General features: G+C 46.4%; 2 protein-coding genes and 1 long non-coding RNA gene across 7 annotated transcripts; all 3 read right to left on the bottom strand.

Moving 5' to 3' along the window:
- Nucleotides 1–55905: 55905 nt before the first annotated feature.
- On the bottom strand, nucleotides 55906–58924 carry FNDC10 (fibronectin type III domain containing 10). Its single transcript, XM_073655250.1, has one exon. It carries the CDS (start codon nucleotides 58421–58423, stop codon nucleotides 57620–57622), a length of 804 nt encoding a protein of 267 aa, XP_073511351.1. The 5' UTR covers nucleotides 58424–58924; the 3' UTR covers nucleotides 55906–57619.
- Nucleotides 58925–78143: 19219 nt separating this feature from the next.
- Nucleotides 78144–80564, bottom strand: LOC141171571 (uncharacterized). Of its 4 annotated transcripts, XR_012252344.1 has the most exons (7): nucleotides 79264–80564; nucleotides 79080–79180; nucleotides 78856–78997; nucleotides 78639–78772; nucleotides 78469–78565; nucleotides 78330–78399; nucleotides 78162–78250 (listed from the first exon to the last, which is right to left on the bottom strand). It is a non-coding gene; the product is annotated as an uncharacterized lncRNA (long non-coding RNA). The 4 variants fall into 4 exon arrangements; XR_012252342.1 differs by having other exon boundaries at nucleotides 78144–78565; XR_012252343.1 differs by having other exon boundaries at nucleotides 78330–78772.
- A 5103-nt stretch (nucleotides 80565–85667) lies between these two features.
- On the bottom strand, nucleotides 85668–205847 carry LOC141172526 (uncharacterized). 2 transcript variants are annotated; one of them, XM_073656837.1, is made up of 15 exons: nucleotides 205230–205847; nucleotides 172155–172229; nucleotides 161352–161401; nucleotides 161034–161087; nucleotides 158415–158565; nucleotides 148387–148469; nucleotides 136646–136756; nucleotides 134960–135196; nucleotides 131086–131219; nucleotides 127422–127603; nucleotides 110408–110466; nucleotides 108682–108831; nucleotides 105699–105779; nucleotides 105013–105050; nucleotides 85668–86209 (listed from the first exon to the last, which is right to left on the bottom strand). In XM_073656837.1, exons 1-14 carry the CDS (start codon nucleotides 205414–205416, stop codon nucleotides 105030–105032), a joined length of 1575 nt encoding a protein of 524 aa, XP_073512938.1. In that variant the 5' UTR covers nucleotides 205417–205847; the 3' UTR covers nucleotides 85668–86209; nucleotides 105013–105029. The 2 variants fall into 2 exon arrangements, with proteins under 2 accessions (XP_073512938.1, XP_073512937.1); XM_073656836.1 differs by lacking the exon at nucleotides 105013–105050 and having other exon boundaries at nucleotides 205230–205846.
- Between the last annotated feature and the right edge of the window lie 82511 nt (nucleotides 205848–288358).

Here is a 288358-nt window from a genome sequence, read left to right as displayed (position 1 = left end):
TGCATTATATTATATGGAAGATCACGGGGGGAGCGTTATATTGTATGGAGGACCATGGGGGGTGCATTATATTGTATGGAGGACCATGGGGGGTGCATTATATTGTATGAAGGACCATGGGGGTGCATTATATTGTATGGAGGACCATGGGGGGTGCATTATATTGTATGGAGTACCATGGGGAGAGCATTTTATTACATGGAGGACCATGGGGTGCATTTTACTGTATGGAGGACCATGGGAGTGCATTATACTGTATGGCGGACCATGGGGGGGTGGATTATACTGTATGGAGGATCATGGGGGGTGGATTATACTGTGTGGAGGACCATGGGGTGTGCATTATATTGTATGCAGGACCATGGGGGTGCATTATATTGTATGGAGGACCATGGGGGTGCATTATATTGTATTCAGGACAATGGGGATGTGCATTATATTGTATGCAGGACCATGAGGGTGCATTATACTGTATGGAGGACCATGGGAAGAGCATTATATTCTATGGAGGACCATGGGGAGTGCATTATACTATATGGAGGATTATGGGGAGCACAATATACTATATGGAAGGCTATGTGGGGCCATTATAATATGTGTGGGTCCATTATACTGTATGTAAGCAATTATACAGTGTGAAGGTTAATGTGGGGGCCATCTTATTGTTTGGAGGGCTAGTGCGGGCTATTATACTGTATGTAGGTGTGGCGCCCCGAGGGTTCGGTTGCCACAGGGGTATTGCACCTCAACCAGAGGTGTGATATTCCACTCCCAGGTAAGGATGGAATGTGGACCAGGGCTCAGTTAGCTGCATACACACACTCACCCCATTTCCGGGGGACAGCTTGACGATGCTCCCATTTATGCAGGCACGACTGACTATGTCCTCGGACAGCTCGACGGTGCTCCCATTTATGTAGGCACAACTGACCATGTCCCTGGCTGAAGTGGGGAGGGGGGAGAGAACCCAGTGATGTAGGAGCAGTAGGGGACGGTTTCTGGAGCATAGGAAGGAGCTCATTGGGTCCAGGTCACCTGAGCTCAGGGACAGAGAAGTAGATAAAAGGTGGGAGCCATCTTAAGTAGTGAAGTTGAGTAGTGGAGTAGAGGAGGAGAGAGAGCTGACAGGGAGCTGCGGCTCAGCCTGAGCTCAGCTCCACGAGGCAGGCCTAGAGAGAAGGCCGAGGCCAGAGAGAAGAAGGAGAAAGAAGGAAGGAGAAGAGACTGAGGAGTAGAAAGGCTCCAGAAACAAGAAGGCAGGAGGGACCCCAAGAGATCAGAGCGGACAGCAACCGTTGTAAACCCGCGTTACATCGGGTGAAGGGTCAGGCCGTGGAAGGGTACCGGATTCCCAAGTTGGTGGAGGTAAATCATCCCTCAGCCAAGAACTGGAGGTCGTGATCATTTATTGGTGCGACCCCTTGCTACACCCGCTAGGAAGGCACCACATAGGGTCAGGGAAACTGGCGCCAAGTTTTACCAGAGAAGGCCCGAGGCAGCCGGACAGAAGCGTGGTCACTGGTGGGGCACGAGAGGCCAGAGAAAGGATAGAAGGGGGTCCTGTGCCATACTGCTGAACTGCCTGGGGGTTGCCTGAGCCCCTCACCTGGTGGACGCAGCACGGCTTGGGCAGTCATTGCTGACAGAGGTGACTTGAATATCAACTGTGAGTAAAAGGCCTGAACTGCACCATTAGACTCTGTGTGATTTATGCTGCGCCTGCACCATCTCCCCCAGCATTCACCTACTCTGCCCTGAGGCTACACTCTTCCCGTGGGGAGTTATCCTACCCCTGTGCTGCTCACCAACACCAGCCTCAGCGGTCTGCCTTGCAGCGGCGGTCATCCTTGACCGCAATCCACGGGTGGCGGAGTCGGACATTCCAAAACACTGATAAATAGACTGCCACAGCATTTGGTCTGACCGCCCTGAGCCAAGGGATCGGGTTGCCACTACTACCCCCAGAATCGCACAGAAGCCTGGTTCTGGGTGACCCACGGCCCAGGGGGCAAGTCATAGGCCCATTATACTGTATGGAGGGCTGTGTGGGGGATCATACTGTGTTGGGGTCACCATACTTTACCGGGGGAGTTGAGGTGGGGTACAGTAGAGTCATTATACTGTGTTTGTGGAGGAATTCACCATGGGGAAATCATACTGTGTTTGGGGGCAGTTTTGCTTTCATAATACTTTATGGGGCAATGAAAGAGGAATCTAGGATTTCAGCAGGAGGAAAATTACTATGTAAAGGCTGGAAAGTTATGAGTTCTGGTCTTCTGTGACCCCGACAATTGTTTAATTTTTTTTGGGGGGAAGAGGGCCCAATTAGAACTTCTGCTATGGGGCCCCATAATTTCTATGTACGCCCCTGATGCCGCAGGCAGAGGAACATAAAATATGCATTAAAGGGAATCAGTCAGCAAGTTTTTGCTACCCCATCTGAGAGCAGCATAATGTAGGGGCAGAAACCCTAATTCTTGCTTGCTTCATTGATAATTGTTTCATTGTTTTGATAAAATCACTGTTTTCTCTGCTGCAGATCAAACAGTTCTCTGAATACTGAGCTGTGTATAACTCCACCCACACCACTGATTGGCAGCTTTCTCTGTACACTGTGCATAGGCAGAAAGCTAAGAATCAGTGGGGATGAGGTTAGACTACATGGCAGCAGGTTTACTAACACTCTAGTGATAATCTCTTAATGACAAGGCCTCCTTCACACACCTGTGTTAAAACACCGTCTTTACCTACAGTGGATACGGAAAGTATTCAGACCCCTTTAAATGTTTCACTCTTTGTTTCATTGCAGCCATTTGGTAAATTCTAAAAAGTTCATTTTTTTCTCATTAAAGTACACTCTGCACCCCATCTTGACTGAAAAAAACATGAATGTAGAAATTTTTGCAAATTTATTAAAAAAGAAAAACTGAAATATCACATGGTCATAAGTATTCAGACCCTTTGCTCAGACACTCATATTTAAGTCACATGCTGTCCATTTCCTTATGATCCTCCTTGAGATGGTTGTACTCCTTCATTGGAGTCCAGCTGTGTTTAATTAAACTGATAGAACTTGATTTGGAAATGCACACACCTGTCTATATAAGTCCTCACAGCTCACAGTGCATGTCAGACCAAATGAGAATCATGAGCTCAAAGGAACTGCCCAAGGAGCTCAGAGACAGAATTGTGGCAAGGCACAGATCTAGCCAAGGTTATTGTAAAGGGTCTGGGAGGTGGAACCTCTGAGCAACTATACAAGGGGCCAGTCCTTGTAAGGAAGCGGGTGGCTCCCAGGGAAGGCGGGCAGGTAGTCACGGCTAGTGACGGAGACAGTCTCTGGGTAGAAGGGCAGGAGGTCACGGCAAGTGACGGGGACAGTCTCTAGACAGGCGGGTGGTCACGGCAAGTGATGGCAGAGCCTCCAGGTAGGCTAGCAGGCAGGTAGCAGGTGGACGCTCCCAGGTGAGCGGGCAAGAGTCTCTGGACAGGCAGGTGGTCACAGCACGTGACGGCGGAGCCTCCAGGTAGGATAGCAGGCAGGTAGCAGGTGAGCGCTCCCAGGTGAGCGGGCAAGAGTCTCTGGACAGGCAGGTGGTCACAGCACGTGACGGCGGAGCCTCCAGGTAGGCTAGCAGACAGGTAGTAGGTGAGCGCTCCCAGGTGAGCGGGCAGGCTGGTCCATAGACAGACTGACAGGTGTCGGAAGGCAGACCGTCGGACCGAAGGCTTGCAAGCAGGTAAGCGGATATCAGGCAGGTATCAAGCAGGAATCTGGCAGGTGACTGGCAGGTAACAAGCAGAAATCTGGCAGGTGACTGGCAGGTAACTGATAACGGGACCTGAGGGCTGAAGCAGAGTGAAGGCTATGCAACAACATTGCTCGGGCACCTCCATTTTGGAGGAGGTGCCTTATATATGGGAGGTCCTCCGGCAATTGGCCAGGGACTCCTTAGGACGGCGCGCGCGGTCCCTTTAAGAGAGGGGGAGCGCGCGCGCACTCGCCCTAAGCACACTGCCGGGGAAGGAGCGCGTGCCGGAAGCAGCGGGGAGAGAAGCACTGGAGGACGCCGCGCCTGGAGCGGGGAGGTGAGAGGGACGGCGTCTCTGCCTAGTACTGGGCAGAGACGCCGATGCTACAGTACCCCCCCCCTTTAGGCCCCCTCTTTTTTTGGCCAGAAAGAAATTTTTCAAGGAGAAGCGGGGCGTTGATGTTCTCCCTGGGTTCCCAAGTTCTCTCCTCAGGACCAAACCCCTTCCAATCCACCAGAAAAAAGGTTTTTCCTCTTACCCTCTTGGAGGCCAGAATACTCTCTACCTCAAAGACGTCATCAGCGGAAACCGGAGCAGGAGGGGCACCTGTATTATTGGAAAAAGAGTTAAAGACAACGGGTTTGAGGAGAGATACGTGGAAGGAGTTGGGAATCCGTATGGTGGCCGGGAGTTTTAATTTGTAGGCCACAGGTTTAATTTGCCTGAGGACTTTGAAGGGACCGATGAATCGAGGGCCCAACTTGAAGGAGGGTACTTTGAGCCGCACATGTTTGGACGAGAGCCAAACCTTGTCTCCCAGACGGAATTGAGGCGGATCCAGACGTCTCTTATCAGCATATCTCTTCATCCGCTCAGAGGACAGAAGAAGAGCGGACCTGGTACTCTCCCAAATAGTAGAAAATTCGCTGACAAGAGACTCCGCAGCAGGGTTGTCCACAGAAACGGAGACAGGAAGTGGAATCCGGGGATGTTGGCCACCGACTATAAAGAACGGGGATTTGGAAGAGGATTCGCTCTCATGGTTATTGTAAGAGAACTCGGCCCATGGTAGGAGATCCACCCAGTCCGAATGGTGTGCATTAATGAAGTGCCGGAGGTAACTGGTCAGGATCTGATTGATCCGCTCCACTTGACCATTAGACTGTGGGTGGTAAGCGGAGGAGAAGTCCAGGGTGATGTCAAGCAGCTTACATGTGGCTCTCCAGAAGCGTGAGGTGAACTGAACCCCACGATCCGACACGATGTGGAGGGGCAGGCCATGGAGACGGAAGATGTGGCGGATAAAGTCTTTAGCCAGCTCGGGTGCAGATGGGAGACCAGGCAGGGGAATGAAGTGGGCCATCTTAGAAAAGCGGTCAGCGACAACCCAAATGACTGTACAACCGGCAGAAATAGGAAGATCGGTGATAAAGTCCATAGCAATGTGCTGCCAAGGAGCAGCAGGTACGGGAAGGGGCAGGAGATGGCCGGCTGGAAGATGTCTGGGAACTTTGTTACGGGCACAGGATGAGCAGGCCGCGACGAAGTCTACCACGTCCTTACGCAGGGTAGGCCACCAGTAATGCCGGGTAATGAGTTGGAAGGTCTTCTTTTGGCCAGCATGGCCAGCTAGTTTAGAAGAATGTCCCCAGCGAAGAACCCTCTCCCGATCTGGTACAGCTACAAACGTCTTACCGGGTGGGAGATGAGTCAGATCCAAGGGGGCCACATTCATCACCTTGGAGGAGTCGATGATGTGCGTAGGCTCCTCCTCTTGATCGGAGGACAGGAAGGACCGGGACAAGGCATCAGCTTTGACGTTCTTGTCCGCCGGACGGAAATGAAGAATGAAGTCGAAGCGGGCAAAAAACAACGACCACCGGGCCTGGCGAGGATTGAGTCTCTGGGCATTTTGGAGATATGCCAGGTTTTTGTGATCCGTGTAGATAATTACCGGGTAGAGAGACCCTTCAAGCAGATAGCGCCACTCCCCCAGTGCCAATTTGATGGCTAGCAATTCACGGTCTCCTATGGAGTAGTTGCGCTCAGATGAGGAGAAGATTTTGGAGAAGAAGCCGCAGGTTACCATTCTCCCGGTAGAAGATTTTTGGGTGAGTACCGCTCCGGCTCCGGAGGAGGAGGCATCAAGCTCCAGGTAGAATTGTTTATTACAGTCCGGACGGTGCAGGACGGGAGCAGAGGCGAAGGCTTTCTTTAAGGAAAGGAAGGCCTCCTCGGCTTCAGGCGACCATGTCCTGGGATTAGCCCCCTTACGGGTGAGTGCAGATATGGGAGCAGTCCGAGACGAGAAGTGTGGGATGAAAAGACGATAGTAATTAGCGAAGCCCAGGAATTGCTGTATCGCCTTCAAACCTTCAGGACGAGGCCATTTTAGAACGGAAGAGAGCTTCTCGGGATCCATTTGCAGACCTGTCTGGGAGATGACATAGCCCAAGAACGGTAGGGAGGTCTGGTCGAAGAGGCACTCTTATTTTGCATAGAGGTGGTTCTGCCGAAGCCTAAGCAGGACCTGACGAACATCCCTTCGGTGTGTGGGGAGATCCGGAGAGAAGACCAAGATATCGTCCAGGTATACCACTACGCAGGAGTACAGGAGGTCACGGAAGATGTCGTTGACTAGTTCTTGAAAGACAGCGGGAGCATTACAGAGACCGAAGGGCATCACAAGGTACTCATAGTGACCGTCCCGGGTATTGAATGCCGTCTTCCACTCGTCTCCTTGACGGATATGGACCAGGTTATATGCTCCTCGTAGATCCAGCTTGGAGAAGATCCTGGCGCCCTTGAGACGGTCAAACAATTCGGAGATGAGCGGCAGGGGGTATTTGTTTTTTACTGTGATGAGATTGAGTCCTCTGTAGTCAATACAGGGACGTAGCGAGCCGTCTTTCTTTTTGACAAAGAAGAATCCGGCTCCAGCCGGGGAGGTAGATTTTCGGATAAATCCCCTAGCCAGATTCTCTTCAATGTACTCAGACATGGACCGGGTCTCGGCTGCAGACAACGGGTAGATACGCCCACGGGGAGGAGTGGTGCCAGGTACCAGGTCGATCGGGCAGTCATATGGCCTATGGGGTGGCAACGTCTCTGCTTCCTTCTTACCGAAGACGTCCGCATAGGGCCAGTAAGGAGCCGGAAGACCTGGTAAATTAGCTGGAGTAGGCGGAGGGCGAGCTGGGCGGACCGGAACCAGGCAGGTCCTATGGCAGTCTGGACCCCATCGGAGTACTTCACCGGATCGCCAGTTCAATACGGGTTCGTGTGTCTGGAGCCAAGGTAGACCTAGCAACAGTGAGTGAGAAAGTCCGGACAGCACATGGAATGAGATTTCCTCAGAGTGCAGCATTCCCACCTGCAGGGTTATGGGTTCAATGACGAGCAGGATGGTCTCCGAGAGAAGTCTTCCATCCATGGAGGCGACTGACAATGGTTCAGCCAGGGGCTTGGTGGGAATGCGGTATCTCTCTACCAGAGACTGGGAGATGAGGTTTCCAGCAGCTCCAGAATCCAGGTGGGCGAGTTCAAAGTGACGGTTTTCTCCCCAAGCAATAGAGACCGGTAAAGTCAGAGACGGAGAGGGCTTACTTTTGTCTAGGACGACCTCTCCGAGCGGTCCTAGACACTGGTGTTTCCCGGCTTTTCCGGGCAGGAATGGATGAAGTGCTCCATACTGCCACAATAGAACCAGCTTCCCTCGGCTCGGCGAGATTCTTGGCGAGATCTGACCATCTTGGTCTGGTCGATCTGCATAGGTTCAGGCGAGGGCGCCCGCGGAGTGACTGGTTGAGAGGCAGGTCTCAGGGAAGTAGGAGCAGAGCAAGAAAAGTCTTTCTCCCAGGCAGTCTCTTTGGCACGTTCTTGGAACCGGATGCCAATCCGGGTAGCTAGTGACACCAGGTCATCCAGAGTGGTAGGAATGTCCCGACCAGCTAACTCGTCCTTAATCCGACCGGAAAGACCCTCCCAGAAGACGGACACCAGAGCCTCATTTTCCCAGGTAAGCTCAGAAGCGAGGGTGCGGAACCGTATGGCATATTGGCCCACGGTGAGACTCCCTTGGCGGAGACGTAGCAGAGAGGAGGCAGAAGAGGTTTTCCGTTCAGGTTCATCGAAGACTTTCCGGAAAGCAGCGAGAAAAGACGGCAGGTCGGACACCAGGGGATCCCCTCTCTCCCACAGGGGATTTAGCCATGCCAGTGCCTCCCCAGTGAGATGGGACATGATGAAGGCCACTTTGGCCCGGTCAGAGATGAACTGTTATGCCAATAGCTCAAAGTGCAGGGTGCACTGGTTTATGAAACCCCGAGCTAAAGTAGGTTCGCCGGCAAAGCGTGGAGGTGCCAGAAGCCGAGGTCCATAGTCGGGTACCATTAAGGGACTGGATTGCGGTACCGCAGGAATGGGCACGGCTGGACCAGAGGTAGACAAAGACGAGTCACACAATGCGCCTAGACGAGAGTTAACGGACCGTAGATAGGACAGTACCACCTCCTGCTGAGTTTTCTGACGTAAGACTTCCTGGTGCAGATCGGAGATCTGGGGACCACCGGGTTCCATGGCCCGAGCAAACTGTAACGGGTCTGGGAGGTGGAACCTCTGAGCAACTATACAAGGGGCCAGTCCTTGTAAGGAAGCGGGTGGCTCCCAGGGAAGGCGGGCAGGTAGTCACGGCTAGTGACGGAGACAGTCTCTGGGTAGAAGGGCAGGAGGTCACGGCAAGTGACGGGGACAGTCTCTAGACAGGCGGGTGGTCACGGCAAGTGACGGCAGAGCCTCCAGGTAGGCTAGCAGGCAGGTAGCAGGTGGACGCTCCCAGGTGAGCGGGCAAGAGTCTCTGGACAGGCAGGTGGTCACAGCACGTGACGGTGGAGCCTCCAGGTAGGCTAGCAGACAGGTAGTAGGTGAGCGCTCCCAGGTGAGCGAGCAGGCTGGTCCATAGACAGACTGACAGGTGTCGGAAGGCAGACCGTCGGACCGAAGGCTTGCAAGCAGGTAAGAGGATATCAGGCAGGTATCAAGCTGGAATCTGGCAGGTGACTGGCAGGAAACAAGCAGAAATCTGGCAGGTGACTGGCAGGTAACTGGTAACGGGACCTGAGGGCTGAAGCAGAGTGAAGGCTATGCAGCAACATTGCTCGGGCACCTCCATTTTGGAGGAGGTGCCTTATATATGGGAGGTCCTCCAGCAATTGGCCGGGGACTCCTTAGGACGGCGCGCGCGGTCCCTTTAAGAGAGGGGGAGCGCGCGCGCCCTAAGCACACTGCCGGGGAAGGAGCGCGTGCCGGAAGCAGCGGGGAGAGAAGCGCTGGAGGACGCCGCGCCTGGAGCGGGGAGGTGAGAGGGACGGCGTCTCTGCCTAGTACGGGGCAGAGACGCCGATGCTACAGTTATAAAAGAATTTCTGCATTAGTCAAGATTCCTAAGAAGACAGTGGCCTCCATAATCCTTAAATAGAAGAAGTTTGGGACCACCAGAAGTCTTCCTAGACCTGGCCGTCCAGCCAAACTGAGCAATCGTGGGAGAAGATCCTTGGTGAGAGAGCTAAAGAAGAACCCCAAGATCACTGTGGCTGAGCTCCAGAGATGCAGTAGGGAGATGGGTGAAAGTTCCAGAAAGTCAACTATCACTGCAGCCCTCCACCAGTTGGGACTTTTTGAGAAAGTGGACCACGGAAGCCTCTCCTCAATGCAAGACATATGAAAGCCAGCATAGAGTTTGCTCAAAAACACATGAAGGACTCCCAGACTATGAGAAATAAGATTGTCTGGTCTGATGAGACGAAGATAGAACTTTTTGGTGATGATTCTAAGCGGTATGTGTGGAGAAAACCAGGCACTGCCCAATACAATCCCAACCGTGAAACATGGTGGTGGCAGCATCATGCTATGGGGGTGTTTTTCAGCTGCAGGGACAGGACGACTGGTTGTAATTAAAGTAAACATGAATGCGGCCAAGTAGAGAGAAATCCTGGATGAAAACCTCTTCCAGAGTGCTCTGGACCTCAGACTTGGCCGAAGGTTCACCTTCCAACAAGACAATGACCCTAAGCACACAGCTAAAATAACAAAGGAGTGGCTTCAGAACAACTCTGTGACCATTCTTGACTGGTCCAGCCAGAGCCCTGACCTAAACCCAATTGAGTATCTCTGGAGAGACCTGAAAATGGCTGTCCACCAACGTTCACCATGCAACCTGACGGAACTGGAGAGGATCTGCAAGGAAGAATGGCAGAGGATCCCCAAATCCAGGTGTGAAAAACTTGTTGCATCATTCCTAAGAAGACTCATGACTGTACTAGTTCAAAGGGGTGCTTTTACTCAATACTGAGCAAAGGGTCTGAATACTTATGACCATGTGATATTTCAGTTTTTCTTTTTTTAATAAATTTGCAAAAATGTCTGCATTTCTGTTTTTTTTCAGACAAGATGGGGTGCAGAGTGTACATTAATGAGAAAAAAAATGAACTTTTTAGAATTTACCAAATGGCTGCAATGAAACAAAGAGTGAAACATTTAAAGGGGTCTGAATATTTTCCATACCCACTGTAAGTGTTTTTCTGGTATGGGTACATAAAGAATTAAAATACAAAGCTTCTCCTATACTATGCAATGTTAAACACGGACTGTACAGGGATGTCACCTGTGCTGTACATGCTTTTCATGGACCCATTGTCACGGGTGTGTCAGAGGTGACAGACAGTCGACCTGCAGTGGGTTGCAGGAGATCTTTACGTTTGGCATTGCAGACAGCTTCCTAGATAAGAGGTTGTCTTTAGGACCGAGCGGCTACGTCTCTCTTGCTAATTAGCTCTCTGGCCTGGGTGTATATATACCTGGTGTGTCTGAGAGGGAGTCGCCGGCTATATCCATTTCTACTTGTTGTGAAGCTTAGCAGGAGCAGTACTTCGTCCTCTCTGGAGCTTGAGGCCGTGTGCTTATTTGGAGTTCATCTAAAGCTAAGCCATTTTCCCTGTTTTGACCACCCTTGTTGTCTATAGAGTTTAATGGAGGTTGACTAGTGCTCATCTCCTTCTATCCCTAGCTGTAGCCATACGCCAGGGAGAAGAGGGCGAGGCACGCTTGCGGAGATTGCTGAGGAGGTGACGCGCCCCCAGAGCTGTGGGGTACTCAGCAGCCGGGCCTTTGGATGCTGGGGGGGATATGTCACAGTGGCTGGCCCGGTCCGTGGCCCAGGGCGGTCAACAAAACGGAGAATGTTATTTATCTGGGGTTTGTAGTTTTAGGAAGTGTTCGTGACGCCACCTGTGGTACCTGGTAAGGATTGCCAGCGCTGCTGCAGTCCTCCGGGGGTGATGGGATGGCAGCTGGGATGTTTCTGCTACCCACAGGCGGAGCGGGCTCCCGCGGCAGTGTAGGTGGTGATGCTGGGCGTTATAGTGCAGAGGGAGAGATGGCGCAGCTGAAATAACTGACGGAGGCAGTGCAGTGCAGTCATCCGAGTTTTTACTCACAGTTCTCATGTAAGTTCCACAGGTACACTGCACGGGTGCCAGCCTCCCACGTCGCGCTGCGTCTACCAGAACAGGGGTTCAGCTCTTCCTCAGATAGGTCAGGAGCAGTTGACGGAACCCCGCTTTCTTATGTTCCTCACTAGACCGACTTCACGCTGGGTCTTCTCCCTCCTGCCCTGCACTTCCCCACTCACAGTCCCGATTGGGTGCTCTGAAGACCCTCTGGCAGCCTAGAGTTTCCGGACCTGCTTGACCCTCACGGTGACTAGGATGAGGCTGTGGCAACTGCACTATGAATGTCAGAAGCCTCCGTTTTTTCCAGCCGAGACCTGGAGTAACACGGCTGGTCCAGGGGCCGATCCCCTTCTTGCGGCCTGATCCCTCTGACACCTGGCAGATTCGGGGCGTACGGGTGCCGTCCTGCACTCGCCGTACCCCCTGGGATCCCTTCTATAGAACGGAGCCTTCCTCCTCTGCTCCCCTCCTGGGCCTCTATCACTAGGCCCCAATTGTGGAGCAGAGCTCCTAAAGAGACTCTGCTCCCTGACTGACTGTCCTCACTCACTGATCTGACTGATCTGCCACCCTAAGATGGCTTCCCTTTATATACCTCCTTCTATGGTTCTCCCCTACTCTACTTCCTCTACCCACACCCACTACTGGTTCCCCCTACCTTTGGTTCCCCCCACTCCAGCCAGGGACAGGGCTCAGCAGGTACATAATGCATCTTGCCCTTCCAGCCAGCCTGGAGTAATGTAGTGTTGAATGTGGGTGTTGGCGTTCCGGGCAGCACTCCCTCCTTACCTGAGAGAAGGAGATACCACACCTCTGGGTGAGGTGCAGTACCTCTGTGGCGACTGAACCCTCAGGGGCGCCACAAAGGCAATATGGGGATGATAGTTGAGACAGGGTGACTTCCCCCTTTCCCTAGTGCCTGGGCTCCCCTTCCCTTTTCCCCCTGTGTTGCACTAAGTCTTTCCCACACTTGGCGTGACATTATAGCGGGCCGAGTGCCCGGAGACAACTGATCCCACACTTGGACACTCAGAAGAGCTGTTCACTTTTCCATTTGTAGATTCGGGCTTCTCGCCCCGCCAGCTTCAAGTGAGTCAAGAGTAGAACGCGTGTGGTGATGCCCAAATATTGGAGGAGCCACGGTCACACGAAGGCGACGGTGGAAAAGTGCAATTACTGTCGCAAGAGATGGATGATGATGATGATAATGAGACACAATTGCCAGAAAGTCAGGAGGAGGATTGGGCATCCTACTTACCGCTGGCACAATTTGCCATCAATAATCATCGTCAAGAATCCACTGGCAGGTCACCGTTCTTCGGTGCATACGGTTATCATCCACAGTTTGGTACCTTCATTGGGGGAGGAGCTTCAGGAGTTCCTGAGGAGGAACGGTTTTCTTCATCGCTCTCCTCGGTATGGCAGGGTGTTCTGTGTAATTTAAAGACCATGGGAGACAGGTATAAACGTATGGCTGACAGAAAATGCTTGCCAGGTCCGGACCTGAATGTGAATGACTTTGTGTGGTTGTCTACCAGGAATATAAGATTGAAAGTTCCTTCTTGGAAGCTGGGATCTAGGTTTATTGGTTCCTATAAAATAACTGCTGTCATTAACCCAGCAGCTTTTCGTCTTGAACTTCCTCAGGCCCTTAAGGTCCACAATGTGTTCCACAGGTCCTTATTCAAAAGGTATGTGGAACCTCTTGAGCCCTCACCTTTACCACTGCCCCCAGTAATGGTTGATGGTAATCTGGAGTTCCAGATTTCGAGGATTGTAGATTCTCGTCTCCATCATTGTTCTCTACAATACTTGGTGCACTGGAAAGGTTATGGTCCAGAGGAGAGGATATGGGTTTCAGCGTCAGAAGTGAACGTTCCCAGATTGGTTCGCTCATTCCACACCTCTTTTCCTGAGAAACCCGGTCCTGAGTGTCCGGAGGCCAATCGTAGAGGGAGGGGGGTAATGTCACGGGTGTGTCAGAGGTGATAGACAGTCGCCCTACAATGGGTTGCAGGAGAGCTCTACATTTGGCATTGCAGACAGCTTCCTAGATAAGAGGCTGTCTTTAAGACCGAGCGGCTACCTCTCTCTTGCTAATTAGCTCTCTGGCCTGGGTGTATATATACCTTGTGTGTCTGAGAGGGAGTCGCCGGCTATATTCATTTCTACTTGTGAAGCTTAGTAGGAGCAGTACTTCGTCCTTTCTAGAGCTTGAGGCCGTGTGCTTATTCGCAGTTCATCTAAAGCTAAGCCATTTTCCCTGCTTTGTCCACCCTTGTTGTCTATAGAGTTTAGTGGAGGTTGACTAGTGCTCATCTCCTTCCATCCCTAGATGTAGCCATACGCCAGGGAGAGTAGGGCGAGGCACACTTGCGGCGATTGCTGAGGAGGCAATATAGGGACGATAGTTGAGACAGGGTGATGCTAGACCAAACTAGGAGGTCTCCCCTTCTCCCCTTTCCCTAGTGTCTGGGCTCCCTTTCCCTTTTCCCTCTGTGTTGCACTAAGTCTTTCCCACACCCGGCGTGACACCCATAGACTTGTATCGGCCCTCTTCTTCATCCGTGCTGTCGGAAACAAAACGGACATGTTTCCGTGAGTTTTGCATGGATACACGGTCCATATAAAAACATGGACATGTGCATAGCAGTATAGGTTATAGTGGGTGCGTGTTGCATCTGTGAAAAAAACACCACACTTACTGGAAACACGGACATGTAATGGAGGCCTAAAACAGTGATTTTATGAAACTACAGCAAGCAGCCCAGCAAGTGATACATCACTGGAATCAGGGTCTCTGTCTCTACATTATGCTGCTCTCGGATAAGGTGGCAAATACCTGGTTACAGATTCCCTTTAATGGCACTAAAATAGCCTTTAAGATTATAGATGTTTCTGGAACCACAGAAAAAGATGAAGAAGAAAAATACCTGTTTACTGTGTGAATGGGGTTTTATAGAGAGATGTCTCATCTACCATAATTGAAAATGAACTACTGCTAATTACTTCTCACTTCTATCCAATCGGATGAAGGAAAGATTATAACTTTTTGTACTGACAACCAGGAAATAAGTGATACTGTTCAATTCTCCTTTAACACCACCACAGAATGGATTTATTGCACAGTGATTATTCATATCTGTGGATTGTCGGTGTACTGCAGGGCATGACAGGTTCCCAGAGGTAACGCAAGACATGTTCTTTGTAAACACACTGACAATGAGAAAAAGTTTGAGCAGCTCTGCCCTGCGCGGAATTGTCTCCCTCCTAACTCCACTGTCAGCAGTATTGTCCTCTCACCCCATTGTCAGCAGTATTGTCCTCTCACCCCATTGTCAGCAGTATTGTCCTCTTACCCCATTGTCAGCAGCATTGTCCTCTTATCCCACTGACAGTAGCATACTCTTCCCCAGTGGCAGCACCTTCCTCATTTCAACTTCTGCCAGAGTAATAAAAGGACTCCCAACAGATGGCAGCGATTAAATAATGCTGACAACAGCAGGAAACAAGGTGATGCTGGAGGTAAGGAAGAGAATGACAGGAGAGCTTTCAATGATCCTCTTTACCTCCTCTGCTGTTCATTTCTGTATTCTCAAGCTTCCCCTGGAACCACCCCCTGGGTACAGATCCTGTGCGCTCATAGTTATGTGACCATGATACCACTGCAGGTTCTTCACCTCTTCTAGCCACAAAAATTCTGAAGAGTTGGCAGCATTTTTATACATTAATTGCCTGAGCCCCATGCTATTAAAAAGCCAAATATGCAGGGAAGGTAGAGAGAGGCGCAAACCACCATTTCTTTCTAGATCCAGAACAGCTGAACCATTTTTTTTATTTAAAGGGTCATTTTGGTTTCAAGAAAACCCCTATCCCCAGGTAAAGTTTGTTTATAGTAGTGTTCCCATCTCCAAGGTCCTATCCCAATAACATAGTATGTGTAAAAATAATATTAGTAAATACCTCCAATTAGAAATGTAATATGGTTCTTCTGATGTCACTTACCCCATGTGCAGGGCATTGCATGAACTTAAGTATCCATGGTTACGACCACTCATATAGTGACAGTCAGTTGTTTGTGGTTGTACCCATGGATATCTAAGCTACTGCAATGCCCTGCACATGGGGTAAGCAACATAGCGAATCAGAAGAACTATACTACATTTCTAACTGGAGGTATTTGCTAATATTATTATTATTACACCTACTACATATTGGGATACGATCTTCGAGATGTGACTACCCCTTTAAAGGAATAGTTAAAAACAGTTGCACTTTACTCACCCTCCCCTGGTCAAGCGTTGAGTCTCCGCTATTCCTCACAGCGTCTGTTATTGTCGGCTGACATTAGTGACTCAGCCAATCAGTGAGATCAGCGGCTCATGCCGTCAACTCAGACCGAGCTACTGATCAGTTACTGGCTGCAGCGCTGTCGACATGACGTCAGCGCTGCAGACAATAATAGACAATAAGGCTGTGTGCCCACTATGCGTTTTTCAAGCATTTTTGATACGGATTTTCCGCAGCGTAAACGCTTGCAAAATGCTTGGTAATCCATGCCCCATGATCTCCAATGAAAATCTGCATGTTCTGTGCCCATGCTGCGGGATTTTCCGCAGCGGATTTTCCTTGCTGAAAAATCTGCAGCATGTCCATTATTTGTGCGTTTCTGCATGCGGATTTGAGGTCCCAATGCACTTGGAAAACGCAAGTCAAATCCGCATGTAAAAACGCTGCAAAAACGCTTGCAAAATCCGCAAGCGTTTTTGACTGCCAGGGACATGCAGAAACGCTGCAGAAATTTTCTGCTACATTTCTGCATCGTGGGCACATACCCTCATAGGCACCCAGGGAGGGTGAGTAAGGTAAAGCTGTTTTGTTTTGTATTTTTTCAAACAAACTGTATGTGGGAACAGGGTTTTTTGTAAAACCAGAAAACCCCTTTAACACTTGAAACCTTCCACAGTTATCTGCAGCCCCGCTGCCAACACGGCTGCTTATGTGGCTGTAATGATGAAGGCAGTAAAGATTAGGGATTAGGGAACTTTTGCATGGCAATATTTTGCATCAGTAGTTGGGACCAAAACAGGGAAGAGGTGCAAGTGTTTAAGGCCACGTTCACATGTTCAGTATTTGGTCAGTATTTAACATCGGTATTTGTAAGCCAAAATCAGAAATTGGTAAAAAATGCAGAAGTGGTGATGTGTTTCTATTATATTTTTCTCTGATTGTTCCACTCCTGATTTTAGCTTACAAATACTGCTGTCAAATACTGAACATGTGAACGTGGCCTTATAATTCTTCTCTGTGTTTGTTCCATTCCAGGTTTTAGGTTACAAATACTGATGCAAGATACTGACAAAAATACTCATTGTGTGAATGAGGGAGACAAGCTGCTTGTAATATTGCTGTGATATAAGTTATTATTCTGAGGATGAGTTCACACTTGCGGAAGTTGTGTTGTAATGCTTGTCTCCTCTTCTCCATCCTATTCACCAGAGCTGGGACAACCTCTAGATAAAAACTGCACTCACTGGTAGGTGAGGGTCCTGTGTTGTAGGCAAATGTCCAGCCGTATGACTTTGTGATATGTGATGAATCCCGACTCCGAAACAAAATGAATCAAACAGACGCATATAAAATAAATACACAAAATATTGCCATTAGGTGTCAAACGTTCTCAATTTTATATAAATTCACATGACACCGAAAATGGCACAACCCCCGACTCACAAAGAGTCACCTTCCAGCACTCAGGAGAGGAAAACCCCCTGTGAAGGAAACCTCTAGGGAACCATGGCTGGAGGATTGCCCTTCCCCTGGGCTTAGAGAGTTAGTGCCAATATAAAACAGATATAACTGCACAGTTTTAGAATTTGTACATTTTACCAGATTTACAGAGAACGACATAACAAATATAGACCATAAATGTGATAAACCAGATGTGGGAGAGATCTGGCTGCGATATCTGTCACCACATTGACCGCTAAAACAAATTTGGTTGATCTGATTGCCCAGATGGATGAACCATTTCTCCCTTACAGATCCAGGTCTGCCTCTCAAGAAGTTGGACACTACAGGGGTTGATCATTATGGATAACCCCTATTAGGATAAATAACTCACCCCTTCCACCCCACCCTCCCAACACAGCACTCTTGAAAGTCATCAGTCTGTCCATGAACTCCCAAGAGAGAGATGCTCTTTGTAGAGGGCTTTTCTGCTCTGGGTAACTGAAGGGGATCCTGTGCTTCGGACCCCTCTGCTATTACCTTCATATTCCATGGGGGCATCTAAAACAGACAACCCTTTTCCCTGCTAGAACCTCCAAATTACACCAAGGTCGGCACATTACGTGGGGTGGTCAAGCTCAAGGTCCTCAACTGCATCAGTAATGGCACTGATTGTGGCTGCACGCCGTTCTATTATGGAATCTTCTTTATGACGTGTTTATGACCTCATAACAGTTGTCATGGTTACTGCAGGGGCTATTACTAATGCAGGCCTTATTCATTACGAATTCACCTGTTCTGAAATATTAACCTTTTCACTACTGCAAATTCACTACAGAGGCAATTAAAATGCACTTGTTACCACACAGGGGTCTTATCATTATGGCATATCTTATCTTAGACAGCCTAAGAAATAGAAGTTAGAGATCACATGTGCAAGTTTTTTAAGTGATATGCAAAAAAATATATATATATAGAATATATGACTCGCCCCCTGGGCCGTGGGGCACTCGGAGGCGGGCAACAGGGCAATAATGGGGGTAGTAGTGGCAACCCGGTCCGTGGCTCAGGATGGTCAGACCAGTGGCAGTCTTCGATATGTTTTGCAATGTCCGACTACGCCACCCGTGGATTGCGGTCAGGGCTAACCGCCGCTGCAGTGCAGACCGCTGGGGCAGATATAAGTGTGCAGCACTGAATAGTACGACTCCCCACGGGAGGAGTATGGCCCCAGGGCAGTATATAATGGATGATGGAGGGGATGATTCCGACCGCAATAGCCAGGAAACGGAGGCCTCTTAAACAGTTCAGGGTCTTTATTAGAACAGGTGAGACGACCCAAAAACAGGCCCGGCTAGGAGGGGGCCTGGATGTCTGAGAACAAGTGGGAAGCTGGCCCTGATCAAGGTGAGGGTGTAGGCCTACCATGCTCTCTGCGCTCTTCCTGGCTATTTCCCTCCTCGTGGTGTAATAGCCCACGTTTCTTAGCTTGCCGTGTCTTCTCGCCCATATGGCTTGCAACTTGGGTCCCTTTCTACTCCCGGCCTGGTACGGCTTTGCTGGTCCCTTCTGCTGTAGCGGATACCCGTGTGGGCGGCAGAAGTATTGCTCGAAGGCTCTGGCCGCCTTTTGAGCTGTCAAGTCTTTTACAGGGACCACCACTAGAAATCGGGAATAGTGGTCCACGATTGTCAGGGCATAAACGTATCCTGACCGGCTTGGAGCCAATTTGACGTGGTCCAGAGCTACCAGAACAAGAGGCTGCTGGGTCACGATGGGCCTCAAGGGTGTCTTCTGGCTGGTGCGGTCCTTCCTCCTTAGATTACAAGGGCCACAGTCTCTGCACCACTTCTCTACAGCCCCTCTCATGCCGATCCAGAAGAACCGGCCTCTTATCAGGAACTCCAGTTTCTTCCAGCCGAAGTGCCCCGCCCTGTCATGGTAAGCCTCCAGGTCCAGAGCTGCATCTCGCCTTGGGACCACGACTTGCCAGGTCAGCTCGTGCGTCCGGTGGTTGACGAGTCTTCTGCACAGCTTACCTTCATAGAGGAACAGCCTGCTTTTCTCTTTCCTTAGCTGCTTGGCTTACTCTGGAGCATCCGGATCTAGACGGGCGTCTTCTCGGGTCAACAGGTCTTTCACCATGCAGATTGCAGGGTCACTATCTTGGGTCCCGGCCCAGCTGTGGTGAGGTAGGGGATTGATCACGACGGTTGTTAAGTCTTCCTCCTTCACGCGGTGGGAGTGACTCCATACCGGTGAAACGCAGGGAGTTCTACCTCCTCCAGCTCTTCTGGGTCTTTGCCTCTGTCAGGTAAGTGAGGCATTCTCGATAGGGCGTCAGCGTTGGCATTGGTTCTGCCTGCCCGGTACTTGATCGTGAAGTCATAATTCGTGAGTCGCGCCATCCACCGCTGCTCTAGGGCACCTAGTCTTGCATTGTCCAGGTGTGTCAACGGGTTGTTGTCCGTGTACACGGTGAACTTTGCGGAGGCCAGGTAATGCTTAAACCGTTCTGTGACGGCCCACACCACTGCCAAGAATTCTAGCTTGAAGGAGCAGTAATTCTCCGGGTTCCTTTCAGTGGGCCTCAGCTTCTGGCTGGCATACGCGATCACCCTTTCTTTGCCCTGTTGGTTTTGCGACAGTACGGCTCCCAGCCCCAAATTATTGGCTTCTGTGTGGAGAATAAAAGGCTGGCCATAATCGGGGTAGGCCAGGATCTCATCCCCTGTGAGGGCCATCTTCAACTGGCGGAAGGACTCCTCTTCCGGCTTGTCCCACTTGAAGGGTGGCTTTTGGCTTCTGGACTTAGACTGTCCTATCAAGAGGTCCTGCATAGGGGCTGCCATCTTAGTGAACCCAGGGATGAACCTTCGGTAGTAGCCTACCAACCCGAGAAATTGCCTCACTTCTTTGATGTTTGAGGGGCTTGGCCAGCTCTTGATTACTTTGACCTTGTCAGGGTCGGGGGCTACTCCTTCTGCACTTACCACGTGCCCTAGGTACTGGACCTTCGGTTTCAACAGGTGACACTTTGATGGTTTCACCTTCAGGCCATAGCCTGCCAGGGCTTCGAACACCTCTGCCAGGTGTTTTAGATGGTCCTCGAATAGACGATCACGTCGTCCAGGTAAAGTAGAACCGTCTCGAAGTTTCGGTGCCCTAGACAGCATTCCATCAGCCTCTGGAAGGTCCCTGGTGCGTTGCAGAGCCCGAAGGGCATACAGTTGAACTCGCTCTGTCCCATCGGGGTGGTGAAGGCGGTCTTCTCCTTGTCAGCCTCTGCCTCAGGAACCTGCCAGTACCCGCTAGTAAGGTCCAAAGTAGAAAAGAAGTTAGCTGATTTTAGTGCGGCTAAAGACTCCTCTATTCTAGGCAGCGGATATGCGTCTTTGTGGGTGATACGGTTGATTTGTCTATAGTCCACGCACATTCTCATGGTGCCGTCTTTCTTTTTTACCAGAACCAAGGGGGCTGCCCAGGGGCTACCGCTATCTCTAATGACCCCGGCTTCTTTCATTTCCCTCAGCATGCCCTTTGCATTCTGATAATGTGCAGGGGGTACAGATCTGTGCCTCTCCTTTATTGGTGGGTGGCTCCCCGTGGGGATGTGGTGTTCCACTCCCTTTACTCGGTCGAAGTCTAGCGGGTGCTTACTAAAAATTCTCTCGTACTCCTGAACCACCCGGTAGACTCCTTGTTTTTGGTGCAGGGGAGTGGAGTCAGCACCCACATGGAGTTTCTGGCACCAGTCCTCCTTTTGTTTCTGGGAGCCATTACCCTCCGCCTGTGGAGATGGAGGCAAAGGCTCCACGGCCCTGAAAGCTTTGTGTTCGACAGCAAATAGTTTGGCAAGCGTAGCGTACCTGGGTAAGTGTACCTCCCTCTCCCCAATGTTGAGAATGCGAACGGGCACCCTCCCATGACGGACATCAATCACCCCTCGGCCTGTCAAAATGGTGGGCCTGCTGTCTGAGTACACGGGTTCTACCATGACTTGGTAGTCTCTACCTCTCAACCCGATTGCAGTCCGACACCAGATCATCATTTCACTTTTGGGAGGCATGGAAATGGGGAATGGGTCACTCATTCTTACGCTACCGATCTCACCACCAGACAGTTCTACCTGCTGCCGTCTCATCAGGGCTTTTATCTCTTTGTTGAGGACTCTCTGTTGGCTGGAACTAGCATTCACCGCCACCTGTTGTAGAATTACAATTAATTCTGAAAGACAATTTTCAATCACGTTAGTACCCACAGTTATTTTAGGGTGACTTTCACGACGGTCAATGTCCACAATAATCACTCCCTGTGCCGGCAGTTCAACTTTACCAATCTTAATGGTCATCTCCTTGACCCCCATCTGCAGCACGGGAAAGCCATTACTGGCGATGATGCTCAAGTTACTGTCTGGATACCGTGTTATATCAGCATCAGTCCAATACTGCTTAAAAAGTACATAAGGGATAGTAGTTACTTGCGACCCGGTATCCAGCAAGGCGCTCATGGGGATACCGTCCAGCACCACGGGTAAAACCGGGCGCCCCCCCAACGTACTTATTACGCCAATTGTAAGGGCCTGGTGATCTTATGCCTGGGGGTTGGCCCTCTGCCCAGGTTGGACCCGTTTAAATTACTGTACCTGGAAATGTGTCCGGGCTGGTTGCATCGACGGCAAATGGGCTGTCCATCCTCTGCGTAGCGGTCTGTGGGCCTCCCTCGGAACGACGGGGTCCTCCTCTGTTGATGCCACGAGACATCCTCCGGACTTGAAGCCAACTCGATGGGTCTTGAGGGGTCCACTTGTAACGCCTGGACGGTCCTGGTCAACGCCGCGACGCTCCTGGTCAGCTCCTGGACTTGGTGGTGCAGATCTTTCGACGGGGCTTGGTTCAGGGCCTGTGCATCGGCCCCCACAGAGTCCATAGAGGAGGGCGCTGCCTCCTGGTGATAGGTGAGAGCAGGGCGCCGGGGTTTTATAGCGCCACTTGTTGCGTGTTGACGGAGCACCCTTATGGCCCTGTCCTTGAATTGGGCAAAGGTCAGATCAGGGTTCTGAAATAACATGAGGCGCAGCTGGGTCCTGTGGGCGCTAGACAGCAGACCTTCTATGAACTGTTCTGTTAGTAGCTTATCTGTATCCTGCACGCTGCCAGGGTTAGCTTGTTTGATGGCTCTCAAAGCTTCCTGCAAATTTAGGGCATAGTCTCTGATGCTGTCCTGTGTCCGCTGCTTACATCCGTAGAACCGCATTTTAATTTCAGCGGAGGTACGTGTATCAAAGGTACCCCGCAGCCGGGCCAGAATGTCCTTTACAGTTCTTTTCTCCTCAGTGGGCCATGACTTTACCTCCCGCTGGGCTGCGCCAGTTAACTGCCCTGTCAGTATGCTGATCTTCTGTTCCTCTGTCAGGGGGTAAACTTGAAATAAACTGTACAGCCTTTCCTTAAAGTCAGTTAGTGCATGGGGCTCCCCTGAATACTTGGGCAGCCAGGCCACTCCAGGGATGTAAGGCAGGGAGAATGGCATCACCGCTGCTGCAGCTGTTCTGGTGGTAGTGGGCGCCTCCGCGTCCGACATCTTCCTCCCCCCTAGTTAAGCGTGGCCTACCTTCCGACTATCCTCTTCTGTAGGCCGCGGCTCCGCTGGTGCTGCTCCGGACGAGGACCTTGCGTCGCTTCCTGGTGACGTCAGCGTCGCTCTCTCTCCCTTCCAGGACCTTGCGCAGCATCGGTGCGTAGGGCGGAGCTTCGGGTCTCTCGCGGTTTGAACGTCCATGCCCCTCTTCTTCCCGCGCGGCGTCCTGCAGATGGCGTCCGATGGCGGGAAAACGGCTGAAGATGGCGGGAAGCTGCTGAAGATGGCGGGAGACGGCTGAAAATGGCGGGAAACGGCTCCGGATGGCGGGAAACCTCTTTTTAAGGTACGTGTACAGTCTTTTTCAGGCGCGCAATACCCGTTTGTGGCGGGTTGGTCACAATCCTGCCGACTACGCCAAAGCTGACTCTCCCCCTGGGCCGTGGGGCACTCGGAGCAGGGCAACAGGGCAATAATGGGGGTAGTAGTGGCAACCCGGTCCATGGCTCAGGGTGGTCAGACTAGTGCCAGTCTTCGATATGTTTTGCAATGTCCGACCATGCCACCCATGGATTGCGGTCAGGGCTAACCGCCGCTGCAGTGCAGACCGCTGGGGCAGATATAAGTGTGCAGCACTGAATAGTACGACTCCCCACGGGAGGAGTATGGCCCCAGGGCAGTATATAATGGATGATGGAGGGGATGATTCGGACCGCAATAGCCAGGAAACGGAGGCCTCTTAAACAGTTCAGGGTCTTTATTAGAACAGGTGAGACGACCCAAAAACAGGCCCGGCTAGGAGGGGGCCTGGATGTCTGAGAACAAGTGGGAAGCTGGCCCTGATCAAGGTGAGGGTGTAGGCCTACCGTGCTCTCTGCGCTCTTCCTGGCTATTTCCCTCCTCGTGGTGTAATAGCCCACGTTTCTGAGCTTGCCATGTCTTCTCGCCCGTATGGCTTGCAACTTGGGTCCCTTTCTACTCCCGGCCTGGTACAGCTTTGCTGGTCCCTTCTGCTGTGGCGGAACCTCCGGGCTTCTTAGGCCAGGGAACATACAATCCCCTGCGGACTGGTTATTTGCTGTAGGACTTGGAATCCTCACAGCCTCAGACACCAAAGTCTGGTAGATTAGTTTCTCTATCTGCCAGGACAGGCTTGCTTCGCCTCTTGTCCCTGGCTCTTGGCTCTCCTACTGCCACACGGCCTCTTAGGCTGCAACACAACTGTCTGTCCCTGCTCTGGGTTAAGTAACAAGCTCTGACAACCACTTACACTAGAATTGTTACCTTTTTCACCCCAAAATACCAGCGAAAGTGAAAAAAAGTGATGTACTTTTGGGATGAGGCTCAACAATGAGTGCAGTTTCAAAGTTAGGTACAGATTAATTGATTTTTATAGACCATTTACACAATACAGGGGACAAATAGCTAAATTCATCCCTGACATCCTATATTTTAAATGTCAGACCCAAAGACAGTCATGGAAACTAATATACTGTAGCTTAACTATAATGAGGGCTGTTTGGTTTCATGTAAGGTGTCCAGCATTTGGCGGATATCCTAATGGAAACTAAATAGACCTCATTATAGATAAAGGGATACACATGACGGTTTTTACATCAGCCATGCAACAAATACAGCTTGCAACAAAACTGATGGTGGTTCTGGGGCCGAATTCCTGTACTCATGGTGGTTCTGGTGATGTATTCATGTACGGATGGATGTTATTTTACTGTATTTATGATGTGATGATTGTTCTGGTGACTTATTCATAACCAGATTCATTATCAATACGAAACCTTAATCATCATCAGTACATAAATAGAACCCCAGAGCCATCACTAGTACATAAATACAGCACCAGAACCATCACCAGTAAATAACTAGATAGCTAGAACCACCATCATTACATGAAGCACAGCAATCAGTTGTTATGTCAAGTCAGGCCCATATACATTTATATCTCATGAACCTACAACTCCCAGTATGACTTAAACAATGGTAAGGAGTTGTTGTAATCAGTCATTATCACACTGCGGACGATAAAAGAACCACAATACTGATGAAACGCCATAGGCCCTCTTGTAATGTCCCCAAAGCCAGCCCCTCATAATGTCCCCCCACAACAAGCCCCTCATAAAATCCCCACATCGACAGTATAATGCACCTCCCATAGTCCTCCATATAGTATAATGCACGCCATAGTCTTCCATACAGTATAATACACCCCCTTTAGTCCTCCATATAGTATAATGTACTCCCCATAGTCCTCCATATAGTATAATGCACTCCCTATAGACCTCCATATAGTATAATTTCTCTCTCCACAGTCCTCCATATAGTATAATGATCTCTCCATAGTCCTCCATATAGTAAAATGCACTCCCCATAGTCCTCCATATCGTATAATGCACTCCCCTTAGTCCTCCATATAGTAAAATGCTCTCTCCATAGTCCTCCATACAGTATAATGCTCTCTCCATAGTCCTCCATATAGTATAATAGACCATTTACACAATACAGGGGACAAATAGCTAAATTCATCCCTGACATCCTATATTTTAAATGTCAGACCCAAGGACAGTCAAGGGAACTAATATACTGTAGCTTAACTATAATGAGGGCTGTTTGGTTTCATGTAAGGTGTCCAGCATTTGGCGGATATCCTAATGGAAACTAAACAGACCTCATTATAGATAAAGGGATACACATGACGGTTTTTACGTCAGCCATGCAACAAATACAGCTTGCAACAAAACTGATGGTGGTTCTGGGGCCGAATTCCTGTACTGATGGTGGTTCTGGTGATGTATTCATGTACGGATGGATGTTATTTTACTGTATTTATGATGTGATGATTGTTCTGGTGACTTATTCATAACCAAATCCATCATCAATACGAAACCTTAATCATCATCAGTACATAAATAGAACCCCAGAGCCATCACTAGTACATAAATACGGCACCAGAACCATCACCAGTAAATAACTAGATAGCTAGAACCACCATCATTACATGAAGCACAGCAATCAGTTGTAATGTCAGGTCAGGCCCATATACATTTATATCTCATGAACCTACAACTCCCAGTATGACTTAAACAATGGTAAGGAGTTGTTGTAATCAGTCATTATCACACTGCGGACGATAAAAGAACCACAATACTGATGAAACGCCACAGGCCCTATTGTAATGTCCCCAAAGCCAGCCCCTCATAATGTCCCCACAACAAGCCCCTCATAAAATCCCCACATCCACAGTATAATGCACCTCCCATAGTCCTCCATATAGTATAATGCACGCCATAGTCCTCCATACAGTATAATACACCCCCTTTAGTCCTCCATATAGTATAATGTACTCCCCATAGTCCTCCATATAGTATAATGCACTCCCCATAGACCTCCATATAGTATAATGCTCTCTCCACAGTCCTCTATATAGTATAATGATCTCTCCATAGTCCTTCATACAGTAAAATTCACTCCCCATAGTCCTCCATATAGTATAATGCACTCCCCTTAGTCCTCCATATAGTAAAATGCTCTCTCCATAGTCCTCCATACAGTATAATGCGCTCTCCATAGTCCTCCATATAGTATAATGCTCTCTCCATAGTCATCCATATAGTATAATGCACTCCCCATAGTCCTCCATATAGTATAATTCTCTCTCCATAGTCCTCCATAGAGTATAATGCTCTCTCCATAGTCCCCCATACCGTATTTTGGCCACCACTATGTTCTCAATGGTTTAAAAAATATACAATACTCACCTCTCCTCCTCTTTTCCCTACTGATTCTGACTCGCCCCTTGGGCCGTGGGGCACGCGGATCCGGGCGATAGGGGAACGATGGGGGTAGTAGTGGTGGCCCGGTCCCGCGGCTCAGGGTGGTCAGACCAATGGTAGCCTGCTACGTACCGACGATAAAGTCTGACTACGCCACCCGTGGATTGCGGTTGTTAGGAACCGCTGCTGCAAGGCAGTCCGCTGGGGCTGATGACGTGTGCAGCTGGGATGGTGTGACTCCCCACGGGAAGAGTGCGGCCCCAGGGCAGTGTAGTGGATGTTGGGAGTGATGGTAGTGAGAGTTCCGGTGCTGATAGTGCTGGAGGAGCAAAAGAGCACACAGACAACGTACTGCAGTCCAATGTCGTTTACTCACAGTTCAGGTACTCCAGGTCACTTCTGTACAGGTAGTGACCGCCCGAGCCGTGCTGCGTCCACCAGGTGTGGGGCTCGGTCAACTCCCAGGCAGTTCAGGAGCATGGCACAGGACCCCCTTTAATCCTTTCTCTGGCCTGCCTCACCAGTGACCCACTTTTGTCCAGCTGCCGCGGACTTGTGCGGTTAAACGTGGGCCCCGTCCTCCGCTGTCCTATATGGTGCCTTCCTAGCAGGTTTGATGAGGTGTCGCACCAATAGATGATCACGACGACCGGTCTTTGGCTGAGGGTAGTTTCTCCTCCACCAACTTGGGATCCGGTACCCTTAATCTGCCTGACCCTTCACCCTGGATTCTCGTGGGTTCTTAGGGTCCCTTCCACCTTCTTGTTCCTGAGCCCTTCTGTTTCTCTGTCTCTTCTTCTCCCTTTCCGTTCCTTCCTGTTCCTTTCTCTTGGAGCTGGGCTCAGGTGGCACCACAGCTCCCCTTCACCTCCTCCTCGGCCTCTCACTAGGCCCTCCTGGAGTGGAGCTCCTACAGAGCCTCTACTCACTGTCTTCTCCTCTCTGGACAGAACCTAGATCTAAGATGGTGCCCACCTTTTATACCTCCCTCTGACCATGAGCCCAGGTGACCAGCAACCAATGGGCTCCTTCCTATGCTCAGGAACCAACCCCTATCTGCCCCTACAGCACTAGGTGTTCCACCCCCCTCCCCACTCCAGACACGGACATAGTCGGTCGTGCCTGCACTTCTGTCTAGTGGGAGCACCGTTGAGCTGTCCCTCGGAAATGGGGTGTGTGTGCTGTATGCTGCTAACTGAGCCCTGGTCCATACTCCATCCTTACCTGGGAGTGGAATATCACACCTCTGGTCTGAGGTGCAATACCCCTGTAGCGGCCGAACCCTCGGGGCGCTACATTCCCCCCTGGTAAAGCACAGCACGTCCTCGGGCTGGAAAAGAGCAAAAACAGTTAATTACAGGACATGCAAACTTTTTAAAACTTTTCATATCAGAAAACAGGCAACATGGTTCAATTCCCTTTATGGGAAACGCTTTTCTTTTCTTGTCACACTATTATAAAACGCTTACTAATACTTCTGGAACTCTTTTGACATATAAACACTATTAGAAAACATTCACATTACTATCTAGCAGCATATAAAAACTTTTAATATAAAACATTTGCAGGAAAACATTTTTACAACACATTCTTGGATCCTGGCGGCGGTGCAACTTGCGACCAGGTGTGCACTCTTCTTGTAAGTGCAGGAACTTTGGCAAACTTGTAAACACGAGGGACTTGCTGTCCCGAGGTAGACGTGGTAGTCTTTTTATAAAACCAGTAGGGGGCGCTTTAGGAAGCGCAACTATATACGAGGGATTGACCGCACTCAGTCCTCGGCCAGTTTTGGGAAGGGAATGGCTGCTCACAGTCCTCAGCCTGGTAGGGGATGAGGGGCACACAGGTAACAGTCTCTTAACAGTAATCAGTTCTCTGTACCCTGACGGGTAACTATGTACACAGGTACTTTGCTACTTACTAGTAGCGGTGTCCTCCATATGCTCCTTCCTCCTCCTCATATGGTTCTTCAGACCCGTCCGGGTCCTCTTGGCTCTCCTCATAGCCGCGGTGTTGTAGCTCCTCCTCAGTGAGCCGATGAACATGTAGGGTGTACGGTCCTTTTGCACCTACGTGGCGGGTAAAGGCGACCACATCACCAGGGTACAAGTCACGGCCACAATGTCCCTCAGGTAGATGACTCTCAACGTCCCTGCGGGTCACAAAGACGTCGCCTGCGGTTTCTGGGCCCCTGATGAACCCCCAGCTGTTTTCCATGTGAAATTTGACTATGATCCCGGTGATTCGGGGACCACGGGCTGCTTGGGGGTCTTGGCGGGCCTTACGTTTTTGTTCAGCACTCTGGGCCTGGAGCCGTTCCTCTCTGACGCGCCTCTCTCGTCGCTCCTGCTCAAAGGTCGCCAGTTGCTGATGACAGGCCTCCAGACGACGGACCGCGTCTGCCCGGGTCTCTTGAGAGAACCCCATCAAGTTCTCGCTGGTGGGGTCCCACGCAAATTGGACATCCTCCAGTGGGGGTAGGGTGACCTCTACGGGTTCTGGAGCCGGTATCAGAGGTTCGCGCGGGGGCTGGGCCTTCCATGGCTGACTGCCGGTCACTTCCGCCGGCCACTCCAGCGGCAGTCCATCCGGACCGGTATGATGTGCCAATAGGTCCACGCCCAGTGATGGTATAGTGGGGGGACCTGATCTGGGAGCAGCGCCCGGGGGCACTCGGCCTTGCGACCTGGCCGGGGGTCTTTTGGCTGCGCTAGGTGGCAGTCCCATCCGGGACAGGGGCGCAGGCTTAACGATGGCGCCCGGGTCATTCAGGCCTTGCGACCGGGCCGATGATGCTTCTTGCTTTACGGCGCCTGGGGTCAAGGGGCGTGGCGCCGGGCGGGGCGTGGCCGCGGCGCTCGCCGCTTGAGGCCTAGCTGGGAGCAGTGGCGGCGCGGCAACAGGTGCGGTGAGTGGGGCTTCGGGTGCTGCGACGGGAGGCTGGGGCAGGCTTGTGGTTGCTGGGCTTGGGGTGGTGACGTCCCCTTCACTTGCCTCAGTCCTCGTGGCTCCCTCCACGGCGTCGCCTCCGGTCCTCTCTCCTCCTGCGCCGTCCTCAGAGGCAGGCAAACTCCGGGGTGCGGTTGAGGCCTGTCGTTGGTGGGTCTCGGCCTGCCGGGCCAGTTCCTCTCTCTACTCAGTGAGTGCACCTCGCTGCGCCCGGGCCATCCTCCGCTCCAGGTCCTCCAGTGCAGCTTGCGCACGCTCCGGGTCTCTGGGGAGCTGCGCTAGGACTTCTGCTAGGTTGCAGAGCGGTTCGGCCTTGTAACATACCTGGCGGCATCCTTGCATAGTGGTCCATCTCCCACTGTGCAAGAGCGCGCACTTGATCTCCTGTCCAGAATGTCTCTCTGGCTTCCCTCCATGCTGTCTGTTTGTGTCTGTTTCTGCTGCTTAAGGGCGGCGCCCGATCACTTCCTGCTTTTTGTACCTGCTGTGGGTCACACCCCTTGTGCGTCCTCAGCCTATTGCTGTCTGTCACCTGGTATATAGCTCAGCTGCTCCAATCAATCCCTGCCTGAGCATAGTGTTTCATTCAGTGTGTGCTTGCACTCTGAAGGTGCCAGGTCCCGTTCTGTGTTCTCTTGTCTGCCTATCCTGGAGGCTGTATTTCCAGGCCTGTCTGAACACGCTCCTAGCCTGTTCCTCCTGCCTTCTAGGGGCCGATTACCTAGACCCGCTCCTGTATCTTGTCTGTCCTGTCTGAACACGCTCCTAGCCTGTTCCTCCTGCCTTCTAGGGGCCGATTACCTAGACCCGCTCCTGTATCTTGTCTGTCCTGTCTGAACACGCTCCTAGCCTGCTCCTCCTGCCTTCTAGGGGCCGATTACCTAGACCCGCTCCTGTATCTTGTCTGTCCTGTCTGAACACGCTCCTAGCCTGTTCCTCCTGCCTTCTAGGGGCCGATTACCTAGACCCGCTCCTGTATCTTGTCTGTCCTGTCTGAACACGCTCCTAGCCTGTTCCTCCCGCCTTCTAGGGGCCGATTACCTAGACCCGCTCCTGTATCTTGTCTGTCCTGTCTGAACACGCTCCTTGCCTGTTCGTCCTGCCTCTCTGGGGGCCGTATTCCCAGACCCGCTCCTGTATTCCGCTGCAGTGTCGGTCTCCTCCGTACACTCAGTTCCAGTCTGAACTCTCTCCTATCCTTTACCTGTTTTGCCTCTATGTCCGTTCCCTTCCTTTTTCTGCAGAGTCTGAACTCGTGCCTAACTCCTGCTTGTTGTCTCTGTACTCCCGTTTGTGAGTTTGTGGTCCACTCGTTACTTCACTGCAAGTACCCTGTGGGTATCTGGCTCTGCCTTTCCCTTCCTGTCTGTTCCGTGTGAACAGAGCCCTGTCCCCCCTGCTCGGCCTTGCCTGCTCTGACTCCTTTGCTCACCGCTCCGGCGGTTCTAGCCTGCTCTGACTCCTTTGCTCACCGCTCCGGCGGTTCTAGCCTGCTCTGACTCCTTTGCTCACCGCTCTGGCGGTTCTAGCCTGCTCTGACTCCTTTGCTCACCGCTCCGGCGGTTCTAGCCTGCTCTGACTCCTTTGCTCACCGCTCCGGTGGTTCTAGCCTGCTCTGACTCCTTTGCTCACCGCTCCGGCGGTTCTAGCCTGCTCTGACTCCTTTGCTCACCGCTCCGGCGGTTCTAGCCTGCTCTGACTCCTTTGCTCACCGCTCCGGCGGTTCTAGCCTGCTCTGACTCCTTTGCTCACCGCTTCGGCGGTTCTAGCCTGCTCTGACTCCTTTGCTTACCGCTTCGGCGGTTCTAGCCTGCTCTGATTCCTTTGCTTACCGCTCCGGCGGTTCTAGCCTGCTCTGACTCCTTTGCTCGCTGCTCCGGCAGCCTTGCTCCGCTCTGACCCTTTTGCTCACTGCTCCGGCAGTCTCGCTCCGCTCTTATCCTTTTGCTCACTGCTCCGGCAGTCTTGCTCCACTCTTGCTCACCGCTCCAGGCAGTCTCGTCCTGCTTTACTCTTGCTCACTCCTCCGGCAGTCTCGCTCAGCTCTGACCCTTTGCTCACCGCTCCTGGCGGCCTTGTCCTGCTCTACTCTTGCTCACCGCTCCAGGCGGTCTTGTCCTGCCCTGTTCTCGCTCACCTCTCTGGGCGGCCTCACTCTGCTGTGTTTGTCCGCCACATCTGTGGTTCTGTTCCTGAGTCCCAGTGTGTACTGGGTCCTATCCCGCCAGTGTCCCTACCTGCTAGTGCCTCCCTGTCTGCACTCTAGCTGTGCTTGCCTGTACCCGCCTGCCTGCATACCAGTCGTGCCTGCCTATACCCACCAGTCTGTGCGCCAGCCTAACCAGCCTGTTCCTGTATTCCCCTGTGTGGGTCAACAGCCGTGTCCGGGGTCTGTCCTGGAGTAGCACCTGGTCCCTCTGCTCGGTTCCTCCATGGTGCACTGGCGTCGTATGCCGTCGTGCGACCCTGGTCGGATCGGGTGAATACCTAGTTACGCCCCTCCAGGCATTCACTCTCCGGCACGGTCCAGTGGAATCACACGCACACGCCGCTCAGCCCGGGCGTGTGCATTACAGGCCTGCAGCAGGCTTCGGGCCAGGAGGCTGGTGCTGCTGAGGGCGTCCATCCCCGGGTGCGGTCTGTCTGGACTGATCCAGACCACCCCCTGCCCCGGAGTTTTCTTCTCTTTCCGCCCCCATGGGGGGTGGTCCTGGGGCATTCTGCTGACAATCACATTCAGGGGCAGCCCCCCCACGTTGACGGACATTTCCACAGCCGTGCTCATGGTTGTTGGGGGCGGGCTTCCTCTTTGGCGCCATTCTGGGACCTGGCCCACGATGGGAGGCGGCTTCCTGTGGTCTTTTGGCGCGCACATTATGGCGCTCGTTCTTCTAGGGCGGGCGCCATCTTTAGTACAACGAAACAGTCTCTTTTCAGGCGCGCAGTACCCGTTGTTAGCGGGCACGAAATCCTGCCGACTACGCCAAAGCTGACTTGCCCCCTGGGCCGTGGGGCACGCGGATCTGGGCGATAGGGGAACGATGGGGGTAGTAGTGGCGGCCCGGTCCCGCGGCTCAGGGTGGTCAGACCAATGGTAGCCTGCTACGTACCGACGATAAAGTCCGACTACGCCACCCGTGGATTGCTCTTGTTAGGAACCGTCGCTGCAAGGCAGTCCGCTGGGGCTGATGACGTGTGCAGCTGGGATGGTGTGACTCCCCACGGGAAGAGTGCGGCCCCAGGGCAGTGTAGTGGATGTTGGGAGTGATGGTAGTGAGAGTTCCGGTGCTGATAGTGCTGGAGGAGCAAAAGAGCACACAGACAACGTACTGCAGTCCAATGTCGTTTACTCACAGTTCAGGTACTCCAGGTCACTTCTGTACAGGTAGTGACCGCCCGAGCCGTGCTGCGTCCACCAGGTGTGGGGCTCGGTCAACTCCCAGGCAGTTCAGGAGCATGGCACAGGACCCCCTTTAATCCTTTCTCTGGCCTGCCTCACCAGTGACCCACTTTTGTCCAGCTGCCGCGGACTTGTGCGGTTAAACGTGGGCCCCGTCCTCCACTGTCCTATATGGTGCCTTCCTAGCAGGTTTGATGAGGTGTCGCACCATTAGATGATCACGACGACCGGTCTTTGGCTGAGGGTAGTTTCTCCTCCACCAACTTGGGATCCGGTACCCTTAATCTGCCTGACCCTTCACCCTGGATTCTCGTGGGTTCTTAGGGTCCCTTCCACCTTCTTGTTCCTGAGCCCTTCTGTTTCTCTGTCTCTTCTTCTCCCTTTCCGTTCCTTCCTGTTCCTTTCTCTTGGAGCTGGGCTCAGGTGGCACCACAGCTCCCCTTCACCTCCTCCTCGGCCTCTCACTAGGCCCTCCTGGAGTAGAGCTCCTACAGAGCCTCTACTCACTCTCTTCTCCTCTCTGGACAGAACCTAGATCTAAGATGGTGCCCACCTTTTATACTTCCCTCTGACCATGAGCCCAGGTGACCAGCAACCAATGGGCTCCTTGCTATGCTCAGGAACCAACCCCTATCTGCCCCTACAGCACTAGGTGTTCCACCCCCCTCCCCACTCCAGACAGGGACATAGTCGGTCGTGCCTGCACTTCTGTCAAGTGGGAGCACAGTTGAGCTGTCCCTCGGAAATGGGGTGTGTGTGCTGTATGCAGCTAACTGAGCCCTGGTCCATACTCCATCCTTACCTGGGAGTGGAATATCACACCTCTGGTCTGAGGTGCAATACCCCTGTAGCGGCCGAACCCTCGGGGCGCTACACTCCCGTCTCTGCAGCGAGCACACATCTCAGCGCAGCAGGCGCCACGTAGTGACTTCATGGCGCCCGCTGCACTGAGACGTCAGATGCCGAGGAAAAATGATGGAGGGAGCGACAACTGATGCTCCCTCTTTCATCATTGCTTTCAAATACAGTATATCGGCATCCAGGATGCCGATACATTTGAACTTGCATTGACGGGTGGGGGGCCTGTTGCCGGCGCTGGCACCGACCCCCCCTGCATCACAGACCCCAAAGTAGCTGTGTTGACGGCAGTGCAGAGAGGAAGAAAAGGAGCTGCTCTGTCAGCGTGAAGTGACCGGAGGCAGGAGCGGTCCATGACTGCTCTGTGTCATGAGATATCACTGCACGGCAAAACAGGCAGATAGTTAGCAACTACCTGCCAGTAAGTGCTTAGTACCATAGGGGAAAAAATGAAGTCCCAGATAACCCCTTAAGTCAAAAGGGGCTCGATGTGTAATGTACAGGAGCAAGAAATCCACTTCATAATTTCCATGTGTTCCCCACTTGTTCTTATAGCAACAAAAAAAAAAAACTCAAATGAGAATCAAGTCTGAGATTGAGGTAGAAATGCTAGTCATATAGGCAGTCACATTTTGTTTTAGGTATAATAATAAACCACCGGGAAAAAAAATCTGAAACACAAACACCTGTTTTATGAAGAAAGAGAAGAACCCATCAAGCGTTTCTGACATTTGCCAGCGCACTCTGTCTTTAAAAACTGAAGATTATTCAGCTTTGCCAGACTAGCACGTGATGCCTGACAGATGTACGACGAATGATGGAAAAAAAAATATATTTTTTTTTTATTAAGAATTGCACTTATCTTTTGTTACAAATAATGTTTGCTGGCAGAATGCGAAAATGTACTTTTTATTCATGGTTGATGAATTTTTTTTTGCATTTTTTGGAATTTATTTGTGGTGGAGGCAGGAAGTTTAAGTAAGGCCGGAATCAAACGTCTATGTTTCGCAGTACAAGTGTGGAATGGTGGCTGGTCTCCTGACCCAAAATCAGCAGCTTCATATATGCTTGTGACGCGCCCCTGGGCCTGCTGTGTCGCGCAGCGTCTCGCGCACGGGGGCTTACCCGGAACCGGATCAGATGAGGGTTGTAGTCTCCGAGTAGCGGGGACCCGGTCCGTGCCCAGGGAGTCAAACTCAGTGTGTGGCAGTCTTGATAGATGTTATTTGAGTGTCGACTACGCCACCCGTTGATTTGCAGCTATGGAGCTGCCGCTGCAGGGCAGACCGCTGAGGCCGGTGTAGAATTGTGCAGCGTGATAGTATAACCCCCAACGGGAGGGGTATGGCCTCAGGGCAGCCGACGTGGAAGATGGGGGTAGCAGGAACCACTCAGAGACGGTGCGGTGTAATTCAGGGTCTTTACTGGTAACAACGATAGACCCTCCCGGAGTACTTGCTAGCGAACGGGGCCTGGTCAGTCCTTGAGCAGATGGGATCTCCCCTGGCCAGGCGGAGTTGTAGGCCTCCCAAACTGACTGTACTCTTCTGGCTACCTTGCTAGAAGCGGATATAAGTAGCCCACGTCCCTGAGTGTACCGTGTGGTGCTCACCCGTATGGCCGGTGACTCGGGGCCTTCTATTGGCTTCCGCTCCACGATGGCGGTGCTGGTCCCACACGTGTGACCGTGCCTTCGGGTTTCTGGGCCTGAGGACCTGAAATCCCCTGCCGGTCGGCTTCTGCTGCTGGGTAAGGGTTAGTCCCCACAGCCTCGGACGCCGGGTCCGGTAAGAAAGCTTCTCAGTCAGGGCGAGCTCTGCAGCTGCCAGCCCCTGACTCGTAGTAGTATTGCTCCCACTGAGCTCCAGCTGTTTCTTCCTATGACTGTTTCTTGTCTCTACTCTCCTTGACTCCTAACCCTGCTTCAGCCCCGGGTTTAAATAGGGGAAGTTCTTCCCCTCCCAAGACTGGGCAGGAGGTGTGGCATGCACAGGATCCCTGACCAAAGGACCTCCCACCTGCTCTCAGACATAACATCTCTATCACTGTGGCAACCAGACCCCTGGGGTGTCACATTCCCCCCTAGTGAAATTTAGTACTCCGGGACTAAACATATTTTAGAAAAACATAACAAGGTAAAAACAATAATAATACAATAAGAAAAACATATAAAGATGGTTACGGCATGTCCGTAACCGGGTGCAGTCTTTGAAGAAAAGCAAGGTGTCCATTTCACCAAAACAGGGAGACGTAACCAGGTAGGGGTTTGTCCTACCCCGAGTCCTTAACAGTCTTTAGTCCGTCCTGGGTTACGCTCCAACTATGTACAAGGATTCCCGGTAAATCCGCCAAGGACTCCTACAAATAACTAGAAACACAAAATTATACACAAGCAACAATACACAGGTAAACATAAATAAAACAATTTATACACTTCAAATCCTCCACCGTGCAGGTAACTGGCCTCTAGTGGCCCTAGTGGACCTACGGAGCTGACTGCCTAGCCCTGAACAACAGGGTGTAGGAGCTGTCAAGGGTAAACTTGGCAGCTGTCTACCGGCTCTTTGGCTCACTAGGGATATGGCAGGCTCACTGCAAGCAGAGGGTTGATCCTCCTGGTCTGCGGGTGTGGGGTCTTCTGGCTCCTGGACCGGCTGTTCTTCCAGCTCTACCTGTTGCTCCGTAGGTGCTTGGGATGCTGGTTGGAGGAAGGTGAGTACGGGTACCACAACTGCACCATTGACTTGAGTCCAAGACCGAGGGAAGTCCCCGAGCACAGTACTAACCATATCTTCCCTTTCCTCTACGGGTCGATGGTCTTCTTGTTCCTCTTCAGGGTTCCTCAGTTGTTCGGGACACTTCTTCAGGTGGTCCCGGGATACAATAGCTGTGGTTTCCCCTCCGTCTTTACTGATGGTACAAACCTTCGGGTTCTCGTGGCTTGAGGGCAGTACGGTGTACGGGTCCTTTTCCCACTGGTCGTCCAACTTGTGGAGCCGTCTCTTCCTCTTCAAGACCTGCTCTCCGGGTACCAGGGGAACAGCGGGAGCATACTGGTTGTAAGTTTTCTCTTGTCTTTCCCTAGCCTGACAGAGACTTCGCTCCACGCTCTCCTGTACTCTCCGGTACTGCTGCTGCCTCTCTGTGTCCCAGTCTGTTTCTGGTGAAGTGTCCTCGGGTGTCAGGACTCCCATTTCCAGGTCAACAGGTAACTTACCAGGTCTTGCCCTCATTAGGTAAGCCGGGGTACAGTTGGTGGAACCTACCGGGATGTGGTTGTATAGGTCCACCAGATCGGGCAACTTCTCAGGCCACAGACTGCGTTCTTCTAGGGGCAACGTTTTCAGAAGATCCATTACCACCTGGTTCATTTTCTCACAAAGTCCATTAGTTTGCGGATGATAGGGTGTCGTCCTTATCTTCCGGCAGCCATACAGAGTGCAGAATTCTTGGAAGACCTCCGCTTCAAAGGCAGGTCCCTGGTCTGTCAACACTTGGTCCGGGTACCCGTGTGGACGGCAGAAATGCTGCTGGAAGGCTCTAGCTGCTGTTTGAGCCGTTAAGTCCTTGACGGGGACGACAACCAAGAACCGGGAGTAATGATCCACGATGGTTAACGCGTAGACGTAGCCACTTCTGCTTGGGGTCAGTTTTACATGATCCAAGGCTACCAGTTCCAACGGTTGCCGGGTGACGATGGACTGCAGGGGAGTCTTCTGGCTGGCACGGTCCTTCCTTCTCAGGTTGCACGGGCCACAGTCTCTGCACCACTTCTCAATGGTTCCCCTCATGCCTACCCAGTGGAATCGCTCGCGCAGCAGGAACTCCAGCTTCTTCCACCCGAAGTGTCCAGCTCCGTCGTGGTATGCCTCCATCACCATGGCTGCGTCTCTTCGTGGCACCACTACTTGCCAGAGTAGTTCATGCGTCCGGGAGTTAACCATTCTGCGGCACAACTTCCCCTTGTAAAGGAACAGTCGACTCTTCTCTGCCCATAGTTGTTTGGCTTCCTCCGGAGCGTCTGGTTCAAGGCAAGCCTCCGGGCGAGTCAGCATCTCCTTCACCAGTCGGACGGCAGGGTCGCTGTCTTGCGTTTCCGCCCAGTTGTAGTGAGGTAAGGGGTTCAACGTAGCAGCCTGCTTACTCCTTACCCGGTGGGAATACTGGATAGTCCCATGACGGTGGAACGCAGGGAGTTCAACTTCTTCCAGTCCCTCCGGATCTTCTCCTTCGTCCGGCAGGTTGGGCATCCTGGACAGGGCATCCGCGTTGGTATTGGAGCGTCCGGCCCGGTATTTGATTGTGAACTCGTAGTTGGACAGACGGGCCATCCACCTCTGCTCCAGGGCACCGAGACTGCCCATACTACGGCCAGGAACTCTAGCTTAAATGAGCTGTAATTCTCGGGGTTCCTTTCGGTGGGTCGCAGTTTTCGGCTGGCGTAGGCGATTACTCGTTCCTTCCCCTGCTGGATCTGGGACAGTACGGCTCCTAGCCCGATATTACTGGCGTCGGTGTAGAGGATAAAGGGCTGGCTATAATCCGGGTACGCCAGGATTTCGTCCCCCGTGAGGGCCATCTTCAGCTGGCGGAAGGACTCTTCTTCCAGCTCCTCCCATTTGAAGGGCGGCTTCTGGTTCTTGGCCTTCCGGGACTGGCCTATCAGGAGGTCCTGCATAGGTGCTGCCTTTTTGGTGAAACCGGGAATAAACCTTCGGTAGTAGCCTACCAACCCGAGGAACTGCCGCACTTCTTTTACGCTGGAGGGGCTTGGCCATTCCTTAATTGCGGTGATCTTATCAGGGTCGGGAGCCACTCCGTCAGCGCTCACCACGTGTCCCAGGTACTGCACCTTTGGTTTCAGGAGGTGACACTTGGAGGGTTTCACCTTTAGGCCGTAACTCGCCAGAGCTTCGAACACTTCCGCCAGGTGTTTCAGGTGGTCCTCATACGTCTTGGAATATACGATGACATCGTCCAGGTACAACAGGACCGTCTCGAAGTTTGGCCCAGACAACACTCCATTAGTCGTTGGAAGGTTCCTGGTGCGTTGCAGAGTCCGAACGGCATGCAGGTGAACTCGCTAAGTCCCATCGGGGTGGTGAATGCGGTCTTCTCCCGGTCCGCCTCTGCTACAGGAACCTGCCAGTACCCGCTAGTGAGATCCAAGGTAGAGAAGAAGTTAGCAGATCTTAAAGCAGCCAATGACTCCTCTATCCTTGGTAAGGGGTACGCATCCTTGTGTGTGATACGGTTGATTTTCCGGTAATCTACACACATCCTCATGGTGTTGTCTTTTTTTCTGACTAAGACTAGTGGAGCTGCCCAGGGGCTACAGCTATCCCTGATCACCCCAGCCTCCTTCATGTCTCTAAGCATCCCCTTGGCGTGTTGGTAGTGGGCAGGGGGTACGGGTCGATACCTCTCTTTTATAGGAGGATGGTCTCCCGTGGGGATGTGGTGTTCTACCCCCTTGACTCGCCCGAAGTCTAACGGGTGTTTACTGAACACTCTCTCGTACTCCTGAACCACGCGATAGACTCCTTGTTTCTGGTGTGAGGGAGTGGAGTCAGTACCCAGATGTAGTTGCTGACACCAGTCCTCCATGTTTTTCTTAGAGCCGTTACCTTCCTCCGGGTGAGATGGAGGCAAGGGTTCCACAGATTGTATAGAATTTTGGTTAATGGTATATAATTTGGCTAGCGTGGCATACCGGGGCAGGTACACTTCCCTCTCCCCGATATTTATTATGCGAACGGGCACCCTCCCATGGCGTACATCAACCACCCCCCGTGCTGTCAAAATGGTGGGCCTACTGTCTGAGTAAACTGGTTCTACCATTGCCTGGTAATCCCTACCTCTCAGACCAATAGCTGCCCGGCACCAAATCATCATTTCACTTTTTGGGGGCATGGCAATAGGAAAAGGGTCACACATTCTTACGCTACCAATCTCACCGCCGGAGAGTTCCACCTGTTGCCGTCGCATCAGTGCCCGGATCTCTTTCTGGAGCACCCGCTGCTCGCCGGAGCTGGCGTTCTTGGCAACCTGCTGTAAGAGGAAAATCACCTCTGCAAGACAATTTTCAATTACATTAGTTCCTAGAGTTATTTTTGGGTGACTCTCATGTTTGTCAATATCTACAATGATCAGTCCCTGTGCTGCCAGTTCGACTCTACCGATTTTGATGGTCACCTCTTTAAATCCGATCTGTGGCACGGGCTGGCCATTGCTGGCGATGATACTCAAGTCGTCGTCAAGGTAGCGGGTAATATCCGAGTCATTCCAGTACTGCTTAAAGAGCACGTACGGGATGGTGGTGACCTGTGACCCGGTGTCCAGTAGGGCACTCATGGGAATGCCATCCAGTACCACAGGCAAGACTGGACGTCCTCCCACATATCTGTCGCGCCAGTTCGATGGGCCTGGTGATCTTTTTCCTGGGGGTTGGCCCTCTACCCCAGGTTGTGCCTGTTTAAAGAACAGTACCTTGCCATATGTCCGGGTTGATTGCAGCGGCGGCAGATGGGTCGTCCGTCCTCGCTGTATCGGTCACTGGGTCTTCCTCTGGCCGGTGGGGTCCTCCTTGGTCGACGCCACGGGATGTCCTCCGGTCCGGATGCCAGCTGGATCTTCCCTGGGGTGGAAACCTGTAAAGACTGCACAGTTCGGGTTAGCGCAGCAACGCTCTTAGCTAGCTCTTGGACCTGATGGTGTAGGTCTGGAGCCGGGTCATTGTCCAAAGCCTGCGCATCAGCTCCCACAGGCCCTGCCGACAAGGGCGCCGCCTCCTGGTGGTAAGTAATAGCTGGGCGCCTGTGGGTCATAACGCCACCCGGTGCCGGTTCTCGGAGCACCCGGATGGCTCTGTCCTTGAACTGTGCAAAGCCCAGATGGGGATCCTGTAAGGCCATCGCCCGCAACTGGGTTCGGTGGGCATTACAATACAGTCCCTCTATAAATTGTTCAGTCAACAGCCTGTCCTCGTTTCCCACTCCATCAGGGTCGGTCTGCTTAATGGCCCTCAGGGCCTCTTGTAGGTTTAGTGCATAGTCCCTTATACTCTCATGCGCTCGCTGCTTGCACCCGTAGAATCTAAGCTTAATCTCGGCTGAGGTGCGGGTATCAAAGGTATCCTTCAGCCGGGTTAGTATCCCTGCGACAGTCTTCCTCCCAGGTGGCCAGGATTTTACTTCCCTTTTAGCTGCCCCGGTTAGTTGGGCCACCAGGATGCTCACTTTTTGCTCTTCTGTGAGGGGGTACACCTGGAAGAGGCTATCCAGCTTTTCTCTAAAGTCATGCAGGGTATGTGACTCCCCTGAGTACTGGGGTAGCCAAGCTGCTCCCGGGATATAGGGCATGGTGAAGGGCATAACTGCAGCAGCGGTGGCGCTGGCGGGGGTTGAGGCAGTGAAGCTCTCCTCCGTATCCGACATCTTCCTCCCCCCTAGTGGACCGTGGCCTACCTTGCGATGATCCTGTTCCGTAGGCCGCGGCTCCGCAGTAGATCGTCAGGGTTGAGGACCTTCCGTCGCGCTCCGGTGACGTCGGCGTCTGCTGGGCTCCTTCCAGGACCTTACGCAACGTCCGGACGTGAGGCGGGGCTTCAGTTCTCGCGCGCTTTCGAAGTCCATGCCCCTCTTCTTCCCGCGCGGCGTCCTCAAGATGGCGTCCAATGGCGGGAAAACTCCACGGATGGCGGGAAGAAGGCCGAAGATGGCGCCGGATGGCGGGAAAACTTCGCGGATGGCGGGAAGAAGGCAGAAGATGGCGCCGGATGGCGGGAAACCTCACCACTGGTAAGTTTGAACAGTCTTTGCTTTTCAGGCACGCAGTACCCGGTGGTTGCGGGCACGAAATCCTGCCGACTACGCCAAAGTTGACGCGCCCCTGGGCCTGCTGTGTCGCGCAGCGTCTCGCGCACGGGGGCTTACCCGGAACCGGATCAGATGAGGGTTGTAGTCTCCGAGTAGCGGGGACCCGGTCCGTGCCCAGGGAGTCAAACTCAGTGTGTGGCAGTCTTGATAGATGTTATTTGAGTGTCGACTACGCCACCCGTTGATTTGCAGCTATGGAGCTGCCGCTGCAGGGCAGACCGCTGAGGCCGGTGTAGAATTGTGCAGCGTGATAGTATAACCCCCAACGGGAGGGGTATGGCCTCAGGGCAGCCGACGTGGAAGATGGGGGTAGCAGGAACCACTCAGAGACGGTGCGGTGTAATTCAAGGTCTTTACTGGTAACAACGATAGACCCTCCCGGAGTACTTGCTAGCGAACGGGGCCTGGTCAGTCCTTGAGCAGATGGGATCTCCCCTGGCCAGGCGGAGTTGTAGGCCTCCCAAACTGACTGTACTCTTCTGGCTACCTTGCTAGAAGCGGATATAAGTAGCCCACGTCCCTGAGTGTACCGTGTGGTGCTCACCCGTATGGCCGGTGACTCGGGGCCTTCTATTGGCTTCCGCTCCACGATGGCGGTGCTGGTCCCACACGTGTGACCGTGCCTTCGGGTTTCTGGGCCTGAGGACCTGAAATCCCCTGCCGGTCGGCTTCTGCTGCTGGGTAAGAGTTAGTCCCCACAGCCTCGGACGCCGGGTCCGGTAAGAAAGCTTCTCAGTCAGGGCGAGCTCTGCAGCTGCCAGCCCCTGACTCGTAGTAGTATTGCTCCCACTGAGCTCCAGCTGTTTCTTCCTATGACTGTTTCTTGTCTCTACTCTCCTTGACTCCTAACCCTGCTTCAGCCCCGGGTTTAAATAGGGGAAGTTCTTCCCCTCCCAAGACTGGGCAGGAGGTGTGGCATGCACAGGATCCCTGACCAAAGGACCTCCCACCTGCTCTCAGACATAACATCTCTATCACTGTGGCAACCAGACCCCTGGGGTGTCACACTTGCGAGGCTGTAAAGCTCTGGTCAGGAGATCCACTGGTGGTCCGTGAAACACGAATATGTGAAAGCTCAGACTTTCAAGCGTGATTCTATACAAGTACTAATATTCCAGCTTTTACCACAGTTATACGTTCACACGTCATGGGCACGCTGCTGATATTCCAGGCAAAAAAAATTACATTACCAGCAGAAGAGTATGGTGGACTCTAGCCCTTTAAGAAAAGCAATGTGGATACTAGTTTTTTAAGATTACTCGCCTAATGTAAAAAACCTTCTGAAATTAATCAGCCAGTCAAACTTCCTTTTTTATTATACTGTCATTTTATTAATCTCTTAATGATGCTGCCAATTTTTATTTTTTGTCTTGTTTTTCCCTCCATCACTTTTTTATCTTTCAATCTACGCAGCTGTGTGAGATTTAGATTTTTTTCTGGCATGAATTGTAGTTCTGACTTCATGATGTACTGAAAAATGTGGAAAAAAAATCAGAGACATTTCAAACAGTTTTTTATTCCGGTGAAAACTGTTTGATGAATCGGGGCTTCAGTCTCTGCCAGTTTAATACCACACTGGTTCTCTACACACCTAATTCTGATTTCTGACCTGGTGATGTGACTTCGCACTCTGCCTAAGGCCAGTTTCACATGTCTGTATATTTACAGTACTGGAGATATCCGTGTCCCGTGGGTTACACGTGTGGCAACCGTGTGCCGCCTGTGTGCCGCATCAGGATCACATGGACCGGCGCCTGGGAATCAGTGTACAGTTAGTGCCGGGTGCTGAATGCTGCCCTTATCATGGTTCCCTGCTGGCGCAGCGATCAGCTCCAGCAGGGACAATGATGAGGGTAGTAGTAGTATGCTTCCGCAGTGTCCACCTGTAAAAATAAGATTAAAATAATAAAATCCATTTACTCACCAAAGTGTCCCCCGCTGTAATCCATGCGACCAATCAGCAGAGGAGTTACGGAGAATGAGCCGCTGCAGCGGGCGGGCCCCAGAGTTGGGCTCAGAAGCGGTGTCCTGTCACTCACTGAGTGCAGCTCCAGAGCCGCTCACTGGAGAGAGTCATTTTCCCCGGCTCCTCAGCATCAGTGGTCAGAGGATTACCACGGGGAATACTTGGGACAGATGAGAATATAGATTTTATTATTTTAATCTTATTTTTACACAGGGACACTGCGGGAGCAGACTACTACTATCCTCATCATTGTCCCTGCTGGTGCTGATTGCAGTGCCGGCAGGGAACCATGATGAGGGCAGCATTCAGCACCCGGCGCTTGGGAACAGCACTAACTGTATACTGATTCCCAGGCGCCGGTACGTGTCACACTGATGACACACGGATGTCATCCGTTTGTGTTCATGTGTGTTCAACGTGAGACACTTTTGCAGACTGTGTATCCGCAAAAAAATTGACATTTCAGCGCGTGGAGCACATGGTCCGTGGAAACACACTGATGTGCGCAGACCCATGGCTTTGAATGAGTCTGCATGAGTCAGTGTGTCCAGTACATGTGGAAATGGTCACCACACGTACTGGAAACACGGATGTGTGAAAGAGCCCCTAGGCTGCATTCACACATACTTGTCTATTTTTTACAGCTGGACTGTTTTTCTCTTGTGTGTCATCCTTGTTGCATCTGTTTTTTTTCCTTCACTGAAGCAGGTAGACTGTATGAACTTTTCTATATACATTGACTCTTAACAGTGAATCAGTGAAAAATGGATGAAACACTGAAGTACGAAATCTGTCTTCTGTGTTTTATAAGGCTCCCCATAGACTTTAAAGGGAACCTGTCACATGAAAAAATGCTATTAAACTGCAGATATGGGGTTAATCTGCAGGTTACTAGCGTTCTGAACCTGCCCGACACCCGCACTGAAAGCCCCTCTCTGAGTAAATGAACTTTATTCCTCCTGGCAGCGTTCGAGTTTGAGCCACGGAAGCGGCGCCTGCGTGGGTTCGGTCGCCGCTTTGTGTATAGAGAGTGGCAGATGTAACTGCGCCCCCGACACTGATTGACAGCAGATCCTATTGCTGAGCTGCTGTCAATGAGGGCTGGGGGCGCGGTACTGCTGCCACTTTCGATACACAGCAGTGATTAAACCCACGCCACCCCTGTGGCTGGACGCCAAATGCTGCTGGGAGGAATAAGGCAGTATTTGGGTCTGGGTCATTCGTCAGTCCTGGAAGGTACAGCTTGCTGTGGGTTCTGTCCATTTTCCTAAGGAGTACCTCCCTCCGCTCAGCTCTGAGTAATTTCCGTGACATCAGGTTTAGTCATTTTCTTTAGTTATTCCTTTTTAGTTAATTTAATTGTATAATTCGTATTGTTTTGATCCCATTTTGTATCATCTTTGCATATTTTTTATAAACACTGCCTACCTTTCTGGATTAGATATATAAAATGTAATCGCTCTGTTCCTCTAGCTCTGTAAACTGCACCCCTGAAGCCTTATACTATCTGTAAGAGGTGTCCAATCGGCCTGTATAAATGACTGGTGATGACAGCTAGGGGTTCTTTTGTTATTGGGGAGTTGGCAGTGACCCTACTAATTTTAGGACCTTTGGAGTGGAGACTAGATCCCTGTATAGAGGTGAAAGAGTGATCACCAAAGCTTTTTCTGGGACCTATTAAGAAGATTAGCTAGCACAAAGACTGTCCGTGGAAGCCCTCTTAAAGAGTTGCCAGCTGTAGTCCCCCCATAGTGGATATGGTGAGAAAGGGGGCGGAGCTTAACATGTTAAGTGGAGCCCCCACATTACAAGGTGGGGTTGGGAGCAAAAAGGATGGGATTGGTTGTTGGGGTTGGAATTAAAAATTAAAGGGGAGGGATTATATGGGGGATATATTAGGAAAAGTGTGGGAAAGAGGACATGTGGCGCCCCTGAGGGTTCGACCGCCACAGGGATGCTGCACTTCTTTAATGGAGTGTGGTGTTCCTCCTCTGTGGTAAGGAGAGTGTGATAGTCGTGACCCAACCTTTGCATCCAACACCACATTCTCCACCAGAGGGAGCTAGTATGCACTAGGTGCTGCTCCCCTGGTTACAGGGAGACTGGGGAACACAAAGTGGTAGGAACCAGTTAGTGGGTGTGGGTGGAGGACCAACAAGTTAGTTACACTTCAAATCTAATATTTAATAGAAGGCCATCTTGGCTCTTGGTTCGGTCCTGGTTCTGTCCTGTTCTTGGCTGTACTATGGCAGTACCCTGACTGGTGTCAGAATGTGATCTCCTATCCTGAAAGTGGATCCTGTGTGGGCCTGCAGGGGATGGAGACACGGCCCTAGTCCCTATTTCTTGGGATGATGGGCAGGCGGGAGATAAGGAATATCTCAGCCCGGTCGAGGACTATGAGCAAGAAGGCTCGGGAGCTTTAGAGTGTGGCTCCACAGCAAATGGGTCCCGGGGAGGATACAGACGGAGCGGAGTACGCCACCTGTCCTCGCCTACCTGATCTATTCAGAAGGATTCCGGCTGCAAGAGGGGTACCGGCCCCCGACACCCGACCTTGCACTCCATGTCCTGGTTGGGAAAGCCCGGTAGGCCCTGAGGATCCCACCGGGCATCGGATGGAGAGGAATTGCCACCCGTGCCCTAGTCCTGAGAGGAGCTCAGAGGGAGACCCGGCCTATCCACACACGCACAGACGGGAAAGGGTGAAGTCTGTAGTGTAGGAACACTCTGGTGAAGGGACACGACTGAATGCTGGACTTCCTCGGAGGTAGTCGGACCCCCGTCCCTGGTAGCCGCAGGACTCCACGGGGAGCAGGGAGTCGCCTTCCCGCTGTCATCTCTAAGTGAGTAAAGCCTTGGAAGTTCACCCCTATGGCCTCCGGACTGTTCATTATGCACCATACCATGCGACGCGGTGCCCGCACTCCCGCACTACTACCCCCTCCATCCTGTCTGCCTGCCCTGTGGCCTTGCTCCGCCTGTGGGGAGCAGAGAGAACTTTGGCCGCCATGACACCAGGCCTCGGCGGACTGCAGCGGCGCTGGTGACCCCTTCACCAGGCACCACAGGTGGCGTAGTCGTTAAATAAAGCCACTCAACCCGGACGAGCCCACAACATCTTCCTTTTCATGTGACGGCCCTGAGCACGGGTCGGGTCCGGGCCACGGCTACATCCCATCTCTTCATCACAGGACCCAACACCGAGTCCCCCATCACCCAGGGTAAACTCAAAACTAAAAGGGCTCTTTCGAGAATGAGGCGTCACAACCTGGCGTAGTCGGCAGGATCGCGTGCCCGCAGCAAAGGAAGAAGTACCCATTGCTACCGGGTACTGTGCGCCTTACACCTTGAACTGTCGTTTTACACTTAAAAATGGCGCCCGCCCAAGAAGAACAGGCGTCATAATGCTGTGAAAAGACTGGCTTTGAACACCTCCCATCGTGGGCTGGGCTCCCACTTGGCGCCAAAAATGTGGACTGCCCCTTCCATCAGAGACTGTCCGCGGGGTAATGCCCGTCAAACCGGATGGGCTGAACGAAGGCGGGCCTGTCAGCATTCCACCCAGGAACCGCCCCGAAAGAGGAGGAAGAAGAAAAGCAACAAGGTGCGGCCATCGCAGTCGGAGTTTGGAAATCAACAGAGGCAGACATGGACGCTTCTGGTGTGCAACCTTCTGAACCAAATGAACCCGGTTCAGGCCCTTCACCCGGCAGAGAGCAAGGTGGCAGCGTATTAACCTTGGGAGATTTTGAGTTTCTCCGGCAGGAAGCTCCGGGACTCTTGAGAAGGCAAAGAGAGGCCCAAGAGGCGGCGACGGCTGCGTGGCGGTAAGAGATGCTGCTGCGTATCCAGGACCGCCGCCAAGGAGTAGAGGTCCCAGGACAAGGCGACGCGGTGACAGAGGTCGAGGGTGGCCCAGCGGCGGGTGAGTGTGCAACCCCTGCCCCGGCTGCAGAGCCTACCGTGACTATCCTGGACCTCATGACGGAGTACCTAATTCCCCATGCGGTCACCTGGGAGCAAGCGTTGGCTCCAGAGCTGCAATCGGCAGCCATGAGTGGGGACCTGCGATGCCGCCCAAACCCTGAATCGGAGGTGCCTGAAGATGCGGAGGAATCTACCGGCTCCAACCCTGACTGGTCCGCGACTGCAGAGGACCCGCAGCAACCTGTCATGACCCCGCTACCCGCACCGGCAGTAACCTGGCCCGAGGCTGAGGAGTGGGCCTGGGAAAACCAGGGGGGCAACCTAATGGGCTTCCCCCGAGAGACCCGGGCTGAAGCGCGGAGGAGGAACCAGTGGTGCAGCGACCAGATCTTTCAGCTCGCTCGGGAGCAGTGTCAGCGGGAGCAGTGCTGCGAGCGCCTCGAGGTACGGGCCAAAGCTGCCAAATCCCGGGCTCGTCAGGAGGAGGCCACCCGTCCCAGTCCCCGAATGGAAGGCCAAGTCGTCCGTTTTCACCATGATGCGGGGTGGGGGTTCATCCGGTGTCCCCATTACCAGGACGACGTGTTCGTCAGCCGGCGGGACGTCGAGCCGCACCTCAAGAAGGGACATCCTGGCCGGAACCTCTTCCCGGGCGATACAGTAACTTTCTCTCGCCACCAAGGGGTGAGAGGGTGGTACGCCCTGGACGTGCACAAAGGGTCTGGGAGCGACGCCACCCCGCGCTCAGCCTCAGGGGACCGGCTAGCCTCCGTCGGGAGGAATGAGCCCTTTCCAAGGAGAGAGCCTGAGATTTAAAGCAGCCCCCGGCTGTTACCGTTTGTTTACAAGTTAAAGTGTTGACTTTTTCTATTTGCTTATTTGTTATACCCGGTGTTCTAGAGACAGGTGTCCCTGCGGACTGGCAGCTGACAGACTCTTTTCTATTGTATATAGTTTGCATCTCTTTAGGTGCTCCATATTGGTTTTATACCAAAAACGCAGACATTTCTACCTCAGCTGAATTTGTGTCTTTGCACCTTAACCTGTCTGTTTGCACTAATGTCTCTGGAAAAATGCTAGCACTTTTATAATTTTATTCTTTTGTACTTTTATACTGTATACCCTGTTATGCAACGTTTAAGAAAATGTGCCTCCCATAAAGGGAAGATAGTTCATGTTTATTTAAAAAGAAAGTTTCCTGGGTGTTACTTCTTTTGCAGCCCACGGACGTGCTTTATTTTTTACCCGGGGGGAATGTGGCGCCCCTGAGGGTTCGACCGCCACAGGGATGCTGCACTTCTTTAATGGAGTGTGGTGTTCCTCCTCTGAGGTAAGGACAGTGTGATAGTCGTGACCCAAACTTTGCATCCAACACCACATTCTCCACATTGTTAAATAAAGCCACTCAACCCGGACGAGCTCACAACATCTTCCTTTTCATGTGACGGCCCTGAGCACAGGTCGGGTCCAGGCCACGGCTACATCAAATCTCTTCATCACAGGACCTGACACCGAGTCCCCCATCACCCAGGGTAAACTCAAAACTAAAAGGGCTCTTTCGAGAATGAGGCGTCACAGACACTTTAGGGGGATCCCTACAGAGAAGAGTCCCACGTGCCCACCCTTAATTGTGAATAGATTGTTTTTTTTCATTGGATTGTTTATATATATATATATATATATATATATATATATATAAAAAAAAGTTATATCATAAGGGTGTTAGGTCGCAGTGGTGGAGGAGGGCAGGGTCCTTGGAGTTGGTGTTAAAATTCGTTGGGGGGGGAATCAGATGGAGGGTCCCCCTTCAGGATGGAATTAATAATGGATGATCTGGCACTTAGTGGGGCTTTGGACGGGGGTGGACCCTGGGAGCCGGTGGTTGGCGTTAATTTTTACCACTGAACGTGGTGTGATGCCCTTGAGCTTGGGTTTCACAGCTGAGGGTAAAGATAGTTCTAAGTTAAAATAATTGTTGAAGGTGTTTCAGATTTTGATAGCTCCAAGGCCCTCCCTCTTTTACATGGTGATTACCAATTGGTTATTGTTATTGTATTATTTGTTAAATAAATATCACCTGTGGCCAATTTTATCCAAAAGAATAAGTCTCCTGTGTATACTTATTAAGAAATGGGGGCGATAAAGGTATGAAAAATGGCGTAAGCAGAAGGTTGATGCGAAGCGGCCATACCATGTCATGCTGTGTTTTGATGGTGAAAGGACTTGTGGTTTGATGGCCGTGCTGTGTACTCTCTTCTTTCTGTGCACATGTGCTATTTTTTCAAGTGCTGGCTAGTACCCTGGTAAATTTGACCATGTCTTCTCATGGATCATTTTCTTACGTGATTAACCACAAGAAGGTTTTTGTTTCCTTTCAAGTTGATCGCAATGATACGTCAAAGCTCCAAACTTAGATCATTTTGAGACTTGAAGAAAACAGAGCTCTTAAACTGCTGCTAAATTACAGTAAGTGGAAATTTCATAAATCCATAAAGATGATAAAATGACAGATAATAATAGTCCATCCCTATTAATTTAAGAATAATTTGTTTTCTGACCTGGTGCTGAACGTAATGTATATAAAATTACTATGAAACAATTGGGGTTAATTTATGACCTGCAGCATCCTAACCCGGGGAACAGGAATAATTTTTTAAGACATTTTGTAATTTTACTTCCATATGCATCGTATTATCTCATGTGATTTCATTACCCTGCTAAGATTTATCGATTTAATATCTAGTTTGTTTGTTTTTTCAGTTATATTCATAATGCTAAAGCGTTCCAGCAAAAGTTGATGCTGCTGGGATAATAACATTATTTAAATGATAGTTTTTCTCGGAGCCACAAATCTGCGCAAGTAAAAGGCTCTTGGACCCCCTATTATTAATTTTTCTGGAGGGACGAAATCTGGGGACAGAGAGGTCTATTCGCCATGTGGCACCACTTAAAAAATGTAAAGTAGAGAGCATTTTATCCGAACCTTCCATGGTTTTTAAAATTACATTTTTATGAGTTATTTTAGTTGAGTAAAAAATTCGGGGGCCATTATGGAGATTGGAGGTCGAAAGGAAACCGGACATTATGTTTTTTTACTCATTCGAGTGAGTGGGCACCTATGGATATGTTTGATGTTTGCACCAGGAGCTTTGCCAGCTCATACACCAGCACTGTAAGTGGAAATTCAGCCTAATTAAAGGGAACCTGTCAGCACAGACTGACTGCTCAAACCAAGCACAGACGCTCGGCGCACTATGGCTTGGCCAAACATTTAAGTGCACCTGTCCACCTACTTGTTTTACAACTATCTCTGCTTCTCTCTGGCTCTCTAAAGCCAGAGCTGTCAATCAAGGAAGAGAGGGTCGGAGGGTTAATGATAGATGGAAAACAAGTAGGTGGGAAGGGTCACTTAAATGTTTAGCTACACCAAGGGTGCACCGAGCGCCTGTACTTGGTTTTAACAGTCATTTTGTGCTGTCAGACTCCCTTTAAAACAATCTTTACCAAAACATTTATTTTGAGGGTGAGGAGAGACTTTTCTGTACTTATACACATGATTGGAGTCATCTGAATGGAGCACTAGTCCACATTTCCAGCTTCCTCAGCCTGACACACAGGGACAAACTTACTAGGTAGAGTGGCAACCCCTCAGAATAGTGAACGTTACAGGCAGAGAAGAAGCCAGTGGAACAGTCTTATGTACTCGGCAGCGAGGATGAAATAGGGTTTTACAATTTATAGGGGTCTAAAGGGTAACATTTACCTTTGTTGAGAGTGACATGCCAGTGTAAGGAGACTTATAGGCCGTGCAATGCTCCTCTGGGAAATTAAATATGCAAATTGCCTTTTGAGAAAGGAAGAGGACTTAAACTGTAGTGCCACCTACTGGAATTGGCAATCCTAAAAGTCAATTATTGTCCCTTTAAAGAGCCTTGCCACATGACTTAGGATAAAATCCAAACCAGATAATCTCTTTGCAGACACGTGTTTTGGAGTCTTTGCCCCTCATCAGCGCAAAGCAACAGATCTGATTTGGCTATGTGAGAGGCCTCTGACTGGAGTCTAAAGGGGTAACGCCTCTCCCAGTGGAGAGTGACATGCCAGTGTAAAGAGACCCATAAACTATTTATAAAAAATTTTTTGCATAAAGTATTCAGTTTTCTTCTGTAGTTCATATTTTAATTCCTTGTACTTTACAACATCCTTCCTTGTGGTTAGTGAGCGAAGACATTCTTTTCTACGTGAAGAAATTGCTAACAGCTTCACAACTGAGTCTCGACCTGTGCTCCGTACTGAGCTCAGGTACTGTCTGATGGACAGATCACCTTTTGCTTTTCCCTTTCTGCTGTCTATAATTGAAAGGTCTCTACATATCTGTGCAGGCAGCGTCTCTGACCCTGGCTGACCCGGCATTACCATTCATTACATGTTCTCCCATACATTTCAGTCAAATAATACTCAATCTTACAAAGGCCGGGCATCAAGGTGGCTCAGTGGTTAGCACTGTACTATATATATATATATATATATATATATATATATATACAGGGTGGTCCAAAAGTAGGTGGACAGAAAGTGTAATAGAATGTTTCTGTGCTGAGATAACCTTATAATTGTGCCCCTGCTGTGTACTGTGTAATGGCCGTGTCTGACCGTGCAGGAACATGGTCTGATCATACCACATCTCCTGGGTGGGGGGGGAGCGAGCAAAAGAGTATACAGATATTACAGCAGGGGGATCACAGCTGATTCTTTTTGTGAGGTAAAACATTTCCCTGCCTGTTTTTAAACAATGTTTTTCTTAAAATAAAGAATCAGCTGTGATCCCCTGCTGTAATGTCTGTATACTCTTTCTTCCTCCCCTGCCCAGGAGCTGTGGTATGATCAGACCATGTTCCTGTACGGTCAGACACAGCCATTACACAGTACACAGCAGGGGCACATTCATAAGATTATCTCAGCACAGGAACATTCTATTACACTTTCTGTCCACCTACTTTTGGACCACCCTGTATATACAGTACAGACCAAAAGTTTGGACACACCTTCTCATTTAAAGATTTTTCTGTATTTTCATGACTTTGAAAATTGTACATTCACACTGAAGGCATCAAAACTATGAATTAACACATGTGGAATTATATGCTTAACAAAAAAGTGTGAAACAACTGAAAATATGTCTTATATTCTAGGTTCTTCAAAGTAGCCACCTTTTGCTTTGATGACTGCTTTGCACACTCTTGGCATTCTCTTGATGAGCTTCAAGAGGTAGTCACCGGAAATGGTTTTCACTTCACAGATGTGCCCTGTCAGGTTTAATAAGTGGGATTACTTGCCTTATAAATGGGGTTGGGACCATCAGTTGTGTTGTGCAGAAGTCAGGTGGATACACATCTGATAGTCCTACTTGAATAGACTGTTAGAATTTGTATTATGGCTAGAAAAAAGCAGCTAAGTAAAGAAAAACGAGTGGCCATCATTACTTTAAGAAATGAAGGTCAGTCAGTGCGAAAAATTGGGCAAACTTTGAATGTGTCCCCAAGTGTAGTTGCAAAAACCATCAAGCGCTACAAAGAAACTAGCTCACATGAGGACCTCCCCAGGAAAGGAAGACCAAGAGTCACCTCTGCTTCTGAGGATAAGTTTATCCGAGTCACCAGTCTCAGAAATCGCAGGTTAACAGCAGCTCAGATTAGAGACCAGGTCAATGCCACACAGAGTTCTAGCAGCAGACACATCTCTTCAACAGCTGTTAAGAGGAGACTTTGTGCAGCAGGCCTTCATGGTAAAATAGCTGCTAGGAAACCACTGCTACCACAGCATCTTGCAGAGGCATGCTATTCCATCCAGTTTACGTTTAGTTGGACCATCATTTATTTTTCAACAGGACAATGACCCCAAACACACCTCCAGGCTGTGTAAGGGCTATTTGACCAAGAAGGAGAGTGATGGGGTGCTATGCCAGATGACCTGGCCTCCACAGTCTCCAGACCTGAACCCAATCGAGATGGTTTGGGGTGAGCTGGACCGCAGAGTGAAGGCAAAAGGGCCAACAAGTGCTAAGCATCTCTGGGAACTCCTTCAAGATTGTTGGAAGACCATTTCTACCTCTTGAAGCTCATCAAGAGAATGCCAAGAGTGTGCAAAGCAGTCATCAAAGCAAAAGGTGGCTACTTTGAAGAACCTAAAATATAAGACATATTTTCAGTTGTTTCACACTTTTTTGTTAAGTATATAATTCCACATGTGTTAATTCATAGTTTTGATGCCTTCAGTGTGAATGTACAATTTTCATAGTCATGAAAATACAGAAAAATCTTTAAATGAGAAGGTGTGTCCAAACTTTTGGTCTGTACTGTATATATGGCAGTACGATGGCTCAGTGTTTAGCACTGTACTCTATATATATATATATATATATATATGGCAGTACAGTGGCTCAGTGGTTAGCACTGTACTATATATATGGCAGTATGGTGGCTCAGTGGTTAGCACTGTACTATATATATATGGCAGCAAGGTGGCTCAGTGGTTAGCACTGTACTATATACAGTATATGGCAGTACAGTGGCTCAGTGTATACCATTGTATTATATATATGGCAGTACGGTGGCTCAGTGGTTAGCACTGTACTATGTATAGGGCAGCATGGTGGCTCAGAAGTTAGTACTGTACTATATAGAGCAGTACGCTGGCTCAGTGGTTAGCACTGTACTATATATAGGGCATTATGGTGGCTCAGTGGTTAGCGCTGTACTATATATGGCAGTGCGCTGGCTCAGTGGTTATGACTGTACTATATATAGGGCAGCATGGTGGCTCAGTGGTTAGCACTGTACTATATATATGGCAGTACGGTCGCTCAGTGGTTAGCATTGTACTATGTATAGGGCAGCCCTTTGGCTCAGTGGTTAGTACTGTGGCTTTGCAATACTGGGGTCCTGGGTTAAAATCCCACCAAGGACAACATCTGCAAGGAGTTTGTATGTTCTCCCCGTGTTTGTGTGGGTTTCCTCCAAGTTCTCCGGTTTCCTCCCACACTCCAAAGACATACTGATAGGGAATCTAGATTGTGAACCCCAATGGGGACAGTGATGGTAATATATGTAAAAGCGCTGCAGAATATTATAGCGCTATTTAAGTATTGCAAAATAATAATAAAACGTCAGACCCCCAGCCATTGGCAAAAAATTGGGTTGCCTTGATTTTTGAATGATTTGGTTATAACTCTGTACTAATTATATAACCACATCACATAAATACCTATATAAATGTTAGACATCTGGAAATTACCATGTATCCTGTCCCTTTTAGGCCTGGTTTGATTTCTATTGACGGGATGCTAAAATGGTAACATTTTCATCATTATGTTAGGGATGCGCTCAGCATCACAGCTGCTTGTATGTTGCTTGAATACATTATGAAAGAGCAGTAATCTGGAGCGCAACACCGTACAAACCATGTTATATCCTCTGTTAGGAGGCCTATGCACTAAGCCGATTTACCGAGAAATGCGTGTAGTCTACAAATGTTACCATCAGCATCTCGGTATTGTATATTTAGAACCTCTATGGGGCTTTGTAACATATTTTTATTTAAAGAAAAGTTTTTATTTGCAAACCGGAAACTGTCAGAAAAATTATTCTTTAGTGTTCTTTTTTATTACTGATTACTTTTGTTGCAAGAATGATTAGAACCGGGGTACCTCATATAGCCCTGATCATTAAAGGGGTTATTCGGGATGAAGAAAAATAGACGAATGAAGGTGTAAAAATGCAGAAAAATAATAAAAGGAGCATTACCCACCTTTTACCACCTCCTTAGGGAAGAGTCAGACAGCTGTATAACTCGGTCGAGGATCGCAACGCAATGCTCGGACTGGCCGGCAATGAAGGTGTAAAAAAGCAAAAAAATAAGAAAAGGAGCATTATACCACCTTTTAACACCCGCCTTAGGGAAGAGTCAGACTGCTGTATAACTCGAACGCAATGCTCGGACTGGCCAGTGGCTCTCCCCACCTGAGTGTGACAGCTGCATAGAAATACAAGCTGTCACACTGGGGTCGAGAGAGCTGACGGCCAGTCCGAACATTGCATTGCGATTCTCGTCTGATTTATACAGCTGTCTGACTCTTCCTTTACACTCCAGCCCCATTGCTTCCCCACAAAAACACATGCTGTCACACTCGGGTCGGTATAGTCGACGGCCAGTCCTAGCATTGTGTTGCGATCCTCGTCCGAGTTATATGACTGTCTGACTCTTCCTTTATACTCCAGCCCCATTGCGCCCCCATGATCTTAGTTAATCTGTCTGCATCGACAACACGTGTGATCAACGCAGCCAGTCACACCGCGGAGTCCAATAATAGGCTGCAGCGGTCATTATACATGCACACAGGCCATAACTGGAATGGAAAAAAATCATTATAAGATCAATCAACAGCAGATGGATATAGCTAAGTGTCATTGTGCTTGAGAGAAACAAATAAAGTAGCAGAAAGGATTCAAAAAAAGTATTCCAAAAATACAGATTTTAATTTTATGACTATATAGCCATTAGAAAAGGGTCCGAATACACAACAAACCTATCTAATGAGTATGGAGTCCTGACTCTGCTCGGATGGTAGATATCAGGGGAAAGGGAAGATCACACATATTAAATTTTAACATGCTCGATCCTTTGATCATCAGTTTGTGAACGACCAAGCAGATCATGTATGGGGGGAAATCTAGAGCGGTATATCAAATGTGCATCAGTTCATTAAATAGAAAATCATGCCACATAATAATATTCACTTTATTTTCATAATCTTAAAGGTTCTCATGTCTGAAAGGCAATTTCCCTCCAAGTTATTGCACTAGCTATGTATGGGTAACCATAGTATGGCCACTGGGGGCGCTGTTCCCTTGTGAATATCTTTTAATGAAATCCTGTGGCGGCTCTTACCTATATATATACAAAGACATGTCGAGAAGTGTTCTGTATGGGTTTAATGGCACACATATTAAAGGAAAAACAGATCTATCTGCTATTTTTTAAGGCTAGATGTGGCCCTGATTAGTTGTGTACTGACTTTTGTGAAACAGATGAGGACCCTTTTACATATATGTGCACTGTGTGTTACTACAGAAGGCCAACATTTATCATTAACATTTCTGAAAGCTCTTAGTATACCATAGACTGACATATAACCTATAACAATATATATATGTATACCCTATGTTATGTATCATGGTACACAGTGAGCACCCAGCCAGCATTAGACATCCACATACTGTATAAAGCTATCAGTTATTATGCCAACATTGTGAAAAATACATCTTATTCTAGTACTTAAATCTCACTACTATGTACAGAAGAATCCTATGTTATAGCGAAGACGTCCCTGCAATTAAGGTCCTGTGATCCCAATATAATAATAAGAAAAGGTAAATGTATACCCTACATGTATAAAGAGCATATCCTCTGTTCTTCTCATTGGTTAAACCATGGCTTGGTGACTTGTATCTATAGGGCTGTCCATACATAGTACATGGGACGATTCCACAATATTATGTGCTGGACATCTGTGAGATGGTTTAGTGAATCCTGCCTTGAGCAGGGGGTTGGACATGATGACCCTGGAGGTCCCCTCCAACTCTAACATTCTATGATTCTATGTCTGAGATGGTTTAGTGAATCCTGCATTGATCAGAGAGGTTGGACACGATGACCCTGGAGGTCCCCTCCAACTCTAACATTCTATGATTCTATGTCTGAGATGGTTTAGTGAATCCTGCATTGATCAGAGAGGTTGGACACGATGACCCTGGAGGTCCCGTCCAGCGCTAACATTCTAAGATTCTATAGCATCGGATGTCACCGCTTCATACAATGAAGTACAACATATATGGGAAGGAAGAATATTTCTGCCACTATAAAATAAAAGAAGAACCAAGTTGTGTCATATTGTGATAGTAACTTGTAAGAGATTAGTGAATCTACGTATTACTAATGTACGATGTATGGCCAATGTCACCCAGACTCCTAAAGTAGAGATCAGCAACCTCTAAGGCCTCAAGTCAAAGAGCAGCTGGACCTACTGGAACTTGTGGTTGTAGAAGAGCTGTCCAGTTTGTGGCTCTTAAGAAAGATATTATTTGGCACAAACTATAATCTTATGTATATAATTTCCTATAGTTTCACAGTGATGATATCCCCATTTCATAGTCATTAGCGCTATAGTCAGAACTGGTGTCGGTCAATCACATATGAATCGCTCTTGTGTTCTTTACATGATCTCACGGTCCCCTCTTAGTAGAAGGGTGCATGAAGGATGGTTGCATAAGATTTTCTGTAATGTAGGCCACTAAGAGGCAGATGATGACCAGCATCACACATATAGACCCCCCTACAGCAGTCATGGCAATGACAATATCCTGCATCCCCACCGGCTCCACACTAAAGTCCACGCATTCTTCTGTAGATGTCCTGTTAGTGAAGAGGGTCTGCAGGCAGATCCTATACCTGACATTGTCATGTACATTGGTTAAGAGGTAGTCCCTACAGTTCACACCTAGCTGGACGGTATCACACTGGAAACGAGTAAAAGTTCCATTCCATGAGCAGTTTATCAGAAACCCTTTAAGGTCAGGAAGGTATGGATCGAACGTCTGCCATTGTAGGAGGACACTGCTGTTTCTTAACACATTGGCGACCAAAGACCTCCCTGACTTGTACAAAATGCATTCTCTTTGGTCACAGCGGAAGTCGCTATCCGTGGTCCTGAAACAAATGCTCTTCTTGTAGTTCTCCTGACCCTCACCAAACACTTTGTAGGGGCAAGTAGATTCATTCGGCAGTAAGTTGTCCTGCTTGCTTTGTCTAGTTATATTCATTGAGGTAGATCCTCTTTTATGGCGTGGAAAGAGTGTAGATATTAAAGATGAAGACCCCAACCCAGAAGAAGAAGAAGTTGATGGTCTGTTCCTCAGGTCTGGATGTCCATGTTTTTGTTGCCAACCGGCCAAAGCAGCCATGGGTCTCCATTCAAAAAGGCAAAGAAGCAGCAAAGACTGGAAGCTCCTGAAGTGTAAATTGATCATGATGACTTGATGAAAAACACAAGTATTCAACAAATCAGGTAGCCCCGGTAATACAAGACTTGACTTCAATGTTCCTTCAAATGAAGGTCACTTTTGATAGATGATGCAGAAGTGATTTTCAATCTGGTATTCCTCTGTAGCTGAAGCAGTCTCTCCATCTCCTATGAGCTGTGGCATCTTCCTGCATCCATGAATGGGGGACAAAATCCAGCAGCTCTCTTTCCGGACGCCAGGCACTGCATGTCGCTCTGACGAGTCTCTTCGAATGCACTGTAGCAGCCACGTTTTGGACATACTAACTTGAAATAGGTCTGCATATCCTCTCGATGTTGGTTGCAAACAGCGTTTTTTTTCTGAGCAGCCTCCTCCTGGTCTCCAATAGAAATGCAGTAGCTCTTAACCCATGCCTATCCTGCCGGCCGTCCTCTACTACAGATCCACTGTACCGTGAGCCTGTCAATGGCCTCAGCAACCGTCTAAAAAACAGCTATTTATTTATAATTAACCTATATGCAATCCAGACCAGGAAGAAGAGCTGCAAGACAATCGATGGCTCCTTGCTCTGAAGACTCTAATGATGAAGTGCAATCTGATTGCAAAAAAAAAAGATCATCTGTCAAGGAGAACGGAGTCAAGAAGGCGAAGAAAGGCAAAGCTTCTATAGGGAAAATATTCTTGCTATCATTACTGTATACTGCGTTATCAATCCAACAAGATTTTCCTTCGATTTTATTAATAGAAGTGAAAAGTAATTCCATCCTAAGTAAATACCTCATCCTGAGAATTGGATTCATTGATTTATCTAGATGTAGAGTATTTATTTATATACAAATAGTTTTCTTTCAATTTTTTTTATATACCAAACAATAAAAGCTCTCAAATATGGCATGCTCTGTTCTTTGCAACATTATTTTGTTAGAAAACTGACATAGAGGGAATAAGATTAAAATAAATTATTTTCATTCCACCCCTAGGTGTGGATTTCATAGATCTTTGTAGATTGTTGTGAATTGATTCGCATAGGGTTGGATGGGGGATGATTAGTTCAGGGATACGTCACTGATTTCATTCAGTATTCTCGTGAAAAGCTGTTTAAATGCTGGAAGGATTCAGAATGAACCTGTAAATCTTACCTCTGCCACCCACACAGAGAGATTGACAGGATTGGCAGCTTTTCTTGTATAAGTTTGCACACAGGGAGAGCTGTCAATCAGTTTGCGTTGTTGATGTTGTAGGACTCAAAGACTGGAAAAATGGAGTAAGACTCAGCTCCAGAATTCCAAAATGACACATAATGGTTCCTGCTGCATGTTCCCACTTCTAGTAGGAAGATCTGCTCTGAAACATAAAAAGGCTGCTGTGAAATATTGTGCAGGTAATCTGTCATTATTACTAGGTGCCTCCTGCTCTGGCTACAGCTCTGGGCACTGCATCCTCCTCCTGCCTCGGCTGGTTTCCCTACTCTCCTACATATCCGCCTGTATTGTCACGCTCGCAGACCTTATAGGCCAGATCAGGTAATGAAACACTGCTTTCATTGGCTGCCTTTTTGCTGTGTCTAAACCTCCTAACAAATCCAGCTCTGCTACATCATTTTGTAACTCTCCTAGACCACTAGCCTTGTTCTACCTGGACTCTATGACTAACCCAGCTCTGCTCACTGCTGGCCAGTTCTGTCTGCACTGTTTGACTAACTCAGCTCTGCTCACTGCTGGCCAGTTCTGCCTGCACTCTGTGACTAACCCAGCTTTTCTCACTGCTGGCCAGTTCTGCCTGCACTCTGTGACTAACCCAGCTCTGCTCACTGCTGGCCAGTTCTGCCTGCACTCTTTGACTAACCAGCTCTGTTACATCACTGGATAGTCAAAGCTCTGTAACAAACTCAGCTATGCTATATTACTGGCAAACCCTGCCTAACCACTGTGCCAGCACGGTCTTGAAAACAGTGAAAAAGTCTGCTATTTTTTATACCGCTGGACCAGTTTTACTTAAGAACTTCCTATGTCAATTAGCTCTGTTTCCTCGTTGCTGAGTCAACTCTGCTACATCACTGTCCAATTCTGCTACAACAAGTGCAATGACTTCTTTACTTAATTGGTTCCCAGGGTTCTAGTTCTGTTCCTTCAGTTGCCACTTCAGTCTCTGGTGTTTTCACTGGATCGCTCTGCACCAATGCCAGCTGTGCTGCTGTAGATTTGCTCATCTAAACAAAAGGCTTTGAGGATCCAACTCACCAGGTGAGGCATAACTTTAGGCTTATTGCATGGGTTTACCTTGCAAGTGCCACCCAGGAGAGGTAAGAACTACAGATGAGCAATTAGATTTGTGATGACCTGGTCCAGCGTCCAGTCCTGTGCTCTGTGGTAACCCGTCTTCACTTCTGTGCCCCTCATCCTTGGCCCTGCATCTTGGATACTTCTGGTGCTCACCAGGCCCTGCGCCATTATGATGTCGGAAGATCTACTAAGCTCCAGTGGTACCCAGACAGCCGGGCTCAGAAGTGAAGAGTGGCTTGTATGGAGAACTGGATTGGATGCCAGACCAGCAGTAATCAAATTGCTCATGCATAGTTGGTACTACAGTTGGTGCAAATTGATTTGCAGTACCTGGTCCATCAGCCACGTCAGTAATATGGTCGTTGGATGAAAGCCCTGAGAATCGCCTCCTGGCATCCATTGCTCTTTTCATGAGTCGGCCTAGTGAGACGTCACATGTGTGTCACACCTCAACAATAAATTCGAATTAGGCTGCCTAATCAAAAGAAGAGCCATGGATGCCGTAAGGTAAGAGGTGGTTCTCGTGACTCCTGTCCAGTGGCCATAGATTACTAACGTGGCTGATGAACCAGGCGCTGTAAATTCATTCACACCAACTCTAGTAGTTACGCTAAAAGTCAATATCTAACCTTTTACTGAGCTTTGTAACATGAACAGGAATAAATGCCAAGCCAGAAACTCAACTACAGTCTCCCTGTTTCTGGGTGTTTACCCCTCATCAGTGTACAGTAGTCTCTGGCTGGCTGAGTATGATGCAATTGAGGCAATGAAGAGGAAATACTGACTTTCCTTAAAGAAACCAACTGAGTATGGAGTCTTATAGACAAAGCTCATTGGAAGAAAAGGATGCAGAATGAAAGATACTGCTCAATAATGATGATGGGTAAAACTCCAAAACAGGCTATCTGTAGCTCATTATAAGGTCAGACAATGACTTATAGAGTAGCCACCTCTCCTAGGTAGCACTTGACAGATAGTTTCTTTTGCTCCATGAGAGTGCTAATTTGTGTAATTTTCTCCCATGGAGCCTTCCTGTTGGACTCCATAGTCAACGGGTCTCTTTAAAGAGACCCAGTACTTCCACCATGTTACATTATGGTGAAAATACAACATTAAAAAACAGAAAGCTATTAGATAAATATGTTCACAATTCATTTTGATCCATAGTCTCCAGATCGTTAATGCAGCTTAAAGCGACCACAAGGTATTGACCTATTGACTAGTATGAGGAATGGTCAATACAAACAATAAAAAACGAAGCTAATTCTGTTGTCTGTCTGCCTTAGAGTGATAAGATGCATTGATCACTGGTTACTGTTCCTTTATACCACTGCTATATAATAGACATTGCTAGGACATAAATATTAATATGGCTTGTGACATTGATGTAGAACCCTTGGTTGTGTCATGTAGCATAGAGTCCAAGTACGCAAAAGAAAAACAAATGTTCTGGTAAAAGAAGTGATTTATTAGACAACTTTTTTATAGATTTTTCCAATCAGCGTACAGAATACATAGGATATCAATGATGATTTTCAGTCCTACAGTGAACATTAGGGAATGGGTTCACTGGAGTTCAAACAACCAATTCTCTACCCTTAAGAGATGGGCATTTAGGTTATTTTTAACACAAAGAAGGGAGAAATAGCCCACTCAGGATTCTCCTCTTCCCTATTTGCTTCAGTCAAGAGCTTTGTCTTCTTCATTTATTAGCACCAATGGACCAGGTTGATACCTATTTATTACAATTGAAGACTTAGGGTTGTGCCCTACAAACTAATATTGGGTGACACTCCAGAGTACTGCATCTCATAGAAAGCCCTTTTGTATTGTATGGAAAAATCTAGTATTTGTGCTGGATACAATGGCTCTTAATTTAGATTATGCTATAATTTTTACTCTCAGCTTTGAGTCAGTAGGAGTCGTACAAAAAGTTCATATTTTGAACAAATATTACTCAACTGTCCTGGATTCAGTGCTGAATCGTGTTCTCTCTGGATGGTCCTGTATCTTCTCTTGTGCATCAGGTTGCTGCAGCAATCAGATGCACACTGATGACATTTCCTTCCTGGGTTATTTCAACCTGGCTCAGGCACTGGTGTCCCGACTGAGTATTCAGGTATCTGGAATTCTACCACTATTTAATACTACATCAGCCAACACTGCTACAACTCTCATATTCCGGACTACATCAGCAATTGCTGTTCTAGTTCTGCTACACCAGTTTGCCCTCTCCTGTGCAACTTGTTACATACTTGTGACTACTTCACCCCGGCTCAGGTGCCCTGCTGTACCAGTGCCACCTGTCCTTGTTGCTTAAGAACAGCTCCTCATGTCCAGGGGCTTTGAGGATCCCCCTGATCAGGTGAGACATATTAGCCACTTCTGGCTAACATAGAAGTGTTCAGTTTAGGGAGAATATATTGTACACTTTTTTAAATTAGTTTGCCACATTTCAGGAAAGTTGCTAGAATTTCTTTACATTGTGTAGGCTTTGGAAGCTACATGAATCTTCAAAAACTGAGAAAAGTGGACTGTGTATAGTGATAAAGTACCTCTACCTGAAAGAGCTGACACCACGAGTGTTTCATGATGATATGGTGCTAACATCAGTCGACAGCCTCTGCATATTGAAGTGTAGTGAAGTACTCGCAGTTCACTTTTCTCTATTTTTCAAGATTCACCTCTGATGTAAGGCTCAGAAGTATGGCAATGTCTAGGCTTTTCTTGCCCATTGTCTCCTGTGAAAAAAACAATCTGTGTGATATGTGAGGCTGTGTGCCCACGATGCGTTTTTTAAGCATTTCCGCAGCGGCAAAAACGCTGCAGAAACACTTAAAAAACGCATGGTAGAAGGCCAAATGCTTCGGAAATTTCCGCTGCGGGTTATCGTTGCGGAAAAAAACGCAGCACTAGCAATTATTTTGCGGAATTGCTACGTTTTCGCCGCCATTGACTTGCATTGAAATGCATGGATTACGCATCACTGTATATGTAGATGCGCATTCCATGCGTTCCAATGTGCGAATGGTACCCAGGTGTGGAGGAGAGGAGACTCTCCTCCAGACCCGGGTACCATAGAACCTGTGAAAAAAAGAATAAAATAAAAAATAAATGTTATACTTACCTTCTGATGGCCCCCGCTGTGCTCGTCCTCCCTTGCCGGCAGCTCGCGGTGGACTGAAGGACTTGTGCTGACATCATAGTCATGTGACGGCAGGTCCTTCAGTGCAGTGTACCGCAAGCTGCCGGCAAGGGAGAACGGAGCGAAGCAAGACTCCGGGGGCCATCAGAAGGTAAGTATAGATTTATTTTTTTATTTTTTTTCAAACATTCTTTAAGGTCACACTATATAAATCCATGCCGTTTGCATGGATTTATATATTGTGACCAAGTTGACAAGCACTTTCCAAGTGATGCTAAAATCGCTTGGAAACCGCTTGTCAACCCGCATGCGGAAATGCAAGTGAAGAACGCTTCACATCCGCATGTCCCTGGCAGGAAAAACGCATGTACAATCCGCATGCGTTTTTTCTGCCAGGGAGATGCAGAAACGCTCAGGAAAAAATCCTGAGCATTTCTGCATCGTGGGCACATAGCCTGACTGAACTTTTCTATGCAATAACAAAAGTTAAAATGATATATACAGTAGTGTTCAAAATAATAGCAGTGTGTTCAAAAACACGAGTTAAGCACAAAATCTTTATACTAGTTTTTATTTCTGTGCATTGGGAATATTGCACACTGTTTTCTAATTCAAAACATGAAGAGAAATGTATATAATTTTAACTACTTTACAGAAAATAACAAAAAATGAACATTTGGCTGTTCAAAAAAATAGCAGTGTTTGCATTTGTCTTTAGAAACTCACAATATGTACTCTTTTTTTGAGGATTTAGCATTCCTGTGAATCACTAACCTAATATTTAGTTGTATACCTACAGTTTTTTAGAACTGCTTCACATCTATGTTGCATAGAGTCAACCAACTTCTGGCCCCTGTCAGCTGTTATTCCAGCCCGGGATGCTTTGACTACATCCCACAATTTTTTGGCAATTGATGCTTTGCTTCAGAAATGGCATTTTTGATGTCACCCCACAAGTGTTCTATCGGATTAAGGTTCGGGGATTGGACTGACCTCTCCATAACCTCAATTTGGTTGGACTGGAACCAAGATTTACTGGTGTGTTTAGGGTCGTTGTCTTGTTGAAACAACCATTTCAAGGGCATATCCTCTTCAGCGTAAGGCAACATGACTTCTTCAAGTATTTTAATATATGCAAACTGGACCATGATCCCTGGTATGCAGTAAATGGGTCCGGCATCATAATAAGAGTAACATGGCGATATCATGATGCTTGCACCACGATGCTCAATATCTTCAGAGTGTACTGTGGCTTGAATGCAGAGTTTGAGGGTCGTTTGACGAACTGTCTGCGGCCCTTGGACCCAAAAAGAACACTTTTACTTTCATCAGTCTATAAAATGTTTCTCCATTTCTCTTTAGGCCAGTTGATGTATTCTTTGGCAAATTGTACCTGCTTCTGTACATGTCTTTTTTTTTAACAGTGGGACTTTGCGGGGACTTCTTGATAAGAGATTAGCTTCACACAGGCATCTTCTAACTGTCACAGTGCTCACAGGTATCTTGAGACTGTCTTTGATCATCCTGGAGCTGATCATTGGCTGAGCCTTTGCCATTCTGGCTATTCTTCCATCCATTCGAATAGTAGTCTTCCGTGTTCTTCCACGGCTCTCTGGTTTTGCTTTCCATTTTAAAGCACTGGAGATCATTTTAGCTGAACAGCCTATAATTGTCTGCACTTCTTTATAAGTTTTACCCTCCTCAATCAACTTTTTAATCAAAGTACGCTGTTCTTCTGAATAATGTCTCGAACGACCCATATTTCTCAGGCTTTCAAGGAGAAATGCATGTACAACATGTGCTGGCTTCATCCTTATATAAGGGCCACCTGATTCACACCAGTTTCTTCAAAGAATGATTGACCACACTAATTGAACTCCACACTGCTATTATATTAAACACCCCCGTACAATTAATTATTCAAATACACAGATTCAAAAACCTGTAGATCATGAATGCGGAGTCTGTTGGTTTTCTTAGCATCTACTGCAGCAACTGGTAAATGGTTTGACATGTGGTAATATAATTTATACCAAAAACAGTCATTAATCTGGTTAGTCATATTGGACTGCTATTATGTTCAACACTACTGTACCACCCTGACGTAGATAAAATTGACAATCTTTCAGCCTCCATCAGGTAAATGAAAACCTATGAATACATTTTATGTTGGGAGCTTTCTAGGGTACACAGCAAATATAGCGCTCAAGTGCTATGTGAACAGAGCTGAATCTCGACATGTGGCATAAACTATTCTTTATGCATATCCATAGAGCATCCTGTATGGAAAGTTGTGTAGGTAAAGATGTATGCAATGTGCCCATATATACTGCTATTAAAAAGCTAATGCAGATGCAGTCCCTGTAATTAAAAGGAACCTAATTCATGCTGCCTGAACTGCAGTTCTTGTGATAAAGGGAATCCTATAGGTGATTCATGCTGCCCGAACTGCGAGCAGCATGATTCAGAGACCAATTCCATTATTGCTGCTGGATACAGTGCATTGTGAAAGTATTTGGCCCCCTTGAACTTTTCGACCTTTTGCCACATTTCTGGCTTCAAACATAAAGATATAAAATTCTAATTTTTTGGGGAAGAATCAACAACAAGTGGGACACAATCGTGAAGTGGAACGAAATTTATTGGATATTTTAAACTTTTTAAACAAATTTAAAACTGAAAAGTGGGGCGTGCAATATTATTCGGCCCCCTTGAGTTAATACTTTGTAGCGCCACCTTTTGCTGCGATTACAGCTGCAAGTCGCTTGGGGTATGTCTCTATCAGTTTTGCACATCGAGAGGCTGAAATTCTTGCCCATTCTTCCTTGCAAAACAGCTCGAGCTCATTGAGGTTGGATGGAGGGCAAAGTATGATTTTTACCGAGTTCTGCAATTAGATTTTTGCAAATTGCATTCCAGTTTCAGACTGGTTGACCTACCGTATTGTCTCAAAATCGGGCCATGAAAGTTGATACTGCCAGGAGAAACCTTCCGCTTCCTCAAGGTCAGCCAGGTTTGTGATGAAACTGTTCTTGCAGTTATTATATTATTTATACTCTGTCATTTAATCATCCTGGATATAGCTGCAGATGTGAACTTCCTGGCACAACCTTGCAGGGAAATGCTAGCAATGTATGCAATCTCTCGTAATAAAATACTAAGTGATAAAGAAGGGTACATGAAGGTGGACGTCTAGTCATCGCTAACCGCACTGCTACGCATTGCAGCGTCCTTGGCCATAGATTAGAGCCACGTTAAGTCAGGAATATAGGTCATTATGTAACTGAATAATAATGTTATATCATCCAAAGGAAAGAAAACATTTTTTCAGAAGACAATAGGTTTGGTTGGATATGCGGAAACTCAACGGAGCTGCAAAGCAAGAATCCTCTTAAGTAAGAAATCCTCTTATGAGGATCCTTGCCATATAATTGGAGAAAATAAGCTCCTTTGCAGAAATACTTTGATGTCTGCTTGTATTCATTTGCAGTTCATGTAGATTTTTCTAGAAAGGTGTTCATAGATTACATTGCACCTTCCAAGCACCTTCTAAGCACCTTTTCTACCTAACCCAATTTTCCCTGTTTCAAACTCACATTCCCTTTGTCACTTTGATAAAAACGAAATTGTCTGTTGAATGTTAGTCATTATTGGCCAAAACAGCGGTTCAAAAATGCCGAGGATCAGGAGGATCATTTTTCTGCCAACGTTCTTCACGCATAAAAGATCTATAGGACAAAAACGTTAAAAAACACAACTGATGTATTTCCAGATCTGACACTGTATTATCGGGAGTCAAAAACGAGCGTTAGTTATACTTTACCAAATAAACATTAATTATGGTTGTAATGTGTTCATTTTCATCACCTTTCTTGTGTATGGGCTTTAGGAACAGTATTTAGTAGGCTGGTGTCATATGTCATTTGGTCACGTACTACCAAAAATACTTGTGCTTTAGGCTACACTCCTGATTGCTGACAATTTCTGCAAGTTTTTTGGATTTGTTACAGAAGCACAAGTGAAAGAGAACTGAACAAATATGCAAGTGTGAACTGTGCCAACATGTTTAATTTCTGCCTATTTCCACCTATGGGCAAAAAAACACTACGTGTACAAATACATTGAAATAAGCTGTTTACTTAAGAAAAAAATAGAAATGTGCATTGAAAATGGCTGTATAAAAAATAGAAATGTGAATAAAACTATTTAAATGCATTGTTATATATTATTTTTTTCCTGCATTAGAATACATGTAGGTGATTTGGTGCAGGTATCCACAGCAAAGTCCTTGTTGAGGGGTTCAAAATGATATTTTCATAATCGGGCATACATAGGAATCATGGGGTCCCATAGCAGAAATTCTAATTGGGCCCACCACCCCCCTCAAAAAAATGTAAATAATTGTCGGGGTCACAGAAGAGCAGATCTCACAACTTTCCAGCCTTTACATAGTAATTTTCCTCCTGCTGAAGTCCTAGATCCCTCTTTCATTGCCCCATAAAGTATGATGCCAACAAAAGTGTCCCCCAAACCCAGTATGATACCCCCATGGTGAATGCCTCCACATGCGCAGTATAATGACCCTACTGTACCCCAGATCAACTCCCAAGGCAAAGTATAGTGACCCCAACACAGTATGATCCCCCAACTGTGACCCCCTAGAGAGGATGGTACGTAATAAGTGACGTTGTTATACATAATAAAAGATGAAACTATATAACTAAGGATGTCGCTATACATATTAAGTGAGTACACTATATACTAAGGGACTGTGCTATACATAATACGGCTACATTCCAGTATTTGTGTGCAGTGTCGGTGTGCTGACCGATTTTACAGAAGCATTGATCATGTCCTATTCTAATCCTCAAAATCGGATCAGAACATTCTCTGACCCTCACGGATCTCATTCTCAGATTCGTGATTTTCATGGATGTGTGAATGGATCTATAAAACTGCACGAGTCCGTGAACCATCCGATAAAAAAATCTGGCAGCACACGGACATTTCACACAAATGTGAGAATGCAGCCTAAGGGATTTTGCAGATAACATTATCACAGTGCAGATACAGAATAATATTTACATCCAGGCACTTACCGCTAACGTCTCATCTGATCAGAGTCGGTTTCTGCTGCTTCTTCTCCATCTGGTCAGACCTTCATGTCGACATCTCCCAGTCACGACTCGTCTTGTCACGATGATCTCCAGCCTAGAAAATAACAAGGTCACATATATTGTATACATACATGTGTCTCCCCCGCACTGCGCCCCTGAATACAGATATGTACCCCACCATTAATATACTATTAGCCACTTAGTAATCAAAATATAAAGTGATAAGCAACACTGTGGCCCCCATGAACTATAATCTCAAATAATATCAATTATTCAGTCTCTGTGACTCTCCCCAATTAACTGTAAGGCTATGTGCACATGGAAAATATACAAGGCTTTACAGTACAAGCAAAGTGAAACCCCCGTCAGTGCTCTCTCCCAGCACCCCCATCATTACTCTCTCCCAGCACCCCCATCATTGCTCTATCCTAGCACATCCCATCATTGCTCTCTCCCAGCATCTCCATCATTGCTCTTCCAGCACCCCCATCATTGCTCTCTCCAAGCACCTCTATCATTGCTCTCCCAGCACCCCCATCATTGCTCTGTCCCAGCACCTTCATCATTGCTCTCCCCCAGCACCCCCATCATTGCACTCTCCCAGCACCCCCGTCATTGCTCTCTCCCAGCACCCCCGTCATTGCTCTCTCCGAGCACCCTCATCATTGCTCTCTCCCAGCAACCCCCGTCATTGCTCTCCCAGCCCCCCATTATTACTCTCTCCCAGCACCTCCATCATTTCTCTTTCCAAGCACCCCCGTCATTGTTCTCCCAGCAACCCATCATTGCTCTCCCCATCCCCATCACTGTTCTCCCCAGCCCCACCATCCCCATCATTGCTCTCCCCAGCCCCATCACTCTTCTCCCCAGCCCCACCATCCCCATCATTGCTCTCCCTAGCCCCATCACTGCTCTCCCCAGCCCCACCATCCCCATCATTGCTCTCCCCAGCCCCATCATTGCTCTCCGCAGCCCCATCAGTCCCATCATTGGCTCTCCCCAGCCCCATAATTGCTCTCCCCATCCCCACCATCCCCATCATTGCTCTCCCCAGCTCCATCAGCCCCATCATCGCTCTCCTCAGCCCCATCATTGCTCTCCTCAGCCCCATCATTGCTCTCCACAGCCCCACCATCCCCATCATTGCTCTCCCCAGCCCCATCATTGCTCTCCCCACCCTCATCATTGCTCTCCCCATCCCCACTATCCCGATCATTGCTCTTCCCAGCCCCACCATCCCCATCATTGCTCTCCCCAGTCCCACCATTGCTCTCTCTAGCCCCATTATTGCTCTCCCCAGCCCCATCATTGTTTTCCGCAGCCCCATCATTGCTCTCCCCAGCCCCACCATTGCTCTCATCAGCCCCATTATTGCTCTCCCCAGCCCCATTATTGCTCTCCCCAGCCCCACCATTGCTCTCCCCAGCCCCATTATTGCTCTCCCCAGCCCCATTATTGCTCTCCCCAGCCCCACCATTGCTCTCCCCAGCCCCATCAGCCCCATTATTGTTCTCCCCTGCCCCACCATCCCCATCATTGCTCTCACCCACCTCCCCTCCCCAGCATTTCAGTAAAAATAAAAAAAACATTTACCTCTGCCCATTTCCCCGCAGCATCCTTGTTGTCTGCAGCTTCTTCCCTCACACAGGCCCGCGCTGCATGATGACGTTATCAAGCAGTGCGTGCCTGTGTGAGGGAGGAAGCGGCGGGCAGGAAGCAGAGGACGGATCTCTGCAGCTCTGCTGCCATTCTCTCCTGTCGCGTGGCTTGCCGCCATTGGTGGTACGCCACTGTTCATAATCTCATCTATTTAGGCTTGGCACCTACAGAGCTCTCTGCCAAGCACTATGTTGGGATGTCTGTTAGAATCCCTGAAAAACAGGATACCGACGGAGCCAGTCACTATGGACACTGGCCTCCATTCTGGCAGTGGTCGTCTTTTTCAGACATGCAAAAAAATGTGGTCTGCCATGTTTTTGTGAATGTGTGAAAAAGATGAACACTGCCAGGACGAAAGTCAAACAGTGTCCAAAGTGACTTAGTTGAATGGCTACGTCAGGATCCTTTTTTAAGGGATTCCAACAGAAATCCCGATTGTAGCGTTTGGCGGAGTGTGTAAGCCTAGCCTTAGCTGGTACTGTATTATGCCTCCTTGACATGTTTGTGTATCCAGTATGTGTGGTATCCATTTTGTTCACAGATACCATATTATGGGTCCGTGAAAAACACATACAGCACACGGATGACATCAGTGTACCGTCCGTGTCTAACATTGCAAAGGATGGAAGAAGCTTTGTAATTTATTCCTTTCTTTAGTCATACCGAAAAAACACTGATGTTAAAAACGGACACACTGATCCAAAACACTGGTGCCTCCGGAACCGTTTTTTCACACGCGTGTTTAAAGACGGATGTGTGATGGAGGCCTTATATTGTGGAGTTTCCATATGCAAATCTATGTGAAAAATCCGTACTGTGTGCATTTAACATAATGTGAACCTTTAATACAGAAGTGTGATTTAGCCCTGAAATATTAGTAAGATGGGCAGCACGGTGGTTCTGTTTTGCAGCGCTGGGGTCATGGGTTCACATCCTACCAAGGAGTTTGTATGTTCTCTCCATGTTTGCGTGGGTTTCCTCTTGGTTCTCTGGTTTTCTCCCACACTCTAAAGACATACTGATAGGGAATGTAGATTGTGAGCCCCAATGGGGACAGTGATGATAATGTTTGTGAAGCGCTACAGAATGAAGTGAATAAAATAAATACTTTGACAGAGGACAAGAATTCCAAAATTTTTATTTACTAGTATTTTTTTTTTTTTAGTTTTGGTGGAAAACTATCATTTTCTTCATAAACATCCAAAGTGCATCCATATCAAAGGTCGTCTGCAGTCTTGCGTCTGCAATGAATACCTAGTCGCTGGTACGTCTACTGCACTCTAGGGTCAATAATGATGAAAAGACCAGGTTGCCATAGTTTCTTTGACAAGCACCGAGTCTGGATTACTCACCACTTCCTAGAAAAACGTACCCCCGCTTTTGTGTGACTTGCACTTGGAAGGTTGTGAATCAGCGTGTGCCGTCGTCCACGCACGCCCCAGGTGAGTGTCTTCAGCGTAGGCTTATTTCATTCAGCTGCCTCCAGTCTATATGCCATGGCACGTCTTGTTGAAACGTGATAATACCGGCACCTTCCTTCCCTCTAGGAATCATTTTTACGTCTCCTCCACGCTCGCCTTACAAAGGGCTCATCTGTATGCTTTCCGCACAAGACTGGCAGATCAAGAACACACTGAGCTTTTCTGAATATATTAGCTAGAGAGAAGAGCATGCTTATGCACAAGGATCCATCGTTCATTCCCATGTATCACACTGTGAAATAAATATTTACACAAGAACTATACAAAAATGTAAAACAAAGAATCCGTTATTTAGAAAACAATTGATACAACATGTAATTACGTAATCCGGAGCTGGTTTCTGGCCCCCGTCGTTCTTTCCTTGGGGTAGTCAAGAGTGGAATTCCTGCTTGGAAAAATTGATGTGTATTCCCAGCCAAGTTCCTACATAAAAGTAGTAAAATCAGTTTTGTTTTTTTAAATTATTGTGACCATCAGATGCATATACTATGACTAACTCATCTTTTGCAGCACTTTTCTGAAATTGTCAAACATATGACCCTAAAGCATGCCATATAATTGCATATTTTGCTTTTTGATTTCTTTATACTTTCCCATGATGCTACACAAAGAAGCAGTGTGTTTCAGGTATGCATTAAAATACATCCACAGGTGTGTCTCTAATTAACTCAGATGTTGCCAAAAAACCTATCAGAAGCTTCCAAACACATGACCTCATCATATGGTCAGTCCAGAATTGTTTAAAAGCATAATAATCTTAGTGTATGTAAACTTTTGACTTTGTAGTAAGTAATAAAAATGCCTTAAAACATTCTCTCTCTCTCTTTCTTCTGGCATTTGGCAAATATTAAAAATGATGGTAATCCTAATTGACCTAAAACGGGAAAGGTTTATTCTGATTTCATGTCAGATATTGAGAAAAACACGTATATGTGTCTGTTTATATAGTGTATGGAAACTTCTGGTTTCAACTGTATGTTAATCGCAGGGAAAAACATAGTGGTCTGAAGCTGTTTGAGCCTGGAAAGTAATTGCTTACAAAACAGCATAACTAGGAAATGTCTCCATAGGGGATCTGGAAAAACCTTATTAAATGCAGCCAAAATCTATGTGGGGTCACAATTACAACCTGGAAAATTAAATTTGTTTTAATAAAATATGTACCAAGAAAGAAATACGTTAATTAGGTAAAATAAGTGGATTAAAATGATGCATCACAAAATGACATAATATGAGAGTTTCTGCTAAATAGTCATCTGTAAAAAAAAATAAATTGTAGAAAAAAATTATATACAGTACAGACTTTTGCTTTGATGACTGCTTTGCACACTCTTGGCATTCTCTTGATGAGCTTCAAGAGGTAGTCACCGGAAATGGTCTTCCAACTATCTTGAAGGAGTTCCCAGAGATGCTTAGCACTTGTTGGCCCTTTTGCCTTCACTCTGCGGTCCAGCTCACCCCAAACCATCTCGATTGGGTTCAGGTCTGGTGACTGTGGAGGCCAGGTCATCTGGCGTAGCACCCCATCACTCTCCTTCTTGGTCAAATAGCCCTTACACAGCGTGGAGGTGTGTTTGGGGTCATTTTCCTGTTGAAAAATAAATGATGGTCCAACTAAACGCAAACCGGATGGAATAGCATGCCTCTGCAAGATGCTGTGGTAGCCATGCTGGTTCAGTATGCCTTCAATTTTGAATAAATCCCCAACAGTGTCACCAGCAAAGCACCCCCACACCATGACACCTCCTCCTCCATGCTTCACGGTGGGAACCAGGCATGTAGAGTCCATTCGTTCACCTTTTCTGCGTCGCACAAAGACACGGTGGTTGGAACCAAAGATCTCAAATTTGGACTCATCAGACCAAAGCACAGATTTCCACTGGTCTAATGTCCATTCCTTGTGTTCTTTAGCCCAAACAAGTCTCTTCTGCTTGTTGCCTGTCCTTAGCAGTGGTTTCCTAGCAGCTATTTTACCATGAAGGCATGCTGCACAAAGTCTCCTCTTAACAGTTGTTGAAGAGATGTGTCTGCTGCTAGAACTGTGTGTGGCATTGACCTGGTCTCTAATCTGAGCTGCTGTTAACCTGCGATTTCTGAGGCTGGTGACTCGGATAAACTTATCTTCAGAAGCAGAGGTGACTCTTGGTCTTCCTTTCCTGGGTCAGTCCTCATGTGAGCTACTTTCTTTGTAGCGCTTGATGGTTTTCACAACTGCACTTGGGGACACTTTCAAAGTTTTCCCAATTTTTCGGACTGACTGACCTTCATTTCTTAAAGTAATGATGGCCACTCATTTTTCTTTACTTAGCTGCTTTTTTCTTGCCATAATACAAATTCTAACAGTCTATTCAGTAGGACTATCAGCTGTGTATCCACCAGACTTCTGCACAACACAACTGATGGTCCCAACCCCATTTATAAGGCAAGAAATCCCACTTATTAAACCTGACAGGGCACACCTGTGAAGTGAAAACCATTTCCGGTGACTACCTCTTGAAGCTCATCAAGAGAATGCCAAGAGTGTGCAAAGCAGTCATCAAAGCAAAAGGTGGCTACTTTGAAGAACCTACAATATAAGACATATTTTCAGTTGTTTCACACTTTTTTATTACGTATATAATTCCACATGTGTTAATTCATAGTTTTGATGCCTTCAGTGTGAATGTACAATTTTCATAGTCATGAAAATACGGAAACATCTTTAAATGAGAAGGTGTGTCCAAACTTTTGGTCTGTACTGTATATATACAGTATATATATATATTTTTTTGTGACAGTCACTTGTGTGATATACGAGGGGAGTTATGTGTCGCTCAGGTTGCTCTTCTTTGTGAACTGCAACCTACTAAATTTCTGCCAGCATGTTATATGCTGAGAGTTAACTTTCTTAAAGGGTGTGGTTTTATGGGAATGGCAGAGGGTGGGAAGCCATTCCCCCTACCTCCCCTCAGGGTGTGGCGGAGCAGGGTTAAATGCTCAGTCATTTTTGTTTCCTGGCGGCAGTGTGTGGTCTGGAGAGGGAAGTCTCCAGGCTGTGCTGGGTTGAAGCCAGAGAGCAACACCGGAGGACTGGTGCTGCTGGGACTTCACTGTGCTACCTGCAGCAGGCAGAGCCTCGCTGGCTAAAGGACTCTGTTATGCTTTATCTTTTGTTTTCCCGTTAACCCCGAGAGGGACTGTTCATTTTTATGGGATGCTGCTGGAGATTATGCCGCACAATAAACTCGCAGGAAGTTTACCCGAACCGTGAGTCCTGTGTCTGCCTCCGGAGAGCCGAGCAAGTCGCTTTACCACAATATATATATATATAATTACAATTTATCATTAGATGTTATTCTATGTAAAAATTCTGTGTCACAAAATTAGTTCAGTGACACAGTAGTAGGTTGTAAAATATATATAAAGGGATCCACGCCACTCCAAAAGTATAGTGCCACCGGAAAATAGACAGCCGTGTGACCACACGCCAGACCCATTACACATGAATTCACCTCTCTTAAGATTTATCTTAGATGAGTACCTGTGACAGATAACCTTGACAAAGGCCATTAGGCCAAAACGTTGGATATTATCTGTCTCATTATTTTGGGCTAAATAAATTCACTTACTTCAAATATTGCCTATTTGTGCCGACAGTAGTAGGTTCTATCATGAAATTACATATAACATTTTGGCACAGAGAATACCATTTTATGGTCCAGAAGGTCATTCTATGACACAGGTCACTAACTGATGGCGCAAAATAATTCTGCCTTAAAGCGTTGCTGTAGTTTCAGGTTGACTCTACAGAATAAGGCGTTACTCTTGTGTACTTAAGGATTGACACTGTTTCTGGCCTTTATATGACAAGTATCCTACATTTTTTCATCAGTTTTTCCATCTGCAATTTTCCCATACAAATTGCAGAGAAATGAAGGATTCTTGCTCCCCAGCCTCTGTTTAGCACACCCTCAGAGGCAGCAGCAGCGTCGAGAACATAAGACTACATTATTGAGCAGTATACACACATGGTCAAAATTGTTGGTACTCCTCGTTTAATGAAAGAAAAACCCACAATGGTCACAGAAATAGCTTGAATCTAACAAAAGTAATAATAAATTAAAAATCTATGAAAATGAACAAATGAAAGTCAGACATTGCTTTTCAACCCTGCTTCCACAGAATTAAAAAAAAAAAAAAATGAAACTCATGAAATAGGCCTGGACAGAAATGATGGTACTCTGAAAATAATGTGACAAAAGGGACATGTTAAATCAAGTTGTGTCCACTGATTAGCATCACAGGTGTCTACAATCTTGTAATCAGTCAGTGGGCCTGTATATAGGGCTACAGATACTCACTGTGCTGTTTGGTGACATGGTGTGTAATACACTCAACATGGACCAGAGGAAGCAAAAGAAAGAGTTGTCTCAGAAGATTAGAAAGAAAATTATAGACAAACATGTTAAAGGTAAAGTTTATAAGACCATCTCCAAGAAGCTTGATGTTCCTGTGACTACAGTTGCACATATTATTCAGAAATTTAAGTTCCATGGGACTGTAGCCAACCTCCCTGGATGTGGCCACAGGAGGAAAATTCATGACAAATCAAAGACACGGATAATATTAATGGTAACAAAAGAGCCCAGGATAACTTCTAAAGAGATTAAAGGTGAACTTCAAGCTCAAGGAACATAAGTGTCAGATCGCACCATGCGTCGTTGTTTGATCCAAAGTGGACTTCATGGGAGACGACCAAGGAGAACACCACTGTTGAAAAAAAATCATAAAAAAGCCAGACTGGAATTTGCCAAACTACATGTTGACAAGCCACAAAGCTTCTGGGAAGTTTTGGCAAGGCACATCAGCTCTATGTTCACAGATGGAAAAATGAAGCATATCAAGAAAAGAACACTGTCCCTACTGTGAAACATGGAGTCGGCTCTGTTATGTTCTGGGGCTGCTTTGCTGCATCTGGCACAGGGTGTCTTGAATCTGTGCAGGGTACAATGAAATCTCAAGACTATCAAAGGATTCTAGAGAGAAATGTGCTGCCCAGTGTCAGAAAGCTTGGTCTCAGCCGCAGGTCATGGGTCTTGCAACAGGATAATGACCCAAAACATACAGCTAAAAACACCCAAGAATGGCTAAGAGGAAAACATTGGACTATTCTGAAGTGGCTTCTATGAGTCCTGACCTAAATCCTATTGAGCATCATTGGAAAGAGCTGAAACATGCCGTCTGGAAAAGGCAACCTTCAAACACGAGACAACTGGAGCAGTTTGCTCATGAGGAGTGGGCCAAAATACCTATCGAGAGGTGCAGAAGTCTCATTGACAGTTACAGGAATCGTTTGATTGCAGTGATTGCCTCAAAAGGTTGTTCAACAAAATATTAAGTTAAGAAGAACCATCATTTCTGTCCAGGCCTTTTTCATGAGTTTAATTTTTTTTTTAAATCTGTGGAAGCAGGGTTGAAAAGCAATGTCTGACTTTCATTTGTTCATTTTCATAGATTTTTAATTTAGTATTATTTTTGTCAGATTCAAGTTATTTCTGTGACCATTGTGGGTTTTTCTTTCATTAAACGAGGGGTACCAACAATTTTGACCATGTGTGTACCTGTGAATCCAGCTCTGGGCGAGAAGAAACACTTACTAGAAAGCAGCAGCAGGTTGTGTGTGTCTCTGCCTCTCTCTGCTCTTTCCTCCACCTCTCTTGAGCAGGCAGTCTATCTTGTATTGAGCAAGACAAACTTTAGCTGTGTTTCCTGAGTTAATGATGAGTTCATTAGGCAGAGGAGAAATGGCGCATAAGTGGAGAAAGTAATATATGTTATAGGAAAAATATGCTTCTAAGTTTATTATATTTGCTTATAGTTTAGGTATAAATTCGCGCTGACAGTAGTGAGGCGGATTCGAGAGGGAGGATTAAAAAATTGTTTCTTTATTGGACCATAGGTTAAAAGATTTTTTAAAATAGTAGTACAATACAGAAGCTGTGTATTGGTATTTAGACAGCGTAAAAACAATATTTAAAAAACAATAAATAGTCAAATACAGGTTAATATTATAAGTTAATAATACAGGCTATCAATACAGTTCGGTGCTCTTGGGGTTCTTTAGAGTACGATGATGCTTTTGGGTGGCTAGGTGGTGTGACTGCGCAGACCTAGTAAGAGAAACAAATAGAGGGGGTAGTTAGGTCTAGTAGGAGGGTAGTAGCGCAGTATTTGTGTTCTTAAGATTACCTGGTGAGATGCAAGGGCGTATCTCTTCAGGACAGATGGTTATAATCTGGTTGGTTCACTCTAGTGGTATCTAAAATAGAGGATGGGTGGTTATAGTAAGGCAGATATGTGTTGAGAGGTAGGTGGAGTATTGAGTTACCTGTTATTGGATAGGAGATGGACACGTTGCCGGGGGCTGGCTGTGCAGGTGTCCTCGAGGGCTGTTGTCCTTATAGATGAGGTTCCTATAGGGTTATCTGTGGAAGGACAGTGTATTAATCGACTGGTGTAAACTTAAGGTATTGAAGTTGAAGGGTACTTAGGAGTCACCTGGTTGGAGGATCCTTGTGGGGCTCCTCGGCTTGTGCTTAAGGACTAGAGGTCGATCTAATTTTTCAAGTGTCCATATTGCCACGTGGTGTGGTCTGATAGAGCAAAGCCGGATCAGGAGTGTAGACAACGTTCTATGGAAAAGGGTGTGACAGTATAAGCAGGGATACTGATTGTGATGCTGTCAGATGGTGGTCTGACGTATAGAACTACTCACCCTTTTTAGTGGATGTATATGGTTCAGATGGAGCTGTATAGCCTAGTAGGGATGATGTTGGCTTGGAGGGTGATTGCTGTCCTAATGGGTGCAGCAGAGGTCTCTGGCTGAGTTAGAGAGAAGTCTAGGTAACAGCCAAGTCCTGAAGAGACAAGTGTACTGGTGTGAGTAGAGGTACAGGTTATGATATCTGTCATGTGTGGCCCGGTTTACTAGGTACTCACAGGATGTGGATAGGTCGTGTTAGGCTCTGATAGAGCTTTACCGTCTTGTAGTTTGACAGTGGTGGCTGTCCTGGTGAGGAAGATGCAACAGGAGGCTCTGGCTGGAAGGGTGGTAGCACAGTGTAAGAGGTTACTTACAGTTAGAAGGTCTGCGTGTCCAGGGCCAAAACTACGTGATACTCACAGTCCAGGAGTTCAGTCTGGGTGTGCAGAGGTCCGGAGCGAGAGTGGAGTCCCGGCCGGTGACTGCCGCAGGCTCGCGTACTTCTGGGTTGGGAGGGGATGCGCTCCCTGCAGAGAGCGCGCGAGAGGTTCTGGATGACGCGGCGTCACGTGGTGCAAGGAGTGCACGAGGTACGGAGGCCTGAGAGCGCCTCCTTAGCTAGTTAGGGACAGATTCCAACGCATTTCAACAGCTGCGGCTGTCTTCATCAGGGATAGTCCTAGCTAGCTACGTGCTGTCTTTATATACCTTTGAGATGATGGGATAATTGAGGTCTGCCTGTCAGTCATTAAAGGCAAACAACTCAATTTCGCAGTTCAGTCCCTTTGGTCTTAGAGTGTTTAATTTGAATATCCATTCGCTCTCCTTTATAGACATACTCTTAATAAAATCTCCTTGTCTCCAGTGTCTATGTATTGTCTGTCTGCCTGTCACTTTAACCCCTTTGATAGATCCATTATGCTTCTCCATAAAGTGTTTAGATAATGGGTGGCCAGTGTACTTATGTTTAATGTTCCGTAGGTGTTCATTTATTCTGGTATTCATAGGTCGTTTTGTTCTACCTACGTACATTTTTCCACATGGACATAGTAACCCGTAAATAACCCCTGTGGTGGTACAGGTTATGAAATCTGTAATGGGATATGACTCTTCCTGGTGGCTAACCATATTTTGTTTTTGTGTTAATATTGATTTGCACATTTTGCATGGGAAAAAGCCTTTTATCCTCTGCTGAAATGGGGTATATGGTTCATTTCTAGCTTTGTTATTTTTTACAGTGGGTGCTATAATTGACCCTAGATTGCGTGCTTTCCTGAATATGAATCTAGGTCTAGTGGTCACCTGGTCCCCTATTATTTTGTCATCTTTTAATGTGTACCAGTGTCTTTCCACGATTTTCCTAAAGAGATGGGTATTTGCACAGTATGGTGTAATGATGGGGATATCTATGTTGTATTTGTTTTTGTCTTGTTTTGGTTTGTTTGTGGTGGACACACTGAGGAGGCTTTCTCATGGTATAGCTGCTGTTTTTTGAGCTGTGTTATGGAGAAATTGGGCGTTATACCCCTTTCCAGGAGTTTTTTTTGTTAGTTGCTCTGCTTCTGTGTTGAAATCTTTAGGTTTTGAACAGTTTCTATGTAGTCTCAGATATTGACTGCGGGGGACATTCAGAAGCCAATTTGGAAGATGGCTGCTATCCATTGGAATATATCCATTTGCATCGGTAGGTTTATGGTAGGTGCGGGTTTGAATATGATTGTCCTCAATGTATATGTTGAGGTCAAGGAAATTTATTGTCGTGGTACTAGTAGACGATGTGAACTCCAGGAAGAAGTCATTTTTATTTATTTGTTGTAGGAATATGTTTAGAGAGGATTGGTCACCTGACCAGATAAAAAGAATATCGTCTATGAATCTCCGCCAGAGGACCAAGTTCGTCTGTAGGATGCCTCCAGGGTGGATGGCTAATGATTCCCATCTGCCAACATATAGGTTGGCGTAGCTGGGCGCGAACCTAGTACCCATGGTGGTGCCCCACTGCTGGGAGTAGTAGTTCCCCTCGTATAGAAAATAGTTATGTGTGAGAATGAAGTGCATACATTCAGCAATGAACGCACTTTGTTCTGGGGGCATATTTTGTTGAAGAAAATGGCGGGAGGCCTCACATCCTTTTTTATGTTGGATGTTGGAGTATAGGGATGTTATATCCATTGTGCCTAGAATGTAGTGTTTCTGCCACGGAATATCATTTAATATCTGGATGGTGTGTTTACTATCCTTTAAGTGGGAAGGTAGGGTCGGGACTAAATCTTGTAGGTGGTGGTCAACTAACCTAGAAAGGTTAGCTGTCAGGCATTGGATACCGGAGATAACTGGTCTCCCTGGGGTTTTTTTTTGGTCCTTATGTATTTTGGGGAGATGGTAGAATGCGGCTAATCTAGGGTGTTGGATATTGACATAATCATATTCATTCTTATTGTGGAATCCTTCATGGAGTCCTGTTTTGGTTAGGGTTTGTAGCTCTTCTTGGTATGTTTTTGTTGGATCTGAGGGGATAATCTGATAGGTTCTGGAGTCACTCAAGAGTCTGAGTGATTCTTTGTGGTAATATTCTTGGTCTAGGATCACTATCCCACCTCCTTTATCTGCTGGCCTGATGACAATGTCATTATTAGATTGCAATTCTTTCATAGCGGTAATTTCTATTTTGGTGAGGTTGTTTTTGAATTTCTGGCATTTTTTGTTATTGATTCTTCGGTTGTCATCCGTGACATTTTTTTCAAAGGTGTTGAAGGCCTCCGAGTAATAGTATATTTGCTTATACTATTAATTTATGCAACATTTGTAGAAAATAGAGTGATGTCAGAGAAGTAAGGCAGAGCCAGGGATATTTTCATGATAACTTACCAAGGGGATTGTTTTAAGATAGATGTTGGTGACATATACCACTAGTATCCGAATGGCAGGACTGTGACTGCTGTGAAAGCGTTTAGTTTGAGTAGGTACCGCAACGTTAGGACGGGCCGCTTGATCTCCTGACCCAAACTCAAAAGCTTCATAGGCATAAGAGAACCACGGCCAGTCCTGACTTCACGAGCCATGCATTTCGGATGAGTAAAAGGCCTAAAGTGCTGCAAAATAATTGCCAATAATACAGATTATTATTAAGGCTTCATTCACACTTGCGGATTTTGGATGCATCCGCATTTGTAAAGATCTACACCTCTTCTTGGTTTTGGATCCACTGCTGACTACTGTTGTAAAATACTGACTAAAACACACGTGTCTGAATGAGGCCTAGAGCAAATGTGATGCAAGATAAAATGATGGGATTTAAATGCAAATTGCAAAGACGCCTTTGTGTTTCTGTTTTCAGTTAATTAACTTTTTGTGACACCCTTGTACAATTGCTATGGTTTTGTCTGTGCATATAAATCCTATATTTAGAAACACACACCTTAAAAAAAAAAGGTACAAAGTCATTGAAAACCAGCAAGCGTCTAAGACCATCAGAAAGCATTAGAAGTCAGTCGTGTCTGCCTTTACGAGAGGATATTTTAAAAGGGCTTCATTGCCTCTAGCAGAGGTTGATGATCTTCATGTACGTTGCCAAATGTCACCGTACATAAAAAGGGAACTCCTCGGGGGAACATGCATCTGTTCAGTGACAGCAGCAATTGTTTGCAATATGAGCTGTTTTATAGTCTTACAAAGTGACCCTCCCCGCTTATAAGAGGAGACAGGCAATCATTTCATTATATCGCGCTCTTAAATAGCACTATTGAGAATCTGAGTTAATGGGGCTGGAAATGAAACATGACGCACTCTTTCAGCTCCGAGCACAAGGGCAAAGCAAATGCTTTTTTCCATGCGCCTATGTCATCACGTCCTCATTACTCTAATGCAACTCTCAGCTATTGTTAAAGGTATAAAAGCTCAGAAGCTGCCGTAGTGGCAAATGTAGTCTGAGTAAATGATATTTCCTTTACCCTTTAGTTCCTGGACTAAAACAGGATGAGGTTCAGTGGAAAAAAAAAGTAGAATATATTTCCATAAGAGACAATAAAATCTAAAAGTGCAGGGTAATTTATTGGCATGGCTGTACAGATCGATGCCTTCTGGCTGGTGAACAAATATCAAAAAGTTTACCAAGCCTTTAAATGCTGATGGCTCATTTCTTGAATATTATCACCTATACCGTCTACTGGTACCCCCAGTGCCATGGCTTGCAATCCAGATCATATTTGCCCATATAACACGGTGGCTCAGTGGTTAACATTGTAGCCTTGCAGCGCTGGTGTCTTGGGTTCAAATTTGCAAAGAGTTTGTATGTTCTCCCCATGTTTTTGTAGATCTCTTCGGGGTTCTCCAGTTTCCTCCCACAGTCCAAAGACATACATAGGGTATTTAGATTGTGAGCCCCAATACGGATAGTGGTGGTGATGTTGTAAATCACTGCGGTCACTTAAGAAAAATACAATTCGGACTGCAAAATGATGTAAGGATTAAAGAGGCAAGAGTGCCGCAACCTCTTCCCCAACAGCTGCTCGGAGCGGCGTTGATAGTTGGACACCCATCGATCTAATGTCAATGGCCTACACACCAATTTTAACAGGCAAGATATGCAAATTGTCTCTTTAGAGAGGACGAGGACTTGGACGCTAGTGCCCCCTATTGGAAGTAGCAATCATAAAATTCAATATCGACCCTTTAACGAGCCCTGAAATAGGACTTAGGATGCAGGGCTCAAAGGGTCGATACTGACTTGTAGGATTGCTACTTATAATAGTTGGCACTAGAGTTCAAGTCTCTCTTCCTCTCTGAAGAGACAATTTGCATATTTAATTTCCCAGAGGAGCATGCAAGGCGTTTAAGTCTCCTCATCCTGGTGTGCCAGACCTGGCATGTCACTCTCCACAAGGAGAAACCTTACCCCTTAGATAACAGGTAGGATAATAATAGGAACAAAATACTTAACGAAGGGCAGATTAAATCATCAGTATTTCTTGTCTCCTTGGGTCGGTATTTCAGTTTGCAAGTGGTAAATTGTCCAGGTTCAGACAGCTGTATGTCCGAGTCCATTTTACAGGTAGAGCACCCGACCGCCGTGTGGTTCCACTAGACTCCAATAGTTCACCACACTGGTGATCTCAGGTCTGTGAAACCACATACTGTCCAAGTTTTTATGTCCACAGTAAGGCCATCTGTAAGATCAATCAAACAGTCAGCATTACAGGGAAAATCAAGTCTGGGCATCACATATAGGACTTGTTCAGACTTGATGGATTTCTTCCAGATTTGCAGTTTGGGAAACCCTCAAATCTCAAGCAAATTACATATTAAATACACAAGGTTGGGGCTTTCAAAACAATATCGATATGTAATTGAAAACTTCAGCGCGGAAAGACAAGGGTGCTTCAGAAATTACGTGGATTTCATTCCTTCAATGTAAAGAGCTGAAATCCCTCTCCGATCTGCAATATAATAACCAAGTAAAATATGTGGATTTTTGTCAAGATCCAGAGTGGAAAATGTCTACCTTGTGTGGCCTCACCCTTTGAGTTTTAGGATTTCACATTTCACAAAAACATATAATAGGCCCATACTGTACCTCATAATTCTATACATTACACATTGCCAAATTATGTAGGTATCTTACTTATAAACACTACTTTTGGAGGAGGTTCTAGTTCGTCAGGTTACAGCAGAAGGTAGACTTGTAGGGACTGCTATACAGTCTGCACAGCATGGACATTAATCCTCATACATGAAAGGCAGCAAGTATGCATTGATTTTTTGTGATTGAAACTAGAATTAAGTAAATATTTGTAGCACCCTAGTCCGGCGGCCACATCGTCAGTCCGACATACCCAACGCTTCTTCTGATGCTGTCACGAGTGTGTCAGACAGTCGCCCTGCAATTGGTTGCTGAAGATCTCTTCGTTTGGCATTACACACATCTTCTTAGATCTGTCTCACTCTTGGAACCAGTGGCTACCTCCCTCTTGCTAATTGACACCCAGGCCTGGGTGTTTAAATACTTTCTGGTTGCTACAGGGAAGCATCGGTGATATTCACATGTTCCCTTGTGAAGGCTTGGAGCTATTGCAGTCTGCTTACTTCATCTCAGGTGCTAGGAGGACTTGTGGTGTAATCTCTCTGAAGTCAGCTAAAGCTAAGTTACTTTCCCCCGTGTTTGTCTCCCTTGCTGTCTTTAGTTGTTAGTGGGGACTGACTAGTGCTCACTCCCCCTTCCCTATCCAGGGCAAAGCTCCAGGGAAATACAGGGTTTAGGTTCCTGTGTGGCGATTGGTGAGGAACCAATATAGGGATGATAGGGGAGACAGGGTGATATCAGATCAGCCTAGGAGGTCTCCACTCCCCCTTTCCCTAGTGTCTGGGCTCCCTTCTCCTCTTCCCTTTGTGTTGCACTTAGTCTTTCCTACACTGTGCGTGACACACACACACACATGACTTCAGAATGTACAATCATTGATGGACTATATAAAGAAAGTTTACCAAACCCACAGCAAATCTGTACATTTAAACAAGCTTTTCCCTCCCCCAATATGTGTAAATTTTGCTATAAATTTGAACCCGCTATTTCTGTCGTGTGCAAATGGAAGGGTTTTGCTTTGGTCCAATTCAGTGCTGCATGGTCTGGACAATGTCTTCTGAGTATGGAATGGAGCAGACATGTTGCCCTAAGCAAAAGCTCAGCACTCAGCCTCCTATAATGTAATTTATATATATAAAAAGGGAAGAATAAGCCATTCCCTAACAATTAATCAGTGGGAAAGCCTCGGTTATGGTTTCCTAAATGCTGGACTTCCTGTGTAAATCACACACACATCACAAACGGAGAAGTGAGGAAACCTTAATGGCTTTAGTTGGTAATATAATGATCATTTAAAAAAAAGCTTTGTAGATTATTTGACACCATCACATTCTTCATCTTGTTTTCCAACCACAATATGTCCACAGAGTCCGGATCGGAGTCGTACACCACAGTCATCTTGGTTCCAAACCCTTAGAAAAGTCGTGGGAGACGAAGACCACGGTAAGATCTGCACATAAGTATTAAAAAATATGTATATTCTTCATTTACAGTCACAAAATAGAGAAAGGCATATTTCATGGAAATGTCGGGGCCACCAGTGCTTCTAATATTTACAGTCAAGGCCAATTTTCTGTTGGAGAACCAAAGTCATCACAGCATCAAACTGACGTCATATGGGCCGCTTATTCTGGCCCTTGTGCCTTTCCTTCTGTAAGGTTTGAGTCAGGGCGCTTATTCTAGTCAGTAATATCCATCTCTTCTGTTTTTGGCATCTAGAGGATCTGCTCCTTCATCTCTTGCTAGTTCCAGATCATCTGCATTGTCTGGTTCACCGACACGTTCTTCCTACCAAATAAAAAATAAAAAGTCCATAGATTAGATAAAAATGGCAATATGAAAAAACACAAGATAGGTCATAAATGTCAGATAGGTGGAGGCCCCAACTCTGGAGCCCTCCACCGTACAGGAGGTCTCCGTCCTTTAAAGGGATTTCCAGTTGGAAGAAGTTATCCCGTAATCAGTGGATAGGAGATAACTTCTAGATGGGGGCACAAACCACTGGGAGATCCCAACCAATCATCATAAAGGGGCACTTTTATCCCAGTTATTGGTGACCCGTGCGTAATTCATTCTCTATGGGACTGCTGATAAAAAGAAAGTGAATTGAGCACCATTTTGAAGAGGATAAAAGTGCTCCATTCTGACCATCGGAGGAGGTCCCACAGGTCCGAAGGTGGCTGCTTAGAGGAACAGACCCCAATAAGAAATGGAAAAACCACCTAGTATTAACAATAGCGTAGATAAATTATAGCGGATGATCAGGACAGAGGAAAAAAGGTAATTATTGTGTAATTTGCTTTATCATATTTATTCCAACAATACTAATAGTATTTATTTTTAATTTTGAGCAATAGTTTATAAAAGTAAGGCCTAGAGGGGAAGGTCACCCCCTACCCCCAGTTCTTACAATTTTGATCACTATTCAGCCAGTACCTGTGAAAGCATTACAAATGCCACCACGGCCAGTGTTATGGCTCTCCCATTAGATGTCACCCAACCGTTCCAAAATCCTGAATGATAGACATGTCTGATTATGCAATCCCACATCGCCCACCTCCTTAACACAAGATAGGCAGATATGAGTGACAAGGCCTATGGGAGCAATAAGGGTAATCATGTTGGTTATCACCTAGGGTTCCTTGAAAAATAGCTAACGTCTAAACTTAGAAGATCGCAACTCAAAGAGGATAAGTCACCAGATTTGACAGCACAGACGTCATACATTATTAAATAGATCACTTAGACTTGTTGAGGCTGAAATAGTTATTTTCAAAATTCATGTTAGAATGGCTCTATAATCCTGTTTTGAAAAATTTCTCACCAGATATCAAAATTATTTATGGATTGGATTTTTTAAAGAGCACCTGTCACTTGCTCCCAAAAATTAAGTTAAATACATTGGAAAGATCCTTGGGGTCCGCTGATTCTGAAGCTCTTTTCCGCTTTGTGCTGCTTTGCTCCATTGCAGAGATATTTACATTTGTTGATTTAGGAGAGCAGGGTGTGAAATCTCTGCTTTGTAGTCCAACTGGGCATATCTTCACAGTCTTCTTGGGTTGGGGCATGCGCTTTCACCCCTCCCTCCAAGACGCTGCCAATCAGAGCTCAACAGCTGATCTATAAGTCTAGCAGTCTTAGTCTCAGCTGAGCTGTGATTGGCAGCTTATGGGAGGGAGGAGTGAAAGCACACGCCCCCCAGAAATGTCTTTGAAAAAACAGCCAATTGCTCTGCAAACCAGAGATTTCACATACTGCCAAAGGCATACTGTCAAAGGCAACAAATGTAAACATTTCTGTAATAAAGGGATGCAGCGCAAATAAAAACAAATATTGGAATCACTAATTTTTGCAAGGTATTTAACTCAATTTTTGGAGCATGTGACAGGTTCTCCTTAAAGTGAATCTGTCAGCAGGTTTTTGCTATGTAAGCTGAAGACAGCATGCTGTAGGGGTTAAAACACAGATTTCAGTCATGCCTCTCTTATCAAGCTCCATGGTTTTGTTTGAGTGCAATGATTGTTTTAGCACCAGGAGCTTATCATTGCTGTGACTCAGCAGCTGCCTCCTGGTCTGGTAAGGCCCCCTCCTGTGATAGGTCTCTCATTGTCTATGGACATTGTATATACAGAGCCTGTTGAGGGCGGGGGAAGCTTTACAGCTTCGCTTCATTGCTAAAGCCCCCGTCTCACATAGCGATATCGCTAGCGATATCGCTGCTGAGTCACGGTTTTGGTGACTCACCAGCGACCTCACCAGCGATGTCGCTGTGTGTGACACTTTGCAACGATCAGGCCCCTGCTGGGAGGTCGCTGATCGCTGCAAAGTGTCCTGGACCATTTTTTGGTCGTTGGCCTCCCGCTGGCCAGCACACCTCGCTGTGTGTGACCAGCGGGACCAACGATCTGGCTGGTAACTATGGTAAACATCGGGTTACTAGGGGCACGCGCGCACTTAGTAACCCGCTGTTTACCATGGATACCACTCTGCTACGGTGCTCGGAGGCTCCCGCGCACCGTAGCAGAGTGGTATCCATGGTAAACAGCGGGTTACTAGGGGCACACGCGCACTTAGTAACCCGATGTTTACCATAGTTACCAGCCTGCTCCTGCTTGCAGCAGGCTGGTAACTGGAGCAGGACATCGTGGAACGATTCTTTCCACGATATCGCTGCTCCCCTGATCGCTGGTGAGCCTGCCTGTTTGACAGCTCACCAGCGATGTATTAGCGATGCAGCAACGATCCCTGACAGGTCGTATCGTTGTCGGGATCGCTGCTGCATCGCTTAGTGTGACGGGGCCTTAAATCTAAAAACTGATTGTATCAGAACGACTGCACCCAATAATCTAAGTCATACCTCGTTGGGTTCAGCTTCTCTTTGCCAACATCAGGCTACTCTCAGATGAGGTAGCAAAAAACTGCTGACATATTTCTTTAAGTTCACCAAGTTATCAGGTCTAAAAGATCTATTTAATATTGTATGCAATTTGCATCATGAAATCTGATGACAGACACAAAGCTCCAGATGTCTCTCATACCAATACAGTCTGCATATATTAAAAATAGATCACTTAGACCTGATGAGGCTGGAAAATTACTTTGAAAATCCATGTTAGAATGGATCAATAATACTTTTTTGAAAATTTTCACATTTTACGGACGTGATTTTTTACACCAGGTCATCAGGTCTAAAAGATCTATTTAAATGGCATCAACCCTCCTAAGCTGTCTATATGGGCATGTAGGTCATGGGAAGCTGAATAAAATTATACCTCGATATCTGTGATTCGATGTTTTATTCCTGAGAAATCCACATTTTTCATAATATGTAAATGAGCTGTTAAGATCTATGGGCCGGACATAGATCTCACCGAGAATCTGCGCCCAGAGTTTATATTAAATTAAACAAGGCGTTATCAGTATGAGACATGTGTAGCATCGGCGTCTCTGCCACCTGCCCGGCAGAGACGCCGTCCCCCTTACCGCCACGGTCTTGCTCCTGCGTCTTCTGGCCTCCCTGCAGCTGCTGCACGCAGCTTCCCTGGCCCTGTGCTTAGGGCGCGCGCTCCCGCCCTCTTAAAGGGACCGCGCGCGCCGTCCTAAAAAGTCCCCAGCCAATGGCCGGAGGACTTCCCCTATAAAAGGCACCTCCTCCAATATGGAGGTGCCCGTTCAAGGTTGTAGCTTTGTGTGAGATACTCTGCTTCAGCCCTCAGATCCCGCTGCTAGCCTGACTACCAGTCCAGCCCGCCAGCCAGACTACAAGTCCTGCCCGCCAGCCAGACTACAAGTCCAGTCCGCCATCCGGACTGCTAGTCCAGTCTGTCTGCTTGTCTACTCTCCAGCCCGAAAGTCTGCATACTGCCTGTCCGCCAGTCTGTCTATGGGCTCTGCCCGCCTGCTTACCTGAAAGCACCTGCCTGTTACCTGCCGTGCCAGCCAGCCAGCCTACCTGGAGGCTCCTGCCTGTTACCTGCCGTGCCTGCCAGCCAGCCTACCTGGAGGCTCCTGCCTGTTACCTGCTGTGCCTGCCAGCCAGCCTACCTGGAGGCTCCTGCCTGTTACCTGCCGTGCCTGCCAGCCCGCTTACCTAGAAGCACCTGCCTGTTACCTGCCGTGCCTACCAGCCAGCCTACCTGGAGGCTCCTGCCTGTTACCTGCCGTGCCTGCCAGTCCGTCTACAAGGATCACCCGTCAGCCTGCCTGCCGTGCTCATCTGCTGTACCGGTCAGTCCCTGCCTTCTGACCCGTGGGAGTCACCTGCTCTCATACAAGGTCGGTCCCCAGAGTAGCACCTGGTCCCTCTGCTCGGTCCCTCCCTGGTCACGGAGTTGATTAAGCCGCCGTACGGCCTTGGTCGGTCCGAGTTGATACCTAGTTAAGCCCCTCTGGTCCCTCCTTGCACCGCAGCACAGAGGTTCCACCACCCGGATCCGTAACAGTTTTCACGGGCCATGGAACCCGGTGGCCCCCAGGCCCCTTCGCTTGCTGACCTGTACCAGGAGGTTTCTCGTCAGAGATCCCAACAGGAAACCATACTGACCTACCTGCGGTCTGTCAACACTCGCCTGGACATGCTGTCTGTACCACCTGTGTCCGCCCCAAGTCGAGCGACACCCGCTCCGGCAGCGCCTCTACCTACCCATACCACGGCATCCAGCCTAGGACCCTGGCTTTCTGCGCTTCCTCGTTTTGGAGGTGACCCCGTCCTATGTCGGGGCTTTCTGAACCAGTGCATGCTGCACTTTGAACTTCTGCCACATCAGTTTCCCTCCTACCTGGCCAAGGTGGCGTTCATCATGTCTCACCTCACTGGGGAAGATTTGGCATGGCTTAACCCTCTATGGGAAAGAGGAGATTCCCTGGTGTCCGATCTTCCGGCTTTCCTCACTGCCTTCCGGAAGGACTTCGATGAACCCGGACGAAGGACCTCTACTGCCTCCTCATTGCTCCGTCTCCGCCAAGGGAGTCTCACTGTGGCCCAGTATGCCATACGGTTCCGTACCCTCGCTTCTGAGCTTGCCTGGGACAACAAGGCCCTGGTGTCCACCTTCTGGGAGGGCCTTTCCGGTCGGATTAAGGACGAGTTAGCCGACCGGGATGTTCCTACCACCCTGGATGACCTGGTGTCACTTGCAACCCGGATTGACCTCCGTTTCCTAGAACGTGCTAAGGAGACTACCCGAGAAGATTTCCTCGTCTTGCTCCTGCTTTCCAGAGACCCGCTTCCCAACCTGCATCTCCCCGGGCACGCTCGCCCGAACCTATGCAGATCGACCAGACCAAGATGGTCAAATCTCGCCAAGAGTCACGCCGAGCCGAGGGGAGCTGTTTCTACTGTGGCAGTAAGGAGCACCTGATTCGTTCCTGCCCGGTGAAGCTGGGAAACTCCAGTGTCTAGGACCGCTCGGAGAGGTCGTCCTAGGCAAAAGTAAATCCTCTCCGTTCTTGACTTTATCCGTCTCTATTTCCTGTGGAGAGAACCGCTTCTTTGAAACCGCACATCTGGATTCCGGAGCCGCTGGGAATCTCATATCCCAGTCCCTTGTAGAGAAGTATCAGATTCCTACCAAACCTCTGGCCGAACCATTGGCAGTCGCTTCCGTGGATGGAAGACTCCTTCCGGTGACCATCTTGCTCGTCACAGAGCCCGTAACCCTGCAGGTGGGAATGCTGCACTCAGAGAGGATTTCCTTCCATGTGCTTTCCGGACTCTCTCACCCCCTTTTGCTAGGTCTACCCTGGCTACAGAAACATGAACCCATTCTGAATTGGCAATCCGGTGAGGTGCTCCGTTGGGGGCAGGATTGCCATGAGACCTGCCTGGTTCCGGTTCGCCCGGCTCGACCCCCATCTTCTCCGACCAATTTACCCGGTCTACCGGCACCCTACTGGTCCTATGCTGATGTCTTCGACAAGAAGGAGGCAGAGACTCTTCCACCCCATAGGCCATATGATTGCCCTATCGACCTGATACCCGGTGCCACTCCACCCAGTGGGCGTATCTACCCGTTGTCGTTGGCCGAAACCCAGGCCATGTCGGAGTACATCGAAGAAAATCTGGCTAGGGGATTCATCCGGAAATCTTCCTCCCCGGCTGGAGCCGTATTCTTCTTCGTTAAAAAGAAAGACAGTTCACTACGTCCATGTATCGATTATAGAGGACTCAACCAAATCTCTGTCAAAAACAAATACCCCCTGCCGCTCATCTCTGAGCTGTTCGACCGCCTTAAAGGTGCGAAGATCTTCACCAAGCTCGATCTTCGTGGGGTGTATAACCTGGTCCGGATCCGCCAAGGAGACGAGTGGAAGACGACATTTAATACCCGGGACGGTCACTATGAATACCATGTGATGCCCTTCGGTCTCTGTAATGCTCCCGCCATCTTCCAAGAATTAGTTAATGACATCTTCCGTGACCTCTTATATTCTTGCGTGGTGGTGTACCTGGACGACATCTTGGTCTTCTCTCCGGATCTTCCCTCACATCGGAGGGATGTTCGTCAGGTCCTGCTTAGGCTCAGGCAGAATCACCTATATGCAAAATTTGAGAAATGCCTCTTCGAGCAGTCCTCCCTTCCGTTCCTGGGCTATATTATCTCTAAGACAGGTCTACGGATGGACCCCGAGAATGTCTCTGCCGTCTTAAAGTGGCGCCGTCCGGAAGGGTTGAAGGCGATTCAGCGATTCCTGGGCTTCGCCAACTATTACCGTCTCTTCATCCCACATTTCTCTTCCCGGACTGCTTCCATCTCTGCGCTCACCCGAAAGGGAGCAAATCCTAAGGAATGGCCATCCGAAGCGGAGGAGGCCTTCCTCTCTTTAAAACAAGCCTTTTCTTCTGCCCCTGTGCTGCACCGTCCGGATAACAACAAACAATTCTTTCTGGAGGTTGATGCTTCCTCTTCTGGAGCCGGAGCGGTGCTCACCCAGAAATCTCCATCCGGGAGAATGGTAACCTGCGGCTTCTTCTCCAAGCTCTTCTACTCGTCTGAGCGCAACTACTCCATAGGGGACCGAGAACTGCTAGCCATCAAATTGGCGCTGGAGGAGTGGCGTTTCCTTCTCGAGGGGACTCTGCACCTGGTGGTCATCTATACTGACCACAAAAACTTGACTTATCTTCAGAACGCCCAAAGACTCAATCCGCGTCAAGCCCGGTGGTCTTTGTTCTTCGCCCGCTTTAACTTTACCCTACATTACCGCCCGCGGGCAAGAACGTTAAAGCTGACGCCTTGTCCCGATCCTTCCTGTCTTCCGATCAAGAGGAGGAGCCTATGCATATCATCAATTCCCCTAAAGTGATGAATGTGGCACCCTTGGATCTGTCTCGTCTCCCACCCGGTAAGACATTTGTAGCGGTTCCGGATCGTAAGAAGGTTCTTCACTGGGGTCATTCATCTAAACTAGCCGGCCATGCTGGCCAGAAGAACACCTTCCTGCTCATTACCCGGCATTACTGGTGGCCTACCCTGCGCCAGGATGTGGTAAAATTCGTCACGGCCTGTTCGTCCTGTGCCCACAACAAGGTTCCCAGACATCTTCCTGCCGGCCGTCTCCAGCCTCTCCCCGTACCTGCTGCCCCGTGGCAACACATTGCTAAGGACTCTATTATGGATCTCCCTGTTTCTGCCGGTTGTCCAATCATTTGGGTGGTTGCTGACCGCTTCTCTAAAATGGCCCACTTCATTCCTCTGCCTGGTCTCCCGAATGCATCTGTGCTGGCTAAGGACTTCATCCATCATATCTTTCGTCTCCACGGCCTACCCCTCCACATTGTGTCTGATCGAGGGGTCCAGTTCACTTCGCGCTTCTGGAGAGCTACGTGTAAGCTGCTGGATGTCACCCTGGATTTCTCCTCCGCTTACCATCCGCAGTCCAATGGCCAAGTGGAGCGTATCAACCAGATCCTTACCAGCTACCTCCGGCACTTTGTCAACGCTCACCATACTGATTGGGTGGAGCTCCTACCTTGGGCCGAGTTCTCCTACAACAACCATGAGAGCGAATCTTCTTCCAAGTCCCCGTTCTTTGTGGTCTACGGTCAACATCCCCAGATTCCGTTTCCCGTTTCCGCTTCTGTGGACAACCCGGCCGCGGAGTCTCTGGTCAGCGAATTTTCCACTATTTGGGAGGACACTAGATCCGCACTTCTTCAATCCTCCGAGCGGATGAAGAAGCATGCTGATAAGAGACGTCTGGATCCACCTCAATTCCGTCCGGGAGACAAGGTTTGGCACTCCTCCAAACATGTTAGTCTCAAAATACCCTCCTATAAGTTGGGTCCACGGTTCATTGGGCCATTTGAAGTCCTCAAGCAAATCAACCCAGTATCCTACAAGTTAAAACTCCCGGCCACCTTACGGATTCCCAACTCCTTCCACGTATCTCTCCTCAAACCAGTTGTGCTTAATTCTGTTTCCGACAATACAGGTACCTCCCCAGCGCCGGTCTCTGCTGAGGACGTCTATGAGGTAGAGAACATTCTGGCCACCAAGAGGGTAAGAGGACAAACCTTTTTTCTGGTGGATTGGAAGGGGTTTGGCCCAGAGGAGAGAACTTGGGAACCCAGGGAGAACATCCACGCCCCGCTTCTCCTTAAAAAAGAGAGACGCCGTCCCCCTTACCGCCACAGTCCTGCTCCGGGGTCTTCTGGCCTCCCTGCAGCTGCTGCTGGTGCACGCAGCTTCCCTGGCCCTGTGCTTAGGGCGCGCGCTCCCGCCCTCTTAAAGGGGCCGCGCGCGTCGTCCTAAAAAGTCCCCGGCCAATGGCCGGAAGACTTCCCCTATAAAAGGCACCTCCTCCAATATGGAGGTGCCCGTGCAAGGTTGTAGCTTTGTGTGAGATACTCTGCTTCAGCCCTCAGGTCCCGCTGCTAGCCTGACTACCAGTCGAGCCCGCCAGCCGGACTACCAGTCGAGCCCGCCAGCCGGACTACAAGTCGAGCCCGCCAGCCGGACTACAAGTCGAGCCCGCCAGCCGGACTACAAGTCGAGCCCGCGAGCCGGACTACAAGTCGAGCCCGCCAGCCGGACTACAAGTCGAGCCCGCCAGCCGGACTACAAGTTGAGCCTGCCAGCCGGACTACAAGTTGAGCCCGCCAGCTGGTCTATGGGCACTGCCCGCCTGCTTGTCTACTCTCCAGCCTGCCTGCTTGTCTACTCTCCAGCCCGACAGCCTGTCTAGTCTCCAGCCCGCCTAGTCTCCAGCCCGCCAGTCTGTCTATGGGCTCTGCCCGCCTGCTTGTCTACTCTCCAGCCCGACAGCCTGTCTATGGGCTCTGCACGCCTGCTTGTCTACTCTCCAGCCCGCCAGTCTGTCTATGGGCTCTGCCCGCCTGCTTGTCTACTCTCCAGCCCGACAGCCTGTCTATGGGCTCTGCCCGCCTGCTTGTCTACTCTCCAGCCCGACAGCCTGTCTATGGGCTCTGCCCGCCTGCTTGTCCACTCTCCAGCCCGCCAGTCTGTCTATGGGCTCTGCCCGCCTGCTTGTCTACTCTCCAGCCCGCCAGTCTGTCTATGGGCTCTGCCTGCCTGCTTGTCTACTCTCCAGCAAGCCAGTCTGTCTATGGGCTCTGCCCGCCTGCTTACCTGAAAGCACCTGCCTGTTACCTGCCAGCCAGCCTACCTGGAGGCTCCTGCCTGTTACCTGCCAGCCAGCCTACCTGGAGGCTCCTGCCTGTTACCTGCCAGCCAGCCTACCTGGAGGCTCCTGCCTGTTACCTGCCAGCCAGCCTACCTGGAGGCTCCTGCCTGTTACCTGCCAGCCCGCCTACCTGGAGGCTCCTGCCTGTTACCTGCCAGCCAGCCTACCTGGAGGCTCCTGCCTGTTGCCTGCCAGCCAGCCTACCTGGAGGCTCCAGCCTGTTGTCTGCCAGCCAGCCTACCTGGAGGCTCCTGCCTGTTGCCTGCCAGCCAGCCTACCTGGAGGCTCCAGCCTGTTGCCTGCCAGCCAGCCTACCTGGAGGCTCCTGCCTGTTGCCTGCCAGCCAGCCTACCTAGAGGCTCCTGCCTGTTAGCCAGCCTACCTAGAGGCTCCTGCCTGTTGCCTGCCAGCCAGCCTACCTAGAGGCTCCTGCCTGTTACCTGCCAGTCCGTCAGCCCGGATCACCCGTCAGCCTGCCTGCCTTGCTCATCTGCTGTACCGGTCAGTCCCTGCCTTCTGACCCGTGGGAGTCACCTGCTCTCATACAAAGTCGGTCCCCAGAGTAGCACCTGGTCCCTCTGCTCGGTCCCTCGCTGGTCATGGAGTCGATTGAGCCACCGTACGACCTTGGTCGGTCCGAGTTGATACCTAGTTACGCCCCTCTGGTCCCTCCTTGCACCGCAGCACAGAGGTTCCACCACCCGGATCCGTAACAACATGTAGATCAGGTAGATCAGGAGAGCAGACGGTCAGTCATTGCATGTCTCACACTGGTAACGCCCCTTTTTATTTAAAATAAGCTCTGGAGGCGGAGTCTCATGGAGATCTATTTCTGGATCATAGCTCTTAACAGCTCATTTACATATTAAGAAAAACTTGGATTTCTCTGGAATAAGGCATCGGATCGCAGATATTAAGGGATCATTTTATCTAACTTGCTATTGTATTTCAAACTTTCCTGCATGTCGGTTTAACAGATTTCCTTTATTATCATATTCTATTTGCATTGTGAAATCTGATGACAAATACAAAAGCTCCAGGTCTCATGCATAAAGATTCAAATGCTAAAGTTTTGGGTGCATTCAGTCACCTCTAGAGGGAGCCCAGGAGTACTGTATACTGTGTTGCAGTTAGCTCCCTCTAGTGGTGGCTGCAGACAGACAAAAATCTATACCGGGAATTTGAAGCTTTGTATTATAAAACCTAAGCCTCAACCACTTCCAAGATATATATAAAAATAATCAATATCTAAAATGATAGGATGATAAAAAGCATAGATTTATTTATTTTTATTTATTTATTTTACTTTAAGCTTCTGTTGTAAATGATAAAATCCTGCCAATTGTGAGATACTATTCTAGCTTTAAAAATTGCTAAAAAAAATACTGTTTTGTCACAATCTAAACAGAATAAATGACTTGGTGACAGAAAATTGCTTGGGTTGCTTACGCACATAATAACATATTTAGGATTGGCCATTTGCAGCATTGTTGAGTTACAATTACTTAACAGGATGGCGGCACAGCCAGGAGTGGGCCACGCTGACAATTTGACATGCCTCAATAAATAAATGGCTCTATTGTTCCCTCTGTAGCAAAGAGAGCCACAAAGTGGAATTTTAATCACATTCCCCATCCACCCATAAATATAATACTCACAATCCGTGCGGTCCGATTCTGCCAAAAGTATATTTAGACGTACAGTGAGAAAATAGACGCCTGCGATGATGGGAATCGGTAAAAGCAGCGTTTTATAGGCTTATAAAATTGAGGCTTCATCTTTAAAAAGGAGTCAAAATGTAACCTCACCACATCCAATATAAGAGAAGAAAATGAGTTCTGACAGATCTGCACCCCTCGCAGGATGGGAGCGAGGTTCAACAATTTTACTGCTGCGCTCTCTTCAATTATCCGAACGCGTAATTAGAGGAAAATGAGTTTAGAGGAAAATGTCCTTGAGGACAAACACAATATAATATGAATGGGAGAAAAAAAAAAAGACAATGTGATATCAAAAGGCTCGTCAATAAAAAGGCTTACTAACACCACCAGTCCCAAAAATATGCTGCCCTCTGTAAGCATTTAGACTAATAGGAGAGTGAACCTGTCCCTGTAATATGCTGCTATAGCCTAGGGAAAAATATGTAAGTGACAGAGCTGCTTTAAAAATAGATGTGGCTTCATAGAGATCCCCCATGCAACTGGAGGCTCCGCGGAGGCGGTACCACAGATGTCCTGGCCCATGAGGAGTATGATCATTAAAATCTAATAAATATATACAGTATTTATATACTATATAGCAATATAATTACTTTATTTGGTCACTATAGTATAGGGGCTTAAGCAGAGTGGGTGCAGGGGTAGCAGTCATAGAAGCGAGCAGCAGAAGTGAAGAAGACTGTTTGCTTGCTCCAGTGGAGCAATCTGCAAACTATGTACATCGCACCAGACAAGTGTTCCTCATCAGGAGATTTCTGTGCTTGACAGGGGAATGACAGCGCTTGAAATAAAAGCAGGTCACTGAAAGAAAACTGTCAATCACTGACAGAAGACACGCGTCGGGGGGACACCCTCCCCCACCTTATGCATGCATTTTCGGCTGGCTTGAGCATGCATTCTCAGGATAAATCAAAACGATCGGCAATCCACTCCAGGTGGTGCATGTGGAAGTCCCATTAGTAGAAAAATCAAAAAAAGTCCCAACTTCGTTAATGCTCATCCTTATTTAATGAGTGAAATACCGCAGAAGCATTTCAGCCCATCCCAACCATTCATCAAGCTTGAAAGCTTGGGATGATCTGAAACGTATCCTGTAATGCCCATCTTTAACAAGTTAAATACATCAGACACGTTTCAGTTCATCCCAAGCTTGACGTCTGAAACGCGTCTGATGTATTTCACTTGTTAAATAAAGATGAGCATTACGGAAGTTGTGACTTTTTGGGATTTTTGCATTTTCAAAAAGAGAAAGAAAAATCACAGCCAAACACCGCAGGCAGTGGCTTATCTTCCACAAGAACAAAGGGATCAGGCAGCTCAAACCAGATGCCCAATCCTCATCTCCACAGACAACGGCCATCAGGAGGCCCCAATATGGATTAGACGGTCAGCTTGTCTTAAGAGCTGCGATGTGTGATGTCTTTCCAGAATGTGAATAATGAGACTCAGAAACTGTTAGCAATGTAAGGAGCAGTCCCATAGCGGCGGACTAATTGGAAGCTCAGCCCAATATTCGGCACATCACAAGCCTGATGTAAACGTCCCTCAACAACGGCATTAAAGAAATGAATTACACACACACAAAAAAAAATAGGATCTGAGACCATATGGTTAAAATTTAGAAGCCGATGTATCTTCTCCGGAACAACTGTTGTATTAAACCCTTCCAGAAATTCTGGTCCGCGCAGCTGTTTCCTCCGCAGCACAGTATCAGCGCCGAGCCCTAATCTTCCTGGGCTTGGATGCGTGAAGGTAACTTGGCTCAGTAAACGTTTCCTGGCAAAATCCTTAATCAAATCCCTCCCTATTAGCTGTAAGTGGTTTTGGAAAGGAACTAGATGGGGGTTTTTGCTTTTCTCTGGGAAGATCATACTGAATTCAATGAGGGTATTAGGAGAACAAAGCTTTCATTGTCCGTGTCTGCACTAATGAGAGCGGCACACACATTATTTATAAGGAGAACTTTCCTGACTTGCCGCTCTTTACACTGATACTTCACTGCAGTTTTGGAACTAGTGGGTACATTTGAGAAAATTATGTTGATGCAATGCCAGTTGTTATCCACTAGGGACGCTCTTCTATTATCTAGCTATTGATGTAGATATCTCACTTCCCACAAGTCTGTTTCAGTAAGTACTAGGGCTCCACCTTAAATAGTAAAAAATAATCTCTTACCGCTTTGTGCTCTAAGGGTAAATGCACACAGTGCGGATTTTTCACATCAAATTTGTTGCATGAGGATTTTGGTTCAGACGCATTGAAAAAGGATGAAAATCGACAGCAAGCATTGACATGCTGCGAGTTTAAAGAAAATCTGTCAGAAGGTTTTTGACACCTAATTTGAGAGCAGTATAATGTAGAGACAGAGAGCCTGATTCCAGCGATGTGTTATTTACTAGGCGGCTTGCTACAGTTTTGATAAAATTCCTGTTTTATCAGCAGAAGAGGACTAGTAAACCTACTGCCATGTCGTCCTCCATGTTCATGAGTTCTGTATAGCCCTGCCCTCATCACTGATTGGTAGCTTTCTGCCTATGCACAGTATACACAGAAAGCGGCCAATCAGTGGTGTGGGAGGGGTTATACAGAGATCAGCATTTAGAGAACAGAGCTCAGCATTTAGAGAACTACTAGATCTGCAGAAGAGAAAACATGGATTTTATCTAAACTGCAGCAAGCCGCCCAGTACGTGACATATCGCTAAAATCAGGGTCTCTGCCCCTATATCATGCAAATACAAACAACATGTGATTTATACACGAAAAATATAAGTGCATGGTTTATTTGGATAAAATTATTATAAATAAATTATTTAGCTGGCACTGTTTATGCTGCGGATTTTCCAGATGCGAGATTTTAACTCTTTGTTGTAGAATTTCAGTGCCGGTCTGAATCCGAAATTCAGCATCAAATAAGCAATGTGTGAACTGAGCCTAATGGCCCCAATAAAAATTTGTCTAAGGTCAGCTGTACCTGACACCGATAGTCTAATGTGTATGAGGATCTCCCAACTCCCCTCCCCCACAACAGATGATGGGAGAGAGAAGGATCCAGCATTTGGAACCTGCTGAACAGCTGATCTTTCTGTTTGATGGCGAGATTACCCTCTGTCAGAGGAGTCGCACAGGAGCTCCCTCTTTATGCAGGAGTCGGAGAGATATCCGTGCGCCGATCAATCCTTCGGCCGACCGCTATCTAATGAGTATGGGAGGCTTAATATCTTCTAAAATAAATTGACAATATTCCCCTTGTAAATAGGTTGTTTGCCTACACCAGGGATGTCAAACTTAAACCCACAGAGGGCCAAAATGGAAAACTTGGACAAAGTTACGGGCCAACCTGTATACAGTATAATGGGCCCCACATAGTCCTCCATACAGAATAATGGGCCCACAGTCCTCCATACAGAATAATGGGCCGCACATAGTCCTCCATACAGTCCATACTGTATAATGGGCCGCACATAGTCCTCCATACAGTATAATGGGCCGCACATAGTCCTCCATACAGTATAATGGGCCGCACATAGTCCTTCATACAGTATAATGGACCGCACATAGTCCTCCATACAGTATAATGGGCCGCACATAGTCCTCCATACAGTATAATGGGCCCCACATAGTCCTCCATACAGAATAATGGGCCCCACATAGTCCTCCATACAGAATAATGGGCCCCACATAGTCCTCCATACAGAATAATGGGCCCCACATAGTCCTCCATACAGAATAATGGCCCCACATAGTCCTCCATACAGTATAATGGCCACGCATAGTCCTCCATACAGTATAATGGCCCTGCATAGTCCTCCATGCAGTATAATGGGCCCACATAGTCCTCCATGCAGAATAATGGGCCGCACATAGTCCTCCATACAGTATAATGGGCCGCACATAGTCCTCCATACAGTATAATGGGCCACACATAGTCCTCCATACAGTATAATGGGCTGCACAAAGTCCTCCATACAGTATAATGGGCCGCACATAGTCCTCCATACAGTATAATGGGCCCCACATAGTCCTCCATGCAGAATAATGGGCCCCACATAGTCCTCCATACAGTATAATGGGCCCCACATAGTCCTCCATACAGTATAATGGGCCCCACATAGTCCTCCATACAGAATAATGGGCCCCACATTGTCCTCCATACAGTATAATGGGCACCACATAGTCCTCCATACAGTATAATGGGCACCACATAGTCCTCCATACAGAATAATGGTCCACACATAGTCCTCCATACAGAATAATGGCCCCACATAGTCCTCCATACAGTATAATGGGCCCCACATAGTCCTCCATACAGAATAATGGGCCCCACATAGTCCTCCATACAGTATAATGGGCCCCACATAGTCCTCCATACAGAATAATGGGCCCCAGATTGTCCTCCATACAGTATAATGGGCACCACATAGTCCTCCATACAGTATAATGGGCACCACATAGTCCTCCATACAGAATAATGTTCCACACATAGTCCTCCATACAGAATAATAGGCACCACATAGTCCTCCATACAGAATAATGGCTCCACGTAGTCCCCCATACAGAATAATCTGCCCATATAGTCCTCCATACAGTATAATGGCCCCACATAGTCCTCCATACAGTATAATGGCCCCACATAGGGGTGACAGTTCTGGTGTCAAGAGCCAAATACAACGACCCTGCGGGCCATATTTGCCCCACGGGCTGGAGTTTGACATGTGCGGCCTATACAGTCTAACCAGGTCAGCATTTTCCAGACACTGTCAGACCATCAGAGTCTATAGTTGCATTTATACGAGTCAACAATCAGCAAAATTGGCCCATGTGATAATGCCGGCAATCACCCAATGAAGGAGGAAAACACTTGTCCATCTGACAATTGGATCGTTTATGCGGCATAAAAATCATCATCAGCTCATCGCCCCATGTAAACGGGATGTGCTGCCGACAACATGGTGCTGTATGGGGATTGAACGATTATACTCCCAATCGTTCTGTTTCTATGAGGCGATGAATACTGATAGGAAACGATCAGTCAGCAAGTGACCAATGACTTAGATATAATCGATCGGCTCTTGTAACAGGTTGAAATCGATCCCTCTAAGGGGGCGCAGTCAGACGGCCATTGAAACTGGACAGAGATCGGAATGTAATGCTCGGACTGGTCGGCGGCTCTCCCCACCTGAGCGTGACAGCTGCATAGAAATACATGACGCTGTTGGGATGGGAGGGCTGATGGTCAGTTTGAGTATTGCATTGCGATCCTAGTCAGAGTTATACAGGTGTCTTATACAGCTCTATTACTCCCCCACGAAAACACATGAGGCGGTCACGCTCGGGTCAGGAGAGCCTCCGGCCAGTCCGTGCATTGTGTTCTGATCTCGGTCCGATTTATACGGCTGTCTAACTAAGCCCTAAATGGACCCAAAGACAATTTACAGTTTTTAACCTATTTATGGGGAATAATTACCAAAAACAGACACCAGGACTGGTGCTGTTAAAAGACAGAATGGCCCCTTTCGGGAATTTTTCACATGTGTCATTTTGGTGGTATTCACATCATTTTTTAGGAAGCGGGAAAGTTTGTGTGTGTCTTTTTTAACATTTCATTTTTTTTTCTTAATTCTATAATGTACTGATTTTTCTCTAAATGTCAATGTGTCCTACTTTTACATCCTTTGACATCCGTTAGGGCACACATAAAATGGGTGAAATCTCAAGTATCACGGCATCCTAATTTCCCATCCATGGTGTTACATAGGATTGTGATGCAGAGCATTCATCATGATGCAGACGGAATGAGTATTTTTTAGACAGTAGTTCTACCTACCAAATTCTAATCGCCCTTAGTTTTTCTGAGTGTTGCATCGTCAGGGTGCCATCTCGTCCCTCTATTAGAATCCAGCTGTCTCTGCCGGATCCTACTCTGTACAAAGATTTTGCTTCCTTTGCTCTGTAACAGCGAGATTCCCTCTGCAGAGAGATCAGCACAGATGTGTTCTGTCATCTCCGAGAGGACGGAGGAACTGCTACGTGTTGTGCATGAGACGTGTTGTGCCGGGGAGCTGCGATGCATGATAATGTGAGTGCTGAATTCAACAACGGTGACCCCCAAAGGATCAGAGGCTCCAAATAATGCAGCAAAAAAATCAGGTTAGCTGAGGTAAGGAGCTCGTGATTGAAATCAAAACGACAGGGGAAATTATGAAAGCCCACCGACGATTGTAAAATTTGGAAAATGGCAATGTAAAGTGCTAGGATAACACTGAGCCAGCGCAAAGTATCAAGGAGCTCAGCTGTTCATCATACGCAAGGCCGGGTCCTGCAAGCCCCATTTACAAGAAGAAATCGCCGAGTAGAATTATTGCTTTATTTATTAAAGGGGACGTCTATCTTCACAACCAACATTTTTTTTTAATTATTACGATGCATCTAAAAAGAGATTTAGAAAATTATGAATGAAAAGTTCATTAATAACTTTTATTACCTACGCACACAAGATCAACAAAACCGGGGGGGCTGCTATAAAGTAGATGACTACCCATTTACCTCCTTTAATAAAACCTCCATCATTTAGTGTCTACATGATAACAGTGTCATGAGGATACCGCGACAGAGAGGGGCCAGAAGACTGCGGCGTCTGGTCACCCGAACTCCTGCACTGGTTAGAACTGCTTCACCATCATACTAAACAATGCAGGTTTTCTTTGCTCTGGCATTGCTAGGGTTAATCAGTTTAGTTGATCTCCTGGAGCTCTCCATCATGGATAGCCTCAGCTGTTCTGTGTTGGACACTCCCCTCTGATATATATGCTTGCCACTGGCATTTGGGAATTACCAGTGATAGTTCCTTCTGCCTGGTTTGGGGTTGGAGGGGTTGTTCAGTGTTTGGAGTTGGAGAGTTGTTTTGGAGATTTCTGCGTGGAATTGGATTGTGAGTTCATCCTCATCCTCTCCTATTTGGTTTCACCTTCCTATACCTCCTCTGTGTTCCACTCTGTTGTTTGGTGAGCATAATTTGCATGATTACAGTTTTATTTTATCCCAGCCTGTATGGTTAGTGTTATCCTATTCACTTCGGCCTCACACCTCCCTGGGTGGGGGACGGGACAGATAAAGGTAAGTCAGGAGCATAGCAAGGCACGTGACCTCAGCGTCTCCACCTTCTGAGGTAATCAGGGGGACAGGGATAGTCTAGGACTCCCCCTAGCATGAGGGATAGGGAAGGAGCCCCTTGCCCTCGAGAAATTCTGTAACAGTACCGTGACAAGCAGACTACAAGCAATACCGGTGTTGCCCGATACTGCAGTTACACTTTTTTTTATCATATTTCCCTTACTTCTTATGTACCTATGATACATTTGATAAATTAGTAAAAAAATAGTAAGCACCAGAAAAATAAAGAAAATAATGAAAATAAAGAAAGTTAAAGTCCACATTGGCAAAATACTTCTATTTTATAGACTAATTCTATATTTCAATACCTATGGTGCTATTGTTGCAATGAGGTGGCCATGTTTTTACCATCCTGTACACCCCTACAATAAGAGCGATTAGAATTAATTTTCCACAAATCTATAAAATTATGTCTGAATCATCAATTTCATTAAAGGATCATCTGGCTATTCATCATCTGGTCGATCAAAACCGATTTAGGTGAAGTGATTATTGTCATTGCAGCCATTTTTCCTTTGCAATTAATTTATCGGGAAGTACAAAAAGTTAGACTGACCTGGGTCATTGAACACTTCACGTGTTTGAGACTCTGAGCTGTCGTGTTAGAAGATAAAGGGAAACACTGATTTTAACAAGAACCGGCCATCCGTATACACATCATTATCTGCAGGCATCACCATATATAATATTGTACAAGAGCCAATTATTCCTGTACTTACCTCCTCACCTTTACTATAGGATTTCCATAATTTATAGATCCGCAGTAGTGAATAAGTCGGAGAGATTTGCAGGCCACTAACACCCAAAGTCCCACATAATCTGCAGGTTTTAAGTATATGCGGACATGGCATGCTCCCTTTAATATTATTATTGTCTGCCATCCCCTATAATTTTATGACTGCCGGGTTTTTGGAGCATAGGATCATACAATTTAACCCTTTGGGGGCACATGTAGGAGATTTTCACGTAAAAAATTTGACTATCCAGCTGGAAATAAGAAGTCCCAAACCACAAAGGAATACGAGATTTACTAAAACTAATGCATGGTAAAAGTTGAGAAATTTCAACCAATCAGAATGCAGTATTTATTTTCCAAAGGGCAAAAAAAAAAAAAGATATCTTTAATCTGATTGGTTAGTTAAGAACAAATCCTGGCTCAATAAATCTGCCGCCCATTGTAAAATAATTATCAGGGGATTCACTCCCCACCCCAAATCCTATAGAAACAAAATGTTTTCTTACAAGATCCTGCTCTTGGTCGTCCTGATATGGTTCTTCTGGTTCTTCTCTAGATCGCACTTTGGCATCAGCTGCCTGTAAGAACTAAATAAGAAACATAAGATTAAAACGTCAGTAGATTATTAAAAAATAAAAAAACTGTAAAAGATCTTGGCATGTATGGAGAAAACAAGAAAATATTATCACTAAGCACATACCTAGACACATGCTGGACTAGTCCTAGCAGTTTTCCCCTCTGCAAGCTCTAATTTTCAGTTATCTCTGAGCTAGTGGAAGGACACCAGCTGCTATGATGTCTCGAATACACACGCAGATACATGGATTCCTGTTCTTCGTCTGTATCGCACAGACAGAAGAAACAGCATGGAAGACATTATACAGCAGTACTGAGCTGTGTGTCTGTGAATCCAGCACTGAAGTACTGAGCTGTGTGTCTGTGAATCCAGCACTGAAGTGAAATACTGCAGCACCATCTGCCTGCTCCTCACTCCTACTTTCCTTTCCGTCCACCGGCCTCATACAGAGTAGGACCGCCCACCAGCCTCATACAGAGTAGGGCCGCCCACCGGACTTATCTGCATACAAACACTAGGGATTTCAATAGATAAAATACAAGTTGTACCGAATCAATCTTTGCCTATAAACTTATATATCATTCTGCTCAGCTTCTCCTTCTCTGTACCGTGCCGCCACAGATCAGACCGCATGTACAACGTGACAGACTCCCTTTAAGAAAAGGTTGATTGAGCTCCTTACTATTCTGTTCCACCCTCAAGCTGCAATCACAAGTTGTAGTAAAAAAATGCGTAATTTTTGCCGTAATTTTCCACAACTGCGGCAAATACACTTAGGATTTACGGCAATATTGAAAAAAAATGTCAGCAAAAAAACAACTCAATTCTACTGCAATTTTGCAAAGTGTGAACGCAGCTTCAGTTCTAATGGAAGAAATGAAAGTCTACTTCCTCAGGACAAGGTGACACAAAGCTCCATAATGATTCATTTCATTCTCAAAACTTTTCTACTGTAAGTTTAAGAACGGAGCCCAGTTGACGTCACATAAACGCTTCTCTGATTTCGAGGAGACAGGAAATTGGTAGAAAAATCAGACATTAATAGATTCATGTGACACTGCAGGTGCCGGTTTATATTTGATCTCTGTAACAACTACGCACAAAAAGACGTCAATGCCAGAACAAACACAACAGTTAATCCCTTTAGCACCAGATTTACTTTCTTATCTTTTTCCTCTCGGAGCCAACAATTTAATTGGCAATATCAGAAAAGAGCAATGTGACTCCGATGCCTATTACATGGCTGCCCACTGACAGATGTGACTTCAATAGTTGCTGTATTTGACATAGTAAGTGTAGATTTATAGTCAGTATACAATAGTATAGAAGGACAGCATGGCAAAGACATATATGTCGTCAGATCTCATAGAGACTAGTGGAATCTGATGACAATTTTCAACGTCTTTTAGACAATTCCCTGACATGGAAACATCAATCAGACAAATAGGATTTGATATAGGAAAAAATAAAAGCGTTTTTACCCCCAGAAACTAAGATATTATGATCTGTATGTTCTTTCTGGTATTGTGGCTCAGTCTATTCTCTAGAGGTAGTAATAAGTATAATGTTGCATGAAATCCTTGAGCCCTCCTGATTCTACCACTCTTTTCTGTTTTGCTCTGCGTCGCTGCATTGCAGAGATATTCACGTTTGTTTCTTCTGCAGCGCACTATGTGAAAACTCCACTTTGCAGTCCAACTGGGCGTTTCTTCACAGTCTTCTCTGGGGACATGCACTTTCACCCCTTCCTCGCAAACGCTGCCAATTACAGCTTGGTAGCTGATCTAGCAGTCTAACAGTCTCAGACATTGTCGAGCTGTGACTGGAAATGTCTGGGAGAGATGGGTGAAAGAGCACGCCCCCCAGAGAAGAATCTGAAGCAACATCCAGTTGGACTGCAAAGCGGAGATTTCACATAGTATGCTTCAGAAAAAAAACAAGTGACCAAATCAATGGAAACACCCGGTGGTCAATTTACTCAAATATTGAGAAGGAATAATAGAGGAACGGTACACCACAGATTGTTATTTTAAGGGAAATATAAGTATTTTTCTAAACCAGACATGACTGGAAGGATGATAGATCCTTTTTAAAGATCTCCTATGACCAGTATGAACAATCCCTGTTACAACTATTCCAGGCAATGGGATTAGGTAGAAGGTTCAAGTCTAAGGCTATGTGACCAATACGTCGTCTTCAGGCCAATGTTGCCTGAAGAAGACGTCTTCTTCAGGTAGATTCTGCCTAAAATACTTCCAATTGGCAACTGCTCACTGGTTTATATACAGAAAGAAAAAAAGCCCAAAAACATTATCGATGAGGACCAAAAAGATGCCAAAGACGATGCTTTAAGCAGCGTCTAAAAAAGTTGTGTGCACATACTTTTATGTGTTTTATGTACTGATGGATTAAAGTCATCTAAAATCTGTTCATGCAGCGCGATCGTGACAGCTCATCATTGATGGACGGCGTTGTTCTGATTTCTCAGCACAGGTGTTTCAATCATTTGAGGGGTGATGGGGTAGAGAAAATGCACCTTCTTAGCATAAAGAAGAACATTTTCTATTAATATATACAGTTATATATACACATACTCAGTTGATGACCACATTTATGCTTCTAGGTGCACAGAGTATCGTGCTGCTCCAGCTGTGAATATAATTGCATTTGGAAGAAACGTGCATTTCTGGGATTCGCCACTGATGTACAGTTGATCTTAGGATCACTATACTTTATCGGACACATTTTTTTTCCAAAAACATCAGCATGATAAAAAGTCACAAGTGAAAAGTGCAATATATAATTTCCAAAAAGTGAAAAAGAAATGACAGGGTGCCTAAGATTGGATATAGTTCCCTCCAGTAAATTGAAGAGGATGCTCCAATTATGGACACCTTTACATAGGATCTTACCACCATTTTCGCCTCTGGCTTCATATACACTGCATTTTTCCCCACTTCCCCTTTCTCCTCAAATTCTGGTCTGTCAATTTCAGCTTCTTCAAATTCGTCCTCACCTTGATTGTTGGGATCTTTGGCTGGATCAGCTGCATCCTCTGAAACCTGCAGGGATATACGGTTACATGGAGAGGATAGGCAACAACCACTTAACATTATCCTGCATGAGTTTAGGGTCCCGTATAGCGGCAGCAAACCATGTATGAGCTACCCGAACCCAACCCTAAGGCTGGGGCTACATCAAAACTTTTTGTAGTGCTACTGTCACGGGTGTGTCAGACAGTCGCCCTGCAGTTGGTTGCAGAAGATCTCTTTGTTTGGCATTACAGACATCTTCTTAGATCTGTCTCACTCTAGGACCCAGCGGCTCCCTTCCTCTTGCTAATTAACACCCTTGCCTGGGTGTATAAATACTTTCAATTTGCAATAGGGAGGCGCCAGTGATATTCACATGACCCCTTGTGAAGGCTTGGAGCAAGTGCAGTTCTTACTTCCTCTCTGGTGCCAAGAGGACGTGTGTGCCATCTCTCTAAAGTCGACTCAAGCTAAGCTACTTTCCCCGTGTTTGTCTCTCCTTGCTGTCTTTAGTTGTCAGTGGGGATCGACTAGTGCTCACCCCCCCCCTTCCCGATCTAGGGCCAAGCGCTAAGGAAATACAGGGATAGGTTCCTGTGCAGTGATTGGTGAAGAACCAATATAGGGACGGTAGGGGTAGACAGGGTGATTGCAGATTAGCCTAGATGTTCTCCACTTCCCCCTTTCCCTAGTGTCTGGGCTCCCTTTCCCTCATCCCTTCGCGTTGCACTTTGTCTTTCCTACACTGTGCAGGACAGCTACTGATGAAATACAACCCCATGTAGTCTTTGAATCGCAAGGTGTAGATCAATAGTTAAATCAATCGCTATAAAAATGTATTGTAAAGCATGCATGGTAGAACTGTAAATTACCTGCTTACATTGAAGCACAGAAGACCCAGAAAAGCGAGAACCTACTATATGACTGCTTTTGATCATGAGAGCCAAAAACACTATGGAAATGTCAATTAGAATAAGACCCCATGCAGTAGCTGTGACCCTAATCGAATGGTATCCTACTTGTGGCCTAAATATGCTTTATGATGGTAGGACATGGAGGTCAGAAAAGCTTTTAGGCACAAAATAAGGGAGCGCTGTCCATACTATATGCACTAATGCAAAAGTGGCTGCTCATGGGAGGTACGGAAAAAAGCCGAACACTCTCACGGCGGACCCAGAACTTCCCGCAGCCATACTAGCTGGTTACTGGGGCTTCATCGTGTCAAAGGGTCTTCCATTTGTAAGAACCCCATTAAAATCCAACCTACTGAATAATTTTTGGGCAATGGTAGGGTGACATTGGCGTTGCCCAAAGAATGCCTCAAATTGACTGAATATGAAAAAATTGTAAGATTCAATGACAGCTGGGACATAAAAGACATGACATGCTTCGTGCACGCGGTCATCAGACTCCAAATAAAAAAGGAAGACTTGAGAGTGTATTAGTCTAAATCTCTAGGACAATCTTAAGATAGTAATCTACAGGGATTAAAGCGTGGTGCGGTGGTGGCGTGCTACAAGTCACATATCGGCTGCATGTCAATGAGCTGGGAATTAGAGCACAATTGCTGTGAAGCCGAGCGCTGAATGGTAATGCCTTCCCTTACCGGCGTTTCCTGCCCTACGTGCAGCTTCTGGGTCTCCTCTCTGTCAATCATTCCGGCATCTGTGAGAAGGTGATTCAATTATTAATCTTGCAGCCTTTTTTTTTCATACTGTATAATGAACATACACAGTGCGAGACAGCGACACGGAGCCCCCACATCACTCCAAGACAGTAACACAACTAGATATTTTCATAGAATTAAAGAAAATCCCAGTAAATATAAATTCCCTCTTCGTCCTTTGCTATAAAATATTTCTGGGAAAGCTTAGTGACAGACAATGCGCCTGCAATTAGAAAAGCAAATATCGCCGGTTATGCAGGAATAAAGGTAAGAAGGGGGAATTTCTTCATAAAACTAGATAAGCAGATATAACTAAGACATGACTAGATTACTAGAATATTTAAGTTTACCCATGCCCACAGGATAGGTGATAAAGTTCACTAAATACTGAGGTCAGGTGTCGCCCACCTGTTAATCCTTTAAAGAGGACTTGTCACCTGCTGAAAAAATTCCCTATAAAAATCTCTGATTCTTCTGCTCTTTTCCGTTTTGCGCTGCGTTGCTCCCTTGCAGAGATATTCACATTTATTTATTTTGGAGCTCAGTATGGGAAATCTCTGCTTGCAGTCCAACTGGGCGTTTCTTCAGAGTCTTCTCTGTGGGCGTGCACTTTCACATCTCCCTCCCACAGACTGCCAATCACAGCTCAGCAACTGATAGACTACTGATCTTTGATTGGCAGCATTTGGGAAAGAGGGGTGAAAACACAAGCCCCCAAAGAAGACTGAAGAAATGTTCAATTGGACTGCCAGAAAAGATTTCACATACTGCGCTACAGAAGGAACAAATGTGAATATCTGTTTGTTTTTATGGGAAACCCCATATAACAGCTGAATAAATAACAAGGGCTTACTTAAAATACTTCAATCCCAAATTGGATGTAATTTTAATAATGTGCAAAGAGCCACCACATAATGTCCTTTTTCACAAACTGGGTAGCAAAATCGACAAGATTTATGTAAATTTGCATTTAAGACCCAGGACGGTTAACATTTCTGTAAGGGAATATTTATTTACAGGTTTTCACAGAGTCCTGAAAAGGAAATCGGCATATTTGTACAGTGTTAAACTCTCCTGACGTCTATCGGCATAACTAGTAAGATTAGCTATTCAGGATCCTAGGAAAGCTTCCATTAAAAACGGTTGAAAAAGACTCAGAGATGAAACCACAGTGGTTGCTGCACTGTTCCCTCAACAGGTGGCACAACAGTTTAATCAACTATGGGGGGTCAACAAGTCTAAAAGAGCTTTATGCAAGTTGGAATACATGGCTTTATTTCTATGAGCATGTAGCTCCTTCAAAGACAAGTCCAGCAATACCTTTACATGGCCAGTCCGCTCCTCCATTACTGAGAAATTTGAATGCATATGCAAATGAGGCTGAAGAGCTATGGTAGATCTGAAGCCTTTGTCACTCCAGCTCTATTCCCCGCTCAGCACCACCTCCTCCTTTTGTTTGATGGCTCCTTTGCCTGAAGTCACACAGAATAGAGGCTGTCAGTCACATAGGAGGAGACTGAGATGGGCAGGGAATAGAGCTGGAGTGACAGAGGCTTCAGATCTATCATAGCACTTCAGCCTCTTTTGCATATCAATAAAAATGCTGATTTGTCAGTGACGGAGAAACGGACTGATTGTGTAAAGGTATTGCTGGACTTGTGTTTGAAACATCTACATGTGCATATATATAGCTTGGGAGGTGAAATCCTGCTGACAGATTCCCTTTAAAATTAAAGGTCATGTCCCTATAGCGAACCAGTTAAGAAGAGGCATCTGTAATGTGCCCTAAGCTGTGCAGTCAGGTCTGGGATATGGGTTTCCTTTTAATTAAATGGATGGGGGGAATGACTGGTTGGATAGTTTGTAGATACTGATGGCATAGAAATAGATATAAATAAAATGGCTAATCTATAAAAAAAAAAAAAAATCAACCTTTTTTGGCATAAAGCGACTGGTAGGTTCAAAAATATAAACTTTTTTAGTAGGAGAATTGGGATAGAGCGCAAGCTCCATTTGTGATTCATAGCCGCGGGCTCACATTTGGAAGAGCGGGTTAGTAAGCAATCTTTATAGAAGAGCTTTGTGAAGGAGGGTACAAGTCCAGCATCCTGCTGAACCTGGCCTAGATTCAGTGCAAGGATCGAAAATGTACAAATCCTACAATAGTGAAGTTTTAATGAGAGATCATTAGTAGAGCTACACCACCCAGGCGTGCGGTTTCTCATTAAAAAGATGTAAGGAGGTTCCCCACTGGCGGGACCCCCTGGCCGGAGCCTTCACCCTGCTAATGCAGTAAATTAACATTTTAGAGGTTTGACAACAGATACCATACAAATGATCACACAAAGCACCAGACAACTTTTACAGGGGTCCTAAGCATGTGGATTCCAATATGAGTACAGAAAATCACCCTATAGAAAAGACCTTGTGACTAGAGATGAGCGTTGTTCTACTCGAACTGTTCGCCAATCTCAAATTCGAGCTGTTTTGGGAGGTGTTCGAGCAGTTCGGCGAACACGAACAATTTGAGCAAAATTCGGCTATTCGAGGTTATGTTCGATAACTGTTCGTGCACCAAAATCATAACTGGATTTTTTCTCAGTAATGATGAAAATTAATGTTAATACGCAGTTTGAGTGTACAGCGGGGTGGGGGGAGGGGCAGGGGATGGATCTCTGCAGGAACAATGAAGATCTCCATTTTTTTTTCTCTTTCCCGCATTTACAGTGGGGAGGTGCAATCTGTCAGCCTATCAGCAGCGCACACACGGAGCGAAGTGCTTTTTTTCACACAAGCAAGGGCATGTGTCATTGGCAGTGTATGTCACATGTCCTTGCCCTATAAGACCAAGCCATTTTCCCCGTCGCCACCATTTTCTCACTGCTGCAGCTGCGTGTTAGACGGCACCGCTGTTGCTGTGTGCGCTATACCTTGTTAATTTCAAGCCAATTTTCGCACAAATCTACAGATAGCTTGGGAGTAGGGAATAGTTGTGATTGCAGTCCTTTTAAGGACTAGGTTACAGCATTTCCTACGACTTTTATCAGGCAGGTCTGTGCTCTTAAATAGATAGATTGTGGGAGTAAAGACTAATTGTAATTGGAGTCCTTTTCAGGACTAGGTTACATCAGTTCCTATCAGTTTTTGCCAGGCAGGTCTGTGCCAGTGCTGTGCAAGTTTTTTTTCACAGCATTTGGCTGAATCTAGCAAAGCTAATCCTTTTTGGCCTATTGCAGAGTGTGTTAGTCAGTGGAGTAGCCTATCTGTGTTGCAAGATATACCACCTGTGTATAGAATACCAATTTTTTTACTGCACCTAGTGAAGTAAAATCTTTTGGGCATAGCATCATTCTATTAGTCCATCTATACTGACCTCCATCAGGTTGCAAATTGAATATAATTTTTTTCTGCATCTAGCTCTGATAAAATATTGGGCTTCTAGCTGTGTGTGGGACTTGTTGTATTAGTCCATCTATACTGACCTCCATCAGGTTGCAAACTGAATATATTTTTTTCTGCATCTACCTCTGAAAAAATATTGGGCTTCTAGCTGTGTGTGGGACTTGTTCTATTAATCCATCTATACAGACCTCCATCGGGTTGCAAACTGAATATATTTTTTTCTGCATCTACCTCTGAAAAAATATTGGGCTTCTAGCTGTGTGTGGGACTTGTTGTATTAGTCCATCTATACTGACCTCCATCAGGTTGCAAACTGAATATATTTTTTTCTGCATCTACCTCTGAAAAAATATGTGGCCTTCTAGCAGTGTGTGGGACTTTCTCTATTAGTCCATCTATACTGACCTCCATCAGGTTGCAAATTAAAAATAATTTTTATCTGCATCTACAGTACCTCTGAAAAAATATTTGGGCTTCTAGCTGTGTGTGGGACTTGTTCTATTAGTCCATCTATACTGACCTCCATCAGGTTGCAAATTGAATATAATTTTTATCTGCATCTAGCTCTGAAAAAATATTTGGCCTTCTAGCAGTGTGTGGGACTTTCTCTATTAGTCCATCTATACTGACCTCCATCAGGTTGCAAATTAAAAATAATTTTTATCTGCATCTAGCTCTGAAAAAATATTTGGCCTTCTAGCAGTGTGTGGGACTTTCTCTATTAGTCCATCTATACTGACCTCCATCAGGTTGCAAATTAAAAATAATTTTTATCTGCATCTACCTCTGAAAAAATATTTGGGCTTCTAGCTGTGTGTGGGACTTGTTCTATTAATCCATCTATACAGACCTCCATCAGGTTGCAAACTGAATATAATTTTTTTCTGCATCTAGCTCTGAAAAAATATTTGGCCTTCTAGCAGTGTGTGGGACTTGTTCTATTAGTCCACCTATACTGACCTCCATCAGGTTGCAAATTCAAAATAATTTTTTGTCTGCATCTAGCTCTGAAAAAATATTCGGCCTTCTAGCAGTGTGTGGGACTTTCTCTATTAGTCCATCTATACTGACCTCCATCAGGTTGCAAACTGAATATATTTTTTTTCTGCATCTACCTCTGAAAAAATATTGGGCTTGTAGCTGTGTGTGGGACTTGTTCTATTAATCCATCTATACAGACCTCCATCAGGTTGCAAACTGAATAAAAAATTTTTCTGCATCTACCTCTGAAAAAATATTTGGGCTTCTAGCTGTGTGTGGGACTTGTTCTATTAGTCCATCTATACTGACCTCCATCAGGTTGCAAATTGAATATAATTTTTTTCTGCATCTAGCTCTGATAAAATATTGGGCTTCTAGCTGTGTGTGGGACTTGTTGTATTAGTCCATCTATACTGACCTCCATCAGGTTGCAAACTGAATATATTTTTTTCTGCATCTACCTCTGAAAAAATATTGGGCTTCTAGCTGTGTGTGGGACTTGTTCTATTAATCCATCTATACAGACCTCCATCGGGTTGCAAACTGAATATATTTTTTTCTGCATCTACCTCTGAAAAAATAGTGGGCTTCTAGCTGTGTGTGGGACTTGTTGTATTAGTCCATCTATACTGACCTCCATCAGGTTGCAAACTGAATATATTTTTTTCTGCATCTACCTCTGAAAAAATATTGGGCTTCTAGCTGTGTGTGGGACTTGTTCTATTAATCCATCTATACAGACCTCCATCAGGTTGCAAACTGAATATATTTTTTTCTGCATCTACCTCTGAAAAAATATGTGGCCTTCTAGCAGTGTGTGGGACTTTCTCTATTAGTCCATCTATACTGACCTCCATCAGGTTGCAAATTAAAAATAATTTTTATCTGCATCTACAGTACCTCTGAAAAAATATTTGGGCTTCTAGCTGTGTGTGGGACTTGTTCTATTAGTCCATCTATACTGACCTCCATCAGGTTGCAAATTGAATATAATTTTTATCTGCATCTAGCTCTGAAAAAATATTTGGCCTTCTAGCAGTGTGTGGGACTTTCTCTATTAGTCCATCTATACTGACCTCCATCAGGTTGCAAATTAAAAATAATTTTTATCTGCATCTAGCTCTGAAAAAATATTTGGGCTTCTAGCTGTGAGTGGGACTTGTTCTATTAGTCCATCTATACTGACCTCCATCAGGTTGCAAATTGAATATAATTTTTATCTGCATCTAGCTCTGAAAAAATATTTGGCCTTCTAGCAGTGTGTGGGACTTTCTCTATTAGTCCATCTATACTGACCTCCATCAGGTTGCAAATTAAAAATAATTTTTATCTGCATCTAGCTCTGAAAAAATATTTGGCCTTCTAGCAGTGTGTGGGACTTTCTCTATTAGTCCATCTATACTGACCTCCATCAGGTTGCAAATTAAAAATAATTTTTATCTGCATCTACAGTACCTCTGAAAAAATATTTGGGCTTCTAGCTGTGTGTGGGACTTGTTCTATTAGTCCATCTATACTGACCTCCATCAGGTTGCAAATTGAATATAATTTTTATCTGCATCTAGCTCTGAAAAAATATTTGGCCTTCTAGCAGTGTGTGGGACTTTCTCTATTAGTCCATCTATACTGACCTCCATCAGGTTGCAAATTAAAAATAATTTTTATCTGCATCTACCTCTGAAAAAATATTTGGGCTTCTAGCTGTGTGTGGGACTTGTTCTATTAATCCATCTATACAGACCTCCATCAGGTTGCAAACTGAATATAATTTTTTTCTGCATCTAGCTCTGAAAAAATATTTGGCCTTCTAGCAGTGTGTGGGACTTGTTCTATTAGTCCACCTATACTGACCTCCATCAGGTTGCAAATTCAAAATAATTTTTTGTCTGCATCTAGCTCTGAAAAAATATTCGGCCTTCTAGCAGTGTGTGGGACTTTCTCTATTAGTCCATCTATACTGACCTCCATCAGGTTGCAAACTGAATATATTTTTTTTCTGCATCTACCTCTGAAAAAATATTGGGCTTGTAGCTGTGTGTGGGACTTGTTCTATTAATCCATCTATACAGACCTCCATCAGGTTGCAAACTGAATAAAAAATTTTTCTGCATCTACCTCTGAAAAAATATTTGGGCTTCTAGCTGTGTGTGGGACTTGTTCTATTAGTCCATCTATACTGACCTCCATCAGGTTGCAAATTGAATATAATTTTTTTCTGCATCTAACCCAGCCAATAGTTTTGGCCTAATACCACAGTTTGGCCACTCAGCTCTGCTCGGTTCCCATCCATTGTTTTTTTGTGCAAACAACTCCAGAGTTGTGAATTAGTTAACCACCAAAATGAGTGGAAAAAGGCCTGCTGCTGGTGGAAAGGGGAATAGGCGTGTTGGGAAGGGGAAAAAAGGTTGTGTCCGTGGGGTAGGTGTTAAAGCAACAGTAACATCTGCAGAAGAAAGACCATCTTCCAGCCAAACTAAAATGTCTACTTCTTTTAGCGGACAATGTGATAAGATCCCTTTCTTACGGCCACGCCAATCGCTACAAATTCCAGATGAGGCACAAAAACAGCAGGTGCTTCAACGGATATCAAGTGCTCCTTTAAGTGGGCTCTCCTCCACATCAACTTCAACATCACAAATACTCCAGTCCTCAAAGGTGTCACCCCAATCGCACTTGCTTCCTCACAGCTCCCAAATCTCCAGCTGCCCGTCTGAGTATGAGGTAGAACAGATGGTTGAGTCTGCAGAGCTGTTTACTCATACTATAGCCTGGGAATCAGAGGTCGACTCCAGCGCTTCTGTGAATCCAGACGAGGAAATGATCTGCACTGATGCCCAGAATCTTTATGAGTCGGATCCAGGACCAGACGCAGAAGGTTCTGACCATAATGTAGACCCTCATTCCCAAACTGTAACTCCTGTTGGTGGAGACAATGAGGAAGACGATGATAAGACTCAAATACCTGATTGGAGCGACAACTTTAGTTTTTTGTCAGGGCAGGAACAGGTTGGCTCTGAGGACGACGGGTGTGATAACGCACAGGGTGATGATGATGAGGTTGGAGATCCCACTTACTGTCAACCCACAGTCAGCCAAGAGATGAGATCAGCAGAGGAGGTGGAGGAAGATGCTAGTGACGACGAGGTCAGGTTGCGCCTTCCTGGACAGAGACGTAGTACTGGAAGCACGTCAACAACTGCATCCTCTAACACAACTCTGCCTCTCACCACAAGTCGTGGTGGCTCTTCAGGTCGCATGGGTGCTAAGCCTTGCATAGCCTGGGCATTTTTTCAGATCGATAAAGATGACCCAACTCGTGTTATCTGTAACATTTGTCAGCAAAAGCTAAGTAGAGGCCAAAAAATACATAGTTTGAGTACTTCATGCATGAACCGGCACATGAACATGAAGCATAAGTTGCAGTGGGAAGCTCAGTGTGCTACAATGCGGCCTAGCCGGCCGGGCCAACCACCGTCTGCCATATCTTGTGCATCCGCGGCCTCTTCATCCTCTGTGACTGGGGGGACAGCAGTCACACCTGTTTTGGGGCGCAGACCTGCCACCTCTTTACCCGCAACAGCCAGCGTGATTGGCAGGTCATCATTTTCTTTGGAGGTGGTAACACCAGCTGGTGTTGAGCGCTGTCCGACATCGATAGCACCACCTTTGGATCAAGGCAACCTAACATGTCCGCCTGCATCTTCCTCACAGACTGGCAGTTTGCCGGGGACACCCTTATCAACCCCGTCTAAGCACAATAGCCAGCCCTCGGTCCCTCAGATGTGGACAAGTAAAAGACCATTTCCTCCTAGCCATGAGAAAGCTAAGAGGTTGAATTTCACCATCTGCAAGCTCTTGGCTACAGAAATGCTGCCTTTCCGCCTGGTGGACACAGAGGATTTTCGAGACCTTATGTCCGTCGCAGTGCCCCAGTACCAGATGCCCAGTCGGCACTACTTCTCAAAGAAAGGTGTGCCTGCGCTCCACCAGCATGTCGCACACAACATCACCGCTTCTTTGAGAAACTCTGTGTGTGACAGGGTGCATTTCACCACAGACACTTGGACGAGTAGGCATGGACAGGGGCGTTACATGTCGCTGACTGGGCACTGGGTAACTATGGTGACAGCAGGACAAGGGGCTGCTGTCCAAGTCTTGCCGTCCCCACGAGTTGTGCGTCAATCCTCTTTATGTCAAAGTTCCTCCACTGCTTCTGCCTCCTCAACCTCCTCTCGGTCTTCCACCTGCACCCAAAGCCTGTCTGGTCATGCCACAAGCTTTCTAACTGCGCAGAAGGGATCCTGCACACCTCCTTACTATGCTGGCAGTAGGGCTCAACGTCATCAGGCGGTTTTTACATTGAAATGTCTGGGAAATGTGAGTCACACAGCTGAGGAGTTGTGGTCAGCTCTGGAGAACCAATTTCATGAATGGTTGTCTCCACTGGACCTGAAACCAGGGAAGGCCGTGTGCGACAATGCTGCAAACCTGGGTGCGGCCCTTCGCCGGGGCAATGTCACACACGTGCCTTGTATGGCTCACGTGTTGAACCTGGTTGTCCAGCAATTTTTAGCCCACTATCCCAGACTAGATGGCCTTCTGCAGAGGGCACGGTCGCTGTGTGCTCACTTCCGCCGTTCGCATCCCGCAGCTCAGCGACTTACATCTCTACAGAAGTCGTTGGGCCTGCCACTTCACCGGCTAAAATGCGATGTGCCTACCCGGTGGAATTCAACTCTGCACATGTTGCAGAAACTGTGGCAGCACCGACAAGCCCTGGTGCAATACGTTCTGACGTATAGCCTGGGCCAACGAGATCCAGAGGTGGGGCAAATCACGCTGGAGGAGTGGTCTCAGATCAGGGACCTATGCACCCTTCTGCACAGTTTTGAAATGGCGACGAAGATGTTTAGTGCTGACGATGCCATTATCAGCATGACTATTCCGGTGATTTACATGCTGGAGCACATGTTAAACAGAATTCGGAGTCAGGTGGTGGCACAAGAGGAGGTGGAGGAAGTAGAGGAGGAGGAGTTGTATGCGGAAGGGCTAACATCTGCAAGATCCAGACGGTCGGCAGCACCAAGGCGGCAGGCATGTGAGGGTGGGGGAGATGGTTTTACCAGGGCGCATGGTAGCAGCCAAACTAGTGAGGAAGGTGCAGGAGCCCAGGAAGAAGTGGAGGACGAACTGATGGAAGACTCATCAGATGAGGGAGACCTTGATCACATTTCTGTTGTGCGAGGTTGGGGGGAGAGGACAGAGGAAGGAAGCATGATTGTTACCTCGCCACCAACACAACAGGGACTTGGTGCTCCTGGATGCGCAACACACATGAGTGCCTTCTTGCTGCACTACCTGCAACATGACCCTCGAATTGTGAGAATTAGAAATAATCCTGACTACTGGGTTGCCACACTGTTAGATCCCCGGTACAAAAGTAAATTTGCAGAAATTATTCCTGCCATAGAAAGGGATGCACGCATGCAGGAGTATCAGCAGAGACTGTTGCAGAATCTTACATGTGCTTTTCCACAAAATACCAGTGGTGCACGTAGTGAATCTCACAGTTCCAACTTGCCAACCGTGGGACCGTCAAGTGTTCAGCACTCAAACCGTAACAGAACCACAGTATCTGCTGGTAACATCAATTTTGCGGAATCATTTCACCACTTTTTTAGCCCATCCTTTGCAAGGCCACAGGAGACAAGAAGTCTGACACATAGTCAACGCCTAGAGACGATGGTACAGGAGTATCTCCAAGTAAACATTGAAGCCATGACTGTGTCACTGGACCCTTGCTCTTTTTGGGCTTCCAATCTGGATAAATGGCCGGAGCTAGCCACTTACGCCTTGGAGATCTTGTCATGCCCCGCAGCCAGCGTTCTGTCTGAATGTGTGTTCAGCGCTGCTGGTGGTGTGCTGACAGATAAGCGCACGCGGCTCTCCACTGATAATGTAGACAGACTCACGTTCATAAAGATGAACAAATCATGGATCCGAAACGACTTTTCTACCCCTGTGTCATCCTGGGGAGAGTAAAAGCTTGATGATTGGTTAAAATCACCCTACCAACCGTTTTAAGCTTTCAAATTACTAATCATGTTTATCTGTATCTTGGCTGGAAAATAATTTGGGCTTTGTAGCAGTGTGCAGCACTGATTCTATTAGGCCATCTATAAGAAGCTCCACCAGATTTAAAATTACTAATCATGTTTATCTGTATCTTGACTGGAAAATAATTTGGGCCTTGTAGCAGTGTGCAGCACTGATCCTATTAGGCCATCTATACTAAAGCTTCACCAGATTTAAAATTAATAATAATTTTTAGCTGCATCTAGCCCGGAAAATAATTTTGGGGCTCCAAGATGCGCAAGACACATAAGTGCCTTCTTGCTGCACTACCTGCAGCATGACCCTCATATTGTCAGAATTCGAAGTAATCATGACTACTGGGTTGCCACACTCTTAGATCCCCCAAACTTTTCGATCAACCTTTTCATTTTAATAAAGACCAAAAAATGGTCATTTTTGAAATTATAAGCATTAGCAGGTTGTTAGAAACTGAAATCAAACAGTTTTCAACTCAAAACTTTATTCTAGGTAATGTTACATTTTCACATAGGACCCCTTGTTCGAAAGGAGCTTCTGAACTCTCTCGTCCATTGAATTTGTCAGGTTTTGGATGGTTTCTGCTTCAATTGTTTTGCATGAGGACAGAATACCCTCCCAGAGCTGTTGCTTAGATGTGAACTGCCTCCCGCCATCATAGACACTCCTTTTAATGATGCTCCAAAGGTTCTGAATGGGGTAGAGGTCAGGGGAGCATGGGGGTCACACCATAAGTTTGTCCCCTTTTATGCCCATATCAGCCAGAGATGCAGATGTTTTATGTGCAGCATGAGATGGTGCATTATCATGCAAAAAAATGATCTTGCTGTGAAATACACGGTTCTTCTTCTTGAACCATGGCAGGAAGTGCTGTTTGAGAAAATCCACATACATTATGGAGTTCATCTTTAGCGCCTTCAGGGATCCTAAAGGGGCCGACAATCTCTCTCCCCATGATTCCAGCCCAAAACATTACTCCACCTCCTCCTTGTTGGCGCTGTAGCCGTGTTTGCGTGGGGTGTCCATCAACCAGCCATCCTCCACTCCATCCATCTGGACCATCGAGCGCTGCACGGCACTCATCCGTGAACAAAACAGTTTTGAAATCAGTCTTCATGTAATGTTTGGCCCACTTGAGCCGTTTCTGCTTGTGTGAAGTGGATAGAGGAGGTCGACAGGATGGCGTATGCACAGCTGCAAACCTCTGAAGGACCCTGCATCTTGTTGTTCGGGGGACGTTGGAGGCACCAGCAGCTTCAAAAACTTGTCTGCTGCTATGACAAGGCCTTTTTGCCGCTGCTCTTTCAACCTGACGTAATTGCCTGTAGGAAAGAGTCCTCAATTTGCCCTTATCAGCACGCACACGTGTGTACTGTGAATCAGCTACATACTTCTTGATTGCCAAGACACTTCATCCTGATCATCGCACAATGTTGATTGTAGTCATGCCTTGACCTAAACACTCCACAATTTGTTGCTTCTCAGGAGCCGACACATCCTTTTTCTTTCCCATTTTGGCAGAAAATGTAGGCTGCTTAATAATGTGAGACAGCCTTCTTAAGTAGTCTTGCCTTTCATTGGACACACCTGCCAAACTAATTAGCACAGGTGTCTGCAATTGCTTACAGCGATATAAAGAGCCCTGACACACATCACCATCAATGAGTTTAACTGACAAACAAACAAATTCTTCCCTTATCACTCCTAAACACTTTTTGCATAATAATTTGGAACACAGTGTACATGTGCTTTTCCACAAAACACCAGTGGTTCACGTAGTGAATCTTACAGTTCTAACTTGCCAACCGTGGTCTGTATGGAGTTGTTCAATAAAGGGCCCAAAATTAAGATAACATAGATGGGAGAGGTCTCTATGAATAGGAATTCCTAAGTATTTGATACCCTATGTGATTGAGTGATATATACTAGGACATCATCAGCAAATAGAGAGCACTTGTACTCGGTGCCTCCCACCTCAATCCACCTAATATTGGGGTTATGGCGAATTGATGAGAGCAGGTGCTCCGTCACTAGGATGTATAAGAGAGGGGACAGAGAACATCCCTGCCTTGTCCCATTGGTGATTGTGAAAGGTGATGAAAATGTTCTGACGCGCCCCCTGGGCCTTGGGACACCCGGAGCCGGACCGTTTTTGGTGGATGCTGGTGGTTGTAGTCTCCGTGGCGGCGACCCGGTTCCGTGGCTCAGGGCGGTCAAACCAGTGGCGGAACTATTTATGTGGTTTTGATGTTTAAATGTCCGACTACGCCACCCGTGGATTGCGGTCAGAGTGAACCGCGGCTCCAGGGCAGACCGCTGAGGCTGGTGTTGTGGGTGCAGCAGAGCGTAGCATAACTCCCCACGGGAGGAGTATAGCCTCAGGGCAGTGTATGCGGAGGATGGGGGTGATGGTGCAGGGCAGCAGCAGTAACGACACGGAGTCAGTGATGCAGTCCAGGGCCTTTACTCACAGTTCTTATTATCCAGACCACGTCTGCAGGTAACGGCTGCCCACGTCGTACTGTGCTCACCAGGTGAGGGGCTCAGACAACTCCCAGATAACTTTGGAGCGCTTCACAGGACCCCCTTTGTGTGTCCTTTGTCTGGCCTTTCTTACCAACCCTTCTGTCCGGCTGCCTCGGGCCTCCTCTTGGTAAACTTGGCGCCAGTTTCCCTGACCCTATGTGGTGCCTTCCTAGCGGGTGTAGCGAGGGGCTGCGCCACATAAAATGTCACAGCCTCCTGTTTCTAGCTGAGGGTCGTTTCCTGCCTCCACTAGTTTCGGGGACCGGTCTCCCCCTTTGGCCTGACCCCTCCACGCAGGTGGATTCGGGCGTGCGGTGGCAACTCGCCCGTCCGCACCCCTGGGATCCCTTCGTTCCTCGTTCCTGGAGCCTTCTCCGCTCCTCTTCCTTCCTTCTCCCTCTTCCAGGCCTGGGCCTCTGTTACTAGGCCCGCCTCCGGAGCAGAGCTCATGCAGAGCCCCTGCTCCCTGCCACTTCTGCTCAGACTTCTCTGCACTGAACTAAGATGCTGCCCACCTTTTATACTCCCTTCTCAATGCACCCAGGAACTGCTTCCTCCCTGCTCCTGCACTACAGGGTTCCCCTTCCTCAGTGTTCCCTCCCCCCACTCCAGCCAGGGACAGGGACTGTCGTGCCCATCTCAGGGGCATATTGGTCGCCCTGCCCCATGGCAATGTGGTGTAATGCATGCAGGTGTCGGGTCCTGATCCACACTACATCCTTACCTGAGAGTGAGATATCACACCTCTGGGTGAGGTGCAATACCTCTGTAGCAACCGAGCCCTCAGGGTGCTACATTTCCATTTATCTTCAGCCTAGGTGACGTATTGCGATACAGGGCCGTGATTTTGGCTATAAAAGGGTCCCCTAGACCCCTACCCCAAGCTTTTTAAGAGAATCATATATGGCGTGCCAGGAGACTCTATGGAATGCTTTCTCAGCATCCAACGAGAGTATCTAATTACAAATTTTTAACTGCATCTAGCCCAGGAAATACTTTGTGCCTAGTAGCAGTGTCTGCTAGTCAACGGATTATCCCGGCTGTTAAGCAAGCTACACCACCTGTAGTTTGGACACTTAATTTTTTCAAAGGAAATGCTTCGGGACCACGGGATACTCAGTGAAGAGCATCAGGAGGCACCCCAAGGCATAGGGGCTGGGACTGGCAGTAGGATGCCTTGCGGTGGACAGCCGAGCTCGATCCTTATAAAAGCTTTTTAACTGCAGCAGCTTTAGTGGACGCTACTGGAGCTGGAATTACGCGGCTGCTGGCATGAGACTTGCCCTCCAATAGATCCTTGTAAATGGATTTAAAGTGTATTCATTCAAATTAGAGAGACAATTTAAATTAAAAAGCTTAGAGCTGCCTCCACCACAGGGGGGCTCGCTCGACCCACCAGCGGACAGGCACCAGTATTGGGAGAGGGGGGCTGGCCGTCAGGGTTCACCGCGGCTCTGGCACAAACCCGGCGACACGGAGGTGGCACGGGCAGGAGCAGACTGAACATGTCGGCTTCTCACTTTTTGGATTTTAGAAGGGCATGACATGCCTATATCTGTGTCTCCCCCTCCTTTTACTCCTCCACCTCTTTTCTTTTCGCATGACTATATGTACTTGTCACTTTTCCATGTGTTAGTTGTGTCTTCTGAGCAGTTTGTCAGCTTTTGGACACCTTTGAAGGTGTTTTCTATGTGTTTCTATGTGTTTTTGTTTGCCTGCCATTGGTTTTAACGGTGTTCGAAGGTGTTCGACGAACAGTTCGGCGAACACACGGGTGTTCGACGAACCGAACCGAACTCGAACACTACGGGGGTGGCTCAACACTACTTGTGACCAACCAGAGCGGGGACCCCCTCCATATAGTAAAGGATGCGAGATCAACCAGATCGGGGATCCCCACCCTATAGTAAAGGACATGTGACCAACCAAAGCAGGGACCTCGACCCTATAGTAAAAGACTTGTGACCAACCAGAGAAGGGACCCCGACCCTATAGTAAAGGACGTGTGACCAACCAGAGCAGGGACCCCCACCCTGTAATAAAGGACGTGTGACCAACCAGAGTGGGAACCCCCACCCTATAGAAAAAGGACGTGTGACCAACCAGAGTGGGAACCCCCACCCTATAGTAGATGACGTGTGACCAACCAAAGCGGGGACCCCCACCCTATAGTAAAGGACGTGTGACCAACCAGAGAAGGGACCCTCACCCTATAGTAAAGGACGTCAGCCCAACCAGAGCAGGGACCCCGGCCCTATAGTATAGGTTGTGTGACCAACCAGAGCGGGGACCCCCTCCCTATAGTAAAAGGACATGTGACCAACCAGAGCAGGGACCCCCTCCTAATAGTAAAGGACGTGTGACCAACCAGAGCAGGGACCCCCACCCTATAGTAAAGCACGTGTGACCAACCAGAGCTTGGACCCCCACGCTATAGTAAAGGATGTGTGACCAACCAGAAAAGGGACCCTCACCCTATAGTAAAGGACGTGTGACCAACCAGAGCAGGGACCCCCATGCTATAGTAAAGGATGTGTGACCAACCAGAGCAGGGACCCCCAACTTACAGTAAAGGACGTGTGACCAACCAGAGAAGGGACCCTCACCCTATAGTAAAGGACGTGTGACCAACCAGAGTAGGGACCCCCATGCTATTGTAAAGGACGTGTGACCAACCAGAGAAGGGACCCTCACCCTATAGTAAAGGACGTGTGACCAACCAGAGCAGGGACCCCCATGCTATAGTAAAGGATGTGTGACCAACCAGAGCAGGGACCCCCAACTTACAGTAAAGGACGTGTGACCAACCAGAGCAGGGACCCCCACCCTATAGTAAAGGACGTGTGACCAACCAGAGCATGGACCCCCTCCTAATAGTAAAGGATGTGTGACCAACCAGAGTGGGGACCCTCCCTGTAGTAAAGTACTTATGACCAACCAGAGCTGGGTCCCCCTCCTAATAGCCTAATAGTAAAGGACGTGTGACAAACCAGAGTGGGGACCCCAACCATACAGTAAAGCACATGTGACCAACCAAAGCGGGGACCCTGACTATATAGTAAATAACTTGTGACCTACCAGTGCAGGGACCTAGACCCTATAGTAAAAGACTTGTGACCAATCTGAGAAGGAACCCTGCCTGTAGTAAAAGGACGTGTGACCAACCAGAGCGGGGTCCCCCTCCTAATAGTAAAGGACGTGTGACCACCCAAAGTGGGGACCCCCATCCTATAGTAAAGGACTTGTGATCAACCAGAGCAGCCTGTATTACTGTAAGAGACACTCGGACAAGAGAAAAATCTGAAACTTGGATCACATTGCGAACTGCTCATCAGAAAGTCTGAATATGAGTGAAGGAATGAAGGTTGCAGCCTGAAATGTACTCAATTTTATTAACTAAAGGTAACCCTTAACATATGTAAAAATCATTTTTTCCATGTAAGAGGTGTCCATAGCGTTAACTCGGTCTCCCTAAAGGTTTATAACCTATGGTCACAAGGACAAAACAAAAGCAAAGACTGTTCTTGTCAATGATCTAAGTAAAACAATATAGCACAATACATGTAATGCAAAAGAATACCAACACCGAAAGAGCAATCAATAAGAGTAAGGTGCATAGCGCTCATCAGGAAGAGTATCAATATAGATTATAATGTGCAAACAAATGGCAGGGCACAATATAGAAGACAGAATGGCAATACCCAGAACGACCATGGAGAAGGAAACCAAAGAGTGTCTATGCGTATCACCACGTATAGCGGCTTCCTCAGGGGTAAAGCTTGTGTCTTGTATACATTCCATTAATTAATAAACTAAACAATTTGTATCAAATTTTAAATATATGACAATTATCAAATCCAGACTTGTGGTTGCTCATAGAAGATAAAGGATCCCATAGCGTTTTTCCATTACTTATGCGTAAATCATCACTCACCCATCTGCAGCTCATCATCTGCTTCCATTTTGTGGTCGCTCTCTTGTGGTAACGCAGGTTCCCTCTTCCCAGTTGGAACATTAACATGATGGGTGACAGATTTCGTGAGAGCATTACTGATCCGGTTTTTGTTCTCTACTTCGGTTATCCGGGCGTTCACTTTGTTAACTATGTCCTGCCAGCTGTAATAAAAAAAAAAAAAAAAAACACGTCACAAATCATCAGCAATCATTATTAAAGGGAGTCTGTCACCAAGTTTTTCCTATATAATCTGAGAGCTGCATAATATACGGGAAGAGACCCTGATTCCAGCGATGTGTCACTTACTGGGCTGCTTGCTGCAGTTTTGATAGAAACACAGTTTTCTCTGCTGTAGATCTAGCAGAGCTCTGAATGCTGAGCTCTGTATAACTCGCCCACACCACTTATTGGCAGCTTTCTGCCTATGTACATGGAAAGCAACCAATCAGTGGTGGGGGCGTGGTTACACAGAGCTCATGAAGTACTAGATGGCTTGAGACAACTATAACTGATAGGAGTGCGGTGTTCCCAGTTTTCTATGTGAACAGCACAGGACTGACAGGAGGCACAACAAGCTCTCCTGACATGCCCGTTTTAGAACTCTGCTTTACGCCGTTCCTCTGTTATTCCGCCTGGAAATATATTCAGAAACTGACAGCTGAAATGTTTTCATTCTCCTCGTCAATGGGGACATGTCCCTACCCGCCCCAGTGTTTTTGCCTCTTGCCAACATTAACATAACTTTCCATGCTACACGATGAGGTCAGATGGGTTGCACCAATCTATTATACTGCCATTCTTTACTTTAAAAGACGACTTTAGTGGCGAAACCTCTGCAAACTGCTTAATTAAGGAGGGAAGAAATCTAATGCCCCGAGCACTTCTAATTCCTAAGGACATAATAATAATGGCTTTCATTGTCACCCCCGCTGTGTCAAATAAAACAAAGAAAACTTCATTAGTGTTTTTGGCACAAACTTTCAATCACAAGTGCCAGGACTCGCTTTAGCAAGTCTGCTGGGGGAAAAACATTGCCTCCGGATTTGCTCAGGAAGCATAATTAAAAGATACAAGACCTCAATGTTTCCAAGAGAACGTAAGAATACTCTTATGGATCCCATAGGGGTTGTTCGGCGGTCACCCATCTCCTAGATACACCGGACGAGCGCTCCTGTGTTCTCTATAAAAGAGCCGCCGCCAGTCAAATCTGGCAGCGGCTTCTGACTAGGGAGATCAAAAGGATCGTGTATTGGAAAACCAATCAGTCTCTCCCCCCAGTCAGTCACAGGAGACTCAACAGACCCCCATACACATTAGACAATCGGTTGATCCCACCGATATTGGCGGGATACAGCTGACTTTAGTCTAATGTGAGTGCGTGCCTTAAGTCAAGCTTAGACATCATTTTCAAAGGACCCTACAAAAATCATCCCCCTACTGTAATGCTCTGAACTGTGCTGAGTGCTGTGAAACCCAGTGATCAACTGAGGAGGAACCGAGCAGGAGGTGTTTAATTCCCCTGCAGTGCCACCGCTGGTGAAACGATGCATTACACAGCCCCTATTTTAAAAAAAGAGTTAGGGATTATCCTATAAAAACATTTATTAACTAGCCAAAGAATAAGGTATAAATGTATGATCCCTTTGGGTCTAACGCCTGGACCCCCTATGATTACAAGAATGCTTGAATGGACCGGTAGTGCGCATGCGTAACCGCTATTCCATTCACTGTCAATTGGGAGCTGTGGTCAATAGTGTTGAGCGAGAATGTTCTGTCCGAGTATGCTCGGGCGAGCTCCGAGTATTTACAGCTGCTCGGTGATGTTTTAATCACTCCCGTGTGCATGATTTGCAACTGTTTGACAGCTTTACTACATGTGAGGAATGTGTAAGAAATAGACATTCCTCACATGTAATAAAGCTGTCAAACAGTCGCAAATCATGCACACGGGAGCGATTCAACCATATCACCGAGCAGCTGTAAATACTCGGAGCTCGGCCCGCGCATACTCGGCGAAAGGGTTAACAGAACATACTCGCTCAACACTAGTGGTCACGCATGCACACTACATCCATAAACCCCTAGAAGTGAGTAGAACGATGGTCACACATATCCACTAACAATCGGGGTTAATCTTTGTGTCCTTCTGCAGACAGGGCAGAGGGGGAGCGGCTCCCGCTGCAGACAGGGCAGAGGGGGAGAAGCTCCCGCTGCAGACAGGGCAGAGGGGGAGAGGCTCCCGCTGCAGACAGGACAGAGGGGGAAGGCTCCCACTGCAGACAGGGCAGAGGGGAGAGGCTCCCGCTGCAGACAGGGCAAAGGGGGAGAGGCTCCTGCTGCAGACAGGGCAGAGGGGGAGAGGCTCCCGCTGCAGACAGGGCAGAAGGGGAGAGGCTCCCGCTGCAGACAGGGCAAAGGGGGAGAGGCTCCCGATTCAGACAGGGCAGAGGAGGAAGGCTCCCACTGCAGACAGGGCAAAGGGGAGAGGCTCCCGCTGCAGACAGGGCAAAGGGGGAGAGGCTCCCGCTGCAGACAGGGCAGAGGGGGAGAGGCTCCCGCTGCAGACAGGGCAGAAGGGGAGAGGCTCCCGCTGCAGACAGGGCAGAGGGGGCAGGCTCCCGCTGCAGACAGGGCAGGCTCCCGCTGCAGACAGGGCAGAGGGGACAGGCTCCCGCTGCAGACAGGGCAGAGGGGACAGGCTCCCGCTGCAGACAGGGCAGAGGGGACAGGCTCCCGCTGCAGACAGTTGTCTTACAGCCAGACACAGAACAGTGAACAGGGCGGGGGGAAAGACTAAGCTCCTGAGGCACACAGATTTCTTTACTCAAACTGTATTTGTTTTGATAGAAAAATTAAAACTGACGAATATGTAAAGGAATGGAGTACATTTTTGGGTGGACTAGGTGTTTTTTTTTTTTGTGTGGGTATTATCAATATTCGGTATTTCTTTAAAACGGTTTTCAGGTTTTGGGAAACCCCTTTACCCTGGCTGCAGTTTGTTTTATAAAAAGAACAAACTGTACAGAGTTCATATCACATGGACAGCGCTGCAGCCAATCAGTGAGCTCAACGGCTTTAAACTGTTCATGTTCAAAGCCGCTGAACCCACTGATTGCCGGCAGTGTTTTCGATGTGTCATCAGCGCGGCAGACGATAACAGAGGCGGAAACTCAGTGATTGATCCGGAGAGAGGGAGTAAAACACAGTTTGTTTGTTTTTTGCAACTGGGAAAGAAGAGAAGAGTTTTCCAAGATTGTAGAATTTTAAGATGCTGGGTGAAGCTTTACATGAAACCTATTATTCCCGATTCTTTATTCATACATAGATCAATACAATCTGCACATTTGACTAGAGAAAATATTGAATAATTTCTGACATATAGGGTGCCTGTAAAAATGGTTTTAGTGAAGTGCACAAAGACCACGTCCTTTACCTGTCCATGCCGCGTATCAGGAACCTGCGGGTGTTATTTGCCGCGTGGTTCCCGGCTGCGTATCACAAATCACTACATGTACGGTCACCTTTAAAGACTAAACTCATTTCAGTCCATGATGGAGCAGAGGGGATTAACCAGCGTGAAGATCTGAGCCGCCGCATAAAGGATTAGAGGCGGAATGAAAAGACTCGGCATTCAACCACGCACCTGTGAATGGACACTTGTTTATTAGCAGCCACGGCACTCGTAGTGGGAGTCTTTTTATTTACAACTCCAGGGGGGCCAGGACCAACTTTATTTTGCGGCTTTTGGTCATGTGGTATCACTTTTTGGTTCTCGATCTGAAATATACAAACCTCTAATTAATGAGTCCAAACCCAGTGTTACGTATATTATATATTCCATACATACAGTTTGTCATAAAACATTGTAAATAATGGGAAAAACTGAAATATATAGCGATGGCCTTGGATTTGCCATTACTTTAGGATCGGTGCCAATCCGACCTCTGTGACGCCCACTGATCCTAAAATGAAGAGGCCAGTATTCTGATGTGGCGACATGACCTCTTCACTATTTTTTCCATGGGAGAAAGGAGAACCACCGAATGTCCAGTCCAATATACAAGAGACATAAACCAATATATATAAAAGACCTTTATTAGACAATGGTCAAAGTGGTGCTACAAACACATGAGAACCCACCATATAAAAAATGTAATTGCAACCTAAAAGAGGAATATGACACAATAGATGTAATGGTTGCAATAGACAAGATATATTACATTACAATTTTTTATTTCTTATTAACAATTTTTTTTATTTATTTTTTTATTTTTTCCATTTTCTCATTATTTATTTTTTTCTTTTTTCTATTTTCTATTATCACCCTATAATCACCCAATACTCTGATATACCTATGCATTTATATATTAGGTCATGTCTCACACATTGCACTTTATGAGGTTAATCAAAATATATAATTTCCAGTTGGATATCATATATATTATATTCATATTCACTATTTTCTATATATTCTTTCCTTGGATTCGAATCAATAACATATCTGGTCACTAACTCTGGTCTGTCTGGTGCGCTTGCGTTGTCTGCTCTCCCTGTTCCTGCTGGCCCCGCATCTCTATGTGTCTGGAGGCTCGGGTCACATGATGCGGTTGCCCGCAGGTCCTGGTGCCTCCGGACGGCGCATGCGCAATTGTACTAGGCAGTCCACAATACAGGACCTTACCGCGCATTGCATGTTGGGTGTGCCCGCCCCTGTCAATCAGCGCTGCTGGGTCACTTCCGGTTCCGGGATAGACACGCCGCGTACACGGCGATTTCTTTTGCGCGCCACATTTGATTGGACACACATTCTTTTTATACTCGGTGGTCCCCTAAGACCAACACCCCCTGACGAAGGACACTTTTGGTCCGAAACGCGCGTCGGGGTATTCCCGTGATCCCTCCTTTATATCCCACAACCAGGTATGTCAGTTCTCTGCTTAGTACCATGTGCATGTGCATTCATTGTTTCACTATATACCTTATATAAACAAGTTGGCACCTGGTACTTATCTATTTCTGTAGCAGCAATCTCTTTTCTTATATAGTCCTATAGATCTTTGTGTGCCAGTATATACTCCACCCCCAATATAGTTTCACAAACTATTGTGTTGAAGTATATATACTATCTTCTTTGGTGCTGACATACCTGTCTATTCAATCTTTTTCTTTTTGTATTTTTTGTGGAATTGTAATGTAATATATCTTGTCTATTGCAACCGTTACATCTATTGTGTCATATTCCTCTTTTAGGTTGCAATTACATTTTTTATATGGTGGGTTCTCATGTGTTTGTAGCACCACTTTGACCATTGTCTAATAAAGGTCTTTTATATATATTGGTTTATGTCTCTTGTATATTGGACTGGACATTCGGTGGTTCTCCTTTCTCCTGTGTTCTCAACCGAATGGTCTACCATTTATTTTTGGTCCACACAGCATATACAATCTATCAATTATTGTTGGGTTGCTCATATTGACCTATGTGTCTCTATGATATATTCCCTATGTAGTGTGGATATTCCTAAGTGTTCTCCTGTGTTACTATTTTTTCCATGCAGAGGGTCGCTCCGGCGACCTGCTGTACAGAAAACTGTCATATGAATAAACAGGTGCCACTGTGCAGGGAAAACTCGGAAGGGCACTTCCTTAATTCTTGAAATGAGCGGTGGGTCCAAGAGCTAAGATCATAACGTGAAGGCACGTCCTGCCAATATGCCATCAGTTTCAAAATCAGGGGAATACCATATTCAAAAATAAATCATTATTACAACCTAAAAAAATTAAAAGTAAAATTATTATTTAGAGGAAAAAAAAAGGAATACAAATTTCTCAATCATACATTATAGCTTTCATCTTTGTTTTGTCAGAATTTCTCTGTAACCCCAATACAGTTCAAGAATACCAAATATATTTCCTGAAGAAAATAAAATGTATTGTTGCGTTATCCTCAATACTTTACACTGCCGCTTAGCTCAATTTTAAAAGATTTAAACAAAGTAAATTAAAGAGAACCTGTCAGCTCTCCGTACATGGAGGAAACACTATTTTTCTGCTTGGACATGAATGTGAAAGCCAAAAGCTAAACCAGAATCTCAATTTGCAGACACATGTTTCAGAGTGTTCCTCCTCTTCAGTGCAAAGGAACAGATCTGATTTGGCTATGTGTGAGGCCTCTGGGGTCTAAGGGGTAAAGTTTCTCCTTATGGAGAGTGACATGCCTGACATGTCCATGTAATGAGACTTCTAGGCCTTGCAAAGCTCCTACGTCAGGCAACACCCCAAAACACGAGTCTGCAAATTAAGATTCTGGTTTGACTCTTATCCAAAGTCATATGGCAAGGCTCGTTTAAGGGTTGAAATTTACTTTTAAGATTTCTATTAGGTGGTGCTAGATTTCAAGTCCTGTTCCTCTCTGAAGAGGCAATTTGCATATTTAATATCCCAGGGGAGGATTCCATGGCCTATAAGTCTCTTCACACTGGCATATCAGACATGGAGAAACCTGACCTCTTAGACCCCATTTTTATGCAGGCATATTAATCAATGTTGATGCTAGTCAACCAAATGAAGATGGATTCTGATGAGGATTCTCAAAATTAATTGGGAAGTGGAAATAATAAAAAAAATATTCTTGAATATTTATGTACCTTAAGGCTGTGTGCCCACGTAGCATTTTTCAAGCGTATATGCTGCGGAATTTCCGCAGCGTAAACGCTCGAAAAACGCATGTATATCCGCACCCCATGTTCCCCAATGGGATTCCGCAAGTTCTATGCACATGCTGCGGATTTTTCCGCAGCGTTTATGCCGCGTTCAAAAATCCGCAGCATGTCATTTAATTTTGCGTTTCCGCAAGCGGAATTGCCTTTGTCCAATGCATAAAAAACGCAAGGCAATTCCGCATGTGGAAAACGCGTGAAAAATGCGCGATAAACGCGTGCGGAATTCCGCATGCGTTTTTCCGGGAGAGAACTTGCATTTATGCAGCAGAATTTTTCTGCTTCATAAATGCAACGTGGGCACATAGCCGAAAGAAGAAAAGCAGCTGGAGATTTAACACCCTGAACCTTTGGGGACAATTTTTTTTCTTTCATAAATTCATGTAATTTTGGCAAAAAAATATAATGTTTGTCATTGGGGTTCATTAAAAGTTTTGCAGCATTTATCTTCTACAGCCTCGGTGTTGCACTATCTATTGCTGGCTGCAGAATGAGTTAACTGAGAACCTGTCAGTGAGTTTGTTCTCATGGTCTAATGGGAGAGTTTCTAAATCGTTTATCTGTCTTTTTTACGATTTATGATAACAGACAACAGCAAAGTATAAAGTGCCAAGAAACAAAGAGCCTGTAAAAGCAAAACGGTGCAAAAATTTTAATGAGATTCAATTGCAAAAGTGATTTTGAACCCCAAACATTTGCACGTAAGTAAAAAAAAATATATATAATTTGTTCCCAGAGGTGGACAAAACCTTTACTAGGACACAATCAGAATTAAAAAAAAACCTAAAATATGTGTACCTCTCTGTGGGCCGGGAGACTGTTAACTGTCCTGGTAAATCTGGAAACATGGCTGTCATTCTGCATCGCTGGCCTTAGGGGAGCTAGATGTACAGAGGGACTTTGACGAAAGGAGCTCTCTGGACCAGCAGGTTGGACATGTGACAGCTGCTTCCCGCGACCTCCTGGGTCGTCTTCTGCGTTCTTTTTGCTTCCCTGTGAGATCTTGGGCACCTGTGGGTTTTGTTCTTTGAAATCCTAAAAAAAAAAAGAAGAAAAAAGAAAAGAGGTTGGATAGCCAAAGGTCATGAAAAAAAAGCTCTGGAAAGGCAAATACAATGTTCACCTCCAGCCTCACACTCACAAGTGTTTGTAGAAGAGAAAACAGACCTGGCTTTAGCTTTAGGCCAGACTGAATACAACGCAGCTTAGCTCATAAAATATTAAAACCATAAAAGACATAACAAGAGCTGTCACCAAGAAACAGAAAATGGCATGAACGGAAGATCTGCATTATGATACAACTGCCAAAACCTATTAAAAGGCTCAGGGGGATGTCGCTTTCGCTGAAAAATAAAAAGGTTCAGTGGTAAAAAAAAAAAGAATAAAAAGACCAGATGTAAGACGCATAGAGTGTGCTGCCTTCTTCTATTAATATTCATATCAGTTAAAACATTCACAAAGTAACACACATCTCCTTGTAGCAAAGGATTCGTTCTGCCATGATAAGGACTGGTAAAACTAATGTCAAAACCCAAGATAAAGACATAATAAGCAAATACCCTGCAGTAAATAAATAAACAGCAATAGTGCATGAAAATAGTATAGGCAGCTTAGTTAACATAACTTTGATTAAAAAAAAAAACATAAAAGCAATCCCACTACGTCAAGGTGACCCTATTCGGGATGGTCCTAACCTCTAGTATTAAAAGCTTACCATATGTGAAGTGACGTACATGTGGATAAGGGCTGAGAAGGACTGATACCCCAGTTAATGGACACCCAGCCATGGGGAACTACATGAATGTAATGTCCAGCTCAAAGAAACAGAGACCACACCTTTATTTGCACAGAGTGCAAAAAAACTGAAACAAAACACTAAAGAGATGAATTGGAATATAAGTTGGTGTGCATGCGGCGTGAAAGCGCATGTTCGCACTGGCCACTAAACAGACAAAACCCAAGATAAAAACATAAGCACATACCCTGCAGTAAATAAATAGCAATAGTGCATGAAAATAATCCAGGGTATATTCCAGTTAATTTTTAGGTTTTTGTTTGTTTGTTTCCACCCTGTGCATATAAAGGTGTGGCCTTCCTTTCTTTGAGCTGGATATAAAATTCATGTAGTTCCCCGTGGCTGAGTGTCCATAGTGGGGTGTCAGTCCTTCTCAGCCCTTATTCACACATAAGTCACTTGACAAATGGTAAGGTTTTAAAACTAGAGGTTAGGACTATCCAAAATAGGGTCACCGTGACGTAGTGGTGTGGCTTTTACTTTTTTATGCCAAAATTATGTTAACTAAGCACCCCATATTATTTTCATGCACTATTGCTATTTATTTATTACTTCAGGGTATTTGCTTATTATGCTTTTATCTTGGGTTTTGTCTGTTTAGTGTCCAATGAGAACTGAGTAGAGGAAGTTGTCAGCTCTACTTTATGATGACTGTACAGCTCTTTGTAATACATTTAGCTTGCAGTTACCTTCCTAGTAGCAGCCAGGGATCGCTGGTGTTGTGTGTCAGTGCCTGAGTCTTTGAAGCTTGGCATTTTCTTCAATGCATCTTTCAACTGGCGGAATTCCTCCATCTGAGCCTAGGAAAAGCCAAACCGAATAGTAGATGAGCAGGTGATCAGGATCACAGCAGGTACAGACGACTTTTTTTTAGAAGACTGGGTGCAAAAAAGGGACTATCGAAACTGCCTCAGCACAAAGGCTCATCATGGGTCTGGAGAGAGTCATCGAGCCTGGTGCAAAAGGAATAATGGAGCAATTGTCCAAAGCAACTAATTCATTCAATGTAAAAAAAAGAAGAAAAAAAAAACACCTTTGAGAAAATGAGAGCTGGAATCAGATGATGTGCATCTACCCTGATACAAATGGTTTGCACTAGTCTTGTTCAATCCCACTTTTGTGCATTTTGTCTAGGAGAGTAGGACACACACAGAATTAAAGGTGATTTCTCTTTTCAGAAAACCTGTCCCCCCCCTACACACACACACACACAGTGCTGGACCTGGAGAGGGTGAGTAATGTGCACTTTTATTTTTATATAAAATTGTAAAAAAAAATTATATTATATTATATTATATATATATATATATATATATATATATATATATATATATATAGATAGATATATACACAGTACCGACCAAAAGTTTGGACACACCTTCTCATTTAAAGATTTTTCTGTATTTTCATGACTATGAAAATTGTACATTCACACTGAAGGCATCAAATCTTTGAATTAACACATGTGGAATTATATACTTAACAAAAAGTGTCAAACAACTGAAAATATGTCTTATATTCTAGGTTCTTCAAAGTAGCCATCTTTTGCTTTGATGACTGCTTTGCACACTCTTGGCATTCTCTTGATGATCTTCAAGAGGTAGTCAACGGAAATGGTTTTCACTTCACAGGTGTGTCCTGTCAGGTTTAATAAGTGGGATTTCTTGCCTTATAAATGGGGTTGGGACCATCAGTTGTGTTGTGCAGAAGTCTGGTGGATACACAGCTGATAGTCCTACTGAATAGACTGTTAGAATTTGTATTATGGCAAGAAAAAAGCAGCTAAGTAAAGAAAAACGAGTGGCCATCATTACTTTAAGAAATGAAGGCAAGTCAGTCCGAAAAATTGGGCAAACTTTGAAAGTGTCCCCAAGTGCAGTTGCAAAAACCATCAAGCGCTACAAAGAAACTGGCTCACATGAGGACCGCCCCAGGAAAGGAAGACCAAGAATCACCTCTGCTTCTGAGGATAAGTTTATCCGAGTCACCAGCCTCAGAAATCGCAGGTTAACAGCAGCTCAGATTAGAGACCAGGTCAATGCCACACGGAGTTCTAGCAGCAGACACATCTCTTCAACAACTGTTAAGAGGAGACTTTGTGCAGCAGGCCTTCATGGTAAAATAGCTGCTAGGAAACCACTGCTAAGGACAGGCAACAAGCTGAAGAGACTTGTTTGGGCTAAAGAACACAAGGAATGGACATTAGACCAGTGGAAATCTGTGCTTTGGTCTGATGAGTCCAAATTTGAGATCTTTGGTTCCAACCACCGTGTCTTTGTGCGACGCAGAAAAGGTGAACGGATGGACTCTACATGCCTGGTTCCCACCGTGAAGCATGGAGGAGGAGGTGTGATGGTGTGGGGGTGCTTTGCTGGTGACACTGTTGGGGATTTATTCAAAATTGAAGGCATACTGAACCAGCATGGCTACCACAGCATCTTGCAGCGGCATGCTATTCCATCCGGTTTGCGTTTAGTTGGACCATCATTTATTTTTCAACAGGACAATGACCCCAAACACACCTCCAGACTGTGTAAGGGCTATTTGACCAAGAAGAAGAGTGATGGGGTGCTACGCCAGATGACCTGGCCTCCACAGTCACCAGATCTGAACCCAATCGAGATGGTTTGGGGTGAGCTGGACCGCAGAGTGAAGGCAAAAGGGCCAACAAGTGCTAAGCAACTCTGGGAACTCCTTCAAGATTGTTGGAAGACCATTTCTGGTGACTACCTCTTGACGCTCATCAAGAGAATGCCAAGAGTGTGCAAAGCAGTCATCAAAGCAAAAGAACCTAGAATATAAGACATATTTTCAGTTGTTTCACACTTTTTTGTTAAGTATATAATTCCACATGTGTTAATTCATAGTTTTGATGCCTTCAGTGTGAATGTACAATTTTCATAGTCATGAAAATACAGAAAAATCTTTAAATGAGGTGTGTCCAAACTTTTGGTCTGTACTGTATATATATATATTTTTTCTTGTATTATATATTTTTTTATTTATATATTTTTTTAAATTTTATATAAAAATAAAAGTGCACATTTCTCACCCTCCCCAGGTGCAGCACTGTCTGTGTGTGTGTGGGGGGGGACACATGTTTTCTGAAAAGGGAAATCACCTTTAATTCTGTGTGTGTCCTACTCTCATAGACAAAATGCACAAAAGTGGGATTGAACAAGACTGAAGTCACCTCGACAGTGCTGTCGCCAAATCAGGGAGCTCAGCTGCTTGTTCCAGCTGAGCTCACTTATTGGCTGCAACACTATTGACATGACTTTGGTGCTGCAAACAACAGAGGCCGAGACTAAGCACCGGACCAGGGGATGGTTAGTAAAGCGCAGTTTTGTTTTTTTGTTAAACAACAATAATAATGATAATAAATACTAACATAATTTACATCACATTAAACCGCTACTTAAAGGAGATCTCCGGGAATAGAAAAACGAGATAAAAGAAAGAAAGAAAATGTCATTATAAATAAATTCCTAAATATTTTTAATTGGCAAATCACATTTGCTTTGTCTCTGGAGGTAATTAATATAGAATTAAAATAGCTGTCGTCTTGTTATAAATTAGATATGGCCGCTCAAATCCTGCATCATCACAATAGAGGTCGTCACGTGGATAAAGGTTTCCTGTACCTTTAAGAATTCAGTAGCTGTAGGTTTTAACTCCCATAAGGATAATGGGCTCTATATCAGAAAGTGAAAAACCCTGTAGAGAGGTATAAGTGACATTCTGTCAGTTGTGTCAATCACAGGTTACAATGGATTGGAAAAGCTTTCATACTATATTGTGGGTGTAAACTCCAAACAATCAAAGGGGGGATGACTAGTTAAACAATGGGAGGAAGGATTAGTAACAGATTGTTACCCAGTTGCAATAAGAATTTGCAGCCTGGATTTTGCTATTGCACGACTTCTCATTTTCGATAGCCGCTCTCTTCCGAAGATGCTACCATTCACATATACTGGAGTACAACTGCCCTAGTGGGATGGAGTTGCCATTGCACCCAGGTGCCTTACAGAGATGGCCGTATAATTGACTAGTCACATGGTTGCATGAATATACCCTTTCGATTAGCATTGTAGAGTTGTTTTTTTTTAATGCGGATTATTAGGCAGATCCGCTTCCAAATCCACATCAGAGTACTCAAGAGTTTCTATAGGAGTTTTTGTCGCAGAAACTAAGCGAAAACTATCTACAAATCCTCCTCAAAAATTTGAAAAGCTCAACAAAATGACTTCATGTGTAAATACCCTTTAAGAATTTTTTTTTGCTTGATTTGAATTTTGAAGTGGACCCACTTCCAAATCTATATAAAATATTCAGTATGAACCTCCCTTTACCAGACAATGAATATTGAAGAGGCGCGTACGTAGTGGCGCATGCACATTCATGCCAATCCATCATTCATTATGGCAGATTTCACACCTACGACTCGTCAGCAAGTTTTTGACAGCTACCTGCATTCCTAGCAATGGCAGCAGGAGGACTAGGCAGGCAATATGTGTAATAACATATTTAAAGGAATTACCTATTAGAGAACTCAGAGTAAGGCCACAGCCCCACTATCAGTATTTGGTCAGTATTCGGTCAGTATTTTTTCTCAGTAGTGGGAGCCAAAACCAGGAGTGGGCGATAAATGCAGAATTGGTGACTTGTTTCTATTATACCTTTTCTCTGTTCCTCACACGGTTTTGACTCCCACTCCTGAGAAAAAATACTGACCAAATACTGATAGCCTGGTCGTGGCCTAATAAATAGAGTCCTGTTCAGGAAAAAAAGCATGTCTCACTCTGGAGGACCCACCACACCCATGAATTATACAGATAGCTTATTAAAGGGGTTTTCCACTTCCAGTACTGGAGCAAGGAAAGGTGAGTACTATTCGCTTTCTTATTCTATATGCCTGAAAGTGTTGCTTAAAGTGGAAAATCCCTTTAATTTCAGTGGGCACTGTGTAATACTTCATTTTTAATGACACTGTGTAATACTTCATTTTTAATGCAGGGGCACTGCAGGCAAATTCAATACATGTTACTAGTTTGGTTTCCTAATTGGCTAACAATTGATTGCTGGGGGTCCCAGGAGTCGGATAAGCTGTGATCAGCCTTATTTGGGGATCTAGGATATCAAAAGTTTACAGACCAAAGTCTCCCATGGAAAAAAAGATCACTAGAAGGTCAGTTGTATGTGCACTGGGCATGATTGATGGAGTAAACTGAGTTATCGTGCGCAGGGGGTGTCTGCACTGCGGGAGATAGATGAAATCCATTTAAAAGCCTTGCAGCGCTGTAAATAATGCAGGGAGAATGCTTCCCCCATAATAAGTATGTGAGAAGGGTATAGAAATAGTACAAGATCAATACTCATACATATGTAGCAGCGCACAGCCGGACAAACACACTACGGATATAATGCCGGCTGCTGTACGGTAGGATTCAGATAAAGGCAATGCAGCCCTACTTCCCCATTGGAGCTACATAAGCAGCATGTTCATCCCCTAAGTTAATAAGAATTATAAAACTGGAAAATATTGAGGTCCAAACTGTAAAAGGAGCCATATATTGCTAAACTAAAAATATATTCAGCATTTATTTTCCTGCAGCCTCCACTAGAGGGAGCTCACTGCATACAGTAAAACAGTATGCAGAAAAGCTCCCTCTAGTGGCGGCTGCAGGCAGCTAGATCTTTATCATTGACCTCGATCACTAAGGGGAGTTTGCAGCTCTGTGTCAAAAAAATTGACGCTCCGGGCCGCTATAAAACAATTATTTGTATGTTAAAGCAACAAAGAATTAAATGTTCAACATTCACTTTAAAAGAGAGAACAGGGAACATGAGATTTCTTAGTGGCATTTCCTCTCTGCTAGATTAGCGCAGCAGGAATCTGAGGAATCAGCTCCCACCACAAGAATGCAAACACTGCTCGCAGCTTCAGCCGAGGCAGCGGAAATCAGGACTTTACAAAGAGATTTGTGTGAATTTAACACTTGGCGAAGACCAAGACCATTTCATATGCCTGTCCTAAATAGGAGATGATGGGAGTGACTGCGCCTGATTTAGTAAGAGGCATGGTGCACAACACGTAACTGTATAAAAGCCTTACACATGTGCAAGAATAATAGGTAGGATGTACGATCGATGTGAGCGAGTGTTCATCAGGATATTGCACCTGTGCAACCTCCACCATATAGTGTCATTGCTTCTGCATGCTGCTTGCAATTGGCACGTGAATCTGCCCTTATAATTCTAAGTACGACTTACTAAAAGAAACATCCTGGACTTTCCAAAAGACAAAAAAATATAACTTACAAAATCTTGTTTGCGACATTTTCTGACTTTCGGAATAGTAGATCTATTGGAAACTTTCTGGATGACTTCAGATACTTTTCTGGCCAATTAAAAAAAAGTGAAAAAAAAAAAACACACAAAAATGGCGCGATGATGGATGATGAAATTCCACTTTAGTCTCTAGTGGGCATAACTTGCTTTCCACAAGTCACTTCCCAAAATAACTCTATTCCAGTTAGTGAGATCGCGAGACAATTCCATGATAATGAGGAATCCTCCATCATTTCCTTTAATGGGACACCAGAGACAGAAGATGCATAAAATATATCCCGGCAATTCCTCTGATAATCTCCACTTTTTTTCTTTCATCCTTTTTTTCTCCTTTTGCAATTAGAGCTGAGAAATACATGAAGGAGTCTTCTGTAGGTGTCCCAAGTGACTGCATACTATTTCTCCTCCTCCTTGTGATCCTGCATCTAATTCCAAAGCCATCTATACATATTATGAAAGAGGTTATCCCACCAGGCCACAGGATAAGCAATGTATTATGATTACTTGGACCCCCACGATCACTAGAAGGGGGTCCTTTGTCACTCATATGCGTGGAATGGTAGTACACATGCATGACCACCGGTCACATAGTCGGTGAATTATGCGTTACTGTCAATGCATGTGCACCAACGCTCCCACAAGGACACGTAACGATTGGGGGCTGCCAGCAGTTGGACCCCTGCCGATCATACATTAATAGGTGAAAAATGTTGTTCACGGGGTAACTCTTTTATCCTGATAGATTTACGCCACTTGGTGCTGGGTGTTAAAGGGGTTTTCCATTGTAGAAAGCAGGAATTTCCAAAATCAGAGATTGGCTGCAGCAGTGATGTCCCCCCTCCAGGAAGAGTATGCAAGGGGGAAATATGGGCAGAAGTGCAGAATAACAGCAGTGGTCCAGGAAGTGAGAATCTGTTTTAGGACCAGAATGGTCACATTTTATAAAGTGAGCTACAGTAGAGGACAACCCCTTTAAGCCACTTTATGTGACCCATCTCAGCTAATCAGCCAAGAGGGATGCAATATTTTACATCACTTAAAGTACCACTCTGACGTTTTTTTATTTCACTATTTGTGAGCTATCAATAATAACACTGATAATAATACAGGTGAAGCTAGAGAGGATTCAAAAAGATCTAAACAAACCGGAGCTGTGGACTGCAAATAACAGAATGGTTTTTAATAGGGAGAAATGCAAAGTCCTACATCTGGGCAAGAAAAATGCAAAAAGCATCTACAGAATGGGAGGAACAGAACTAAGCAACAGCAGGTGTGAAAAAGACTTGGGTATAATAATAGATCACAGACTCACATGAGTCAACAGTGTGATGCAGCAGCAAAAAAGGCACACACAGTTCTGGGATGTATTAAGAGAAGCATGGAGTCTAGATCACGTGAAGCAATTATACCCCTCTACTCCTCTTTGGTCAGGCCTCATCTGGTATACTGTGTCCAGTTTTGGGCATCACATTTTAAAAAAGACATGAAGAAACGGGAGCAAACTCAGAGAAGAGCGACCAGAATGGTGACCGGTCTGCAAACAATGTCCTATGAGGAACGGTTAGAGGATCTGGGAATGTTTAGCTTGCAAAAGAGAAGACCGAGAGGAGACTTATAGCCGTCTACAAATATCTCAAGGGCTGTCACAGTGTAGAGGGATCATCTTTATTCTTATTTGCACAAAGAAAGACTAGAAGCAATGGGATGAAACTGAGAGGGAGAAGATACAGATTAGATATGAGAACACACTTTTGATAGTGAGGGTGATCAATGAGTGGAACAGGCGGCCACGAGAGGTGGTGAGTTCTTCTTCAATGGAAGCCTTCAAACAGAGATTGGACAGACATATGTCCGAGATGGTTTAGTGAATCCTGCATTGAGCAGGGGGTTGGACACGATGACCCCGGAGGTCCCTTCCAACTCTAACATTCTATGATTCTATGTATATACAGTATGTGCATTAAAATACCTTCCAGTCTCCATCTTCTGCGGTTTCCAGCGCTGCTACGCAGGTCTTTCTTCCCAGCTCACACAGCCGACCATTACTTTCTCTCTTAATATAAGCCTATGAGAGCCTTGTTCTGAATCTCATAGACTTACATAGAGAAAGCGACTTCCGATCCACACAAGAACGATGTGTAAGATGGCTGGTCACAACTGAGGTCATGTAGTAGAGAAGAGGACCGGAGCAGCGCTGGAAACGGCAGAAGACAGCGATGGGATAAGTATTTTTAGTGTTTACACTGAACATTTATTAATGATAGCGAATGGATCGTGAAATGAAAAAAAAAATGCTGGAACAGAGTACTGTATATTACAGAACATTCTCTTTAAGAGCTACTTCTTGTCCCTGCTCCAGTGATGTTGCCATGCCAGATGCCTTCAGCTGCCAAACGTAGCCTTGAATGAAGGATCAGCAATAGCTCCAGGTCTCCGTGCCGCTGAAAATGTCAAATTATTATGCAAATATCCTTCCTGCGTCCTAATTAAATAGCAGGTCCTAGAAACCTCTCCGCCGCCGAGCCAGCCCGGTGCCAGCTTTTCATTTACCTAAATGGCTCCCAGACAATCAATAGCCACATTGCAGAATGGAAAATTGATTCGCTCCTTCCATTTCATCACTACGTGGAAGGCAAGTTGTTATCAGTACACAAACAAGTTATAAAACACTTAAGACAAATGAAATTTCATAAAAGAACAGGTGACAATTAGAGGTGCCCCTTGCTCAGGCCTGGCACAGGCGCTTTTGCTACAAACTGCAATCAATTAGCTGCTGTGTAATTATAGTTGGCGTAAAGATTCTTAACAAATCCGTTCAGAAGGACCAGTCTCTTCTCCTGACATCTTTGTTTTCACTTATATACCCCATAAAAAACATTTTTTTAGAAGCCTGCATTCTACCATCCCTCTCGGAATTAAGCAAACTGTCTCTTCAGCGAGGAAGAGGACTAGAACTCTAGTGCCACCTACTGGAAGTAGCACTGACGCGGGGCAGTACCCCAAAAAACAGTGTCTGCAAATTGAGATTTTGGTTTTGGTTTAATCCTAAATCATGAAACAAGGCTTGTTAGAGAGTCGATATTGACTTTTAGGATCGCTACTTCCTATAGGTGGCGCTAGAGTTCTAGTCCTCTTCCTCTCTGAAGAGACAATTTGCATATTTCCCAGAGGAGCCTTGCGGCTTAAAAGTCTCCTCACCTCGGCATTCAGTGAATATGAATAGTGGTACCAGAGCGCCAATAACAGGGCAAAAATATTAAAAGGACTGATTTATTAATACACACACTGTGTGTGTATTAATAAATCAGTCCTTTTAATATTTTTGCCCTGTTATTGGCGCTCTGGTACCGCTATTCATATTCACTGATTGTCCTTTTCCCCCTGTTGGGGTGCGGTAGAGCTGCCTTTAATCTATTGTTTTTTCACCTGTGGGAGCAATTTAATTAAAATTACTACCCTGGTTTTCCAAGCTGCGCTGCCTTAACCCCTCCGGAGCGCTGCCTGGGGTGTTGGTGAAGCTGGGCGTCTATCTCGGCATTACATGCTACTAACCTGACCACGTGATATACCACCAAGAGATCAGGATCTGTGAACGCCGCTGGAAATAGATGACAGCCACCAACAGAGCGGAGCTTGTGGAGCTTTACACTGGGGTTGTGCAGAGGTGCACAACTTTATAAGGTTAGTAGCCATCCCCACACCCCTCTACAAATTGCAATACTGAGTCACCCATTGCGCCTTGTTCTCTCCTCTCTTTACATCCTCACCTCGGCATGTCAGGCTGGACATGTCACTCTCCACAAGGAGAAACGTTACCCCTTGGATCTCGGAATTAATAAACCCCTTGGCGTTACCATTCTCCTTGCCAGTATTTGTGTTGCTATACAATTGTACTTTTCAAGGGTTATGGGGTATGTTAAAAGCAAGTTTTTACTAAAAGACAGTTCATGAGAGCTGCTGCGTCCAATACGGTGTTAGCAGTGGGGTCCAGCTCTTGGGACCCGGTCCAGCGACCATGTCGGTAATGCTTGGGCACCAAACCACAGTCTTGCAAACCTCCTCCAGCCACAAGCCTCATCTGGTTACTAGGCCCGGTGAGACTACTGACAGGGCCGGTGGACCATGGTCCTTAGAATCTTTTTTCTCAACTGTTACGCTGTTATCAACCATTTTCATTCGGTATACTTCTCAGGAGAACTGGGTGAAGACCAATAAAGATGCAACCTATAGCTGCAAAAGAGAGATGAAGGCTGTCTTTAAGGGTAATTCCAGCCTTAAAGGGAATCTGTCAGCAGGTTTTTGCTATTTAATCTGAGAGCAGCATAATGTAGAGGCAGAGATCCTGATTCCAGCGATTTGTGACTTACTGGGCTGCTTGTTGCAGTTTCAGTGTTTTATCAGCAGATTATTACTACAGGACTAGGTGTCTTGTGCCTCCTAGTCCTCCTACTCTGTGTAAGGGGGCACCGAGCATCTGTGCTTGATTTGAACAGTCATTTTGTGCTGTCAGATATCATTTAAGATCATGTGAAGATGGGAAAAGAATCTGACTCGGGGTATGCTTAGGGGTTAATGCTCGAAAATGCACTCTGCATACAGTGCTGGTTTAGCTGCATTCTCACACTAGTGGCTACAGATCATACCGCACACAAAACTAAAATAATCAGTCATTTGGGAGTAGAAAACGCCTCTGATATATGGATCACAGGTCTTCTTTCTCCAGGACCACAAACTGCATGAAAGCAATAGTCGCCCAGTTATTTCAGCGAGTTCTCAGCAAAGTATTACAAATGAGCGGTTCATCTCTTCGGTGGCCGTTATGTGCTTTGACTGTCTGGCCGCATGCAGGTCCTTACGGTTTTATATTGTATACTAGATGGTGGCCCGATTCTAACGCATCGGGTATTCTAGAATATGTATGCGGCCGACCGGGCGCAATTAGCAGAGCGGTGTTTAAATTTGGCGGCAATAACAGTGACTGGTTGCAGGCGGCGGCCGCGACCTATCAGCGAACCGTGCTAGTGAGGACTGGAGAGCGTGTTTAAATTTGGCGCCAAAATCGCTGATTAGTCGCGGCCGGCAACCGCGACCAATCAGCAAAGCGGTGTTTAAATTTGGCGGCAATAATGGTGACCGGTTGCAGGCGGCGTCCGCGACCAATCAGCGAACCGTGTTAGTGAGGACTGGAGAGCGTGTTTAAATTTGGCGCCAAAATCGCTGATTAGTCGCGACCGCGACCAATCAGCAAAGCGGTGTTTAAATTTGGCGGCAATAATGCTGATTGGTCGCGTTTGCAGGCCGCGACCAATCAGCAGAGCGTTGTTTAAATTTAGCGCCAATCTCGCTGATTGGTCGCGGGTGTCGACCGCGGCCAATCAGCGTCGTATTAGTGAGGACCGGCGCTGCCTGTGCGGCTACTTCCGCTGCGAGAAGCCGGGAGATGAGCGGCTGCTGGCGGCCGCGACCCATCAGCAGAGCGGTGTCTAAATTTGGCGCCAAAATCGCTGATTGGTCGCGGTCGGCCGGGACCAATCAGCAGAGCGTTGTTTAAATTTGGCGCCAATCTCGCTGATTGGTTGCGGGTGTCGACCGCGACCAATCAGTGCGGCTACTTCCGCTGCGAGAAGCCGGGAGATGAGCGGCTGCTCGCAGAAGCATCCCGACCGGCGCCGCCGCTCCCCGATCCTTCGTTCACACTTGCCCTCCGGAGATCAGCTGGCCAAGCCGCTGATCTCCCGACGTTAGCCGCATGGAGGTGAGCGGCGCCACCTGTCGGGGTACTTGTGCTGCCAGCAGCGGGGAGATGAGAAGCTAGCGCCGGTCATCTCCCTGCTGCATCGCCACTGACCTCCGTCCGGCAGATGAGCCGCTAACGGCCGCCATCTTTTTCTGAAATCCCGCGTCGCTGATTGGCCGCGGCCAGACCAATCAGCGACGCGAGATTTCCTGGACAGACAGACAGACGGGATAAGACGATTATATTGTATATTATTATTTATATTAGGACGCAGAAGTCCCCCTATGTTTCCTAGATACAGCACCATATATGAATGCTTCTGCTCCTCATGGGTGGGGTTACCTGTGCACCGAGGAGCTGTGTGTGGACATCCTGATGAGCCCTTCTTAGTAACTTACTCTCCTCCCGCAATTTTGATATAGTATCTGCAAAGAAATAAAAATACAGGAATAATGAGACCTATCATCTAAGCCTGGTACAGGGAAGAAAAAAAACAAGCAAGTGATTGACAGGAATCTGTCTTCTCTGCAAAATGAACTTCAGGAGCAGGGAACCTTTCGTTGCCCCAACTGCTTTAGAAACTCATAACAGTAGAGGTCATTAATTAAAACTTGTGTAAAGGATGAGAGCTGCAATTTTCCATCCCAACCAATCAGGTTCCTGCTTTCAGTGCCAATAATTAAAGCTGGAATCTGATTGGTTGCTATTCCAAATATTCGTAATAAATCTACCCCAATTACTTAGAAGCATGAAGTAGAAGCTTCATGTCAGCAATTTTGATTTCCCTTTATCAAAGAGGTTCTGCAGCAGTTGTGTGGTATGTTATAAGGCGATTATTGTATATATATACAGTACAGACCAAAAGTTTGGACACACCTTCTCATTTAAAGATTTTTCTGTATTTTCATGACTTTGAAAATTGTACATTCACACTGAAGGCATCAATACTATGAATTAACACATGTGGAATTATATACTTAACAAAAAAGTGTGAAACAACTGAAAATATGTCTTATATTCTAGGTTCTTCAAAGTAGCCACCTTTTGCTTTGATGACTGTGTTGCACACTCTTGGCATTCTCTTGATGAGCTTCAAGAGGTAGTCATCGGAAATGTTTTTCACTTCACAGGTGTGCCCTGTCAGGTTTAATAAGTGGGATTTCTTGCCTTATAAATGGGGTTGGGACCATCAGTTGTGTTGTGCAGAAGTCTGGTGGATACACAGCTGATAGTCCTACTGAATAGACTGTTAGAATTTGTATTATGGCAAGAAAAAGCAGCTAAGTAAAGAAAAAAGAGTGGCCATCATTACTTTAAGAAATGAAGGTCAGTGAGTCCGCAAAAATTGGGCAAACTTTGAAAGTGTCCCCAAGTGCAGTTGCAAAAACCATCAAGTGCTACAAAGAAACTGGCTCACATGAGGACCGCCCAAGGAAAGGAAGACCAAGAGTCACCTCTGCTTCTGAGGATAAGTTTATCAGAGTCACCAGCCTCAGAAATCGCAGGTTAACAGCAGCTCAGATTAGAGACCAGGTCAATGCCACACAGAGTTCTAGCAGCAGACACATCTCTTCAACAACTGTTAAGAGGAGACTTTGTGCAGCAGGCCTTCATGGTAAAATAGCTGCTAGGAAACCACTGCTAAGGACAGGCAACAAGCAGAAGAGACTTGTTTGGGCTAAAGAACACAAGGAATGGACATTAGACCAGTGGAAATCTGTGCTTTGGTCTGATGAGTCCAAATTTGAGATCTTTGGTTCCAACCACCGTGTCTTTGTGCGACGCAGAAAAGGTGAACGGATGGACTCTACATGGCTGGTTCCCACCGTGAAGCATGGAGGAGGAGGTCTGATGGTGTGGGGGTGCTTTGCTGGTGACACTGTTGGGGATTTATTCAAAATTGAAGGCATACTGAACCAGCATGGCTACCACAGCATCTTGCAGCGGCATGCTATTCCATCTGGTTTGCGTTTAGTTGGACCATCATTTATTTTTCAACAGGACAATGACCCCAAACACACCTCCAGGCTGTGTAAGGGCTATTTGACCAAGAAAGAGAGTGATGGGGTGCTACGCGAGATGACCTGGCCTCCACAGTCACCAGACCTGAACCCAATCGAGATGGTTTGGGGTGAGCTGGACCGCAGAGTGAAGGCAAAAGGGCCAACAAGTGCTAAGCATCTTTAGGAACTCCTTCAAGATTGTTGGAAGACCATTTCCGGTGACTACCTCTTGAAGCTCATCAAGATAATGCCAAGAGTGTGCAAAGCAGTCATCAAAGCAAAAGGTGGCTACTTTGAAGAACCTAGAATATAAGACATATTTTCAGTTGTTTCACACTTTTTTGTTAAGTATATAATTCCACATGTGTTAATTCATAGTTTTGATGCCTTCAGTGTGAATGTACAATTTTCATAGTCATGAAAATACAGAAAAATCTTTAAATGAGGTGTGTCCAAACTTTTGGTCTGTACTGTAACTCGCATAAAAAAACGCAGCAAAACCCGCGTTTTTGATGCAGCAAATCTCCTGCCAGAAATTTGATTTTGCTGCAGATTTGTGAAAAACCCAACATGTGTGAACATAGCCTAAAAGACTGATTTAACAAATATATCCTAAAAGCTCCAAAACTGTCTGTTGTGGCAGATAAATTTGGCAATGTCCTCAGACTATACCCACAGCTGCTTGGTAGAAGTCCCACTGCTGCTATGTAGACATTGTAAAGCCATAGTCTTTGCATCTATAGGATGCAAGATGGTGGTAATAATGTGATTTACCCACATAACAACTTTCTTGCCTGTCCCTGGCTGTTTCGTCCTCTTCTTTACAGGTGCTTAACAGTAGCTGACTGCACTCAGTGTATGCACAGATACAGACAGCAGAATATTCTGTATCTACCCACACATTGCTTACACTGCGCATATGTAAGAAGGTGGAGGTGTTGCCCACTTTTCCTCTTGAATACACGTGTATTGTTACAAATGTATTTTTATGTGCAATGTGTTTAGTGATGTATGTTATTAGTGATGGAGTTGTGTTCTGACAGCACTAGCTAGATGACTGGGAGGGGCAGAGTTAATGGTTGGGACTAGCCCAGAGTGGGAGGGGCTAAGGTGGAAGGACAGAGGGAGCTTCCTGTCAGAAGTCAGATAGGGCCTATTGTGCTGTTGAAGCAGACTTATGCTCCGACCAGAGAGGAGAGCAGCATGAAGTGGGTGTCCCTGAAGTGAGAGAAGACCAAGGCTACAGATAGTGTGATCCAGGGTACAGACGAGGAAAAGTGAGAGAAATAGTGAGTGATTCTCTGGAGATGGGATCTGGGGCAGGAGACCTAGTGGGACAGTCCCGAGTTTAAAAGCTAAAATGGCAAAGGGACGAATCCGAGCAGGAAACACAAGATGAGTGCCTTGTGTGGTAGTTCCAAGGCGTTGGCAAGCAGACAAGCTAAGTAATGGCCATAGTGGCATAAGCTACCCTAAGGGGAAAAGGACGCGTAACCACGGGTTGAGAAATATTACTCTTCCTTACCAGACTGTAGTGCCGTTATTGAGGACAAAGGGGAACTCCAAAGCACTGTACTGGGTTGTGGTGAAGGCAAAGGATCTAACCGAGGTAGAACCGAGTGAGTTTAGAAAGGAAAGAAAGAAAGTGTATGAAGATATTTGTAAGGGAAACTACACCATCAGTAAAATAACTAGTTAAGCCTGCATCCACATGACTGCCTCTACACAAAGAATATAACGTTTTCCTACTCTCATTGCAGGAACTCAGAGCCATAGTGGGTTTCCTGGAAGAATACTGAGAGGTGTCAACCGTGACATCTCGGTCTAGTGAGCCAAAGAAGAGAAGGCGGGACAGATCATGCGGTAATGCGCGCCGTGGCAAATTTTGGTCATGCCCCTGGTCACACTCCAATCCATGCCCATTTACCATTTCTTTCTCACCTGGCAGGAAGAGTTGTCAGAGGGGCGCTGGTAATGAGGGGCATTCAGCAGACGGCCCTCATCCCCATTCCTGGTATGCATGGCCTCCTTAGCCCCAATCCTGGTATGCATGGCGCCCTCATCCCCAATCCTGGTATGCATGGCCCCCTCATCTCCAATCCTGGTATGCATGGCCCCCTCATCCCCAATCCTGGTATGCATGGCCCCCTCATTCCCAATCCTGGTATGCATGGCCCCCTCATCCCCAATCCTGGTATGCATGGCCCCCTCAGACACGATCCTGGTATTTACGTCCCCCTCAGACCCGTTCCTGGTATGCATGGCCCCCTCAGATCCAATCTTGGCATGCATGCCCCCCTCAAACTCAACTCTGGTATGCATGGCCCCCTCATTCCCAATCCTGGTATGCATGGCCCCCTCAGACCCAATCCTGGTATGCATGCCCCCCTCAGACCCAATCCTGGTATGCATGGCCAAGTAAGACCCAATCCTGCTATGCATGGCCCCCTCAGACCCAATCCTGGTATGCATTGCCCCCTCAGACCCAATCCTGGTATGCATGGCCCCCTCAGACCCAATCCTGGTATGCATGGCCCCCCTCATCCCAAATCCTGGTATGCATGGCCCCCCTCATCCCCAATCCTGGTATGCATGGCCCACTCATCCCCAGTCCTGATATACATGGCCCCCCATCACTGCACACATGAAAAAAATAAACAATTCTACTCACCTTCCTTCCTCCACTCTGCTCCAGCACTGCGTCCTCTCTCATGTCATCATCTGAGCAGCGCATGATGTCACTACCATGCACCCTCAGATGCTAAGGTGAGCAGCGGGGATATTCACTCCTCTCCACGCCGGGACTATGGGTGTGGAAAGGAGTGAATAGTTCTCCTTAATAGCGCACACAGCAACGGCCGCGCTCCTGCTGCGGCTCCGCGATCCTCTGTGCCCACTACTAAAGAGAATGTTTATTCACTCTTCTCAACGCCCTTGGGAGTGGAGAAGAGTAAATATTCATTCTCTCTAATAGTGGGCACACAGGATCGTGGAGCCGCAGCAGGAATCCGGCAGCTGCAATTGACAGTGTGCGCTATTAAGTAGAATGAATATTCACTCCTTTCCACTCCTATGGGCATGGAGAGGAGTGAATATTCATGTTCTTTAGCAGAGGGCACACGTGGTCGCTGCAGCTTCCGGCTACTGCCTGTGCCTGCTGCTCCACCGCCGCAACCCCCCCCCTCCACAGGCGGGAGAACAACTGAGCCGTGACGGGACACAGGACTGAGCCCTCAAAGAGGGACAGTCCAGCAGAAACCGGGATGGTTGGGAGCTATGTTTTAACCAAGCTGAATATTTCCTATGTATTGTATGGAGGTGGTAGCTAGAGACATAGGATATTTGAAATGCCCCTAAATTAGTCCAAAATCCAGCCACAAACAGCAATGTTTAAATAGTCAAATCCAGGCCGTCATATCTGGAAATATGAGCCAATGACCAGGCATATAAAAGATGGGTAACACAATAGGAACTTGTTCACATGTGGGGATCAGCGATTGCTGATTGTAATCCATAATTAATATCTTCTGTTTCCTTGAGGGAAGGAGAAAACAGTAGGCAAAAACGTTTAGGTATTTCTGTTTCTCACTTTTTATTTTAACTGTTTTGCATATTTGTGTGTCATTTTATTTTTACCTTTTTTATATCTTTTCTTGGAAGCACTGTATTTTTATCAGTATTTGGTCAGTATTTTTTCTCAGGAGTGAGAGCCAAAACCAGGTGAGGAACAATCAGAGAAAAGATATAATAGAAACAAGTGCACCAATTTTGCATTTATCACCCACTCCAGGTTTTGGTTCCCACTCCTGAGAAAAAATACTGACCAAATACTGATAATGGGGCCGTGGCCTAAAGCTTAAAATCTTTACGTTTGATCCTTGTATCCTCTAAAGAATCCATAGCCTTTCAGAGAGTTTGTGGCCTTTTTTTGATTGTCTGACAGTAATATATTTTGGGGACTCATCACCCATTCAAGAGAATGCCAAGAGTGTGCAAAGCAGTCATCAAAGCAAAAGGTGGCTACTTTGAAGAACCTAGAATATAAGACATATTTTCAGTTGTTTCACACTTTTTTGTTAAGTATATAATTCCACATGTGTTAATTCATAGTTTTGATGCCTTCAGCGTGAATGTACAATTTTCATAGTCATGAAAATACAGAAAAATCTTTAAATGAGAAAAGGTGTACAAACTTTTAGTCTGTACTGTATATATATGTGTATATATATATATATATATATATATATATATATATATATATATATATATATATACAGTATAGACCAAAAGTTTGGACACACCTTCTCATTTAATGATTTTTCTGTATTTTCATGACTATGAAAATTGTACATTCACACTGAAGGCATCAAAACTATGAATTACCACATGTGGAATTATATACTTAACAAAAAAGTGTGAAACAAATGAAAATATGTCTTATATTCTAGGTTCTTCAAAGTAGCCACCTTTTGCTTTGATGACTGCTTTGCACACTCTTGGCATTCTCTTGATGAGCTTCAAGAGGTAGTCACCGGAAATGGTTTTCCAACAATCTTGAAGGAGTTCCCAGAGATGCTTAGCACTTGTTGGCCCTTTTGGCTTCACTCTGCGGTCCAGCTCACCCCAAACCATCTCGATTGGGTTCAGGTCTGGTGACTGTGGAGGCCAGGTCATCTGGCGTAGCCCCCCATAACTCTCCTTCTTGGTCATATAGCCCTTACACAGCCTGGACGTGTGTTTGGGGTCATTGTCCTGTTGAAAAATAAATGATGGTCCAACTAAACGCAAACCGGATGGAATAGCATGCCGCTGCAAGATGCTGTGGTAGCCATGCTGGTTCAGTATGCCTTCCATTTTAAATAAATCCCCAACAGTGTCACCAGCAAAGCCCCCCACACCATCACACCTCCTCCTCCTCCATGCTTCACGGTGGGAACCAGGCATGTAGAGACCATCCGTTCACCTTTTCTGCGTCGCACAAAGACACGGTGGTTGGAACCAAAGATCTCAAATTTGGACTCATCAGACCAAAGCACAGATTTCCACTGGTCTAATGTCCATTCCTTGTGTTCTTTAGCCCAAACAAGTCTCCTCTGCTTGTTGCCTGTCCTTAGCAGTGGTTTCCTAGCAGCTATTTTACCATGAAGGCCTGCTGCACAAAGTCTCCTCTTAACAGTTGTTGAAGAGATGTGTCTGCTGCTAGAACTCTGTGTGGCATTGACCTGGTCTCTAATCTGAGCTGCTGATAACCTGCGATTTCTGAAGCTGGTGACACGGATAAGCTTATCCTCAGAAGCAGAGGTGACTCTTGGTCTTCCTTTCCTTGGGCGGTCCTCATGTGAGTCAGTTTCTTTGTAGCGCTGGATGGTTTTTGCAACTGCACTTGGGGACACTTTCAAAGTTTTCCCAATTTTTCGCACTGACTGACCTTCATTTCTTAAAGTAATGATGGCCACTCGTTTTTCTTTACTTAGCTGCTTTTTTCTTGCCATAATACAAATTCTAACAGTCTATTCAGTAGGACTATCAGCTGTGTATCCACCAGACTTCTGCACAACACAACTGATGGTCCCAACCCCATTTATAAGGCAAAAAATCCCACTTATTAAACCTGACAGGGCACACCTGTGAAGTGAAAACCATTTCCGGTGACTACCTCTTGAAGCACAACAAGAGAATGCCAAGAGTGTGAAAAGCAATCATCAAAGCAAAAGGTGGCTACTTTGAAGAACCTAGAATATAAGACATATTTTCAGTTGTTTCACACTTTTTTGTTAAGTATATAATTCCACATGTATTAATTCATAGTTTTGATGCCTTCAGTGTGAATGTACAATTTTCATAGTCATGAAAATACAGAAAAATCTTTAAATAAGAAGGTGTGTCCAAACTTTTGGTCTGTACTGTATATATATATATGGTGGTCGAAAAGTAGGTGGACAGAAAGTATAATAAGGTTATGAAGTGCGAGGTTCATCAAGCATGGTGTAAAGTGAAACTGGCTCAGTTGACCTTAGCAATCAGATTCCACTTTTCATTCCTCACAGACTCTTTGGAAAATGAAAGGTGGACTCTGATTGGTTGCTAAGGGCAACTGAGCCAGTTTCACAGATCTAGTTTTCACAGATAGATCTCCTCCAAATCTGTTTTCTTTTCAGATAATTCAGATAACACATAATGGCAAATTGGGTTGAAATATTTGGTACTCAAGCCCCAAAGAGACAAACCATTTACCGCATTCGTGACAAATTCAATGCCACTGGCTCAATCCTTAATGCTCCAAAAACTGGTCGACCCAAAACAGTCTGTACAGAAGATAATACACAACTTGTTGCTGAAACATTTGTTCATTAGTCCAAAAAAGTCCACCAGAAGAGCCTCTTTGGAATTGGGAATTTCACGAGCTTCTATCATGCGAATCCTGAAATCTATTGGGTGGAAAGCTTATCGTCCACGTCTAATTCATGGTTTATTGGAGGATGATCCAGACAGGCGGCTGTAATTTAGTGTTTGATAAATCTCCCCCTTCATAACCTTATTACACTTTCTGTCCACCTACTTTTGGACCACCCTGTATACACACACACACACACACACAGTACTGTGCAAAAGTTTTAGGAAAGCGCGGAAAAATGCTGTAAAGTAGGAATGCTTTCAAAAATATAAGTGTAGAGAGTTTATTTTTTTGAAATTCAAAAGAGTGAATGAACAAAAGAGAAATATAAATCAATATTTGGTGTGACCGTCTTTTATAATAAAAACTGCATCAATTCTTCTAGGAACTCTTGCACAAAGTCAAGGATTTTGTAAGATTATAGTCTAGAGCAGGGGTCTCAAACTCAGCTGGGCATATGGGCCGCACACGGAAAAACATTTAATTTGGGGGGCCGCATTATTTGCATGACAAAGTGACATTTATAGTGATACCATTTTATTTTCTATACACCTTTTGAACTGGTCCTCATCTTGCAGACATGGTCTCCCATCCAGATTCGCCATATTGCAGACATGGTCTCCCATCCAGGTCCTTCATATTGCAGACATGGTCCCCCATCCAGGTCCTTCATATTGCAGACATGGTCCCCCATCCAGGTCCCCATATTGCAGACATGGTCTCCCATCCAGGTCCCCCATTTTGCAGACATGGTCTCCCATCCAGGTCCCCCATATTGCAGACATGGTCTCCCATCCAGGTCCCCCATATTTCAGACATGGTCTCCCATCCAGGTCCCCATATTGCAGACATGGTCCCCCATCCTGGTCCTTATCTTGCAGACATGTCCCCCATCCAGGTCCCCCCCCATACTGCGCACCGGGTCCGCCCCCCCCCATACTGCGCACAGGGTCCCCGTCCCCCCATACTGCGCACAGGGTCCCCGTCCCCCCATACTGCGCACAGGGTCCTCGTTCCCCCCCATACTGCACACAGGGTCCCCATTCCCCCCCATACTGCGCACAGGGTCCCCGTTCCCCCCCATACTGCGCACAGGGTCCCCGTTCCCACCATACTGCGCAGAGGGTCCCCGTTCCCCCCATACTGCGCTCAGGGTCCCCCCCCCCCCATACTGCGCTCAGGGTCCCCGTCCCCCCATACTGCGCTCAGGGTCACCGTCCCCCCATACTGCACACAGTGCCCCGCCCCCCCCCCCCCCATACTAAGTGCTGTATTTCACATGACAGAGAGAAAAAAAAAGATTCTCACCTGTCCTCCATTCCCTCGGCGTCCTTTCTGCACCTGTGGCCCGCAGGCACAGACCCCATCACGATCGCGGCTCTCTCCAGCTGCCGCCGACATCAGCGCTGTAGTGCAGTGTATTGCCGCGCAGAGACCGGCTCTCTGTACAGCAATACCAGTGCCAGCCGCCGGCCTATCAAAGGCCAGCAACTGACATCTGCGCATGGCAGTGACGTCATACGCTGCTGCGCTGGGACGGAGATGTGCAGAGAGCCGGTCTCTGCGCGGCAATACACTGCACTACAGCGCTGATGTTGGCGGCTGCTGGAGAGAGCCGCGATCGTTACGGTGCCTGTGCCTGCAGGCCGCAAGAAGCAGCCGGAGGGGCCGCATGCTTCAGACCCCTGGTCTAGAGCATAAGTAACCAATTATTTTTATATGTAGGTTGAAACTCAGACATTAACTGAAACAGAAACATGAGTGTAGGAGACTTAAAACTGGGTGAGGAGCAGTCAAACTACAAAAGGTGAGGTTGTGGAAGACAACTTCATGTCACAGGTTATACGCAATGAGCACAGCAAAAGGACACAAGGTAGTTCTATATATTATATATTGATTACACCCAGTATATTATATATGATCACTATATACAGGTCAGATAATTCCCTGCAGACAGGGAGGATCACGCTCACCTTGCAGCCCAACAATCTCATTCTCCTTCTGCCTCTGCAGTTGGCTCAGTTGCTGATTGTGCAGCTCCACGTTTCTGCGATGATCCAGCTTTAGGTTGCTTTGCTCCACCTGTAAGTCGGACAGCTGCTTCTTCATCTCTTCATTCTGATTCTAGTAGAAAAAAACAAACAAAAAAAAAAACAATAAATGGCTAAAACTTGCTCAGTAGCGCCCCCTATTTTACAGATATATGCTTATTTGCATTGTGGCATGTTCACAAGGGCCAATGTCAAAGGTGTGTGCACGCTCACAGTATCAGATTCTGTATCCACCCCCCCCCCCCCATTTCCAAACTAGTCATACATTTCCAGGAAGAATAACAGAGGAACAACACGACACAAAACTGTAAAGAAAAGAATACAAAAGAAGTACTAAAACAGAGACAACATAAACTGGAACCCTGCATTAGGCTCCAGACCTGTTCTGACTTGCCAGATACATTTAATAAAAAGAAAAAGTTGCAATAGTTTCACAAGAACAGAAAAAAAAAATGCAAGTACACACATGGAAAAAAATGTCCAAACACTTTAAGAAAGGGCGCACTATTCTCTCCATAAAAAAAAAATAAATAAAAAAGCACATTCCACATACCCACGAGACTGGCGGAGATTGTTCTGAAAATGAATCTTTATAAGAGCGAGGAGCAGAGATGTGCCCATTGCTGCGCACAATAGAAGGGACACATCACATCCACAAATACATCATTATGTGCCGGGCAGGGCAGAGGAGGCGAGCTCTGCTTTTAATAGCATACTATTTATGCTGCAGCGATGGTCTATTATGGGCCCCGGCCGCAGACGGTACTTTTGAATCCTTTAAACGTACGGAAAATTACAATGGACGGAGTGGTTACTTGGACACAAAAGGGAAAAAAAAAATTGCTGCCATTTAAAAAAAAAAAAGATGGAAAAGTAATAGAAAGATCAGACAATTAGAGACTGAAAATAAAAGCTGACATATAGCTTCAGATTTAACACGGCAAGTTATTTAAAAACTCCGATGTGAGGAGGAGGATACAAGACTAGAGGTCTGACCTGGAGCGAGCAGAGAAAGCGCAGGCAGACAGTGCTGTCAATCACCAGTGATGGTGGCAATTGGAAAAACACAGAATTTTGATTTAGTTATAATTTTTATGATCTTTATTGAAGGTGTTTGTGTCTCTCGGGATCCTCGGGGGTGGGTCTTTAGGCTGCTCTGCTTAATTACCCTGTGAGACACACCCTCTTGATAAAGACAATAATTAACACTGAATATAAAGGGCCATATCTCACCAACCGTATGGCGGATTTTAACATTAAAAAAGAACAATCAGGGGAACAGCAGGAATAAAATACAAGAAAAAAGTGGCCATTTTGACCCTGTTCTGCTAATATTTTATTCCCACTGCTCGCTTTTTTATTTATTTTTTTTTTAATTTGTCTTAAGGTTTCAGAGATATGAGCCTTTTTATTTTGTGCTATTTTTTATACTAAGGGGGCATGGCTCACAGGGTAATAATGCAGAGCAACCTCATGACACGCCCCCGAGGATCCTGTGATCCTACGTTGGTAAATACCATAAACATTAGCACTAAATTCTGGAATCGTATGAAGGATTAAAACAAACAAATAAAAAAAAACAGAATACTCAGGGGAGCAGCAGGAATAAAACAAGAGAAAAAAATATCTATGTATTGTACAGTCTCAACCCGCTGAATCCACAGTCGATGGATTTTTAATTAGGGTTGGTTGGAGCTTTAAATTAATTAAACGCTTCATTAAAGAAGGACTTGAAAAGGTGCAGTGTTCTCCATAAACATTTTACGTTCAGCCTATGTATAAAGACATAACAGTAAGCACACAGCAGATAACCATGGAAGGCCATTTCCTTCCCCCTTTTCAATTTTCTCCTCCATTCCTTCTGGATGGCGAAATTATAGGGTTTGATGAGCTTGGAAAAATAGGTTTGGTTATATTTCTAAAAGAGCGCCCCCCCTTGTTCTTAGGCTGTGACTGGTACTGCAACTTTCACTTTCAGGGAATAATGGGACTGAGCTGGTCACAATACATCCTATGTTATCCATGGCACTGGGAGGGAGAAAAAGCCTTTTACCTTATGATGACGCTGGAAAACCGCTTTAAAGGGAACCCAGCAATTGATTCATACCCGGGCAGCATGAATCAGATCCTGGCTGTGCGATTGCAGCCAGAAATGCTGAAACATTTCAGCGAAAACATAGTTTAAAGATCCGGCTGAGGACTGCAGGCAGAGATAAGACTAGTCTGCCCAGGCCGGCATCTCCTATATTGTCTCCATGTGATTGACAGGTCTCTCCCATACCTGTAAATCAAGTGAAGCGGGGCAGGGAGAAGCTAGCCGGGTGCCGCATTGGACTATTTAGGACTTTCCATATAGTCCCCAGGTCAGATCTTTCTTTTTCTTTCAGACAAACACATAACTGGCTGCAATCGTGCAGCCGGCTCTGATTCATGCTGCTCGTGGTCCGGCTAATGACAGGTTCCCATTAATGACACAGAAATATTGACTTTATTAGAACGTGGACTTCATAGAACTGGAAATACGCGGTTACACATTCTTACCTTGAGAATCTTGTGTTGTGAGCTGAGAGCCCCATAGCGATTCATAGAATCTTGCTGAAAAAGCAGAACACAAGAATAAAATTAGTAAAAAAGATAAATGACACCCGTTAATATCCTACTTGGCACACGGAAGACTAAACTTCCTCAGTGTAATTATGAATTTCTTGAACCGATTCATTTCCAAACCTTCAACATCCAGATGTAAAACCTGCAGTCTCACACCCACATCCTGCAGCTTAACGCAAACCCCGGCACCCCCCATACATGTGACATCCGGCGCACCAAGACATCCACCCAGACACCCTGGACCACTTTTACCTTTTCTTTATTCAGGGCCTCTTGAGCTTCTAGTTTATAGACTAAATAATCTGTACAAAGAGAACAAAGAACAGGATCCGTCAGATCGAATTTCATAAAAACTCTGCAACAAAAATAAAACGTTGAGACTATCCAGATATGGTATGTTCTACAAAAAGTCTGGACTTTTGCTGATCACTTATGAGAACAATTGCAATAATTCACAAAACAGCTACAGAGATTGCACTTGTAGTGATAACATAAATAATGTCTGTTTCCTGTCTAAGTTTCTTCAGAGGTTACAGATAAAATGAACCTGAAAGGAAAAAATACCTAGAAATAAATGCATAAATTAGAAAGAAAACTTGTTGTCCTCACTGTTTGTTAGTCTGCAGCATCTTTGCTTGATGCTGAAACAGTCAATCTTGTAGAAATCCTACAGAGAGTAAATCGCTTAATCTCCTACTGATTGGCTCCATCTTCTGCTGCTGACCAATTGAAGCACCAGTCAAGAGATGAAGCTTAGCTATTTTACTGTACACAGGGCACAGCAGAAAGACCTCTGCTGCAGCTAGATGTCTTACAGCCAGAAACAGAGAGGTCACTACTGGAAGACTTCTGCTGCACCTAGATGTCTTACAGCCAGAAACAGAGAGGTCACTACAGGAAGACTTCTGCTGCAGCTAGTTGTCTTACAGCCAGAAACAGAGAGGACACTACAGGAAGACTACTGCTGCAGCTAGCTGACTTACAGCCAGACACAGGCAGGGTAGAACAGGAAGACTTTTGCTGCAGCCAACTGTTTTACAGCCAGACACAGAGAAGGCAAATCAGAAAGACTTCTGCTTCAGCTAGTTGACTTAAAGCCAGACATAGAGAAAGCTAAATAGGAACACTCTTGCTGCAGCTAGTTGTCTTACAGCCAAACACAGGGCGCATCAGTTAGATATTTTTCCTGCAGCTAGTTGTCTTACAGCCAGAAACACAGAAACAGAGAGGTCACTACAGGAAGACTTCTGCTGCAGCTAGTTGACTTACAGCCAGACAAAGACAGGGTAAAGCAGGAAGACTTCTGCTACATCCAACTGTTTTACAGCCAGACACAGAGAGGGCACAACAGAAAGACTTCTGCTGCAGATCGTTGTAGGCTACGCGCCCACTATGCGTTTTTCAAGCGTTTTTGCCACGGAATTTCCGCAGCGAAAACGCTTAAACGCTTGGTATTACGTGCCCCATGGTCCCCAATGATAATCCGCATGTGCTGTGCACATGCTGCAGAAAATTTGCGCTGCGGATTATCATTGCGGAAAAATACTCAGCATGTCCATTAATTTTGTGGACACGCAGCGTAATTGCCGCCATTGACTTGCATTGAGACTCATAATATCCGTGTCAGTACATTTGCACACATGGATATTATACGGTTCAATGTGCGGATGGTACCCAGGTCTGGAGAAGAGGAGATTCTCCTCCAGACCCGGGTACAATAGGACCTGTTAAAAAAAGAATTTAAAATAAAAAATAAAGATTATACTTACCTTCCGATGGCCCCCAGTATTTCTCCGCTCCGTCTGGTCTGTTGTATGGGTCGCGGTGGTGTGAAGGACCTGCCATGACATCATTTAGTTATGTGACAGGTCACGCGACAACGGACGTCGGCGGTCGCGTGACCTGTCACATGACTCAATGACGTCACCGCAGGTCCTTCACACCACCACGACCCATACTATGTGCAGGGAGCGGTCCTGCACCACTCCCTGCACATTAACCACCTCAATGCTGCGATCAAAGTCGATCGCAGCATTGCGGGAGCAAGGGGAGGTGATCGCCGATACTCACCTCTCCTGCCGGAGTCCAACGCTGTCTGCCGGCCGCGGCTCCCGGATGTTGCCATGATGACCCGATGTCGTCATGACAACATCCGGGTCACCAGACAGCAGGAAGATACTTTGGTCATGCGCAATGCATGACCAAAGTATCTTCTCCCTCTGCAGCAGGGACAGCCAGTATAGCACAGGGAGCTGCTGCTGCTCTCTATGCTATACAGGTGATCTGAAAATAAAATGTGAAAGTCCCATAGTGGGACAAGGTGTAAAAGTAAAAAAAGCATCAGAATGTGAAAAAATATATAAAAAAAAATTGTAAAAATATATATATAAAAAAAAAAAGAAAAATATAATCCAAAAAAATAAAACTATATTGTACCCATAAATAAATATTATTGTGGAAAACAAACAAAAAAAAACAATAAAAGTACCCATATATGGTATCGCCGCGTCCGGAACGACCTGTCCTATAAAACTGTCCCACTAGTTAACCCCTTTAGTGAACATGGTAAAAAAAAAAAAAAAAGTAAAAACACATGCTTTATCATATCATACCACCAAACAAAAAGTGCAATAAAACGCGATCAAAAAGACAAATGCAAATAAAAATGGTACGGCTGAAAACGTCATCTTTTCCCGCAAATAACAAGCCGCCATACAGCTCCATCAGCTGAAAAATAAAAAAAGTTATAGCTCTCAGAATAAAGAGATACAAAAAAATATATTTTCTATAAAATAGTTTTTATTGTGTAAAAGCAACAAAACATAAAAAAAACAATATAAATGTAGTACCGCTGTAATCATACTGACCCGAAGAATAATGCTGCCTTATCAATTTTACCACACGCGGAACGGTATTAAAAAAATAAAAAAAAAAAATTAAAAAAAAAACAATTCCGGAATTGTTGGTTTTTGTTTATTCTCCCTTTCAAAAATAGGAATAGAAAGCGATCAAAAAATGTCACATGCCCAAAAATGGTACCAATAAAAACGTCAACCAAAAAACAAGCCATCAAATTATAGCTCTCAAAATATGGCGATGCAAAAACTAGTCTTGGCAACAAAAAAAAGCGTCTTTTAGTGTGTGACAGCTGTCAATCATAAAAACCCAATATGAATCTGGTATCGCTGTAATCGCACCCACCCGAAGAATAAAGTGGTCTAATCACTTATACCGCACGATGAACGGTGTAAAAAATAAACTCTAGGGTTAGGGTTGTGCTAGGGTTAGGATTGGGATTTTTTCAAAAGTAAAGAAAAAAAAATGACAACGATATGGCGACATGTGAGCGCAAGTGCTCGCATACCTGAGTTTGCATCGGGTGCTCGGGTATGCACCGAGTATCGAGGGTGCTGGAGTGACATGCTCGAGTCTCCTCCCCATGTTTTGCAGCTGTTATACAGCCAAAAAAAACTCACAGGGATTGCCTGCCATGCACGAGCAATCCCTGCATATTTTTTGGGGGGTATCTAATAACCATGAAAAATTCGGGCGGGGACTCGAGCATGTCACTCGAGCACCCGCGATACACGGTGCATACCTGAGTACCCGATGCACACTCAAGTAGCGAGCACTTGTGCTCAAGACTAATGACAACTTATTCAATATGATGACCTAATGTTATCAAATTCTGTGTCGTACCTCTGGGTTCAAAATGTTCACTATACCCCTTGATAAAATCCTTGAGGGGGCTAGTTTCCAAAATGGGGTCATTTGTGGGGGTTTTCACTGTTTAGGCACATCAGGGGCTCTCCAAATGCAACATGGCGTCCGCTAATTATTCAAGAAAATTTTACAAGGGCGTGCCTTCCCTTCCGAGCCCTGCCGTGCGCCCAAACAGTGGTTTTCCTCTACATATCGGGTATCGGCGTGCTCAGGAGAGATTGCGCAACAAATTGCATGGTGCAATTTCTCCTATTACCCTTATGAAAATGCAAAATTGGAGGCTGAAAAACATTTTTGTTGCAAAAATGTGAAAATTTTATTTTTACGGCTCAATGTTCTAAACTTCTGTGAAGCGCCTAGGGGTTCAAGGTGCTCACCACACATCTAGATAAGTTCCCTGAGGGGTCTAGTTTCCAAAATGGTGTCACTTGTGGGGGGTTTCCATTGTGTAGGTGTGGCGCCCCTGAGGGTTCAGTCGCCACAGAGGTACTGCACCTCACCCAGAGGTGTGGTGTCTCCTTCGCTCAAGTAAGGAGGGAGTGCAGCCCGGAACCCCAACACCTGCATCCAACACTACACTGCTCCAGGCCGGCTGGAAGGGCAAGACGCAATATATGTTTTTCTGCTGAGCCCTGCCCCTGGCTGGAGTGGGGGGAACCCAGAGATAGGGGGAACCAGTAGTGGGTGTGGGTGTAGGAAGTAGTTAGGGGGAGCACTTTGGTAGGAGTATAAATAGGGAAGCCATCTTAGAGTGGAGGAGTCGAGTAGTGAGAGGAGAGCAGTTCAGAAGAACAGCTTGGGACCATTCAGAAGAACAGTCCGGGAGCAGAGTTTCAGCAGGAGCTCTGCTCCACAAGTAGGGCCTGGTCTGGAGGCCTCGGAGGGGAGCAGGGAGTAGGTTCCGTTCTAAGAAGGGATCCTAGGGGGTACGGCGAGTGCAGGACGGCACCCGTACGCCCCGAATCTGTCAGAAGACAGAGGGATCGTAAGCCGCATTCTAATCCCCGTGAGGGTCAAGCAGGTCTGTGAACTCCGACGGACAGGAGGGAATTCAGAGCACCCGAGCGAGATTGAGAGTGGGCAGCGCAGGGCAGGAGGGAGAAAGACCCAGCGTGAAGTCGGTCTAGCTAGGAACACGAGAAAGTGGGGTTATGCCAGGTACTCCTAATCTGCATGAGGAAGAGCTGAACCCCTGCCTGGTGAACGCAGCGCGACGCGGGAGGCTGTAAGCTGACAGTGCACCCTGAGGAACTAAAGAACTGTGAGTAAAGACTCGGATGACTGCACCGCACTGCCTCTGTCCATTATTTCGTCCGCGCCATCTTTCCCCCTGCACTACAACGCCCAGCGAATCCTTCACCGCCTTACACTGCCCTGGAGCTAGCTCTATCTGTGGAGAGCCACACCATCCCTGCTGCCGTAACACCAGCTACAGATGACTGCTCTGCAGCGGCGGCTCCCTTTAGCCGCATTCCACAGGTGGCGTCACGAACAATCCCAAAAACCTCATATAAAAATATCCCCTTTTTGCACTGACCGCCCTGGGTCACGGACCGGGCCAGCCACCATGATATCCCCCGACCGGCATCCAGAGGCCCGGCTGCCGAGTACCCCACGGCCCTGGGGGCGCGTCAAGTTTGGCGTCACGAACAGGATACGTGACCAACCTATTATCGGCGGGTATTGTGTGCCTAAGAACTGTGTTATGGTACTGAATGTGGCGCCCGCCCCAGAAGAACAGGCGCCATTATGTGCGTGCTAAAGGACAACAAAATGGAACCTCCCATCGTGGGCCGGGTCCCGGAATGGCGCCAAAAGCAAACCCTGCCCCTCGCAACAGTGACTGTCCGCATAGATGTGTCCGTCAAGGCAGGGAGGCCGTCACAGGGAGTGACCGACTGCAGATTGCCATGGGACCGCCCTCGAAAGAGGAGAGGAGGAGGAGAGAAGGAATGGAGACAGGGTGTGGTCTTAACCAGTGTAACGGGTCTGGGAGGCGGAACCTCTGGGCTACTATACAAGGGAGCGGTCCTTGTAAGGGAGCGGGTGGCGACCAGGCAGGCAGTCACAGCAGGTGACCGGGACAGTCTCTGGGTGTACGGGCAGGAGGTCACGGCAAGTGATCAGGGCAGTCTCTGGAAGAACGGGCTGGAGGTCACGGCAAGTGACCGGGGCAGTCTCTGGAAGAACGGCTGGAGGTCACGGCAAGTGACCGGGGCAGTCTCTAGGTAAAGGGTAGGTACGACCTGTGATGGCTGAACCTCCAGGTAGGCTAGCAAGGCAGATGGAGGATGTGTGCTCCCAGGTGAGCAAGCGAGAGTCTCTGGAATAGCAGGTGGTCACAGCACGTGACGGCGGAGCCTCCAGGTAGGCAAGCAGGCAGGTAGCGGAGAAGCGCTCCCAGGTGAGCGGGCAAGAGTCTGGAATAGCTGGTGGTCACAGCACGTGACAGCGGAGCCTCCGGGCTGGCAAGCAGGCAGGTAGCGGAGAAGCGCTCCCAGGTGAGCGGGCAAGAGTCTGGAATAGCTGGTGGTCACAGCACGTGACAGCGGAGCCTCCGGGCAGGCAAGCAGGCAGGTAGCGGAGAAGCGCTCCCAGGTGAGCGGGCAAGAGTCTGGAATAGCTGGTGGTCACAGCACGTGACAGCGGAGCCTCCGGGCAGGCAAGCAGGCAGGTAGCGGAGAAGCGCTCCCAGGTGAGCGGGCAAGCTGGTCCATAGACAGACTGACCGGAGTTGTAAGGCAGACCGTCGGACCTCAGGCAAGCAGGCAGGTAGCTGATGTGCGCTCCCAGGTGAGCGGGAAAGTTGGTCCTTAGACAGACTGACCGGAGTTGTAAGGCAGACCGTCGGACCTCAGGCAGGCAGGCAGGTAACAGGAAATCAGGCAGGATTAGGACAGCAAGCTGGCAGGAATCTGGCAGGTAACTGGCAAGGGACCTGAGGGCTGAAGCAGAGTAGAACGGTGCAACAACATTGCTCGGGCACCTCCATTTTGGAGGAGGTGCCTTATATATGGTAAAGTCCTCCGGCCATTGGCCGGGGACTCCTTAGGACGGCGCGCGCGGCCCCTTTAAGAGGGAGGGAGGGCGCGCGCGCCCTAAGCACAGTGGCCGGGAAGGAGCGCGCGCTGCCAGCAGAGCGGGAGAGGGACGCCGGGCACGGAGCAGAGCGGTGAGGGGAACAGCGTCCCTGCCTAGCAGAGGGCAGGGACGCCGGCACTACAACCAGTCTAGACAGACCGCACCCGGCAGCCAGAATGGAAGGAAGCGAAAGTCCAGCCTCCGCCTCTGGCCTGCCGCAGCATCAAGTGACCCCCCTCACCCTAGAGGGAGAAGCTGAGAAATTGTCCCTGGAGGACGTGGAGTTCCTCCAGAGCGAGATCCTAGAGCTGGGCCAACAAGTGGAACAAGCCCAGCAAGCAGCGGTCGAAAAGTGGAGCAGCGGGCTGTTGGCAGCACGGCGGAAAGCAGCACCGGATGTCAGCACCGGTACCCCAGCCCCGGCGGAACTCGCGGAGAACCAGGAGGCCGTATGGAGTACAGGAGCAGGTAGGAAAGAATCCCCAGTCCCGGGCGCTGCCAGCGCCGACCTGCTCCTGGGCCTCTTCTCCCAGCACTCCCCGTACGCCGCCATGCCCTCGCTGGAGCAGCTACTCAGCCCGGAACCTCCACCCCCGGGCGCTGAAGCCAGGGGCCTGCTGCTGGATGCCCTCCCGGCGCCCCCACCTCCGGCACCCGAGTGGGTGTGCGGCGCGCCGGTCTTCCGATTGGTCCGCCCAGTTCGAGGACCAACAGCCGCGCATGCTACTCCCAACACCAGCACCCCTGGTTGCCTACTCGGCAGGAGGAGTTTTGCTGGGACAACCAGGGGGGCACCTGATGGGGTTCCCACAGGAGACCCAAGCTGAAGCCCTGCAGAGGAAGGAGTTCTGCAGGCGGGAGCTCCGGCAGCTGGAAAAGGAGCGGCGCACGCGGCAGGCGCGCTGTGAACGCCTGGAGGCCCGGAACAAGGCCGCAAAGGCTCAGGTCCGTCAGGCGGAGTCGGCCCACCCCAAGTGGGACGGAAACTGTAAATAATCACCCGTAAGGGTACAGTGTGAAAGGTTAATAATGTTTTCTTAGAGTACGTATTTACATGGCTTGCAGTGTGTGTTTATAGGATTACCTGTCAGGGTATATAGAGTCCAGGCTGGGGACAGTGAACGGCCAGAAACTTATATTATAAATAGTTCAGCACTTCTTAAAGTGCACCCTATTGGTTTTATATTAAGTAACCATGACCACAGAACAAAAACCCGTTTGGCGTGGCGGAAGCCGTGGTCCAACTCAAGGATCACCCATGCCCTGCAGCCACGCCCAGGGCCTACGTTGAGGGTTTGCGGACGGGTCCTTCATGCTGCTACTTGTTGCACCTGTTTGAAAGTAAATGGACACCCGGTTACAGCATGAACTGTAACCTGTTACAAGAAACGTTATGAAACAGAAAAAGTGCTCTTAAAATGTTTGATACTCTGTAACGTTAAAGTGATGTACCTCCCATAAAGGGAAGAAATGTTAAGTTTTATAATCTTATATGCGAATGCATTCTAAAAATTTGTATGTCATGTCTACCATGTTTTACTCTCTTCCAGCCCGCGGACGTGCTGTGTTTTACCAGGGGGGAATGTGGCGCCCCTAAGGGTTCAGTCGACCACAGAGGTACTGCACCTCACCCAGAGGTGTGGTGTCTCCTTCGCTCAGGTAAGGAGGGAGTGCTGCCCGGAACCCCAACACCTTCCCTTCCGAGCCCTGCCGTGCGCCCAAACAGTGGCCGTGCGCCCAAACAGTGGTTTGCCCCCACATATGGGGTATTGGTGTGCTCAGGAGAAATTGAACAACAAATTTTGGGGTCCATTTTTTCCAGTTACCCTTGCAAAAATAAAAAAATTGGGGTCTAAATTAACATTTTTGTGAAAATAGTTAAATGTTCATTGTTTTCTTCCACATTCCAAAAATTCCTGTGAAGCACCTGAAGGGTTAATAAACTTATTGAATGTGGTTTTGAGCATCTTCAGGGATGCAGTTTTTAGGATGGTGTCACTTTTGGGTATATTCTGTCATAAAGGCCCCTCAAAGTCACTTCAAATGTGATGTGGTCCCTAAAAAAATGGTTTTGTAAATTTTGTTGGAAAATATAAAAATTTAGAAATCGCTGATCAACTTTTAACCCTTATAGCTCCCTATCAAAAAAAAATTTTGGTTCCAAAATTGTGCTGATGTGAAGTAGACATGTGGGAAATGTTATTTATTAACATATCTCTCTGGTTGAAGGGCATAAAAATTTAAATTTTGAAAATTGCGAAATTTTCAAACTTTTCGCCAACTTTCTGTTTTGCTCACAAATAAACGCAAATGATATCGAAGAAATTTTACCACAATCATGAAGTACAATATGTCACGAAAAAACTGTCTCAGAATCAGTGGGATCCGTTGAAGCATTCCAGAGTAATTACCTCATAAAGTGACAGTGGTCAGAATTGTAAAAATTGGCCTGGTCATTAACGTGCAAACCACCCTGGGGGGTAAAGGGATTAATGGCTCTCCATTTTGACTCAAAGAGACCTCCTCCCCTTTCATGAGGTTAGTATTTATGAGACAGCCCCTTTAGGTTTTTGTGAGCAACACATAAGACAGCCCTTTCATTCCCTAATATACTGGTGTGGGGGGGTACAGCTCTTCTCTTTCATTTACAGAACGGTCTGCAAAACTAAAATTTGGTTGATTTCAGCTGTGAAGCCTCTAGAATGGTTAATGCTGCTCGGAAATAGAACACAGGGTGTAACTAAGGATCAGTGAACTCATCTTTGCATTCGGATTCATTCTATATGAAAAAAAGATGTTCAAAATGTAACGTGCAACTAAAATAATGACACTAATGGGTGCGGAAGCAGAATCTATTGATCTCAGAATTCTGCCGATGTTGAATTGTTGCATGCTGGGATCGCCTACTGATCCCTACTGTGCACACACAGCCCTAGCCCAATAGTGAGGATGCAGCTGTTACTTTGTATTACAGCAACATCCAGAACCCTGCGGTGCGGCTACCAAGTCCCCGCTTCGGTATTTCAATGTAAGGAGATCTTGTTTGTTTTGCTCATCTAAGCTACAATCCGCAGATAAGGAATAGAACATGAAGAAAGCAGATGGAAAGGATTTCCACATCAAACATGAAACGTGAAGGGTGAGGCACTTATAAGATAAGTTCATACTTTCTTCTTTTCATCTTATCATAAATAAATATATATATTATCTAGGGGCTGAGGAACAACTCAAGTAAATGACCAACTTTTACTTGTGTCTTCATCAAGTCTTTAAGAAGGAATCTGACATGGAAAAACACTAGTGAATTCTGCCCTTTTGTGATATGGGATCCATGGGCCTTGGGATAAGGCCAGACTGGGCAGCACCGATACAGTCAGGATAAGCCCAAAAACCGCAACTGTGTCAGTGCCGCCCCATCTTATCCTTAAAAATCCCCCCCCCAAAAAATATTTGATTTCAGCTTTGCATGAGACCAACCTCTACCAGTGTGAGGCTATCGGGGACACTGAACTTTATTCCTCCTGAGAGCTACCGGCTTTCAGCCTTAGGGGCGTCCACAGAGCGGATATAGTCGACACTGCTCACAATACTATGAATGGTTGCTGTAAGTATGGCCCCGGAACTTTGACTGACAGCTCGCTGTGCACACATGGTCAGTGGAGCTCTTGTTACAGAATTTTCATCGGGGAACAAAAGCTTTCAGTAGAAGATCACCAAAGGAAAGGATTCGGCACTACCAGAGCACCTCTTAAAAAGACACATAGGACACACACCGCGATAAATGGATATTGTGGTGTTCAACTTCATAAAAGTCAACAATAAGCAATCCTTGGAGAGAATGGTGGCACTCACCATCCATAAAATATTACTTTATTTTCGTGCCATTAAACTGAAGACAGAGGAAGCTGGAAGTGAAGTGGACGACGGGGACCTGTAGAAGTGTCGTTAGACACAAAACAAATGTTGTCCACAGCACATCCAGCTTCCTCTCACTTCTGTTTTATTGACACAAAAATAAAGGAATATTTTATGGATGGTGAGTGCCACTCGTTTACTCTCCAATAATTGATGAACAAGAGCTTTCAAGTTGCACCTCTGCAGTTTTGTAAAAGTTAAAGCTTCGGCTGAAGAGGAGCGGTCTGTGTGATCGTGAACATGGAGTCAAGAATGCAGAGGATATTTTGGATGCCAGAAGATAAAACAAAACCTGCTGTTCTACAGATGGTAAAATCAAGAGGACCGGGTACTGACCTTCTTTTGTCTTCTTGTGCTCACTCTTCTCCTTCTGTAAAGAACGTTCCAGCCTGGAGCGATGCTCGTACACCACTGGGGGTCAAGAAGAAAACAAATTATTGTTACATTGTGAGAGAATTCTACAAGACTGATACAACAGTATGCCAGGTCGATGGCCAAGGGATCATGGAGTCTCCATAGTCAGCCATTTACTATGGAGCCTTGGCAAAATTATCTTTAGTTTTTTTATGCTCTTTCCAGAATTATGGCTTGTTTTACAACATCTTTTGTACTGGCGTTTTCCAAGTGTTTTTTTATTTTCTTACTCCAGTGAAGAGATTTTTTTTAAGCTAAAATACTAGCAAAACATTCAAAAAGACGCTCGGACGTCTTTTGAGCCTTCCCATTGTCTTGTATTTTAAAGCACAGAGCGTATTCAGAGCGAAGGACGCCGGAAGAATGGTCTGATCACTTCTTTTTACTGCTTGTAAACCTGAAGCAGATAAAAAATACTGAATATATGAACTGCAGGTCATTTTTTACATAGAAGTGAATGTGTTCATTTTTAATAGCTTTCAGACTGCTTTTTCTGGCGGATTTTTGTGCGGATCTGCTCATAGCCTGCCTTAAAAGAATGTCATATGAACATACCCTTATGGGGACAGTCATCTTTTGCTCTGAACTGTACACAAAAAAAGCTAAGCTGTACTCTAAGACAGAAAATAACTAATTTCACTTCCATGGGAGACAGTAGTGAGCATGCTCTATGACATATGCAGAAGTTACTGCGCAGGGATGGAGGAGGAGATGACCTCTCTCCATCACATACAGTGTTTTACTGAAAATAATACCTACTCCAAAAATAAGCCCTTGCATGATTTTACAGGATTCTTGGAGTGTGCTTGAAATACAGTATAAGCCCTACTCCAAAAATAAGCCTTAATTACAGTGAGGGCTCGCGTTGGGGGTAGGAGGCGCAAACTGGGCAATAGCCCAGGGCCCCCCACTCTCTTAGGGGCCCCCAGCATTTCTAATCTGAGTTTAAGACTGCTTAAGGACCTTTGGTGACATCACGGTCATGTGACCATGATTTCACCAAATGTCCTTTAACTGCGGGAGTCTAGAAGATTTGAAGAGGAGACAGGCTTAAATGTACCGTATGTGCAGTGTGTATATACACGTGCATGTGCACTGTGCGTATATACATGTGTATGTACAGTGTATAAATATACCATACATGTATATGTGCGTGCGTAATATGCACTGTGTATGTATACACTACCGTTCAAAAGTTTGGGGTCATTTAGAAATTTCATTATTTTTGAAAGAAAAGCACATTTTTTTTCAATGAAGCTACCATTAAATGAATCAGAAATACACGCTATACATTGTTAATGTGGTGAATGACTATTCTAGCTGCAAACATCTTGTTTTTATTGCAATATCTACATAGGTGTATAGAGGCCCATTTCCAACAACCCCCACTCCAGTGTTTTAATGGTACATTGTGTTGCTAACTGTGTAAGAAGGCTAATGGATGTTTAGAAAACCCTAGAAAACCCTTGCACAAGTATGTTAGCCCAGCTAAAAATGGTTTGGCTGATTTGAGAAGCGATAAATTGACCTTCCTTTGAGCTAGTTGAGAATCTGGAGCATTACATTTGTTTGTTCTATGAAACTCTCAAAATGGCCAGAAAAAGAGAACTTTCATGTGAAACTCGACAGTCTATTCTTGTTCTTAGAAATGAAGGCTATTCCATGCGAGAAATTGCCAAGAAACTGAAGATTTCCTACAACGGTGTGTACTACTCCCTTCAGAGGAGAGCACAAACAGGCTCTAACCAGAGTAGAAAGAAGAGTGGGAGGCCCCGTTGCACAACTGAGCAACAAGACAAGTACATTAGAGTCTCTAGTTTGAGAAATCGAAGCCTCACAGCTCCTCAACTGGAAGCTTCATTAAATAGTACACGCAAAACGCCAGTGTCAAAGTCTACAGTGAAGAGGCGACTCCAGGATGCTGGCCTTCAGGGCAAAGTGGCAAAGAAAAAGCCATATCTGAGACTGGCTAATAAAAGAAAAAGATTAATATGGGCAAAAGAACACAGACATTGGACAGAGGAAGATTAGAAAAAAGTTTTATGGACAGATGAATCAAAGTTTGAGGTGTTTGGATCACACAGAAGAACATTTGTGAAAAGCAGAAAAACTGAAAAGATGCTAGAAGAGTGCCTGACGCCACCTGTCAAGCATGGTGGAGGTAATGTGATGGTCTGGGGTTGCTTTGGTGCTGGTAAAGTGGGAGATTTGTACAAGGTAAATGGGATTTTGAATAAGGAAGGCTATCACTCCATTTTGCAACACCATGCCATACCCTGTGGACAGCGCTTGATTGGAGCCAATTTCATCCTACAACAGGACAATGACCCAAAGCACACCTCCAAATTCTGCATGAACTATTTAGGGAAGAAGCAGGCAGCTGGTATTTTATCTGTAATGGAGTGGCCAGCGCAATCACCAGATCTCAACCCCATTGAGCTGTTGTGGGAGCAGCTTGACCGTATGGACCCCAAAATTTTGAACGTTATTGTATATATATCTATAATATAACTGGGGATGCGTGTCTCTGTCTGAAGCCTTTATAGACTGCGCAAGCGCGACACGCCTGCGCAGTCTGGCTCCAGACAGAAGCACACATGGAGCCGTTACAGGTAAGAGGAGTGTATGGCGCCGGAGATCACAGTATGCATAGACACTGAACACATTACACGATCTCCGGCGCCATACTTACATACTTACGTGACCGGGAGGAGCGTTGCTGCGGCGCCTCTCTTCGTCGGAGACCGGGGCAGGAGTGAAGGCGTCGGAATCGGCGCATGCGCATAGCGCTATCCGGCGCCATTTTACTGAAGACACATTTGCAGTGTGTCTTCAGCAAAATGGCGCCGGACAGCGCGGTATGGGCATGCGCGTACTCCGGCGCCGCACTCCTCCCCCGGCACAACAGGACACAGCAACACTGGAGCACAGGGAAGAAAGGTGAGTATAAGTGTTTATTTTTTAGTATGTGTGCAGCGTGAAAGGGATGAGGGGGCCACACATACCAGGATTGGGGGATGAGGGGTACCAAGCATACCAGGATTGGGGGGATGAGGGGTACCATGCATAGCAGGATGGGAGGTGAGAGGACCATGCATATCAGGATTGGGGAGTGAGAGGACCGTGCATACCAGGATGAGGAATGGGGTGCCATGCATAACAGGATGAGGAATGGGGTGCCATGCATACCAGGATGAGGGGTACCACACATACCAGGATTGGGGGTGAGGGGGACCATGCATACCAGGATGAGGGGTACCACACACACCAGGATTGGGGGGTGAGTAGACCACACATACCAGGATTGGGGGGTGAGGGGACCACGCATAACAGGATTGGGGGGTGAGGGGTGCCATGCATACCAGGATTGGGGATGAGGGGTGCCATGCATACCAGGATTGGGGATGAGGGGTGCCATGCATACCAGGATAGAGATGTGGGGGGGGCCATGCATACCAGGATTCGGATGAGGGGCCATGCATACCAGGATTCAGGATGGGGTGCCATGCATACCAGGATTGGGGGTGAGGGGTGCCATGCATTCCAGGATTGGGGGTGAAGGGTGCCATGCATTCCAGTATTGGAGATGAAGGGTGCCATGCATTCCAGGATTGGGGGTGAAGGGTGCCATGCATACCAGGATTGGGGGTGAAGGGTGCCATGCATTCCAGGATTGGGGGTGAAGGGTGCCATACATACCAGGATAGGGATAAGGGGTGCCATGCATACCAGGATAGGGATGAGGGGTGCCATGCATACCAGGATAGGATGGTGAGGACAGGATGGGGGCAGCACAAATACCAGGAGGGGGGCAGCACATACCAGCATGGGAGACCATATACCAATAAAAATGCTCGCCACCCGGGCGTAGAACGGGTTCAATAGCTAGTATTTATATATACAGTACAGACCAAAAGTTTGGACACACCTTCTCATTTAAAGATTTTTCAGTATTTTCATGACTATGAAAATAGTACATTCACACTGAAGGCATCAAAACTATGAATTGACACATGTGGAATTATATACTTAACAAAAAAGTGTGAAACAATTGAAAATATGTCTTATATTCTAGGTTCTTCAAAGTAGCCACCTTTTGCTTTGATGACTGCTTTGCACACTCTTGGCATTCTCTTGATGAGCTTCAAGAGGTAGTTACCGGAAATGGTTTTCACTTCACAGGTGTGCCCTGTCAGGTTTAATAAGTGGGATTTCTTGCGTTATAAATGGGGTTGGGACCATCAGTTGTGTTGTACAGAAGTCAAGTGGCTACACAGCTGATAGTCCTACTGAATAGACTGTTAGAATTTGTATTATGGCAAGAAAAAAGCAGCTAAGTAAAGAAAAACGAGTGGCCATCATTACTTTAAGTAATGAAGGCCAGTCAGTCTGAAAAATTGGGGAAACTTTGAATGTGTCCCCATGTGCAGTTGCAAAAACCATCAAGCGCTACAAAGAGACTGGCTCACATGAGGACCGCCCCAGGAAAGGAAGACCAAGAGTCACCTCTGATTCTGATATCCGAGTCACCAGCCTCAGAAATCGCAGGTTAACAGCAGCTCAGATTAGAGACCAGGTCAATGCCACACAGAGTTCTAGCAGCAGACACATCTCTTCAACAACTGTTAAGAGGATACTTTGTGCAGCAGGCCTTCATGGTAAAATAGCTGCTAGGAAACCACTGCTAAGGACAGGCAACAAGCAGAAGAGACTTGTTTGGGCTAAAGAAGACTAGGAATGGACATTAGACCAGTGGAAATCTGTGCTTTGGTCTGATGAGTGCAAATTTGAGATCTTTGGTTCCAACCACTGTGTCTTTGTGCGACGCAGAAAAGGTGAACGGATGGACTCTACATGCCTGGTTCCCACCGTGAAGCATGGAGGAGGAGGTGTGATGGTGTGGGGGTGCTTTGCTGGTGACACTGTTCGGGATTTTTTCAAAATTGAAGGTATACTGAACCAGCATGGCTACCACAGCATCTTCCAGCGGCATGCTATTCCATCCGGTTTGCGTTTAGTTGGACCATCATTTATTTTTCAACAGGACAATGACCCCAAACACACCTCCAGGCTGTATGAGGGCTATTTGACCAAGCAGGAGAGTGATGGGGTGCTACGCCAGATGACCTGGCCTCCACAGTCACCAGACCTGAACCCAATCGAGATGGTTTGGGGTGAGCTGGACTACAGAGTGAAGGCAAAAGGGCCAACAAGTGCTAAGCATCTCTGGGAACTCCTTCAAGATTGTTGGAAGTCCATTTCTGGTGACTACCTCTTGAAGCTCATCAAGAGAATGCCAAGAGTGTGCAAAGCATTCATCAAAGCAAAAGGTGGTTACTTTGAAGAACCTAGAATATAAGACATATTTTCAGTTGTTTCAAACTTTTTTGTTAAGTATATAAGTCCACATGTGTTAATTCATAGTTTTGATGCCTTCAGTGTGAATGTACAATTTTCATAGCCATGAAAATACAGAAAAATCTTTAAATGAGAATGTGTGTCCAAACTTTTGGTCTGTACTGTATATATATATATATATATATATATATATATATATATATATATATATATATAATATATGAGTACAGACCAAAGTTTGGACACACCTTCTCATTTAAAAAATTTTCTGTATTTTCATGACTTTGAAAATTGTACATTCACACTGAAGGCATCAATACTATGAATTAACACATGTGGAATTATATACTTAACAAAAAAGTGTGAAACAACTAAAAATATGTCTTATATTCTAGGTTCTTCAAAGTAGCCACCTTTTGCTTTGATGACTGTTTTGCACACTCTTGGCATTCTCTTGATGAGCTTCAAGAGGTAGTCACCGGAAATGGTTTTCACTTCACAGGTGTGCCCTGTCAGGTTTAATAAGTGGGATTTCTTGCCTTATAAATGGGGTTGGGACCATCAGTTGTGTTGTGCAGAAGTCTGGTGGATACAAAGCTGATAGTCCTACTGAATAGACTGTTAGAATTTGTATTATGGCAAGAAAAAAGCAGCTAAGTAAAGAAAAATGAGTGGCCATCATTACTTTAAGAAATGAAGGTCAGTCAGTGTGAAAAATTGGGAAAACTTTGAAAGTGTCCCCAAGTGCAGTTGCAAAAACCATCAAGCGCTACAAAGAAACTGGCTCACATGAGGACCTCCCCAGGAAAGGAAAACCAAGAGTCACCTGTGCTTCTGAGGATAAGTTAATCCGAGTCACCAGCCTCAGAAATCGCAGGTTAACAGCAGCTCAGATTAGAGACCAGGTCAATGCCACACAGAGTTCTAGCAGCAGACACATCTCTACAACAACTGTTAAGAGGAAACTTTGTGCAGCAAGCCTTCATGGTAAAATAGCTGCTAGGAAACCACTGCTAAGGACAGGCAACAAGCAGAAGAGACTTGTTTGGGCTAAAGAACACAAGGAATGGACATTAGACCAGTGGAAATCTGTGCTTTGGTCTGATGAGACCAAATTTGAGACCTTTGGTTCCAACCACCGTGTCTTTGTGCGACACAGAAAAGGTGAACGGACGGACTCTACATGCCTGGTTCCCACCGTGAAGCATGGAGGAGGAGGTGTGATGGTGTGGGGGTGCTTTGCTGGTGACACTGTTGGGGATTTATTCAAAATTTGAAGGCATACTGAACCAGCATGGCTACCACAGCATCTTGCAGCGGCATGCTATTCCATCCTGTTTGCGTTTAGTTGGACCATCATTTATTTTTCAACAGGACAATGACCCCAAACACACCTCCAGGCTGTGTAAGGGCTATTTGACCAAGAAGGAGAGTGATGGGGTGCTACGCCAGATGACCTGGCCTCCACAGTCACCAGACCTGAACCCAATCGAGATGGTTTGGGGTGAGCTGGACCGCAGAGTGAAGGCAAAAGGGCCAACAAGTGCTAAGCATCTCTGGGAACTCCAGATTGTTGGAAGACCATTTCCGGTGACTACCTCTTGAAGTTCATCAAGAGAATGCCAAGAGTGTGCAAAGCAGTCATCAAAGCAACAGGTGGCTACTTTGAAGAACCTAGAATATAAGACATATTTTCAGTTGTTTCACACTTTTTTGTTAAGTATATAATTCCACATGTGTTAATTCATAGTTTTGATGCCTTCAGTGTGAATGTACAATTTTAATAGTCATGAAAATACAGAAAAATCTTTAAATGAGAAGGTGTGTCCAAACTTTTGGTCTGTACTGTATGTATATATATATATATATATATATATATATATATATATACACAGTACATACATACATACATACACACACACACACACACACACACACATATGTGCAGTGTGTGTGTGTGTGTGATTTCATGATTATATTTGAATAAATGTTGCTTTTAAATTCAAAAATAATTGTGGATTGTTGTTCAAGGAAAAAAAAAAAAGACATCCCCTGAGAAAAAAACTCGAACCTATCTTTCAGAGCAAGAAATAATATAAAGGCCCTGTCTTATTTTCAGTGAAACACTGTATTGGATCCTATGATATTCCATTCTACAGCTGGAGAAGGTATGTTTAATATGACGTGTGCTGACCCAAGCTGAATAGTCTGCTGCTGATGGTTTCCCTTTACACGGGCTCTAGGCAGATCTTCCAATTCTCAGAAAGCAATATGTAATATGGCCATTAATTATGTATGAGGACCGATTAAAGCAAACAGCGGTGCTTTATGTGTAAAGTTACAAAAACATCACAGAAAGCTCTGAAAAAGTTAAATCGTGACGCGATTAGTCACAGATCATATGATAGTTATTTTATCCAGCCATGTCTCGTGCAAACGGGTAAATGCACTGTGCAAATCACGACCATATGACTATAATTCCAGGAATGATAAATTACCGTCTTTCAAAATAACAGGGAGCCGAGAGCTAAAAGCCTGAGCTGTAAGAACAATGCACCACAGAGCGATACTAGTCATATCCTGTGGTTTTATCAGTGGATGTCGGACTTTTATATATTTTTTTTACCGCCAGATGCTGGGACGGGATTTCAGGATTAGGCCAAAAATATCTCATATTGGCCTATAAAAAAACGATCTATTCATACAAGCAAGTTAAATGACCAAGGCAAAAAGTGAAATACTCTTTTCAGACCTCCAATAGAACTGAACGGAGAAAGCGCCGAGCATCCACCTCAACACCGACAATGGAACGAAATGTGGCTCCATTCCCACAATAAGTGGACGTCCCAAAGCCAGGACTAGCATCAATCAGACTTTTAAGGAATATCCTCTAAATGTGTATTAAAATGTCCAAAAAGAGAATGCCCCTTTAAACAGGTAGTCTTATCATAGACACAGCCTCACTGACCACGGGTCAAGTTTCCAACACAAAGTAGCCACCAAATTTGAGCTTCAGGTGTACATAATTTCAGGAGTATATCAGGAAGGGGGAATCAAAAACAATTGTGCAAAAATTAGAAACTTTTTAAAAAGTCCCAATTGATGAATCAGCTAAAAACATGACAGGAGTTTTAAAGAAAAAGCAAAATAAATTTTAAGACGGTCACGGGGTTCCCTATTTTTAATGAAGTCAAAAGTTTTGAAACTGTCACAAATTTTGGTTTTCACAAAGTTTGCAGCTTCAATATTTTTAGATCTTATTGTCACAAGTTTCTATGGTTCGTGGTAAAAATTGTGAATGAGTCCACTACTTGGGATGAAAAGCCCTCACACGTGAATGGTCTCAGGATGCCTTACTGTTGGCATAAGGACAGGACTTATGGTCCGGACAGTCACTCTTCCACATGTCCCGAACAGTCTGATGGGGGCTTCATCAGAGAAAATAACTTTGCCAATAGTACAGGGACAAGTTATTTTCTCTGATGAAGCCCCTTCAGACTGCTTCTGGAAGAATGATTGTCCAGAGAAGTAAAGGCGAGTCCTATGTCTGCCAACAGTAAAGCCTCCTGAGACCACTCATGTGTGGGGGCTTCTCATCCATGAAGGGGGCTCACTCACAGTTTCGCCTAAGAACATGGCCATGAATAAAGAATGGCATCTAAACATCCTCGAAGAGCAACTTCTCCCAACGATTCGGGAGTAATTTGGTGATGGAAAATACTTTTTCTAGCACAACGGAGACCATGTCACAAGACAAAAGTGATAACTTAGTGGCTCAGTGAATAAAACATTGACATTTTGGGTCCATGGTCAGGAAACTCCCCAGATCTCAATCCCATTGAGAACCCATTGTTGATCCTGAAAAAGCGGGAAGACAAATAAAAACACAGAAATTGTGATAAATTCCAAGCACTGGTGAGACAAGAATGGGCAGTCATCAGTCAGGATTTGGCCCAGAAGCTGATATTCATCTACCAGGGTGCAGGGTAGAAGTCTTAAAAAATAAGGGACAACACTTAAAATGTTGAGTCTTTACATAAACTTCATGTATTTGTCAAAAAAAGAGTAAAAACTTCTGAAATGCTGATAACTGTAATATAGTAATCGTAGCAACATCCAACCAAAAGATCTAAAAACACTGAAGCAGCAAACTATGTGAAAACCAAAATCTGTGTCAGTCTCAAAACTTTTGACCACGACTGTACTTTTACTATTTTAAAAGCATGTGTCAATCTCATAGAAAGATAATTAAATTCTTTTATTTTTGGAGTCTGGGAGGAAAGCTATGGAAATAAGGGAGGAACATACAAACTCCACGCAGATGTTGCTTTTGGCCTGATTCAGCTATGGTGCTAACCACTAAGCCTTAAAGGGGTTATCCAGATTTGACACAAAAGGCTACAATCATTCTATGTGACTGCAGATTTCTGAATCGTGACAACGTGCATTTCACGCACTGTCAATTTTACCGGTGCAAGTGAGCGATCATGTGACCACTTGTAGGCAATTTACATATTTGCGATCACATGCCAACTAGACGTGCTCGGCCTCTCTTAACAGAAGTGCATTGAGAGAAGCTGGAGAAGTCTAGTAGGCACAAGACCACAGGTATGCTCACTCGCACCGGCAATACCGTGGAATCCTGACATCATGTGCATCGCACAAAGTCACAATTCAGATGATGGCAGACTTTTGTATCAAGCCTGTACAACCCCTTTAAAGATAGTATAGGTTATCTAGGAAATACATTTATCTATTTAGAAAACACTTATCTTACATTGGTTAAAGTGTAACCGTTGCTTAAATATTTATATCATAAATGAATAGTTCACATGAAAATAAGAAACATTGCAATATATCTTATCACAGACATCTGCTTCTTTCTCCTCCTGGACTGATCTTTGACTCTCAATTCATGGGTAAAATCTGTATTCAGTGCAAACAGATTTTCCCATTACTGACATAGGGGATGACAGTTGGTGCTCATAAAGTTCTATAGAGAAGGGAGGAGCTAGAGGCAGACACAGACATTCTAGGGAGGAGATAGAGGCAGACACAGACATTCTAGGGAGGAGCTAGAGGCAGACAGACATTCTGGGGAGGAGCTAGAGACAGACATTCTAGGGAGGAGCTAGAGGCAGGCACAGACATTCTAGGAGGAGCTAGAGGCAGACACAGCCATTCTAGGGAGGAGCTAGAGGCAGACACAGACATTCTAGGGAGGAGCTAGAGGCAGATACAGACATTCTAGGGAGGAGCTAGAGGCAGACACAGACATTCTAGGGAGGAACTAGAGGCAGACAGACATTCTGGGGAGGAGCTAGAGACAGCCATTCTAGGGAGGAGCTAGAGGCAGGCACAGACATTCTAGGAGGAGCTAGAGGCAGACACAGCCATTCTAGGGAGGAGCTAGAGGCAGACACAGACATTCTAGGGAGGAGCTAGAGGCAGACACAGACATTCTAGGAGGGAGCTAGAGGCAGGCACAGACATTCTAGGAGGGAGCTAGAGGCAGACACAGACATTCTAGGAGGGAGGTAGAGGCAAACACAGACATTCTAGGAGGGAGCTAGAGGCAGACACGGACATTCTAGGAGGGAGCTAGAGGCAGGCACAGACATTCTAGGAGGGAGCTAGAGGCAGACACAGACATTCTAGGGAGGAACTAGAGGCAGACACAGACATTCTGGGGAGGAGCTAGAGGCAGGCACAGACATTCTAGGAGGGAGCTAGAGGCAGGCACAGACATTCTAGGAGGGAGCTAGAGGCAGACACAGACATTCTAGGAGGGAGGTAGAGGCAAACACAGACATTCTAGGAGGGAGCTAGAGGCAGACACGGACATTCTAGGGAGGAGATAGAGGCAGACACAGACATTCTAGGGAGGAGATAGAGGCAGACACAGACATTCTAGGAGGGAGCTAGAGGCAGACATTCTAGGAGGAAGCTAGAGGCAGACACAGGCAGACATTCTAGGAGGGAGCTAGAGGCAGACACAGCCATTCTGGGGAGGAGCTAGAGACAGACACAGACATTCTAGGGAGGAGCTAGAGGCAGACACAGACATTCTATGGAGGAGCTAGAGGCAGACACAGACATTCTAGTGAGGAGCTAGAGGCAGACACAGCCATTCTGGGGAGGAGCTAGAGACAGACACAGACATTCTGCTGAAAATTCTCTTGAAACAACAGTTACAGTTCTCCATAGAACTTTATAAGCACCAAATGTCATCTCCTATCTCAGTAATGGGAAAGTCTGTATTTAGTGAAGCCAAATTTTACCTGTGAATTGAGAATTCTGAGAATGATCAGTCCAGGAGGAGAAAGAAGCAGATTTTTCTGATAAGATATATTACAAAGTTTCTTATTTGTGTACTATTAATAAAAATTAAAATGGCGTTAATTCATGAAGTCATTATGGACTTGTGTTACAGATTTTTTTAAATGTTCACTTAAAAGGGATTAGATGGACAGGAATCTAGTAACATTAAACATTAAGCCCTACGATGATGGCGCACTGCACTGTAAATATCAACCACCTATCACTTGTTTGGATCAACATGTTAGGCTATGGGTTGAACTAGATGAACTTAGTCTTCCTTCAACCTTAAAAACTATGTTACTATGTTACCAACCCAAAGCCACAACTTCTCTTCTCATAACTGAAACGACACCAGAATAGAAAAGCTCGTTTTGGGTAGAGATGGTGTGTTTGATTAGCAAAGAGCAAGTTTTATTACCCTTAGGCCACGTTCACACGTTCAGTATTTGGTCAGTATTTTACTTCAGTATTTGTAAGCCAAAACCAGGAGTGGGTGATAAATGCAGAAGTGGAGACGTGCTTCTATTATACTTTTCCTCAGATTGTTCCTCTCCGATGTAAAATACTGACCAAATACTCGACGTGTGAACGTGGCCCTATAAAAGGATGGCAGACTATTTATTCACAGAATATTAATTGTGGAGAACCGGCAGTTTCACACTACCAACTTTCACGATCCGATGTCCGGACTTACCGCGGGTCTTCTGACCCGAACTCAACAGTCTGAAGGACAAACCCTTGAGACTGTTGAGATGGGATCAGGAGACTCAAGGCTGGTCCGCACTCGGACCATGAAAGTAGGAAATGTAAAGCTTGCATGAAAAAGGTTTCATGCACATTAAATGGCGATCTCTCCTGACTCTTCCATACACATGAACGGTCAGAATGGCCGAGTGCTCATGTGTTTTTAATGGGGAGAGTGAAGAAAGTCACTTCAACGGGTAAATCTAACAGGAACAGAAGCGTCAGGCGTTTGAATACAGACTTACCAATTCTTCTCCTCCTTGACATCATCTGTCAGGGAGGTTGTCTTAAGGGGAGATTTAGGACTGTGTTCACATAGAGCAGTGGTGGGGAACATCACGCCCGAGGGCCATTTATGACCCGCTATGACCTTTTCTCTGACCCCTGGGGACCACAGTGCTTGGGCCGGCAGCTGTGTTTTGATGGTCACCAGCCTTTTATTTTCTTCTTGCTCTGTGAGCACATGCATACAGCATTCACAATTAAAAATTACATCCTGACACCAGTGCCAGTGTCAAGCCGTACATTGTGGGAGCAGTTAGCGCACAATTTGGCCCCCGAAGGATGGTTTAAATATCCAAATGGCCATTAGCAGAAAAAAGGTTTCCCACCCCTACCAGAGCATAGAGTCTGAGTTAGGTCTTTTTCAGGTATTTTCTTTTACTTAAAATACTCAAATTGCCACTGATCCACTGATTCTGGAACAGTTTTTCTTTTTTTTCTGTGCCCCTCTGTTCCAAAGTTATGCCCCCTGGTAATAAAAATGCAAAGTTTCCCTTTAACTAACTGGGCGTGTACTCAAGAAAGTCTCTGTGTGTGGACGTTTTCTTTCCCCCCCTCTGACACTGGCCAATCAAAACATGGCCACACCCACTGAGAAGTTCTGTGGTACACACCCAGTTAGTTAAAGGGAAACTTTGCATCTTTATTACCAGGGGGAATAACTTTGGAACGGTGGGGCACAGAAGAAAAAGAAAAACCGTTCCAGAATCAGTGGATCAGCGGCAATTGGAGGAGGCACTCCGTTTGAATAATATAAAAAAAATAGTGGAAAGTCCTATAACTTCCTGCTAGGAGAGGAGCAGAAGAGCCATTTTCTTTATCTACTGGACAAAGAGTTGAATGAAGACCCTGCACTCAGTAATCTGGTAAAATATAAATAAATTACACTTTTCTTGGGGCTTTACTATCCATAAGCGGATAAACAGAATAAAAACATAATAGTCTGGAAAGACGATGGAACCACAAGTGTCAGAACACCCATACTTCGGAGGAACACACCACGAGCCTCATTACACGAAAATTTGATAATTAAACCGTCAACTCAGGTCTATAAACATGGAAACATTTTTTGCTTCCAAATTTTAATGTTGTAATTAATAAAACAGTCATATCTTCGCCTCTGGAGGAAAATGGTTACATTGCAGAACCAGACTTGTCGCATGTGTCCATAAAATATAGGAAATAATTTACATGGCTCATTAATAGAGAACCGACCATGATCTGCCTCAAGACCCAAGTAAATGATGGGTGTCTGGTAACCCTTCCATTGCTGGCCGACATTTGGAGACCTGGGCTGGAATCTAAAGTAATAAAACAGGAGCATGTCGTCTCCTCATTGCACTGAATCCAGAGTTCCCCCTGGTATAGACACATTGGGGCAAAACATAACAAAACAAAAAAAAAACAATCACAATGCAGCTTTCATTCTAGTAGAGCAGTTTAGGAAATGAAAGCTGCACTGTGATTTGTTTTTATGTGCAACAAAGACAGGTTTACTAAATGAGGCTGAATGTCAACTCTGCCACTGTAACTAGTAGGCACCTTTCAAAGCTGTATCCATTGTCATCTGAAAATAATAAAATACTATTTGAGATTCTGAAAGACCAAAACAGATAAATTAAGATGGAAATTTTTAATTTTAATGGAAGCACTACTGTAAAAATGTTCGCACTTAAAGGGGTTTGTTCACTGACTTTTTTAATTTAAACTGAGTACTTCCTCTAATTTTTGCTGTTCCACTGATTGTGGAACAGTTTTTCTTATTCTTCCATGCCCATCCTTTCCAAAGTTATGGCCCTGGTAATAAAGAAGCTATTCCCCACCTTCAATTAACTGGACGTGCACCATAGAACTTCTCTGCGGGAGTTTGCTTTTTCTCTTCTGACTCTGGCCAATCAAAACAAAGCCGCACCCACAGAGAAGTTCTGTGGCTTCTTTATTACCAAGGGGTATAACTTTGGAATGAAGAGGCACAGAAGAAAAAGAAAAACTGTTCCAGAATCAGTGGGAAAAAATGATCATACTATTCTCACCTTATTTGGTAGAGGAGAAATCTCAAGCACCAGGTCCTAAGTAGGACTGATATATTTGCACTCCCTATAGATACAAGGCGCCACCGATTCCCATACTGAACAGTTTACAAGTATTTCACATAAACTATATTGGGATAACAGTGACTGGACTCGGATCAGAGCTGCTCCCATAGAGTCAGTGCGGTTTGTCCATATTAATCAATGAAGGTAAGAGATTGGCTCCATCGTTCCTTGCATGGTTTCTACTTGAAAGAGAACCATCAAATAAGGGAGGCCATACCCACCAGATAAAATTAGGATTTCTTGTTTCTCTTGAAAACACAACCTCCTTTAAGAAGGTGTGAAATAGGCAAATACAGCGACCGCTTTAGTTTCGGAGCCCCTTTTACAAATGATGGTGTTTTGAGAAAAAAAAATTGTGATAATGGGAGTCCCTTCATTTCCAGAATAACAAAGTGCCTGTATAAAACTGAGCATGTCAGGACATAGATTGTTATAGAACGGGGCAGCATGGTGGCTCAGTGGTTAGCACTGTACTATGTATAGAGCAGCACGGTGGCTCAGTGGTTAGCACTGTACTATGTATAAGGCAGCACGGTGGCTCAGTGGTTAGCACTGTACTATGTATAAGGCAGCACGGTGGCTCAGTGGTTAGCACTGTACTATGTATAAGGCAGCACAGTGGCTCAGTGGTTAGCACTGTACTATATATAGGGCAGCACAGTGGCTCAGTGGTTAGCACTGTACTATGTATAAGGCAGCACAGTGGCTCAGTGGTTAGCACTGTACTATATATAGGGCAGCACAGTGGCTCAGTGGTTAGCACTGCAGCCTTGCAGCGCTGGGGTTCTGGGTCCAAATCCCACCAAGGACGACATCTGCAAGGACTTTATGTGTTCTCCCTGTGTTTGCGTGGGTTTCCTCCGGGTTCTCTGGTTTCCTCCCAAATTCCAAAGACATACTGATAAGGAATCTAGATTGTAAGCCCCAGTGCAGACACTGTGGAATTAATATAAGCGAGTAAATAAAATATAAATAAATGATTACGGTAATGCTCTCTCCAAGGCCTTCTGGGGTCCCAATGCAAAGTCCCATCCGTGTCCTCTGCACCAATGGTGTCCACTAGACCTTTCCAATTTATAATAGATCAGTTACCATACAGCTGTGAGCAGAGCCTTTGCTTAAAGGGGTTGTCCACTACTTTAGATTACCCCCCCAATGTATCTCCCCGGGGCCCCTAAGGATTTTTGTAATTACCTTACGTTGCAGATACTGCCTGTGAGCGGCGCCATCACTGGTCGCTCACAGGCATCACGTGACCCCCGGCTGCAGCCGGCTCTGACATCCGCTGATGTCACGACAAGTGCTGGCAGCAGCCGGGGTCTTTTTCTTCCTGGTTCCACGGAGGATGCCAGCACGTGCTCTGCCTCTCCTCATGGGTGTGACGCAGGGGGGCGTAACCCCGCCCACAACCCAGCAGCCACCATGAGTCATGCCTCACTTGTCATGACGTCAGCGCGGGGTCACGCGATGCCTGTGAGCGCCCACCGATAGCGCCGCTCACAGGCATTATCTGCAACGTAAGGTTATTACAAAAAGTCTTGGGGGGGGGGGGGTAATCTAAAGTAGTGGACAACTTCTTTAAATGTCAATCTAAAAAACATTTTTTTTTAGCACATGGGGTAGGCTGGTGGGAATAGTTTATGCACAAACTTGCCTACAATATTGTGGGTACAAAACATGGATTATACATAAAATAATGCACCTCTGCTCCTTTCCAAACAAAGACCAAGTCTTCTTATAAGCAGGGAGTAGCCGGCCCGTCTTGTACTATTAATAATTTGCTGATCATATTCAGGATGCAACAAGCTTCCTCTGGGTTATCTGGCAGCTCCAAAAATATATTTGGATTTATTTCACCCCCAGGCAGGAGTGGATCCGTACTGGTTAGGGCAGGCTCAGGATTTCTCCCTTGTGAAATACATGACAATATATTATCATAGCGATCCTAATATAAAGACATTCATCCATAACAGAGATCACGACAAGCTTCCATGCGGAGCAAGCAGCATTCAGCCGAGGCAGCAAGTGAAGCACGTGAACACGCAGGTACTGGTATAGTAATCACCTACAACGTAATGTGCAGCCTGCCCTCCAATATGTCATGGTGGAGGAAACAAGCACAGGACACACTGGACTTGACCCAATCCAATATTTCCCCTGGGGGATAAGCGACTCCAGAAATGTTGGACAGTTTTGTATAAAGGTAATTAGAAAACATGATGGCGATGTTCCAGAAAAAAAGCAACACTCCTAGGCTTCATTCACACATACATGTGACACATCCTAGTGAGGTCCGTTTTTTTTCTCGGACAGCACACAGACCCATAAGAGGTTAATTTATCAAATCACACATCAGTTTGAAAGACAGATTCATGTGATTCTGATCTGTGAGCATGTCCTATCCTCAGCCATTAAAGGGGTTATCCAGGACTATTTTATTTTTTTACTATGGGCCCAAGATCTAACAGGCTATTAGTAAGCTACCTGCCTGTTGTGCCCGATGCCGATCAGCCTGTTGTGCCCGATGCTCGAACAGTTTGGTCACAGACCACTCCTGCCAGCGATTCAGTGGTTTCTCTTCTGCTCTGCTGACAGGGCAGGACTGGTGACGTCATGCTGATTGAAAGCCGGCTACCCGCTGCCTAACTGAAGGGAGCCGGCTGTCAATCAGCATGATGTTGGCAGTCATGCCCGTACCTCAGAGCAGCCCAGAAAAGGAAGAGCTGCTTTGTTGTTCAGCCGCTGAATCGCCAACAGGTTGGTGCCTGCTCAGAGCTGGTGCCGGGTAGGACAGGCAGGTCAGTGCCTTTGTTAGTAAAAAAAATAAAGAAATAAAATAGTCCTAAACTGCATGTACAGGGATAAAGTGGACGTAGCTCCTATTAAAAACATTATAGCCCAGTTAATTTTAGTGGTACAGTGCCTGAGAAGTGTACTTTTAATTCAAATGCAAATGAGTGGCTTTGGCGTACCCTTGGTGTGGTGTACCCCCTTACCTTGCATTTCGGGAACTTCCCCCCATTTCTGATGGTCTGCGCTCGTTTGCCAATAGTGAGTGCTGCCTGAACTCAGCCGATGTGTTTGCGCGAGCACACACAGCGTCAGTGCGAGTGCGCACACGGTATGGGTGGTAACATTCTCCACCTTTTTTATATAAAGTGGCTGCTAAAAAATGAACAGATCAGTTTTTTTAACCACTTCATATCTTTGGAAACTAGAAGCAATTAGCAGAGGCTCAAAAGACTGAACATATGTTCAGCAGGTCCAGATGTTTTGTCAGGAGCAGATGTATCATTGGTGGAAGTGGTATGTATCCCCTCTCGGATCCAAGAGGTAAGGAGGCCACTACCATCTCCAAAACAGGTGGAATTGTGCATTATGATGGACTTACTGGACTACAACAGGCCCATATACTGTTCTTGCACAGGGGCTCGGTTCTGTCTGTGTCCACCAGTGCATTGCGGTCCATATATGGACCATGAACAAAGCCCATTTGAACATGGACTAATGAATAAGCCGTACAGGTGAGGGAACTGCCATCAAACAATTTTCCAATGCATCAGTTCCGGTGCACCAAAGGACACAGGAGAGACAATAAATCCAAACTAGCAAAACTTCATCCAGCAGATAAAAATACTTCTAGTAAAACAATAGGGGCCAGAGCTTCCCGGTGTAAATTTCAAAGTCTAGCTCATAGCACAGTCTGCCCGCACGGATTGGATCCGATAAGATTTCATTCCAGCTGTCTTTTACAAGTGTAACAGAGAATTCCGCTGCACCGCCGCCACCTGACAAATCATTGACATGTAGGAACTACCAAACATTGCCAGGATGTCTACTATTCCAGGTCCGTCCATGCACCGTGGGAAGGAACACAAGTTACTATGGGACAGAGCTGTTCTTACAGTAGTTTTAATATCAGGCAGAGACTCTACCAAGTACTGACAGTGCCTGGTGAACAATGAACAGAATCAATCACCTGACTGGCAAGGAAGTCAAGAGTTTGACCCCCATAATCCTAAATTGATGACCTACCCAAAGAATTTGCTATCAGTGTTGCAGTCCTAAAAACACCCTTTTATGACCAACTGATCCCAACTGCTGAAGAGTGGAGTTTAATGAATAGGGTGGAGTATAACGAATAGGGTGGAGTTTAACAAATAGAGTGGAGTTTAACGAACAGGGTGGAGTTTAACATATGTCTCACTGCTGACAGGGCAAAGGGGGGAGGCTCCTGCTGCAGCCAGTTATGTTAAAGGTAGAGACATGACAGTGAGAAAAAAAAAATGAGGAAAATGGTAAATCTCCTAGACAAAACGAGAATATTTCTTAGGCTGAAGAGCAATAGGACACAAAATAGTAACAATAAAAAACATCAAATATTTGGGGCATTTTTTTAGGTCTAGTGTTTTTTGTTTTTTTTTAAACAGAAGACCTGTAACCAGGTCAAAAGTGACCAGTTTTTTGCTTCCTTGGTAAAGACCATAAAAATTAGCACAACATTTAAAAAAGGCTTATAACTCTGGAACCATATGGCAGATTTTAAAAATGCAAAATACTCATAAAATAAAAACTGGACACTTTTGAGCTGATGAAAAGAATTTGACAATGTTTTTTTCCAAGAAATGGCGCCATCCTTGTCCAGAGGCAATGTCTGGTAGTTCAGCTGTAAATTTGGTATATATTGATTTCATGTATTAGCTGAGCGAATGCATGTTTGAGCTTGTACTTATAACTTCGGCAGCACAAACCATCATCTCAATTTTAAAGATGTTGGCAATTTTCAGAGTAAATAAGTAGATCCCAAATTGGAATACGTATCGCCCCCTGCATAAGAGTGTTGGTTTAGTGAGATAAGGCAAGTGCAAAAGAAAGAGACAAACAAATCGAGCAATGAAGTGAAACAAGTATTATTTCTAAGCCTAAAAGGAAAAGTCGTGGAGTTATGGAAACATGGGATGGATAGACATGTAGCTGATCTCCAAATGCTGAAAAAATGGAAACAACACATCTCGATTCATTCAGTATCTAGTATGCGAGTGTTCTGTTGCGCTGAATGCACTTGGGCACAAAAATCATCAAGATCCGCTGCTGGCAGCTCCTTTGTAATCACCGACCAAGGACATCCCAGACGTGCTCGATGGAAGACAAGTCCGGAGACGCTGCAGCCATGGGAGCACATTTAGGCCACGCAGGTTGCTCACAGTAAGTAGCACGAGTCCACTTCATGCAGTAAAGAAATGTATGAAATTGTGAATTCTAAAAGGGATACTCCAGCATGTCCAGTCTAAAGAGGTAGTCTAACAAGTATTGACTATTAATTCCATTTTGGTGGTGATCCAACCTTGAGTATTTTGGAATTTTTTCTACACAGCCGCACTCCCAACTAGGCACTGTGTGTTAAATGAGCACTCCCCCATTAGGAAAATAGAGCAATTATGCAATCCCTACACAATGTTAGAGGGGCGCTGAAGAGGTGAAGAATTGAAAGGACCACCGCAGCTTAAATTGCATGAAGAAATGTTCTTTACATTCAGAAACTCGATTTGAAGATATTCATAAACAATTACGACCCCTCTATATTTACCAAAGACGTAACAAACCCCCTTCTCATGTGACCAAATATCGTGAGCAGGGTTGCCAACAGCCCAGAAATATTGATTTTTTGATAAGGTGTCCAGAAAAAAAATTAAAAATCCTTATCATGAGAATACCGTAGAGGCAAAGAAAGGGTTAAACAGAAGCCACAACCGAATCCAAGAAACGATTACTTAAAAGGCAGAAGGATCCGACACGTCTCACGCAGAAAATGGAAAAAAAAGCAATAATTTACAGCACACAAATACCCATGCAATTACACAGAGGCGACAGAAGACATGCCAACAAGACACCAGCGAGACGAGCCAAGATGGGAAAGGTCATGTCCTCCTTCATCCAGCCCACAGCTCGGTGAAGCGGCCAGAGAACAGGAACTGGGGACCATCGTCCATCATGTCAGAGCCTTATACACATAGAAGCAAAAAAAAAAAAAAAAAAAAGCAGTGTGTGAACAAGTCCTTAAAAGTCAAATGATGCAACATTTTTTAATGAAACCCAAATGCAAAAATTATTTTTAGCCCAAAATACAAGGATTTAGTTATTTAAAAAAAATCTAATAAAATGCCCCGAGGGTGAAAAACACCTTAAATCATGAGACAAATTTCCACCTTTGGACAAGACCGGCAGCACGAAAGTCGATTTCCTTTGCATTGAAGTTTCTTTCAGAAAAATGACATCCCCCAAACCTTCCTAATTTCCCTTTAAAACACAGACGAGTCTCCTTCCGGCCTCGAGGGTATCAAACGACTCTTAGAATTTTGTATTCCCGGATCGTACTCGCTCCGAGATGTAAAATTTCCCCTATTGAAACATTCATGTCGACGACTGATTCTGGCTGTGGTGGAGCCGCTGTTTATTGAGCAGCAAAAAGAACGGACCCTTGTCCGGACCCCCCCTAAAAATGCATCCTGCATACAACCCATCATGTAGCTTTCATCAATGTGCGGAGATCAGTATTCCGGCCATGATGCACAGCAATGTGCAGGACAGTGCAGCAATTATAAAACCTGGCGGCAGAGCCGAAGACGAGCGTCGGGGTGTACGGGCATCAGACAAATGTATCAAATTCTCACACCACAATGTATCATTTTAATCTGTCCCCTCATTCCCAATTTATTAAATTGTATACATGCTACAAGAGGCAAATGATCTCTATTGTGGTACTATGTCAGAAGACATTTCTGCTCAATACTTAAAGATGAAATATCTGAAATTGATATTAAAGATGATCTGGAAAATTTCTTGACTATTGCTGTAAATATTTGAATGACCCATAAAAAAAATACATCAGGAGCATCTTTACTTAGAACTCTGCGTTTAGTCCCTCTGTTATTCTTCCTGGAAATGTAAAGGCAAGTTGACATCAGGGGTCTTCCATTCCCCTTGTCGATGGGATGTGACCACAGAAAGTCTGAAACTTGTCAGGATTTACCAGTGATACTTCCTGTTCACAAAAAAAAATAGTAACACCCAATTGTCAATCTTCTCATACTTTTTTTTTTCCCCAGGAGGAATAACAGAGGAGTGGGACAATACAAACGTCTAACAGAAAGATGTTCCAGCATTGTATTTTTGTGGGGAACACAAATAATTACTAAAACAGATCTGTATAATAATCTTTTTACACCTAGGAATGCAATGGTGACAAGGGAGCATCTTCTAAGTCTAGAGGGAAGAACATTTAATAATAATCATAATAATAGATTCTTTACAGTAAGAGCAGTGAGCCTATGGATTCTTTACTGTAAGAGCAGTGAGCCTATGGATTATTTACTGTAAGAGCAGTGAGCCTATGGATTATTTACTGTGAGAATCATGTATTTATGGATTCTTTACTGTACGAGAAGTGAGATTATGGATTCTATACTGTACGAGCAGTGAACCTTTTTAAGTTGACAAGCGGTGAGGCTATGGATTCTTTACCGTAAGAGCAGTGAGCCTATGGTTTATTTACCTGACAAGGAGTGAGACTTTGGATTCTTTACTGTAAGAGCTGTGAGAATATAGATTATTTACTGTACGAGAAGTGAGATTATGTATTCTATACTGTACGAGCAGTGAGACTATAGATTATTTACTGTAAGAGCTTTGAGATACTGAATTCTTTACTGTACGAGAAATGAGTCTATGAATTCTTTACTGCGCAATAAATGAAAATATGGATACTTTACTGTACGAGCAGTGAGCCTATGGATACTTTACTGTACGAGCAGTGAGCCTATGGATACTTTACTGTACGAGCAGTGAGCCTATGGATTCTTTACTATAGGAGCAGTGAGACTATGGATTCTTTACTGTAAGAGAAGTGAGATTATGTATTCTATACTGTATGAGCAGTGAGACTATGGATTCTTTATTATAGGAGCAGTGAGACTATAGATTCTTTACTGTAAGAGAAGTGAGAATATGGATTCTTTACTGTAAGAGCAGTGAGACTTTGAAACTTTGGGCCACATGATTTTGTAATGGTTGATTCACTACAAAAGTTCAAGGATGGCCTGGATGCCTTACTTGATAAATATATTACAGGTTATGGGCACTAGATTCTATGATGGGACGTTGATCCAAGGAACTAGTATGATTGTTGTATGTGGAGTCGGGAAGGAATTTTTCCCTTAATATGGAGTTATTAGTGTCTGCCTCATGGGGTTTTGCCTTCCTCTGGATCAACACGTTGGCCTACAGGATGAACTCAATGGACTGTGTCTACCTTCAACCTTAAAACTAGGAAACTAGAAGATCACGAGGGTTCATGCCTCTTTCAGTGACTGCAGTCTTATTTGGAGGCTTCCTCCATGCTTATTTTGATCAGCACAATACACACTTCCTGGAGCAGAAATGAACACATGACAGCCCACAAGTATCCCGGGATGTAACAATACAAACTTCTATTCATATTAGGGAGGCAGCCATAAAACAGAAGATTGTATGTAGTATCTTTTAATGAATTTCCTGCGAGAAAATAAGACCTTTCTCCGAGAGCAGACGTTTTATGCTCCAGTCACCGTGACCTCTCCGAGGACGCCGGCGAGCAATGGAGGAGCAGGTGGATCTGATCCACGCAGTTTGTAAATTAATATAATTCTATGTGTCTCCTCCAGTCCAAGGACATCGAAGTGCAAAGATCAGCAGAGGTGTAAGGAACATCTTACATAAATCCTGTAAGGCAGCAGTATGAACGAGGCCACCAAGATAAAAGAAAGAACTCTTCAATGCCTAAAGCCAAATTTCTCGTGTGACTTCTGTACCGAGACTTGACTCAACTCGAACCTTAAAGGGGTATTCCCATCTCCAAGATCCTATCCCAATATGTAATAGGTGTAATAATAATAATATTAGCAAATACCTTCAATTAGAAATGTAATATAGTTTTTCTGATTCGCTATGTCTCTTTCCTCATGTGCAGGAATTGTAGGACCTTAGGTATCCATGGTTACGACCACTAGCAGCTAGCTAACTAACTGTCACTATATCAGTGAATGTAACCATGGATACCTAAGGTCCTGCAATGCCTGCACATGAGGTAAGAGAGATAGCGAATCAGAAAAACTATACTACATTTCTAATAGTAGGTATTTGCTAATATTTTTATTACACCTACTACATATTGGGATAGGAGAAACCAAGAGAAACAACGAGTAAATATGGCATAAAAATATAATTTTTTATTTAATACAAATATAACATTTTCAAGTATTCAATCAGAAAGTTTTTATCATAAAAGAAAAAGGTGCAATGTGCTGGGAAGGAAAGCTGCAGCGCTCTAACACAAGTCTCCCTATAGCGTTTACCACATCACAGCTGAGAGGTGCAAGACCAGTTGGAAACCCTAGTTCAAGTCATGAAAATAGTACACATAATTTGGTTCCAAGGTCATGATGCAGCGTATGAGTCAGACAGACAGTGCTTACGTATGAGTCAGACTAGCAATGCTTACCGCTGGGTGTGATGGGAGATAGTGCGGAGGGCAGCAGCAAGGTGGTGTCCCGGCAAAAGAATGCCCCGATGCGCGTTTCGCCGCTATAACCGCTGGCTTTTTCAAGAGACGTGCTCAGAACTGTGTAGCAGGACCTTAAATACACTCACCCACAAATCACATGACAGAATTAAGGTCAGGTGACTGGAAGGTCCTTCACATTAAGTGCTCCATGGCGCATGCATATGGCCCCCCAGAGTCCTGCGGCACGGGCACTGGCTGTCAAGCGACAGCACGCACCCAGGAGCGCGAAGGCGCACATGCTGGGAGCGCGCGGCCGAGAGGAGACAGCCAAGCCCAGGCCAGGTAACTGGGGAACCACGGCGCATGCGCACCACACAGTGTGATGTAAGGTGCATCAAAATGCCACAGGGAAAAACAGACATATGGTAAAGGGATCTTGGAGATGGGAACACTCCTTTAATGTCTTGACTTTATTCCATATCTGCATCCACCTAAAACTTCCTATATGTACTTTATTCTTTTGACCTTCAGCTGTCACCATCTTGGGACAGGCGTCACATCAATCGCATCCAACCTCACCTTGAGGTCCAAGAGGCGACCATTGATGGGTCACGTAGGTCCCTGCAGATCCTGATCCATCAGAAAGAGAAAAAAAACACAAGGGTGTATATATTGGAGAATCTCTCATGCGATTCCTTTCGCACAGGACCAATGTCATTATCAAATATGGTGGGAATTGACCCAAGGACCATGGAAAGGAAAACTCCAGATTCTCCGGTCCAAGGAGTAAAAGTTACTGTTGAAACCAAACCAACACACCCAGTAATTCTTTGTCCCGTTTTCCTAAAATTGGCCGCTGGAGAAAAGTCTGAACCTCATAATACATATTAAACAATCAGCTGTCCTGCCAATATTGTAGGATTCTGCCGAGTCCCGACATTCATCCATTGTCCACAGGCACCTTCAAAATCTGATGCAAACTCCTTGTGTTGATGCCGATGTTGCAGCAAATACAAATTAATAATAATTTACAACTATTTAGAGGACGTCTCGTGCTGCTAAGTTTAATTAGACACATTTTTACAGCAGGATCAGGGATTTGACACTGAACAACAAGCCAAGAGGAACTATTCAATAATATTAATTAAAATGTTGCTAGGCTCAAAGGAAACGAGGCGGGTGCGAGGACGAGCGTGTATTCCAGACTTCTTTTGTATTAATTCAATATTGCGCACAAAAATAAATGAATAAAACAACTCTTCTTCCTACAGCACAAAGCACCAAAACTTCATGCATCCATTATAGGAATCAATAAGCGCCACAATGCCCATGTCACCGGCTTCCCATAATGGTATACGTTATGGAATATGTCCAAAAATGGAGAAGGGAACATCGCCTTATATAAACAATGTGCAGTAAACTCCATCCAGTGCAAAACATTTGTTGCCAAAAAAGCATTCTCCACATCTAGAGTATGAATTGTTGGAACATGTTCCTACGTTTGTGAGCTGGGAGTCTTTCACAACCTTAAAAAAAAAAAAAAATGTAAATCCTGGTGTACTACGAAGCTGAACAAACAGTACTAGCAGACAATACCCTGCGCTAATCTCCGCCACAGCCTTTGTAACCGTTCTTTCATGCCCCAAGCCTATAGCAATCTGGCAGCCACTCAACTGTGCACCGGCGTCCTGTGTGGGTGGGAGCAGAGCACGAACTCCCCACACGTGCCCAATGACCCAACCGCCAGAGAAGCACAGGGCCCTCCCTACTGATAGATTTAGATCAACTTTGTGCTGAAGTAAAAAAATGAAGATCGGGAGAAAGAACTGATCGCCACTGATAATACGCAATAATTACAGAAATCAGTGTGAGAAATCTGAATTTAAGATTATGATAATTTGTGATACATTTATTGATGATGCACTTCTATTTTCAAACTTTGGAAACTTTATAGTGAGATTAAAAGTTTGCATTGGTGATACACTGTGAGCTGTGACCTGCAGAAACACTTGAGTGACCATATATTTCAGCCTCCTAATGTTACACACCAGTCCCGGGTCTGGGCTCTGCTCCCTTCACCCTGATCCGCTAAACTTTCTTGTGCTCCACGTCAGGCTGTGCAAGTAGCCCTGCATGCTCCCATGTGATCATCTGCAGAGGCTTATATAATGCCCACCAAGAAACCCACCTATGTCTTGGTATTAAGTCTCTTAGTTTGTTGGTGCACTACGACCTGTTCGAGGTTTCCAGTACCTCTGCTGACTGTCTGCGGTCTCCAGGACGTCTACAGTCTGCCTGCAACTTCTAGTGCCTCTGATACCTATTTGTAGGTACGAATACCTCTGCTGCCTGTCTGCGGTCTCCAGGACATTTCCTGTCTACCTCCGGCTTCCAGGACCCCTGCTACCTGTCTGTGGTCTCCATGACGTCTCCTGTCTGCCTGCAGCTTCCAGAATCTTTGGTACCTATCTACGGTCACCAGGACGTCTCCTGTCAGCCTGCGGCTTCCAGTGCCTCTGCTACCTGTTCCTGGCCTTCCAGTACCTCTGCTACCTGTTCCTGGTCTTCCAGTAGGTCTCCTATCGGCCTGTGGCTTCCAATACCTCTGCTACCTGTTTCCCGTGTACTTAATCTGCCTGCTGCACCGATACCCGTGTGCCAACTGGACCTTGGGCTTCGATGATCCACCTCACCTAGTGTGCCTGACACCCAATAGATGTCATGGGAAAAGTATCGGACAGCATTCCTGTGTAACAAAGAAGGGAAGGCAGCTGTTGGCTAAATGAGTGTTCAGCCGGCAGCTATCCAAAATGTATGGGCACCTTTCAAAGTTATCTGAGGTCATTTAGTTTATCATTTTTGGACAGTTAATCAGATTTTTTAATTTACTCCCATGAAAATGTAGTCACTGTTCAGCCAGTTCCTCCTGGTTTATCCTCTCGGTTAAATAGAGCTGCATGACACCTCACTCACCATTATATATAAGTGGTTTATAGTCATTGTTGGTAAAAGAAATCAACTTCTCATGCACCTTCTGAAAACTGTCAGCATTCTGGAGCTTACAGAGACATAACTCTTATTGCAGAATAAGGTCATCGCTTTTATCCAAACCAGATTTTCTTGTGGCTTATGTTAGGTTCCACCATATATTACGCACACTGGCCATCTCCTTGGAGAAGACCACCCTCCCTTTAAGTCCACTTTATAATTACAATTATAGTCGTCCCACAGGCCATTATATCTTCCGGTATTGGCCTAATGGCTCCTTAAAGGGTTATTTCCAAAATTAAACAAATTATCCCCTATCCACAGAGTTGTAATATTATATATTACATCTCTTTACATGTGCTGACAATTGGTGGAGGTCCTCAAACCCTACCTATCGCTCAACCGCCCCACCCACCCCCCCACCCCAAAAAAACCAAAACTATAAGCTACGCAGCTCTATTGCAGGAGGGTACGCGATGCGCGTTGTATGGGGCTCAACTGAAAGTCAATGAGCCTTTGTACAGAGTGGAATATCGCTGTGTGCACGTTCATAGAGGAGCAGAACGCTTCGGCCTGAAGAGCTGCACAGCTCTGAACATTTTTTTTAAGTGATTGTTGGGGGGGGGGGGGTCTCAGGTCCTGGACCCTCACTGAACATGAGTATGTATAAAAGGAGGTATAATATATGTATGTAAAGACAAAAAAAAAGTTAACATGATAGGTATACTTTAACATATTAAAAAGAGGTTAACTGGTTTATTTCTAGACAAAACTGAGTTGGGAACAGTATCTACACCTCTGCGTTTTGCAGTAATGGTGTCATTTTTCTGACATATCTTGACCAATATATAAAATGTATCCAAAAACTTTTGCACAAATGTATCCAGTATTTGCTACAATGTATCATTCAGGCACAACCTGGTTGGCTGAAAAATGATTGCTACTATTGTATCCATTCTGCACAAACACGCAGCTGTGTGAAAACTTACTTAGGATGGTTTTTAATAACGGGATGTAAAGCGAAGCAGACTGGAGTATAAAGCGCCAAATTCCTGATGAGACGCTCCCCTCTCTGGGCTGTCCTCGTGCCACATAATGAAACCTAGTTGGATGGCGCAGATTTCCACTATAAGTGATAGTAAATCTGTCGGACAGCGTTTTTCCCTGCCTCCTCCTCCCATTTCCAAAAAGTCGCAAGAGTGTGATAAAAACTAAAAAAAATACATTGCACGTTTTAACGAAATGTGCCACTTTTTTTTTTCCTGCAATAAAACTGGAGTAAACAGCTTCATAAATCTCCCCAAAGATATGGTAAAAAGTTGCTGATTTCATTATACAATAATTAGGCCATATTTGCATAAAACAGAATAAAAAAAAAACATTGATGGTAAACTGTGACCTTGCTCTATGGATCTTAGTGTCAATGTTGCTGTGTACAAGCTGTATGAATCACACCCATGATCACTCTGACTACATTTTACGCACTCATTCTCCTCTCCACGACTCAAACACAGAAGGTCGAGGTGCAAATTACTACCAAATACATGCGCAGTCATAACAATAAAACCACCTACTTAGGTCCGTCTCTTGCCATGAAAACAGCTCTGACCCAAGAAGGCATGGACCACACCTGACCTCTGAAGGTGTCCTCTGGTACCAAGACATTAGGAATTGTCTTTAGATGTGTCATTTATTATATCGCTTTATTTATTTATGTTGTATTTTATTATTTATCTAATAATAATAATTTAATTATCAATGATCTATCTCTGTGATATACGCCCAGTTGATTAAAGGGAAAATTTGAGCCATTATTACTGGGGACATAATTTTGGAACGGAGGGGCACAGAAGAAAAAGAAAAACTGTTCCAGAATCAGTGGAGCGGCGGCAATTGGAGGAAGGACTCTGTTTAAATGAAAAAAAAATCTAGCGAAAGGTCCCCTTTAAGTTGAGTTGTAAAATTAAGCCTCCATGAATTGGAATGGTTCCTCCAGCACATCCCGCAGGATTGAGATTTGGGGATTTCAGAGGCCAAGTCAACACCTTTGTCATGTCCTTTATACCATTTCTGTACAATGTTGAGAGTGTGACAAGGGACTTATATTGCTGAAGGAATCCACTGCAATTAGGTAATATGATGCCACGAAGGTCTGTACTTGGCCAATTTTCTATCATAGAATATTTGGCAATTTGTGCTACATTTGCACTTCTGTGGGACAAAACCAGCGGGCTAGCCTTCACCTACACCAGGCGGGCTAGCCTTCACCTTCACCTAGTCTTGGTTCACTGGTTCTCTTTTCTTGGATTACCTTTGTTAGGTACAAGCCAATCTATATCAAAATGGCTCCACAAGATCGGTCTCGTGTAGTCTTTCTTCCCTATAAGTCTTAGAAGGCCCTAATAGGTTAGATTAAAATTGGATATGCAAATTTGTACGTAAACATACCCTTTAAGAATCCATCTGCCTAGGTCATCAACAAAGATGCACATTGTGACCAGAATATCACAGTACGTCCAAGCCTACATATACCGGATGCGCACACTGAAGGCCTCGCCGACCAAGCGGAATCATCCCAAGTCCTACTGAACCAGACATGTCCCATCCATACAACCCTACAAGACCATCTACAGACAACTCATTCCAGACTTGTCCACATCCCCCTGTACGATTTATATGTGGGTCCTTAGTAGAGAAAAAAAATGCATTAAAACCATTTCCTCAAGCTGTTCCATCGATCTATTAAATTATGTTCACGACTCCTGCCTATAACAATTAATGAGCCGCGAATACAAGTCAATAAATCCTCAGGAATAAACGCCTTTCCTGGAGAGTCTCGCTTGCGTTTCTATGGATTAATACCAAAAGTCGTGTTACCCACAGCAACCAGATGATTCAAAATGAAATACTTTTTCTCAAATATTTCCAAAAGTAGTAACAGAGGAATGCAGAATTCTTAAAAAAAAAATCTCCAGAATGGTTTGCTTTTCCACGGGAAATTCAAATATTGTCTAACACCTATGTCAGAAGAGCCAAAAATGTGAAGAAAAGATTCCAGACAGGGGAGGAGCAGAAAAGGCCACTTTCCTTTCCAGGGAAGTCCAGACTTATTGGGGTATGTGCACACTGTTGGTTTTTTTTTAGAAGTTTTTGTAACAGAAACTCTGAAAATATTCCTCAAAAACTTAGACTTTCTGTTGAGTTTCTGCTCTGAAAACTTTGCAAAAAGACTGAGTGTGTACATACCCTTAGGGGGAATGTCTCATAATTTAGGGTAAATAATTAGATACAAGTTTGTAGAAGAGAAATAAGACGGTTCAGTTTATTAAAGGGATTAAAAAAAATAGTAATGGTGCCATTCATGCAAATGACACTGCTGAATTCAGTGATTGGCTGCAGCATTCACAAGACCAAGGGACATGATAATGTTGCGGCTAAAGTTGCGCACATCACCGGAGCAGTGGAGCTGAAGTGGAGAGGGATTAGTACCATTTCTTTTTTTGTATGCAAACAATAGATAAATAAAAAATTTGCAAATATTCCCACACCCATTAGAATATTAAAAACGGATAGGTGCTGGCTGTGATTTTCACAAACTCATAGACCTAAATGGGCGATTTTGAATCTGTGACTCGGATCAAAAAAATGGATGTCTCCGGAATTTTTTTGGAAACACGTGGTCTGTAAAAAAATCATGGACATGTGAACGGTCCTACTGAATATAATTGTGCAAAATGAGGACCCAAAAGGGGCCCATATATTGTTCTTGCACAGGGGCCTCTTTTGTGCCTGCCAGTGCACCAATGTGATCACCGGCAGTGTATCCTGCCCTATACAGTTGAATAGGTAAAGCCGATTTATCCAGGCACACAAAGCGATGGCCAAGGAGACGTGGTACCACAGCCTGCCCCTAGCACCAGACAGTCATAAAGTATAAAGTCTCTGACAACCTTTCTGATCATCCATGTATCAAGCAGTGCGGACTTATAAAGGATAACCCCCAAATCCTGAGACCCTCCATGTAACACAAGTCATCTATGAGATGCCCTAAGAGGTACCAGTGTGTGCCAACCAGAGGCTGGAGCATGGCATAGGCCACGTATGTTAAAAACATCAGGTACCTTTAATTTATTTCTCATGTCCGGTGGGATGACTCTGCCTGGCAGAAACAATTCATAGATAGAATAAGGGGAGGCTATCTGACTGCATGGGTGCTAAAAGTGAGCGATGGCATGCACTAATTTAGCTTCGCTCTCATCCCATTTTGCACCTTAAACTTTGTCCAGTTGTTATCCGTTTGTAACGGAAAAAAAAAAAATTGGATCCGTTTTTTTTAACATTGAAGTCCATGGGAAATGGATCACAATGGATGGTCATTTGTTTTGTCACCTGTTAACAGATCCGTTTTCTTTTAGCACCGCGCATGCCCTGAACATTGGAGGTCTTCAGCGACACCTCTAATAAAAACGGCTTCAATACAAACAAAGCAAAAACTAATGCAGAGTGGAAACCACATTTTCTGTTTTCAAATGGATCCATTTAGAAATGGGCATTTTGCTTTCCATTTTGCACATGTTTTTGCTTCGTTTTTGTTGGATCTGTTTTTTATAAAGGTGTTTCTGAAGAACTCCAGTGCTCAGAAAAAAAAATGGATCTGTTAACGGATGATAAAATAAATGACCATCCAGTGTGATCCATTTTCCATAGACTTCAGTGTTAAAAAAAATAAAAAACGGATCCGATTACGCATTATTTTTGGATGGACTTGTGCAGACTACGTTTTTTTGGTCCAGTTGAAGCTTGAAAGAAGGAAAATGGAAGACATATTATGACACTTTCTTTCCCATTAAAATATTGACACCTGTACTGGGACGTTTCATTTCCATATTTATGATCCCGAAACGGAAATAACTAGTGGACACGTGAACAGAGCCTTAGTGGTCGCAGATGGTAACGTCTAATGGATGGTTGCATCCCAATGATGGAGCAGTACTGTTTGTATGTGCTTGAAGTAGTGTATAATAGTGGCTGTAACTCTTCCAACTATTGCAAAACTACGACTAAGGCCATGTTCACATGTTCAGTATTTGTAAGCCAAAACCAGTAGTGGAACAATCAGAAGAAAAGTATAATAGAAACACGTCACCACTTCTGTATTTATCACCCACTCCTGCTTTTGTCTTACAAATACGGATGTAAAATACTGACCAAATACTGAATGTGGCCTGAGGCTACCAGGACATGATGGTTGTAATTTCCCAACAGCTAAAAGGCGACAGGTTGGACGCCGCTGCACCGGCCATTTGCCATGGTATTACACTTGAGGGTCCTAAATAGTTTGGCATCTCCCCCATTCCGCGGTGTCGCTTTCCCTCGCTCTCATTCAGCTATTTATAAGAAGTCCAGACCTTGAAACAAATGCATGCTTAAAATAAGAGGGTGCCAAGTGTCCCTGCTGCCAGGACGCTCCCAGGATGTCTCACCCCCTTCCCTGAGAACTTTCATACTCCACACTTGGCAGGAGGCATACGAGGGGGTGGCATATGGTGGCACACTTTATCTGGGAAGTAGATTGCTTGCTAATTCAATTAAAAGCTTTGGAAACTACAAAACAGCAAAGCCCCCTCACTCCATCCCCTGCCAGGGAGCTGATGCCCAGCGCCTGCTTACCTTGCAGCTGGGCAGACAGGGTTTCTTGCTGCTGCTTGTATTTCACAGCCTGGGCTTCTGTGCTCCTGGCTTTATTCTGGATGTAGTTGTATAAGTAGACCCCACTGCCCAGCCCCATCAGTGCCAGCAGGCAGAAGCCAGTGTGGAGGAGACTCTTCTGCCTCCTGCTGCACACTCCAGTGCCCATGATCCAGGAACACAGGTCCTCCTAGACTGACTCTGGCATGGGCACCTTATGCAAAATGCAGGAGCCCCCCTTTTCTTCTTTCCTTTACCAATGTGTGTGGCTCTTCTTCAAGTCATCAGCAGGTCCCATTGCATCCTGATGTGTGCATTGTATCCGCAGAGTGCCAGCAGGTGCCAACTCCCCTAAATAATCAGCAGCAGAGACCCCCCTGCTCCTGGTAACTTCAGGATGGCTGCAGGGATTCCATGTTTCCTGTTCTGTGCCCAAAAATCACCACTCAGCTCCTGGCAAAAGCAGATCTAAGAATCCCAGGATCCTGATCTCTTGCAAACTTGCAACATTTTCAAAGAGGAAGCTGCACTCCCTGCAGAGAGTGACAGGGGAGGCGACCAATAGCACCGGCACAGAAGCCACTGCTTCTCCAGGGAAGGAGGGGGCTGCTCTCCTTAAAGGTCTATGCCTCACCTTACTACCAGGGCACTTAACCCTTTCGTGTTCCAAAGTCAGAGCGAGTTCTACAGTCACTGGCAGATGTAATGCAGCTATTCTCTCCAGCAGAGCATGTGTGACATCTGCAAACACAAGGAGCTACTATTTATCAGCAGAAGATAATATTTAGGAAACTAGGTAATACTCTGTAAATATTTACGCTTTGGAGTTTGCAAACAGGAATTGTGATACATTTGTATGGAAAGCATGCAGAAATTGGGAAACGTTTTCATTCCAAGGCTGTGTGCCCACGATGCGTTTTTTAAGCGTATCCGCAGTGGCAAAAACGCTGCAGAAACGCTTAAAAAACGCATGGTAGAAGGCCTGCCATGTTCCCCAATGATAATCCGCATGTGCTTTGCACATGCTGCAGATATTTCCGCTGCGGGTTTTCATTGCGGAAAAAAACGCAGCACTACCAATTATTTTGCGGAAGTACTGCGTTTTCGCCGCTATTGACTTGCATTAGACCGCATGGATTACGCATCACTATATGTAGATGCGCATTCCATGCGTTCCAATGTGCGCATGGTACCCAGGTCTAGAGGAGAGGAGACTCTCCTCCGGACCGAGGTACCATAGAAAACTAGAAAAAAAAAAGAATAAAATAAATATTATACTTACCTTCTGATGGCCCCCGGTGCGCTCCTCCTCGCATGCCGGCAGTTCTCGATGGACTGAAGGACCTGCGCTGACGTCATAGTCATGTGACAGGTCACGCAACGCTGACGTCGGCAGGTCCTTCAGTGCAGTCTACCGCTGCTGGCAAGGGAGAACGGAGGGAAGCAAGACTGCGGGGGCCATCAGAGGGTAAGTATATATTTATTTTTTTATTTTTTACCATTCTTTCGGTCACAGTATATAAATCCATGCCTTTTGCATGGATTTATATAGTGTGACCAAATTGACAAGCACTTTCCAAGTGATGCTAAAATCGCTTGGAAAGCGCTTGTCAACCCGCATGCGGAAATGCAAGTGAAGAACGCTTCACATCCGCATGTCCCTGACAGGAAAAACGCATGTACAATCCGCATGTACAATCCGCATGTACAATCCGCATGTACAATCCACATGCGTTTTTTTCGGCCAGGGAGATGCAGAAACGCTCAGGAAAAATCCTGAGCATTTCTGCATCGTGGGCACATAGCCTCAGGCTATGTTCACACATCATGGTTTTTTTTTTTGCATCACAAATCTGCAGCAAAGCCTGATATTCAAGGGCATTTTGTTCAGGATTTTTCTTGCAATTTTGGTGCTTTTTTTGGTGCGTTTTTTCAGCATTTTTTTCACTGTCATTCTGTCTCTTTTTATGCATGTGCATAAAATTCTGTGAAAAAAAAGAACCTCATTCTATTTTGCCATCAAAAACGCTGATATAAATTTTGATGCGTTTTTGATGCGTTTTTTTTCACCACCCATTACTTCCTATGGGTGAAAAAACGCTGAAAGAAGTGACATGCTCTATTTTCCAAAAACCCAACCAAGGCACAAAATACTGAGCAAAAAAAAATCCCATGATGTATGAGCAGAGAATTCTGGAATATGATAGACTTTGCTGGTACTGCAAAACGCAGCTGAAAATTTGCATAACAAACTGCATCAAAAAACACTGAAAAAAAACGCATGATGTGTGAACAGTGCCTTAGGGCTCGCTCACATCGGCATATACAGTACAGACCAAAAGTTTGTCCAAACTTTTGGTCTGCACTGTACATCGGACGAGTGCTATCCAATGTTTTATCAGAGTTTAAGAGGTATCCAATTATCTGGATCAACCAAGCGCATACTTATGGAAATAATGACAAAGAAGAAGAGATAAAAGTATGCAGATGCAATGGGATCACCTTATAAAGATAATTTTATTCAATATAAATAAGTAACAAAAAAACTGATGGAACAATACACAGGATAATTTTTAAAACAAAAAGGCAAAAAATGCCCAAACATATAAACAAAGGTGGAAGACTATGACAAGGCAAACACCTATCCTCATTTTCCAATAGAGTTTTTAATAACATGCAACGTATTAATAAACCACACTGCTAAGTATATGCCAATGTGCAAAGATAACGTATATGGCCATATGCAAAAGATGGTATAATATAGGTAATGTCCATTGTAAGGCTAAATAGAGACAAAGTCAAATGGACAAATTGTCCAAACAGTTACAACATAATGAAACCTAGTATTACAAATGAAGGCCAAAAAATGAGCCTTTATCAGATAGCACTCGGACCAGTGCTATTCTGGGGAGATGCTGACCAGCGGTTTTTTTGTCCTATACCAATTCGGCATGCTGCGATTTTCAGTGCAAATCGGATGGCACATACCCATTTAAGTCTAAGGGTGCGTGGGGATCACTCTAGACTGCACTCGGATATCATCCGATGTCCGCTGACTCACAGAATGGAGAAGATGGAGAAATATTGTTCTCCAGCTTTTCCTCACCTGTGCAACAATTCTTTAATCCAAAAAAATCGGATCGCACTGTGCTGACACTCAGATCAGAGTTTAATCTGAGTGTCATTTACATAATAGATCTGATTCTCTCAGAAGAGAGAATCTACGCTCGTGTGACTGTAGCCTCAATGTAATAAAAGGGGGTTAAAAAAAGTAAAAATAAATGTAAAAATGCCATTAGCAAATAGGAAATATAACAATGTTTTGCCCGTAGCAATTTTGTGTTCTTCCTACGATTGGCCTATGGGCTCATTCACACAACCGTATTTTCGGTGAAAAAAAGCAGACAGCACTCATACCAATGTTATTCAATGAGTGATTTTGTTTTCACTGACTGAATCTGCGTGGGTAAAAAAATCGCCGCGTGCGCTAGTTTCTTCCGGAAATCGGATGAGACTCGACCATTCAAGTCTATGGGTGCATGAAAAAAAAATCAAATCCATCAGAAGCACAGTATAAACATCCGATATTTACAGATACATTACAATTCTGTAACATAGGAAACTGTAAATGGTCGTGTAAATGATTAATAGCTGCTGCTGTAAAATACAGATTGCACACAGATGACAGGTGAGAAAAAAAATCGTCCCACTTTTCTAGATGAAAATAATTTTTTTTATACGTTCGCGTGACCCTACTCTATGGAGGAGTGGAATGAAACATCATGTACACAAGCCATTTACTATCAGCGCAGAATATTGCACGAGAATCCATTGTGATTGTAAAGTATGTAGGGTCCATACATGGGTCATTACTGTACTGGCTCCATATGTCTAAAAGTTAATGGGGTCATTACAACCCATAGGGTACCACAACAAGCAGGTCGCAAAAAATCGGAACCAGTTAGATTTATGGCTACTTGCTTGTCACTATCGTGTTATTCTTGAGAATAAACCCCATTCATTCACAGTATAGGCCAATCTTTGTCTGTGCAACCTGTGTCACTGCCAAATTTGTCATCTAGCCCCAGCTTTAAATCTGAGGATGAAAGTTCAGATCATTTTTATTGAAATAATAATTATTATTATTATTATTATTATTTCACAGCTCACAGTCAATTATACTTTTCATATTTTGGAAACCGCCTTCTGGGAGACTTATTAATCCGAGCTGGCCCCTTTTTTGCAGACCGCACCTACAGTATGTAAAATCCCCTTCTTTATCCATAAAATAAAAGTAACAGTAAAAAACAAAACAGCATAATTAAGGGCACATTAGCCTTTCTGCAAACATAGTAGGTGTTGCCTGCAGCCCTATGTTACACAACAGATAAAACTCCTTCACAATAATCTTGCAGTGTAAATGGATCTTAAGGCTCTGAGTAAATGTACACGCAGTCCTACGTAACACCACATATAAAACAGTGATAACTCGGAGTACAGATAATGTAATAGATATTTCCTGCAGTCCTATGTAACAACAAAAATAACACAGTGATAGCATTCTGAGTACAGATAATGTAGTAGATGTTTATTGCAGTCCTATGTAAGGGCAAATATAAAACAGTGATATTTAAGTACGGATAATGTATTATATGTCACCTGCAGTCCTATTTAACACCACAGAACAGAAATCACCCAGAGATAGCTGCCTGAGTACAGGGGCGCGTCTTTACCCGTAGCACTGCTGGGGACTCTCTTGCGGGGCTCTGGGCTTCTTCCATATCTTTGGCCTGTGGTGAGTCTATATTCATCCATATTATAGGGACCACTTACCTGACTCACACTCCTTGAGTTAGTACTAGGATACTTTTTTGTATTAGGATCTGGTCTCGTTGCATGAGGCTTTGGCCTCTTTGTACATTTCATTGTATCAACTTTGATTGCCACTGTACATGATTTTGCTCTATGTTATATGTACTCACCGCTGACTCTCTAACTATATGGACTAATTGACCATTCTATACCGCCCATCCCCCCAGGGTACCCCCCATCTTTGAGCACCTTGCACCTTACCCCCTTCTGCTATTTTAAACATTTTTTCAATATAAATCTTGAATGATGTATTTAAATAAAATTGTACTAATTGTTTGCCACTATACTCAAGTGTCCTCCTGTTTTTGTATGCATTTATTTGAGTAGGCATTTTGGACGTGGTGCCTGTCATTTGGTCTTGGCACCATGTTCTGTTCAATATGTTATACTTGGCCTGTGTTTTACTCATCTGAGTACAGATAATGTATGAATAACACCATCATAATGTTACTAAACAAAGCCTAGTATAGGAAGACCAATATTACTAATATTTACCGCTATATAAGGAACAAATAATACCGTCACGCCATGACTGCTACCATTACCACAATACTAATAATGAGCAAAAACCACCGTACTAAGACCAATATTACCACCAGACAGTGGCCCTATAGCGGTGGACACATGTTCTATAATGCGCTCTGAAGACTTTAAATGCGTATGATGTACGGATAAATGTAGTGACTCAGCAGTGGCGTCTTTCTCATCATAGTCGTTCATTTGCCTTTTTCTTGTCCACCTGCTCCAGACCTCCATGACAACTTCTTCCATCCATGTCTCTTCTCTGCAGAATATAACCCACAGACCTCTTTGGCTCATTGCTTTTATAGCTCTCTACTCACTTTTCTTCATACCTCTAAACTAACCACAAAGTGCTATAACTACTCATGGTGCCATAGACTGTCCCCTCTCTGCCCTGCACAGTAGTAGTACTCTCCTTTTGTGCCCCACACAGTAATAATGTCTCCTCTTTGTCTCCACATGATAATTGTGCCCCCTATTAATCAGCACAGTAATACTGACCCTTTGTGCCTCCACAGTAATACAAGCCCAATTACATCTCCACATGGTAATAGTGGCCCTTTTGCACCTCTACAGTGCTGGACATAAGTATTGGCACCCCTACAATTCTGTCTGATAATACTCAGTTTCTTCCTGAAAATGATTGCAATCACAAATTCTTTGGAATTATTCTATTCATTTAATTTGTCTTCAATGAAAAAAATACAAAAAGAATTGTCCTAAAGCCAAATTGGATATAATTCCACACCAAACCTAAAAAAGGGGGTGGACAAAAGTATTGGCACCCTTTGAAAAATCATGTGATGCTTCTATAATTCGTATAATTAACAGCACCTGTAACTTACCTGTGGCACCTAACAGGTGTTGGCAATAACTAAATCACACTTGCAGCCAGTTAACATGGATTAAAGTTGACTCAACCTCTGTCCTGTGTCCTTGTGTGTACCACATTGAGCATGGAGAAAAGAAAGAAGACCAAAGAACTGTCTGAGGACTTGAGAAACCAAATTGTGAGGAAGCATGAGCAATCTCAACGCTACAAGTCCATCTCCAAAGACCTGAAAGTTCCTGTGTCTTCCGTGCGCAGTGTCATCAAGAAGTTTAAAGCCCATGGCACTGTGGCTAACCTCCCTAGATGTGGACGGAAAAGAAAAATTGACGAGAGATTTCAACGCAAGATTGTGCGGATGGTGGATAAAGAACCTCGACTAACATCCAAACAAGTTCTAGCTGCCCTGCAGTCCGACGGTACAACAGTGTCAACCCGTACTATCCGTCGACATCTGAATGAAAAGGGACTGTATGGTAGGATACCCAGGAAGACCCCACTTCTTACCCCGAGACATAAAAAAGCCAGGCTGGAGTTTGCCAAAACTTACCTGAGAAAGCCTAAAACGTTTTGGAAGAATGTTCTCTGGTCAGATGAGACAAAAGTAGAGCTTTTTGGGAAAAAGCATCAACATAGAGTGTACAGGAAAAAAAAAGAGGCATTCAAAGAAAAGAACACGGTTCCTACAGTCAAACATGGCGGAGGTTCCCTGATGTTTTGGGGTTACTTTGCTGCCTCTGGCACTGGACTGCATGGCTTTATGAAGTCTGAAGACTACCAACAAATTTTGCAGCATAATGTAGGGCCCAGTGTGAGAAAGCTGGGTCTCCCTCAGAGGTCATGGGTCTTCCAGCAGGACAATGACCCAAAACACACTTCCAAAAGCACAATAAAATGGTTTTAGAGAAAGCACTGGAGACTTCTAAGGTGGCCAGCAATGAGTCCAGACCTAAATCCCATAGAACACCTGTGGAGAGATCTCAAAATGGCAGTTTGGAGAAGGCACCCTTCAAATATCAGGGACCTGGAGCAGTTTGCCAAAGAAAAATGGTCTACAATTCCAGCAGAGCATTGTAAGAAACTCATTGATGGTTACCGGAAGCGGTTGTTCGCAGTTATTTTGGCTAAAGGTTGTGCAACCAAGTATTAGGCTGAGGGTGCCAATACTTTTGTCGGGCCCATTTTTGGAGTTTTGTGTGAAATGATCAATGATTTGATTTTTGCTTCATTCTGTTTTGTGTTTTTTCCTTGCAAGCAAATTAAATGAAGAGAATAAGACCAAAGAATTTGTGATTGCAATCATTTTCAGGAAGAAACTGAGTATTATCTGACAGAATTGCAGGGGTGCCAATACTTTTGGCCAGCACTGTATATCAGAATAGTGCCACACAGTAATAGTACTACTCTGTCTTCTTACCATAATTGTGTCCTTCTGGGTCTTTCCACAATAATAGTGCCTCCTGTTTACCCATACAGTAATAGTGCCCCTTTCTGCCTCCATATGGTAATTGTGCCCCCCAATGAATCCATACAGTAATAGTGTCCCTCTGTGTCTCTGCACAGCAATAGTGCCCCCTTTTTGCCTCCACATGGTAATTGTGCCCACCAATGAATCTACATAGTAATAGTGTCCCTCTTTGTCACCCACAGTAAGTGTCCTGTTTGTGTCTCCACATGTTCATTGTGCCTCCCAATGAATCGACATACACCGCGTGCAGAATTATTAGGCAAATGCGTATTTTGATCACTTTGATACTTTTTATATACGGTATGTTGTCCTACTCCAAGCTGCATAGGCTTGAGAGCCAACTACCAATTAAGTAAATCTGGTGATGTGCATCTCTGTAATGAGGAGGGGTGTTGACTAATGACATCAACACCCTATATAAGGTGTGCTTAATTATTAGGCAACTTCCTTTGCTTTGGCAAAATGGGTCAGAAGAGAGATTTGACGGGCTCTGAAAAGTCCAAAATTGTGAGATGTCTTGCGGAGGGATGCAGCAGTATTGAAATTTCCAAACTTTTGAAGAGTGATCACTGAACAATCAAGCGTTTCATGGTAAATAGCCAACAGGGTCGCAAGAAGCCTTTTTGCCGAAAAAGGCGCAAAATAACTGCCCATGAATTGAGGAAAATCAAGCGTGAAGCTGCCAAGATGCCATTCGCCACCAGTTTTGCCATATTTCAGAGCTGCAACGTTACTGGAGTATCAAAAAGCACAAGGTGTGCGATACACAGGGACATGGCCAAGGTAAGGAAGGCTGGAAAACGACCACCTTTGAAAAAGAGACATAAGATAAAACGTCAAGAATGGGCCAAGAAATATCTTAAGACTGATTTTTCAAAGGTTTTATGGACTGATGAAATGAGAGACACTCTTGATGGGCCAGATAGATGGGCCAGAGGCTGGATCAGTAAAGGGCAGAGAGCTCCACTCCGACTCAGACGCCAGCAAGGTGGAGGTGGGGTACTGGTATGGGCTGGTATCATCAAAGATGAACTTGTGGAACCTTTTCGGGTTGAGGATGGAGTGAAGCTCAACTCCCAGACCTACTGCCAGTTTATGGAAGACAACTTCTTCAAGCTGTGGTACAGGAAGAAGTTGGTATCGTTCAAGAAAAACATGATTTTCAAGCAGGACAATGCTCCATCACATGCATCCAACTACTCCACAGTGTGGCTGGCCAGTAAAGGTCTAAAAGAAGAAAAAATAATGACATGGCCCCCTTGTTCACCTGATCTGAACCCCATAGAGAACCTGTGGTCCATTATAAAATGTATAAAATGTGAGATCTATAGGGAGGGAAAACAGTACACCTCTCGGAACAGTGTCTGGGAGGCTGTGGTGGCTGCTGCACGCAATGTTGATCGAAAACAGATCAAGCAACTGACAGAATCTATGGATGGAAGGCTGTTGAGTGTCATCATAAAAAAAGGTGGCTATATTGATCACTATTTTTTTGTTTTTTGTTTTTGCATGTCAGAAATGTTTATTTCTAAATTTTGTGCACTGATATTGGTTTACCTTGTGAAAATAAACAAGTGAGATGGGATTATATTTGGTTTTTATTAAGTTGCCTAATAATTCTGCACAGTAATAGTTACCTGCACAAACAGATATCCTCCTAAGATAGCCAAATCTAAAAAAAAAACACTCCAACTTCCAAAAATATTAAGTTTGGATATTTATGAGTCTTTTCGGTTGATTGAGAACATAGTTGTTGATCAATAATAAAAATAATCCTCTAAAATACAACTTGCCTAATAATTCTGCACACAGTGTAGTAATAGTGCCCCTCTGTGTCTCCACACAGTACTACTGGTACCCATTTCTTTCCCATACTCCGGTCCTATGACAAGCAGCAGCGTCCTCAGTCTTCCTCCTCCCTGTAGTGACGCGCCCAGGGGATGGGGAACGACTCGGCGCCCGGGCCTTGTTGTGGCCTGATCTTGGGTGATGTCACGGTGGTCGGCTACCCTGGGGTCACTCTTAAAAAGAAGGGGGGAAGTTGTATGGGATAGGGATGTTCGTGACGCCACCCGTGGTGTCTGGTGAGGATCACCAGCGCTGCGACAGTCCTCTGAGGCCGGTGTTTAGGCAGCTTCGTTGGTGCGACTCCCCACAGGTGGAGCTTGGCCTCAGGGCAGTGTAGTTGAAGGATGCAGGACAGAGGAGACCCAGCCAGGTCAGAGGAAGAATAGGCACACGCACAACAGTTCACTTCGGTACCTTTACTGGTGGTGTTTCAGGCACGAACCAGGGCACTTGAGGATGAAGGGTGCATATCAGGACTCACCCCAGTGAGCGGGTATTGGGCCTCCTGTTCCTTGCCTTCCTTGGATGAGTTTCTGGCCTGCCTGGAGCTAGGCCTAACTCGGACTCTGTATTACACCTGCTGACCGGGTGGTAGGGCCTTCTGTTGGAGTTCACACTCCCTGGTCTCTGGGGCCTCCGTGACTCCTGACCCTGGTATAACAGTCCGCTTCTGGTGAACCTGGGATGTATAGTTCTCCAGGGGTTCCGGTTATTCCTGCTGGGGATATAGGCCCCCCGTAGGCGCGGACCCGGTGTCCGGTAAATGGTTTTGGGGTAAGCTGGTTAAGCTCCTCTGCCCCCTATGTTGCTTGCTTACTCACTCGCCTTCAGCCACACTCGGGCCCTCACTAGGCCTCACACGGGCAGTAGGCCTCGCTACTCTTCGCCGCTCTCTGAGCGTCGGCACGCTCCTGGCTCACTAATCTGAGCTCACTGAGTCTGAACCCTCTCTAGAGGAACTGACTGAGCTCCACTGCAGACTGACCTCTCTCAGGCTCATCTTCTGCAGGAACTGGAACCAACTCTGTCCTCTGAGGAAACTGTTCTCTAGAATGCCTGCCTAACTCCACCCTCCAGTAAATATATCCATATCTGGGCTCCCTCTGGTGGTCTGAGGTGGTAGGGTGGAGGTGTGTGAATGCTATGAGGGCCTCTTGTGGAGAAGTCCATCCATGCACCCCTCTGGGATCTGTGGCACCAATGCGCAGCAGGGTGCCACAGTAGTCTGCGGCCCCATGCAAACGGTTTAACCTGCTGCCCAATACAAGCGCTTTAGTGTGCGGTCTGATGCAAGCACAAGCTCTGTACCTCAGGTAGGCCACAAGTTGTATGAGGTGCCTGTGGAGCCAGGAGCTGTTGACTCTTATCTCTGCCATAGTTTAATCTGTAGCCGAGTTTGGAGGACACTAATACAGGTTAAAACTCTCCGTTATTCAGAAGTTTTGCCAACTCCTTCTTGGTGGTCCAGGAGGTCTCTTCTATTATCAGGTGTCTCCCACATACAGTAGTAGTGAGTTATCTTCAGTATAGTGAGCTACTGACATACACTACCGTTCAAAAGTTTGGGGTCATTTAGAAATGTCATTATTTTTGAAAGAAAAGCACATTTTTTTTCAATGAAGCTAACATTAAATGTATCAGAAATACACTCTCGACATTGTTAATGTGGTAAATGACTATTCTAGCTGCAAACGTCTTGTTTTTATAGCAATATCTACATAGGTGTATAGAGGCCCATTTCCAACAATCACTACTCCAGTGTTTTAATGGTACATTGTGTTTGCTAACTGTGTAAGAAGGCTAATGGATGTTTAGAAAACCCTAAAAAACCCTTGCAGAAGTATGTTAGCCCAGCTAAAAACAGTTTGGCTGATTTGACAAGCTATAAAATTGACCTTCCTTTGAACTAGTTGAGAATCTGGAGCATTACATTTGTTTGTTCTATGAAACTCTCAAAATGGCCAGAAAAAGAGAACTTTCATGTGAAACTCAACAGTCTATTCTTGTTTTTAGAAATGAAGGCTATTCCATGCGAGAAGTTGCCAAGAAACTGAAGATTTCCTACAGCGGTGTGTACTACTCCCTTCAGAGGAGGGCACAAACAAGCTCTAACCAGAACAGAAAGAGAAGTGGGAGGCCCCGCTGCACAACTGAGCAACAAGACAAGCACATTAGAGTCTCTAGTTTGAGAAATCGACGCCTCACAGCTCCTCAACTGGCACCTTCATTAAATAGTACACGCAAAATGCAAGTGTCAACGTCTACAGTGAAGAGGCGACTCCGGTATGCTGGCCTTCAGGGCAAAGTGGCAAAGAAGAAGCCATATCTGAGACTGGCTAATAAAAAGAAAAGATTAATATGGACAAAAGAACACAGACATTGGATAGAGGTAGATTGGAAAAAAGTTTTATGGACAGACGAATCAAAGTTTGAGGTGTTTGGATCACACAGAAGAACATTTGTGAGACGCAGAACAACTAAAAATATGCTGGAAGAGAGCCTGACGCCATCTGTCAAGCATGGTGGAGGTAATGTGATGGTCTGGGGTTGCTTTGGTGCTGGTAAAGTGGAAGATTTGTACAAGGTAAATGGGATTTGGAATAAGGAAGGCTATCACTCCATTTTGCAACACCTTGCCATACCCTGTGGACAGCGCTTGATTGGAGCCAATTTCATCCTACAACAGGACAATGACCCAAAGCACACCTCCAAATTCTGCATAAACTATTTAGGGAAGAAGCAGGCAGCTGGTATTCTATCTGTAATGGAGTGGCCAGAGCAGTCACCAGATCTCAACCCCATTGAGCTGTTGTAGGAGCAGCTTGACCGTATGGTACGCAAAAAGTGCCCATCAAGCCAATCCAACTTGTGGGAGGGTCTTCAGGAAGCATGGGGTGACATTTCTCAAGATTACCTCAGCAAATTAACAGCTAGAATGCCAAAGATCTGCAATGCTGGAATTGCTGCAAAGGGAGCATTCTGTGACGAAAGCAAAGTTTAACTCCTTTACGACCAAGGGCGTATTAGTACGTATCTGTGCCCTGGGCCTTATGGACCTGATACGTAATAGTACGCCCTGGCGATTTCGCCCGCACACAGGCTGTGCGGGCGCGATCGCCGCCGGGTGTCAGCTGATTGTCACAGCTGACACCCAGGGCTATGTGCAGGGAGCGGTCCCGCACCGATCCCAGCACATTAACCCCCGCAATGCTGTGATCGAAGTCGATCGCAGTCGATCGCAGCATTGCGGTGGCAAGGGGAGATGATCGCCGATACTCACCTCCTCTTCCGGCCTCCAGCGATGTCTGCCGCGGCTTCCAGGATGTTGCCATGACGACCCGATGTCGTCATGACAACATCCGGGTCACCAGACAGCAGGAAGATTTTTTTGGACATGCGCAGTGCATCTCCAAACAATCTTCTCCCTGTCCAGCGCTGACAGCCTGCATGGCACAGGGATGGTGCTGCATTCCTGTGCCATGCAGGCGATAAGAAAAAAAAAGTGAAAGTCCCATAGTGGGACAAAGTAATAAAGTATAAAAACTATCAGAAAGTGAAAAAAAAAAAAAAAAAAAATTGCAAAAATATTTAAAAAAAAATAAAAAATATAATCCACCAAAAATAAAAATATAATGTACCCATCAATAAATATTATTATAAAAAATAAACAAAAAAAACAATAAAAGTACACATATTTGGTATCGCCGCGTGCGGAACAACCTGACCTATTAAACTGTCCCACTAGTTAACCCCTCCAGTGAACACGGTAAAAAATAAAAATAAAAAACGAAGCAAAAAACAATGCTTTATCACCATACCGCCAAACAAAAAATGGAATAACACGCGATCAAAAAGACAAATATAAATAAAAATGGTACAGCTGAAAACGGCATCTCGTCCCGCAAAAAACAAGCCACCACACAGCTCCATCAGCCGAAAAATAAAATAGTTATAGCTCTCAGAATAAAGCTATGCTAAAAAATTATTTTTTCTATAAAATTGCTTTCATTATGTAAAAGTGCAAAACATAGAAAAACTATATAAATGTGGTACCGCTGTAAACGTACTGACCCGAAGAATAAAGCTGCCTTATCAATTTTACCACACGCGGAACAGAATAAAAAAAAAACAAAATAAACAATTCCTGAATTGTTGGTTTTTGTTTATTCTGCCTCCCAAAAATCGGAATAGAAAAAAAAATGTCACGTGCCTGAAAATGGCACCAATAACAACGTCAACTCATCCCGCAAAAAACGAGCCATCACATGACTGTCTGCCAAAATCTGGAAAAATTATAGCTCTCAAAATATGGCGATGCAAAAACTAGAGTTTGCAAAAAATGCGTCTTTTAGTGTGTGACAGCTGTCAGTCATAAAAACCCCATATGATTCTGGTATTGCTGTAATCACACCGACCCGAAGAATAAAGTCATCTAATCACTTATACCGCATGAGGAACGGCGTAAAAAATAAACTCTCAGGTTAGGGTTGGGCTAGGGTTAGGGTTGTGCTAGGGTTAGGGTTGTGCTAGGGTTAGGGTTGTGCTACGGTTAGGGTTGTGCTACGGCTAGGGTTGTGTTAGGGTTAGGGCTGGGGTTGGGGTTAGGTTTAGGGCTGGGTTTGGGGTTAGGGTTGTGATGGGGTTGGGATTTTTTTCAAAAGTAAGAAAAAAAGATGATATGGCGACTAGTGTTGAGCTCAAGTGCTCGCTACTTGAGTTTGCATCGGGTGCTCTGGTATGCATTGAGTATCGTGGGTACTTGACTGACATGCTCGAGTCTCCGCCCCATATGCTTCGCGGCCAAAAAAACTTTGCGGGGATTGCCTGCCATGCACGAGCGATCCCCGCATGTTTTTTTTTGGGTGTCTAATAACCGTGAAACATGCGGAGCAGGGACTCGAGCATGTCACTCGAGCACACGCTGTACATGGTGCATACCTGAGTACCCGATGGAAACTCAAGTAGCGAGCACTTGCGCTCAAGACTAATGACAACTTATTCAATATGATGAACTAATGTTATCAAATTCTGTGTCGTACCTCTGGGTTCAAAATGTTCACTATACACCTTAATAAAATCCTTGAGGGGTATAGTTTCCAAAATGGGGTCACTTGTGGGGGAGCTCCACTGTTTAGGCACATCAGGGGCTCTCCAAACGCGACATGGTGTCCGCTAGCAAATTGAATGGAAAATTGGCTCAAATTGTTAGCGGATGCCATGTTGCGTTTGGAGAGCCCCTGCGTGCCTAAACATTGGAGCTCCCACACAAGTGACCCCATTTTGGAAACTAGACCCCCCAAGGCACCTACAGTGCCTACAAGTAGTATTCAACCCCCTGCAGATTTAGCTGGTTTGATAAGATGCAAATAACTTAGAGCCTTCAAACTGCAAACGAGAGTAGGTTTTATGAACAGAAGCATAAATCTTACAAACCAAAAAGTTATGTTGCTCAGTTGAATTTTATTAAATTTTAAACATAAAAGTGTGGGTCAATTATTATACAACCCCTATGTTTAATATTTTGTGGAATAACCCTTGTTTGCAATTACAGCTAATAATCGTCTTTTATAAGACCTGATCAGGCCGGCACAGGTCTGTGGAGTTATCTTGGCCCACTCCTCCAAGCAGATCTTCTCCAAGTTATCTAGGTTCTTTGGGTGTCTCATGTGGACTTTATTCTTGAGCTCCTTCCACAAGTTTTCAATTGGGTTAAGGTCAGGAGACTGACTAGGCCACTCCAACACCTTGACTTTTTCCCTCTTGAACCAGGCCTTGGTTTTCTTGGCTGTGTGCTTTGGGTCGTTGTCTTGTTGGAAGATGAAATTACGACCCATCTTAAGATCCTTGATGGAGGAGCGGAGGTTCTTGGCCAAAATCTCCAGGTAGGCCGTGCTATCCATCTTCCCATGGATGCGGACCAGATGGCCAGGCCCCTTGGCAGAGAAACAGCCCCACAGCATGATGCTGCCACCACCATGCTTGACTGTAGGGATGGTATTCTTGGGGTCGTATGCAGTGCCATCCAGTCTCCAAACGTCACGTGTGTGGTTGGCACCAAAGATCTCGATCTTGGTCTCATCAGACCATAGAACCTTGAACCAGTCTGTCTCAGAGTCCTCCAAGTGATCATGAGCAAACTGTAGACGAGCCTTGACATGACGCTTTGAAAGTAAAGGTACCTTACGGGCTCGTCTGGAACGGAGACCATTGCGGTGGAGTACATTACTTATGGTATTGACTGAAACCAATGTCCCCACTGCAATGAGATCTTCCCGGAGCTCCTTCCTTGTTGTCCTTGGGTTAGCCTTGACTCTTCGGACAAGCCTGGCCTCGGCACGGGAGGACACTTTCAAAGGCTGTCCTGGCCGTGGAAGGCTAACAGTAGTTCCATAAGCCTTCCACTTACGGATGATGCTCCCAACAGTGGAGACAGGTAGGCCCAACTCCTTGGAAAGGGTTTTGTACCCCTTGCCAGCCTTGTGACCCTCCACGATCTTGTCTCTGATGGCCTTGGAATGCTCCTTTGTCTTTCCCATGTTGACCATGTCTGAGTGCTGTTCACAAGTTTGGGGAGGGTCTTAAATAGTCAGAAAAGGCTGGCAAAAGAGATCTTTAATCCACACATGTGAAGCTCATTATTCTTGGTGCCTGAACTACTTCTTAATACTTTAGGTGGACCTAACAGAATTCTTGTGGTTTGAGGGGTTGAATAATAAATGACACTCTGAATTAACTTTTAACGTTTTAAAAAAAAAAAAAATTTGCTGCAGTGCATTTCCCACTTCCAGGCTGATCTACAGTACAAATGTCACAATGCCAAGTTAATTCCGCATGTGTCAACCAGCTAAATCTGCAGGGGGTTGAATACTACTTGTAGGCACTGTATCTAGATGCATAGTGAGCACTTGGAACCCCCAGGTGCTTCACAAATTGATTCGTAAAAATGAAAAAGTGAAAAAAAAAACACTTTTCCATTTTTATGAATCAATTTGTGAAGCACCTGGGGGTTCCAAGTGCTCACTATGCATCTAGATAGGTGCCTTGGGGGGTCTAGTTTCCAAAATGGGGTCACTTGTGGGGGAGCTCCAATGTTTTGGCACACAGGGGCTCTCCAAACGTAACATGGTGTCCGCTAACAATTTGAGCCGACAATTTGTTAGCGGACACCATGTTGCATTTGAAGAGTCCCTGTGTGCCCAAACATTGGAGCTCCCCCACAAGTGACCCCATTTTGGAAACTAGACCCCCCAAGGCACCTATCTAGATGCATAGTGAGCACTTGGAACCCCTAGGTGCTTCACAAATTGATTCATAAAAATGAAAAAGTGCTTTTTTTTTCACTTTTTCATTTTTACGAATCAATTTGAGAAGCACCTAGGGGTTCCAAGTGTTCACTATGCATCTATGGGTCTGAGCAAAGCGAGCATCCACCAAACTGACTCCAGCTCCACAATCCACCAAAACCGGAATAGACTCAGTATTCTCACCCACTACTATGTCAGCTGAAATGGAAAACGAAGACGTATTAATGGAGGAAATGTTCACACCCTGGTCATCCCCCTCCACCCGACCAGGAGGAAGCGGCTTATGTGCTGGAACAGCAAGTTTGTCACGAGATGGACAGACATTGATGTAATGATCCGTAAGACCACAGTAAAAAAATTCCCCCTTCCCACGGTGAACTGCAGGCATCCTAGTATAACCGGAGGCACCCCCCCAACTGCATGCGTTCGTCCGACAGCACCTGCATGACCTCCTCCCTAGGAACAACAACAGGGGGCAGAATGGGTGTAGAACTCTCCCTGAGGCATCTATCCACTCTGATAGCAAGGGCCATGCCAGCCTCCAATGACCTTGGGGTAGCGTATTGGACCAGAGAATGCTCTAGGTTAACTGACAGACCCTCACAAAAATGACTCCTAAGGGCCGGATCATTCCACTGAGTGTCAACGGCCCACCTTCGGAACTCCGTGCTGTACTCCTAAGCCGGCCCGGCCCCTTGCTTGATCCTATGATCCTAGAGAGTCTAGACTCAGCCAGGGAGACGCCATCCGGCCAAAAACAGAAAAAAATTGTCCACCAACTGGAAAGATGGAGAGTCGGTCGGTAGGGAGAATGCCCAGGACTGGGGATCACCCCCATGAAGGGAGACTACAGTCCCCACACATTGTTCCTCACTCCCTGAAAAACGAGGGCGGAGCCTGAAATATAATTTGCAGGCTTCCCTAAAAAACATAAATTGTCTCCCAGAACTTGTCGGGGAGAGATATTTTGGGTTCAGGCTGGGCATGAGCCGAGACACAATACCCAGACAATTGCTGAAGCTGCTGCCCCACCTGTGACCGCAACTGAGTAACCTCATCCGTGATGGCCTGAAGCAGCTGGGCAAAAGCCTGAGCTTGAGCCATAGGAACACAGGGAAAAAAAAACAGTGCTGGCCAGTTATAATGTCACGGAACGACAAGGGGATGTCTGGCAGACAGCACAACACACAGATGCAATGGGATGATAGAGAGGGAAGGGATATTTCATGACACCAACCTGTGTCTGTCCCTAAGTTCCCCTATCGTCCCTAGACGGGTCCGCCCCCCCCCCCCCCGTGCGTGATCATGTGTCTACGCTAGTCTCACCACTACAATAGGACAACACAAGGAAGGTAAGACAAACAATGGGAAGATAACAACATAAAATACACTTAGCATTCCAAAAGGAAACTTCACCGCTGCAATAGCAACGACCGCCACAGCTTCTCCAGAGACAGGCTCCTTCATAGAGGTCAGCATAGAATGAACTATAACAGGTGGTCAGCTGATGGATCATGTGGCTATTTAAAGGGAGGTGGGAGTTTCGCCAACCAACATCAGCTGACCATCCTCTAAAGGCTACCAGCAAGAGACTAAGATTAACCCTTGCTGGACCAAAAGGAAAAAACTACATTTAAATTACAGCATACCCAGAGCTGCCACGAATCCCAAAATTATTCGTGACAGATGTAGGATGGGTTGGTGGAGAGTCTCTCCTTTGACCAAGTCGGCAAGGACTTACCTGAAGACATTTTGGCCAATTAGTAAATGCTGCTGCCTAACCGTCATTGTGGTACAAGTAAATAGTTAATGAGAACTGTGCCTTTAAGTGGCTCTGTATCCACCAAACATAGGCAGATGCTTGAATATGAGACTTGATCCCTACACTAGACTTGGTTGAAGTCCTGTTGGAGGATTTCCTGGTGCCGCTGTTGGATGTACTCCCATGGTAAAGACATAATCCGCTCAAACAGTGGCGCATGTGTTGGATGAGGCAGGTCTGGTGCGGACTCCTCCTCCACATAGGAATCCGGTCCATATTTCGGAAGTCGAAAAGCTGAGTGAAGCCTGGTAGGTTAGAGGCCAAAGTCTAACGAGAAAATGTTTAGGGAGCCCTTAAAGACAACCATCAAGTGGGAAACTTTTCAATAAAGTTTGAGTTTCTGTTTTAAACCTGGTGCTATCTTCTAGTTCCTTGCTGTTCCGTATGTCTTGCAGGGTTGTTACTGGTGAACCCCTCACCTAACCCCTAGTGTGGGATCTGAACAAGGGTATCTACTCCATACTTCCATTGCCTGGGGTTGTCTCACTTTAAAGTTTAATGGCAGATCGTTGGGACATATCACTGATGTCCAACTGATGGGAATCTATTTGAAGGCTGCATGGTTAGTCCTTGGATAAAACACCAACCATAAGGCTTCAAGAGGAAGGTACGCCGAGGTCAGCGGTTGGTGGCCGCATGGTTCTAGTAGCACCTGATTGTGGTTTCCCGAGGACCAAATGACTGTAGGGGCAGAGTCAAACTTAGCTTTCTGGATCTATCACTGCAGACAGGATTGTTCCAATCTCATTTTGGATTGGGACAGATGTTTGGGACAGATGTTAATACTTCAATGATTTAGACTGGTAATAAATCACAGCATATGGGCGATTGGAAATATTAAACCATTGTAAATTTTCCAGGATTAGAGGTCTTTAATAGATGCTTCAATGCTTCGACTGCCACTTTCAAATGACAGTAATAAAGACACGTTTGCCATCTGCACCGTATGGAGAAAGTATTCTATGTTAAAATATTTCCATTTGTTTTTAGTTAATACATTGCTTTGAATTTAACAATTTATGGGTCAAATGCAAATAATGTAAAAGAAAAAAGTTAAATATGACAGTGATCTGAGAACCCCCCTTGAACTGCGATTAGCGGTTCTCTGGGACTTGTAGCTTTAAATGGCAGAAACTTTAATACATAGAATTCATCTGCTGTAAACTTTTCTGACGATTTCACAATTTGCTATAAAAAAAAACCTTTGTAAATAAAATTCAACATTCCTGATTCTTTTTTTACATGATATCATATGTTGGAAAAAGAGTTATGAGACCCCCAAACCATCATATGTTCAGCTCATCCTTCCAGAATCATTGATTTTAGCCAGCATTTATCTAATGAACAGTATAGACCAAAAGTTTGGACACACCTTCTCATTTAAAGATTTTTCTGCATTTTCATGACTATGAAAATTGTACATTCACACTGAAGGCATCAAAACTATGAATTAACACATGTGGAATTATATACTTAACAAAAAAGTGTGAAACAACTGAAAATATGTCTTATATTCTAGGTTCTTCAAAGTAGCCACCTTTTGCTTTGATGACTGCTTTGCACACTCTTGCCATTCTCTTGATGATCTTCAAGAGGTGGTCACCGGAAATGGTCTTCACTTCACAGGTGTGCCCTGTCAGGTTTAATAAGTGGGATTTCTTGCCTTATAAATGGGGTTGGGACCATCAGTTGTGTTGTGCAGAAGTCTGGTGGATACACAGCTGATAGTCCTACTGAATAGACTGTTAGAATTTGTATTATGGCAAGAAAAAAGCAGCTAAGTAAAGAAAAACGAGTGGCCATCATTACTTTAAGAAATGAAGGTCAGTCAGTGCGAAAAATTGGGCAAACTTTGAAAGCGTCCCCAAGTGCAGTTGCAAAAACCATCAAGCGCTACAAAGAAACTGGCTCACATGAGGACCGCCCCAGGAAAGGAAGACCAAGAGTCACCTCTGCTTCTGAGGATAAGTTTATCCGAGTCACCAGCCTCAGAAATTGCAGGTTAACAGCAGCTCAGATTAGAGACCAGGTCAATGCCACACAGAGTTCTAGCAGCAGACACATCTCTTCAACAACTGTTAAGAGGAGACTTTGTGCAGCAGGCCTTCATGGTAAAATAGCTGCTAGGAAACCACTGCTAAGGACAGGCAACAAGCAGAAGAGACGTGTTTGGGCTAAAGAACACAAGGAATGGACATTAGACCAGTGGAAATCTGTGCTTTGGTCTGATGAGTCCAAATTTGAGATCTTTGGTTCCAACCACCGTGTCTTTGTGCGACGCAGAAAAGGTGAACGGATGGACTCTACATGCCTGGTTCCCACCGTGAAGCATGGAGGAGGAGGTGTGATGGTGTGGGGGTGCTTTGCTGGTGACACTGTTGGGGATTTATTCAAAATTGAAGGCATACTGAACCAGCATGGCTACCGCAGCATCTTGCAGCGGCATGCTATTCCATCCAGTTTGCGTTTAGTTGGAGCATCATTTATTTTTCAACAGGACAATGACCCCAAACACACCTCCAGGCTGTGTAAGGGTTATTTGACCAAGAAGGAGAGTGATGGGGTGCTACACCAGATGACCTGGCCTCCACAGTCACCAGACCTGAACCCAATCGAGATGGTTTGGGGTGAGCTGGACCGCAGAGTGAAGGCAAAAGGGCCAACAAGTGCTAAGCCTCTCTGGGAACTCCTTCAAGATTGTTGCAAGACCATTTCCGGTGACTACCTCTTGAAGCTCATCAAGAGAATGCCAAGAGTGTGCAAAGCAGTCATCAGAGCAAAAGGTGGCTACTTTGAAGAACCTAGAATATAAGACATATTTTCAGTTGTTTCACACTTTTTTGTTAAGTATATAATTCTACATGTGTTAATTCATAGTTTTGATGCCTTCAGTGTGAATGTACAATTTTCATAGTCATAAAAATACAGAAAAATCTTTAAATGAGAAGGTGTGTCCAAACTTTTGGTCTGTACTGTAGGCCCATGAAAATATACGCGGAGCCCTCACGTATGTATTGACCCCCAGTCGGCAAGGATCTCACCTTTGAGCCTCTGGTAGTCCTGGGCGTCCTCCCGACTGAGGTCGAAGTAAGCCTTCTGGGCATCGCCGACGAAACACGGAGCCACCACTTCCACTCACTGGCCGGCTGGTAGGTTTTCCCGCTCTGCTGTTCGTTCGTAGATGGACAGGAAGGCTTCCACATCGTCCTCCGGTCCCATCTTCCTTAATGCTGAGCGAACCTTGTCCCGGGCCTCTCAACGTTCCGGGGCTGGTGCCATGAGCGTCTCCCGCAGGGCTGTGAGCTGCTGCACGATTAGCTCATTGGTGTGCTGCTGCACGATTAGCTCATTGGTGTGCTGCTGCTGCTTGAACTGCTCCTGCTGCTGCTGATGCGTGAGGACCAATTGCCTTAACAGCTCCTCCTTTTTGTCCACGGGGTTGGGCTGAAAGGTGGCAGGCTGGATTGTGGTCATGCAGCTGCCGGTGGGGTATGCCTCAGTCACAATGCCCGCTTTCTCCACCAAGCTGTAAGGCGACGTTGTTCACACCGTGCAGTAACTGAGGCAGTGACCCAAGCAAGTCCAACATAAGCAGCTTTTATTCAGCACTCACGGGTAAAACAGAAAGTCCTCCGGTTCGCAACCGGGTTAACATCAGTCCATAACAACAGTTGCCATGGGCAACGGCCGCTCCGGGCCGCTCAGAGCTTGACGTGTGCAGAGCCTTCACAGGTGTAGGTTCAGCTACACACAAGCCCGCCAAGTTTTACTGCTATGTTCCTGGCACATCCAACACTGAACAACACTAATCCTTAATGCAGGGTTTTTTAAAGGACCTGTGGCAAGAGCCACTGGAAAACCCAGGTTGGAGGGAGGAGGCCGCCCCACTGACTTCCTGTAGCCTCCTCCAAGAAATGAAGGCCCTGACGGGTTTGACTAATCTGCCTTAGCCAGATAGCCTGACCAGGTCAATGCTCACCTTCATTCCTGCATTGCAGTCGCAGGTGTGTCTGTGACTGAAATGCACTCCAATGGATTTATTAGGTCTCTGTACACATTCTCGGGATATATAACGTCCCTCGTATACGATCCCAGTCACTGCCTCACACTGTTTACAGAAAACAAAATGAGGCCTACAAAGAAAATAAAACAGTACCAACAGTCAAGTATGGTGGAAGTTCAATCAAAGTTGTTTTGGGGTTATTTTGCTGTCTCTGGCACTGGCCTTGACTTTATTCAAGCAGTGGCATGCTGCCAATGCTGGCAGACCACGCGTCTGCTATGGGGCTCGTGAGTCGGGGGCCCTGTGCCAGTGTTGGCACCTTCCCCACATAGTACTGTCAACTGTTTCAGCATCCTGGATGATGATAGAGTTGAAAACAATGATGAGAGAAGGACACTCTCTCTCCCATCACTCCCCCTCTGCGTCTGAGCTCTGTGACATCTCAGAGCAGAGGGCGCAATGATGTCACTACAGCGTGCCCTCTGTTCTGAGCAGTGCAGAAGGTCAGAAGATGCGCTGCAGAGACCAGAGCAGAAGGGGAACAGGGAGAGGTGAGTATTTGTTTATTTATTTTTAATGTATGGAGCACTATATGAGGCCCATTATCCTGAATGGAGCAATAAATGGGCCCCATTTTACTAAATGAAGCAATATATGGGGCTGGTATACTGAATGGAGCAATATATGGGGCCCATTATAGTCAATATACTGTATATGGGACCCATTATACTGACTGGAGCAATATACAGGGCCCATTATAGGCCCATAAGACTGTAGAGAGCACTATGTGTAGCCCATAATACTGTATGGAGGACTATATGAGGCCAATTACACTGTATGGAGGACTATGTGGTGCCAAAAATACTGTATGGAGGACTATGTGGTGCCCATAATACTGTATGGAGGACTATGTGATGCCCATAATACTGTATGGAGGACTATGTGGTGCCCATAATACTGTATGGAGGACTATATAGGAGGAAAATGACTTTGTAAGGGCTGCAAAGTTGTGAGATATGCACTTCTGTGACCCGCTGAATATTACGATTTTTTTTTGGGGGGGGGGCATAGAAATTTTGCTATAGGGCCCCATGATTTTTATGTACACCCCTGTGTGCAAGGCATCATGAAATCTGAAGATTACCAAAGAATTTTGGGTGGCAATGTAGTGTCCAGTGTCAGAAAGCTGGGTTTGTGTCATAGGTCATGGGTCTTCCAGCAGGACAATGAACCAAACATATTTCAAGAAGCCCCCAGAAATGAATCGAAACAAAGCGCTGGAGAGTTCTGAAGTGGCAGCAATGAGTCCAGATCTACAATTATGACCAAAAGTTTAGCATTTTTTGTAAAAGTGTGATTATTTCTGTCTGGTTGTTGTGATGCCATTTTCCTGAAAGTGCATGAAGTATTCATCATATGACTCGCCCCCTGGGCCGTGGGGCACCCGGAACCGGGCTTCTGTGCGATGTTGGGGGTAGTAGTGGCAACCCGGTCCCGTGGCTCAGGGTGGTCAGACCAATGTTGTGGCAGTCTATTTATAGATTTGTGAATGTGAAAGTCCGACTACGCCACCCGTGGATTGCGGTCAGGGATGACCGCCGCTGCAAGGCAGACCGCTGAGGCTGGTGTAGATATGCAGCACAGGGGTAGGATAACTCCCCACGGGAAGAGCATAGCCTCAGGGCAATGTAGGTGGATGCTGTGGGTGATGGTGCAGTCGCAGCATAAATCACACAGAGTCCAATGGTGCAGTTCAGGCCTTTTACTCACAGTTGATATCCAAGTCACTTCTGTCAGCAATAAAGAAAATGACGGCACTTCCACTACAAGAAATAGGTGTGAACAGGTGCTTACCAAGAGGAGCTACCTCCATATACAATAAACAAATAATGTAGCACACTGTAACACACTGTATATTTTCTATAGCAGTTATGCTATTCATATTTCATATTTACATACTCAATGTTACAGTGTGCTACATTATTTGTTTATTGTACATGGAGGTAGCTCCTCTTGGTAAGCACCTGTTCACACTTATTTCTTGTAGTGGAAGTGCTGTCAGTTTCTTTGTTACTAGATTTAGCGTTGACTGAGCACTCCACCCCCATGCCGCAGGTGGTTTTAATTGCATCAGGATCTGACTTTCCCACACATAAGCAGACGGACGTCTCTTAGAGAGGTATTCACATTGTTAGGTCCTGACATCGAGAAACGCCTTACCGCGGCTGTCAGGTACACATGAATTGGACAATTTATGCGCTAAGATTTCTCATTTATTTCTATTTTCTATAGCAGTTATGCTATTCATATTTCATATTTACATACTCAATGTTACAGTGTGCTACATTATTTGTTTACTTCTGTCAGCAATGACTGCCCAAGCCGTGCTGCGTCCACCAGGTGAGGGGCTCGGTCAACCCCCAGGCAACTCAGGAGTGTGGCACAGGACCCCCTTCTATCCTTTCTCTGGCCTCTCGTGCCCCACCAGTGACCACGCTTCTGTCCGGCTGCCTCGGGCCTTCTCTGGTAAAACTTGGCGCCAGTTTCCCTGACCCTATGTGGTGCCTTCCTAGCGGGTGTAGCAAGGGGTCGCACCAATAAATGATCACGACCTCCGGTTCTTGGCTGAGGGATGATTTACCTCCACCAACTTGGGAATCCGGTACCCTTCCACGGCCTGTCCCTTCACCCGATATAACGTGGGCTTGCAACGGTTGCTGTCCGTTCTGCTCTCTTAGGGTCCCTTCTGCCTTCTTGTTTCTGGAGCCTTTCTACTCCTCTGTCTCTCCTCTTTCCTTCCTTCTGTTTCTCCTCTTCTCCTCTCTGGCCCCCGCCTTCTCTCCAGGCCTGCCTCGTGGAGCTGAGCTCAGGCTGAGCCACAGCTCCCTGTCAGCTCTCTCTCTCTGCTGCTCTGACTGACTGAGCTCCCTCCTAAGATGGCCCCCACCTTTTATCTGCTTCTCTGTGTCTGAACTCAGGTGACCTGCACCCAATGAGCTCCTTCCTATGCTCCAGAAACCGTCCCCTACTGCTCCTACATCACTGGGTTCTCTCCCCCCTCCCCACTCCAGCCAGGGACATGGTCAGTTGTGCCTGCATAAATGGGAGCACCGTCGAGCCTAGTCAGTCGTGCCTGCATAAATGGGAGCACCGTCGAGCTGTCCCCCGGAAATGGGGTGAGTGTGTGTATGCAGCTAACTGAGCCCTGGTCCACACTCCATCCTTACCTGAGAGTGGAATATCACACCTCTGGTTGAGGTGCAATACCCCTGTGGCAACCGAACCCTCGGGGCGCCACACATACAAGACCTTAATTTTAACCAAAATGCTTTTGAATATAGGTATGGTCATTTAATTCAAGAAAACTGACTGCCAAAAGTTTTGCATCTACTATTTATTGATCACGACATAGAGAGTAATTCATTGCTTACACTGCCTTATCTTAGTATTTTGTAGCATAACCTCTTGCTTTAATCTTTGACCCATACTGACGGGGCATTGAAGCCACTGGGGTATTCAAGACATCTTGAGGGATCTCCCTTCATTCCATTTGCAAATCTGCAAACAATTCATCTTTATTGCTATGGGTACAGGCCCCAACTCGTCACCCCAACTCATTCACCCCAAAGGTGCTCTATAGGGTGTAAATCAGGTGATTGGCTTGGCCATTGCAACAGGCAAACATTTTTCTTTGCTAAACAATTTTTGACTAAATTGGATGTGTGCTTAGGACCATTGTCTTGCTGGAATTTCCATCCCCTGCCTGTTACGGATCCGGGTGGTGGAATCTCTGTGCTGCGGTGCAAGGAGGGACCAGAGGGGCGTAACTAGGTATCAACTCGGACCGACCAAGGCCGTGCGGCGGCTCAATCGACTCCGTGAACAGGGAAGGACCGAGCAGAGGGACCAGGTGCTACTCTGGGGACCGACCTTGTATGAGAGCGGGTCAGAAGGCAGAGACTGACCGATACAGCAGATGAGCACGACAGGCAGGCTGACGGGAGATCCGGGCAGACGGGCTGGCAGGCACGGCAGGTAACTAGCAGGAGCCTCTAGTTAGGCTGTCTGGTGGTCAAGGCAAGTGACAGGCAGGAGCCTCTAGGTAGGCTGTCAGGTGGTCACGGCAAGTGACAGGCAGGAACCTCTAGGTAGGCTGTCAGTTGGTCATGGCAAGTGATGGGCAGGAGCCTCTAGGTAGGCTGTCAGGCATACACGGCAGGTGCAGGCAGGAGCCTCTACGTAGGCTGTCTGGTATACACGGAAGGTGCAGGCAGGAGCCTCCAGGTAACAGGCAAGTTCTCCAAGTAGGCAGGCTAGCCTAGCCCATAGACAGACTGGCGGGTTTGACCGTAGGCAGACCGTCGGGCTGGAGAGTGTCCTTGGCAGGGGGGGACAGGTAGCAGGTGAAGGCTCTGGATAAGCGGACTGGCCAAGCCCATAGACAGACTAGCGGACTGGGCTGTAAGCAGACTGTCGGGCTGGACTGGTAATCAGGCTGGCAGACTGGACTGATAGTCAGACGGACTAGACTGGTAGTCAGACAGGCAGCAGGACCTGTGGGCTGAAGCAGAGTTTAGCATACAGAGCAACAACCTAACCTTGCACGGTCACCTCCATATTGGAGGAGGTGCCTTTTATAGGCGAAGTCCTCCGGCCATTGGCCGGGGACTTTTTAGGACGGCGCTTGCGGCCCCTTTAAGAGGGAGGGAGCACGCACCCTAAGCACAGTGCCCGGGGAGCTGCACGTGCCGGCAGCAAGAGAGGCAGGAGCGCCGGAGGACGCCGGGCAGGGAGCGCGGCTGTGAGTGGGACGGCGTCTCTGCCTGTCAGGGGGCAGAGACTCCGATACTACACTGTCTACTTTGGTTTTACCATGTGGCAGCATTACATTCTCCAGTATATCCTTGTACATGGTAACATTCATATTTCCATCAATTCTATGCAGAGGGCCAATGGCAGATACAGAAAAGCAGCCCCAAACCATGACATTGCCACCATCATGTTTCACTGTAGGTGTTTGGTACCTTACATCATTACGTTTTTACATTGGGCGGTATATATAGTGCTTGCTATCACTACTAGTGTTGAGCGAGTATGTTCTATTAACCCTTTCACCGAGTATGCTCGGGCCAAGCTCCGAGTATTTACAGCTGCTCGGTGATATGGTTGAATCGCTCCCGTGTGCATGATTTGCGACTGTTTGACAGTTTTAATACAAGGGAGGAATGTCTATTTCTTACACATTCCTCACATGTAATAAAGCTGTCAAACAGTTGCAAATCATGCACACGGGAGCGATTCAAAGATATCACCGAGCAGCTGAAAATACTCAGAGCTCAGCCCGAGCATACTCGGAACAGAACATACTCGCTCAACACTAATCACTACCAAAGAGACTGAACATAGATTCATCCGACCACAACACCTTAGACCAATCTGTCTCTTCCCATTGGCTGTGTTCTTTGGCATACTCAAGTCGGACTTTCCGGTTCTTTGCTAAGATGAAGGGCTTCGTGACTGGAACTCATGCATTCAACCCTGCTGCTCTTAGCCGTCACACCACAGTTTGGCGACTCACTTTGACCCCATATTTTTCGTTCATTTCGTGTGAAATCTGTTCAGCACTTTTATAGACATCAGATACTGACTTTTTCTTAATAATGTGATCAACTCTGGAGGAAGTTTTCTGTGGTCGTCCACTTCTAGTTTTCTAGAAAATGGCATCACAACAACCAGACAGAAGTAATCACACTTTAAAAAAAAATGCAAAACTTTTTGTCGCCACTGTAAATCCCATTGAACACCCGTGGAGAGAGCTTAAAATTGTTGTAAAGAGAATGTACCCTTTAAATGTGAGAGACCTGGAGCAGTTTGCAAAATAAAAGTGGTCCAAAATTCCAGCTGAGAGGTGTAAGAAGCTTGTTGATGGTTATAGGAAGCGATTGCAGTTATTTATTCCAAAGGGTGTGCAACCAAATATTAAGTGAAGGGGGCCAACAATTTTGTCCAGCTCATTTTTGAGCTTTTGTGTGAAATTAGGACTTAAATTCCCTTTTTTTCTCTGTTTTTTTGTGTGTTGTTCCAATACTCACAAAGGAAATAAACATGTGTATTACAAAACAATGGTAAAATAGTAAAAATTTTCTGGAAGAAATACTTCATTTTCTGGGACAATTTCAAGGGTGACAACACTTTCGGCCATGACTGTATACTCACCTCCGGTGCTTTTGCCATTCCAGCAGTGATGGCACTGGATCTCCCGGAGCCCGTGTGATGTTGTTTTGCCACGTGAGTCCTGCAGTCAATCAGCGGCCACTTCTCTATCAATTTCTTTGGACAAAACTGACAGCCAGAAGAAGTGAAAGCTGCTGCTGCTCTCTGACTTCCTCCCAATGTCATAGACAAAACCTACAAGAAACAAAATGAGTATAAACCCTGCTGTAACGAAATAGGTAAAAAGCAAAAGTGCATTTAAATAGCATAGGGTTCTTAGCAACACTGTTTTTGATCAAAAATAGCATAAAAGGCAGCCCACAACGGCAAGGTGACCCTATTCGGGATGGTCCTACACTGTCTAATATTAAAAACCTTACCATGTGTCAGAGTGACCTGTGTAAATAAGGGCAGAAAAAGGACTGCGTCCTGAACTGTGGACACCTCAGCCTTGTGAAGCCTTTTAAATGTAATGTCCTGCTCAAGGAGGGGAGGCCACACCATCAGTTGCACAAAATGCAAAAAATCCAAGAAAAAACACACACAGTGAGCTTTAGTTTGAGTTGGTATACATGCAGCATATAAACGCATGTTCACATTGGCTATGAAATAGACAAAACCTACAAGAAACAAACTGAGTATAAACCCTGCTGTAATTAAATAAGTAAAAAGCAAAAGTGCATTTAAATAACATAGTGTTCTTAGCAACACTGTTTTTGATCAAAAATAGCTTAAAAGCCATCCCACCACGGCAAGGTAACCCTATTCGGAACAGTCCTAAACTGTCTAATATCAAAAACTTTAGCTTTTCATTCCCTTGGGGTCGAGGGTCCGGACATTATACACTGTGGGAGGGGCGAGGGACCTATGTTATATATTAGGGACAAGGGGATGGATGTTACACACCAGAGGCGAGGGGCTGGATGTTATACACCAGAGGCGAAGGGCCAGATGTTATACACCCGAGGCGAGGGGCTGGATGTTATACACCGGGGTGCGAGGGGCAGGATGTTATACACTGGGGGGTGAGAGGCCGGATGTTATACACCGGGGGGCCGGATCTTATATACTGGGGACAAGGGGCTGGATGTTATACACCAGAGGCGAGGGGCCGGATGTTATACACCAGGGGCAAGAGGCCGATTGTTATACACCAGGGGTGCGAGGGGTCGGAAGTTATATACTGGGGGTGAGGGGCCGGTTGTTATACACCAGGGAGCCGGATGTTATATACTGGGGACAAGGGGCTGGATCTTATACACTAGAGACAAGGGCCCAAATGTTATACACCAGAGGCAAGGGGCTGCATGTTATACACCAGGGGGGCGCGGATGTTATATACTAGGGGCGAAAGGTCAGATGTTATACACCTGAGGTGAGAGGCTGAATGTTATGTACTGGTGCGAGGGTCTGGAAGTTATACATGGGGAAGGGGGTGGGGGGTCTGATGTTATATACTGGGGCAAGGGGCTGGATGTTATACACCAGAGGCAAGGAGCTGGATGTTATACACCAGAGGCAATGAGCCGGATGTTATACACCAGAAGCGAGGGGCTGGATGTTATACATGGGGGAGCAGATGTTTTATACTGGGGGCCAGGGGCTGGATGTTATACATGTGGGGGGCAAATGTTATAATGTTATATACTGAGGGCGAGGGGCTGGATGTTATATATGGGGGAGGGCTGATGTTATATACTGGGGGCGAGGGGCTGGATGTTATACACCAGAGGCGAGGGGCCAGATATTATACACCAGGGACAAAGGGCTGGAGGTTATACACTGGGGGGCTATAATTAAAGGGTGTGTGTCACTACTTTTGTTCATATAATGGAGGTTACTTTTTTGTTTTTTTCATAATGAGTTTTTTCCGTTCATTTTTATCTTCTTGTTCATCGGGTTGTCTGGTTTTGCAACTCTAAGTCATGGTCTTTTGAAAGCTGTATGTAAATATAAAGGGCTAAATATATTAAAGGGACATTATATTCTATATCTTCACCCGGGGCCATTCAGTTTGCAGACCTAGGCACATGCCCAATAGGCTTCCCCTGCATCCTGATACCTGTGGTCCTACATCAGCGGAATAACACTCACTGACTGCTTCATAGAGATTTATTGTTCGGAAACCTATTATAATTAAAAATATTTCTATTGATTTAAGGCCATGGAGGTAGTTAATGTACCTTAATGACTTAATGTCTGGAAACCACTTAACAAACTGCAGGAAGCCATACAGGTCACTTACTATAAGTGGTCCAGTGCAACGCTGATACAACAGCTTCTAAAAGAAAATATATCATAGGGATTGGCCTGTCTCTGGCCCGTTACCCAAGGTTCAGAGCCTAGGGCAGCAATTATTGGGGGCAGCATGGATTTTGGACAAAAAAAAAAAATCAACTGGAAACTGGTCTGTCACAAACCAGCACAACGCTGGCTCCAATTGTCAGGACAATCACACAATTGACTGATGATTGATGGAAGAGGCCACGGCTGCTTCGCTACTAGGTCGGTTGTTGTGCGCTTCCCAGTGAACTAGTATATACTTCGGGCTGGGAAGAGAAATGATTAGGCTGGGGTGAGCAATGATGGGGCTGGGGAGAGCAATGATTGGGCTGGGGTGAGCAATGATGGGGATTGGGAAAGAAATGATGGGGCTGGGGTGAGCAATGATGGGGCTGGGGAGAGCAATGATTGGGCTGGGGTGAGCAATGACGGGGATTGGGAAAGAAATGATGGGGCTGGGGTGAGCAATGATGGGGTTGGGGAGAGCATTGGGGAGAGCAATGATGAGGTTGGGTTGAGCAATGATGGGGATGGGGAGAGAAATAATGGGGCTGGGGTGAGTAATGACAGGGCTGGGGTGAGCAATGACAGGGCTGGGATGAGCAATGATGGGGCTGGAGAGAGCAATGATGAGGTTGGGTTGCGCAATGATGGGGATGGGGAGAGAAATAATGGGGCTGGGGTGAGTAATGATAGGGCTCGGGTGAGCAATGACGGGGCTGGGATGAGCAATGACGGGGCTGGAGAGAGCAATGATGAGGTTGGGTTGAGCAATGATGGGGATGGGGAGAGAAATGATTGGGCTGGGGTGAGCAATGATGGGGCTGGGGTGAGCAATGATGGGGATGGGGAGAGCAATGATGGGGCTGGTGAGAGCAATGATGGGGTTGGGGTGAGAAATGATGGGGCTGGGGAGAGCAATGATGGTGTTGGGGTGAGCAATGATGGGGATGAGGAGAGAAATGATGGGGCTGGGGAGAGGAATGATGGGGCTGGGGTGAGCAATGATGGAGCTGGGATGAGCAATGATGGGGCTGGGGAGAGCAATGATGGGGATGGGGAGAGAAATAATGGGGATGGGGAGAGAAATGATGGGGTTGGGGTGAGCAATGATGGGGCTGGGGTGAGCGATGATGGGGATAGGGAGAGCAATGATGGGGCTGGAGAGAGCAATGATGGGGCTGGGGTGAGCAATGATGAGGCTGGGGAGAGCAATGATGGGGCTGGAGAGCACAATGATGGGGCTTGGAAGAGCAATGATGGGGCTGAAAAGAGCAATGATGGGGCTAGGAAGAGCAATGATGGGGCTGGGGAGAGCAATGATGGGGCTGGGGTGAGCAATGATGGGGCTGGGGTGAGCAATGATGGGGCTTGCATGAGCAATGATGGGTAGAGCAATGATGGGGCTGGGGAGAGCAATGATGGGGCTGTGAAGAGCAATGGTGGGGCTGGGGTGAGCAATGATGGGGCTGGTGAGAGCAATGATGGGGATGGGGAGAGAAATTATGGGACTGGGATGAGCAATGACAGGGCTTGTGTGAGCAATGAAGGGGCTGGGGAGAGCAATGATGAGGTTGGGGAGAGAAATGATGGGGCTGGGGTGAGCAATGATGGAGCTGGGGTGAGCAATGACCGGGCTGGGGAGAGCAATGACAGGGCTTGTGTGTGCAATGATGGGACTGGTGAGAGCAATGATGGGGATGGGGAGAGAAATTATGGGACTGAGGTGAGCAATGACGGGGCTGGGATGAGCAATGATGAGGTTGGGGTGAGCAAAGATGGGGCTGGGAAGAGAAATGATTGGGCTGGGGTGAGCAATGATGGGCCTGGGAGAGCAATGATGGGGCTGGGGTGAGCAATGATGGGGATGGCGAGAGAAATGATGGGGCTAGGAAGAGCAATGATGGGGCTGGGGAGAGCAATGATGGGGCTGGGGTGAGCAATGATGGGGCTGGGGTGAGCAATGATGGGGCTTGCATGAGCAATGATGGGGAGAGCAATGATGGGGCTGGGGAGAGCAATGATAGGGCTTGGAAGAGCAATGGTGGGGCTGGGGTGAGCAATGATGGGGCTGGGGAGAGCAATGATGGGGATGGGGAGAGCAATGATGGGGATGGGGAGAGCAATGACGAGGATGGTGGGGATAGGGAGAGAAATGATGAGGATGGGGAGAGCAATGATGGGGATGGTAGGGATGGGGAGAGCAATGATGGGGCTGGGGAGAGCAATGATGGGGATGGTGGGGATGGGGAGAGCAATGATGAGGATGGTGGGGATGGGAAGAGCAATGATGATGATGGGGAGAGCAATGATGCTGATGGTGGGGATGAGGAGAGCAATGACGGGGCTGGGGAGAGCAATGATGAGGATGGTGGGGATGGGGAGAGCAGTGACGGGGGTGCTGAGAGAGAGCAATGATGGGCGTGTTGGGAGAGAGCAATGACGGGGGTTTCACTTTGCTTGTACTGTAAAGCCTTGTATATTTTCCGTGTGTACATAACCTTACAGTTAATTAGGGAGAGTCACAGAGACTGAATAATTTATATTATTGGCTGGTGGAGATTATAATTATAGTTAATGGGGGGCACAGTGCTGCTTATCACTTTATATTTTGATTACTAAGTGGCTAATAGTATATTAATGAAGGAGGGGTACATATCTGTATTCAGGGCCCAGTGCAGGAGAGACACATGTATGTTTACAATATTTGTGACCTTGTTATTTTCTAGGCTGGAGATCATCATGACAAGACAAGTCGTGGCTGGGAGATGTTGACATGAAGGTCTGACCAGATGGAGAAGAAGCAGCAGAAACCGACTCTGATCAGATGAGACGTTAGCGGTAAGTGCCTGGATGTAAATATTATTCTGTATCTGCACTGTGATAATGTTGTCTGTAAAATCCCTTAGGCTGCATTCTCACATTTGTGTGAAATGTCCGTGTGCTGCCAGATTTATTTATCGGATGGTCCACGGACTTGTACAGTTTTATAGATCCATTCACACATCTATGAAAATCACGGATCTGAGAATGAGATCTGTGAGGGTCAGAGAATGTCCTGTTCTGATCTGATTTTGAGGATTAGAATAGGACATGCTCAATGCGTCTGTGAAAGCGGGCTGCACACCGACACTGCACACAGATGCAGGAATGTAGCCTTATTATGTATAGCACAGTCCCTTAGTATATAGTGTACTCACTTATTATGTATAGCGCCATCCTTAGTTATATAGTTTCATCTTTTATTATGTATAACAACCTCTCTAATTACGTACCATCCTCTCTAGTTAAATATGGTGCCGTCTCTTATATATAGCTTACTCTGCTGTTATGTACAGTGCTGTCCCTTACATAGCATATTCTTGTTATTTTTGTCAGTCACAGCGCCCTCTCTTTATTAAATAGTCGTCTCTTGTTAGATATATAATGACTGATGATGGGGCTGCATCTGACCAGAAGACCAGTCCATCAGCTTCTCCATCAGAAAAGAAGCTTTCCTTTGCTCCATCAGCCATTATTGCATTATATATCTAACAAGAGAGGATGGTATGTAATAAAGACAGGGGGCTATAAATAATCCAATATGTAAGGGACGGTGCTGTACATAACAAGAGAGGGCACTGTGTAATAAGGGGCAGCAATATACATAAAAAAGGAGGCTATGTAAGAGGTATACATGTGTGTGTGACTATATATACATCGGTAGCTTTGTCGCCATAAAAGGCGGGGGCCCAGACATATTTCTTGCACAGGGGCCCCAAGCAGTCAGTGTCCCCCCCCTTGCTCCCAGTACTGAACAATGGCTCTAACTCAGAATCTGCTTATACCAGGTACCAGCCACTCCCCAGGTGACCTCAGGTGGGGACCAATAAATGAGATTTTGCTAAGGTAACAAAAATTTAGATACCTGATCTTAAGGATATCAGCCCCCCTGGAGGTCCCAAGTGGGAGATATTAATGCATGTTTCCTATCATAATTTTATGTTTCCATAGATATGAGACATGGCATATATAATGTTATCCATCTGGCCGATATCAATTCGGGGCTGATGAGCAGACTGTGCAGTGATGGAAGTAAATGCGTTGTATTTGGCACTGCACCACGATGGTGAAATATGTCTCCCATATTTATAGGACCTACACCTGCCAAAATAAACCCAATATTCATATATGGTATCTAGCTCTATCCCAGTTAAGTCCTTGCTCTGTGTAGTTCTTTGAAGACTGGAAGGATTAATCACCATTCAAGCCTAATAGTTACTATTTCCACTGACCACTCCACAGGAGGCAGCTACATCTCAGCAACGGGGTCATAGAGCAAAGGGTTTCAATGGAGTGTTAGTGCTTTTCCAATTTATTACGAAGCCATGCTTCTATGCTAAGTATGAGGTGCAGACACAGTGCATGGTACAGATTTAATAAAAAGCATAAGGTATGGAGCCTATGCCTACTATTGAATCCATAACCTTTGTGTGAAGTCACACAGGTGCTGTGTGCTCCTGTCTGCTGAGGTGCGCACCTCTGGTAGCTCTATTAAGTGATCAATGGGGGTCTCAGGATCTGGACCCCATCCGGTATCCAGGCAATTCAAATTCCTGCTAACTATTAAAAATCAGCCAGAAAGTTTAGTTGCTCTTTAAGAGAAGGAATCTGCATTGACACTTGACAATCCAAGAAGAGATTTTTGGTCGTTCCAATTCCTACCAACCCCTTTCTTAACGATCCCCTTAAAAGAAACACACGACTGCATGCGACATGGTTAAATGGCCCCAGCAGCCTTTTATTAAACAGCTGCGTTCCAGGAAGCAAGAAGAGGTAACTGACCCCTGCACCTCCTTTTATCCCCTCTTAAGCCTGCCCCCACATCCACCCCTCCAATCACAAACCACCACACATATCCCTACTTTTCCATTCAAATTCTTTAACCCTTCACTCCCCACCCTCTTTATTGTCATGTGGCCTGAGCACCCTATGGGACTCCTTGGCCTTTCTGAATGGGAGGTGGAGAAAATGCAGCGTTTTACAGTACCAGCAAAGTGAATGCGATTTTTGAAATCTCGTGCACATTTTGCTACATATTTCCTTGCGGATTTGAACAATTAAAGTGTTTTTATTCAAAACTGCGGCATGTCAACTCTTTCCGCGTTTTTGCAGTTTTTCACCCATTCAAATGAATGGGGTGGAAAATGCATGTAAAAATGCATTTTACTGCATGTAAAAATGCAGCAAAAACGTGCGTCTTTTATGCAGAATTTTTCCTGTCAAGACACTAGTTTTTCGTGCAGAAAAATCTGCTGCAAATACTCAATGTGTGCACATAGCCTAATAGTTAATGACCCAGTTTCTTATGTGCCTAGTCTTTGATCATAATGACAATACTATTTTACTAGTAAATGACAGTATACACAGACTTGTGTAGGTAATATATGTAAATATTAGCAGTAAATACACCTGTCGTGAATGAGCAGGAATCCTGCATAATAACTTGATGATAGCAAAACTGTGTAACCAAGCAGCAAAATCTGAGCCAGCCCCATGTCTGTACAATGCTCTGTAAAGTACCTAAATACCATAGTGAAGAGAGAACCACAAAAAATTCTATTGAAAAATGGTCTTCTTGAGGGGTGGTACAGAAGGTGGTCACTATATGATACAAATTTATTATAGGATGCAAATGAGACCCACACCAGCTCGGCCACAAACTCCGGCCAGCGTACCTTCCAATCTTCTTCCAAGGTTCGAAGCATCTGGATCAAAGTTCTGTTGAAGCGTTCACAGGACCCATTCCCTTGCGGATGGTAAGGGGTGGTCCTAGACTTCTCGATCTTGTATAGCCGGTGCAGCTCCTCCATCACTCGTCCTTGGAAACAAGCTCCTTGATCGGAGTGAATTCTCTTCATACAGCCAGAGACCCTGATGAAGTCCCGACAGATAGCCTGGGCAGCAGATTCAGCTGTCTGATCCCTGGTCGGAGTTACCACCGCAAATTTCGTGAAGTGGTCGGTCATGACCAGGCAATGTCCATACCCGAGATGCGCCGGCCCGATGGTCAGGTAGTCGATCATCAACACCTCTAAGGGCGCAGTCGTCACAATGGTCTGGACGGGGGCCCGCTGATCTAGGGTTTTCATCAACTCACAACTCCGGCACTTCTTGCAGACATTCTCCACTGCAACTCTTAGCTGGGGGTGGTACACCAGCCGCTGCAGCCACTGGAAGGTCTTTTCGGGTCCAAAGTGTGCTCCCCGCTCGTGTGCTTCCTTGGCCAGTGTCCCGATCACAGTCTCTGGAACCACTACTTGCCAAGTGGGGCAGAACTCCCGTACCAACTGGACCCGTCTGTACAACAAGCCGTCCTGCAGGCTCAGTCTCTTCCACTGCCGCCGCATCTTCAGCCCCTCTGGCGTTAGGGTCCCCCTTTCTTCCCGGTTAGGGACTTGTTTCAAAGCCACTCACTGTCGCAACCGCGCAATCTCTCCATCCATTTGCTGTATCCGTACCCACTCGTCCCTGGGCCACCCCAACACGTGTCCTTCTTTCACTTCCCCGGGCTGCCAATCCTCCGGAAACTGGGCACCTCTTCGGCCTCCAGTTCTTCGTCTCGGTCACGGTCGGGGTGCTCATAGGTCACCCTGGAGAGGGCATCAGCATGCATGTTTTCAGCCCTAGGCCGGTAGGTGATCTTATACCGGTACCGAGCCATTCGAACCACCCATCGTTGTTCCAGGGCTCCCAACTTCGCGTTCTCCAGATGAGCCAACGGGTTGTTGTCTGTCTTCACCAACACTTCAGACCCCGACAAGTACTCCGCAAACTTTTCTGTCATTGCCCACAGTAGGGCCAATAATTCCAGTTTAAAGGAGCTGTAATTGTCTGGGTTCTTCTCCGAGTCTCGGAGGGAGCGACTCGCATATGCTATCACCCGCTCTCTCCCCTCCTGCTCCTGCGACAGCACGGCCCCTAGACCAAGGAGACTTCAATTGGTGTGAAGAACGAAGGGCTGAGAAAAGTCCGCGTAGGCCAGTATGGGAGCTTCCGTCAGGGCCATCTTCAAGGCCCTGAAGGCCTCCTCCCGTTCTCTTCCCCATTTCACTGTTCGATTTTTCAAGCCCGCAGGTATCCCTTGAAGGAGCTCCAGTAGCGGATTAGCGATGCGCGTGAAATTTTTCACAAATCTGCGGTAATACCCTGTGAGCCCTAGGAAGGCCCGCATGTCCTTTACAGTCTTCGGGGTGGGCCACTCTTGCACGGCGGCCACTTTCTCCCGAGTGGGCCTGACTCCTTCACCGGACACTGTGTGCCCGAGGTACTCCACCTGCTTGCGGAATATATGACATTTTTGTGGCTTCACCTTCAGGCCGTGATTTCGAAGGCGACTCAAGACTTGCTCCAGTCATCATAGATGTTCCTGGAAGGTAGACGCATAGACGATGATGTCATTGAGGTAGATCAGTGTGGCGTCAAAGTTCAGATCGCCTAAACATCTCTCCATCAAGCGTTGAAAGGTCCCGGGAGCGTTGGTTAGGCCAAAAGGCATCCGATTAAACTCGAAGAGTACCATGGGCAACACGAATGCTGTCTTGGTGCGGTCGTGTTCAGCCACTGGCACTTGCCAGTATCCGCTGGCCAGATCCAGGGAGGAGAAGTATTTCGCCTTGCCTAGGGCGGATAGAGACTCCTCGATCCTGGGTAAAGGGTGCGAGTCTCTTACGGTGCAAGCATTTAGCTGCCTGTAGTTCACACAGGATCGTAGGGTTCCATCCTTCTTCCTGACCAGGATGATTGGTGCTGCCCACGGGCTCTGGCTTTCCCGAATCACCCCGTTCTGTATCATATGGGCCAGCATTTCCTTCACCTCCTGGTACATTTGCGGGGGTATCTGTCTATACCGTTCCCGTACCAGAGCAGCATTTCCCGTAGGGATCTCATGAGTGATGGCCTCGGTACATCCAAAGTCATCCTCATGTCGGGCAAAGACGTCCTGGTACCGTCCCAGCATCTCTTCGACCTGGTACACCTGTTCCGTCGTGAGCCCTGTCAAATCAGCACGCATTTGTTGTAGGATCCTTCGACCGTCCTTAGTCTGAGGTCGAGGAGACCCCGATCGTACTGTGATCGCCAGGTTCCAGTGATCCCCCCTTACGGCTGACAATTGTATCGTATCTGGTGGTTCCAGTTGTTCTTGCATCCCCAGGATCTGGGCCATTTCGGTCCTGGCGGGAAGAATGAGCTCACTCGGATTCAGGTTCACGCATCGTACCACCACGTTTCCCTTATGGACGGTAGCCAAGGTCCGCGCTACCAATAGACCCGGAGGCACCTTGTCCATGGTGGTTGACTCAATCTGAATCTCTACCCCTTCTACTGGGGTGCAGGCTCGGACTGGCAAGGTGAAGACTGTCTGTCCTGGTGGTAAGGTGAGGGTGTTGGTGGCGGGTATTATCACCTTTCCAAGAACTTTTCCCCCACTCGAGCTCTCATGCGCCTGGGCAACCCTGATCAGCTGCTGGACAGCCTTCCTTTGAGGGGCTCTAGAGTTCCACCGCCCTAGCGTGAGCTCTCGTGGTTCCCTAATCAGGATCTGCCCGATTTCCTTCAGCACGTTCATACCGAGGGTCACTGGTGGTCCTGGGCCGGCATCTCCGCCTGTCAGGACGACTCCTTTTCTTCCCACATCTTGTCCGCACACCCGGATGCGTAACCACACTACTCCTGTGACCGGAATGGGCAGTTGGTTAGCGGCTGTGAGCTTTATCAAGGGACCCCCTTCATTTCGTGCCATCTCTGGGTACCGCTGACGGAAATAAGTTTCTCCCATGGTGGTCACTTGAGATCCCGTGTCGATCAAACAGTGAACCGCCCGTCCGCCAAGGTCGGCCCACACTGTCGGGCTCATGGATATTAAGTCTTCGGGACTCACTGCCTTCCTCCGCTCCGGGTTGCGTCCCTCACACCCGGAGCCCGTCAGTTTAACGGCTGCCGGGACAGAGGCTTTCCTCGACTGGCACAGCTCCTGGCATAATGCCCCATGCCCCCACAATTCCAACATGTTGGTCCCCTGTCTGCAGGGGTCGTCGGGCCACCCGATTGGGCTCTGTTCCAACCCGGGGTCTGGGCTCGTCCTTTACTTCGCCCGGGGGTCTCAGGTCAACTGTTCCGGCTCTCACTGATTGAGCCACTCGAATATTGTACCACTCTTCTTGCATTTCTTGGATCTCCCGCCGCATCTCTCGGGCCCATTCTGGTTCGGCCGTGGGCGACGGGGGCACTGCATTGCCCCGGACCATCCCTGCCAGGGTCACTACCCCAATCTCCTGTTCCCTCACGCGGGCCTCTGCCCCTGCCTCCAGAAATGTCATACGCGGGTTGGTGCGCAAACGCTCTTGCAAGGCCTGTCTCAGCTGCGCATCTCTGAGGCTGGCTACGAACTGGTCCCTAACTACTAGGTCCGGGGGCCCCACTCCCAAGTCCTCTAGGTTCGTTTTCCTAGTGATGTAAGTGTACACACTCTGTAGGACGTTGACATATTGGGTCACAGTCTCCCCCTCCCTTTGTACCTGTTGGAACAGTCGCATCCTTAACTCTGCCACATTAGTAGGGTCCCCATGCATTTCTTCTAGGATCCGTACCACCTTTTCCACCGTATTTCAGTCAGTGGGGGAACGAAACATTACTGACTGTCGAGCTTCTCCTTCTAAAGCCAGCAAAGCTATCTCTTCTTGCATATCGGGGGTCATTGGGTGCATCCGTAACATGCTCTTAACCCGTTCTACCCAATCCCACAGCATCATGTTGTCTCCGGTAAACTTTGGGAGATTATTCAACATGGCGCCCAGGGGTAGGCTAGCTGTAGGGGCTCTCGCGCTGGCCTGGTCTGCCATGCCTGCAACTGCGTCTGGGGACGACATCCTGCCGACTACGCCAAATGTTAAAAGGCTCGGATGCCGCACACAGCACGCAGAGAGTATGGCAGAAGTTTAATTCAACATTTGGTTTCTCCACGCAGGGAGTGTAAATTTAAGTAACCCAACAATAAACAATTGTGGTTTAACTATAACACGGAAAGGATGAACAATACGGCACAGTCCCAAAATTTCAGGCTGAATAAGAGAAGGTAGATTACTGGAGGCTTGCACTTATCTGTCCTTTAGCGATAACTACGTCCGTCTTCAGACACTCACTCCTGAGGGTGTCCGTCTTCTGGCGGCAGTGGGCGGTCTCGGGTCTCACCCACTGGGCCCCCAGTCCTTTTGACCACACGACAGCGGTCACAACTCCTTTAAGAGCCGTAGCAAGCTTCTGCGGCGTACAACAAACTGCGTTAGGATCACTAATCCCGGGTGCGTCCTCACCCATAGGTCACCGTCAGATGTCTGGAAAACTGTGGTGATGCAGGTAACTGAATGATCACTTTCTGTAGGCCCGGTACAGACCGCACGCCCCTTGTTTTGTGGCAAGCTGTGTCACCCGTTCGTCCGTCACCGCAGACAGGTCAGCACGTCTCTATTTCACCGAAGACAAGGCAGCACGTCTCTCTCTCGTTGTCGGCAGGTCAGACTGTTTCTCCCCAACTGCCGGTCTGCTCTCCACAACCAACTGTCTCTTTCGCGCCAGCCCAGACACCTGACTTCCTCTCTTCCGTCCCTCTCCTCTGTCCCCCAGCACTGTCCAGGAAGTCCCCCATGCACTCTTAATCCCGTCCCCTGGCAACACTGGGCATGACCCTGGCAGTTCTGGCGCCGGAGCTCCGCACCTGTCCCTAGGCAAGTCTTCCTTCTTACACTATGTTTCCTCGAAACTGAGCTACCCAAAAAGAAAGAGGTAAACATGTAAAAAAAAATACCGACCTGATGTCCTTTGAGATTTCATGGAGGAGCCTCGTTCCTACCATAAAAGTATCAGCTATTAGTGTTTTTATCCTCTGGGGAACCCCAAGTTTTAATGAACACTAGAATCACACAGAACCCTGGTTGGGAAAATTGGTCAATGGACCTATACAGAAGAATTTAGCACCAAAGAGTTCTGGGATTTTATCTCTGAGGGATAAAGTAATAGACAATGAAAGCTGATTTCTAGGCAGAGGCGCAACTACAAGGGGTGGCTGGGGCTGCAATTGCACCTTGGAGACTATAGGAAACCAAATGGTCTCTTTTGCCCTAATGAGACCAAAACTATTAAAGGCAATCTGTCAGTAGGGTCAACCATCCTATGCTGTCTATATGAGCATGTAGGTCACAGAAGGTTGAATAAAATGATACCTTGATATTTCCGATCTGATGTCTTTTTCCCGAGATAGCCATATTTTTTTTAATATGTAAATTAGCTGTTAAGATCTTTGGGCCGGACATAGATCTCCCTGAGAATTTGCTCCAGACTTATTTTAAATTAAAGGGAGCGTCACCAGTGTGAGACATGTAATGTCTGACAGTCTGCTCTCCTGATCTACATGTCTCACACTGGTAACGCCAACTTACATGTAAAATAATCTCTGGAGGCAGATTTTCGGGGAGATCTGTGTCCGACCCATAGATCTTAACACCCCATTTACGTATTAAGAAAAAACATGGATTTTTCGGGAATTACACGTTGGACTACAGATATGAAAGTTATGATTTTATTCAGCTTCCTATGTCCTACATGCCCATATATTCAGCTTAGGAGGGTTGATCCTACTGACAGATTCTCTTTAAAACCCCATGATAACTGAGGGCCCTGTTGGAGATTTTGCACAAGTTTCAAGTTACACAACTGTTTCTAGTGTTACAAAAATCCAAATAAAAACACTTAAAAACAAAAGAATACATACAATTTATAAAATATATCATAAGAGAATACTAATACAACCAATCTATCTAACAAGAAATATATTCACTACTCAGAAAGAATCTAGAAGAAAATGAGAGGCATTGTGATTTATTTATGCCTCTGTATTCCCGTCAGGCGCCAACCTGTCAATGTGTATTCAAATAAATGAGAAAACCTTGGAATTATTGAGTGTTTCTTCATTGATGGCAGCTCTACCTCTGTTGGTTATATTATATCGTTGGACATTTATATAAAAATAAAACTTCAAAAGGTTAAAGAGGACTGTCGGCTCTCCTGACTTTTTTTGCTTTAAGATGCGGGTGGATTCTTCAAGTAATGACCATCTCTTCTTAGAACTTTGTTTTGTGCTATTCTACTTATTCCTCTTAGAAATTTACAAATAATTTGAAAACTGGGTGTTATGAATTGGTGGTTTGTCCCTCAGCACTCTCACACAATCCAATCAATGCTGACCGTTTCAGATTGTGTAAGACACACCTCTTTGACAAAGGGAATAGTACCACCTAGTTGTCAATATGAACCCAGCTGCATGGCGGACCTCTGTATTTTGCAGCTCGCAATCGGAAGGGGATGCAATCAGGGAATATGATACTGTGTGTTCTGGAATAGTCCAAGGACTTGGCCGATAGTAAAGGTTCAGACAATGTTTACTAAGCAAGGTTAAGACCACGAGCAAACATGTATTCATCATCCAAAGGTCAGTTCTAGTCGGCTTGTCTAAATTAAGGCTAAGTTCATAAACTGTGAATATGCATGTGATCTAATAAATTCCAGAGTTGTCTAACTATATTCTTGACACATAGGCACTTGGTGACTCCATGTCATGGGCTATGCCATGTTTGCCTCCATATCAAAGATGTCCAAAAGTTTAGACAGGGCTCACAGCAGTCTACCAACTTTATACCAACGTAGCCAATTTTTTAGCACTTGCACTTTTGTTTTTTTCCCATATTATCTTTATTTTTCCATTAACATAGTTGTTTTTGTTATGAAACGTACTGAAAAACGGGATAAAAAATTTCAAGTCTAGTGAAATAGGGAAAAAAAACACAATTCCGCCTTTGCTTTTGTTTTGTTTAGTTTAGTTTTTTTACAGAATTTATTATTTCGTAAAAATGACCTGAAATCATGATTCTGCAGGTCAGTACAGAGCCTTGAGACAAGAAAGGGATATTAGTAAAACCAAAGGAACCTACCTGGGTGTATCACTGTTTTAGTCACTTCTTGGCTTAGTCTACCACCAAGCATTTATTATGTAGGGCCTTTATGTTTTTTGTGCCAGTACCTAGAAGTAAAGATATGGTGGCATATGCCTACATCTGTGACAAGATGCCAGCAGCCCCCCAAAATAAGCAGACCTTGACATCACCATTTAGATTCATATATACGGAGACTAGAGCTCATCTAGCACTATTCTACTTCTTCTACATTTTTACAGTCCCATGAAAATTGCAACCCCGAGCTGCAGAGCAGCGATGGCATACTGGCAAATAAACACTTTGATGAACCCAAACTTGACAAAACCCATTTATCCTTGTGTTCGGAGCGCAGTTTATAAGAAGCAGATGACAGCGGTATTCATTACAAATCTTAGCACATCCTACTTGTCTGACAGGGTTAACCTAAACAAATGGAGGCTGCCGCTTCCTAGCTTGTCATTATGCAGCCTGATAAATATGTTGTGCTGAAAATACGAGGATCCGCAGCAGCTGTCATATTCAGATGTGAATCAATATACGAAGAGAAGGAAAACTCCCTACTGACAGACACACAAAGCCGCACTCTGCTTCTGTTTTAGACTGATGTGATCAATAATTTATTACCATTATGGACAATGTATTTTAAGTCAACCTACCCACATTTTAAGTCTTCCCTCCCCCATATCACTACCCTTGAGGGTTTTTTTAGAGGAGAGCCCCAATTTTACAACCCAATGGTAAAGGGGATTGGGTAAACCAGAGCTTCAAACCATCCCTCGTAGGGCTCCATTAAAGTCACGGGGTTTGACTTAATGGTATGGACATCTTCACATCATACCCATCTAACTAGATGCCTAACTTACACGGTTGATGTCTGGTATATCTGCACCCCAGTGCCTAACAGTTTCTGAAAACTGCCTAATAGAAGATAAAAAGGAATTGTACATGTGGACAACTAAATGACTTAGAGGTGTTTTTTTTCATAGGCGTATGCTCAAGTTGTTGAATAGCCATTCTAGTGGTTTCCATCCGGGTGAATATGCTTTCAACAAACTTTGCATACATCAAAAGAACAAGCGCATATAAGAAACCCGAGTATTTCCGGGTTGCTCAACGGGAGCTCGGGTCTCCTCCCTGCATGTTTGGCACTGTTTAGAGCACCAATGAACATGCAGGGATTGCTTGCCATGCACTGTAATGCCGCAGCCATGTTGGTTGTGGCATTACAGTGATTGGCTGGCCGCACAGCGTCATCAGGTCTATATTAGACCTGGCGCCGCCATGCTCGTCACAGTCACTCCGGAATCAGACAGTGTAGGGAGAGGTGCTGCTGAGCTAGGGAGAGATTTGCTTGTTTCTTAGTTAGTGTAGGTATACCAGCATATATTATTCACATATCCATCTCAGCTAACAGTCCTTCTGAGGACTAATCCAGCTGCATAGATATCAGTGCTAGGCAGGCAGGCAGTGTATGTGGCAGAATGCAGTGCACATAGCAAGAGGGTTCATTCCAGTTCTGTCTGCTGCTGGTGCTTTTACAGATATTTCTAGAAATAGCCCCATGTATCAGGGGCCAGGAATAATTTTTTTTGGGGATCTTAATCCTGATTATTTGCTTAAAAAACAATCCAGAGAACACCGTTTTTCTGCTCCATTTGCTTGTTGGCACTGCAGAATACAGCCAGATCCTTTCTATATTACAGCCCTAAAAATCCATCTATTTAAAACTGTGGTTTGTCCGTCATACGGATCAAATACAAGTGCGCTGAAAATTCAGCCATTTTTGGCCTCCATTGAAATTTTGTTGCAGTGTGTTAGCGAAGTTGACACCAGTTCGCTGTTAAAAATAGTTACCTACAGGCCAGCTATTTAAAACTGTGGTTTGTCCGTCACACGGATCACATATACAGTACAGACCAAAAGTTTGGACACACCTCATTAAAAGATTTTTCTCTATTTTCATGACTATGAAAATTGTACATTCACACTGAAAGCATCAAAACCATGAATTAACACATGTGGAATTATATACTTAACAAAAAAGTGTGAAACAACTGAAAATATGTCTTATATTCTAGGTTCTTGAAAATAGCCACCTTTTGCTTTGATGACTGCTTTGCACACTCTTGGCATTCTCTTGATGAGCTTCAAGAGGTAGTCACCGGAAATGGTCTTCCAACAATCTTGAAGGCGTTCCCAGAGATGCTTAGCACTTGTTGGCCCTTTTGCCTTCACTCTGCGGTCTAGCTCACCCCAAACCATCTCGATTGGGTTCAGGTCTGCTGACTGTGGAGGTCAGGTCATCTGGCGTAGCACCCCATCACTCTCCTTCTTGGTCAAATAGTCCTTACACAGCCTGGAGGTGTGTTTGGGGTCATTGTCCTGTTGAAAAATAAATGATGGTCCAACTAAACGCAAACCGGATGGAATAGCATGCCGCTGCAAGATGCTGTGGTAGCCATGCTGGTTGAGTATGCCTTCAATTTTGAATAAATCCCCAACAGTGTCACCAGCAAAGCACCCCCACACCATCACACTTCCTCCTCCATGCTTTACGGTGGGAACCAGGCATGTAGAGTCCATTTGTTCACCTTTTCTGCGTCGCACAAAGACACGGTGGTTGGAACCAAAGGTCTCAAATTTGGACTCATCAGACCAAAGCACAGATTTCCACTGGTCTAATGTCCATTCCTTGTGTTCTTTAGCCCAAACAAGTATCTTCTGCTTGTTGCCTGTCCTTAGCAGTGGTTTCCTAGCAGCTATTTTACCATGAAGGCCTGCTGCACAAAGTCTCCTCTTAACAGTTGTTGAATAGGTGTGTATGCTGCTAGAACTCTGTGTGGCATTGACCTGGTCTCTAATCTGAGCTGCTGTTAACCTGCGATTTCTGAAGCTGGTGACTCGGATAAACTTATCCTCAGGAGCAGAGGTGACTCTTGGTCTTCCTTTCCTGGGGCGGTCCTCATGTGAGCCAGTTTCTTTGTAGCGCTTGATGGTTTTTGCAACTGTGTGGCACCCCAGGGGTCTGGTTCCCACAGTAATAGCAATATTACATCTGTGAGCAGGTGGGAGGTTTCCTGGTCAGACATCCTATGCATGCCACACCTCCTGCCCAGTCCTGGGAGGGGAAGAACTTCCCCTATATAAAGCTGGGGCTGAGGCAGGGTTAGGGAGAAAGAGCAGAGAACACAGACAGAGACACAGTCTGGTCTGGAGTGGAGCAGCTTTAGGAAAAAGAAAGATCAGGAGCTCAGTGGGAGCAGTGCTAAAAAGAGATCAGGGGCTGGAAGCTGTAGAGCTCGCCCTGATTGAAGAGTTCTTACTGGACCCGGAGTCCGAGGCTGTGGGGACTAATCCTTACCCCGCAGCAGAAACCGCCCGGCAGGGGATTTCAGGTCCTCTGGCCAAGAAACCCGAAGGCACGGTCACACGCAAGGGACCAGCACCGCGACGTGGAGCGGAAGCTACCAAAAGGCCCCGAGTCACCGGCCATACGGGTGAGCACCACACGGTACACTCAGGGACGTGGGCTACTTTTACCAGCCTCTAGCAAGGTAGCCAGAAGAGTACGATTAGTTGGGGAGGCCTACAACTCCGCCTGGCCAGGGGAGATCCCATCTGCTCGCGGACTGACCAGGCCCCGATCGCTAGCCAGTACTCCGGGAGGGTCTACCTTTGCCACAAGTAAAGACCCTGAACTACACCGCACCGTCTCCGAGTGTTTCATCAACCACGTCCGCTGCCCTGAGGCCATACCCCTCCCATTGGGGGTTATACCATCCCCGCTGCACAACCGTATCACCGGCCTCAGCGGTCTGCCCTGCAGCGGCGGTCTCATGACCGCATTCAACGGGTGGCGTAGTCGAACATTCTAACATCTACTGCTAAATACTGCCGCTCAGTTTGACTCCCTGGGCACGGACCGGGTCACCGCCACGAAACTACTACCCCTCTCGGATCCGGCTCCGGGTAGGCCCCCACGTGCGCAATGCTACTCAGCACAGGCCCAGGGGCGCGTCAACTTTTGGCGTAGTCGGCAGGATTCCGTGCCCGCAACCACCGGGTACTGCGCGCCTGAAAAAGAGACTTTTAAACTTACCTGTGGTGAAGATTCCCGCCATCCGACGCCATCTTCTACCTTCTTCCCGCCATCCGTGGAGTTTTCCCGCCGTTGGACGCTATCTTCTGCCTTCTTCCCGCCATCCGTAGAGTTTTCCCGCCGTTGGACGCCATCTTGAAGACGCCGCGCGGGAAGAAGAGGGGCGTGGACTCCGAAAAGCCCGCGAGAACTGAAGCCCCGCCTCACGTCCGGACGTTGCGTAAGGTCCTGGAAGGAGCCCAGCAGACGCCGACGTCATAGGAGCGCGACGGAAGGTCCTCGACCCTGACGATCCACTGCGGAGCCGCGGCCTACGGAAGAGGATCATCGCAAGGTAGGCCACGGTCCACTAGGGGGGAGGAAGATGTCGGATACGGAGGAGAGCTTCACTGCCGCAGCCACCGCCAGCGCCACCGCTGCTGCGGTCATGCCTTTCACTATGCCCTATATCCCGGGGGCAGCCTGGCTACCCCAGTACTCAGGGGAGTCACATACCCTGAATGACTTTAGAGAAAAGCTGGATAGCCTCTTCCAGGTGTACCCCCTCACAGAAGAGCAAAAAGTGAGCATCCTGGTGGCCCAACTAACCGGGGCAGCCCAAAGGGAGGTAAAGTCCTGGCCACCTGGGAGGAGGACTGTCGCAGGGATATTAACCCGGCTGAAGGACACCTTTGATACCCGCACCTCAGTTGAGATTAAGCTTAGATTCTACGGGTGCAAACAGCGAGCACATGAGAATATAAGGGACTATGCACTAAACCTACAAGAGGCCCTGAGAGCCATTAAGCAGACCGACCCTGACGGCGTGGGAAACGAGGACAGGCTGTTGACCGAACAATTTATAGAGGGACTATATTGCAATGCCCACCAAACCCAGTTGCGGGCAATGGCCTTACAGGATCCTCATCTGGACTTTGCACAGTTCAAGGACAGAGCCATCCGGGTGCTCCGAGAACCGGCACCGGGTGGCGTTGTGACCCACAGGCGCCCTACTACCGCTTACCACCAGGAGGCGGCGCCCTTGTCGGCAGGGCCTGTGGGGGCTGATGCGCAGGCTTTGAACAATGACCCGGCTCCAGACCTGCACCATCAGGTCCAAGAGCTAGCTAAAAGCGTTGCTGCGCTAACCCGAACTGTGCAGTCGTTACAGGTTTCTGCTCCAGGGAAGATCCAGCTGGCATCCGGACCGGAGGACATCCCGTGGCGTCGACCAAGGAGGACCCCACCGGCTAGAGGAAGACCCAGCGACCGATACAACGAGGACGGACAACCCATCTGCCGCCGCTGCAATCAACCCGGACATATGGCAAGGTACTGTCCTTTAAACTGGCACAACCTGGGGTAGAGGGCCAACCCCCAGGAATAAGATCACCAGGCCCATCGAACTGGCGTGACAAATATGTGGGAGGACGTCCAGTCTTGCCTGTGGTACTGGATGGCATTCCTATGAGTGCCCTACTTGACACCGGGTCACAGGTCACCACCATCCCGTACGTGCTCTTTAAGCAGTACTGGAATGACTCGGATATAACCCGCTACCCTGACGACGACTTGAGTATCATCGCCAGCAATGGTCAACCCGTGCCACAGATCGGATTCAAAGAGGTGACCATTAAAATCGGTAGAGTCGAACTGGCAGCACAGGGACTGATCATTGTAGACATTGACAAGCGCGAGAGTCAGCCAAAGATAACGCTAGGAACTAATGTGATTGAAAATTGTCTTGCAGAGGTGATTTTCATTTTACAGCAGGTTGCCAAGAACGCCAGCTCCGGCCAGCAGCGAGTGCTCCAAAAAGAGCTGATGCGACGGCAACAGGTGGAACTCTCCGGTGGTGAGATTGGAAGCGTGAGAATGTGTGACCCTTTCCCTATTGCCATGCCCCCAAAAAGTGAAATGATGATTTGGTGCCGGGCAGCTATTGGTCTAAGAGGTAGAGACTACCAAGCAATGGTAGAACCCGTCTACTCAGACAGTAGGCCCACCATTTTGACAGCACGGGGGGTGGTTGATGTACGCCAAGGGAGGGTGCCCGTTGGCATAATAAACATCGGGAAGAGAGAAGTACACCTGCCCCGGTATGCCACGCTAGCTAAATTGTTCACCATAAACCAGAATTCTGTACAGTCCGTGGAACCCTTGCCTCCATCTCAACCAGAGGAAGGTAACGGCTCTAAGAAAACAATAGAGGACTGGTGTCAGCAACTACATTTGGGTACTGACTCCACTCCCTCACACCAGAAACAGGGAGTCTATCGGGTGGTTCAAGAGTACGAGAGAGTGGTAAGTAAACACCCGTTAGACTTCGGGCGAGTAAAGGGGGTAGAACACCACATCCCCACGGGAGACCATCCTCCCATAAAGGAGAGATACCGACCCGTACCCCCTGCACACTACCAACACGCCAAGGGGATGCTTAGAGACATGAAGGAGGCTGGGGTAATCAGGGATAGCTGTAGCCCCTGTGCAGCTCCACTAGTCTTGGTTAAAAAGAAAGACAACACTATGAGAATGTGTGTAGATTACCGGAAAATCAACCGTATCACACACAAAGATGCGTACCCCTTACCAAGGATAGAGGAGTCTTTGGCTGCTTTAAAATCTGCTAACTTCTTCTCTACTTTGGATCTCACTAGCGGGTACTGGCAGGTTCCTGTAGCAGAGGCGGACCGGGAGAAGACCGCATTCACCACCCCGATGGGACTTAGCGAGTTTACCTGCATGCCGTTCGGACTCTGCAACGCACCAGGAACCTTCCAACGGTTGATGGAATGCTGTCTGGGACACCGAAACTTCGAGACGGTCCTGTTATACCTGGACGATGTCATCGTCTACTCCAAGACCTACGAGGACCACCTGAAACACCTGGCAGAAGTGTTCGAAGCCCTGGCAAACTACGGCCTAAAGGTGAAACCCTCCAAGTGTCACCTCCTGAAACCAAAGGTGCAGTACCTGGGACACGTGGTGAGTGCTGACGGAGTGGCTCCCGACCCTGATAAGATCACCGCAATTAAGGAATGGCCAAGCCCCTCCAGCGTAAAGGAAGTGCGGCAGTTCCTCGGGTTGGTAGGCTACTACCGAAGATTCATTCCCGGTTTCACCAAAAAGGCAGCTCCTATGCAGGACCTCCTGATAGGCCAGTCCAGGAAGGCCAAGAACCAGAAGCCGCCCTTCAGATGGGAGAAGCTGGAAGAGTCCTTCCGCCAGCTGAAGATGGCCCTCACGGGGGATGAAATCCTGGCGTACCCGGATTACAGCCAGCCCTTTATCCTCTACACCGACGCAAGTAACATCGGGCTAGGAGCCGTACTGTCCCAGATCCAGCAGGGGAAAGAACGAGTAATTGCTTACGCCAGCCGAAAACTGCGACCCACCGAAAGAAACCCTGAGAATTACAGCTCATTCAAGTTAGAATTCCTGGCAGTGGTGTGGGCAGTCACCGAACGCTTTAAGCACTACCTCGCCTCTTCCCGGTTCACCGTGTACACGGATAACAACCCGTTGACACACCTGGACACAGCAAGACTCGGTGCCCTGGAGCAGAGATGGATGGCCCGCCTGTTCAACTTTGAGTTCACAATCAAATACCGGGCAGGACGCTCCAATACCAACGCGGATGCCTTGTCCAGAATGCCAAACCTACCGGACGTGGGGGAAGATCCAGAAGAACTGGAAGAGGTTGAACTTCCCGCGTTCCACCGGCATGGGACTATCCAGTATTCCCACCGGGTAAGGAGTAAGCAATCCGCTACGTTCAACCCCTTACCTCATTACAACTGGGCGGAAACGCAAGACAGTGACCCCGCCGTCCGACTGGTGAAGGAGATGCTGACTCAGCCAGATGCCCGCCTTGACCCAGACGCTCCGGAGGAGGCCAAGCAACTGTGGATTGAGAAGAGTCGACTGTTCCTTTACAAGGGGAAGTTGTGCCGCAGAATGGTTAACTCCCGGACGCATGAACTGATCTGGCAAGTAGTGGTGCCAAGAAGAGACACGGCTATGGTACTGGAGGCATACCACGACGGAGCTGGGCACTTCGGATGGAAGAAGCTGGAGTTCCTGCTGCGTGGGCGGTTCCACTGGGTAGGCATGAGGGGAACCATCGAGAGGTGGTGCAGAGACTGTGGACCGTGCCACCTAAGAAGGAAGGACCGTGCCAGCCAGAAGACTCCCTTGCAGCCCATCATCACCCGACAGCCACTGGAACTGGTAGCCCTGGACCATGTGAAACTGGCTCCAAGCAGATCTGGGTATGTCTACGCCCTCACAATCGTAGATCATCGTAGATCATTACTCCCGGTTCCTGGTGGTGGTCCCGGTCAAGGACTTAACGGCTCAAACAGCAGCTAGAGCCTTCCAGCAGCACTTTTGCCGTCCACACGGATACCCGGAGCAGGTGCTGACGGACCAGGGACCTGCCTTTGAAGCGGAAGTCTTCCAGGAGTTCTGTACTCTGTATGGCTGCCGGAAGATAAGAACAACACCCTATCATCCGCAAACCAATGGGCTCTGCGAGAAAATGAACCAGGTGGTGATAGATCTTCTGAAAACATTGCCCCTGGAGGAACGCAGTCTGTGGCCTGAGAAACTGCCTGATCTGGTGGACCTATACAACCACATCCCGGTAGGTTCTACCAACTGTACCCCGGCTTACCTAATGAGAGCAAGACCTGGTAAGCTTCCTGTTGATCTGGAGATGGGAGTCCTGACACCCGAGGACACTTCACCAGAAGCAGACTGGGACACAGAAAGGCAGCAGCAGTACCGGAAAGTACAGGAGAGCGTGGAGCGAAGTCTCTGTCAAGCTAGAGAAAGACAGGAGAAGACTTACAACCAGTATGCTCCCGCTGTTCCCCTGGTACCTGGAGAGCAGGTCTTGAAGAGTAAGAGACGCCGCCACAAGTTGGACGACCAGTGGGAGAAGGACCCGTACACCATACTGCCCTCAAGCCATGAGAACCCGAAAGTCTGCATAATCAGTAAGGATGGAGGAGAAACCACAGCCATTGTATCCCGAGATCACCTGAAGAAGTGTCCCGAACAGCTACGAAGCCCTGAAGAAGAACAAGAAGACCCTCGACCCGCAGAGGAAAGGGAAGATATGGTTAGTACTGTGCTCGGAGACTTCCCTCGGTCTTGGACTCAAGTCAATGGCGCAGTTGTGGTACCCGTCCTCACCTTCCTCCAACCAGCATCTCAAGTACCTACGGAGAAACAGGTAGAGCTGGAAGAGCAGCCGGTCCAGGAGGCAGGAGACCCCACACAAGCAGACCAGGAGGATCAACCCTCTGCTTATAGTGAGCCTGCCGTAGCCAAAGAGCCCGTAGACAGCTGCCCAGTTTATCTTTGACAGCTCCTACACCCCGTAGCTCAGGACCAGTCAGTCAGCTCCGTAGGTCCACTAGAGCCACTAGAGTCCAGTTACCCGTACGTTGGAGGATCTAAGTGTTTAGACTGTTTATTTGTATTTACCTGTTTTCTGTTACCTGTAAATAATTGTGTATTTCTAGTTAGTTTATAGGTGTCGTTTATGGATTATCCGGAATCCTTTGTACATATGTTTGGAGCGTAACCCAGGAATGGACTAAAGACTGTTAAGGACTCGGGGCAGGACAGACCCCTACCTGGTTACGGCTCCCTGTCTCTTGGTGAAATGGACACCTTTGTTTTCTTCAAAGACTGCACCCGGTTGCGGACATGCCGTGACCATCCTAATGTGTTTTTCTTTATTGTACTGTTTCTGTTTTTTACTTGTTATGTTTTACAAAAAATATGTTTAGTCCCGGAGTACTAAATTTCACTAGGGGGGAATGTGGCACCCCAGGGGTCTGGTTCCCACAGTAATAGCAATATTACGTCTGTGAGCAGGTGGGAGGTTTCCTGGTCAGACATCCTATGCATGCCACACCTCCTGCCCAGTCCTGGGAGGGGAAGAACTTCCCCTATATAAAGCTGGGGCTGAGGCAGGGTTAGGGAGAAAGAGCACAGAACACAGACAGAGACACAGTCTGGTCTGGAGTGGAGCAGCTTTAGGAAAAAGAAAGATCAGGAGCTCAGTGGGAGCAGTGCTAAAAAGAGATCAGGGGCTGGAAGCTGTAGAGCTCGCCCTGATTGAAGAGTTCTTACCGGACCCGGAGTCCGAAGCTGTGGGGACTAATCCTTACCCCGCAGCAGAAACCGCCCGGCAGGGGATTTCAGGTCCTCTGGCCAAGAAACCCGAAGGCACGGTCACACGCAAGGGACCAGCACCGCGACGTGGAGCGGAAAGGCCCCGAGTCACCGGCCATACGGGTGAGCACCACACGGTACACTCAGGGACGTGGGCTACTTTTACCAGCCTCTAGCAAGGTAGCCAGAAGAGTACGATTAGTTGGGGAGGCCTACAACTCCGCCTGGCCAGGGGAGATCCCATCTGCTCGCGGACTGACCAGGCCCCGATCGCTAGCCAGTACTCCGGGAGGGTCTACCTTTGCCACCAGTAAAGACCCTGAACTACACCGCACCGTCTCCGAGTGTTTCATCAACCACGTCCGCTGCCCTGAGGCCATACCCCTCCCGTTGGGGGTTATACCATCCCCGCTGCACAACCGTATCACCGGCCTCAGCGGTCTGCCCTGCAGCGGCGGTCTCATGACCGCATTCAACGGGTGGCGTAGTCGAACATTCTAACATCTACTGCTAAATACTGCCGCTCAGTTTGACTCCCTGGGCACGGACCGGGTCACCGCCACGAAACTACTACCCCTCTCGGATCCGGCTCCGGGTAGGCACCCGCGTGCGCAACGCTATTCAGCACAGGCCCAGGGGCGCGTCAACTGCACTTGGAAACACTTTCAAAGTTTTCCCAATTTTTCGGACTGACTGACCTTCATTTCTTAAAGTAATGATGGCCACTCGTTTTTCTTTACTTAGCTGCTTTTTTCTTGCCATAATACAAATTCTAACAGCCTATTCAGTAGGACTATCAGCTGTGTATCCACCAGACTTCTGCACAAGGCAACTGATGGTCCTAACCCCATTTATAAGGCAAGAAATCCCACTTATTAAACCTGACAGGACACACCTGTGAAGTGAAAACCATTTCCGGTGACTACCTCTTGAAGCTCATCAAGAGAATGCCAAGAGTGTGCAAAGCAGACATCAAAGCAAAAGGTGGCTACTTTGAAGAACCTAGAATATAAGACATATTTTCAGTTGTTTCACACTTTTTTGTTAAGTATATAATTCCACATGTGTTAATTCATAGTTTTGATGCCTTTAGTGTGAATGTACAATTTTCATAGTCATGAAAATACAGAAAAATCTTTAAATGAGAAGGTGTGTCCAAACTTTTGGTCTGTACTGTAAGTGCGCTGAAAACTCTGCCATTTCTGGCCTCCATTGAAATTTTGTTACAGTGTGTCAGTGAAGTTATTGACACAAGGTCGCTGTTAAAAATAGTTACCTACAGGCCAGCTATTTAAAACTGTGGTTTGTCCGTCACACGTATCACATATAAGTGTGCTGAAAATTCTGCCATTTCTGGCCTCCATTAAAATTTTGTTGCAGAGTGTTAGCGAAGTTATTGACACCAGTTGGCTGTTAAAAATAGTTACCTACAGGCCAGCTATTTAAAACTGTGGTTTTCCATCACACGTATCACATATCACTGTGGTTCAAATCCAGCCATTTGTAGTGAACGTAGAAAATATTGTCCTCCATTTAAAATGGGCAAGGCGCGTGGCAAGGGATGGGAAAGTGGACCTGATGGTGATGATGGTGCATGCAGAGGACGAGGCTGAGGCCGTGGGCTAGCTGAAATTGTGCCACAGCAAACACCCACATCTTCTCGCTCGACCTTCCTGTCCCAATTAATAGGGGACCGCAGAACACCACTATTGAACAAAGAGCAGTGTGAAAAGGTTGTTGGTTGGATAGCAGATAATGCTTCCAATCACTTACCTACCACCACCCTGTCTTCCACACGGTCAAGTCTCAGTAGCCGTGAGTCTGGACTGCATATTCCCCACCCTGATCCACCTTCCTCCAACCATTCCGAGTGCCCGGAGACAACTGACAGGGGGACATACATAGCGAGAACAGCAGCACAAAGAGGGAGGTGTAGCACCACAACAGGCAGGAAGATGCAGTGCGGTGGCCGCAGACAGAAGGCGGGCAACCTTTCCCCGTGACATCAACACGACGGAAGTTGCCAGTACAACTGTTAGGTCTTCCCGAGTCTGGTTGTTTTTTAAAGACTCTGCCAATAACCCCAAAAAGGCCATTTGCACCACCTGCCAGGCCAGCATCAGCAGGAGTAGCAAAACTAGTAGCCTGATCACCACCAGCATGATCAGGCACATGGCAGCAAACCACCCGACTAAGTGGGCCGGACCCACTCTGTCTTCTGAAATGCTCTCTGCTCACAATCAAAGAGAATGCATTGCAGGCGTAGCATGATGAGATGGAACAAGGAACCATACAGGGTGATTGCACACAGCCCAGCCTCATCTCATCCCAACGTGGATTGGGTGACAATGAGGAAGAGGAGGAGCTAGTTTCATGCGCTATAGACTGTACTACCTGCACAACTATCATACTGTCTGTTCAGCGTGGATGGCCAGTGGACAGGGAGGAGGAGGAGGAGGAGAGCATGGTCAATCGTTCTCTTGGTGAGGACACGGAAGTCTTGCCTGTTAGCAGTCTGGCACGCATGGCTGAGTTTGTTACTCTGCCTTTCCCGTGACCCTCGCGTTCTCCAAATTTTGGGTGACAGTCATTACTGGTTGGTGACACTTCTACACCCACGCTACAAGGAGAACTTTCTATCTCTTATTCCCGAGGCGGACAGGTCTACTAAAATGGGGCTGTACCAGAAGACCCTTGCTGCGGAATTATTAAAAAAAATTCCCATCTGAAAACGCTGGCGGCAGAGGTCACAGTTCGTTGGACAACCAAGGAGAGCAGGCGAGAGAGACACAACTCCAATCCAGCAGAGGCAGGGGAACTCTGTCAAAGTTCTGGGTCAGTTTTCTCAGACCCTCCCATCTTACAGGGCCTGAGGCGCGGGGTACTCTCACAAAGAGTGCAAAGTTTGGGAAGATGGTGAGGGAGTACCTTGCCAACCGTACCAACGTCCTCCGTGATTCCTCTGTGCCTTATAATTACTGGGTATCCAAGCTGGACACGTGGAATGAACTGGCTCTCTATGCCTTGGAGGTCCTGGCCTGCCCTGCCGCTAGCGTTTTATCAGAGCGAGTTTTTAGCGCCACCGGTGGAATTACAACCCATAGGCGCATCCACCTGTCAACTGAAAATTCTGACAGGCTGACTGTTATAAAAACGAACAAGGGCTGGATTGAGCCAGACTTCTCAACACCACCGAATGATAGCAGCGTAACCTAAACTCAAATACAGTGTCTTTTTTTGGGAGGTCTAACTCTATTCGCATGCACCTCTGTCTTCACACTTAGACATGGGTATAAGCTTCCCGATTTTTTCTATTTGCTCTTGTCCTACTCCTTCTCCTCATCCTCCATCACCATATCACCACCATATCTACCATATCACCTCCTCTGCGTGTCTTGCAAGGGGCATTGGAAGGGGCATTGGAAGGGGCATTGGAATGCCTCCAAATTTTTGGCAGCTTTTGCATTTACTGCATAGGCAAACATTATGGGAGACCCACTTCCTAATAATGGGAACATTGTTTTTAGGAGGCTCTCTGACCTCTACGTCTCTAACAAGGGGCATTGGAGTGCCACCAAATTTTTGGCAGCTTTTGCATTCATTGCATAGGCAAACCCTACAGGAGACCCACTTCCTAATAATGGGAACATTGTTTTTAGGAAGCTCTCTGACCTCTACATCTCTTCCAAGGGGCATTGGAGTGCCTCCAAATTTTTGGCAGCTTTTGCATTCACTGCATAGGCAAACACTGTGGGAGACCCGCTTCCTAATAATGGGAACATTGTTTAAGGCGGCTCTCCGACCTCTACATCTCTTCCAAGGGGCATTGGAGTACCTCCAAATTTTTGACAGCTTTTGCATTCACTGCATAGGCAAACACTATGGGAGACCCACTTCCTAATAATGGGAACATTGTTTTTAGGAGGCTCTCCGACCTCTACGTCTCTTCCAAGGGGCATTGGAGTGCCTCCAAATTTTTGGCAGCCCTTGCAGTCACTACATACGCAATAACAGTATAGGAGACCCACTCATTAATAATGGGAACAAAAAAGCATAGCGAGCTGATGGCTCTCTAACAATATCGAGGGCCGACTGCTGGCCCTTTAAGAATAATAAGGGCTTCATGATGGCCCTATAAAAATAGGCATTGTGACTTTCAGAGTCCCTCCATCATAAATGAAACAGGATGTGTCTGATGATGTGTCACACACCACATGGCCAGATAAGGTTGTAAAATGTTAAAATGACATTTCCCAGTGAATGCATTTGTCTTTGTTGAAAGCAATGCAAAAGTGCAAAACGCATCAAAAACGCTATGTGTGAACATAACCCACGGTGTGGAGGAGAATTTTGTTTTTGTATATTTATTTTGCCTTATATACAGTTCCTTAACATATTTCCCAGGAAAATCCATTTTGGTTTCGTTTTTACGCCGTAAAAGTGGCGTAATACCTCTGACAACGTTGTTGACAACCTGGACTTGGAAGTCACAGATGCTTAAAAGGGTCTTCCCCATGCTGTTCCCTTGTCATTTGAGCACTGTTCTCATCGATTTGGGCAATTTTTAGGCCCTCTGCAGACTGCCGGGGGGAGGCGCCTGAAAAATGCTTGAGTTTCCCATAAACTTACATTGGGCTCGTTGCTCGGGTCGAGCACCCGAGTACTCCAATTTGCTCGACCTGAGCATCGAGCACCCAAGCATTTTAGTGCTCGCCCATCACTACTTAGGAGCCATGTCGTCCCATCCTCCCTACCTCCTGATCTCACCATTCACTCTAGAAAAAAATGCTCAACTCTGTCTTTTCTTGAGAAAAAAAGGACAGCCAGCTCACTTGGGTATCAGGTTACACTTCCTATAACAGTCTAGTCTATGAAGATGGTAGGATGGAAGAGGAGGAGTGGGCAGCAGAGTGAGAAAATAGGCAGTGGCAGACACAGAAAGATTGTGCTGAGCTTTCTACCAAGTCTTTTACCTCACTCCAGAGCTTCATTCACATCTACAAAGCTCATAACTGCTATTTATTTTCCTCCATGCTGCAGCTACTTGTCTCTTTTTTCTAATTCAGGAATGAAGAGCAGGAACACCTCGCTGTGTGCTGTGCTGTGTATGGGAGACATCATAGCAACTAGTCTTCTCCCACTAGCTCAAAGTCAATTGCAAATTAAGAAATAGAGGGAAAGATGGTGAAATGGATATATCATATAATGGCCAGAAATAGTTTTATTCTCCATGTACCTACACAGGACAGCTTATTCTGAAAAGATACTAGAAAGTACAGTTACGCTTTAAAAAGGGCCTGTCACTTGCCATATGTAATGTGTTTTTACCTGGTGTAAATGGCGCTGTTCTCCTGAATCTAGCATTGTTTTTCTTTTGTTCTTACATCCCTCTATTCCTTAGATATGGACCCTCTTGCCTTTATATTACTTACGTTTTTTTTAAGCCAAGTGGGTGTGGTCCTGAACTTATCCAAATGGGTGTGTTCTTGAAGACCACAACCAGTTGACTAAAACAAAGAACTAGCTTTATATGCAGAGAACGAGGGGCCATATCTTAGGAACGGAGAGGCGCAGGAACAAAAGAAAAACATTGGTGGATTCAGATCAGCAACATTTATGTGGCGCCTCTGAAGGTTCGGTCGCCACAGAGGTATTGCATCTCACCCAGAGGTGTGGTAACTCACTCACAGGTAAGGAAGGAGTACAGCTCAGGACCCTAACACCTGCATTGATTACACCACATTTCCGGGAACAGGGCGAGATTGCTCCTACGGGAGAGCACAATCCCTGGTCCCTGGCTGGAGTGGGGGGAACCACCTAGAGAGGGGGAACCATGTAGTGGATGGGGTGGAGGAAGTAGATCCTGGGAGCACTTGAGTAGAAGCAGTATAAAACAGGACACCATCTTAGATCAGAGTTCAGTTCAGTTCAGTCAGAGGAGGAAAGTGACAGGAGCAGAGGCTCTGCACGACCTCTGCTCCAGATGCGGGCCTAGTCAGGAGGCCTGAGCCTGAGAGGAGAGGGAGCAGGAAAGGCTCCAGGAACGAGGAGTGAAGGGACCCTAGGGGTACGGGCCCTGCAGAAAGCCACCCGTACGCCCGCTGCTACCAGGAGGTAGAGGGGTCAGGCCAGATAAGGGGAACCGGTCCTTCAACTAGTGGAGAAACTGCAAGACTCAACTAGAAACCGGAGGCTACAGCATTTCATGTACTGCAAGCAGAAAGTCCACACCAGTCTCACTAAGAAGGTAGCCACATAGGACCCAGGGGACAGAACGGACGTCGCCCGCCAAGGCCCGAGGGTACCGGATTGAAGTGTCACTAGGTGTGAGGTGCAGGGAAGAGGCCAGAGAAAGGACACACAGAAGGGGTCCTGCTAAGTACTCCGGAGCTATCTGGGGGTGAACTGAACCCCTCACTGAGTAAACACAGGACGACGTGGGAAGTCGAGATCTGCAGTGATGACTTGGAATGAAACAACTGTGAGTAAAGGACCTGAGACTGCATCCCACTGACTCCGTGTTTATTACTGACTCCCTGCGCAACAATCAGCACCATCATCCACTCACACTGCCCTGAAGCTACACTCTTCCTGTGGGGAGTTATACCACCCTTGCTGCAAAACCACCAGCTTCAGAGGACTGTTCCGCAGCGGCGGCCTCATTAGCCGCACTCCACAGGTGGCGTAGTCGGACATTATAAAAACCCATATAAATAACCCCTTGGATTGACTGCCCTGGGTCACGGACCGGGTCACCGCCACAGTGACTACAACCCCCAGCATCTACCTGCCTGGCTCCGGGTACCCCACGGCCCAGGGGGAGCGTCATTTACACCAGGTAGAAAAAATATATATCTATGGCAAGTGACAGGTCCTCGTTAAACTGGCTACACAGGTTGGAGAGCTGTCAGCCAACATCTGTTCCTTCCTCCACTCCCCATACTCATGCACACTGGGTTTGGCCAAGCTTTCATGTGTTCTCAGTGGGTAGTGGGCAGTAAGCTGTTGTCAGACAACTCCATCAGTTGTTTATCTCCCCTGAAAACAAAGTGATTCAACCTCTACAACATATCCTATCGCTCACCCTGACATCATCTGTTATGGGGGAGTTTGGAGGATCTCATACACATAACATAATAGTGAGTTTGGCAAACTTTTTCTTATGGCAATCTTAATATATTTTTGAAGGAAGACCTTTTCAGACTTCAGAATTATTCACTAATGAGAAAAGCGGGTTAAATGTTCTAGAAAGTGTGATAGCAAATCTGTGTTTTAATTACTTTCCTACATGATTAATATTAATTGTGTTAGCACAGGGGACACAATGTGTTTGATTTCATTATAATTTACTTAGAGTGGGGAAACCATTGCTTCCGTTAATATGAAAAAGATCTGATGAAGAAAATTAAGCCACTCAAAGCTTTAGCATACAGAGAAGACTGCAAAAAAAACACAAATATTTAATGTTAAATTTACATCCCAATAACTTATAGGCACCATATAGCTGGTACCAAAGCTCCCTCCTCTCAATATGGCCAAACCCAATGCTTTACGACACCTTATAAACAAAAGCATAGAACTCCTGCAAAATAATTAATTCTAGAATACATATCCTATAAGCACCCAAATAAAAGCCCCCCAAATGCTACCATACATGCTTAAGGGAATCTGTCACGTTGTACATGCATCCGATCTGTGGATAGCATGGTATACATAGTAACATAGTTTTTAAAGCCGAATAAAGACTTGCCGTCCATCAAGTTCGACCTATTAGTTCTGTAATTGCTAAAGTTGATCCAGAGGAGGGCAAAAACCTCAATGATTTAGCCAATCTTCACCTGAGGAAAAATTCCCTCCCGACTCTGAAACCAGCAGTCAGAATAAATCCCTGTATCAACCTACTATTTTATTTTATTTTTAAGTATATGCTGAAATCTGCCTGGTATCTAGAAATGCATCCAGTCCCCGCTTGAACTGGTGTAGTGAATCCGACATTACCGTCTCCTCACTCAGTGAATTCCATATTCTCACTGCTCTTACCGTAAAGAACCCCTTCCTATGCTGGTGCTGAAACCTTTTCTCTTCCAGTCTTAGTGAATGCCCTCTTGTTACCGTAATATCCCTCCTTTTGAACAAATCCGGGGCAAGATCTCTATACTGTCCCCTAACATATTTGTACACATTTATTATGTCCCCCCTCAACCTTCTCTTTTCCAGGCTGAATAGTCTTAGTTTTGCCAACCTCTCTGGGTATTGCAGTCCCTCCATTCCCTTTATTAATTTTGTTGCCCTCCTTTGTACCTTTTCAAGCTCATTTATATCCTTTCTATATATTGGGGCCCATAACTGAGCACAGTATTCCAAGTATGGTCTGACCAGTGCTTTGTACAGTGGAAGAACAATGTTCTCATCCTTTGCAGCTATACCTCTTCTGATACATCCCATTACCCTGTTTGCCCTTACAGCAGCTGCCTGACTTTGGGCACTCCAATTTAGTTTGCTATCAATCAAGATGCCCAAGTCCTTCTCCATCTCTGAATTCCCCAATGATTTCCCATTCAGTGAGTACTGGTGATTTCCATTTTTCCTTCCCATATGTATGACCTTACATTTCTCCTCGTTAAACCTCATTTGCCATTTAATGCTCCACCTACCCAGCTTATCCAAATCCCTCTGTAGGTCTGCACTCTCCTCTTTTGTATTAATTGTTTTACATAACTTTGTGTCATCTGCAAATATTGACATTTTACTATTTATCCTGTTGACTATGTCGTTAATAAAGATATTAAATAACATTGGGCCTAGTACAGACCCCTGTGGTACCCCACTAGTGACGCTTACCCAATCTGAGTATTTTCCATTTATAACCACCCTCTGCCTTCTATCCTTTAGCCAGTTAGCTACCCACTTGCAGACATTTTCCCCCAGCCCCATCATTCTCATTTTGTATACCAACCTATTATGTGGCACGCTATCGAACGCTTTTGAGAAGTCGAGATACACGACATCCACTGGTTCCCCCTGATCTACTCGAGAGCTAACCTCCTCGTAGAAGTCAATCAGGTTTGTTTGGCAGGAGCGATTCCTCATGAATCCATGTTGGTTCGGGGTTAAAAGATTATTAGCATCAAGATGCTGCGTAATCACCTCTTTAATGAAGCTTTCAAAAATTTTGCCCACAACTGACGTGAGACTCACCGGCCGATAGTTTCCGGCGTCACTTTTTGCTCCCTTTTTGAATATTGGCACTACATTCGCCTGTCGCCAATCAAGTGGTACAGACCCAGTCTCAACAGAGTCCTTAAATATAAGATATAACGGTCTGTCTATCACATTACTTAGTTCCCTTAGTACCCGTGGGTGTATGCCATCAGGTCCTGGTGATTTGTTTATTTTAATGTTACTGAGGCGTTTCTGTACCCCAACTTGGGTTAGATTTGTCATACTTAGTGGAGGATTAAGCTTGTCACTTCTCATTTCGCCTGTTAGTTCTATTCTCTTTGTGAAAGTTGTCGAAAAAAAATTATTTAATAGATTAGCTTTATCCTCATCTTTCTCTATGATTTTGCCTTCATCACTTTTTATCGGTCCAATATTATCCGATTTAACCCTTTTACTATTTATATACGTAAAGAACAGTTTGGGATTTGATCTACTTTCCCTAGCAATACGTCTCTCTGTTTCCTCCTTCGCTATTTTTATTTGTTTTTTGCAGGTTCTCGTTATTTCCTTGTAACACTTTAGTGCCTCCTTACTGTTTTCCTGTTTTAACCTCTTGAATGCCTCTTTTTTGCTATTTAACGCCCCTTTTACGTTCTTGTTCAACCATATTGGTTTCCTCTTATTTCTGGCCCTTTTATTCCCATACGGTATATACCTCTCGCACTGAGTATTCAGAATTCTTTTGAAGGTTTCCCATTTACTATTCGTATTCCTTTGATTAAGAACTTTGTCCCAGTCAATAAGTTGGAGGTTTTCTATCGGCTGATCAAACTTCGCCCTCCTAAAGTTTAATGTTTTTGTTGTTCCCTTATTGATAACCCTACTGAAGGGCATTTTTAAATCGATAATATTATGATCGCTATTACCTAGGTGCCCCCCTATCTGTACCTCAGTTATTCTATCAGGCCTATTAGTCAATATTAAGTCCAACACGGCCTTCCCTCTCGTAGGTTCCTGCACTAGTTGGGAGAGATAATTATCCTTAATATTTGTCAAGAACCTTTTTCCTTTCTGAGATCTACAGGTTTCTGTTTCCCAGTCAATATCCGGGTAGTTGAAATCCCCCATTACAATCACTTCATTATGTTTTGCTACTTTGTCTATTTGTCCTAATAGCAGATTCTCATTCTCCTCTGTTATATTGGGTGGCTTATAGCAGACCCCCAGTAATATTTTATTATTATTTTTTGCCCCCTCTATCTCTACCCACATGGACTCGACCACCTCTTCACCCTCTCCTATATCTTCCCTTAGTCTGGGCTTTAGACATGACTTTACATATAAGCAGACTCCTCCGCCTTTCCCCTGTTTCCGGTCCCTTCTAAATAAACTATAATCTAATAAATTTACCGCCCAGTCGTAGCTATCGTCTAACCAAGTCTCTGTTATACCTACGATGTCATACCTCTCCTCCGATATAAGCGCCTGCAGCTCATCCGCCTTATTGGTCAGGCTTCTTGCGTTGGTCAGCATGCAAGATAAAACTTTGGGGTTATTTAGCATCCTATTCTTCTCTAACGATCTAACTGTACTATCCCCACCCCCCTCTCCACCCTCATTATATTCACTTCTCCCCTTCCCCCTTGCTTGCCTCACATCCCACCTATTTCCTTGGTCCCCCCCCCGTCTCTAGTTTAAATACTCCTCCAACCTATTAGCCATCTTCTTCCCCAGCACCGCTGCACCCTCCCCATTGAGGTGCAGCCCGTCCCTACGGTAGAGCCTGTAGCCGACTGCGAAGTCGGCCCAGTTCTCCATGAACCCAAACCCTTCTGCCTTGCACCAACTCTTTAGCCACTTATTCACCTCCCTAACTTCCCGTTGGCGCTCCTGTGTGGCTCGCAGGATTGGTAGTATTTCTGAGAAAACTACCTTGGAGGTCTTTGCCCTAAGCTTCCTACCTAGGTCCCTGAAATCATTTTTAAGGACCCTCCATCTACCACTCACTTTGTCATTGGTGCCGATGTGGACCATGACCACTGGGTCTTCGCCAGCCCCACCCAGTAACCTGTCAACCCGATCCGCGATGTGCCGGACTCGAGCGCAAGGGAGGCAGCACACCGTTCGGTGATCCCACTCTTTGTAACAGATTGCCCTGTCTGTCCCCCTAATAATAGAGTCACCCACTACCAGGACCTGTCTTGCCTGCCCTACACTTCCCCCCTCCCCCTCATTACTGGAGCATACACTCCCCCGGCGGTCAGAGGATCTGTCGTGCTCCAATAATGCCGGTTCTGAACCAGCCTTCCTATACTTCTTCCCTCTATCCCTCCTAACTGTTATCCAGCTCCCTGCCTGTTCAGCCTGCACTTCCCCTCTATGCTCCACCCCCAGTATTGACCCATTGAGTGTCAGCTCGGTGAGCAGCAAACTCCGTTCCATGTTGTCGATGCTCCTCAGTATCGCTATCTGAGCACTTAGATCCAGAATTTGGGCTTCCAAGTGCACGATATGCTCACATCTCTCGCAGCAGTATGGATCCTCGAGCGATAGCTCTCGGAATGCATACATTGCGCAAGATGTACACTGCACGGCTCCGGCCAACATGGACGTCATTCTAAATATGGGGATGCAGTCAGTATATATATACAAGTACAAAACACAATTATTTATATATAGGTGTATGGACGGGGATCAATTAGGGATGTGCAAGTGTATCAATTAGATATTGGCGGGGGATCAGTTAAGTATGGATGGGGGATCAATTAAGTATCAATTAAGCATGGACGTGGAAATCAGCTGAGTAGGTCAGGTAGATTAATTAAGTATGGACGGTGTGTCAATTAACTATGGACTGGGGATCAATAAATATGGACTGTGGAAATAATTAATTGTGGACTGGGGAATCAACCAATTAATTATGGACAGGGGGACAGGGGGTTAATTAAATATGGATGGGGATAAGGCAAATAAATAGGGACTGGGGGATCAGTAAAAGTGGACAGGGGGAATTTATTAAATATGGACAAGGGGGATCAATTGATTATGGGCTGGGGGGGTCAATCAGTTAAATGTGGTCGGGGCGATCAATTTAATATGGACGGGTGGTGGTCGGGGGAATCAATTTAAATATGGACTGGGGGATCACTAAAGGTGGCCGGGGGAGTTGTACTAAATATGGATAGGGGGGAGATCGATCAAATATGGACAGGATTAATTTAAATAAGGCCGAGGGGGGAGCACTTAAATATAATACAATTACAATACAAATACAATACAGTACAGTACACACTCGGGTTCAGTAGGGCCGCTTATCGCGGCCTCCTGCCCCTCACTCACCTCCTCTAGGGACGCTGCACGCTATAACAGCTATCACAGCACGCTCGCCCCTCCGGTCGCCTCTTACCGGTCCTCCTGGTCACCTCCTGGTCACCACCACCTGGCGCCCTTCGCCGGCCGGCGGCGCTGCATGCTATCACAGCGCTCTCTTGCGCTCGTCCCTCCGGTCGCCTCCTACCGGTCCTCCCGGTCCACTGGGTCACCTCCGCCTGGCTCCCTCGCCGGAGGGCCGCGAGCCGAGTTGGACCACTCCGCCCGCCGCACGCCGCTCACCACAGCCACACCACAGCCCACATGCTCACACCTCGCGCGCGCTCTCACTTCCGGTCACCTGACCTTCCTTCAATTGCTGCAGAGCTGGTGTGGAGAAGCTGAGAAGAGTGATATATAGGATTGTAGAAAAAGATTCAGTATAACTTGTATTTTTTTCATTAAAACCCCGGTGTTTGTATGTACATGTCCAGTGGGTGGCCATACTGCTAAAAGTCTACTGGGCGGTCCTACTCCTATGAGTCCAGTGGGCAGTTCTACTCCTCTGAGTCCAGTGGACGGTCCTGCTCCTATGAGTCCAGTGGGTGGTCCTACTCAGTGATTGTACATGAAGACCAGCAACCTGATGGCTTGATACTATCAAGATGACGGCGGAGAAGACCCTGTTGGACCTATCTAGGCTTGTATGACATGCAGAAGTAGTGCTGTTGCTTCCAAAGCTTCCAGCAACTGTTACAAATAACAGGAGAAAGGAAGTGTTGTGCTTCAGAAGCATTCAGCAACTAGAGGGGTTAACACAGTCACAGTAGACAGGGAGTGTTTTAGCAGAGCCCCAGGGGGATTATGAGGAACTTGTTATTGTAGTCTGGCTGAAGCCGAAGAGAAAGGTGGTCTGTTATCTGCATCTGACAGAAGGCAACTGAACAGGATTCAGATCAGGAGAGAAACTAAACACAGGTCAGATAAACTCCCTGAACTGACAGTGCAGAGTATCATCGGGAGGAAAATAAGGACTGGAAGGAATTGTGTCACAGGGATCATCTTCCTCATCAAACCCTCCCCCCCTCCATCTCCATGCCAGATAAAGAATGCTGTGTACTATTGTGTCCTTGTGAAGGAAAAGCCTGTGGTTGTGTATGCATAGAAGTGTGCTGCTAAGAGATCTAATCTATGCTGAATTATGCTACTGAAGAGACTGTAATACTGTGCCTTGTGAAGAAACTACTGTATTGTTACTGGAGCTGGTAGTTCAAGAAACTCAGACTGTACTGTAATGAAGATTGTTGCTGTAATATCCCTGAATTGCACTGGCCGTGCTTCAGATTAAATTCCACTGTTAAACTGTTGAAAAAGACTCTTGTCAGATGTGTCTGGTCAGCAATTGAATCTATCGTGTGCCTGACAGAAGCAGCAGCCTATGGTCACCCTGAGGATTCCAAAGAGTTCATGAAACTCGTCTTGCCCTATCTGAACCTATTGGCGTGCGTTTAACATTGGTGGCCCATATGTGACACCCCAGGGGTCTGGTTGCCACAGTGGTAGAAATACCATGTCTGAGAGCGAGCATGGGTTTTCCTGGTCAGGAGCATTATTACATGCAACGCCTCCTGCCCCAGTCCAGGGAGGGGAGGAACCTGCCCTTTATAAACTGGATCTGGGGCGGGGTTAGCTGAGAAGAGTAGTTCCAGAGAAAGGGACAGAGCAGCAAGGAGCTCTGTAGGAGACAGGAGCTGAAGGCCAGGGATTGGAGCTGATAGAGCTCATCAAGGCAGAAGATGCAGGAAACCGGACACCGGAGTCCGAGGCTGTGGGGATTATACATCCAGCAGCAGAAACCACACGGCAGGGGATTTCAGGTCCTCTGGCCCCAGGAAGCCTGGAGGCTCAGTCACAGACAAGGGACCGGCACCGCCATCGAGGAGCGGAAGGTACCAAAGGCCCCAAGTCACCAGCCACACGGGTGAGCACCACACGGTACACTCAGGGACGTGGGCTACTACACGACTACAGCAAGGTAGCCAGGAAGAGTGCAGTGAGACGGGAAGGCCTACACCTCCACCTGGCCAGGGGGATTCTTGTTCGCTCACAGACTGACCAGGCCTCTAATGTTAGCCAGTACTCCCGGCAGGGCCTTCTTCATTACCAACAGTAAAGACCCTGAACTGCACTGCACGGACTCTGAGTCATTTCTGCTGCGCCCATGCACCACAACCCTCACCATCTACTCACGCTGCCCTGAGGCTATACTCCTCCCATGGGGAGTTATACTACCCTCTGCTGCGCACACAACATCAGCCTCAGCGGTCTGCCCCGCAGCGACGGTTCTCAGTGATCGCAATCCACGGGTGGCATAGTTGGACATTTAAACATTGAAAACCAAATAAACAGATCCGCCACTTGTTTGACCACCCTGAGCCACGGGACCGGGTCGCCGCCACGGAGACTACAACCCCCAACATTACACAGAGACCCGGTTCCGGGTATTCCCTCACACACGGCCCAGGGGGGCGCGTCAACTTTGGTGTAGTCGGCAGGATTTCGTGCCTGCAACCACCGGGTACTGCGTGCCTGAAGAAAGACTGTGATACTTACCGTGGTGAAGTTTCCCGCCATCCGCAGCCATTTTCCCGCCATCCACAGCCATTTTCCCGCCATTGGGCGCCATTTTTGGGACGCCGCGCGGGAAGAAGAGGGGCGTGGACGCCAAAAGCGCTCGAGAGCTGAAACCCCGCCTTGCGTACTGACACTGCGCAAGGTCCTGGAAGGAGCCCAGCGGACGCCGACGTCATCAGCACGCGACGCAAGGTCCTCGACCCCGACGATCGCCTGCGGAGCCGCGGCCTACGGAGAAGAAGCAACGGAAGGTAGGCCATGGTTAACTAAGGGGGAGAAAGACATCAGGAATGGAGGGAGCTCCCACCGCCAGCGCGGCTGCTGCCGCAGTGATGCCGCTCACGATGCCGTATATCCCCGGAGCGGCATGGTTACCCCAGTACTCAGGGGAGTCGCGTACCCTGAGCGACTTTAAAGAAAGGCTGAATAGCCTATTCAAAGTATACCCCCTGTCCGAGGAACAAAAAGTGAGCATCCTGATAGGCCAGTTAATCGGAGCAGCCCAAAGGGAAGTGAAGTCCTGGTCAGCCAGGGAAAAGGGGACTGTAAAGAAATTACTGGCCCGTCTAAAGGACACTTTTGATACCCGCACCTCAGCAGAGATCAAACTAAAATTTTATGGATGCAAACAGCGGGCACAAGACAGTATACATTACTGGCCCGTCTAAAGGACACTTTTGATACCCGCACCTCAGCAGAGATCAAACTAAAATTTTATGGATGCAAACAGCGGGCACAAGACAGTATACGGGACTATGCTTTGAATTTGCAGGAGGCCCTGAGAGCCATTAAGCAGGCAGACCCTGACAGTGTGTTGAATGAGGATAAGCTGTTGACTGAACAGTCCATTGAGGGTCTACAGTCCAGCGCCCACTGAACCCAGTTGCGTGTAATGGCCTTGCAGAACCCTGATTTAGACTTTGCGCAGTTTAAAGACAGAGCCATCCGGGTGCTCCGAGAACCGGCACCAGGTGGCGCTGTAACCCACAGGCGCCCTGCTATCACCTATCACCAGGAGGTGGCGCCCTTTTCTGCAGAGCCTGTGGGAGCTGATGCACAGGCTTTGGACAAAGCCCCGGCTGCAGACCCGCACTATCAGGTCCAAGAGCTGACCAAAAGCGTTGCCGCGCTAACCAGAACTGTGCAGTCTTTACAGGTGTCCCCTCCAGGAAAGGTCCAGCTGGCTTCCAGTCCAGAGGACATCCCTTGGCGCCGACAGAGGAGGATCCCATCGTCCAGAGGAAGGCCCAGCGACCGTTACGAGCAGGACGGACAACCCATCTGCCGCCGCTGCAACCAACCAGGACATATGGCAAGGTACTGTCATTTAAACGGGCCCAACCTGGGGCAGAGGGCCGACCCCCAGGCATAAGACCTTTAGGCCCATCGAGCTGGCGTGATAAGTACGTGGGGGGATGACCGGTCTTGCCTGTGGTGCTGGATGGCATTCCTATGAGTGCACTACTGGACACCGGGTCACAGGCAATGGTCAGCCCGTGCCGCAGGTGGGATTCAAGAAGTGACCATCAAAATTGGTAAAGTTGAACTGCCAGCACAAGGACTGATCATTGTGGACATTGACCGTCGTGAAAGCCACCCTAAGATAACCTTGGGTACTAATGTTATTGAAAATTGTCTTGCAGAGATAATTGTCATATTACAGCAGGTTGTGATGAACGCCAGCTGCAGCCAACAGCGTGTCCTACAAAAAGAGGTCAGAGCCTTGATGAAAAGGCAACAGGTAGAACTATCTGGTGGTGAGATTGGTAGTGTTAGGATGAGTGACCCGTTCCCTATCGCCATGCCCCCAAAAAGTGAGATGATGATCTGGTGCCGGACTGCAATCGGGTTAAGAGGAAGGGACTACCAAGCCGTCTACTCAGACAGTAGGCCCACCATTTTTACAGCACGGGGGGTGGTCGATGTACGCCATGGGAGGGTACCCGTCCGCATCCTAAACATTGGGGAAAGAGAAGTATACTTGCCCCAGTATGCCACTCTAGCCAAATTGTTCACCGTTAACCAAAACTCTGTAAAGGCCGTGGAACCCTTGCCTCCATCTCAACCAGAGGAGGGTAACGGCTCCAAGAAACAAATGGAGGACTGGTGTCAGAAGCTGCAGGTGGGCACTGACTCCACTCCCTCACACCAAAAACAGGGAGTCTACCGGGTGGTTCAGGAGTACGAAAGAGTCTTTAGCAAACACCCACTAGACTTTGGGCGAGTAAAGGGGGTAGAACACCACATCCCCACGGGAGACCATCCACCCATAAAGGAAAGATACCGACCTGTACCCCCTTCACACTATCAGAATGCCAAGGGAATGTTGCGAGAAATGAAGGAGGCTGGGGTAATCAGGGACAGCTGTAGCCCCTGGGCAGCTCCACTAGTTCTTGTGAAAAAGAAAGATGGCACCATGAGAATGTGTGTAGATTACAGAAAGGTCAACCGTATCACACACAAAGATTCGTACCCGTTACCTAGGATAGAGGAATCTTTAGCTGCATTAAAGTCTGCTAACTTCTTCTCCACTTTGAATCTTACTAGCGGGTACTTCGAGGTTCCTGTAGCAGAGGCAGACAAGGAGAAGACCGCGTTCACCACCCTGATGGGTCTCAGCGAATTCAACTGTATGCCGTTCGGGCTCTGCAACGCACCAGGAACCTTCCAGCGGTTGATGGAGTGCTGTCTGGGGCACAGGAATTTCGAGACGGTCCTGCTATACCTGGACGATGTCATCATGTATTCCAAAACATATGAGGACCATCTGAAACACCTGGCAGAGGTGTTTGACTCCCTGGCAGGCTACGGCCTAAAGGTGAAACCCTCCAAGTGTCATCTACTGAAACCAAATGTACAGTACCTGGGACACGTGGTGAGTGCTGACGGAGTAGCTCCAGACCCTGATAAGATCACAGTGATTAAGGACTGGCCAAGACCCTCCAGCATAAAGGAAGTGCGGCAGTTCCTCGGGTTGGTAGGCTACTACCGAAGATTCATCCTTGGGTTCACCAAAATGGCAGCCCCTATGCAAGACCTCCTGTTAGGTCAGTCAAAAACCTAGAATCAGAATCCGCCCTTCAGGTGGGACAAGCTGGAAGAGGAGTCGTTCCGCCAGCTGAAGATGGCCCTCACGGGGGATGAGATCCTGGCTTACCCTGATTATGGCCAGCCTTTCATCCTCCACACAGACGCCAGTAACGTGGGGCTGGGAGCTGTACTATCCCAGATCCAGCAGGGCAGAGAGCGGGTAATTGCTTACGCCAGCCGAAAACTATGGCCCACAGAGAGAAACCCTGAGAATTATAGCTCCTTCAAGCTAGAGTTCCTGGCAGTGGTGTGGGCAGTGACGGAACGTTTCAAACATTACCTTGCCTCTGCCAAGTTCACTGTGTACAAGGACAACAACCCGTTGATGCACCTGGACACTGCAAGACTTGGTGCCCTGGAGCAAAGATGGATGGCCCGGCTGTCCAACTATGAATTTACCATCAAATACTGGGAGGGACGCACAAATGCCAACGCAGACGCCCTGTCCAGGATGCCAAACTTGCCGGACGGAGGGGAAGATCCAGAAGAACTGGAAGAGATTGAACTCCCTGCGTTCCACCGTCATGGGATTACCCAGTATTCCCACTGTGTAAGGGACAAGCACTCTGTCACGTTCAAACCCTTACCCCACTACAGCTGGGCGGAGACGCAAGACAGTGACCCAGCCGTCCGCCTGGTAAAAGAGATGCTGACACAGGCTGATGCCCGCCTTGACCCAGACGCTCCGGAAGAGACCAAACAGCTGTGGAAGGAGAAGAGTAAACTGTTTCTCTACAAGGGGAAGCTGTGCCGGAGAATTGTCAACTCCCGGACACATGAGCTGACCTGGCAGGTAGTGGTCCCGAGACGAGGCGCGGCTATGGTCCTGGAGGCATACCATGACGGAGCAGGGCACTTTGGATGGAAGAAGTTGGAGTTCCTGTTGCGTGAATGGTTCTTCTGGGTAGGCATGAGAGGGGCCATTGAAAGATGGTGCAGAGACTGCGGCCTGTGCAACCTGAGAAGAAAGGACCGTGCCAGCCAGAAGACTCCCCTGCAGCCCATCATCACCAAGCAGCCACTAGAACTGGTAGCCCTGGACCATGTGAAGCTGGCTCTAAGTAGGTCCGGGTACGTCTACGCCCTCACCATCGTAGACCACTACTCCCGGTTCCTTGTGGTGGTCCCTGTTAAAGACTTAACGGCACAGACGGCAGCTAGAGCCTTCCAGCAGCACTTCTGCCGTCCACACGGGTATCCGGAGCAAGTGTTGACTGACCAAGGTCCAGCTTTCGAAGCGGAGGTCTTCCAGGAGTTCTGCAACCTGTATGGCTGCAAGAAGATAAGGACAACGCCCTATCACCCCTAAACCAACGGATTGTGCGAGAAGATGAACCAGGTGGTGATAGTCTTGCTGAAAACGTTGCCCCTGGAAGAACGCAGTCTGTGGCCTGAAAAACTGCCTGATCTGGTGGACTTGTATAACCACATCCCAGTAAATTCCACCAACTGCACCCCGGCTTACCTAATGAGAGCAAGACCTGGTAAGCTGCCTATTGACCTGGATATGGGAGTCCTGACACCCAAGGACACCTCGCCAGAGGCAGACTGGGATACAGAATGGCAGCAGCAGTACCGGAAAGTGCAGGAGAGTGTTGAGAGAAGTCTGTCTCAAGCAAGGAAAAGGCAAGAGAGGACTTACAACCAGCATGCTCCCGCTGTTCCCCTGGCACCTGGAGAGCAGGTCTTGAAGAGGAAGAGGCGGCTCCATAAGTTGGATGACCAGTGGGAGAAAGACCCGTACTCAAGCCATGAAAATCCGAAAGTATGCATAATCAGTAAGGATGGAGGAGAGACCACAGCCTCTGTCTCCAGAGACCACCTGAAGAAGTGTCCCGAGAAGCTGCAAAGCACTGATGAAGACCAAGATAACCCTCAACCCGCAGAGGAAAGGGAAGAAATGGTCAGTACAGTACTCGGAGAATTTCCCCGGTCCTGGACACAAATTAACAACGCTATTGTGGTACCCGTCCTTACCTTTCTCCAGGCAGCCCCTCAAGGGCCTACAGAAGAGCAAGTAGTGTTGGAAGAGCAACCGGCCCTGGAGGCAGAAGATTCCATACCAGCAGCCCAAGAGAATCAACCCTCTGCTAGTAGTGAGCCTGCCGTGCCTGTGGTAAGCCAAAGAGTACGCAGAAAGCTGCCCAACCTACCTATAACATCTCCAAACACCTGTAGTGCAGACACTAGCGAGCCCACTACACAAGGGGTGGAAACAGGGGACCCAGAAAGAACACCACCAGATAGTGTGTTACGTAGGTCCACCAGGAGCACTAGAGGTCAGATGCCCGCTCGCTGGAGAATCTAAAAAGTGATATATACCTGTACATTGCAAATGCTGAAATGTTTAATGTTTGTTGCCTGCATAATAATTGTGTTTTTCTAGTTATCCGACAGGGTTTATGGACTGACAGGTTATGGACAATGAATAACCGGAACTGTACCTTATAAATAGTTGCACCTGTTAAGTGCCCCTTTTGTCCAGACCACAGAACAAAAACCCGTGGAGGTGACTGAAGACGTTGTCCAACTCCGGATCATCAATGTCTTGTAGCCACCCCAGGGCCTACGTGGAGGGTTTGGGACGGGTCCCTCAAAGTGCATCTTGGGTGACATGGACACCTGGTTACGGAAGCGCCGTGACCTATAAAGACTAAACTTCTTGTATATATGATGTGTTATTGCTTATACCCTGTTATGTTGTGATTTCATAAAATATGTTTAGTCCCGGAGTACTAAAATTCACTAGGGGGGAATGTGGCACCCCAGGGGTCTGGTTGCCACAGTGGTAGAAATACCATGTCTGAGAGCGAGCATGGGCTTTCCTGGTCAGGAGCATTATTACATGCAACGCCTCCTGCTCTAGTCCAGGGAGGGGAGGAACCTGCCCTTTATAAACTGGATCTGGGTCGGGGTTAGCTGAGAAGAGTAATTCCAGAGACAGGGACTGAGCAGCAAGGAGCTCTGTAGGAGACAGGAGCTGAAGGCCAGGGATTGGAGCTGATAGAGCTCATCAAGGCAGAAGACGCAGGAAACCGGATACCGGAGTCCGAGGCTGTGGGGATTATACATCCAGCAGCAGAAACCACACGGCAGGGGATTTCAAGTCCTCTGGCCCCAGGAAGCCCGGAGACTCAGTCACACACAAGGAACCGGCACCGTCATCGAGGAGCGGAAGGTACCAAAGGCCCCAAGTCACCAGCCATACGGGTGAGCACCACATGGTACACTCAGGGACGTGGGCTACTACATGACTACAGCAGGGTAGCCAGGAAGAGTGCAGTCAGACGGGAAGGCCTACACCTCCACCTGGCCAGGGGGATTCTTGTTCGCTCACAGACTGACCAGGCCTCTAATGTTAGCCAGTACTCCCGGCAGGGCCTTCTTCATTACCAACAGTAAAGACCCTGAACTGCACTGCACGGACTCTGAGTCATTTCTTCTGCGCCCATGCACCACAACCCTCACCATCTACTCACGCTGCCCTGAGGCTATACTCCTCCCATGGGGAGTTATACTACCCTCTGCTGCGCACACAACATCAGCCTCAGCGGTCTGCCCCGCAGCGACGGTTCTCAGTGATCGCAATCCACGGGTGGCGTAGTCGGACATTTAAACATTGAAAACCAAATAAACAGATCCGCCACTGGTTTGACCACCCTGAGCGACGGGACCGGGTCGCCGCCACGGAGACTACAACCCCTAGCATTACACAGAGACCCGGCTCCGGGCATTCCCTCACACACGACCCAGGGGGCACGGCACATACGGGGAGTCCTGAGCGGGAATTAGTTTATAGAGGGAGAAGAGGAAAACTGTCTGGAAAAACACAGCAGCACAGCACCTCAACTCAACTCTGCTACACCAGTTAAAGGGGAAGAGCCCTAAAGAAAACTCACTAGCAGCAATGGATGTGGAAAGACTGATGGACAGAATTAGTGAGCTGCTTCTTCAGTTAACCTGTGAAGAATTGAGAACAGTAGCAGAACATATAAAGATGTCAGTAGAACAGATTTCTAAAGCGCACAGCTGCAGGCAACTGTTAGCTGCCATTATTGCAAAAATGGATGAGCTGGGGGAGAAAGAAACAGAAGACTTCATGGGGACGTTCCTCCAGGAACTAACATAGCTTCTAACCAGGTTGAAGTTGGAGGATGGAGGGGCGGCGCCAATTACCAAAAGCGAGATCTCTGTCCGCAAACAGAACTACAGGAATTGAAAGAGCAATTCAAAGCCCTAACAACAGCCCTGCAGGAATCGACCAAAACCTCTGAACGGGTGATAGACTCAGACAGGACATTTAACCTGCTCGGGTTAGATAAATCAGGGAGACAGTCCTCTCTAACACCACAAATCACCATAAGGAAAGAATTCGAGATCCTGGGACAGATTGGAGAGTGTGTGCAGAAAGAGAAACTGTCTTATATGAACTTGAATAGAACCTGTATCCCTCAGACCCAGGAGAGGGTTCCAGAACAGAAGATACCCGGCTTGTGAAGCGTGCCGTTCATCAAATCAGAGTACAGTGTGTCTACTGTCTAAGATGTGGTGAGGAAGGACATTATGCCAAGGAATGCCAATGGTCACATTCGTTTGGGTTAAAAGACAGAAGGTAGCCAGTGTGGGGCGACTGGTAACCGCGACACGGAGGAGGCCCCAGAAGCAAATCCAAATCTCACCAAACCCCAGAACGGTGCATGAGGAAAAACGGCTGCGTCAATACTATACCCAAGTGTGTTCCTGTCTACAACAGCTGCAAGAGAGACAGGGGCATCAGTTACTTAATGTCCAGTGCGGAGGTCAAACAATGTACTCCTGGGAGGAGGATTCCTCAGTCAGTAAAGACAGCCTCATCAGCCTAATCGGTGAAAGGTGCTTTATACAGTGCCAGCTAGATGGACTCCTGGTAAAAGCACTGTGGGACACAGTAGCCCAAGCGAGCCTTTTAAATTAAGAATGGAGAAGGCACTACCTGCCACATACATGCCTTCAGTCGCTAAAAGAGCTCTTAGGACCAGTGGAACTCCACGGCAAAGCTGTCAACCAGACCGAAATCCCTTTCATAGGCTGGGTGAAAGTGACTTTCCAACTGAGGGCCATGAAGAACAGCAACACCATTGAGCTTTTGGTACCTTTTCTCATGACCAGCGATAAGAACATGGCAGAGGATCCTATCCTGGGTTATAATGTAATCAGTGAGGTCATCACGAAACACAAGTCAGGGATGCTGGTGGTGGATGCAATTGCCACATCACTTGCCTCACCCAACGCCGTGGCGGAAAATGTGAATCATAGAGTAAAGAAAGCACAAAATACAATGGACCTAAAAGAAGTCAAGGTAGGCTGGCGCCCAACCATCATCCCTGCAAACCAAACGGTGGGGGTGAGGTTTGGAGTCCGGTAGAACCGGGAAGAAAAGTCCAGAAAAGACTGTTCATGCCAAAAGACTCCTCAGAACTTCCGGAAGGCCTAGTTCAAGGTGAGACTGTGCTTACGATTCCTACTGGTGGGTTTGCTCAAGTGGCAGTACCAGTGATGAATACTACAAAACACGAAATTAGACTGGATCCAAACACTGTGTTAGGTCACATTGAAACCGTTAAAATGGTGTATCCAGCTAGTGTGAGACCCGCCCAGGGGTCTATTGTAAATTCAGTCTCCCCACCAAGAAACAGGAGTTGCCCTGGGGAGGAAATTGCACGACCCACCTCAGGATACTGGGATCCCCCAGTATCCCTTGAACACTTGTGTGCTGAAGATATAGCGATAGCAAAACAGATGCTGAGAGAAGAGTGTCATGCATTGTCTAAAGATGACTCTGATATAGACTGTATCCCGTCGTTGCAATTGAAAATCAATTTAAAAGACACGATCCCAGTAATAAGAAGTTACATGTCTGTGCTGAAACTATTACACCGTGAAGTGAAAGAGTATTTATAAGATCTAATCAACAGAGTTTGGGTCCAAAAGTCGAAGTTGTCTTATTCCTCTCCTATTGTTTGTGTTAGGAAGAAGGACAGTACGTCGAGACTCTGCTGTGATTACCGGGAACTAAACTAAAAGTCAGTACCTGATCGGCACCCAATACCAAAGATTCAAGATATGCTGGATAGCCTATCAGGAAGTACCTGGTTCTCTGTCCTCGATCAAGGTAAAGCATACCCTCAAGGGTTTGTTAAAGAGTTCAGTAGACCCTTGACAGCATTCATCACACCGTGGGGATTATATGAGTGGATCCGCATACCGTTTGGGCTCAGTTCAGCTCCAGCAGAATTTCAAGGAGCATGGAGACCTGTTTGGAAGGATTGAGGGACGATATTTGTCAGCTGTACTTGGATGACAATGTTGTACACAACAAAACCTTCCGGGAGCATGTTGAACACGTGAGGACCGTATTACAGCGGTATCAACAACACGGAGTTAAGTTGACCCAAAAGAAGTGTGAACTATTCAAAAGGCTAATCCGATTTCTAAGTAAAATTGTGTCTGGAGAAGGATATACCATGGATCCAGCAGAAATCATTCCGGTACTGGCCTTAAAAGACAAGCAGCCCTCCATTGTCGGTGAGTTGAGGCAGATCTTAGGATTCCTCTCATACTATCGTACTTATGTTTGGAACTTCTCCAGGATTGCCGTCCCGCTATACCTCCTCCTGGGGGGGATGACAGAATCAACAACACCCACAGAGAAAAAGAAGAACGCGGGTAGGACCGGGCTTAAAAGAAACAACGACGTTTCCAACAGCCCATTCTCTGTACAGCAGACCGACATTGACCGAGATTGACTAAGGGACCACCACAGACTGAAGCTCCGGAGGTGGATAGTGAGTAGTGACCTTTAAAGTTCCGATGAGGAAGAGCACACTGTTGTATTTCTCGGACTAGCAAGGAGAGGGACGTACCATCCTCAAGAGAGTGAACTAAGTCCCGAGGCTCCAGAGTTTGTACCAAGGAGAACAGATGAAGTCCAATTCAGATCTGATGATCGAACACTGGTCACTGAAGAGACCAATTGACACTTAGGAGTAGCAGAATTACAAGACCAGGTGGAAACGGACGATTCAAGAGAAGTACAGAAACTTACAGAGGCAGTTCCAAGATCATCTGAGGAAGTACAAGAAATGCGGCAGAAGAAACTCTTGTAATCGAAGAACCCGTGGTATCTGAGGAACAACCCACCAGGAAGATGTCGACTCGAGAAGTGAGGAGGCCCGTGATGCTGACGTATGAGACACTTGGAGAACCGAGTCAAGTGCCAAGTACTGTCAACTGGAAACAGGTATCTCTGCCTGCGGACCAGGTAAGCCCACTTGAGCGGTATTCACCACCAAGAGACAGTATGGACAATGTTACCTGGTGGAAAGACTTGTTTTGGCCTAGTGAGAGACAGAGCTGGTTGAAGACATACGAAAATCTCCAGTGGAAGAGATGCTGATTGTTTTAATTGTGTTAATTGTTTATTTCTTACAGGAGTCTTACAAGAAAAAGGCCGTAAGAATAGGTTGTTATCTATGTTTATAAATGTTATACCAATTTGACAATGACAAATTTATATATATAGTTACTAAGATTTCACCACTGTCTCAGAATTGGTCAGATTGACCAATTAAGACGAATGTCGAGGACCGCATTCAAAAAGGAGGGAAGAGTGTGACATGCAGAAGTAGTGCTGTTGCTTCCAAAGCATCCAGCAACTGTTACAAATAACACAATCACAGGAGACAGGAAGTGTTGTGCTTCAGAAGCATCCAGCAGCTAGAGGGATTAACACAGTCACAGGACACAGGGAGTGTTTTAGCAGAGCCCCAGGGGGATTGTGGGGAACTTGTTATTGTAGTCTGGCTGAAGCCAAAGAGAAAGGTGATGTGTTATCTGGATCTGACAGAAGGCAACTGAACAGGATTAAGATCAAGGGAGAAACTAAACACATGTCAGATAAACTCCCTGAGCTAACAGTGCAGATTATTATTGGGCAGGAAGATAAGAACTGAAAGGAATTGTGTCACAGGGATCATCTCCCTCATCAAACCCTCCCCCCCTCCATCTCCATGCCGGATAAAGAATGCTGTGAACTATTGTGTCCTTGTGAAGGAAAAGCCTGTGGTTGTGTATGCATAGAAGTGTGCTGCTAAGAGATCTAATCTATGCTGAATTATGCTACTGAAGAGACAGTAATACTGTGCCTTGTGAAGAAACTACTGTATTGTTACTGGAGCAGGTTGCTCAAGAAACTTAGTCTGTACTGTAATGAAGATTGTTGCTGTAATATTCCTGAATTGCACTGGCCGCGCTTCAGATTAAATTCCACTGTTAAACTGTTGAAAAAGACTCCTGTCAGATGTGTCTGGGTAGCAACTGAATCTATTGTGTGCCTGAGAGAAGTTGCAGCCTATGGTCGCCCTGAATAACGGTTCCCCAAGGATTCCAAAAAAATCATGAAACCCATCTTGCCCTATCTGAACCTAGCGGCGTGCGTGTAACACTTGCACAAGATCGATCTTCTGACAGATTGTTCATGCATCAAGTTGCCATGGCTTGAGATCGAGACAAAGGCTGTTAAAAATATATATATATGCAGTATATACAGTGTGAGTACAGTATATCAATCTGGTCAGCGTGCCCTGCTCTATAAAACCCTGCCTGCTGCCCAGATACCATTTTCAACATGACAGGTTCCCTTTAAATATAATTATGTACTGTAGATAATAATACAGCCATGCATTTGAAATATATAGCGCCAAATTAGCAAAAGATAGAAAACGTGTCAATTCAGCTCATCACTTATGTGTTAGGGTTAAGTATCCCAGGAGACTTCCAGGGTAGACAGTCTATGGTCTGGGTGTGGTGCACGGAGTATGCACTGGTCTGGCATCCACGTCATCTAGCTCTCAATGGTCCAAAAGGGGATGTTCTCCACCACCAAAGTAGTTAAAAATAAGCCTTTAATCATATAGGATATAAAATTGGGAGAATGTGCATGACTCGCCCCCTGGGCCGTGGGGCACTCGGAACCGGGCTTCAGTGTAATGATGGGGGTAGTAGTGGCAACCCGATCCCGTGGCTCAGGGTGGTCAGACCATGTGCTGAGGCAGTCTATATTTAGAGCTATGAAATGTCCGACTACGCCACCCGTGGATTGCGGTCAGAGTGAACCGCCGCTGCAGGGCAGACCGCTGAGGCTGGTGTTGTGGGTGCAGCAGAGAATAGTATAACTCCCCACGGGAGGAGTGTAGCCTCAGGGCAGTGAGCGTAGATGGTGGGGGTTGTGGTGCAGGGCGTCCCAGTACCGTTAGTGCTGGCGCGGTAAGAAACACAGAGACAACGTGTTGCAGTCCAGGGTCTTTTACTCACAGTTGTTATCCGAGTCACTTCTGCAGGGAATGACTGCCCGAGCCGAGCTGCGTCCACCAGGTGAGGAGCTCGGTCAACCCCCAGGCAATTCAGGAGTATGGCACAGGACCCCCTTCTGTCCTTTCTCTGGCCTCTCGTGCCCCACCAGTGACCACACTTCTGTCCAGCTGCCTCGGGCCTTCTCTTGGTGAAACCTGTCGCCGGTTTCCCTGACCCTATGTGGTGCCTTCCTAGTGGGTGTAGCAGGGGGTCGCACCAATAGATGATCACGACCTCCGGTCTTTGGCTGAGGGATGATTTACCTCCACCAACTTGGGAATCCGGTACCCTTATTCTGCCCGACCCTTCACCCGTTATCTCGTGGGTTCTTAGGGTCCCTTCTGCCTTCTTGTTTCTGGAGCCTTTCTACTCCTCTTTCTCTCTACCTTTCTTCCTTCTCCTCTTCTCCCTTCTGGCTCCGGCCTTCACCCTAGGCCTGCCTCGTGGAGCTGAGCTCAGGCTGAGCCACAGCTCCCTGTCAGCCCTCTCTGGCTGAACTCCTTCTCTCTCTCAACTCACTCCTCTCCTAAGATGGCCCCCACCTTTTATCTGCTTCACTGTGTCTGAGCTCAGGTGACCTGCAACCAATGAGCTCCTTCCTATGCTCCAGAAACCGTCCCCTTCTGCTCCTACATCACTGGGTTCTCTCCCCCCTCCCCACTCCAGCCAGGGACATGGTCAGTTGTGCCTGCATATATATAAATGGGAGCACCGTCGAGCTGTCCCCCGGAAATGGGGTGAGTGTGTGTATGCAGCTAACTGAGCCCTGGTCCACACTCCATCCTTACCTGGGAGTGAAATATCACACCTCTGGTTGAGGTGCAATACCCCTGTAGCAACCGAACCCTCGGGGCACTACATGCACATATTAAAAAAGTAAACGCATAATGCTTGCGTGTTTCAGGTAGAAAATCCCTGTGATTAAGGCATTTTCTACCCAAAACTCGTGAGCACTATGGGATTTCTTTTAATATGTGCACATTCTCCCCATTTTTTATCCTATATAATTACAGGCTACGTTTTAACTACTTTCTTTTGGACCATTGTTCTATATCCTCCCTCCTGCTTCT

Source organism: Phyllobates terribilis, unplaced genomic scaffold (assembly GCF_046119375.1).
Source record: "Phyllobates terribilis strain yellow unplaced genomic scaffold, ASM4611937v1 Scaffold_12__6_contigs__length_324123572, whole genome shotgun sequence".
Lineage (NCBI taxonomy): Eukaryota > Metazoa > Chordata > Amphibia > Anura > Dendrobatidae > Phyllobates > Phyllobates terribilis.
This window is presented reverse-complemented; position numbering and strand designations above follow the sequence as displayed.

Bases quoted from the DNA above. Each gene is read 5' to 3' on its own strand.
- LOC141172526 (XM_073656836.1), bottom strand. From the start codon at position 205,416: ATGGGCACTGGAGTGTGCAGCAGGAGGCAGAAGAGTCTCCTCCACACT. The intron at 161,088-161,351 runs GTAAAAGTGGTC...CTGCTTTTTCAG, and splicing joins AGGCCCTGAATAAAGAAAAG to CAAGATTCTATGAATCGCTA. The intron at 86,210-105,698 runs GTAAGAAAACAT...TTTATTTGGTAG, and splicing joins ACGACCAAGAGCAGGATCTT to GAAGAACGTGTCGGTGAACC.
- FNDC10 (XM_073655250.1), bottom strand. From the start codon at position 58,423: ATGATCAATTTACACTTCAGGAGCTTCCAGTCTTTGCTGCTTCTTTGC.